This window comes from Denticeps clupeoides, chromosome 3, assembly GCF_900700375.1.
Source record: "Denticeps clupeoides chromosome 3, fDenClu1.1, whole genome shotgun sequence".
Taxonomy (NCBI): Eukaryota; Metazoa; Chordata; class Actinopteri; order Clupeiformes; family Denticipitidae; genus Denticeps; species Denticeps clupeoides.
Window position 1 is genome coordinate 22,636,767 of NC_041709.1, and position 254,808 is coordinate 22,891,574.

Here is a 254,808-nt window from a genome sequence, read left to right on the forward strand (position 1 = left end):
ACCTCCTTTTTAAGGGAGCAGATCTCCCCTCAGCTCTCCCATAAATGTAACTATAAACTTCTTTCACGTTTCACATAGATCTGAGCATGTACTTTCCACTTGTTCAAAAATATTTCAGCAGAGTCTTACACTTGCACAAGCACATGAACACACACTGCAAACACACACACACACACACACACACACACAAAATAATAATTTCATCTAGCACTTAACAATTTCCGAGCATGTTCTTTTTCGGACAGTTTAGGCATTATCAGGGCTCTTAGTTTTGCAAACTCAAAATCTATAGAAACCGAACGAGAATTGCTGTTTTAAGTTGCTTTGGATAAAAGCGTCTGCAAAATAAAGTAAAGTAAAGAATTTTTGGAAATATCATTCCTCTTTCTGCCCAAGCAATCCAAGGTACAATGATTACTGGCACTGTCCTAACTTTTTACCTTTTACACTGGCTGGATGGGTGGGGCTTCTCCACTCTTCATTGGTGAATATGGACAGAATATGTCCAGAAAAATTTTTTTTTTATAGACTGCTTTATGAATGAAGATGTAACTGCAATCATGTTCATCATCATTTGATAACCATTATTACTTAATTACATTATTAAGCTCCCCGCCTTTAATTGGAACTTTTACATGCGTTTTAATCAGCCAGGTCCATCTGACTTTATCGACGTGTGTACAAGTTCCTTATTTCCACACCTCGCGCTTCAGTAGAGCGAGGCACTTTAATAACTAAAAAGTGTTGGCGAGTCCGACAGCGTGTTAAATTACCCGCCTCCCCCCACCATCTCTCTCTCTCTCTCTCTCTCTCTCTCTCTCATATCGCAGCAGCTTGGCTTCCTTTCAGCTCCTCCCCTGCGCGGCTCCTCACTCCATCACATCCCGGTCCGTGAACAGTTTAGCCGAAGAGCACTTTTCCTGAAAAAAAAGAAAAGAAGAGAAAAGAAAGAACCAGACCCGGACTAGAAGGTCTGAGGTGGGATAATTAACTATGGAGAAGGGTTGTGGCATCTTCCACTTGGTTCTGGGTGTCTGGCTGGCCGTGGCCGGCAGCGCCATGGCAGAGATCACTTGCGCGTCGTGCCCGGCTCCGCTGCAACTGAAAGGAGGGAACCAGGCATTCTTCGGCCCGGATCGGGGGGAATTCGGGAGGGATGGAAGCCGGGAGGGGGGAGCCTCGAAAGTGACCGAGGAGCCGGCTCGCGGAACGGACGCCGCCGCGCCGAGAGCCAAGCGGAGTGGACCGGAGCGCCCCGAGCCGTCCGGCGAACGGAGGGACCCCGGGCCGCTCCTGGACGAGCAAAAGCTCAGGTCCGGCCCGCGATGGGACCGGGCCGACGGCAAAGTGACGAGTTCACGGCAAGAAGAGTTCAAAACGAGCAGCACCACTTTCGCCCTGACGGGAGACTCGGCGCACAACCACGCTGTAGTTTACTGGTCCGGGCAGAACAGCAGCGTAAGTGCCTTTTTTTTTTTTTTTTTTTTTCGTTTGCTGTATTAATGGACTCCCGGGCTCCCGGGCGGCGTAGTTCCACGCAGGGCTCCCCGCGATCGCCCGGCGTGCGCCCTTCATTTAGCGGCGGGAGGAGCGGAGCTGTCCGCGGTGCTGAAACCCCCGGCCCGCCACGGGTTAACGTCGTGGCTCGGGACCCGCAGGAACAGGTGCGCTCAGCTGTGCACCAGAGAGGGCCGTTTGGGTTCAGATGAGCCTTGGGAATGATCTCGGATGCTCCTTGACGATAGATTACAGCCTGATTATTTAAAAAAAAATGCGACTCTTCCCCCCATTCCTCATCTCCCTCATCTGGAGGGTTATACTTAAATTAATAAATCCATCTAACATAAGTATTACAGCATTAGGACATGCAACAGTGTTTGAGGGACAAGCTGAAATCAGATAGACAGCATTGGACAGAGGGCCAAGGGGCAGAAAGAAAACCTTAAAAATATATATATGATAATACATCCAAATTAAATGACTGCATTTCTTTTTTAATCCTGTATCATTCGTGTTGACATGTTGGTGACCGATTGCAGCTTTCCTCTCTAGCTGCGCTATATAGACGCTGGCTTTTTTCTCCATGTGCAATGATTATAAGATGGTCCAGATGTATGTTTAAAAATACATACATCTTTTGTGTGTTCATAAATTGCCAGGGAGCTCATTTGCAAGCCTAATATCTCAGAATAATCAGGGGGGTAAATAAATGAATTCTGAAAGATAGCGGTGTTGGGGTTGTCTGAAAGGATTACTGCTAACTTGGAGTGTGTGTGCGTGTGTGTGTGTATATATATATATATTTATTTATTTTTTCATAATTGTGATGACCACCGCAGCCCCAGCAGTTCTTGGCACTTTTAATTGCTTATTCATAATATTTTACAACTGAGACGTTCATTTTGAAATATTTTACCCCGATCGTGTGCCGCCTGCTCAAGCATGCCAGGGCACCCAGGACCTGAGTTGGTGCTCCGTCTTCCTCGGGGCATTTCTGCTGTTTAATCAGGCCGGGCGTGTGTTGGGGTGGGCTGGGCCTGGACTCTGACCTGGCTGCTTGTTGACTCGTCTTCAGTGTGACTTGTACTAATTGGGCAGCAGTGTGTTCTATCCACCCTGAATGACCTGAATGGAATCCCCCCTTGGGCCCTGTATACGTGTGTGTGTGTGTGTGTGTGTGTGTGCATGCACGGATGCTCAACTGCTTTCTGCTTCTTTTTCTCTTCTGCTCGGCTTGATGCTTTTCTGACCTTTATCCACATGGATTTGGGTTTGTGCTGTAATTCTCTTCTCTTCTGCATTTTATTAACAACAGAGCAAAGCAAGTTTAAACGAAACACAAAAAAGCCGACAAAATGGAACGTGTCCAGCGTGTTTGGTACAATGTGCCGATCAAAGTCCTTTTGAAGTGTTGCGACCGATGAGGTGATGAAGGCAATGGGGATGAGGAGGAAGGTGAGCTAATGAATTTCCAATAACTGATGTTACGTTACCTTTGTGAAGGATGGCGCCACTCTCAACTCTCAGTGTTATTAAAAAAAGTCCCCATTTTATTCATCTGCCGCGCTGCCGCAGAGTGGGAAGAGATGCGATAAATTATTTACTCATCTGCAGGGCCAATATACCCGCGTTCCCTCCCACTAATTAGTGTTTACAAATGAGTTTCCCAGGCCCTTGTTCTCATGGAAGCCCTGCTTTATGGCACAACGCCACACATTAACGTCGCAGAATTTATCTTCTCTTGCCCTCACATTCTTGGGCCGAATTCCAAGGTGCTGGTGGTCCGTCAAGACCTTTCCTGCTGAACTTTATTTTACATTTACGGCGGGATAGCGAGCGGGATTAAGTGTCTTGCTCGGGGACACGGTGGTAGTAAGTGGGGTTTGAACCTGTGACTTTGTGGTCTTCTGCGTCATTGGCCAGCGAGACACCCACTTGGCTACGACCACCCGTTTTCTCCTGATTGGCTGTCTCAGCATCTTCCTGAATGGACGGCATATTAATTTATACTGATTAGAAGAACGCATCCACACTGAAATCCCTACAGCAGGGGGATGTTTGCTTCGGAGTTGCTTTCAAACACGATTTCATCATTCGTTTTGAAGCCAAGACAGAACAGGAGGCCAGCTTGGCCTCGGCCGTTAAAGGACCTCACATTGGTCGACGTTTTTGTTGTAGCTCTGTATCAAAAGCCCTCATTAAGTTTGCGTTATAAAAGCGACACGGCTTCTCTGAAGGGAGCGAGACTGCAAGCATGGTGCACCATCATACGCATGAGCGCTGGTCCTTCTCCAAGTACAAGGGTGTTGATGAGGCGTTTTAATTACACTGGTACAACACAATGTCAACTTTTATTAGGCTTCTTCTGTTTCCTGCTTCAATACCTTTTGTTCTTCCTGCTGGTAGCATAACTGGAAAAAACATGACAGTTCACATTTAAGGCTCATTCTCAGTGGCCAGTGGCAGTGGATTACCATAGGAACGCACTGTCAGAAGAGTTTGATGAAAGCCCTATGGGGAAAAATTCTCGGCACCCTACCCTCACTCTTGATTCACGTTCTGGAACGATGGAACGGGCTACATTTTTATAGCTTTGCTTCATCTTAGGAAAGGGGAAAGGAGAAGAACAAGAAAATGAGATATGACGCAGAGGTGGCGCGGGAAAGGATGCTCTCACATTGTGTTTGATGGCGGGCGGCTTATGTTGGCGCTTCATACCCCAGGACCTACAGTCAATTAACACACTGTCTAATTAAAATGATATGGCAGTTCTGCAAAAAAGAGCCTCGCGGTCAGCATAAAATCCAGATCCTCTACATTATCGGTCCCTGCATTTTATTTTCCATTTAGATCCAGGCGATAATAACCTGCTCAAATGTACCCATTAGAGAAACTTGTTGTGTAAGCACATTTCTTTTAGCATGTCATCGAGTGAAGTACTATGTGATTTTTTATTTTGTTGACTTTTCCTCTTGCTCTACATGACTTTGAACATTGTATATCCCCCTTGAAAAGGGCCATATTTAAGTAATAGTTGGAAAATACACAGATCTGATATTGACTGTGTATGCATGCAGAATGGTTGTAAGAAGGAGATGACACACAGCTCAGTATCACTTCTGTGTCCAATCTGTCAAACAGGATTTTAATATTTCATGACTTTTGAACAGGATATAATAATGAAAAGCAAAACGGCAACAACATAAATGCAGCTGACTAATCTGCTGGAGACTGCTGGTGTGCACTGTTGAATTTTTTAAAAGCTCTTGTCTTTATAAAGCGCTTTTGTTTGTGGAAAGACTTGGTAATTGGGACATGACATGGAGTTTAGTCCTCACAAGGGGGGCATTGCATTTCACCAAAGTGTATTTGACCAGGAAGGGGTAACATCTTTTTTATGACCGGTCTCTTATACGCCCTGCTGTTCAATGTTACACTCACTATAAGAGAGAACGTGGGTGGTTTTTGCATTCATCAAATCTTGAAGTTGATGTTAAAAACTGTTTGCAGTGAAATTCTCATAACTAGGGTCAGAGGGTACTTCCTAAGAGATTTTAAAAGTAAGATACTTCACAATGAGATGGGAGAACAATAGTCGAAATTTGGTCATCACTTTTTCTTTTCTGCTTTTTAAAAGGGAAAAAAAAAAAAAATTAATAAATATATATATATATATATATATTACACACACACAAAAAAATACTAATTCAACTCAAGAATTAACATTTAAAACGTGTGAACAGATATGTTACAACACGTGAATGTTTTCAACATAATTGTGCAGGTTGAGAGTGAAAGTTCTTAACTCTTTTTAAAAAACCACCAAGAGACCAGAGCCCTTTTCAAATAGTCTCTCCAGGGAGAAGATGCTGCTGTGCATCCTGTGCAAGCAGCGATTCCAAAGTCTAAATGATATAAAATTAATTCATGACACTGACTCCTTTTTCTCAGATTAAAATAAAAGAAGATTGGATAAGTTCACAGTGTGCATACATGTGTTTCTCTTTAACCCTGACACAAATTTAGAATTACAGCTGATTATGGTTTCGAGACACCAGCAGTGAATCTGATGGCTGCTTTGTAACCCTCACCTGAGATATGTAGTCCATCGATACTGATTTCAGAAAAAAACATAATTAACATTGTAGATAGTATTAATGCAGCATCTGTGGAACAGCACATTGAAAGGCTCTCCTGAATCATAACTGTTGCCATAGCAATGGGGATGGCATTAGCAATAAAGGATCCCTCAGAACTGAAATTCTACTATTACAGTCATGTGAAAATATTTGGACATCCCTCTTAATCCGATTCCCTGAACAAGCCACACAACCCCACAGCATGATGGAACCTGCACCATTTTGACAGTAGGTAGCTGGTGTTTCTTTGGAATGCGATGTTCTCATTCCACCATGCGAAACTATTTTTGCTATGACCAAATAGCTACATTCCCATCAGTCCAAAGGGGCAGTGGTGGCCTAGCAGATTGCAGGTTTGAATCCACTGAGGTCCCCTTGAGCAAGGTAACATCCCGTCACACTGCTCCCCAGGAGCCTTTCATGGCTGGCCACTGCCCACACCATGTGCTGTGCTATGTATCACAATGACAAAACAAACTGTGTCATAAGAGTCGAAAGAGTTTCTTTCTTATCACTCTATCATGCAGAGAAATTGTAGAATGATGTACAGATCACAGATGCACAGATGTACCATCTGTAGAAAAATGGTCTTTGGAGGTGATCTTTGGAGGTGCCAGACTTGGGTTTAAAAGAAACTATGTGCGTGGGCTCTATTTCCTGATTACATTCCTTATAGTTTACAGTTTAAGCCTCTGAGATAGATGTTCGCAGACTTCCTCTGAACCATGACACTGAACCTAATTTGCAATTGGCCTTAAATGATTTGACACATATGTCTATGATCTTCAATCCATCCAATTTGGGGCGGTAAGTAATCAGTTTTGAGCAGTTACAAGGATTCAAATCAATAAAATTACAAAGGTACCCACATTTTTTTAACACCGATTCACTAAAAATCTTTGGTTGGAAAACACCCCAGTACCCATATGTTGCTAGGAAGACATATACATTTTTTGGTGAAATCAGAGTAAATAATGTTACAGGCTGAGAGAGGTTCCCAAACAAGACTATATCACTGTTTAGGCTGAACATTTAAATAATCACTTAAAATATTTTTCTTTAGCTGATAATTAATGAGGCCAGAAGACTAAAAAAGTTAGAAAGTACATGTACTACATCTTTTCTCACACCCTGAACACACAGAAATGGGATTTTGCATTTCAAGTGGAATTTTTAGCATAATGAAAACCTGTTATGGACACATTAGTTACTCTCTGTCTTTCCTGCTAAGGTAGCTTGCCTGTATGGACATAACTGTTGTGAGCACAGCTTTACAGCTGAACACAGCACACAGTTGTTCTGGGGCTCTTCCTGGAGCTAGAGCTGCACATATACAGCTGTGTCTTATGGGGAAGAGTAAATAAAGAAAAAAATATCTGGAAATACTTGGGCAACCACCTCTTACTACAAAGTGAATTATTTTCGAGAAAAGCTAGTCACTGATCTTTTATTAAAAGCTATACCTGAAAGAATATTCTAATAACACAAATTGTCACATTACCTTGACTGGCAATTTTTTTATTTTTTTTTTGTCTGTAGCCTCCTGTGACCCTGCCCTGTATAAGTTTAATTGCGTGGGTATCATAAGAAAAACTACATTTACATTTCTGGTATTTGGCAGACGTCCTTGTCCAGAGCGATTTACAACGTGCTTTCATGTTACCATCAGTGAAGTAATCAGTTCGGGTTCACTAGGTCCCCAACTATGCATAGAACTATTCTGTGCACTCTGCTGTAGCTTTTCTAACTAAAGTAAGACTATAAGAAGTTTTACGAGTTAGTCTAAGTGTTGAAAATACTCAGCGTGTGTGCTGTTCTGACCTCGAGAGGAAGTTCATTCCACCACCAAGGGGCCAAGTCAGAAGAGTCTAGATGAGTGTCTTCCTTGTACCTTCAGCAGTGGAGGGAGCAGCGAGCAGTTCTGGAGGGTTGGAGAGTGTGAGGTGCAGTGCGAGGTGTAATAAGGGCTCTGGAGGTAGGATGGTGTTACACCACGTTTGGCTTTGTAGGCCAGCATCAGTGTTCGGAATCTGATGCAATGGTGCAGCTACTGGGAGCCAGTAAGCGGTGCGTAGCAGTGGGGTGGTGTGAGAGAATTTGGGAAGGTAATTTGCTGTTGTGCGACTGGTGTCCAAGAACTTCTACACATTTCATTTTCAGCTATCCCACAATAATTTAAATGCATGCACTGTTTATGACTAAGTTGTTAACGTGTGTTCTCGCCATTTCTAGCACTTGTCTCCATTAGTGCTAATTCTTCAGCAATAAGTCCTCATTAAGTTTTATTCTTAACAAACAGCTTGGGGGCAGAGGACACTATTAGAAGGCAGCAGCCCCAACTCTCTGTTAGCTGTATATATATTAATAAATTATTGTATAATCTGTAGAGAAAAATGAAGTCACTAATGCAAAGTACAAATTAAGAATACATATGTTGAATATTAATTATGTTTCCAGAGATAATTATTTCATTTAGGTGTATATGATTTACACTCAGTCAAAACAGAGGCTTAATGGATTTTTAAATCTGCAACTCAAAATGAAAATACGTGGCACAGGGAAGGGGACTTCAAGCAATGAGCTGGCTAATTTGACTCCTGAGTTAAATATTGAGTGCATTTGTCAGTGTTGAGCTGCAAAATTAGTTTGATATGTTTTCAGGGTCATCTGGCTCCCCATCAATATATTTTTTTTGTCATACATATAAAATAAAAGCACACACGTATTTGTGATTACCCTTTACCCTTTGCATGCACTACTGCCTTCCACAGACATGCAAGGTCTTTATAAACACTGCAGTCTGATTAAATTGTTTGTTTGACAGATATGCAATTTTTCTGTGAATACTGCTGGTTTTTTATTTGTCATGCATTTGGTGCACACGATCGCTGAGATTAGAAACGGAAAAAAACAAACCCTGATGTTTTACTGGTGCTACAGTGAAAAGTTCAGATTAGTTTTGCATGACTTGCTCCGGCATCTCTCCTCCCTCCCTTTCCCTCTCTTTCATAGCTGGCTGACTGCAACTCTGCAGGACCATCTTTAGGCTATAACAGCTAGAGCAGTCCTACACAAGGCACTAGAGGGAGTAATTAGCTTGAAAAAGATGAACGGGAAAGGCAGAAACCATGTGACAGAATTACTAGCTTTTGTGCACAGTACCTTTTGCTGACAATTTGTGAACGTCTGAGTATTGGCTCCTCCCCTGCCTCACCCGGTTTATATTTAACTCCAGCTTGCAGTCTGCCTGACTCGGTGTGCAGCAAAATTCTCTCAGCACAAATGATTTCAAAATAGGCCATGGATGACAACGGATCTATTGTTTGTGTCGAATTATATGAAAAGAATATATCTTTCTTCCAGATAAAGTCCTCACTGAACGTATGGATGTTTAGGGTTGGAGATGTCAGTCGTTATCAGTTTTGAGCTTAGATTTACAAAAAAGACCAAACATAGACAGTAAGGGTGAAAGAGAGAGCAAGAGCTTGTTCCAAGGATGAAAAATGTTGCAGCATTTCCCATGACGCTGAATTAGAAGGGAGCTCTAAGGACCCAGGGCAGATGCAGACACATTACTTCAACTTTGCAGGGAAGCAGCAGCACCTTCTGTATGTCTTTTAAATGTAAGCTGTCTAGCCAGCTTGCAAGCTCACTTTAACCATGATAACATTTGTAGGCTACCACGTCACCAATTTGGCAGCCGTCGGTTCAGAGGACATCTAATCCCTTTGCCTCAGCCGTTCTCTGTAAGCATAAAGTGACCAATTAAATTTTTCTAACATAGTTATCTAATTCATAAAGGTGCCACGGAGGAGGCTTTAATTAAACAGGAAAAGAAGAGGGAAAATATGGTGGAACAGTTCTGTGCAAAACACCTTTTGTTGCCATGAAGACAACAAAAAAAAGGCTAAAATTAGCATAGTGCTACGTCTATTTTGGGGTGCTCTGCCTGGAAGAGCCGGGGCTTCATTCTCACAAGATGCCAGTGTCTTAGGAAGGGAGGAAGTGACTGCTGTTGAAGCCTAGATATTTGGACACATTTTTATTCCCTTCTCCACACCACTCTGCATGCAATATGCATAGATTTGAACGTGCCAGATCAGGATGCTGTGAAGTTGTCATCTGAAGTTCCAAAGCCAAAGAGGATAAAAAAATCAACACCCACCTACTATATTTCCAATTTTCCAAGGGAGAAAATTAAGTTTTATTGGTATGTGAGATGGCATTTAAATCATTTTTCAGCCATGTACAGTGGATTTAAAAATGCAATGTACGTTTCTGTGATATAAAAACACATCAACCAAAGTATGGCTTCATTAAAAGAAAATGAAAGTTTTCACACACACACACATAAGGTGCAAACAGGCCGGAAGAGGCAGTGCAAGAGTAACGTTTCACAAAAAACATGTAGACAACAATGAGACGTACAGTGCTAAATAGGTGAAATTAATAATAAATGTGCAAAGTAAAATTTGCTGTGCAAAATGTAATTGTGCATTAATAGACAATATTACAGTTAGATAATATTACAATATAACAGAGGTAGCGTGTGTGTGTGTGTCAGACCAGAGTAGAAAGTTCCTGAGTGTTGAGGAAAGAAGTGAGGGCCTGAATATATATGTAAAAAAAAAACATGGCATAAACTAGAACAGTGCAACAAAGTAATAGGCACAGCTTTTCACCTTTTCACAAAAAACAAAATAATTCTGATGACAGTGATGAAAATAATGACCAAATTGTCTGACTATGCAAGAAAATTAAGAATTCTTTTCCCTATTTTTTGTTGTTCAACTCCACTGTGTTTAAAAGTCAACGAAAACAGCTGACACTTTCTCAGACAGAACATCAGCATTCACCAGAGGCAATAACTCATGTTGCTTAAGGTCATGCACTAGGCCACAGAGCCAGGAGGAACCCTGTCCATCACAGAGGAAGCCCTCCAGGCGATATGACAATCAGTCAATATTTATCAGATCATCTTATTTTAAACTAGCCAGTGTTGTGGAGACGTTTCAGAGAGTCCACTTAATATAACCCAGCCCTCGAAAGAGCATGGATATGTATTATAGCATTGTCGGTAGTAAGATGAATCCTGACATTTTATTTTTGCATTACAAAATGCAGACATGGACAGAGCTATGATTTTAGGTGAGAAAAATTTATGTTGTTTCTATGTGAAGCAGAAAAATGCAACATTCCCAGAGAGCAGGCTGGCCTCGGGAGAGAATGACTAATATATTTAAGAGATTTGAATACACTGGAGTTGGAGCAGTATCATTTCCTGCCTTGCTGCACAGAGGCAGTATGGGAGGAGTAATGCAGTCATGTGTAAATTGTTCTATCAGAGCACAGACAACGCACACGCACACACACCAACACAGACATACAAGGAGACACATGGGGGATTGGGTTTACTTGACCTCATAAGAGAACAAGGAATTTCAAACTTAGAGCCCCAGCAGCGATTATTTTCATCTGGCTGGTGTCATCTCGCCAATCTGTGCATTGTGCATGTCGGTAATTACGTAGAAGCAGCAGGCAAAAAATTACCACTTCCTAATCAATCTTTTAGAAAACATTTCACGCCTGGACTGGCGACAGGTGTAGACCTAAACTGTGCTTCATCTATGAGTCTATTCAAATCAGCGTGTATGAGCATATTTGGACTATTGTGCAATGTGTAAGCCTTAGAAAATGGTTCATAGTTCTCCTCACTGACGGAACAAATCATGGCGTGTCGCTGGGATTACAAAGCGCAGCCGTAAAGCCCACTGCATGTCTGCAGTGCCCAAGTTACAAGCAGGTCAATGGAATGATGCCCACGGCTCCGCAGCCTAACCTCCCCCTAACTAGATTTATTTAAATGAGCATTGCTGACAGAAGACCAGCCTGGGTTGGACAGCTTCTCGCCTAGAGACCTTTCCAGCCAATTCAAGTCCCTCATTTTATTTTTTCACGTGGAAGCTCTCTAAGCATTTCTGTGAAATGTGAAGCCTCATTTATTGAATGGTTTACTGACACTTTATCAATACTTCTTGATGTGGGTTTAAAACACCACAGCAGCCATATCCAGAGGACTCTGACCTTTTCCATTGAATAGTTCATACTGTGTAGATAACTGACACTTATTGGGCTGCTCCTTTTTTCTGCGTCTTTCCCAAATTTAATAGCAACATGCATTCCTGCACCAAGGAGGATGATTCGCAGTAAATTGGCAGCATTTCTCTGAAGGCCCCAGATTGGCTGAGACGTCTCCATCGAGCAGAATCATCGCTTCCCAGGGATTTGGCCCCCCTCCCATCATTTCTCAGAGAGTCCTTTCCTCTCCCACCCTCAGATCAGAGTGGCTTTCTTGTTTCTCTCATGACCTTGAGAGAGGATGACTGTTCAGTATTGGGCATAGAGACAGAGAGAGCACTTTCTCTCATTTTAGAGGGTGCAGTTGGAATGAAACAGCCATATTAAACCGAAAGCAAATGAAACCCCGCAAAAATAATTTAATTGAAATTTCCTGAACAAAAAAAAAAAAAACAAGGTAAAAAGGAAATATTTATACTGAGACTTTTAATTTTAAGAGAGAGAGAGAGACAGAGTTGGTAATTCAAAAAGATTTCTGCTCATAGATTCTATCTATAGTGGTGAAATCCTTCTTTTTCTGTTCCTCATTACAAAGTGAGTGCCAAGTAGTTATTGCGACAATGTCCAGCACAATATATCAGCAGTAATACAAAATCTCAACCTATGGACTCAAACCTATATGAGTATTAATCATTTCACATGTGTGAAAATGTTATGGTAGGGTTAGCATAAGGCTTTGCCCTGATCACATATTCTGTGGCTCTCTACCTGCAGGTGAACCATAGTGGTTCGTCTGTGCCACAGATGGACGTCTGTGTCACAAAGTCAATGTCTATGCCCATTGATTTGTTCTTTAAAACCAGGAACTGCAAAGTGCTTAGACTTAAAGATAAAGAGACATGGAGGTAGGGAGAGAACAGTTGGATAGATGCAGAAAGAGGGGAATTGCTTCTTTTGGATCCAACTGCATAATTAATCAAGACTCTAGGTTTTCCGATCATCCAGTTCTGCTAATCTGCTTTCTTTTTTTTTTTCTTCATTTATTTTTTTCAGTCTTGCTCCACTATCTCTCATGAAAGAAAGGAGGCTAGATTGAGGATATTGTCTCACCACTTAATTAAATGGAACTTTCTTTTTTTTCCTGTAAATCTGACATGGTTCTAAATCCTATTAAGCTCACTGCTTAACAAGAAGCTAACACCCCTTTTTTAATACAAGGTTAATTGTTATTACTTTGTGACATCATATCAGTGACCTATTGGTCGAAAGTAACATATATGTTATATTGTATCTTTTTGCAAGTATGTTCCAGTGTTTCAATGCTAAAGAACAATTTAATGCCATCAGGCTGTTTGTGAATAATGTTTGTTCTGCTCTCTTTTTTATCACGAGCTTGTCGATGACCTGATCCATTTTAGACTGGGCTTTCAGATTATCCCAAGGGTAGGCCAAGTTCCGGGTTGTCCGGTTTCCAGTCCAAAGCCATGGACACTAGGTGTATTGGTGACTCGGAACTGTCTGTAGATGTGTGCGTGTGTGTTTGAGTACTCAGCAGCCGCAACTCTGAGTTGGACTAAGCAGTTATGGAAAGTAAGTGAGTGCATGAGAAAAGTTGTAGTACACAGTTGTAGTCTCCAGTAATGACAGTTCAGTAAATGAAAAGTATTTTTTCTGAAAACATTGCTTCGTACTGGACAGTTTGTTTTAAGAAAAGTGTTTCTGATCCATACTTTTTTCATCTTTTTTGGATTGTGCTGCAGCTAGAGAACTTCTTGGGTCTGATGTATAATAGATGAGGTTCTCGGAGGTTTTTGTGCTTAAGATAGTAAGATGGAGAATAAAAACAGAGCGGAAGTGTAGAGCACAGAGTCTTTTCACATCTCTGATGCCTAGTTTCAGCAATTAGTGTATCTTATGCATTAGCCAGCCGGTGGATTTTGGCCAGCCTCAAAATGACATGGCAGATTACCCTCAAAATTCGATATGCAACGCTTCCATTTTTCCTCGCTGCATTATACAATATTAAACTATTCTATAATGCAAATTGTGTCATCCGTTGATCAGTTTTTAATGTAGGTTTTAGGAACGATCTTAACACAAGTACTAAGGCTTGTCAATGATGGTAAAATAAACAGGCCTGACAGAATATTTCATGCGCTCAGTTTGTTTTTTGTTTTTTTTAACTTTCAATCTCTTCTTCTTTTTGATCAGTGTCGTGATATTGGGTGGGGACTCTCCCAAGGTGGAGTGCCAGACCATCGCAGAGTGCACACACCATTCACTCACTCACCCATACCTACAGAATAGAGATTGACCCAACATCAATCTAGCAAATAATTCAGGACCGTTATTAGGCATTTTGTCAATTATCTGAATTATGGGGAGAAATAAAATGATCTGAATTGCCATTTTAACTTTCTATTGCGGCTCCACTGGTGTCTCTTCCTCTGTACCCTTTGCACTCAATACATGTTTTTTTTATGTCCTGCTTACAAAAATCTCTGATTGGATATATTATCACAACTATTATCCAGTGCTGAACAGGTCTGGCCCTAACAAATTTGGAGCCCTAGGCAAAATGTTAGGTGCCATCATATTGCATCGCAATACATTTCATTGCTAGTGTAGACATACTCACAACAATCTGACTAGCTTTGTTTTAGATAAAATGTAAATAAATCCAAACACTTAAAATGTATTAAAATACAAACTAAATAAAAATACACATCACATGACACATCAAAAAATTACAATCCCCATGAGTATCAGGTAAAGGCTAAATTGATGGAAGGTCCTCAAAGGTAAGAGAATTTGTCAGTCGTCCTGTGATAACGAAATATTACCGAGACTACTTGTTCTGAACAAGTGTTTGCAGTGAACAGGCTGAAATGTTTAGGCTACAGACACTCAGGATTGAAAAACTGTGCTATTTACCTGTGCAACATTCACTAACAGCAGTCAAGTTGTCATTGTTTGTGACAAACAAGTTGGGAATTTGTTGTAACATTAAAACAGAAGATGACTTACTCCATGCTTGAAGTGATGCTCGGAGAGGTAAAAAAAAATTGTAGCAGAATAATGGCAGGAATTCAAGAATTGCTTTTCATTGGTGGATGTGTTGCAGTTTACCCAGATACAATACTGCTATTTTTTGTGATTGGCTGTTGATTTGCAGTGTTGGCATTTTTTTCAAGACCTCTGCAATTCGCCCTGGCATGCTGTCAATCAACTTCTGGGCCAAATCCTGACTGATGGCAACCCATTCCTTCATAATCAGCGCTTGGAGTTTGTCAGAATTTGTGTGTTTTTGTTTGTCCACCCGCCTCTTGAGGATTGACCACAAGTTCTCAGTTGGATTAAGGTCCAGGGAGTTTTTGAATGGTTGGGAGAGGTTGCTGTCAGAGGATGTTTTGGTACCATTCTTTATTCACGGCTGTGTTTCTAGACAATAATTTTTCAGAAGCCACAAACAATTGGAAAGCAGCAATCTTTGTGAAAACCAGTATTAGGTAATTCTCAAAACTTTTGGCCACGACTGTACTTGATACGCTTTGCTAAGCACAACATTTTTGTTGCCGTGTTCTTTTCATATTAAGACATATTAATACCAACTACTTTCTCTTTCTTCCTCCATTTGTGGTGCTACCTGGATGCTTGGTGTCCTTAGCATTTGCCTATGCTGTCTAATGGCACGGGCTGGCTCTGGTGCTGAATCCCTGCTGTCACTCACAAAACACTCCCACATTTGCACAGCCTAAAGCCCTAAGGAAGAGTGGAAGAGCAGAGAAGAGTTTCAGCTAAGGGGATCTTCCACTCTTTTTTTTTTCCAGGATTGGCACTCAATTCATCTTCGACATGTGCATTTCCCATCGTCTACTTCCCATAATTCCCCTATGTCTTGTGCATCACATTGGTATCCTACATCACTCAGTCCATTACATGCTGAAGTTGCAAAACACCATGTATTTCCATAATGAAAAGCCTGTCCGATTTCTCAATTACATCGTACAAAGCCTATGAATGCGTAATGCGTTTGCTAAAGAAAAAAAAAAAAAACATCCCTATTATGACTGTGTTAATAGCATTCTGTAATGGTGATGGTTAATTTTGCAATAGGATCTTATAGCTTCCATAGCTTCCACAGTATTTACATGATTCATCCCCAGGAGATGGTGTTATTACACTACATATTATCTAATAAATGAGTCTCCACACAATTAAAGCCCAAGCCAGGATTAGAACTCACACTCTACAACTCACACTCTAGTAATCTAACTTTTCCATGGACCTAGAACTGATCTGCAGGAGTGGTAAACAATTTTTCTTATGTAATTTTTCCCATCAAATCCAGCAATTCCACATGTGGCTGAATTTCCAAAAAATATTTAGGATGCCCATGCCACATTTCATTTTATGTCAAGTGAATGGCCAGGTGTGTGTGTGTGTGTGTGTGTGTGTGTGTGTGTGTGTGTGTGAGTGTGTGTCACTTCCCTAGGAAACACATGGCATGAAGATGCACTGTTGGGGAAAGGTAAGCTGATGGAGGCAGTGTGATGCTTTCTCTGGCCTTTATGATGGAAAAGGCACTTTTCTCCATGGGAAAATCAATGTAAAATTTGGAAGAGAAATCACTTTGAAAGGTGATACATTAATGTAAGGGCCTGGCATATTATATATGATTGTCCATTTCGGTCTGACACATGAAGAAAATCCTTTCACGAAAAGTGAAAAGCTGTAATACATAATGAAATCATAACTTTGAAGAAATGAGTGCCTGATGTGTGTGTGTGTGTTCTCTTTAGTGTTAAACAGCTCCTCTTTTGTGTGATTGTTCAGGACTTCTTATGATCACTCACAAACTGGTCACATGTAAAGAGGTTTCCTAGTTTTTGCTGTAGTGTAATGAAATGCCTTAAACCTTGATCAAATATTACTGCTGTAAACAACGGTGAGTGGCCAGACATTGAAGCTTAGAAAGCCTGCCTGTTCGATGACCGATTAACACTCAGATTTAATCCATCTGAAGAGCCGATGATGAAGTTCGCACTTAAAGAAATGGGGCCATTACCACTTACTTACCAGTTTCTATTGATGTAGTGCTAGTCCCTTGAATTGATGAATGCACTCTGCAGTGTTCCTGAGAGACTACCATGAACAAAAGCAACCCACTGTTTGCAAGTGGGAGAGTAAGTATTGGTTCATCCTGCCCTTGTTCTGTTTATTAATGTGAATCGGCCACTAAATTGTTCTTGTAATTGAGGTCTTCCTATTACATGTTCGAGGTCTGACATGGTGATATATCTAGTCATATGGGGCAGTGGTTAGTCTAGCAGCTAAAGAAAGGGACCAGTAATTAGAAGGTTGCCGGTATGAATCCCGAAGTTGCCACTATGCAAAGATTCCACTGAGCAAAGCACCGTCCCCACACACTCCTCCCCGGGCGCCTGTCATGGCTGCCCACTGCTCACCAAGGGTGATGGTTAGAAGCAGAGGACACATTTCATTGTGTCACCGTGTGCTGTGCTGAAGGCTCACAATGACAATCACTTCAATTTCACTTTCATAGTGTAATGTCCATACACTTGTTTGCCTTCTTGTCTCTAATCAGAATCTTGTCTAAGCATCATGTTGACTCTTATTTTGTGTCCATATCCCTGTATATATATGTTACTAAGCTTTCCCCATCCTTTTTAGACAGCTTTAGAGTGTATTTTCCATTATTTTCACCATCACGCCTATTTTTGTTTGAGGTGTTATTAATATCACAATGTCACGCATTTGTGACTCACTTCAGACACAGTTTCATCATAGTCCACAGCTCACCTTTAAGCATTCCCAGTCATAGGGGACAGTGTTGCAGGATTCTTTGTTTAATCCCTTTCGTCTGATTGATTTAATTAATCTTGCACACATTTTGTCTTTGGTCCCTGGTGAATTAGCATGTTTACAGTTTTCCTGGGAGGGCTAGTGCCACTGTTGTTATTCAAACCAAATAAAAAGCCAATGCTCCCCTGATAATGCATGCCAAAACAACATATCTGTCCTCAGGGGCCACTCTAATAATTTCTAAATAAATAAATAATCTCGTCATTATTTGCAGCACGTACCCTGCCAAGGACTTACTGCCAGCAACATAGTCACATCTCATTTTGCCTTACTGGAAGGTTAACGTAGTTTGTGATGAACTGTTTCAGAAAATGAGAATGCCAGTCATAGACTACTGGAAACACCAGCCGTGATGTTTAATGTCTCTTAGGGCATGAGACAGAAAGGGACTCATAGCATATTTTACCATCAGCATATAGGCTTTCCTCCTTTCTGTCTGCAGTCTGAAATCTTGACATTAAGGAAATTAAATTGAACAATTATTGTTTATTATTTTTCATATAAAAAAAAATGTCATGGTCAAAACTGAGACCAGCAAGAAGGGAAATTTGCATTCTTGGCAGTTGCCAGATTAAGACTGGCAGTTTGGCATTAGAGAAAGCCATGTGTGTGTGGTCTCTCAGCACAGATATCTGCAGCCACCACGCTGTAGGACAGGCTGTCCTGGGGCTCCTACAGCGATGACAAATCGGTCTGCTGAGTAATCTTTACCCAACAAGTTTCCTAGCTGGCTATTGGGCTTATAGTCATGCGTGATTTAGCAAGGCAGCAGTGAAGTGTTTTGGATGCTTTTGCGGCTCCGCAATGAAGGAAAGGAAGGACTTTAATTTTTTAATATAATAAAAATGTATATTATTAATTGGTAATTGGCAACTGCTGATATTGTTCAGTAAAAAAATAATTTTAGCATCTAAAACATATTTAAAAATGCTCAGATTTTGTTTTAAACAACTAAATAACTACTAAACAAATTAATCAAGTCTAAAAAGTTTTGAATTGCAAAATAGAGACTATGTGAGGTGCACACACACACACACGCACACATACACACGCAAGTATGCCACCCTCTGCTGCCAATATGGTGGGAGCCAGTTAACTTGCATTAACTGTATACTTGAAATCACAGATACATTTTTAATGACATGAGAATAAAATATTTTATCATACTGCTAGAGTCTAAGCCGAATGAAGCATGCACATGTTCATGCTTCTGAGCAGATGGCCTGGACCAATGTTTTAATAACTTCTGAGGATTGAGAATTTTTGTCCAAGACACCGTAATCAACACACAAGCACAGCCAAATGAGTGAATGACAGGTTGCTGTGAGGTTATTGTCTCTCTGCTGGATACTAGATTTCTGTCATGGACAGCTCCTACTGTGGTGTCAAGCTATTGACTAACATGGCTTGGCATTTCATCTGTAAGAGCTGCACCAGCTGAGATAATGTAAGATAAATTATTCAATTACCTATAGTAACACTGAATAGCTTCTCACTGTGAATAGATATTTGCACCAATTATTTTTCTCCCTCATATTTACTAGCAAAAAAACATGGCACAACAGAGCATCACAAGCCCACTGCCTGCTTATAACTGCTTTATAGATACAGATTGTATCCAAGACCCAGGTTCAAATCCCGCTTACTACCATTGTGTCCCTGAGCAAGACACTTAACACTAAGTTGCTCCAGGGGGACTGTCCCTGTAAATACTGATTGTAAGTCGGTCTGGATAAGGGCGTCTGATAAATGCCGTAAATGTAAATGATTTAAATCTTTTTATTTATTCAGTTTTTATTATTATTTTGTATAACTTCATGATTAAAAATGGCACTAAGGTAATGCTATTATATGGTAGGAGCCTATGTTAAAAGGAAATGGTCCAAATTTGAGTTTTTTCAAGTGGCTGGAAGGAAAGTGGAACATTTTGGTGCAAGCCCAAGGCAACGATGTCAAAAAACCTTCAAGAAGCACAACTCATTCATCTCAACTTATTTATCTAGCTCATCGAGTTGCCCCTATGTGTTTTCTTTTCCAAATGCATGGAGTCTGTGAATCAATACTCACAATCCACTAACACCACAAGCTTGGAACCTTTAAATGCTGCACACCTGCAAACTGTTCAATGTTGCCAAGTCTGCAAAGCATAAGCAAGTTTCAGGGGTGGACAGAAAAAAAATTGTAATTTTTTTTGGCACTTTTTTGCAATTTTTTTTGGTGTATCTGTATTTGAGTAATATATCAAATGTTATGTCCAGTTCAGTCCCAGTGTACGTTCGGTAACATGTGCATTGTTGAGATGTTTTGAATTAAATGAGCACTTAAAGACTGTCATGTTATTTACAAACAATTTAAAGAAATATTTTAGGTTCAGTTCTGTACGATTAAATTCATAAGAACATGTTTTGCTCAAGGTTGTGCACAACAGGGAATCATGAAAACGAAGAACCAAGCCACCATGCCGTACGGAGAAACACTGGGGGAGTTATTCTTTGTTCAGTCTGCTTGTGTTATCCGGCACCGCTGCTCGCAATTTTATGTCCCTCAAGTCCTACTCCTTGATTGGTGACACCACCGGTCCACATGCTACCACATGCTGACACATGCTGAGGGTGGTAGTAGCCTAGTGGGTAACCCACAATTTGGAAGTGTGAGACACGCTCAGTGGAGGGGGAGCTTGTCATGGGGGGTGGGGGGGTTACAGCGTATATGTGACAGAATATCAGAATTGCAATTAAAGGGTTATTGGTCTCTGGATTTGACAAGTATTAATAAATCTAGTAACAATAGCATTTAAATACATTTTTATGTATATGTATATATTGTGAAAATTGTGATTTAAGACAAAACCTCTGCAGTGGTCCACATTTAAGCCTTATGCTTAACACCAGTGACTTGTGTTACAATTATGGTGTTACTTTGTAAAATGTTCCTCACACTGGTCTCTCCAATCTTTACGTGCTACTTCTGCATCAGAGAAGTACATTCATCATGGTCTCTTTCAAAGTGCCACTATTCAAAAATCTGCTCTTGATCAGTGAGAGCACTTTAACATCTGGAATTTGGAAGTCTTCTGGGACAAAGGAAAAGCAGGCAGGAAATGTGCTGCAAACAAGGCTTTCGGGACCCTAGTCAAGGACTGAAATAAAAGACATTTTTTTCACAGAAACACAGGTGAGCACAACCAGAATAAATCAAAGGAACATCAGAGACAGAGAACACCCAGCCAGGAACAATCAGGAGTGAGACTATTTTAGGCAAAACATTGTACTCATTATAGGCTTTTAATACATATAGTGGAGACAAAGAAACATCTTACAAATCATAATTCAGAGTTCACTACGTGCTACACTTAAAAAAGAAAACACTGGCTCAACTTTAAAAATAATGAAGTAATCTGTCACACTTAATATTTTAGCATTGCCATAATGCAAATTAACCAGTGTTTTATTCACATTATTTACATGAGCCAGTGTTTTCTTTTTCCAGCGTATGCTGAGCAGACACGTCAGGTCGACAAGAGAATCAGCTGGGAAGTAATCCTTGGAGAGTCCTTATATATGTGTGGTGGTGCTAGTCTTTTTCAATAAGGTCATGACAAAGAAAGTATTTAAACCAAGGGTCCAAGTGACAAGTCTCCCTAATTAAAAACATCCAGGGAATGAGAAAAATAAAGAAATACCACTGCTTGTACAGAGTTCAGCCATTTACGGTGGAATGATAACAGAACTTGCACTACCTTGAGGTGACTTAAATATTCTTGCTCCAATTGTTGTATGTCTGCTCCCAAACTCTAACTTTGAATTAAAGCAGCTCATTAAAAGTTAAGCCCAGCCCATTGCTGAGGTTTCACTGCTGCAGGTTAACCCCCCTAAAGTAATATGCGAGATACGGCATTATTTCTAGATACTACTGCCAGTCACATAGAAATAACTAGAGATGTAACTACATAGAGGCATTTCTTTCCCTTGATTTCATTTAGATCCTACCAAGCAAAGTAGTGCCAACTGGAACTTTCTGAAAATCTACTTAAAAGCCCCATTGCTTGAGAAGGTCTGGAGTCAAAGCATGAAAAGTAAATTTTTTAACATGTAGGGAGCTTCATTAAACTGCAGGCTCATTACCTTTAAATGGGAAAACCCTTTGCGGCCTTAAAAAGGATTCAAATTCCTGCTCTACAGGACGCTTGTTTTAATATGTCATGAGGTTCCTATATTGTGAAGCTACTACCATATTCTTGATCAAAAGTCCTTCAGTTCTAGTTTCATGCATAATTTGGCAGCTAAATGGGGTGGTAGTAGCCTAGTGGGTAACGCACTTGCCTATGAACCAGAAGACCCAGGTTCAAATCCCACTTACTACCATTGTGTCCCTGAGCAAGACACTTAACACTAAGTTGCTCCAGGGGGACTGTCCCTGTAAATACTGATTGTAAGTCGGTCTGGATAAGGGCGTCTGATAAATGCCGTAAATGTAAATGATTTAAATCTTTTTATTTATTCAGTTTTTATTATTATTTTGTATAACTTCATGATTAAAAATGGCACTAAGGTAATGCTATTATATGGTAGGAGCCTATGTTAAAAGGAAATGGTCCAAATTTGAGTTTTTTCAAGTGGCTGGAAGGAAAGTGGAACATTTTGGTGCAAGCCCAAGGCAACGATGTCAAAAAACCTTCAAGAAGCACAACTCATTCATCTCAACTTATTTATCTAGCTCATCGAGTTGCCCCTATGTGTTTTCTTTTCCAAATGCATGGAGTCTGTGAATCAATACTCACAATCCACTAACACCACAAGCTTGGAACCTTTAAATGCTGCACACCTGCAAACTGTTCAATGTTGCCAAGTCTGCAAAGCATAAGCAAGTTTCAGGGGTGGACAGAAAAAAAATTGTAATTTTTTTTGGCACTTTTTTGCAATTTTTTTTGGTGTATCTGTATTTGAGTAATATATCAAATGTTATGTCCAGTTCAGTCCCAGTGTACGTTCGGTAACATGTACATTGTTGAGATGTTTTGAATTAAATGAGCACTTAAAGACTGTCATGTTATTTACAACTGAGCACAGATATTGTAACAAATGTTTAAACTGAGAAATCTTTTCAAATTAATCCAGAAACGTTACCTGATTTCAAATTTTGATGCTTGCTGCAGGTCTCAAAATATTGAGGACAAGGACATGTTTAGCATGGTGCAGTGTCTCATCTTCTCTTCAAAACAGTTTGAAGACATCTGGGCATCGAGTTCCTGGAGTTTCAGCGTTGAAATATGGTCCCATTGATGCCTGATGCAGGTTTCAAGCTGCTGAAGAGTTTGTGGTTGTCTTTAGCGTATTTTTCATTTAATGTTCCAGTGCCTTTTCGGAACTCTTGCAATCTGGCTGCACCTTTATAAACAAACCGAGAGCTACCGACTGTCCTGAAGATCAATGTGGGTTTTCAGCTACACTGTGAAATAATCTTTTTCATCTTTTGAACTGAGCTACAGACCTGCTAAGTATAACAAGGACTTTATTAAAGATTCCTCTGACTTAATTGCTGCACTGCTAAGACATTATTATAGGTTTTTAATAGCTGGTGCTTTTAATGTGTTTAAAGTGCTCTGGTTATAAGTATACAGTGCATCTGGAAAGTATTCACAGCGCATCACTTTTTCCACAATAATGTCCATCTAAGGTCCCAGAGTTCAGAGCCCAAACCAAGCATGAAAATTAAGGTATAAAGGAATTGTCTGTAGACCTCTGAGACAGAAATTTCCTGAATTTGGGATGCAATAAATATACTGCACTGCTAAACAAAATGTTGCACACAAAGGTGGAAAGTAACCAATAACATTTACTCACTATTTTGTTGTAGGCTAATATGCTGCAACACCCAATATTTCTCAGACCACAGCACAGTGCGCTTCTCCTCTGTGTCCTAGTGCCAGTCTGCTACCATATAAAAAAATACCAGATAAATACCAAAATAAAACAACTAGTGCTGGATTGGATTTATGACTTGTTCTTTTTTTACATCAAGTAACTAAGTAATATTCAAATTCAAATTTTATTTGTCACATACATAGTCATACACAATATAACATGCAGTAAAATGCTTTTAGCGACTGCTACAGACCACAATATAATGTTGCAAGTATACAATGAAAGCCAATATGAAAATATTGCGAACATAACCAAATATTACACTTTTTAACATAAAATATGTGTAACAGGTAGGGTGAAGGTGTGCAAATGAGTGAAAGTCAATGTATAAAGATAAAAAAAGAGATTAAAAAGTAAAAAGAGCAGAAATTTTGTGCAAGAGAGCAGAGTGATTGAAAGTGAAAGTGCTGGAGTGTATTGGAGTTCTATGTAGTGTTGTTGTTGAGAGCTCGAATAGCCTGTGGGAAGAAGCTCCTCCTCATTCTAGCTGTGTTGGACTTCAGGGAGCGAAAGCGCTTCCCTAATCGCAGCAAAGGGAACAGTCCATTGTTGGGGTGGCTGAGATCCTTCATGATTTTCTTGGCCCTGGTCCAGCACCACTTGCTGTAGATCGATTGAAGGTCAGGGAGCTTGGTACAGATGGTGCATTCAGCTGATCGAGCCACCCTCTGTAGGGCTCTCCTGTCCTGCATGGTGCTGTTCCCAAACCAGGGTGAGATGTTTCCCAGGATGCTCTCTATGGTGCAGGAGTAGAAGTTTCTGAGGACCTTGGATGGCAGTCTAATGTCTCTCAGGTGTCTGAGGTGGTAGAGACGCTGCCGGACCTTTTTCCACCACGGTGTGTTGATGTGACAGGACCATGACAGGTCCTGCGTGATGTTAACACAGAGGTATTGGAAGCTGTCCACACTCTCCACTGGGCTCCTGTTGATGACAGGGGTCTGGTAGGTCCTCTCCTGCTTGGTACTGAAGTCTATTAACTCGTTTGTCTTGCTGACGTTCAGGTGGAGATTTTTCCTCTGGCACCAATTCTCCAGATTTCCAACCTCCTCCAGGTAGGCCGTCTCGACGTTGTCAGAGATCAGGCCCACCACGACAGTGTCGTCAGCAAACTTGATGATGTTGGTGAAGTTTGTAGTGGTTGCACAGTCGTAGGTGTACGGAGAGTACTGCAGGAGGCTCAAAACACAGCCCTGGGGGGCTCCAGTTCTGAGAGTGATGGTGGCTGAGACATGTCCGCCCATCCTTACTGCCTGTGGTCTCCCAGTTTAGAAGTTGGAGATCCACTGACAGAGAGATGAGAGGAGTCCCAGGTGCTCCAGATTGGTGGTGAGTGTGGAAGGAATTATCATGTTAACTGAACTGTAGTCAATGAAATTGTAAGTGGGTCGAGTGTGTCCGGTAATGAAGAGATGATGAAGTCTCTGACCAGCTGTTCAAAGATCTTCATCACTACTGATGTGAGGGCTACAGGGCGGTAGTCGTTGAGGGAGGCAGGATGGTTTTTTTTTGGGACTGGAACAATCTTCGTATTGTAAGTGCATTTTATATTAATAGAAACAAGAGTGTCTCTACTGTACTTAATGCTCTCAATTGTGATGGATTTACCGGTGAAAGGTTATTGAAAAAAAGTTTAAAAGACAAAAACAAGCTAGACGGGGTCGGAGCAGTCGTGATGACAGCAGACCTCACTGGCGCCATCTTGGATACATTTTTACTCAAAGCAAATTTTAAATTAAGTACTTTTTTACTTTATAGTAAGTACTTTTTCCACCTCTGGTTGCATGCTATTTGGACTGGGTTTAACTTTAGTTTTTATATGCATAATATGATGGTTATCCCGTATGAGGATAAGAAGTATGAATAAGATGGGTTAGTTTTTTTGTCACATAATATTGCTCACCTCTTGCATGTATACAGTATATATTTTGCATGTTTGTACTGTAACATATGTACGTTCATAGTGTAACACTAAGCAGAACAAGACATAATGGATAGACATACCTACCTTGATGTATTGTTGCTAAAGCTTTTTGACATACTCACCCAATTGCAGTCTATATTGTGAAAAATCTGCTAGATCTGAAGTCTGGATATCAAGTAAGTTTATTGTATTGTGGTCTTCACTGAGGAGCTGTCCAATTGAAGACATCCTATTTGAGAACAACAATACAACAGATGTATTATGTAGCATTGAGACTGGTCACTGTGGGAGATAGCAACAATAATGATTGAAAAATCTATTGTAAAATGTATTAATCACTTTTTGATTTGTGGAAAATTCCAGATAATGGAAGATACACTTGACAGTCTTAGATTGAGAGAGTATGGTGAAAGTCTATGATAGTGGCAATGTGTAGGAACATATGTCACTGAAAATGACTCTTTAGCAGAGTTTACAATGTATAGATATGAATAATTCAGCTTTTGTACTCTGTACTAATCTAAATCTGGTTTTGGGCTCTCTTCCCCCAACCTTCCTAACAATTGTGGTGGAGGCCATTGACCCTACTTCTAAACTGAGTGATAAGATACCATCACACAAACTGGAGCCAGGAGGTGACTGCTTGTCAGGACACTGACCGCAATCTGTGTGGCAGGGAAAGGACACAGGACACGATTTCAGGATACTTCTGATGGCCTAGCAGATGACTGGGAGAAAATGCAAATGTATGTCTTTGGACAAACTTTCTTTAAACCGAAGTGGAAAAAAAAAAAAACGTGTGGTAGAAAAACATGGAACAAATTTGAGTGTCTTCCATGTCTGGAATGGATGTAGAGTATTCTTGAGACTGATCTACTACTACAAAAAAGAGACTAAAAGTCCATTTCTCTTTCCTCATCACCAACCTTTGCTACATTGGTGTCAGAAGTGGGATGTGGAGTCTTCAAGGAAGAGTGAAACAGGCGTGAGGGCACTACAGAAAAGCATATTTCGAACTGGGTGGGTGGCGGCTACATCTGATCTGCGAGAGAGCCTGAGGAGGGACAGCGGAGCAGCAGGGGAGGCAGACCAGCGATCAAACAGGATTCGGCAGCAACGGCAACTGAGGGCGAGAACGGGTGCAGTAGCGGTCAGACAGACCCCTAGCCCCGGGGAAGAGGTCACTCTCCTGAAGTCATCTTTGCAAGGAAGTCCTTCACCATAAAAGCGGGTGCCCTCCAGTGGCCACCGGGGCGAGGCCCTGGGAAAGAGGCCACTGCAGACCGCCAGGGCAGGAAACCGGTGTCCCTTCCTGGCTGGTGAGATAGACAGCCCACCTGCAGCAGTCACCAGGCTAGTTAGACGCCTCAAGCGGCGGGCAGATACAGCATGAGCCCGCCCCCTGCCTGTGGGAAATCCTCCCACCATGGAAGTAGAGACTTCGGTGGCGCGAATTGGTGGTGAGAAATGATGGTGACAGCTGCCCGATGTCCTGGGTCGGAGAATCCGTGGTGGCCGGCGTGGGTATGTTACACGGTATCATACACAGTATGATATGCAGTGAAATGCTTTAGCGACTGTGGTCTATAGCAGTCGCTAAAGCATTTCACTGCATATCATACCATGTATACCATACCATGTGTATGTGACACAAACAATTTGAAATTGATTTAGAATTTGGGGGCCGCGAAGGTTAGTGCGGGAGAGAATGCCTGAAGTTGCAAGGCGAGAGAGGGAAGACATTGACGGGAGCTATTGTCGAGGGGGCCAGGTGTGGTATCAGATGTGGTGTGCCGTGGTTGGGCGATAGCCAAAGGGAGGTTGGTGCTCCACCACGGCCATCTGACACGCCCACTTTTGCCTGGAGAGAAGACCGCAAGGGCAGCCACAAGAGGACAGCCAAGGTCAGTGGGTCCAGCCAAAGCACCCAGAAGACGACTCCAGAACAACATCCAGAGAGAAGACTGTGCACTCCAGGGCAGTACAGGGAATTTGATGGGGACCTTGTTGTTTGGGACTTTGTTGGTGGGGATGTGACTTTTGGGATTTTGTTGGTGGGGATTGAGGACAGTGAGGCTGCTGTGCTTTGTTAAAGGGGGGTAACGTAGCATCTGCAGCCAATAGGGCAGGGCTTATTTACACATGGCCGCCTCTAGGGGTAGCAAAGCGAGGTTCTACCCACCGTTAGGGCGAGTGTTGGGCAAGTTAGTGGGCTGGAATTGAGGGTTGTTAGAGAAGGCAGGGGGCGTGTTTTGATCTGAAGTGCATGCCTCCACTGTTGCTGAGTGTTCAATCGAATAAAAAAGCCATCTTGGTTCTACAAAAGCCTGCCTTTCTTTCCTCCTCATCACCAACCTTCGCTACAATACAATTTTCATTGCTGCCATCTGCCAGCTGCTACATCTCCAAGCTTTTGATTCTGCCACACCCCTTTGTCAGCATCTACACCTGTGGCACAACTAACATAAGGACTTCTCACGTTCACGTTCCTTGTCTGGTCTTGTAACACTGACTCCATAACAAAGTCTGCCGCTGATCTGTGTAAAGTTTTACTTTCATTCTGGTCTTGAATCATGTAAGAATTCTTGTCTTGTTTGTTTCTTGATCCTTGTCATTGTTTTCTAGCATTCTTGTCGCTGTATCTATGGGTCAAATTTTATGTGAGCCTCTCCTCCCCATCTCCCAGATTCCACTTTCTTAAAGTACTGACCCTGCATGTTGTAAGTCCTCTAGGTTTCGTGTTGCTCTTATCCCCAGTCCCTGTGTTACTGTTTTGGTATTGTGTTTTAACAACATATTCGCAGCTTGTTGGTGTGTCCTATGACATTCATTGACTAAAACTAGACTAAAATAGTCCTGGATAATTCAGACTAAAATATGACTAAAATGTTCAGACTGAAACTTGACTAGACTAAAATGAGTCTGGACGTGACTAAGACTAATAAAAACTACAATGACAGCTTGATGCAAAGACTAGACTAAAACTAAAATTAAGACAGGGCACCAAAAACAACTAATGTACTGAGGTGTCAATGAAGTTTTTCAGGAGAAATTATGACAATCTTTTCATGAAAATATATTATAGTTATTTTATCATATTTTTTACCAACCCTATTTAGTCTAGTTTTTACTGGTCAACAACATTCCATGGTATATTTCATTATTGTTAGCGTCACATGATTTGTCTCATCTCATCTTGTTTTCAAAAAGGTTTGTTGATGAAGCTGTTTAGTCGTAAATTTTGTTGATGAAAATGGCATGCTGAAAAATATATTGGTCCTAAACAGTTTAATGTTCCTGTTTTTGCTGGATAAAATGGGTATCAGCACGTCCGTCTTTGCTGTGCAGTGTGTGAGACCTTACCAGAGAAGAGAAAAAAAAAAAGGACTGAACATTGGTGATATCCCCCGGGGAAAAAACTACATGACTCCCTACATGAAACTGGCCTCAGGGCTGAGTTGGCTGTGTCCAGAAGCAGCACTGCAGGGAAAAAGGACTCATTCACACAAAAACAGGGGATTTACACAGTAAAAAAACTAGCAAAAATACAACAACACAATGACGACACATTTATACTTAACATGTGCACGCAGTTGGGGAACATGCACAATAAACATGAAACTGTGGCCTGGAATATGGAACCAGAGGACCTCAAAAAGTCAGGGTTTACCCTCTCATCTTTTCAAGACACCTCTCATCTCCACTGCTTTGCCACCCTACCCTTCCTCCTAATTACCTTCAGGATCTTCCACAAATTGTAGAGGAGCTTTGGAAAGGACTTATACACACAGTATTCTAGGTACTCAACCATGCCCTGGGGCTTAGGCTGATGTAGCTGTCTTTACAACTATGTGAATTTTCCACCTAGGTTCCTTGATGTTGAACTCGGCTGATGGGGATATAGCCTTATCAAGTATCTGTTCTGACCAAGTTCCAACTCTCAGCTTTCAATAACTGCCCATTTGGTGGGACAATTAAAGTCCACTTTTGTTGCCAGTGGTTTAGACATTAATGGCTGTTTAGTTATTTTGAGGGGGCAGAAAAACTTTTATACAAGCTGTTCACTGATTATAAAAGTGACTATTTTATACATCATGTAAAAGTGTCATATCTTCAGCGTCGTCCCAATTAAAGACATAACATATAATAAACTATTTACAAAAATGTGAGTGGTTTACTAATGTGTTTAGAAATTTTTGAATGTACTTCTTTCTTCTAGGCCTTCATTCTAACTAGGCTGCATACGTTCTCTTTGTCTTTGGAAGTGTGTGTAGTTTCCAGGTGTGCATGTTTTTTTTTTCTTACTTTATCAACTGAATCCTGTGGTGATAACCTTTTCAAAGTCTTACCAATTAGACTTCAGAGCCACCACTATTGGTGTCCTGCTGTGAGATTGTATGTGTTTTCAGGTGTGTGAATTGCAAATGATTGGGGACCAAGATATTAAAATTTATGGATTGTATGGCCTGCCTTTGTCTGGCTCTGTTTTAGCCATCTCAGCTATTACATGGGTCATTTACTCAACAACATAAAAGATGTATCCTTTACCTCATTTTAGTGACGTGTCTTTGGAGTGGATCTGGAATTGCTTAGCTTTGTTTTAGCATCTTTAAGATCTGATTATCTTTGATTCATTCTGCATTGTATGACAAAAAAGGATAAGCAAACGACTCACATTACACCCTTACACCATAGTTTCTATTCTGGCATTTAATTATCTGAGAGGACTCAAGGGAAAGCATTTCTTTGAAAATCATTCTGACTTACTACATTGTTCATCGTGCAGTGGTGCATACCAAATTTCTAAAGCAAAGGAATGGAAATTGCCACCATTTGGGACACATATTCTCAACCCAATCTGCATATATTTGTGTTGGCCTTTTACTGCAATCAAGAAACCAGGAGAAAGCAGTCGGTCTGTGGTGCACAGTAGATATAAAATGTAAACATACCACTGTTAAAATGTTTTTGTGATGAGACCACATTAAAGTTGAACAAAAATATAAACGCAACACTTTTGTCTTTGCTCCCATTTTCATGAGTTGATCTGAAACATTTTCTACAAACACAAATGATCCATTACTCTGAAATATTTTTTGTCCACAAATCTGCCTAAAACTGTGTAAGTGAGCACTATCTGCTTGAGATCAGACAAGACACTGTGAAGTGACACTGTGGACAATCAAGAACAAATCATTAGCATCCCATCTGAGCTTATAGAGGATGATGATGCTGCAGTTGACCTGTGCACCAAGGCATCCGGCCTGCTATGCCAAATTAAGGGGCATCACTTTTTGGAGTTGGAGTCTTGAAATCAGCAAAAGCTACAGTCTACAGTCTCAGTCAGTTGACCTGTGCAGTGCTTTCGAGAACAATGAGCAAACACCTGGGTCAAAGTGTTGTACTCTCAACTTTGGGTCCTACAGACACTGTTGCTGCTAAAAAAAGTGTTCAAAGTTGCATAAATTGTATTTAACAGTGTGAGAGTTTCCTCTCCACTTTGTCATGTGTCCTTACCCCCTATTGAGGCATGTTACATAAAATAAAGAGTAATTTTGTGATCTTGGCCCATGAGAAGTCCATAACAAATAACTCGGATATGGATGAATGGAAACAGAAGGCTGTTGTGGATCGAGGAGAAAGAAGAGTGGAGCTATTCAGTTGCTTGCAAAACAAATAAGCTTACTGCAAATTAGATTGAGAATTGTAGGAAACAACATGGTAAATTGTTATTTTTAATTACTAAAATGCCTTATTAGTTTTATTAATATTGGCAATAGTGAGCGTGTTATTGTTGGGTTTAATATATTTGATATAGCCCATCTAATTAAAGTAAATGTCATGATCCGATGAGGAATATTTTGTTTTATTTTAAATTTTTCCCCATGATGGATTGCCACCTTGTCATGGTCAAGGGGGTTTGTGTGCATCAGTCACCCCAAATTCAGCCTTCAGGTGAGACACCCAAGGTCTTCAGTAGAGTGAAAGTGAAGTGATTGTCATTGTGAAACACTGCAGTACAGCACATGGTGCCGCAACAAAATGTGTCCTCTGCTTTTAACCCATCACCCATGACAGGCACCGGGGAGCAGTGTGTGGGGACGGTGCTTTTGCTCAGTTGCACCTTGGTGGCTCGGGATTCGAACCGGCAACCTTCTGATAATGGGGCAGCTTCCTTAATTGCTAGGCCACCACTGGCCTGACAAAGTGTTACATTTTACATTACCAATACAGTGATCCGGACCGTTACGGACAACGAGCACAGGTGCATTTCATTGGGGACATTTTGAATGCACCGAGATACCGTGACGAGATCCTGAGGCCTATTGTTGTGCCATTCATCCACGACCATTACCTCATGTTGCAACGTGATAATGCATGGCCCCATATTGGAAGAATCTGTACACAATTACGGGAAGCTGAAAACACCCCAGCTCTTGTAGGGCCAGCATACTCAATGGACATGTCACCCATTGAGCATGTCTGGATCAGAGTATATGACCCCGTGGTCCAGTTCCTGCCATTATTCAGCAGCTTCACACAGGTATTGAAGAGAAGGGGACCAACATTTCACAGGCCACAATCAACAACCTGATCAACGTTATTCGACGGAGATGTGTTGAACTACGAGAAGCAAATGGTGGCCACTCCAGAGACTGGCTGATTTTCAACTTGTGGCCAATCAGCTTTCCATCTAATCTCCCTGTAGTTACTGCAGTTCTAAACATCGTACATTATTTCACATTGTTGAACATCGGTAGGAGTTCACATCTTCTCTTAAACAGTCAGAATTTTTAACATCTGCTCAACACGCTGTCCCTGCACACTCTTTTCTACCGTTATCACCCAAACTTGCTGCACTCTCTGTGTCTCTCTGCCTGGTCCAAAAGTATTGTTTTTTTCTTGAAGTTCTAATACATCTTGTCACATGCATTTGATGAGTTGAAGATTTTTAGTATTAATATGAGCAATAAATTCATACTCCAACTGGGCTGATGATCCACCGTGTAGTCCATTGTTATTTTAAAGTATATTTAATTTCTGTGTTCTTCATGGTGTCAGTTTCATTCTAGATACTCACAAATTGTCTCGCTTTTAATTACATTCCCTGTGAAAATAAGAAGTCATTCCTGTCATGAGGGATTAGCTGCGCCTGGCTAAATCATTTCAAATGAAGGGTTCTGATGTCTGTCACTTGTTTCCTGTCTGTCTGGTCTGTGCAAAGACATTGAAAAAATAACATGACATGCCTGTTGCTTCTGATTTAATTAAGATTGAAAGCAATTTAAAAGTGCAGAGTGAACCTGAAAAACCGTACAAAAAAAAAAAAAGAGTTTATTCATGTATTTCTAGGAAGCATTTCCAAGAATATTTTCACATGGATTCTTATTCCCACAATGCCCCTCCTCCTTGTATGTTGTGAACATATTCATTTAGATGCTATTTGTGGTTTTCTTGAGGAGGAAAATTATGTCCCAGAATGCTTTGTAATGATATGGGCTGAACATTTTTCCTGTAGCATCTTATGAGTGCCATAAATAATTACCGATAAACGCTCCATAGGGAGCTATTAATAATTCCTCTGCCAAATCTTTCTTTTGAACCTACAAATCCACAACAAAAAGAAACAAAATTAAACAAAGTTAAAGGGTACCTACATTTAGCTATGTCTCTCAAAACTGAGCTAAATGTTTCCCAAAATTATTAGGATGTTTGCATTTGGGGCTGATAGTGGTGAAGCGTTAAGAATCTTTTGAACTGAAAAGCCTTTTTTCCTCTCACTGTAAACAGATTTCATTAAATTGATTCTTAAACTTGGCTCTTTTGTTAAGTCTGACACATTTTGAGTAGCAGAACTCATCTAATGCAATGTATAAATGTGAATACATGTAAGATGTCATGTTTAAAAAGCATTCATTGGCGTTATACAATTCTGAATTGCTTTTCTGTTTTTTCATTAGACATTATTAATGCTATATCCTTTTCAGTTCTCTTGGCTGCATCACTGGTTTGAATAAGGTTTGAATAAATCTCTAATATGGACCAAGCAGCTACTCTCATTCATGATGAGTGTGCGCGAGAGATATCAGGTGGGAAATTAGACGAATGGCATGATTCCTACAGACTGAAACCTTCTAAACTAAAAAGAACTAGTCTTTTCATTTCCTAGCAGGCACTCCTGGAGGGAGATGACTGAAATGCAAAGCCAAAAGGTCAGCCCACATGAGTGATAAAAAGGAAATGTGAGTTGGCAATGTGAAATTGTGAAGGTATGCAGATGTGAGGTGTGGTGACATACCGTATGTTAGAACAATAAAATCAACTTCCCAAACTCCATATGATTGCATAATACATTGGGTTCATTCTTAATCCATATTATTTTCTGATATATTGGACTTTTTACAAATAGAAAAATGAAACATTATCTTAAAAGAGCATACTGAGAGATAATTCTAAAAAAGAAAGCAGTCTCTTATTTGTCCTTATCGCTGCTCCACAAGCGAAAAGTTTACGGCTTTTATGAAGGAGAGGGCTAAAGGCTGCAGTGCAACATAAAAGCTTTTCTAATGAAGATAATGTATTCATTAGAGTTGTTCTCCCATTCATGCCTCAGGCCATATTTAGTCACTTCATTACAATGTGCCACAAACAGTTGTGTAATTTCTACTCTTTGAAACAAGCTTTTATTCGCAGCTTTGCTACTTTTAGGAGCCTGGTGAGGGTTTGAGGGGACAAAACAAATGAATAAATAAATAAATATTCATATAGGGTATTTCAAATTACTCATCCATTGCGGGACAGGTAGAGAAAATGAACAAAAATCTCAGGCTTTGGTAAACACCATTAATGCCCTATCTGTTCCCAATTACTGTGGATTTCATTTTCAGCAAGTTCAAGTACTTGGTGCCATGATTCCAGATACCCAGGTTGCACTATGTCAAACTTTTTATTATATGTAAAACTTTCCCTACCTGTTTTTGATGTCCAATAAGTTTATATTGGAATATTCATGTGTACATAATATTAGAGCTCTTCTTAGGGTCATTTTTATAATGTTCTTCTCTTGTCATAGATAGAAGTAAGAAAGGTCATTTTAAATAAAGTTGTCATGGTTGCATGGTAAAGAGATGGACAAAGTTACATGAAACAAGGGCACACAGCAATGCAAGATGGACATTCAAGGACCCGACACGATACAATGGGCATTTATAACACTTCACAGATGACAACGATCAGGGCAATCAGGATCACAACACTGACAATACGCAAACTCCGGCCCGAATCGCAAAGCCAGAGTCAGTCCATGAAAAAAGTCTAAAATAGAGGGTGAACACACACATATACACAAGCCGGTCCAGTGCAACAAATAATGGACCCCCCGACCCCTGCGCCGAGAGTCGATGATGCCTTTGACCGTGTAAGCCGCTCCCCCGTCGACGATATGTGGCGACTGCGGATCCGGAGTCGGCGGAAAAACAGATGATCGGGTGAAAGGCTTCAGCTTGCTGACATGGAATACTGGATGGACAAGGACAGTAGGAGGGAGCTGGAGATGGCAGGCAAGGGTATTTATCCGGCTGAGGATCCAAAATGGCCCGATGTACCGAGGGGACAGTTTGTGTGACTCGGTTCTGAGACGAAGACGAAGACAGCCACACTCCCTGTCCCACTCGGTAGCGCTGGGTCATGCTGGGCTGTCATGCTGGGCAGACGTCCTGCAGGTGGTGGTGAGGAGGGCAAACCGTGCTGTTCTCCAGGCATTTTGGCAACCACGGTTCATCTGACAGGCCGAAAGGGCCCCACGTGCAGGCACCTGGTGGGAGAAGATGGCAGGTTGAAAGCCTTAATAGATTTCAAATGGGTTATGTCGGGTGGCGGAGGAAACCTGCAGGTTGTGGGCCAGCTCTGCCCAAAGGAGGAAACTGGGCCAGGTGCGTTGATGTTCTGACTCAAAGCACCGCAGGTATCGTCGCAGCCATTGGTTGGTTCTCTCCACCTGGCCGTTGGTCTGAGGGTGGTAGCCAGAGGAGAGACTGCAGGTGGAAACAATGAGGCAGCAGAAGGCCTTCCACACAGCTGAGACAAACTCGGATTCCCGATCGGAGACAATGTCCTGGGGGAATCCATGGAGGTGGACGACGTGTTGAAGTATGAGGTCAGCAGTTGTGGCAGAGGACGGTAGGCCGGGCAGGGTGACTAAGTGGACCGCCTTGGAGAAGTGATCCACTATGGTCAGGATAGCGGTCATTCCGTTGGCCTCAGGGAGACCGGTGATGAAGTCCAAGGAGAGGTGGGTCCAGGGACGATGAGGAATGGAAAGAGGACGCAGGGGACCAACAGCAGACGTTGTCACAGGCATCCACGTAGGCCTGTACATCCCGCCGTAACGAAGGCCACCAGAATGACCGGCAAATGATGGAGAGGGTCCCGAGAGTACAGAGGAGTGGTCCCAATGCAGCACATCAGTTCGGCAGGTGTTGGGAACGTACAGGCACCCTGATGGGATGTTGGCCAGGCCAGGGTTGGACGTCTGGGCAGCCCGGACCTTAGTCTCCAGGGACCACCGGAAAGGACACAGGATGCGATGAGGTGGGAGAATGGGCTCGGGGTCAGAGGATAGGAGCGTGCTGTTGGGACAGTGCGTCAGCTTTTTGGTTCCTGGAACCAGGACGGTAAGATAGATGAAAGTTTAATTATTCAAAGAAAAGGCCCACCTCGCCTGTCAGGTATTGAGTTGTTTGGATGCTTTGATAGTGATGAGGTTTTGATGATCGTTCCAGATCAGAAAGGGGGTGTCACAGCTTTGCAGCCAGTGTCACCACTCCTCGAGTGCCCACTTGACTGCTAGCAGCCCGCAACGTTGCTGCGTTGGAGTGAACTTCCGTGAGAAGAAGTAACATCGGTGCAATTCCCGGTCTGGACCGCGTTGAGAGAGGACAGCGCCAGCACCCAGCGGTTGTGAAAGGAAGGCACAGGGACTTGAAGGCATGTATGGCATCTGTGGTCAGGTGAAAAGGGCATGTAGAAGGCTTGGTGAGAGCAGTAAGTGGTGCTGCGACTGTACTGTAGCCACGGATGAAGCGACGATAGAAATTCGCAAGCCCAAGAAACCGTTGAAGCTGTTTCAGCATTGTGGGTAGGGGCCACGCTGCCACTGCTTCCAGCTTCTTGGGCTCCATGGCCACACCCTGGGGTGAGATGGTAAAACCCAGGAACGTGGTGGAGTGCTGGTGGAAGGTACATTTTTCCAACTTACAGTACAGTCGGTGGGCGAGAAATCTCTTCAGGACTGCTCTCACATGTTGGATATGGGATTCTAAGGTGGGTGAGTAGATGAGGACATCATCCAGGTAAGCATACACCCTTTATGAACTGCTGAAAGATGGCGGGGTCATTGCACAGTCCAAAAGGGGATAACTAATGACTCAAATTGACCAGTGGGGTTGATGAATGATGTCTTCCACTCGTCGCCCTCTCAGAGGCGGATGAGGTTGTAGGCCGAGCGTAAATCCAGCTTTGTGAAAAACTTGGCCACTGGGAGGGCGTCAAGGGCGGTGTTAGTAAGGGACAATGGTGTACGGTTCTTTATGGTGATTTTGTCTTCATGGGAGCCTGAGGAGGAGAGGTGAGGTGATTATTGTGGTAATATAAAACTGGATATTTTCGACATGGGAGTAGATCCAGAGCTGGAGAGCAACCTACGGTGAGTGATGGGTCCTGAGGAAACGGGTCAACCATCCACAGGGGTAAAAGAAAGTGGAGATGCGAGGGGTTCCATCAGGATGTGATGTGCTCTAACGAATGAGTGATCTATGAAGTTTCCTGCCACCCCGGAATCCACAAAGGCAGTTGTGGAGAAGACGTGCTGATTCCATTCCAGGACGGCTGGGAGGGTGACATGAGGCCGTTTCGATCAGCTGGGCGCCCCATTTCTCAGACAAATAGGGCAGTTTAAGCGGTTGTGTGAAGGGGAAGCGCACAAGCCCTCCCGAAAACGCCGCTGTTTCTCCTCATTGGTGAGGGCTGCCCTTCCAAGCTGCATGGGTTCCCCCTGATTGTCTGAAGGAGTGGCGGTTGTTTGAGGTGGTGAGAACGGAGGTTGGGGAGTCCGATGCACAATTGGAGTGTGGGCCACAGGTTTCGGGAGCGTCAGCAGGTGGCGATCGATCTGAAAGACCAGCTGGATCAGTGCTTTATATGTTGCTGCCATCTGGGGTGGTGGGGTGGTAGTAGCCTAGTGGGTAACACACTCGCCTATGAACCAGAAGACCCAGGTTCAAATCCTGCTTACTACCATTGTGTCCCTGAGCAAGACACTTAACCCTAAATTGCTCCAGGGGGACTGTCCCTGCAACTACTGATTTTAAGTCGCTCTGGATAAGGGTGTCTGATAAATGCCGTAAATGTAAATGTTGCTGGCATCTCCCGACTGACCATCTAGCCACGGATTCGCGGAGCCAGTCCTTCATAGTAAATCATCTGGAGGGTGTGGACATCCAGCGGAGTATTTGCAGCCAGGGTCTGGAATCGAATTGACGGACGAGGGACCCTGGCGCAGATGATACAACTGCGATGCGACATCTTTCACACTGTCTGGATGGCAGAATGTCTTTTTTAACTCCACGAACACAGGATAGGTTAGCGACGCGGACGCCTACTCAGCAGCCGGACCAGTCAACAGGGAGAGGAGAAACGCAATCTGCGATCGGGAACTGGGGTAACGGCAAGGCTGCAACTCGAAAATCAGAGACAGAGTGGTTAGGACATTTACATTTACATTTGCAGCATTTATCAGACGGCCTTATCCATAGCGACTTACAATCAGTAGTTACAGGGACAGCCCCCCCCCCAAAACAACTTAGGGTTAAGTGTCTTGCTCAGGGACACAATGGTAGTAAGTGGGATTCGTTCCCGGGTCTTCTGGTTCATAGGCGAGTGTGTTACCCACTAGGCTACTACCACCCTAATGGCCTCGCTGCTCCCCTCTGTCCATTTCCAGTGCTCCGGGAGCGCCAGACTGGGTTCAGGAGCTGCGGGAGGGAGAAGACCCTGCGCGGCACCTGCCGTGTCATGCTCAGTCATTCTGTCACGGTCCACAGAACCAGAATGTGAGCGCATGTTGGAGGAGACAAGGTACCTTGGTACGGTGGGATGCAAGGAGGCAGGAAAGTTCCCGCAAAATTATTATGCGTTAAAAGTACAATTTAGTACGGGACAGGAAGATAGGAACGAGTTCAGGAGAGAGGATATGAAAAGGTTGGTCTTACTTTTAGGAGTGGAGCCGAGTCTCGTTGACATGTGTCAATCAATGACTGAGCGGCTGGCAGTGGCCATCTTGCCAATTTATAGGAGTCACGTTACCTCGTTTCCGTGTTGCTCCCAGTCACATGGATGGAATCATGTTACAATATTATTGTTATTATAAATATATATTATTATTTTACCAAAACAAAAGACACACAATTACACACTGATCAATCACAACATTGACAGGTGAAGTGGAAAAAACAGAAACACAGATCATGGCAATGAGTGGCATAAGTGGCAACTTGATCAGAGTGTCTTCTACTATTTTCCCAATTATAATGCACTGTTATTACATTACCGTGCTCTGTGTTATGCATTCTCTGTTGATGAAAACTGTCATCACCTTATTTAAAGATACTGCAGAAGACGGTGTGTTGGTGTATTATTCTGAAAAAAGTAATCTAAACTCATTAAAACTTTTTATATTGCGGTAGGCACAAATCTCTTTTGCAATTACACCAGTCACAGAAGATTCCCTGTTTTTTTTTCTCAGTGGCTTCTAGGGATTCTAAAATGCAACATAGGTTTATTCTTTTAGATTGTTACAAATTAGAAGGTTTGTACTGGATAGACCTAAAAAAGACAACTGAAGATTTTTTTAAAATTTGATTTGCAAATTAGCCTTCTAGGGCATTCATGTGCCTGACTTTTGATGTTAATACCAGTGACACAAGAGTGCACTTTGTGAAAAAGGCTGGGTGACATTCAAATGGAATACAATTTTTCTGTGGTTGAGTGCAAGATCACGTCAGTAAGGCAAAAACACTCCAGGACCCCTGAGACCACTGCATGTCCATGTTTACCACAATGAAACATGTTCAGACCAGCTGAATCTTGCATTGAGAGAAAAATTTAAGGTAAAGCAATATCATAATGCATATTCCTTTTAAGGTTCACAATAAAAAAATTTTTTCGGAGGTTACCAAGTATTTGAAGTGAGAAACAAATTTCCACCAGCTTTGCCTGGAGCCAAGATGAACCTTTTTCATTCAAACTGGAGATATATGTTGTGTTACGTATTGCCTACTGTGTCCTTATATAACCAAGCTATCCTTAAGACTTCTTTAGTTAGGGTACAGAAAACTGAGCAAAGTCAATCAGTAGATGAAAAATAGGGTTTCGTTTGGTATACATTTTTCTGACAGTTTTCTGAGTTTTATCAGAACAAGCTCCTTGTTCTGTCACAGGCATCGCATATGGAGCTTCAACAAGGTGTTTCTCCTTGCTTTTGGTTTTCTACATCCTTCTCTTGACCTGCCTATAAACCTATCAACCCTACAAGGGGAAAAAGAGGGTACACATCATAATTTCTATTTGCACTTCCATCATAAACTGTCATACATTTTCTGATAGGCGTTTCAAGATACTTTGTTCAACAGGCTGATATGCCCAACAAAAACATGCTATTAAAAAAAACTGGTCAACCAACTTAACCATGTTAGCAATCTTAACAACTAACTGAGAGGAAACTCTGCCGTAGTGCTTGAACTTTTGTTACCGTTCTTGACACAACCAAAAAGTCTTTTGGACAGAGTTGTTTCCTAAATAAGTAAATGCAACCTGTCAGATGAGGCAAAAATGAGGCAGCTTACCTGACCCCTGATGGTTACCCTTTTGAAAAATGACAGATTCCCCCCAGAACTTGCCCTTCACTATAAGATCCAGTGCGTTCAGAATACTCCAAATCTTTCCTCTACAGATTACATAAATTATTGTACTTATTTATACATACTTTCAATTTAAAATGTTTTCGGTACACTCATTCATTTTATTACCTTAAATTATTTTAAAGTATGTATTGAAATTTAATGCATTCATAATTAAATTACTAAAATAACACTAATTGAAGTTCAAGCAACTTAACCCAATACATTTGACAGAATGCAATTTAATGTCTTTGGCAATTGTTCTTAATACAACAACGTGTGTTAAACACTACTGGAAAGCTTCATCATAAAAGTAATTAATTTAAAAATATGAAAATTGTTTCAATGCAAACCATTTATTATGTTGAAAATCAATATAGAACATATACATTGAGTCTGGACATTCCAAGGTTCTGCTTCAATTGCAGAACAATAAGCTGTATGAATAAATATTAATTACAATCCTTAATAATGAGTACAATCATAAACATGCCATACTAGTTGTCATACTAGTTTTGAAAAAAAAAATATCCTCAATTGACAGCACACTGCATAACCTCCTCCTAAAAAAAAAAAAAAAAGCAGTTACAGTCAAACATCTTCACCAAACTGTGTGTTCTGCTGCAATTTATGGTGTGCTGATATCTTAAGGGACAAAAATGCTTTGCTGCTTAGTTTATATTTTCTAAAAAATAAATAAATAAATAAATAGTCGAGGTTTCAGTGGTTTGTTATCCAGACATATAAATATATTTTGATCATATCCATTGATCAGGCCAAGGAACAGTCTAATTCAACACAGCTGGGACGATCATGCAAAACAATATCCCCCTCATCTACAACAAGAATGCTTCTGGGACTGAAGGTATCTATGCTAGTAGCAATGAAAGGAAATAATCATTGTTATACAAATGAATATGCCACTGAGTGAAGCGCCGTCCCCACACACTGCTCCCCGGGTGCCTGTCATGGCTGCCCACTGCTCACCAAGGGTGATGGTTAAAAGCGGAGGACACATTTCGTTGTGTCACCGTGTGATGTTCTGCAGTGTTTCACAATGACAATCAAACATGGGGCTGATGTAAATAAAATAATTTAGCTTATATCATATATCTTGAACTCTGAGTCATCTCATGTTGAGATCATGTTCCTTGATTTAGGTCAAAAAGGAGATAGTTTAAACAAATATTTTTCAACTGTTCACTGTAGTCCAGCGTAATAAACAAAACGAAGAAGTACAGATGTACAGATGTACAAATAAAATATTTCCAATAATTAGCAAAAATGAATCAAGGAATTACCAGCCAGTCCATTACCATTTTTGCAGTCCTCATTAATGTCGTGCAATGTGACCGTAACGTAAGATTCACTGGCTGGGAAAAATCCAGTAATCGTGTGTAAGTGCCACTCTGTCTGCAGAGAGAATCGTTTCTTTTTTTATCTCCTTGTGCATCCTGGGCACTGCTACCTCCATAATGTTTGCGAGTTGGGATCACATAGAGCGACACCAAGGTAATGACTTGGTGTATTGCACGGGTATTTGCAAAGGTATTTCCCATTTAATAAATGGTTCCTCTCAGTCTTTTACACTTATCTGACTGTTCCATTGTAGCTTGGTGTTCTCCTCTTGGAAAATTGGGAAAGTAGTAAACCTGAGAACGTCTGTCTTATTTAATGTCGGAATGGGACACCCTCACAATTGCTTTTGCATAATCTGCCTAAATTGATGCACACCTCTGCACAGCCAGATCTGGCAAAGTTTGTACTACATTTCCCCATCTTGAACTAAGATGATCTTCCATCCATTCCACCTTATATCATTTCCAAGTTCTCTGAGTAATGATGTGCAGTAACAAGGGCTTCAGCTGCCTTATTAACTTCCGTCATTTGGTGGTGGTTTTAAACTTTGCATTGCTTTAGCTGTATTTTACAAGCTATTGTGCTTCTGGAATCATTTAAATGTCTTTCCAGATCTCTCAAAGACATTGTTACCTTCTTTGAGTACATGTTTCACTTCAAACGTTGCCACAGGAAATGAAGTAGGCGAGTTTTTCTGACGCTGTGTTAAAGGTACACGTGGGAGTATATCTATATCAGAACTGGTTCTTGCACCATCACTTTCAGATTTCATTACTCACCGTAATCTCACTGTCCAATATTGGCTTCCCATGCATTATGTTCTTCAGTCTTATTTTGACATTGGTCAGCCATTTAGTGTGAGCTTAACATAGGACCCCCAGCAAAAGCAGCCCTGGCATTGTCGAGATCACCCTCCGTCGGTTGGGAGTGGCCAGGCGTCACTAGGCCACAACTGCCCCACATTATGTATGAAGCTTAGAGGTTCATACTAGGCTTGTGAAAAATGTATATGTGTTGTGCAAATACACAGTTGCAAAAAGCAAAGCAAAGACACAGCCCGCTGCAATGCCTGTTGAAAATTGTCTTAGTCTGCCGTCGATTTCCTTTGAAATGAAATTATCGATAACAGGGCTAAATGATATCAATACAAAATTTTTGTGTCAATTAGTATCTAAGAATCAATTTTTTTTAAGGTCTGCAATTTTTTGCACTCGAAGAGCCATTTGGACATGTGAAATGAAGATAACACTGCATGGTGGTTTGGGAGGCATTTACAAGTACACCTACATGCGCCTGCCAGGAGCTGTGCTGGGGTGCGAATTCACAGACATCCCTAAAGAGCTGGTTTTAGGCTGAGTGCAGTTGGAACGGGGTTATTGCATGGATAAACCAGAAGGTGCAGTTCCGGGGCAAACAGGCTCAAAACCAGTGTAACATCACGATACGGAGGACGCCGCTGTTTTTATCTGGTTCTACATGGCTGACAATCGTGTCAGTGGCATTTGTGACATATTTTTAGGAACAAAAAATTAAACACATTGCAATATAATGTCACAAAGATCACAGTTATATTTCATATTTCAAACTATAATAAAAACCAAAGAATAAAAATGTAATACAGTTAAATTATTATTCATTCGAGCTCCCTGTGGCTTTGGTACAATGTAAGAGCCATGGTCTTAACAATAGATGGCACTGTGACCTCTGTTCTATGTACAGCAGCAATGGGCTACAATGACTGAAGCAAGTAAAGTGCTCTGGATAAGAGTGTCTGCCAAATGTAGTACTGAATGCCTGCACAAAACTGTTCTAACATCAAATTTCCAGCATGGACTGAAATCCAAAAAAAATTTTTAAATACCTTTCTCTTTACTTAATATTAGCTTGTGTGAATGTATTTAACTCTTACATGAATGATCCTTCATTGAACCTGACACTGTAAGATTTGCAATCATTGTGTTTGTGTGATGGACTTAATGAGCCTCGTGGTGACTTCCCAAGATATAGTGACCTTCTAACTTATGCTACTAAGAACTGTATATTTACAATAGTGAGGAGGCACAGGGAGGAAAGTTGCCTATAATGACAGTTGAGTGTGGGGAGTGACATGAAAGCATTGCAGAAAAGGCTGGCCAGGTGCCACTGTGTATTAAATGAAGTGCAGTTCAAGTTGGCAAAGTGCACTAACAAAGCACTTCATCAGGAGAACCCATGCAGCCCTCAGTAAGGCTCAATCTTTATTAATGCATGCACACACAGACAGCCACACAAAACAGGACTTGTAATAAACCTTTCATACGTTTACGTTTTTTATGGGAAAATAAAATGATTGCCGGAGATTATGCATCACTCTGTGGTTCCTTGTTGCTGATCTGTTTGGTCTGAAGAGACATAAAAAAAAGCCTGGAGAGAAAGTGCTTTGTCTGCTATTGGGAGGCTCTTAAAATTGGCCTGGGCAGAAGAAAGGCACGTGTTTGTCACAATGCATCTGAAACAACAGAAACCCTTGTAGTTCTTTGTCTCTCATCTTGCTCCATCGCTTCTGTTCCTTTAATGTCCTCACTGACTTGTTCCCTACACATTTTCATACTGTAAATAATACATAATTGATCTTTTGTGTTGTCTAATGACTATCAGGGGGACTTTGAGCTCACTGAGTTGAATAACTGCTGGTTTGCCAAGCTCCTTAACAACTGGAAATGGGACTTCTGCTCATTCTTGCTTCCAGTCTCAGTGGAGCACTCCCCAACCAGCAGAGCACCTCCTCAATTACGTAGGAGAAGTTGTGTAAATAACAGGCTGCATTAGAATGGAGTTGCAACCCGAACAGGATTTGAAACAGTTTTATTCACTTCATTATTGAGGGGTTTTGTTGGGGGGATTTAACGGTGGTGGCTACATTTTAACCACCACCATACTAATTACTTGATTTTAAATAATTCAGTGGTTTGTTATACAGACATATAAATATTTTCTGGATATGAATCTTGATTCAGATCCATTGATCAGGCCAAGGAACAATCTAATTCAACACAGCTGGGACGATCATGCAAAACAATATCAATAAAATAAAATAGTGCTTGTGTATGTGTATGCATTGTCCAGACTGGGGAGGATGTATTTTGGTGGACTGAAAACACTGCTTTGTAATATATGGAAGATATGGAAATCTAAGCATGAAAAAGGGAGCTCTGATTGCCCCTGGTTACAGCTGCCTGAAGAGAATGGGACTACACACAGACACTTTTTTTTTTTTTTGCTGATGCAGCATGTATTGATTGCTTTTCAGTTTTTGCTGATCGTTCCAGCTTTATCCACATTAATGATGCCCCCGACTAGTCCTTTTTTTCCATTTGTTTTTGAGGTTCAGCAAGTAGAAGGAAGATACACTGAAATGGGACAGCTTGGCAAGTTTTTATTCATAAGCAATGTGATGTACAACCCAGCAGGTTTTGGAAAATTTATTGACACCAGAAAGAAGACCAAGACTGATGGATGACTCATGATGGAGAGTCAGTTGCATGTTGCTTCAACCCTGTGCCTCATCACCTATTGGTAACCAATGGCCTAACAAACAAAAGAAACACTTAACATCACATGGAAATAGGTAGATATAGGTAGCTTTAGTTATTCCAAACACCTGGTAAAGTCTAAATGACCATGTGTCCCGGTGTCTTGAGGAGGACCTGTGGCATTACATAATCCCACATATAAGGGTGCAACACTGGGGTACCCAGCAACAGTCAAAAGTTGTTAAAAAGTCAAATGAGTTGTTCAATTAAGGAGGTGGGCCTGGTTGCTGCCCTTGCTGCTTCAGGCCTGGAACATGCCCTCAATGTTTCTTGGAAGGAGGCTGGACCAAAAAGTTAACTGATCGTCCCTGGCGCGTCTTTCCAATAGGTGGGGCCAGGAACCCAACTCCACCTTCTGACACTGGGGCTGGAACCCCTAATCCATATCGCGCACCTACAAAAAAAAATGATCGGTTTGAGCATACACATGGAGCATAGATGTTGAGGGAGCATAAATGTCAGAGGTGGCCATAGTTAGCTTGGGATGATGTCCAAACAGTTAAACACATGCAACAGAACTGCTAAACATATTGTGGTTACCTCAAGTTAATGCAGGACAGGGAAGTGAGGTAAATGAAATAAAAGGCAATTTTTTTTTTCATATAAAAGAGTTGTTGTGTTCATTTGTCTATGGCATAATAGTTCTGTTTTTCATGTATTTTTTTGATTAAAAGTGAACACATTGCTTTAAGTTGCATTATTCATTATTATTTAGCCTCTAAATGCCCAAAATGTCAATTTTTGTTCAATGTCTATGCATTCTATGGAACATTCTTGAAAGGCTTTTCATTGAATCGAGGAACATTTACATTTAAGGCATTTGGCAGACGCCCTTATCCAGAGCGACTTACAACGTGCTTCCATGTTACAATCAATGACGGTAGTTAACTTGAAAAGCGTACTTTTCTCGTTTACCCATAGGAAACCAGCTTTCATTGAGCAAATATATTATCTAAATGAGAGCAATAATAATGATTAAATTGTTTGACTTGTATCAAATTGTTTAACAAGTCATTGGATTTGACCTGAATGAGCTGCAATGAGGCCACAGATCTCTACCTGAATGGCCCATGATATTTTTTTTCTAATGTAGGTGAAGCACTTGGGGCTTAAAATAGAATACACTCTTTCAGCAAATTGCAGTGTTACCACCAGCAGCAGCATTCGTTTTTTTTCTGTGGAGCCCAATCCATTCTCTTTTTAAATGTGTAAATGAACATGAGCATAACATGGATCTCGGCCTACATTCCAGAACAGTATAAAAGAAAAAACTGAGGCAAACTGTGGCAAAGACTACAGCACTTTTTTTTTTTTATTCACCTCAACTCATGTTCCTGGGAGAGATCATCAGTGTGTCCACAATACGAGAAGTGCACTGATGTCCTAATTGAGCTCGGTGTTGAGTTCCTTTGCTGCTGTTCTAAAAGGTATCAGGAGCACGAGGAAAGGGGAGACATAATCCTCTAGTGATAATGAGCTGTCATTGCCTGCTGATGCATTAGCTGGCTGGTGTGGGTAGGCATAACCGCCATTTCTCATCGCAAATCCTGACAGCTTTATTAACCACCTCTCACAACCACAAACTATTTATAGGGCAAATAGAGAGGATGTGATTACACATACACAAGCTGAAATATACTTGCATGCACACTGCAAGCTCAAATGCAGACATGCACAAAGCCTAAACCAAGCCTTGAAAGGCAGATATACAAACTAAATAAAAATATATAATCATCCCCAAAGTCCCACCTTACTCCACTCATTATCCCCATACACAATCCATGCAGATATAGAGTGTCACAGAAATCATTATTTTTTGTGTTATATTTTTATCATGTATTTAATTATTAAGGTGGCACAGGCAAATATTAATGATTCAGTGGCACATTTTTCATAATGTGCGCTCTTCTTGGAATTTGTGGTATTTCAAATAAAAATGAATAATAACTTATTCTCATTTAACAGCCTCTTCAAACAGAAAATAGGCATACATTAACAAAAAAAACCTTCTGTGGTTGCACAGAAATCCCTCTCCTCCATGGTGTATGGAATTAGAAATTCATGGGATGCACCACCTGTGTCTGAAATTCTGACAGATAAAACAAATGTTCTACACATTGTAATGATGACTGCAGAGAGGGAAATTCTTCTCTCCAGGGCCTGCTGAAACTAAAGAGGAACTATCTGAAAAGCCGCTAATGATCCCTAATAGCCTTTAATGGATATTTAGAATAGGATTTTTTTTTCAGTGAAATACTTGAGTTGAATACTGTTGTAAATCAGACATATGCAATCTTGTCATGTGTCTGGTGAAATACTGTTGGCCTTACCGACTGCAGTGTACACCATCAGTTTTGAATGAAATGCCTTAATTTAGACATCTTGAAAAGATATATTCTGAGTGACATAGTTACATAGGTGCTGGAGGTGGGAAAGATGCACATACAAAATGCATATAGATTTGCGAACCATTTAAATATGCTCTCCTTTAAACATCTGAAACAAATGATTTACAAATGAAAAGAATACACACAGACTGACACACATTTTCCACAAATGCACATGTACAGTTCTTGAAAGGAAATGAGATATAAAGTGAACAGCAGTCTCTTATCATCTCATTAACATGCTCAATTGAATAGCTAAGCACTAGTGTGATAAGTCAGATTTACAACAATTAGCAATCCGCTTTGATCTTCCTCCTTCTAGGTTGTGACCTTAGTCAGTGAATGCATCTAAGGCAATTAGGCTGAGAGGAGAAGTAGATAAGCGTTGCTTTTATTAGAGACCACTTTGATTGCTTTTAAATTGTGCCTTTTTTTTCTCATTCTTTTGGAAACTGTGGCTGCTGCTTTTATGTTTTTTTTTTGTTTTTGTTTTTTTTGCTAAAATTCAAAATTCCACACCCACTTATCCTCCGTGGTTGTCCCATTTGTTAACGTCAGCCTTTTCGGATTGCCCAAAAGCCTCAAGAATGCCTGAATGACTATCCCTTTTTGGAACGCCTTCGTCTGTACCTTTCTCAAACCGGATGTTCCAATATTCATCTATGACTCTCTTGCATGCCCCCTTTGCAAGACGATGTCCCCTTTAGAAAACTGCCACTTGCAGTTCACACTAAAGCCTGCCACCTTCAACTTCCACCCAGCTGTGTTAAAGACAATCCCCCACTCGTCTCCGTGTGCTTTCCCTACTGCCCCACGGCTCCGCATCCTCCTGCTGCCCTCTCCACTGGCTTCCATGGCGCTTTACCCCCATCTGTCCTGGCTCTCCAGATACTGTAATCCCATTGACTGCTCCCTTCCCCACCACCATGTCTGCTCATGGGCCTTCTGGGTGCCCCCTGACATACACACATAAGGCTCAGGAATCTGGCACATTTCTAAACAGAGCTAATGTGATGCATCAATGGGCCAAACACACATGGTACCTGGCCAAGCACCAACTTTGTAATTAGAACGTGAAGACTATAATGAGCCCAGATGTTACAAGAACTATTTTTCATTAACAATGGAAACAACATTAGAGTGAAAGATTTGGGTAGAACTGGAGGAGGACATTTCACCTTGAGAATACGTGTGATCAACATCAATCACACATTTTATATACTTCTGAATGACTAAGCATTGGGGTGGGGAAAAAAGGCTATAAAAAAATTTATATTCCCCCACCCAACGTCCTAGGATGGTTCTAGCAGCCGGGACCATCTTCGGAATAAGCAGTAATGAATAGTGTGTAAGTGAGCATCAACACATAACTGTAACTTTATAATTAGGGCTGATCATTGAGTATTTTTAACCCTGAAAACAGTAAAAAGTCTAGCAAAAATAGTTTTGGTTTTCTGAAAAGGGACTTGTTGAACCATGAATTTTGAAAAATTACATAAATTAACCACAGACATGTCATATTAGTATTGAGCTTTCAATTATTTCTGCAATAAAATAACTATAAGTGTGTCCCTGTATTTTTTACCAATGCATTTATTGTTTTTTCTTTAACATAAACAAAAATGAACAACAATAACAAAAGAGAGAGAAAAAAAAAACTCGGCTCGCTAGCTGACACATGGACATGCAGTCCGTCCGTGTGTTTAATGTGTGACGCCCCCCGTCCTCTGGATGCACATGAGTAATCTCATCTGAAATATTTTAATAGTTGAAGAATATAAGCCTCACTCAGATCTACTGAATGGACTTCCCCCCTGTCCAAAAATAGCAAAGAGTCTCCAAGGCATGTTCTGGCCAGGTTAAACTGGGACCAGCCTCCTGTTGTTGAAACTTGGGCTCATTTAATACAGCCATATTTACACTCCAGAAAGACTAGATACAATTTAATGTTCTTTACTCTAAATGCAATGTCATGCAAATATTATTTTTAATAATGCCATTTGTAGTCAGCTAATATATATATTATGATATTGCAACCTCTTTTACAACCATTTCAAGTTCCATTTCAACATTTTTCCAAATGTAAGGTTATGTAAGGTTTTGTGTTCTTTCCATGTAAAAAATATAATGTAATAAGTCACATGACTGTCTTCATGACAGAGCTGAATCATGCTACAAAAAACATGGCAGTTGTTCATGGTCAGGTTGTGTCATTGGCATCTTATTGGCAACATTTTTTTCATTTATATATAATACCATTATGTAATACACTCATCTTCTCTATTTTTATTTTTAGATATATATATGTATATGCTGCTATAAGACCAATTTCACAAAGAATATAACTGAGATGTCATGTGGCAGAAGAGGAAACGGAAGACACAAGTGCAGAACTCAATTCTTTATTTTTCTACATTTACATTTACAGCATTTATCAGACGCCCTTATCCAGAGCGACTTACAATCAGTATTACAGGGACAGTCTCCCTGGAGCAATTTAGGGTTAAGTGTCTTGCTCAGGGACACATTGGTAGTAAGTGGGATTCGAACCCGGGTCTTCTGGTTCATAGGCGAGTGTGTTACCCACTAGGCTACTACCACCCTTCTATCAGGCCGACTGTGGGCCAATCCCAAACACTACTCTGTTCTAAACTATTGGTTTTGCCCATATTCATTTATCAGAAAAAAAAAAAAAATTCATCATTCATCCATCCATGCCCCAAAGTCCTAGCCCCCCCACTATGTTCCGACCACATGATTTGCTCCTCAGCCTATAAGACTCTGCTGTCTGTTAAGTCTAAACTCCTGATGGATGACTATAAACATACCCTACTGTGTCACCTGTCTGGCTGAGAAGAATGTGACATATTGCATTTTTAATTTTGTCTGACGGGAAGCTGAAAGGTGAGCTATGTTATCAGTAACCTAATGTTCCCTTTCTTAAGTGTTATTGTTATTATTATCACTCAACGCACAATTCCCACTGTCAGCATGCAGCCTTGATAGGTGCTAGCTTTGGGTTTAAAAAGAATGCCCAGACATAATTTAAGATTCTCGTCCGTACCAATCCCCCGCTGTTTCTGTGTACAAAGCGCTCACACATGTGCATTGTGCTTGTGGTGAAGACCGCCTGTCTACAAGGAAAATGGTAATGACTGAGTAAACAAGAAAAACAACATATTAGATCAAGATTACTGCTTGTCATCTGTTTTTGTGCTCCTGGACTGTCTCGGTAGTGCTAATGACATGCTAATATTCAAAAAAAAAAAAAAAAAAACACCTGACAAATGAGTTAAATCAGTAGATATTATCAGTTATATTAGCTATTCAGTAGATATTCTACTAGATAGATATTAGATATTCTAGATATTCAGTAGATATTCTAGTTACATTGCATTTGGCATTCTTTCTTTCAGATAACTATCTTAGGTTTGGAGCCACTATGCATTGGTTTACTCAAGGACTGGCATTTGGAGCTAGATGCACAACTGAAAAAAAAAAACACTAGAAAGAAATAGACTGAAGGTCGGAGGCTCAATCATTTTGGCAGGTAGTTAGAACATTTTTAGTGGTGACAGAGTCACATTCCTCTTAGCTACAATGCTGCCTTGCTTCTGATTCTCTGTTGTAAAGATGGTGAGGGGTAAAGAAAAGAGAAGGATGTGTTAGTAGTGTCTGAAAGCTAAATTTCTTGTGTACCTTTTGTGCTTATCAGTCAGTTTACAAGACTTGTATTTGATCCCTGCCATAATTTTTGGACATTATATATACTGTATATATTTTTAAATGTCCAACTGAAATTTATTTAAAAAGCCACTGGGTCATGACGAATGTTTCCATCGGTTGTGACAATCTCTCTCCATAGGATTATTGGGATTCATATGTATGTATTTTTTTGAAACAATTGAGCGGGAAGGATGCTTACAACCAAGTTTTTGCGAACAATTGTTAATGAGTAACAAAGACCCTGCTTAACTGTGATTTTCAGGAGACTGGGTGGCAATATGCCAATGGTTCAGTTTCCTTATTGAATTCTCTTAGACTTCAAGAAATCTGATTTAAGCCATGGGGTATATTGCTTAGTACATGATCACTTCCGTTATGGCGGAATTGCCTGCATTTTAATATCCATCTGAGATCACATTTTCCTACATTATTGCATAAAACTTAATTCCTGTGATATTGTCAATTAACATTTACACCCTTATCCAGAGTGACTTAGAATCTGTAGTTACAGGGACTGTCCCACTAGAGACACTCAGGGTTAAGTGTCTTGTTCAGTGACACAATGGCAGTAAGTATGCTTTGAACCTGTGACTTTACGTGTGTAACCCACTAGGCTACAACCACTTTGTTTATGTAATATCAAAAACCTAAATAACTGATTGATCAATGATTATGGAGTTATTTGCTTTATCTACAAATACTCATTTTGAGTGAGTGGATATTTTTTGTATTTGGGGTGGGTAGTAGCCTAATGGATAACACACTATCCTTTGAACCAGAAGACCCAGGTTCAAATTCCACTTACTACCATTGCGTCCCTGAACAAGACACTTAACCGTAAATTGCTCCAAGGGGGACTGTCCCTGTAACTTCTGATTGTAAGTCGCTCTGGATAAGGTGTCTGATAAATGCTGTAAATGTAAATGTAAATATATATCAGTCAGTCATATATATATATGCATATAGAATCAGATAGAAATCATTTATACATATATGACACTTAAAGTCCACATTTTTAAGGTTGAATTTCAAGAGATAAATACTACAATTCCACTCTAATGAGCACTCACTACATTCCCATTGATTTTAATTAGTGATTCTTCAGGCAGTGTGTAATTCCCTTCCCACAGTCAAAGAGGGGCTTCACAATGAGAGTGGGGGAGAGAGAGTAGGAAACAGCTACTGATGCCATCCTTATGAAAAATCCTCTGCATGATTCCCCAGGAGTTGCTAGATGAATACGGATACAACACCTACTCTCATATCTTCTTCTAAGTGAATGTAATGAATTTGTGCCTCTTGGGTTCAAACTTTTAATTTTCTTCTGTATCTGTTTTTGATTTTGTAAATCAATGGGCCACATTCGCAGACATCCTGGAGCTTGGAGAAGATGCAGGATGTCAACAGTTTTTTGTGGGGAATTCCGGACTGATATAAACGAGGCAGGGCTCCCTGCTTTTAGCTGCGATTGGTCCATCTGTGACATTGCTGCCTCTGTGTTTGGTCACTCTGATGGTAAAGGGAAAAGTGAAAGTGTTATCATCATAGTGATACGTGGCATAGCATAGCACACGAGGCAATGTGTCCTCTGCATGAGCCCGGGGAGCAGTGTGTGGGGACGGTACCTTCATTAAGGGTACTTCAGTGGCACATTAATGAATTTGAACCTGCAACTCCATTTCTTTACCTGCTAGGCCACCACTGCCCTAGATGAACATCATAGTGAGATACTGAGCAAATGCTTGAAAGAGAACTTAATCAATTTTGTGGAAGGATCAGCACTAACTTGGTTGATATTTAGTGTCATCTTGTGGGGCATAGCTCAGTTTTTTTTTTTTGGCTTGTTGGAATAATTTGTGTTGTCAACCTCTTTCATCGTTGGTTTGTTTTAACTACATCCTTCTACAAAATATATTTAGTTGTTATAAAGTAACATCAGTATTTTTATCTTACGTATGAATGTTATTTCACGATGAACATGGGGAAGTTTATTTGTATGTTTATGACTGTACTGATGTTTCCAAAAAATATGATGAACATAGCCATATTGCTGCCATATTAAGATGTAATTAGCACTGAAGATGTACAAGCACTGGGACAATTTGTGCCATTTCTGTCATATTGACTGATTCCTAGCTCTTAGTGTTGTTTTTTATATGCATATAATTTGCATGCTATTGACCCAGTGAGATCTACATTAACAGTCTGATAAGACAATTAATCCACAGCCTGCTCTAAGAAGAGAATGTTTTCCAAAAAGTAATTAGTTCTGTAATTAACATGGCTGCACTAAATCACAGCACAAAATTTAATCTGCCACTTCAAATGGTCTTTGTGGACATGGTATATTATGATAATAAGGTGTATATTGCTACAGATTGTAAAGTGCAATGATGATAATCTAGGGCAAGCATAATAGACTCATACTATTAATGGTGGGTCAATTGGGGTTTCAGAGTGGGAATGTCGGACTAGGAACATGATTGCTCCACATGATGTGTTTTTTATTATTTTTAATTTTAAATGCAAATTCCAATTCAGTGAGCTGAACGGATAAAAGGAAACGCAAACAATCAGAGCACAAAATGGATGCAGTGAACAAAATAAACAACCTCAAAAACAGCCAAGCTGTAGCAATTAGACCTTGGGTTGAATTAATATAGTGCTGTGAAAAAGTTCTGAATTCTGTTTTTTAAGTTTGTCAAGTAAACACAACATGCTGTTTTTTTTTTTTTTTTTTTTATTAAGGAACAAAATCCAATCCTACATAGTTTTAAACTTAATAACTGGTTATGCAATTGTTTTATTTCTAATTCATGCTTTGATTAGCCTACTCAAAAAACCTTAATTTTTTAAAAGACAATTAGAGGTGGACTTGCCAAAACAGCACCAAGCACTGGAAAATTGTGAATTGTTAAAGTGTGAATGTGAAAAAACAAAGCAAAATTTAAAAAATATTGGCAGGAATGAGCAAATATCTTCATCCAGGCTCTGAATTAAGTGTTCATCTGTTCAAACAGAGCTGAATTCAGTCATGGAACTCAGCATACAAATTAAAAGAACAATCTTTTCTGTCTGCCATGTAGGTCATCCTGATTCTGACAAAACTCTACGACTTTCACTTGGGAAGTGTGACTGAAAGCACCTTGTGGAGGTAAGACTTTTTTTTTTTTTGTCTTTTCCTTTTAAGGTCTTATTTTCACTCACACTTCACGCTCCTTTCATTCTAATTCTGCAATGGAGGAAATAGAACATTATACTGAATAAGTATGTACAGTGGTGGTCAAAATCTTTGAGAATAACACAAATAAGTGAAGTGATTGTCATTTGAAACACTGCAGCACAGCAGCAAACGGTGACACGACTAAATGTGTCCTCTGCTTTTAACCATCACCCTTGGTGAGCAGTGGGCAGCCATGACAGGTGCCTGGGGAGCAGTGTGTGGGGATGGTGCTTTGCTCAGTGGCACCTTGGGATTTGAACCTTCTGATTATGGGTTCGCTTCCTTATCCGCTAGGCCACCACTGCCCCGGTTTCTGCTTCAGTGTTTTTTATCTTTTTGTCTGTTGTTTTTGTGGTGTATTGAAGTACAATTACAAGCATTTTATAAGTTTTAAAGGCTTTTATTGACAACAACATCAAGTGTATGCAAAGAGTCAATTTCAGTGTTGACCACACTCAGGGAAGAGTTCAATCTTACCACCAAGGGGAGCTATCACTGGAAGGGGGCATTGGTGTTAACTCTTGCTGTATTTTCTTCAGAAATGCCTGCACGAGCGAACAACACAAATGATTCCTGCCTGTGTTTTCTGTGTTAAATACAGAAACCGCAGACACAAACAAATACACTTTTTAAATCTGTCACAGTCCTGGGGCGCTGGAATCTGTAACACAATGATGACTGCACGTGTTCCCTTGGAGGTAACCATGGCTAACAATGGAGGAAGAACAATAATTCCAAGCACCACCCTCCTTTTAAAGCATCCAGTCTGCTATTCTAACTCAATCAGCATGACAGAATGATCTCCAGCCTTGTGCTCCCTAACACTCTCACTTGTGTTAACAAGAGGATCACTGAAACGATCTCAGCAGGTCCTTCGGTTGTAGGGATGAAATGAAATGAGGTGCTATTATTGACATGTTTAAAGTCCAAACCTCACCAAAAGTCCCTGATGAAGAGATTCCTTTCACACTTTAGAAAAGTTCAAGCACAAAATTTGAATGACCTAAGAAAATTCTGGAAAATCTTTGTTATTATCTACATCTTCTAAACAATTAGGTCTTCCATTGTCTCTGGTCAAGTGCAATGTAGATATATTTGTTCAAATTTGTTACAGTGGCAAGGCAGGACAGGAGAAACGTAAACACAATTGCACGACTAACAAAAGGGGATTTAACCAGATACGGACAGAACGTGAGACACAGGCAAATGAATGACCAATGACCAGACAAGAATATAACACACTAGGCTTACTTAAATACATGTACAAACAGCTTCAGACAGTTAGGAAATCAGGGAGACAACATAGTCAGCATGAATCGCTGGACCGGAAACCAAGTCCGGAAAAAAAAAATGCTCAAGAAGTTTTTTATGTTTGCTGGACCTTCTGCTTGGAATGAAGTATCTCAAGTTACAGTATCTATTCCTCTTCAATCATTGTGGCTGTTCTGTAGCTTTAACATGACCTTTACAGAGTCCATCCATACTTGCAAATGTTTTAATGGACAGCATTTTCCTGTTGGACAGAAATGCACTTTAGAATGTTATGTTGTTGCCACATTATGCTTGTGTTGTGATTGTTAAATGTTGATTTAAAAGTATATTTATTTCATTTAATCAGCTTTTTGACAAGTTCACTCTTTAAAAAGAGATTTTTCAATGAGACTAACTTGGTAAATTGAATTTCAGTAGTATTGAATGAGGTCTTAGCTTCATTGTCCTCCACTTCTCCGAGGAATACAGGCTCTACCAGGCTGAGATTAGGGCATAGACATAGACAACGTGGTCTGGATATTTAACCTTACAGCAGCTCTCCAAAGCTTGAATAGTACAAGCCTTGTAGGAGGGGGACAGGGAGCCCAGGCACTACCTGACCTGCAGGTCCCACGTCCCTGCCGTACTGATAACGGTGAGCTGTCTTCTGTAGACCTACCAGACAGGCTGGTGTGCAAACCATAGGCAAAATCCTGTGTGGCACACACTCTGCATCAATTAATATACTGTAGATTGGGACCTGTAGGCGTTTTTTAATTGTCCATGCACCAAACATCCAAAATGTATGCCTTGAGTCGGGTGTCAGGGCCCCGTACTCCAGGATTCGTTGGCATGGTAACAGCATAGGAAATGTCTATTCCATCCTATGAAGTTTTTTTTTTCCTTTTAAAGAATGTCACAATGAATATTGTTTTCCTAATTCTATTAAAAAACATTTTTTACTGCTCTGGAATAGATCTGTTGTCATTAAGACACACTTGATTCCTTAACATTTCATGAACTTCCAGTGTTTGAGTATAAACCTTATTTTATTTGTAAAAAGTCTTTCAGACTTGACAATCTTGTGCACAACAAAAAAAATGTTCTTTTAATAATTAACAAACGTAAAAGGTAATGACACTGTAGGAATGTAACAAATGACAGGGGAGTGAGAGGAAGCAGCAACATTTATACAGGTCCTGACCCCTGTCACGCAACAAGGAAAACGTGAGTAATCAGGACACACAGTGAATTGGCGCCACCAGGTGGGCCAGGTGCACGTGTGTTTTCTTCCCAATATTAGAATGTACATTACATGATCAAAATCGGATTATTCTTTTTTTTAGCCCAGTTTACTGATTACAACTGTGCTGTTCATTATTACATTAAATTTTAAAGATATATTGTAATTGGAACAGCTCCAGATACATATGAAGATAGTGCTTTCCTGAGGACTAAAACAGTTCCAATAGAATGTAGCAACTGATATAAGCTCCCTGTGTTCATTAGTTCATTGTGCAATTGGTCCATCTACAACGGCCGAGGTGCCATTGGTGTTTCCGCGGTCGGTCATGCAGAGGGCATTTGGTTAGTTAATTGGAATCACGCATTGGCATTGCTACTCACCATTCTACAGTTAGAAAACCATTCTACACTTCCAGGCACTTTAAGACTGTGGCAACCTTTTAGAGGGGGCAACCCAATGGAGATGCTATGGAATGATTTGAAAAGATCCACACACAGAAGACGTTCAAAGAATATGAAAGTGCTAAAGCAGTTCTGCCAGGAATTGGGTGGCGGGGGGGCACCATGGGTTTAGAAAGATGTTATTGTTTCCTTTCTACTTTTTTTTAATTCACAGTATTTCATGCTAAAATCCAAATGGCAGGCAGATGCTGACTTTTTCTGAAAAGGGCAGGAGGATAGTCATGGTGTCCCTGAAAAGTATGTTAAATTCTTCCTGTCAGTTTTAATGAACAGCCTGACCTTAAACAAGCCCACTAGATCAGTCATTTTTACATAATATTCAAAAGAGTCGAAAGCCTTGGTGAGAGTTTTTTTGAAATAGCCCAAGGATGTGGTGCCTGAACTACCCACACACTCTCTCCTGTTTCCCACATACACGTGCCTCTGCAGGAAGTGTGCTATTTACACAGACGTTATTCCTTATTGACACACAAACACAAAGTGACAACATCTTATCAATACAGGCCATTTAACATAAAGGTTGCAGTTTAAATGGCCAGTCATTTCCAAATTATTAAATGAATGAATTATATTTATCAATCAATAAAGGTCACATGATCTCGTTTTAGGCATATCTGATGAATGCTTTCTAACCTTCTCTTAGGGTTTCCATGTTTGCCGGTTCTCCAGTGGCACTGGATGTTTACAGTGTTTATCAGACACCCTTATCCAGAGCGACTCACAATCAGAAGTTACAGGGACAGTCCTGTAGACTGCAAGTGTCTTGCGCAGGGACACAATGGTAGTTAGTGGAATTTGAACCTGGGTCTTCTGGTTCATAGGTGAATGTGTTACCCACTTGGCTACTACCACCCATCATAATGTGTGTGTGTGTGTGTGTGTGTGTGTGTGTGTGTTTTTTGCTTCTTGAAGCCCATTAATGCCTACAGTACAGTAGGTATTCTGATATAGGGGTCTAAGTAATGTGACAAGGGTGTGGAGAGGAGGAGTTAACAAAAAGGGCACGTAAACTTAACAGGTTAACAACAAAGGGGTCTATCACACAAAGCAACAAGACATGCGAATGAGATCCCCAATGGAGCTCCTTGCAGATCTCCGTGAACCCTGGGGACCTCCCAAAAGAGTAAGGGCACAGCAGACCCTGGGAACCTCCCAAACGCCACCCAAAATCTCTTTATATAGGTGGAGGTGACCAATGGCAGATGGTAGGTGGAGCTGGTAGGCTTCAACTCCTCCCACGAAGTCAACCTAAAAGAGACAGGACACAAAAACACAGCCAGCCACAGAACACGTGTGAGCATATGTTCAGGGACGTAACATAGGACATATGGATGGACCATGGTAACTGAATATAGGTGAAGTGGTTGATTGTGTCCTAGAACATTAAATCTGCTGATGTGCATGAAAAAGCTCTACTCATTTCAATATCAGAGGGGAGGGGGAATTGTCACTTTTGGCCTTATGTCTTTAATTTGTGTGACATCCATTAAAATGATCATAAAATGATCAAGGAACAGAACATTGAAGGTAAGCTATTTCCATTAGGTGAAACTTTGTGAGAAGTATCACAGATTTACCGTAATAAGAACGTTGGTGTTGTCAGGGGCGCCTCTTGCAGTGTTTGTAGTGGTCGTGTTTATGAAGTATTATCTGCTGCACCCATTACAAAATGCTCTCTTTTGTGTTGCTCTCCAAATGTCTCTCCAAAAGGAAGTAGAGGTACATGAAAAAAAACACCTTCAGTACAGTAGAAAATTACATTTACTGTCCATCTCTGCCTACTGACGGCATGAAGAACGAGTGAATATGTTCAACATGGAGCTGCCAGTGCAAATTGTCAAGTCTTATGAGAATCCAAAAGGGATATAAGGAAAAGGGCCACCTGTGACCTTTACACGGAGAGTAACCTACCATGAACACACATTCCACTGCCTAGTCTAGCATGAACAGAAATCTTTCTATGTAAGTGCAAAGAGCACCAGAGTGTGTTATATGTTGTTTGCTTCATTGAGTAGTCCTCTGACTGGTTTAAAGGACTATGTGTAGCGTTTGTCAGTCCTTTTCTAGATACTGGAGTAAAAGCAATTTGAAACAATTAATTATTAATTATCATAGTTATCATAAAATACCTTCACACAACAACAACACAGCACGATTTTATATGAAATCATATAATCATAAAAATATGAAAAGCATCATATGAAATCAACCGTTAATTCATATTGAATTCTGAGATGATCCCTCCTGGATACTGACAGTAGGGGAGTTTTAGGTCAAATTCACATGAGAGCAACACACCATGCGCCTTACTCAGAGTACAACCTTTTTTCAGGCACCCAGAGAGTGACTGTTGAGAACGCTATAGCAATTTGCCACTAAATGTTATTTCACTGTTATTTACTGTCAGATTATGCAGAGTGTTTTATTTAAAAATATGACCAGATGCATTCCCCATTGGACATCCTTCCCACACGTCCTTGTCAGAGTTTTAAATATGTATTACAGCAAGCTTTAGTCCATTTTTAAAAACGTCAATTCCTGACAGTAAAATAGTAGTGTCCAACCAAACCTTCTTTAAAAGAACAACTGGCATGCACAGGAAAATTAATAGATTTTGCAGATAGGCATACATGCCATTAAAATGAGGAATGTACTGGTATAAAACCAAATAAACCACTAGTGTCGCACTAAGCGACATTTAACCCAAGCACATGTGCAACATTGGACAGCTGTTTACAGTTATGCGACTATGCGTCAGCAGTGCTTGGGAAGGGTGTCTTCCCTAACTATTGGGTTACACTGCCTCATCATATCCTCTGGAGGTTTTTTTCCCTCTTTGTCTCTTTCAGTGAATATATGGCGTAAAGAACAGTTGGTTCAGCAGGAAGTAATGCAGAAGGCAAACACGGCCCATTTCCGCGTCGTCTAGGTGCAGTCATAAATCAGACACTTTTATTATCATGGAGGTCATTTGCTGCATTCATTTACAATATTTAAATTCCTACCTTTTAAATTACACACTCATGGACTTTTCTTATACCCTCAAGCAGTGAGTAATCCAAATGGCAGATTTCAATCATTGCTTTTCTCAGGGTACAGTGCCGGTGACAACAAAAGGGCACCTTGGAATCTAAATCTCATGCACTTACCAGACTCATTTACTTCAGCATAAAATCTGTGTTTGTGTGCAATGGGTAGATTGTATTTGAATTTGTGTATGAATGACAGACATACTGCATGCAAACTTTGCTAAGATCAATTTGTCAACATATTTATTTTGGTGTGAACAATTTTGAAAATGTATCTATTGCAAATTTTTATTTGGATCATTTTAGTACCCACAATGCTTTACCTATAAATTATTTATGCACATATTGCAGAGCCATGTGCCATATACTTGGGATGGGGCAATTAATTTGATTATTACATTACTTTCAATCTCTCAGTAATCCATGAAAGATTAGTTTACAGCTCAAGGTCAATGAAGGAGGCAGGCACAATGCACCCAGTGATACCAAGAGAGATGTTCCGCACACACCAGTCCACAAGGGCTCAGGGAATACTAATTCATGTTTCATATAAATAAAATATCATATAGTATGTCATTATACAAAACGGTAATAATAGAAAAAAAAAAAATAAGATGAAACTGGGTCAGGGATAAAAGATAAAAAATAAATGTTTTTCGCCCCTTATAACTTGTCTTGGATCAGGTGGAGGATGTCTTTAGTCTGTTATTGTTAAAATTTTGTTGGAAGTGTATGATCCCTTATTTTGCACATGTGCAAAAAGGTCAGGGTCTTTTCAAATTAGAGTGTCTGGGGGGAGTTTATGACCTTGTGAAATTCCCAACGGGGTGCTATTATATCTGCAATCATTATATCCTTACAAACATTCTGTTCTAAATCAAATGCACTGCTGAATTACAGCAGTTCCAGGCCTTCTTGTAGTTTGGCTTTTTGTAGTGTTGTACATTCTGATGTTTTTTTTTTTTTTTTTTTTTAATAATGGAGCATAGTGATTTGATGATACAACTTACTAGGGAATGTGGTAAAACATGGTAGAGTGGTAGACAGCCTGAGGGAAATTTTAATGTTGTTGGTACATATAAAGATGGACTGCTGTTTTAATGGGTTGCGGCACCCAATGGTTAACTGAACACAGTGACTAAAAAAAAAAAAAAAGAATTTGAATCCCTTCTGGTTTATAGGCGAGTGTGTTACCCGCCAGGCTACTACCTGCCTGTTGGTATGATTCTAATCCAGTTAATAGAGACTCCATAAGGGCAATCTTTTGCAGCCTTTATGAGTGCAGACATTACGAGTTGTCTCTATCAAAACTACAAACAACATTTATTGTTTGATCAGTTTCTTAAAATAAATTAAAAACATAATTATCTTTTCAAATCTGAGCAAGTGTTTTAGTGATCATTTTTATATACGCAATAGTTAGTGAGATGGGTGTGTGTTGGACCTTTGTTTGATTTTGGAAGAAGATATTGTGGCAGGATTCATATTCATATCAAGTCTCTCTTTAGGGCCAGATCTAGGTCTACGGGATCTGTGGTAAGGCACAAGAATTAAAAGTGGAGCGCTCTATAATCTGTTTTCAGTTTTACATGACTTACAATGAAAGTATTGAATGCTGCCTGACCTTTCTTAATGATACATAGCTCAATGATTGTCCTAATAATTTTGCATTTTACTGTATGTTTATTAAGCAATGTGCTGGTCAACAGAAAATCACCCTTTATCTGTTACTGTTCTCTTCTGTTTTGGCATTGACTGCAAGTGTTGAATTGCTACCAAAGATGTGACTGTATGAGTATATATTAGGAAAAAAAAATCTGGCCAAACCTGCTGTAGGGGACCCGTAAAAACACCAGAACCAGAAAAATGCACTGTGGTGAGGGGAGTTACTAACAGGACAACCTGTTGCTGTGAATGGAACATACCGGAAAAGAGAAAAAAAAAGAACAGATACAAAGTTTCTGAAATATTAAACAGGTGGGCTACCATTCCAGCACCTTCTGCTGTCTCTCTTCCACTAGTTTATGAGCTCTCCTTCAGTCACACAAGGTGAGAGAGAAGAGCAGGGAGAGATAACTTGAATAAGAAGTGAGAAATGGCTGGCTTTGGCATACAGAAAATCGGTATTATTCTCCATACTTGAGTGTGTATGGAGTGTGACTCTCTAATGTAACGTTTTCTGCCATGCAAACTAAATGGATCAAATGATGTAATAATACTTTCATTCAGCTTATCCACAGCTCATGTGGAAGGGCTACCCCAACTGCTGTGCTATTTATATATATTTTCATATGCTCTAGCTCTGTATCCTGATAATCTGAGCCATGCAAACAATCAAGGAGAGAATTGACTATGTGCTAGATGATTTATTAGGAATAATGTTTTAAGAAACTATAGTGTAATCTGTTTTAAAATGGATTGTATTCTGAATATGCATTGTTTGAAGTGAAGTGATTGTCACATGTGATACACAGCAGCACAGCACACGGTGCACACAGTGAAATTTGTCCTCTGCATTTAACCCATCACCCTGAGTGAACAGTGGGCAGCCATGACAGGCGCCCGGGGAGCAGTGTGTGGGGACGGTGCTTTGCTCAGTGGCACCTCAGTGGCACCTTGGCGGATTGGGATTCAAACCGACAACCTTCTGATTACGGGGGCCGCTTCCTTAACCGCTAGGCCACCACTGCATTGAAACACAATTTATATTTACAGCATTTACCAGACTTACAATCAGTAGTTACAGGGACAGTCCCAGCTGGAGCAACTTAGGGTTGTAAAAAGGCACATTTATGAAGACCATGTGGTGTTGGAGAAGAGAATAGAGTGTGTAGAAAAAACTCTTTCTCCCTCCACACAAAGCACTGTATTCAACCACTCCAATTTGATGTTACCTGGCAGAAAGAGGCATGGCACAACAGAGGTTAGAAATGAACAGTTTCTAATTTATTAACACCGGTAAATAATTATTGTAGTTACATGTGAATATTGAATGTAAAAAGGTACCAAGGTTACAGAGAAAGTAAACATGAGAAGAAAGAGTAAAGAGGGAGAAGAGAAAGAGAAGGGAAAGAGAGGGAAACCCCCCTGAGCAAGATAGCTCAGAGGTCCCTTTTCCATATGTGCGCAGACTTTTATACCTCTGGCCTACAGGAAGTTGTCACTGGCCTACAGGAAGTTGTCACTGGCCTACAGGAAGTTGTCAGTGTCCAATCAGAACCTGTTGTTTCTGATGTCATGCCCCCGGTGCCTCCCATTCGGTGAAGACAAAGAGGGTGGGCGGTCCTGACGGCTGATACTTCGCACGTTGACGTCGGACAAAAGACATGTAAAAACCGGGGTGTCGAATCTTCACCCACAACCGTCGACACAGGAATGTTACACTTCCCCCTGCAGACATCTGTTATGCAAGACAAAGCAGGCTCCCGCGATGTCCATTCTTACAGGGTTAAGTGTCTTGCTCAGGGACACAATGGTAGTAAGTGAGATTTGAACCTGGGTCTTCTGGTTCATAGGCAAGTGTGTTACCCACTAGGCTACTACCACCCTTGAAAGTGTTGTTGGATGGAGTATAACTACAGAATAATGTCTGTACGAGTAAAACGTTATTAGCTAGACAAACGGTCCTTCTAGTGATAAAGAAACAACATTTTACAGAACCGTAAGCTGTGGGCATGAATTATATTTGTGCTTAAACAACGATAAAAAGGGGCAGTGGTGGCCTAGCGGTTACGGAAGTGGCCCCGTAATCAGAAGGTTGCCGGTTCGAATCCTGATCTGCCAAGGTGCCACTGAGGTGCCACTGAGCAAAGCACCGTCTCCATGCACTGCTCCCCGGGCGCCTGTCATGGCTGCCCACTGCTCACTCAGGGTGATGGGTTAAATGCAGAGGACAAATTTCACTGTGTGCACCGTGTGCTGTGCTGCTGTGTATCACATGTGACAATCACTTCACTTTAATTTATCACTTCACTTTAATTTAACCTCTTGTGTATCATGAATTGGTTCACTGTATGCTATATTCTTGCCCAAACTCCGACTCTCTTCAGTCTCTACACACTGTTCTGTTCTGCCCTACTTGTGTGGTACTGGTGAATAGCATCTTACAAACATATCCACAGAAGCTGCTTTGATGGCTCCAGGTCAATACCTGCAGAGTCAATAAGTACTAGCGTTTCTTTCAGTGGGAGTATTTTTCCTCCAGACTCGAGTTGGCGAGTCTCAGCTCTGAATTGAGTTCGGCCCGCAGTCCTGTTGTCAAATGTCACTGTGACATTTTGTCACACTTTTGCCCATGTCTTTAACCACAGAAAGCACAGCAGATCTTTCCTGATAAACCATATTGCAAAATGCTGCTGCTGTCAAGGCTGTAATGGACTGGATAATGTATGACCAACGCGATGCGTGAAGCACAGGAGTACGAAGGGGATTATGGGAGGAAGCAAGGATAGAATGATGAGGAAGGGAGTTTGGGCTAGCCTGTAAGCAGTGCTCGAGTTGAAGAGGGGTGAGGAGGGATGTCATCCTCCCTGAAATAAAAACTGTCCGAAACATCCCTCTTCTAAAATGAACATCCCTTGTGCTGTTTTATCAATGAATGCATACGTCTATTGAGTAAAATACCGTGAGCGAGAGGGCAGGCGTGAACCGTGCATGTGCCAATATTTCCTATGAGGCCACTGCGGAGTACCCTCCTCTTCCCCCTACGGAAAGCCAACTGGGCCAATTATCAACAGGTTCACAATATCATGTTGTAAAGGTAACAGCGTAAAAAAAAAGGCTTTTTCTTTGCCAGAAAGCAGCGTAAAACGCTGTTCAATACTGAACAATGGCATTTTTTATGCCGCTCTGTTCTGAGGAAGACCTCAACTCCGCTTTTTATGGCATCAAGTGTCACCCTGATACTGTCTACTGTAGCAGAGACACTGGTATTTGAATGAAAATTCAGAACCTGACTACTTTTGGAGTAAGTCTGAGCATCTGACACATAACATCCACACCATACATGTTGTTTTAGGATAGTAGGATATATTAATTATATTTGTGCTTAAACAACGATAAAAAGGGTACACACTCAGTCTCTCACCATGCACTGTGATCAGCACAAAATATGTCTGATAAACAGTAAAATTCCCCCCCGATTTCTTTTTACAGCTCGACTTCTGACTGTAAGCAGCTAATCGAAATATAATCCTAAACGTTGGCAACTGGGCAGAAACAGATTCCTGGGGGGCAGGAACCAAACCGGCAAGGTGCAACTGAGGAAAGCACCGTCCCCACACACTGCTCCCCGGGCGCCTTTCATGACTGCCCACTGCTCACTAAAGGTGATGGGTTAAAAGCACTTCACTTTCACTTTTTCTGAACGCCGTAAGACAAGGCCGGCCAGCAGCAGGGCCGTGGCTGACAAGCTGGGACGGAGGTGGGTGGAAGACCCCCCCGACTAACCAGACAAGGTCTTCACAACCACACGTCTGACACCTTCAAGACTTTGTAGTGATGAGTTGGCTGATGTGCCGGAGGTTAGTGATGCACTAACGGCAGTTTGCGGACAGCAAAACTGGCCACAGCAATGAATCTTGAGGGAGAAAAGCATGTCACCACTGTCTTCATCTGCTGTTGATCTAAAAAGCTCTCTGGACTCATGCAAAAATAATCACCCCTCCAGGGATCCTCAAATTTTTATACCTTTTATTTAAAGATTCATACTGGCCAGAGACAAAGAAGGAGGAAGATAGACAGCGAGAGAAGGAGCGACACTTTTTCTTCCTGTCTGAAAACAAGAGCCAGGATGTCAGAGGATTAACAAGATGGCTGTTCTTATGTAAAAGGCCATCTGGCAGCTTCCCTTGAGGCAGTATCCTGCCGTAAATTCTAAATATTTCCTTTGATTTTTGTTGTTTTCGTTAGTAAAACAATCCTCCGCCCGATTGAAATGAGGGTGAAATTGTGTTGTTACATCCTGTGCAATTTTCTTTGGGGTTGACTTGATGCCATTATCTCAAGACACCACATTAACATTGGCATGGAGCCCAAGAGATTAAGACAACTCAGACACCAACCAACCACTGATCACTTTACTTTAGTGATTGGTTGAGTTCATCAACAGTTGGTGTAGCGATCTCACTCATTCACTTCCCAACCATCTTTAGCCACTGAAGCCTATGCAGGATTGTAGCTGCTGTAGCCCATTGAGCACAGAGTGGACAGTGTTATGCTGTGTAGAAATGTGATGACATTTAAATATTGGTCTACCATAATTCTCACTCTATTGCTCATTCCTCTTTTTCTTTTCATTAATGTCTTTCTTCTAGATTCACCAAGCACAATAAAAGGGAATTCTGTGGCCTCAAGGCTGTCTTTATTATTCTCTTCACTATTCCTTCAAACTCTGATTCACATTTTGAAATCTTCTTTCATGTGTGACAGACCACAGTTTTTTTATGTGTTCTTGGGGCAGTACTGGCCTAGTGTCTAAGAAAGTGGACTTGTAATTGAAAGGCTTCAGGTTGCTGGAGAGGACTGGGTAATGGTTTAAATGTGTGCCTTGCTTGCTGTGTATCTCATTGATAAAAAAGTCACTTTCACTCATCATCATGTACTCATCATTTACCTTAGGCTTGTGCTGAAGCATAATGTTGGGTGGAGAATAAGAATGAAACTTCTATAACACTGCTTTTTAGTAAAAACCAACAAATTACACTGTGCACAAATATTAGGCAAGTGAGTATTTTGAGCATTTACTGAAGATTTAACACTAGATTTACTAAGGCTGTGCAAATTTGCATAAATAACACCTCGGGCCTTGCACCAGAAATGGGTTCTTGGAAACTTCATGCTTGTTTAATTTTCGTCTCTTTTCTCAATATGTTTCTTGCACCCAGTCACGTCCGCAAACTCAGTAAAGTCCTTTATAATGCCCTGCTGTCATGCAGATTGGTGCTAGGTGCGTCTCCTGAACACAAAAGTCAGGGCCGAACCTTCCGGGTACATGCGGGCCCTGTCTCTGCATGTCCCCTCTGACCCTTCTTGCGTCCCTCCCTGCCCCTCCAGCGACCACTTACTGCACCCCCAGTTGATGACTTCTGGTGAAGTGCAGCCCCTGTACGTCCCTACTGACGCTTCCTGTGTCACTCCCTGCCATGTACAGGGAGGCAGTCCCGGACTCTCCAGCGACCGTTTACTGCACCCCTGGGTTGTGCCTTCTGGGTACATGCAGCCCCTCTCGCTGCACATCCCTGCTGGCAGTGTGACCAGCTCCCCTCAGGCAACAGGTCGCGGACCCTCAGGCAACAGTTTACTGCACCACAGGGTGGTGCCTTTTGGCCACGTGCAGCCCCTCCCACTGCACGTCCCTGGTGCCAGTGTGGGGGCTTCGCTGGACCATCCACTTAGCCCCTTCTGAGTCCAGTGGGACAAGCAGGCCCTCTTCCTGCCTGTCCCAGCTGGATCCTCATGCCATCATGCTTGGTTGCCATCTGGTGGACACAAAGAGGGGAAGTGGAGGTGAAATATGGACACAAGGCACGTGTGCACACACACACACACACACAAAGACAGACAAAATAGAAATAGTTCTGGCTCCCTCTCCGGGCACTCCGGGACCTCCTCAGGAGGCGCAGCCAGGAACATGGGAGGCGTGACCCTCTGGCCACCCATCAGTGCTTCGTCCCAAACCATGGGTTCTTCCTTTACTGGATCCTGACTGGTGGTGGGGCAGGGTTTGATCCATGGCTCGGGTTCTGGTCGAATGATCTCCGACCTCAGTAGCTCGAGGAAGTCCCAGTAACTCATTCTGTCTGTCTCGTCTCATTGCCACAGGGCTACGCCCCAGCCCCACACTGACCCAGTCAGACTTGCCTAATTACCCAGTCAGTGTTTATTTTGTCTATGTCTTTGAGTGAGGGAAGAGTACACACCACAGGATTTTAAGAAAGGTTGGCATGTACTTGCTGCTTCTGAGAAGGGTCCAGGCACCCTGCGCACCTCCCACAGGGGGCTGGGCACTTTGCTGGAGATGGTGGTGGGCATGTGGTGTGGAGGCTGGTGGACGTTCTCTGCACCAGGCGGGAGCCATCTTGGCACCGACCACCCACCAGTTAACTCCACATGTACATAACTCCACATAAGTTTTGATGCCTTCAGTAAGAATCTACCAATGTATATGTTCATGAATGAGAAGGTGTGTCCAAACTTTTGGCCTGTACTGTATTTGCAAAATGCAAGAAAATGGAATCCAACTCGGCAGTGAACAGTGGACATGAGAGATTTGGTTGACTTTGTTAATCTCATCAATTATAGCAATATATTTTAACTGATGCTACCTGGACATACAGAGGCATGGCACAATAAGAATGAACAGTTTCCGTTTTTTTGACAGTGACATGGAAATATTGTATGTAAAATGATTCCAATGTTACAGAAAAACACAAATTAAAAAAAGGAGAAAGAGAGAGCAGGGAGCCAAGCTCCAGATAGCCAAGCTCCCTGCACCTTAGAGAAGTAGGAGGGCGAAGAAGCGAAGAGCCTAGAAGCTAGGGGAGAAGCACCCCAGAGGCTGAGGGGAACAGAGAGAGTAGAGCCCAAAAGATAGGGGAGAACCCCAGCAGCATCACGAAATGAGGTCTGAACACCTTTCTTTATACTGGACATGTGGCTCCCAAAAAGGTTGCCATAAACCAATCAGATTGTCATTTGATGTTTCTGATTTGTCCAGAGGACCATCAGCAGTCAATCACCCCCAATAAGGCTCTTTTGGCACCCTGTTTTTGCCATCTACAAAATTCAAAGATCCTCAGCAGAAACATGCAATAATTTAAATATGAAAAAAAATATATTAGGTGTAGCTATAGTATAATATGCAATATCAAAATGTATATGTCTGTCAGTGTGCAGATGCATTTTCTCTGATAAAGAAGTATTCTCTGATAAACAGGTCATGTTGACAGTTGTGTTCATTACAAAAAAATAAATAAATAAAATAACTTGGTTATGGGCTTGAGAGATTATTTGTTGTGGGAACCACAATCCGTTCTTTTTACATTCCCTTTTCTCCACTCTTTCGAGTGCAGCTCTTGCAGAATGGATTTTCATCGTCATCATAAAAGTTTCAGTTAGGCTCTGGTACTGAGCCACCTGCGTCAGTGCTGCTGGTGCTGGAGCTGTTGATTTATCTGCAAGTGATGCTGTTTAACAGCCTACAGTGAGGATGTGGACAAACGCTGCACAATCGTAGCTGATGATAGCTCGCGGCTCTAGGTTAGACTTATTAGACAGAACAATTAACATATTTATTTGGACCCCTGAACAATGTTGCATACATAGACATAAGGACAAACACAGTGTGTAAGCATGTTCATTCATGTTTACATGCATTCTTTATCTCTGTATAACACATAATAGACATAGACATAAACATATATAGTGTGTAAAATAAGCATTGAACACGTAAGTAAACATATTTGTAAAGGTGCTGTTAATATGAAATTCGGATGTCGGTAACCAATACACACAGGACCCCTGCAAAATAACCCCTGGCATCACCCGGGTCCTCTGTCCACCTCTCTGTCCAGCCTGGGAGTGACCAGATGAGCAGGAGAATTCAGAATCTCTCCTTTCTCGCATCCAGTTGGGAGGTGGGCCTGGGAAGCAGTTTTTCTGCATGTCCAGTCATGAGGCCCTCAGCACCTTTTTTGCCATCTTTCTTTGGGTATTTCACCGTGAACACTCCCTCCTACCTCCTCTGTGCTCCAGGATGTTGGGCTGTCACGGTCTATACACCTGCAGCCCACCAGAGAGCCTGCCCCTCTTGAGACTATGATTGGATTCCGTATTGAAATTCCTGGCCACGACTTTTGTCCGTCAATGACCTTGAGCCTGCCTGCCCCTTGTGTTAAAATGTGGATTCGGCTCCCCTACCTTCCTACCACCCAAGACATCCTCCTGTCCAGTCCACACTCCCAAACCATCCTTAAACCCGCCGTCTTCCTGTTCTCCTCTGCCCCGGTACTTCCCACAGATCCAGAACTCCCACCCCGCCATGCTGCGGCACGTCCACTACTTCCTTCCCGTCCCCCCCCCTCACAGACCAAATGCCTCCGGTCCTCCTCCCCAGCTCGTCCACTGTCCTCTCCCTGTATGACATCTTGTCCCCCCGCTCACAGCATTTCTGCAAGTGCCACACCGAATTTGTTTTGTGAGATGGGCCAAATTTGCTCTTTTCTGTTGTCCACCCCTTCTGTACTTGGCCTCAGGGCTGGGGTCCCTGTGCATCCAGGGTGAGAGAACTTAGACCAGCCACAAGAGCATCAGAGACCTCCTCTCCTGTAGAAATACAATGTAGGGAAGGTGGGCAAGATACAGACAGACTGGGTCACCAGCAGAGGGACAGACTGGACTGACTAAGATGCAGGGGCAGCAGAGAAATCTGGCTGTGGAGGATACAGTGTGACTTCTGATTTGGGATTTTCCAACATTCTTGAGCTCCCACAATTCCTTTATGGATACTTTCATGCTCATCCTCGGAGTCGGACTAGCCAAGCAGTTCCAGGATGGTAAAGTGGTAAAGATGGTATAGGTAGTGCCGACTCTAAAATAGTGCCCCATCAACATGAGAAACATTGAGAAACATTACATGACTGCATTTGTTCAAATAAAAAAATTTGTGTCTGAAAATATCATTTTGTAACTTTAGATTGTTAAATACAGTCAGAATACATTTGTGCATAATAAAAAATGATCACTGGCTGAGTTTTGGGGTGCATTTGCAGGCATGCTTGGAGTGAGGGGACAAGTCGTTGTATGCGGAATAGACACTGGGTGAGCTGGGGAGGAGGACCGGAGGCATTTGGTCGGGGAGAGGGAGGCCAGAGGTGAGTTGGGACGGAAGTGTAGCCGTGGACGCGCAGCAGTGCGGCAGGGAGGGAACCCGGCCTCCGTGGAGGGGGGAGCAGGGAATGAGGTGAAGGAAGGAGGCTAAACTGGAGGACGTCAGGGGTGGCAGGAAGGTGGAGTAACATGGAAGGGCAAAAGGGGCAGGCAAATTCAATGACAATGGCAGGCGAAGGTCGTGGTCACAATGTACAATCCATCAGGAGATCATTGTAACAAAGGGGGCAGGCAAGGCTCGAGGTCAGGGACAGGCAAAGTCGTGGTCGTAGATTTTAATCAGGTGGGCATCGGTAAATAAGGCTAGTGTCTCTGGGAATAAATTCATCAAAGAGTGGGCAGCGTCTCCTTGGGGTCACCTGACTTCTATACTGGGTGCTACCAGCTCTCATTTCCACTTCCGGGTCGTAGTCTCCCTGGCTGGTCTGGTGATCCCTGGTGGGCTGGATGTGTATTGGCCGTGACAGAGCTACCCCTCTTAGGCTCGGCACCATAAGGACCTGGCATCTCAGGGTGGCAGGGACGGATCCAGGATCGCAGGGGAACCCAGGACCAGTCCATCAGCCCGTAGCCCTCCCAGTCCACCAAATATTCCTGACCGTAGCCCCACCTCTGTACGTCCAGGAGGCGATGGACCCTGTAGGCCAGAGAGCCGTCAATGCATGCGGAGATGGTGGCAGAGACGGGGGGTTGCAGAGGGGATGAGTGAGCCTTGCGGAGGTGGGAGACATGGAAGACTGGGCTGACGTGCAGACTGCGGGGAATAGCCACCTGCTACCCCACAGGGTTGATGCGACGAGTCACTCGGAAGGGTCCAATCAAGCGGGGTCCTAGTTTTTGGGGACTGGATGGGACAGGTAGGTCTCGGGTGGAGACCCAAACTCTGTCTCCGGGATGGTACACGATGGCCGGCAGACGGCGTCTATCCGCCTGTCGTTTCATGCACTCAGCTGTGTGGTTGGGACCAGTTGGCGGAGTCAGTTCGACCGACCGGTCCCTCGACTGTGGGCGTGGGTATATGGGTCTGAGGACGGTGACCACCTCGAAGGGGGAACGCTCCGTGGCAGAGGAACTGTGCTGTTTCCGTGCAAGCTCTGCCAAGAGGAGGAGTTGGGACCAGGAGGTGGGTCGGGCCAAGCAGTAGCAGCGCAGGTAGGACTCCACCCCTCCTGGTTGACCCTCTTGGTCTACTGGGGGTCCAAACTGCCGCACCACTTCTTGGAGGACAACGGCTGCGGTTCGGGAGTCCCAGAAGGGCAACGAACTGGGCCATTTTGGAAAAACATTCCATTAGTACCATAATGGTTGTCATCCCTCTAGATCGTGGCAGTCCTGTGATGAAATCTATGGAGACATGGGACCATGGGCAATGGGGGCAAGACAGGGGAATGAGAAGGCCTTGGGGTCATTGCGTGTCTGCCTTGTGTGAGGTGCAGGTGTTAAAAGCAGCGCGTGATTTAAGGTGGGGGGTGGTGTGCGTGATCCGCAATCTCCTCTTGCATGAGGGTCCAGCTCATGGGGGCCAGTAGGAAGGGCTGTGAGAGGACGGATTGTCCAAGGTGCCACTGAGGTGCCACTGAGCACCATCCCCATACACTGCTCCCCGGGCGCCTGTTATGGCTGCCCACTGTTCACTAAGGGTGATGGGTTAAATGCAGAGGACAAATTTCACTGTGTGCACCATGTGCTGTGCTGCTGTGTATCAAAATGACAATCACTTCACACTTCACTTCACACTAAAAAAAATAAAATAACAAAGACGGTTTTGTAGAAGGTGCCGGAGGACCTGTCGGACATGGGATATGTGAGTCGAGAGGTTGGGTGAGTAGATTAGGATGTCGTCTAGGCAGACAAACACGAATCGGTCCAAGGCAGCTGGACTGTTGGAGAGGCCAAAGGGCATTACCAAATACTCGTAGTGTCCGGATAGCGTTATAAAACCAGTCTTCCACTCACCCCCCTCCCAGATCCGAACGAGGTGGTATGCATTTTGGAGGTCCAGCTTGGTAAAGACGGTGGCCCCTGTAAGGAGTTCAAAGGCGGTGTTCAGAAGTAGGAGGGGGTACCGGTTACCGTGTTCAGCTTCCAGTAATCAATGCATGGCCGCAGTCCCCCGTCCTTCTTACCCACCAAATAGAGCGGGGCTTCAGCTGGAGAGGTGGAAGGACAGATTATGCCTCTAGCCAAGGATGTCGTGATGTACTCATCCATCGCCTTTCGCTCCGGAGGTGAGAGTGTGTACAGCCGGCCTCGTGGTGGTAAGGTGCTGGGGAACAGGTCGATCGCCAGGTCATAAGGCCTATGGGGGGGGGCAGCTCTGCTGCCTTGTCCTTATCAAAGACCATGGCAAGGTCATGGTAACAGTCAGGGACCCCCAGTAAGGAGGAGGTGGCATTTTGTGGAGATTAAGGCATGGTTGTGGTCAGTCCTGTCTTTAGCTGGAACCTGGGTGTAGTGGTTGCAGTCTTGGAATGAGTTGAGGGGCGTGGCCGAGTTCTCACCGTTGCTACGTGTGTGGGCCCAGAGTGGTTCGGGGGCATATTTTCAGGGTTGATGGTGGATGCATTGGTGTCCCCACTGTTTGATGGTGCCTGTGGCCCAGTCAATGTGGGGCTTGTGGATGGTCAGCCATGGGCAACCTAACACAATCAGGTCATGGGGAATCGTGGTTAAGTAGAATATCATGCTTTCCACATGGTTGGGTTTGAGGCAGATGAGTAGGGGTTTGGTTTGGAAAAGTACTTGCCCTGAGCCCAACGGGCTGCCATCCAGTCCCATAACCGCACGTGGTGGATCACACCGGGAGGTAGGGAGCTGGAGTCGGGTGGCCAGGTCGACGTCGATCAAGTTCATGGGTGCCCCGGAGTCCACCAGTGCTCACCCCTGATGTTGACCGGGTCTGGGTTTCTTCCAGCAGATGGTGATGGCAAGTGAGCAGCGGGTGGTGTCTCTGGGAAGGGCCTTAGTGCTCACCAGGGGGCTCCAAACCTTGGGCAAGCGTGTGGGGTTTTGCGATGGTTGTGGTTTGATTCGATGGTTGGGAAAGATGGTGCTGAGGTGGTTTGGGTCTCCACAGTAATAGCAGAGTCCTTGTTCTGCTCATCGTCTTCATTCCTGGGGAGTGAGCGGGGGTCGGGTTTGGCTGTCCGCTCTCATTTCCACTTCTGGGTCGCTGTCTCCCTGGCTGGTCTGGTGCTCTCTGGTGGGCTGGAGGTGTATTGGCTGTGACAGTAATTTTAAAAAGTCTAACAAAAACAGTTATTTCCATCTTACTCGGCATTTATTGACTTCCGATGTTCAAACTTACCATGCAAACTATGTTCAAAACACCCCATACAATATTCTTAACCACAGTTGGCCACAAAAAATGTTGCAACGTTTTTCCAAAATTGATTACATTTTTTTTTACTACACACAACACACCATAAAGACAAAGTGAAAAAAGTTTGATTGAGGTTTTGGCAAATTTATTAAAAATAAAAAAGCACAGGTATATAACAGGTAATATCATCCTGTTTTTAGTCAGCTTAGTTGGAGTCCACATGTGGAAAAAAACATTTGAATTACATGATTTGAAAAGTTACACGTCTGTCTATTTAAGATCCCACAGTTGACCGTTCATGCCAAAGTACAAACCAAGCAAGAAGTCAAAGGAATTGTCTATAGACCTCTGAGACAGGGTTATCTTGAGGCACAAATCTGGAGAAGGCTACAGAAAGATTTCTGCTGCTTTGAAGGTTCCAATGAGCACAGTGGCCCACAAGTGGAAGAAGTTCAAAACCAACAATACTCTTCCTAGAGCTGGCCAGCCACCTAAACTGATTGATTGGGGGAGAAGGCCCTTTGTCGGGGAGGTGACCAAGAATTTGATGGGTCACTCGTTACTTTCCACCTCTGCTTTTACCCCGTCACCCCGAGCAGTGGGCAGCCATGAAAGGTGCCCGGGACTATGTTTTCTCAATTCAAGTTTTCTGTTCAAGTTTCAAGTAACTATCAGTGGAAGCGAGCATTGCATGATTGATGCAGATGCAGTCAGAGAGTGCAGTTCACTTTAATTTTTTTTGAGTAAATTGTTAAAATTGTAAGAAAACATTGTGCATTGTACTCATAAATAAAACGCTGTATAGTTAGGATGTGTTGTATATCTTATTCACCAATTCTGACTCTGATGGGGAAATGACGACTTTGGAATTGAACACTGGTCATTTAATAATGACAAGACAAGACTGAATGTGGTGGTAGTGTCTGTAGGCAGGGTGTTGCTCGAGGTAGAAGCAGCAGCAGTGGGAGAAATTAGGCTCGAAGTAGCCATAGCACTAGGTCGCTCTATCTAGTCCCCCAAACATGTGGGAGTGACCGTGCTGCATGGTAGACCTGCAACATGTTTTTTACTGGTGATTAATATTTTCCTAATAAGGATAAAAAAAAATTTAAAAAAATGGATATAAATTCAAACATCCATTCAATGAGTATTATTTCCTAATCGTTAATGATGAATGACACAAAAATAAGCTATATGGTATGATAATATATATTGTTGGTTTCTTCTTTCCTGATCATTTGGAATGATCATAGTGATGGAACTGAGTTCAAATATCAATTTAACATCTGAAATTTAAATTATGATGATATAATAAATATGCTTATTAGATTAGTATATATATATATATATAAATCCCACATAAAATCAACATTTTTATAATTTATGGTACATCTCTATCTTTAACCCCTCTTAACCCATAAGCTTTTTGTCATCTTGATGTCAATCAAATCAGTATTTAACATTTTAGTGTATTTTATTTTTACCTTGGGACTAGTGGTAATCTCAACAAGTGTAACATAGAAGTATACATGTTTTTTCTTCCTTTTTTCTCTCCCAAACAATTCCTTCATCAAACACAACACGAAATCTTCTGGTTCAGTTCTCAGCCCAGTCAGCCGACCAGCCCTGGCATCTGCGTGGAAAGAGATATGAGCAGCCTTGTTTTCAGGGACCAGGAAAACAATACAGAAACTGGTTCCAGATTTGCCACTGCCTTGGCTTGCTTTCACAGGACCTTCATCCTATTTTTTCTCTGTATATTTCGCATGAGAGGCTAAGGTGATTTGGGTAGTTGTTTTTTTTACGCAGTCCTCTGTCTCTTTGAAGTGCAGGGTTGTTTTTCATGGTTCCCCAGTGGAAAGTGAGCATGGTTATATATTGTTAGGCCTTACTGCCAACCATCTGGCAATGTTGCACAACAGTCTCTAATGTGATTTCTGGCCACCGCAGTCTCTCACTTATTTCATGTTTGAATAGCAATATGCATATATTTTCCTTTTCCTCCAATTAGCAAATTGATTTAAGGGACAAAATATTGTTTTCTGAAGACACGTGGATAGACTCTGGGGTTTTTGTGGAAGCATGAGTTTTTCTTTTCATATTGAAAAAAATAATATTGACTCAATAAAATTTTGAGTCATGCATGGCAGTTAATGTGTCAATGACTCCTTTCATAGATCATAAATAATTAACTGCTAATGGCCTTTATCAATTAAATGGTGGTAACACACAACTACTTTAGATTCAAAATCACTTATCAGCTAATCAATCAATGAAGAATTGTTCAGTGGCTCCCGCAAGCCATTCAGTTGTTTGGCTGTTTTAGTGATTGAATTATGCCTTTCCTGATTTTGGCTTTTTTTGGTAATTAAATAAATTGCAGTCATGTATGCCCTAACAATAAATTAATGATCTACTAATTAATTCATGTTGTATAATAAAGTGAAGTGATTGTCACATGGGATACACAGCAGCAAAGCACGGTCCTCTGCATTTAACCCATCACCCTGAGTGAGCAGTCGGCAGCCATGACAGGCGCCCGGGGAGCAGTGTGTGGGGACGGTGCTTTGCTCAGTGGCACCTCAGTGGCACCTTGGCGGATGGGGATTCGAACCGGCAACCTTCTCATTACGGGGCTGCTTCCTTAACCGCTAGGCCATCACTGCCCCTTGTAGATGCACTTAACAGGTGCATAGTTACAGACTTTAGTCCATCTGCTCTAAATATTTTGTCAAACAGGTAGTACCTAGGTTTAGGGTTAGGGTTATCAGTTTCCCATGAAGCACAGCAGTGTGCCAGTGTGTTTAAATGAGTTTACACCAAAATTAAAAGAGAGTCAGTGAGTCCTCTTTATCATGGAAGGGTTAAATGGGGATGTATTTTGCTCCTTGTATGGGTTCTTGGCTAAATATTAAGATGGGTCAGATATGGTCCACCCAGTTTGTACCTGTGTACCACCCATATGGATTGGTTACCTAGAGAGAGGTGGAGTCACTCTGATAACTGTAGATATGTACTCATATTTAAGTTTTTTGGCTTTTGGAGTGAAGGCTGAACAAATATGAACATTTGTATATGAAAATTTGTTCTGTATATTATTGCTCCAAAAAGTCTCCATAGCTGAATTAATTATAGCTAGACAAATTTCAATATCTGACAGCTGCAGGTTCCTTATAAGTCTCCTGTAGTTGTACCTGCAATGTGGCATAACTCATCCTTGGCCTTGAATTGTAAGATGGATGATCCATGACTTGTGTTATGTGTTAATTATCACACAAATGATAATTAAGACTTTGTTAATGGAGTCAGATAAACAAAGGTCAACGCAATCTCTGATATCCACCCTTGAAGCCAGATATTGAGCTCAGTTTCTAAATTTTTTTTTTGTTGTTTCAGAATCACTACTTTCTTTTGGCAACAGTCCTTAAATTCATCCAGCTAAACCCTCTCTGAGTTCTTCCTATAGAGCAATTTTCAGGATTTCAAGATCAGAAATAAACAATCTAATGGTCTGCCCAGTCAGCAAGGGTTCAAACAGCAGATCTCTGTGGACTGTAGAAGAAGAGTTTTCCTACTACATGCAATTGCAAGGGCTGTTTGGTCTTCTCTGTAAAAATGCACAAACAGATGCATCAAAACACCCCATTGATTTCATCACAGAATGTAACCGTCATGTTTAAATATTGCGAATTCAATTAGACAGCATATATTCAGTAAGGTTTTAACAATCTTTAACAATCATCCTGTAACAACAGAATGTCATCATACCAAAAGTAATTTATGTCTTGTGTACTTTTTTTTTAGAACCATGAAATTTAGGAGTATGGTTCAGCATCTCTTTGTCCAAAATTTTCAATCTTTGAGTTGCTTTTAAACCATCTGTTTGAAATGAGAAAAATTTCTGCTGCTGAAGAGCAATAATCAGAATCACATCGACAAGGATCCCTTTACATTTGGTATTAGATTACATCTCTTGTGGGTGTGTTTGTTTTCTTAACTTGATTCAGGAATAACTTTTAATCAAATGGACATTCATGTCTGCAAAGCATGTCTAGGAATTACGCAAGCTAATGGTTCAATCCTATGGACAGATTATTAAATCCGTGCGACTCAAAATATCCACATTAATGTTACCCCCCCCCCCCCCCCCCCCCCCCCCCCCCCCCCCCCCCCCGAGTAGTTACTGTGAGCATATACATTATTAATTTTAATTTAGTCTTTTGGCACACTTTAACAGGGTGTTTATGCAGTTTCTTTTGCTGATTGGAGCACCTCTCTCTCACTTGCTTCAGATCAGCTTGTTTTCTTTTTGCACAGATGGATATATTTTTACCATAAGCATGTTGAATGCCTTTTGCTCTGAATACTCAAAAGATGTGTGGCACCAAACCAGACAGACGAACAAGTGATGGATGAGAGTGCTTCAACAGGGTATCATGGAGCAATCAAATTCTTGGTCTGATGGAAGGGCTGTTCTAAAGCATGGGGCAAATTCAAGCAAGATAAAGCAAGAGTGTTCTCTTTAAGACTCAAAGAGAAGCCCTTCATTCGTCTAAATGTCGAAAGCCCCCACAAGACTGCAAAACACTTTTCCTTTAAATTCCTCCCTCTCTGCTTGCTCATTCTCCTCCACTAATGTCACTGCTGTCTGCATGGCTTGACAGAATGTGTTCGCTCAGGGCAGACTGTAAATATCATCAGCCATTAAAAACAAATCAGCAGACAATTTGGATCAATCACTGCTGCTGTGCCCAGAGGATGTGTCACTGCAGCTCCCTCTTGCATTACTAAACTAACAAGGCAGAGCTACGGTGTGCAGTACGAAGTGGCATATGTTTGCAGGCCTGTTTCTGTCCTAACAAGTGTTATCCATTGTCCGTCGAGGAAAAAAAAAAACTTAATTTCAATATGGTATTCTGAATGCAATTTTGTTTTACAGGTCTACTGACTATGGGACTACTTATGAGAAACTCAACGACAAAGTCGGAGTAAAGACAGTCCTGAATTACTTGTACGTCTGCCCAACTAACAAAAGAAAGGTGAGGGTGTATTTAAATTACTCATACATTGCTTTCACCTTTTTACTTTGAACTTTTAAGGGCTTTGATCTTGTTTAAACTATTAATTCATGCTGGAAATAATTTATATACACTGCTAGTATTGCCTAATGTGAGGAATAATTAATTCATGATTCATTCTCTTGTTATTAATTTAAACATTTTTGATAGTATTTTTGAATAGAGAACGTCATTGAACTGACCCTTTGAAAACACCTTCTCATTCAGTATGTTTTCTTTATTTTCATGACCATTTACATGGATTCTCACTGAAGGCATCAAAACTATGAATGAACACATGTGGAGTTATGTACTTAACAAAAAGTGGAGACCTGGCCTCCACAGTCACCAGACCTGAACCCAATCGAGATGGTTTGGGATGAGCTGGACCGCAGAGTGAAGGCAAAGGGGCCAACCAGGGACAGATTATGGATCGGGCCAGCGGGGCCCTTTGGATGCAGGGGGCCCGTGGGGCCCCTTTTCACATTGGAGAACTTGCAATGCGTAAATCATGGGGAGAGACCTATCTTTTCCCATGGTAATAACCAGGCTGCTGAATAGAAATGGGATGATTAGCAAAAGTGCTTTGATTTAGAGCATGAATTGTATGACATTCAAATAATGTTTGTTATGGTACGATCTGGTTGTGCTACGTTGCTACCTGTCTCTATAAACAGAGATGGTTAACCTGGTGCTAACATTAACGTGAGGTAATGGCATTAGGCTGTACTGATTATAATTTGAGGTCCAACTTACTGTATCAACTTAAGCCACCTTCTTTTCACTTTTTCAGAGGTAAAAAGCGGCAAAAGATTTTTTATAAAACATTTTTTCAGTTATTTCATCTTTTTTTGTTAATTACATAACTCCACATGTGTTCATTCATAGTTTTGATGCCTTCAGTGAGAATCTACCAATGTAAATAGTCATGAAAATAAAGAAAACACATTGAATGAGAAAGTGTGTCCAAACTTTTGGCCTGTACTGTATATATGAGTGTTAATTTGGAATCTTAGAAATAAAGAGATATATTTATAATTATCTACTTATGGGTAACTGTCACGGCAGGGTGCAGCTGGGGACACAGCTGGCACCAACCATCTTGACATCGGGGCTTCAACCATGGACAGGCGTGGCTGATTGGACGTCCATGGGAGACCTGTTGGGCAGCAGATCAATGCTGCTGCATTTATGTGGACCATTTGACTTACCTGTATAATTGTTTTCAGTTCTGGCATTCGCCAGATGCCTGCGGGTTGCTTTAAGTTCGTTGCTTTAAGGTCTTTTGCTCAGATGTCCCGTCTCTGCGCATCCTTCCCCCATCAGCCTGTGGACATGACTGTAGCCATTTAGCATTGGAGATGATACAGAAGGCACAAGTCCATGACTGCATTAAGAATGCATTAAGAAGCACAGGCATGGGGGCCAAACAAAGCAGAATGGATAACTGTGATTGTGACACACTCACTGTCCCTCATGTCAGAACACAGTCTGAGGGGACACAGTCACAGTCTCGACTGAGACATCTCGCACTAAGCCCACATTAACAGCAGTCCATTTAGACCTCACACTCTGGTCTGGGTTGCGTTAGGTAGCTCTGTTCTGCTTGTATGTGACTGCTTTGCTGTTGCACCCCACCTAAGGGCCTTGCCCTGCTTTTTTTTAAAGTACTGCACTCCTGTGGGCCACTTCCATGTGTTAGCTGCTGTCCGATGTGGAATTTGAGAAACAGTTTCTCCTCATCTGACTATAACCCTGCACAACGCATTCACTGTAGCTGAGCCTTTGGATGTTGGAGGTTAAAAAAAAGAGAAAAAAAAAAACACCAGCGTTGTGTATTTGCTTGTACTGTGGGGAGGTTCTAGGACTGAACGCAGATGTCATCAGCCCAACACCAGATGTAAGCCTCCCATCTAAACAGCACACATTTCCCATGTGTGGCGCTCGTATCGGCTCATTCTGTGTTTCAGCTCTGATCCACTCCGGGGCAACTAGGACTTTCATGACGTGCGAAACTGCACACTCTTTTGGGGTGCCAACATAGCAGTTACCATAGCCCATCTACATCCAAGCACTGGATGGACAACCCAACGGAGCAGGAAAGATCAAGACACCTACCCAGTCACCCTCACTGTTCAGCTTGCTCTCACTGAACACTGAACTTTTTACAACTTGGACTTAACTTGAAATGAAGTCATCAATCATCACATTGACTTGCAAACCACTAACATCAAATCCCGGCCCTAGAGGTGTAGGTAACACTGTACTCCCTGTGCTGTTTATGCCACTTCTGTAGAGAGCCTCTAGCCCACCCAAAATACCATGACCTGCTTAAATCCACATCCAGTTTATTCTTAATTCAAAAAATAGTACAGGGGACTTCGCCCCTGCATTGATTACCATAAGATGTACGGCATCACTTCTCCCTCTCTCTCGCCTCTATGTTAGAAACACTGTGCACAAGCTTTTACCAAACTGCACCTCTGGAGTGCAGGAGGGGTAATGGTTGGACTAGCAGGTAAGGAGACGGACATGTAATCAGAAGGTTGCTCATTTGAATCTCGTAACGCCGAGGTACAACTGAGCGATTGGCATGCCACGTCCATCACGGCCAACAGAAGAATATCCTGCATTCTTCATCCTCCAGCTCCAGCGATGTCATGCCAAGATGAGCAACTCAACTCATGAATTGCCCACGCAGCAATCACAGGCATCTGTGGTGATGCCTACAACCAAACTAGACTCTAACCTAGTCTTCTCTGTGTGAAAGTGAAGTTATTGTTATTGTTGTCATTGATACACAGCAACTAAATGTGTCATCTCCTTTTAGCCATCACCTTTAGTGAGCAGTGGGCATCCATGACAGGCGCCCGGGGAGCAGTGTGTGGGGACGGTGCTTTGCTAAGTAGCAACTCAGTGGTACCTTGGCGGACCGGGATTCGAACCAGCAACCTTCTGATTACGGGGACGCTTTCTTAACTGTTAGGCTACCACCGGCCCCCACTACACTACCACTACAACCTCCTAAAGGTCTTTGACATAGACCTCCCCATTAACCTGCCCCCATCACTGACTGTATGACCTGGCCATTGAGATGTTGCTCAGAGCCACGCTCCCTCATAGCCATTTCTCTGTTTCTTGTGGGGAAGAAGGACAGTGGCCTGCACTAACTACAGGAAAATCAATGTAAAAGACCGGCGTCATCACACCCAGCAGCCACTATGAATACTATGGTATGCCCTTTGGCCACTCACCATCCAAGTATTTGTAAATGATGAACTCAGTCCATTATAGACCAGTTCATATTCATCTACATACTGTAGATCATATTCAGATTTTCTCCCAAGAACAAAGTTCCCATGTGCGACACAGGTGGCAGGTGTCACGTCCATGTGGGCATGACGTGGTGGGTGTATGGAGAGGAGGACGAAGAGTGATGACGCTATGACGCTATGAAGGACGCTATGAATCACCTGACATCACGAAACAGGGGTTTAATGGTGAATCACAGGACAGGGGAAGACATCCGAGACGCTGACACTGGAGAACACGGAACATAACTTTAAAGACCTGACAGCGAACAGAAACGAACAGGGCAGCTTTATACAATTGACACAGGGATTAGGGAACATTTCACATGACAAAAATGAAACTCCGGTGCAGATACCGGACAGGAGTAACCCCTTTTCGGACTGGATCGTGACAGAATCCCCCCTCTTATGGCACGACCCCTGGCGGGCCAGACAAAGCAGTCCATGAAGGAGGGAGGAAAGTCCATACACAGAGTCTGAATGGTTTGAGTGGACAAGAGGAATCGAACGGAATCGATTCGAAAAAGAGAAAAGATTAGATGAACAGCTGTGAGGAATGATAAATGAACGAATGACTGGTCCAGTATTCACGATGGACGAGCGGCGGATGTCCAGTGCAGATGGCTTCGGGCCAGTGTGGTACCCGCACCTCAGCATGCGTCCGCCGCTCCCTGTCAGTCTCCGGCTCGCCCCGCTGAATGGCCGCTCCTCACCTTCAACGCCGCCAGACACGGGACTGAGAGGCAGGGGTCGGGACCCTGCTGAACATGAAGCCATGGAAGGCCAGGGACAAGGAAGCTGGCGGCGTCCTCCCGGTGAGTCGCGGCTCCTCCGATCTCAGCGGGGCTGCGTCAGGTGGCGTCCAAATGTGGGTCAGGTCTTTCTTGTCACGTCCATGCGGGCATGACGTGGCGGGTGTACGGAGAGGAGGATGATGAGTGACGAGGAATGAAGGACGCTATCACCTGACATCACGAAACTGGGGTTTAATGGTGAATCACAGGACAGGGGAAGACATCCGAGATGTTGACACTGGTGAACACGGAACATAACATTAAAGACCTGACAGTGAACAGAAATTAACAGGGCAGCTTTATACAATTGACACAGGGATTAGGGAACATTTCACATGACAACAATGAAACTCATTTGGAAATCATTTGGTGGCCATCCATCTCGGCTGACATCATGGTCTTCACTTCTTGCAAGCCAGAGACCCCCATGGCCTGCTTCTGCCTCAAACAAGACCATCATGGTGCCATGTCACATTAGATTTCATCACCAGCTTACTGTTCGCAGAAGGGAACACTGTGGACAGATTTGTCTCACTGCCACATCTCCACCGCGGACCTCCAGAGGATCTACTGTCAAATCGAGGACTGCAGTTCATCAATCACTTTTGCGGGCATTTTTGTCAGAGTCAGCATGGACTGGGGCATTCGGGCACACCCCCAATCAAATGGACATAAGGTGCGGTGGTACCAGGAGGTGGAGAGATACATTCACTATTTCTCCTCGACATCCACCTTGTCCCAGCACCTCCTCCATGTTGAACTTGCCAGAAACCAGCAAGTGGCTTTAGTCATGGGTCTTTCTGCAATCAAGGCCATCGGCAGTCACCACCTTATTAGGTTCTCAGAGGACCCTAGCAAGGGTTCCCTCTGGCAACTGCAGAGACGCTGGGTGGCCATCCTTTACTAACCGGTGATCTGGTGTGGGCGTTGATCAAGAACGGGTCAGCCCAGTAACCTACCAGATGTTGATCATACAGAACATGTGAGTGACCTCAGTCGCTCATATCTTTCACCCCTCAATCTACCCACTGGCACTGCCAATGACTGCCCCGGCCAATCAACAGAAACTGGCTGAATAGGCCCATGTTGAGGCGCCGGCATCGGAGATGCATCAGAAGCAGTGTGTGTGCTGTTGAGGCGCTGAACACATTATTGGATGCTGCATTGTGGGCGGCGGATGCTGTGTCGTTTGATCTGGTGCAGTGAGGGTCAGATACTTTATGTGGGTACTGCTGGTGGAGCCTCTGACATGGACACAGGCTGAGAAACTCCCAGGATCTCAGGGAGAAGGTCAGCCCGGAGAACTTGTGTTTATCAAATAATAGACAATGAAACACAGCCATGCAGGCCAAATAAAACAAATGTACAGTTACACTGAATAACCGAAGTAGAAGAGCAACAAGAATGTGAGGAAGCACATAGCTTAAATAAATACGTACATAATGAGATATACATGATGGTAACAAGGCATACAAGTCCAAGATAGGGCAACACCTAGTGTCCCAGGGGTGCAATTACATTACACATCTGTTAATTTTTTTTTTAATAAATGCTTGGACCAAAGAAATCCGGTAGAGCAATGAGCTTCTTGGTCTGCCTTATTCAACCACTGTTGTACATCGCATTCTGATTAGCCTCTATTTGTTGAGCTCAGTGGCTGATGACATCCAGAGGTTATTTTTCAAACACCCCCTGCCAATGCCTCCTCCACCAGCACTATTGATTTCTCTCCCAGACACCCCTTGTGCTGCCTTGCTCTGAACAGGCACAATTTGTTCACAACTACCACACGCATGCATTAGCCACTAAACATCTTTTTTTTTGAAGGAAGGAGGAAAAGGATAGATTAGAATGGATGCCATCAGTGGGTCATCACACAGTCCTTTGCATAAATCATTTAAGTGAATGATCATTTCAGGGTGTATCCCATGTTCAATGTTAATGTATCAAGACTTTCAGTGGTTCGGCATGTTTCTTCCTCCTTCCCTCTTTTACACCAATAATTATCCTCCATTAAAGTTTGGGTAATGTCAGTGACATTAAAGTCATGTAAGTGATCTCAGGAACAGATGGTTCCATCAGTACACATATGGATATAAATATGTATGTACAGATTTATTTCTCCTCATAGATTTAGTTAGGAAAAAATTCTTCGTAATTACCTAGTTGACTCATTCGACCAAGTTGAGTAAGCTTTTAATTTTGTGCAAGGAGACAAATCAACACAGCAGTACTTCTAACACAGAGGTGTTTAACAAGGAATAGGCAGTTTGTTATTTTTTTTACAAGACATTATTAGAAAGCAGTATTCCTTCAAAAAGTGTAGATTAAAGATAAAAAATGTGTGTGTATGTGTCAACTGTCCTGCAGGTGTTAGTGACTATAAACAAGTTTCTCATGGGCCCAGCCCCAGATCTCTGACCACAGGGGGCGCATACAACATTTTTTAATTATTAAGAACAGGTGACCATGTCAGTGGGGCTTTAAATGATAAAGTAATTTACAGTAAAACCTTCTAAAAATGGGCTTATTGCTGTTAAAGCAGTAACTGTATCTGCCCAAATGATTAAATGCATATGGTTTACAGTGTTCTGACCCTCATATTAGCTGTCCATTGTCCCTGATTCATGTGTCCTGACACATTACCCCTTTGGCTGAATAGAATTTTATCTAGCATTTATGCTATGGGAACTGATTTAAAGATAACAAATGGAAGAGTAACACGTATAGAAAGGATGTACATGTCAAATATTACAATTAATCTAAATCAGCACCAGGGACAATTTGTAATCTATGGAAAGAGGAGAGGTACCCGTGTTAATGAATAATTCTCTGCAATTAAAAAAAAACAATATGGCTGTGGTTTTGTCCCTCAGTTCAAGGGTGATGGGTTTTTTAGTAGACAGGAAAAACTAAGCTTTCAAGAATCCAACTGGCAGAATGAGGTATTTTTCTGAAGCATGGAATGAAATGGCATGTAGACGGCTGTGCTGATTGCTCAATGAAAGAAGACACTGAAGATGCATAATGTGTACATATAAAACAGATATGAGCAGTCACAATGAAAATATCTAGTAATAATTTGTTTGTAAAGGTGCCAGCATTCCTCCACCAGCATTCTTTTCATTTGAGTTACGATGGCTCCAAAATAGAGAAGTAGGAAGATTTATGCACACTATTCCCCAGTGCTAAGCTGCCCTGTTTAGATTTTCACTCTTTTCTTCTTCATCTGTTTGTAGATAATGGTGTTGACTGACCCAGAGTTTGAGAGCAGTGTTCTCATCAGTTTGGATGAAGGAGCAAGTTATCAGAAATACCGAATGAACTTCTACATCTTAAGCCTCCTTTTCCACCCTACACAGGAGGACTGGGCACTGGCTTACAGCCACGACCAAAAGGTGAGCTCTGAGTTTTTTAAATATTGTCAGTGCTAATGCTGAAAACTTTGCAGTCTTTAAAAAACTGGAAAAAGAAAGGAAAAAGACAAGGGAGAGGGGTATGGGCATCTTCTAAGCTTCAAATGAGAGAATATATCATAAAAACACATTGACAAACATAATCCTCTGATGTTATATGATGAAAGTACTGATGTTCCATAGAACACAATACAATTAGTTACTCTGTAAGATGTGTGAGTATTAACAATATCAGAAAATAAGGTAATTATTTCAAAAGGTCTTTATCAAGCACTTCTACTGAATATGTAACTTTTAGTTACCCACTAAAATTGTCATTCACAATTCATAAAAGTGCCACCCTGAGGACAGGCACTGTCTGAGTCAGTGGTTTAAACACAGTACTTATGATGGCTGTAATGCTTGCTGGGGTCAAGACTTCAGGTCTTAGCTCTGTGGTTCTCATTCACTGGCTGATGTCACAGTTCATTCTAGAATATTTAAGATGTTTAATTTATTTTTAGGCTTTTTGTCAGGAAAAGCATTGAATACTCAACATAATAGGATTATCTGCAACACTGGCCAGTCGATTGTGGATAGCAAATGATGGCCTGCCAAATTATGGTTTTATACCAGTCACTGCATTCTGTCACTCACTATCCTTAGTTCTGCCACTTAGGGTTACAGGGCCGGGCACTCAGGGCAGGGTGCCATCCCACCACAGGACGCACAGACTCCCCATTCACTCACACACTCACATCTACAGTCAAGTCTACAGAGTTGCCAATTCATCTATTGTGCATATCTTTGGACAGCTGGACTAAACCGGAGAATGTGGAGGAAACCCGTGCCAACACAGGGAGAATGTGCTCACACAAGGTCCAAGCCGGTATTTGAACTCACAACCTTGGAGGTGTGAGGCCACATCATTAACCGCCATGCCACAGTGTGACTCCCAGTCTCTACATAAAGAAATCAGATATAAAGAAATATAATATAAATAATAAAATAAATAAAAAGGGATGGGTACTTAGTTCCTCTTCTCCAAGAAAGAGATTCCCAGTCTTTATTTGTTATCTGTTTATTTCTGTAAAAGCACAAATCCATCTTCGTAGTTTACTCTTCACATGTATTTACATTTACAGCATTTACATTACATTTACACATCTGACTGTCTGGCTGCAATAATAATAATAATAATAATAATATCAAGCAATAATAAACTGTTTCAAGCTTCTCTAGGCCTTCCAAAGTGTTAGGTAGCCTTATATGGTGGCCTGCCATAGGTTCAAAAAGGTACCATTTTAAGCTGTTCATTGGACATTTCAATTTTTTGTGTGTGTATAGTACAGGCCAAAAGTTTGGACACATCTTCCCATTCAATGTGTTTTCTTTATTTTCATGACCATTTACATTGGTAGATTCTCACTGAAGGCATCAAAACTATGAATGAACACATGTGGAGTAATGTACTTAACAAAAAGTGGAGACCTGGCCTCCACAGTCACCAGACCTGAACCCAATCAAGATGGTTTGGGGTGAGCTGGACTGCAGAGTGAAGGCAAAGGGGCCAACAAGTGCTAAACACCTCTGGGAACTCCTTCAAGACTGTTGGAAAAGCATTTCAGGTGACGACCTCTTGAAGCTCATCGAGAGAATGCCAAGAGTGTGCAAAGCAGTAATCAGAGCAAAAGGTGAAACTAGAACATAAAACATGTTTTCAGTTATTTCACCTTTTTTTGTTAAGTACATAATTCCACGTGTTCATTCATAGTTTTGATGCTTTCAGTGAGAATCTACCAATAAAGAAAACACATTGAATGAGAAGGTGCGTCCAAACCTTTGGCCTGTAGAGTATGTGTGTGTGTGTGTGTTTGTATAATATTCCTTCAATATATATATGCCATGTTAATGCTTATAGGCCAAATGTTGCATTGTAGTTTGGACGTCCTATATTTTTGCTGAACATTTTCTCCTCTGGGGCTGGAATACGTGTCTCTGCAGCTCCCTCTGGTGATGCCCCACAAGTCCAACACATTGAAATCTACTTGTCCTCAATCACTGGCAAACGAGACGACCAGGACTCTCCTCGTGGCTTCACTTTATCCTGTATGGCATAAGGAGAAACAGAAGATAAATTCATATATCCACCAAACTGAGGGAGACACAGGGAAATGGGAACCTTTGAGCTTGTCAGGATCCGGTCCGAAATGGGGTTACTTCATTGTTGTCATGTGTAATGTTCCCTAATCGTTTTCACCTGTGTTAATTGTATAAAGCTGCCCTGTTCGTTTCTGTTCACTGTCAGGTCTTTAACGTTATGTTCCATGTTCACCAGTGTCTACGTCTCGGATGTCTCCCCTGTCCTGTGATTCACCATTAAACCCCGGTTTCGTGATGTCAGGTGAAAGCGTCCTCCATTCCTCGTCACTCTTCGTCCTCCTCTCCGTTCACCCGCCGCGTCATGCCCGCATGGACGTGACAGAAAGACCTGACCCATATTTGGACGCCACCTGACGCAGCCCCGCTGAGATCGGAGGAGCCGTGACTCGCCGGGAGGACGCCGCCAGCTTCCTTGTCCCTGGCCTTCCATGGCTTCATGTTCAGCAGGGTCCCGACCCCTGCCTCTCAGTCCCGTGTCTGGCGGCGTTGAAGGTGAGGAGCGGCCATTCAGCGGGGCGAGCCGGAGACTGACAGGGAGCGGCGGACGCATGCGGACGGCGGACGAGGTGCCGGTACCACACTGGCCCGAAGCCGTCTGCAACCACCGCTCGTCCATCTGGAATACTGGATCATTCATTCATTCATTCATTCATTCATTCCTCTCTGTTCATCTCATCCTTTCTGGTTTTCGAATCGATTCCGTTCGATTCCTCCTGTCCACTCGGACCATTTAGACTGTGTTTGGACTGTCCTTCCTCCTTCATGGACTGCTTCGTCTGGCCCGCCAGGCGTCGTGCCATAGGAGGGGGGATTCTGTCAGGATCCGGTCCGAAATGGGGTTATTGTTAGTTTCATTGTTGTCTGGTGTAATGTTCCCTAATCGTTTTCACCTGTGTTAATTGTATAAAGCTGCCCTGTTCGTTTCTGTCCGCTGTCAGGTCTTTAACGTTATGTTCCGTGTTCACCAGTGTCTACGTCTCGGATGTCTCCCCTGTCCTGTGATTCACTAATTAAACCCCGGTTTCGTGATGTCAGGTGAAAGCGTCCTCCATTCCTCGTCACTCTTCGTCCTCCTCTCCGTTCACCCGCCGCGTCATGCCCGCATGGATGTGACAGAGCTGCATGTTGGAGATCTGCTCAGAATCAGGAAAAGTTTATTAATCCCGAAGGAAATTGCTGATGCTACAACTGCAAAGAGAGACAGACATACATTTATCATGTGGCCCATCCCATTAATGACTGCCCCATCCACCACGCTGCCTGGATATATGGAGCTATGAGTGATCAGGGTAGCTCTTCAGGTGTCTGGTGCGACCCCTTCTTCCTCCAGCTTCAACCCCCATGTACGCCGTCTTCTTCCTCCGTCTTCCAGAGTCGCTCCCCTGGAGGGGACAGTCACCACCACAGGGGCCTTCATTCACCACGGGCACACTGATGTGACCAGGCATGCGCCTGTTGCTTCCTCTGCTCTGTGTGCTCTGCAATGGACTTGGCAAGCCGTGCCAGCTGGTGATGGTGGGCAGTCACCGCTCATCGATTGATGGTCTCGGAGTAGGGGAACCCGGGGAACTGGTGTCCATCATGTGTTAGAGCGGATCTTCTGTCATGCAGCCAAAGGGTTCCTCTTTCCCTGTGTCTCCCTCAGTCTGGGGGATGTCTGTGCTGTCTGTATGTATCGTCTTTCTCTCTTTATACCCTTATAGGATCAGGAGTGTCCTGGGCGTCTTGTTTGTCCGTGATTGTTAATGAGCGGGTCTGCCCTTTCAAGGCATTGGACTTGTGGGGCATCACCAGAGGGCAGCAGGGAGCCACAGAGACACGTATCCCAGCCCCAGAGGGGACACCTCGGGGTTCGTGAGGAGGAACAGCTCCGTACATCTCTGGATTGTACAAGCTTAAATAGGGGAACGATTAGACATAACAGGCCGCACACTAGACACTTGTTACACGGTGAGGATCTCTATCCACGCCACAGGGCTCTAGGAAGGGAACACTAGCATACGACCTGGAAGTGAGAGAAGGATAATGCCGAGTGCACACTATGGGATGAGCACTTACCAGGAATTTTTATTTTCTATTTGTTGGTGGGGGGGTGGGTGTTGTGACTGGCATAAATACACTGTTGTGTATTTTAAGTTTTATTTTTTTCTGTGCAGTCTAATGTGAACTGTTAAGAATAAATAATATGAACAAAAAGTAGGTTAAGTAGGCATTATTTTTTTACAAGTATGGTCAAGCACAGCACATAATTCACTTTGAAAAGTGCAGAAATCCAAGAGAAATATGCCAAAGAAATGCTGCTTGAGTAGTACGAATGGCAACAGATGGAAGAGATCTTTACAAAAGAATGCAATAGCAAACATGTTATCACTGTTTTCCAACGGCAGATGGAGAAAAGTTACAGAGGGAACTGCAAAGAGCATAAGTGCCACAAATAACAGATTTGGAAAAGATGGTAGAATGGAAAACAGCATGTGGACAGATCCTTTAAATATGGGGTAAAAAACATTGCTCATTGTTTTTTTGGTGAAACATTGTGTAGGGCTGTTAAATGTGTTACATTACATTGCAATTCCCACCAAGGCTGGGGCAATTCTGCTTTGACCTTATGGAACAGCACCTGTCATTGAAGGGAGCATTGTTAATGTGATTTCGATGTTTTTGGCATTTCTACCTGCGCCTTTACGGTACTATACTTTACTTTTCTGTTTTGCTTGAAAACTTAAAATGTGAGACCTGCCAGTTACCCTGAGTCTTCATGTACAATAGCTGTCAATAGCTGTCAAATATTCCCTAGGTTTCCTTTTTCCTGGCTTACGGCACACGCTGCAGTTACTGATGATTGAATTAGTTTTAATAAATCCAATATTTATCACAGCCGGGTTAGTGCTTTCCTTTTCATGCTTCCTCTCATGCACATTGTGATTGTTCTACGTTAGTGGTGCTTGATTTGGATAACCCCAGATATCTCCATCTGCACCCCACAGAGAAAAGCTGCTGGGAAAAGTCATCTTCATATGTGGCCCAGTGCTGTGACCTCCCACTACGGCAGTGGGGGACTATTGCACCAGGGAGGAGGGAGATGTTAGTTAGACAGATGGTGTTAGACATGAGAAATACAAAGATAATGAATTTAAGGTGTTAAGTTTTGTGTGAATCCCAATGTTTTTTTTTTTTTTTTTAACTGCATTGAAAGTGAAACAGAAGCATGGGGGTGGGATGTAGGTTGGGTGTAGAGATCCTTTTGAAAATATACTTGCATAGAAAATAAAAATAAATGCATAGAACAGTGGAGAGAGAGACCAGAAATAATACAATTAGAACATATTTTGCAGATGTCAGCAATGAAGGACAATGACCGTGGCAGGTACTGGTGATGAAATACAGGTACAGTATATGCCATTGTTGGGGTGCAAGCCATGCATAGCCACAAAAAATCTGAAGGACATTGAAAATCATTAGCTACCAAAGGTCTGCAGAGTTTGTGGAGAACAGATGTGATCCCCATCTGCAGGAGCTCAAACTGCCAGCCAAATTTAAGATTAGGGGATTTAGCAGTCCGGGGAGACATTTTGAGGCGCTGCAACTAATTAGAACTGTTGAAACATTTATGTTCTGGGCAACAGGTACATATGAAAACACATCCGTGTTTTCATAACTCCAAAGCTAACTGTTCACTCCAGATAAACAGTTTCCAGACCAGCCTCTCAACAACAACAACAACTTTTATTTCTTATTCATTTTAATAAAACGTCTGGTAAATCTCATGCTGGTACATCTCAGCAACAGCTCAGAGTCAACTCAGCCAAGACTTAGAGATTGACAAATCGGACTAAGTTGTTATGGAAGAACAATGTCCTCGGTAGACATCTCACCTAGAACAGGCTAGATGATCTGTCATGATATATGAGGACTTAACTGTTACAGAAATGCTTGGCTAAAAATATGTAAAGCCTGGACTAAATTATTATCTGAATTCTGAACACTAGCAAGAACGCTGTTTCAAAAGAGGGGAGCGCTGCAGATGAAGGCTCGTTTGCCTGCTATTGATTCTAGGTACCAATAAGATCCCGGAGTCTTCAGAACTTTTCAGTAGGGCAGTAGTCTGTTACACTAGTAGTCTGGGGCCAATCCATTTTGAGGTTTGCATGTTAAAAGCACAATTTTGAATCTACCTATACCAAAGCATTAATTATTAATTGAGTTTATAAAAGGATAAATCACTAACAAAATTTGACTCCTAATTTGTTGCCAGTCGTATATAAAGTGGAATGAGTACGATCAATGTTCTCACAAACATGAGTACAACCCTCACATTTTTCTAGAAATGTATTATATCTTTGTCATATATTATATATTTGTAAAAAGTGGGATCTGACCGTCGGCACCAACAATAAAATCCAACTTGCCGTTGATTGGTGGACATCAGAGATTGTGTTGCCCTTGTTAATCTGACTCTATTAATTAATAGCAATGCTTTTGAACTCTGCTTTTTGAATCTGATATTACCCGGACATACAGAGGCATGGCACAATAAAGTTACAGCAGTTACATGGAAATACTGTATGTAATATTATACCAATAATTCAGAAAAAATACATATTAAAGAAAATGAAACAGAGACAGAGATGGGAAAAAAAGACAAAAAGCAAGGAGGGAGCCTGGGAACCTTAAAGAAGAGGTGTCACGGGATGGCAATAAAGTTGAAATCATGAAATGTTCCTTTTGTTACTACTGCCTCTAAAATCAGCAACGCCCAACCATAACACCCAGCGCAGAGGAGGAGCGTAGAAAGGAGAGAGGGTTGTTGAAGAAGCAAAATAAATCAAAATGTTTCAGAATTACATGGAGGAGGCTATGGAGTTAATGGCAATGGGGCTCGATCAGGGTACATTTAGACAAGACCTTCAGCCTTAACAAACACAACGCCAGTCTGACAAAATGTTTTGCTCCAATTCCACTGTTTTGCCAAGATGTGTTTTCTCTCATACATTTGTGCATGCGCAGCAGCAGCCTTGGGAAAATGGATGATGTTGGCTCGTAGGGCACTTAACCGGAAAGGCCCAGGAAGCCTAAGATGTTCTCGGCCCTCAGAATCAAACTGATTACAGGGTTGCGAAAAGGGCTGTACTCAGAGGCTTGTTCCAGAAGCTCCTACAGTCAGCACTTTCAAGTTGAGAAATTAGAGGCTGTACAAACATATGGAGTTCTTGCTAGGTAACAGGAATTGTTTTTCGTTAGGTGACTCGACACTGAGGCAGCTGATGCTACTAGAGCAAATTAAGTCTGGTGTTACACACCAGCAAATGGCTCAGTCTGCTTCCAAGGCTGTCAAACTGGCGGATAACTGTGTGTGGAAACACAAAGGAGAGTGGAGAGAGAAATCTGGATTTTAGGCAGGAAAAGACGACTGACAGCCGAAATCTAGGAGATTCCCAGGCGTTTGTTAGAGGCAAGCTTGGTGTTCGGCCTCTTAATAGGTCCTATTATTTTTATTAGATGCCATTATTGCAAAAAAAAAGCATTTTAAAATCCCATTTTCCAGTTCTGCAAAGGAAGAGAGGCCTTGAGTGAGTTCACCAGTACTTATACCCACTGAGGGCTGAGCAGTAGTTAAGGGGGTTGTGTAACACCCCTGTTTCCAACAGAAAGCGCTGTGGTGTGCTGTGGTGCAGGAAAAACTTACACAACAGAAAATTATAGTAGGCAGTCGTTTATTGCAATGCGCAGTAAGACAACAGCCAGCCAGTTGATGGATTCGCTCCCTTTTTATAAATTGTTCTTATGTTTGGTCTTGTGTCATCATCTGGACCTGTGTGTGTCTTTAACCTCCTGCTCCAAATTGCATATATGTGTGTGTGCTGTCTATGTCCTTCTGCATGTATGGCTAATTAGTGTGCTTGACACTTGTCCATAAATGTATGTTCATTTCCCAGACAATTTAAGTGCTAGGGAGTGGACAGTACAGGCCAAAAGTTTGGACACACCTTCTCATTCAATGTGTTTTCTTTATTTTCATGACCATTTACGTTGGTAGATTCTCACTGAAGGCATCAAAACTATGAATGAACACATGTGGAGTTATGTACTTAACAAAAAAAGGTGAAATAACTGAAAACATGTTTTATATTCTAGTTTCTTAAAAATAGCCGCCCTTTTCTCTGATTACTACTTTGCACACTCTTGGCATTCTCTCGATGAGCTTCAAGAGGTCGTCACCTGAAATGCTTTTCCAAGGAGTTCCCAGAGGTGTTGTTGGCCCCTGTTTGAGACAGGCCCTATTCCATCTGTGTGCATAGGTGTTCAAAGACAAAAATATCATATATATATATATATATGCTCATTATATGTCTTCTCGCAAATATCTTATTTATCTGTGTTCCCTCATGGCAACACAAAGACAGACTCATAGAAAAAAAGCTTAGTTGTGTGTGTAATTGCACAGTTGTCATCGTAAATCGTTTTCTGGCTGTGAAAGTCCAGTTAATTTGGCCATGTTTTATAATCTACTTTGAGAAGATTTACAATCAGATACTGTGCACTCAGCTCTGCCAGGTGGGCATTTCCCAGGGACATCTTCTCAAGGCCATAATTTATTCCCCACTTAATAAGCCTCGCTGGGCCCAGATTTCCTCATCTTGGCTTTCCCACAACTCCTAGGCCTCAGTGGCCTTCGAATGCCGTACACACCTTGTTACTGTGTGTTGGGTGAGCTCATTGCAAGTTGACATGGAGTTCACCTTGTAACTGCGGTCTACACGAAATCTGACCTTTTTTTCTGACCTAGGCCCACAGCTAAAAATACAAATATGAAACCGAAGCACATGAACTATTATTCAGCACAAGATAGGCAGAGCTATAACATTATGTGCTTAGTGTTTAAACATGTTTAGTCCGAAGGTAATCAAAGACTGACTGATCTTATACACATTGCAAAACTGAGCCACCAATAGCGCAGTCGCCCAAACAGTAACTCGCACGGGCTGAAGTGAAACTCTCTTCCATTAGCGTCATAGCCACATGACCGACATTCCAACAATGTGCTTACTATAATGGTTGTGATTCATAGAGTCAGTGCCTCCTTGTAACTTGTTTTACAACAAGCAATAGTTGAGCTGGGGATAGCAGAGGTGGTGTCCTCTACTTACTGGTCGATAAGGGAGTTATTCATGGAGACAATGGTAGTAATTGGCGTTTGTACTTGTGACTTTGTGGTCTTCTGGTACATAGGCAACAGAGTTACCCACTAGGCGTACTAGCACTTACTAGCACTTACTAGCATTCAGAGTAGGACTCCACAGGGTTCATGGCTTATTGGTTTATTAGGAATTATGTCAAGGGTCATGTGCCACGCACACACATATGTGCGTGTATGTTCTTTACGATGCATGTGACACCCTGCATGGTTTCTTCAGACAACCGATCTCACTCACCAAAATTCTAATCAGGAGAGCATCATGAACCACGGCCACCTAACACACAGCACCTGTTCACTCAACCACACTTTAAAGTGAATGTGAAGTGGTTGGCATTATGATGCACAGCAAGCACAGCACACGGTGCACACAGTGAAATGTGTCCTCTGCTTTTAACCCATCACCCTTAGTGAGCAGTGGGCAACCATGACAGTCGCCCGGCGAGCAGCGCGTGGGGACGATTCCTTCCACATGGCATCACAGTGTAGTTATTTTAATAAAACATTAAAATAATACACAATCAAAATGGTATCCCCAAGATGATTTGTGATTTATTAAACAGTTGACAATGTTTCTTTTTGATCTTTACAATGTAGGGACCTTGGTTTCAACAAAAATTATACAGCTTTCCCCAAAAATACCTTTTTATGGATTTAATTACAAAAAAATCAAACACAACAATACACAAACATTTAATGACAAGAATGATCTGTTCGTTAACATATACAAACTAACTGGATAACCCATCTTACAATGTATAACAGTTTTCAACTGGAACTGTTGAGGCCTTGGACTTAACACCAAGCATTTCAGGTTGTACTGAACTGTCTTGCCAGTTTAACCCTCTTTAAATAAAACGTTCGCAGTCAAAGGTGTAATGAATAATTCATAAGTCACCCCTCTCTGTTATTACATGCAGGCAGGACGTATAGCTTTAATGCTGACTTATGGCTGAGTGCAGTGTGTAGAATCAATGTTGCATCAGATATCAGATACAGTTTTCACTCTTTCGGTTGTTTCTGTGTCTGCTCGGCTGGGAGGAGAACAACCGAGTGTCATTCCTACATTTTTTTTCTCAGATAGGATGAGACTATTCTTAGCTCTGCAATGCACAGATTAAATTATATCTTTTATACCATTAATCCATTATGTAGAATATAAGAAATAAAAATTCTGTTGCATCTCATTCATGCACTCTCAGATGCACACTCATTATAATATGATGGTTCAAATAACACCAAACATGAACCACTTTGGGTTATATATCCACACCCACATAAATTAACACCCGAAATGTTATATCATTCATGTCCAAAACACACTTAAATATCCCAAAACAGCAGCATGGTAGCCAAGAGCATACAGCAGTTTTAACACGACAGATTCCCTCTCAGAACAAGCCTTGCCATGGTCGGCCAAAGAAGTTGAGAGCACAAGCTTAAAAAGTAAGAGTGCTGCTGGTATTAATGCAGAGGTTGAAGGGACTTTTAATGCGCAGACCGTATATGGCACAATGCATTAGTCTGCTTGGCTGTCATCCCAGATGGATGTTTCTTCTAAATATGATGCACAAGAAAGCCCGCCAAAAGTTTGCAGAAGACATTTCGCAATAGATTTGATGGTGCATGGTGATTCTGCTTAGTGTCTCGAAACCAGAAAACTGTTTAAAAAAATATATGTTTTTGTTTAATGTGTATGTCAATACAGCTTGTGCAATTTTGAAATTTTACAGTATAATAAAGGCAACAGAATACCATTTCCCACATGGAAAATACATTTAAGAAGCACATTAGGATAAGATGCATTTCATCTATTCTGAAAATCATTTCTACTCATTGTAGATGCGTACAGTTTACATACGCACATCTTGGTCATGAATGTCGTTCACACTGTAATAATATCTTACAGTGTTAATGTAAATAGGCTACAGGATATCAGGCAAATTCATTTAGTAAATACATTCACAGCATTTATGAAATAATTGAATTCAATTTTGAAACTTTGGGGTAAATTTGCTAGTCAAAAATATGTCCCTTTTGGATGTGATTGGCTAAGATAGCATTGTTGCCTTTGCTCACTTTTTAACATAATTTTAGAAACATTTATGCGCTGACCACATAATGCTGGCATGTCATTAATATTGTCATGCAGGGTAATTAGCTCTGCCACTAAGCTGGGTTCATCAGTTCATTTTATGCAGAGTGCTGAGTTACCACATTAAATGGGTTCCTGTGTGAGCATCTCTCATGCTGTTCTGTTCCTATAATGAGAGACAGGATGGTTTGCAGGAAGGATGAAATAAGGGGAAGAGTAGAAAGCTGGGAAGTGCACCTGAAAGTGCTGTGGCGGCACTTTCCACCTGCTTTCCATTTCCATTTACAGCATTTATCAGACTCCCTTATCCATAGTGACTTACAATCAGTAGTTACAGGGACAGTCCCCCTGGAGACACTCAGGGTTAAGTGACACCATGGTAGTAAGTGAGATTAGAACCCATGATTTTGAACTAGGCTACTACCCAATCAGGTTAAATGTGTCGCGTGGCACATCAGGTGGCTTGTGTCCTTTGAAAATTCCCTCCATCTAAAAAAATGAACTGAGAAGCTCCATCTAGAATCCAGACCATTTTTTGAACCCCTGTCTTCATAATAATTGTTAAGAATAATATTTTTTTATAACTTCCGATTACGGGTCCACTTCCGAGGACCTTTCACGTGTCAGTGAATGAGCTTAGACCAAATTTAGACAAGTCAGAAAAAAACAGAAAAACCCCAATCATCTCTTTCCAGTATGTTGTATTTGCTGCTGTGGGTTAAATTAATTAAATTATGTTGATTGTCACCCCTCAGCAAATTATGAACGAGTCCTCCTCTTATTAATTGGATGGAACAGTCAAACTAATTCTGCCGTCTGTCATGTGAGCAGAGGTATTTCCTGCTTGTAGGGAGTAGAAATCTGACTAATCTCGGATTCAAGAACCCTTATAATTGTCTGGTCTCAGACAGGAACTCGTGCCTCAAGTTTACTGTTTTTATGTGGGGCAAAAATAGGCAGATACCTGGGGGTACAATTATTCCAAATCGCATGTAGGAATCTGGAGAGAACCCACCTGAAGGAGGTTCTCGGTTTTAAGCCTTTCAATTAGCACATGAACACAGAGTAGCTGTCAGGTGCGAGTAACAGATGATGCCACTCACTTCCACGCTTAAGACACCCTTGGAGAAGATTTTAATAAAAAGCTTTCTAATCTATCCTAGGCACACTGGAGAATGTTAGTGGACTGCCTGACCTGGCGGATCGCAATCATTCTTTCCCTGACAGGATGAATCTGCAGGAGCGGTAAAGGAGGAAAACTGCCCAACGTGATTCGGAAGGTGCTGAATGCAGAAAAAGGCTTCGGGACGGATACATTTTTTACAGGGATGTGCAGAGCAAAACGCAGGCATTTTCATCTATTACTGGGGGGTTTGTCCAGAATCTTAAGGACCTCCTTTCTCTGTCATCTATCCTGAACCATTTGATGCATTTCTAATGTCCTCGTATTGTCCATTTTGTCCAGTTCTGCCAGACTGTTTTAATGCACACTGAGTAGGTGTGCACCTTTTTTACACACTGGAAATGCATCCTCTTGGTTTCAGTGTTACATACTTCATGAAATGCGATATTTTAATTGATCCCAGCTGTTTCTGTGTAGTCAAAAGCTCCCCATTACGGAGGATTGTGAATTTAGTCAGGCCTCAGGAGTTTGCAGGCTCTCTGCAGCCCATGATTTATTGTGAATGGGGAAACGGTGAAGCTCACTTGGTGACGGTGTGGAGCTTTACAAATTTAAGATGTCATAGAGGCTGATGAATTACTGCAGGTTTAGCTTACTCTGTGGCAAAATATGTCACTGTCCATGCTGACAGGGGATCTCCCAAAGGCTCTAACTCACACTGCCTCTCTGTCTGGAGCACCTATGCTGAGAAAGCTCAAACTGAGGTGGTAGAACAAAGCCTATATGGAGCCTACCACATCCCAACGTGGAACTACTAAAATGATTAAAGTATTTGTGCTGAATTGATTTCAATGGTAATTACAGCTTTTAAGATTTGATACAGAAACATGCAGCAATTCACAATCAGCTAAAATCATAATACATATGATCATTTAAAAATACAACTTAAATTATTCAGAATTATTCCGTTTAAGTGGTCTATTTCATTTGTAAAAAAAAAAAACAGCTATTAATTTGGTTTTAAATTTTGGCCGAAATTCAGTCAGTAATTCAAGCTGACATCCAGGACTTACATGAAAGTGCAGCGCTGATCATTACTGACAGAAATTGCATTTTCGACACACTCAACATTGGTGTGTGTAGGGCGACCAGAGTCGGGGTGACCAGGGTGACCCAGCAGAACGTAATCATCAGGATTTTCTTGATACCTTGTCAGCCAGTCTTGGTGTGGCTGGTTCTGGCTCTGCTTTGTGGATGCTGCAGCATTTTAAATAGAGTCTCGAATCCCGCTGCTGGACACACATTTATTTATTTATTTCCACCGACATTTAGCCCCATTAACTATGTTAATGAAATCGTGTTACTAAACAATGAGCGCAAATGATTGCTTTATTTCATTTTATTTGACGTTATCCAGCGCTTCATGACTCATGTGGGATTTCTGAAATTGACGAATTTGCGGCCTTTGACACATGCAAGTAAACAAGGTGAAAGACAAACACGTGAAAGTCAGCAGCTCCCTCACCATGATGCCTGGGCGAACATTTTTCCGTCTCATCAGCAGCAGGATCTCCAGGGTAGCTCCCAGATTTCTGAGACATGGAGCTGACCCCGATGACTTAACGTGTACTGGGATCAACATCAATACGTTATGAAAACGTGACTTCCTCATTTTTCCCCATTTTAACCAAACTAACAGAAATGAAGACGTGAAAATATCTTGATAGAAGGACAAAGAGACAGACCTCAATCCAGCACAGTTGTTCGCTCCTGTAAACGCACATGCACGTGAAAGTGAAGTAACTGTGAAACAGTGTAGCACAGCATACGGTGCACACAACAAAACTTGTCCTCTTCATTTAACCCATCTCTTTTAGTGGGCAGTGGGCAGCCATGCAATCAACTTCTTTCCCTGTTGAACCTGCATGTCAGCTTGAATTAACAACCAAATTTCAGCTCGATTCAAAAACTGAATTTAAAGCAGAACTGACAAATAACAACATTTTATTCCATGTGATTTTTTTTGGCTTGATTTGCTGATTTTCTTTTTTATTTGAATGGCTGACTGTTTTCATATAAAATACTAAATGCTTTAATTACAAATGAAATACAAATCAACACAAATTTCACAACATGAACCTATTTACATTATAAATGAAACATTTCAGTACATCTTATGGTAATTTCTGTAAAAAGCCTAAGCTTGAATTGTTGGAATAATTAAAATTAGTAACAACTTGGCTCATTTTAAACTCTGTGAAAACCTTGCTACCTACCTGATGAGTGTGTGGTTATTGGCAGCCTGGTGTTTGCCCACCAATAAGCAATGCGTGTGTTGAAACAGAACAAAGCCTGTTTCAGACTATGTGATGCTGGATTAAAATAACTTGAATCACAGCTGGAAGTATGTTGCATCAGTTGGCGCACAGGCAGGTATTAATTGTGTACCATTAGAGAATTGTGTACCATAATTAGAGTAGGAAATTGGGCCACAGGTTGTGTTTCAACAGTTTTGGTAGTTTGTCAAATATTTAAAAATGATAAAATTACTAATTTTTTTTTCACAGCTCAGAATTCAACATACCAGTTCACTGAAAAACAAAATATTAATCTTAGTATTCTTCCCTTAAATTACTGGATGTTACTAAAGCACAGTGTGGCTCTGTAAATGCCTTCTGACTGGATCGAGGAGCCTGCCTGAAAGCTCACAATTCATCCATAAGAGCTCCCCTGAGGTTCTCTTAAAGGGTTTAAGTCCAAATCAGTCCGCTGAGGTCATGCTGCCCTTTCCCTGTGTTCATTATGAACAATCACTGACTCCAGGTAGCTGAGTGAAAAGGGGACATTTAAAAAAATTATTTAAAAATTCTATTGCCGTCAAGATTGTAAAATGTGATTTACCAAAGACTTTGATTGTTGTCTCATTTTTTAAACCTCCTTAACACATCTTCAATTTAGCATGCTTTATATGTGAACTTGACCCCACTAAATGAAGGACATTAATTGAATTTCATTGTGGCATTATGCTTAATTATACTCCCTGGTCTTTTTTTAATGATTTTTTTTTGTCCTTCTTGCAGTTGTACAGCTCTTTTGATTTTGGAAGGAAATGGCAGTTTGTTCATGAACAAGTGACACCCAACAGATTCTACTGGTATGTAAAAGACAGCAAAGAGCTATCAAAAATCATCTCTGTAATAATTATTAATTAAAATGTTATAAAAATAAAACTCTGTGTGTGTGAGAGACATTGGCACATTCTCAGAAATAAGTCTTTAGTGTGCTGCTCCAGTTCATTTGTTAGGTTATTCGTGCCGTTGAATATAAGCACATGTGACACATGGATGGAGGGTCATGGGAAGGATATGCATATATATGTGTCTGTGCACCAGGACTGGAATAAGCAATAAACATCCTGAAAATTGCGCTGTCATCTCTCATCGTCTCTGTGTCACAGAACACAAGGCCCCACACCCCACCCTCCTTGACACACTCGCACTCACCGTACCGCTTTCCCAAAAGTGTACACTTACGGAATACTTATGGACACCGCAGACTCTGCTCACAAAGACACCCACTGCACCAGCGCTCCCTGAATGACACAAACCAATCTTTATGTGGCACCCAATGGCACAATCACCAGTTCCCCGGCTGCTACAATGCTGGCTCCTTCACCACGATGCCCGGGCCTACAGTCGTGGTGAAAAGTTTTGAGATTGATACTGTTTTAATACTGTTTTTTTTTTTTTTTTTTTACTAAAGTATGCTGCTTCTATTTTTATTTATTATTATCTTTGCCATTTGAAAATGAACATAATCCCCAAAAAAACCCTTTACGCTGCATTTCAGCGACATTCTGAGATCATTTCAGTGATCCTCTCGTTAACACAAGAGAGAGTGTTGAGGAGCACAAGGCCGGAGATCATTCTGTCATGCTAATTGAGTTAGAATAGCAGACTGGATGCTTTAAAAGGAGGGTGGTGCTTGAAATCATTGTTCTTCCTCCAGCAAGTCCAGCCTGCACCAGGACTGTCTCATAAAGATGATTCAGTTGCGGGATCGGGGTGCCACCGGTGCTGAGCTTGCTCAGGAATGGCAGCAGGCAGGTGTGAGTGCATCTGCACGCACAGTGAGGTGAAGACTTTTGGAGGATGGCCTGGTGTCAACAAGAAAAACATCAAGGACAGACTGATATTCTGCAAAACGTACAGGGATTAGACTGCCATGCCTTTTCCAGCATGATGGAGCACCATAAGGCCAAAGTGAGAACTAAGTGGCTCGGGGAACAAAACATCTAAATTTTGGGTCCATGGCCAGAAAATTCCTCGGACCTTAATACAATTGAGAACTTGTGGTCAATCCTCAAGAGGCAGGTGGACAAACAAAAACCCCCAAATTCTGACAAAATTTGGCACAGAAGTTGATTGACAGCACGTCAGGGCGAATTGCAGAGGTCTTGAAAAAAAATGGCCGACACTGCAAATATTGCCTCTTTGCAATACTTGATGTAATTGCCATTCCCGATACCGGCCCCCGACACAAAACTTAAGCCTTCCATGAGACTGGATGGTGTAATGAAGAAGACAAGATGGCAAGTTCCCGGCCCAAGACCAAAGAGGGATGACGGTTGACTGTCATGTCCCAGCCAGCGGAGGAGGACCCCAGTGATGCTACTACGGGTTCCTGTGCTTGCTGACCGCTGCCCTGTGATTCTTTTAACTTTTCATCTGGGACTCTTGCCTGCCTTGTAGGGGGGTTGGCACTAGGTGGTGCCATTTCATTGTCTTGTCTGTCATAATTAACCTGAACTCCTTCACTGTGTTGTCGCTTCTGGAGCTGTATGCGCATTCTTATGTGTTTGTCAGTGCCGTCCCCATACCCCTCGCTTACCCTGTTATTTGTGTCTATGTTTGGCTTTGGGTTGTCATTTACTTTGCGTTTTTGTGAATAAAACTTTACTGTCGTGCACCTGTGCCTTGTCACTGGCGTGACATAGGATAATCATAAATAATGTGTTCCAGCTATCAGATCAGCCCAGCACTTGAATGACAGAAGAATATTTATGTTGTTCTCGGAATAAAACATCCACAACTTGTGCAAAAAGCACAAAAAAAGAACAAAAAAAAAATGGGCATGATGGAGAAATGCATTTGGGTAGCACTTAACTGTAATACAGATTTGTCAGACTGTGTGGATGCCATAATTTCCTGTAATAAATTGTAATGAAATGTCACTCTGACATCCAAGTGCATTTGGGAAAATGGCCTGAGAGAAGTCAGTCTTCTTTTTTTTTTTCCACATGAGACATTATGAAGTTAAAATGAAATGTCGCAGTGATATGTGCTTTCTATCCCTCCGCGACTCAGCCTTCCCTGATGAGGACATCCTTTCTTTTGCAGGTCAGTAATTGGACTGGACAAGGAGTTGGATCTAGTCCATTTGGAGGCTCACACATTGGATGGACGTGAGTTTGCGGTTTCATTTTTATTTTGTGTTCAATCAGTTTTGCTCGCCATCTGCCTCCCTTCCGTAATGTATAACCTAATTATAAGTGAGCTGAAAGACTGAGAAGGAGAATGAGGAAGAAACACGAAGAAACTCCTTTATTCCTCTCAAGGGCTAGACCCCTGTCTCTGGGGTATGGCAGTGGATTACAGAGCTGATAAATGCGCTGCATGATACGCGATTAATACAGCCTTGCCTCTCGCCTCTCCCATTCCCCCGTGAATGTCAGGCCCATAACTCTGAATGTCATTACCGCTCAAGGTCTTGCACATGATAGGCTTACTTCTAGAAGCTTCCTGTGTATGAAATGCGGCTATTTGGAGGTTTCTTTTCTCCGTCGTTTTGTTTCCTTTGCTTTTACAAATTTATTATTTAACTTTACATGGATAATCGGGCCTGGATGCAAGTTCCTGAGAATAAAAAATGTTTCAGTATAGCACCTTACTGTTGGACAAAAGACAAAATTGTGGCCATTTTTTAGATTTATTTGTCTTCCCTTGACTTATGCTGTCTTACATCAAGTGACTGCATAAATGTAAAAGGTTTATGAGTACAGGGAAGGCTTTCGGTCTCACTGCCTTGTTCCCACTCACCCTCCTTCTGATGATCTACACCCTCAGCACCTCATCATCACCGCATGCACATCATGGGCACCTTAAAAAGACTCTGATCAGCACTCTGCAGCCTTTCAGGCTAAACATAACTTGTGTTACTGCTCATATCTGAATCCTTTTGGCTTTAAGATACATTTCCAATCATGTTTATATTTATTTTTTTTTAGCAAATGATGATAATGATTCATAAAAATAAATATTCCTATACTTCCTATACAATAATATTATTGTAATTGATGCATGGTGGGGCAATCCTGACCCACCATGGTGCCACTTAGGAAGGTTCCGTCCCTAGACACTGCTCCGCTGGCACCTGTCACGGCTGCCCACTGCTCCCTTTAACGTCCCAAGAAACAAAAATAGATTATTTATGTCTGTTCATTACAAAACAACATAATACTTTTGATACTTCAATTGTAGTTAATACTCATGCAAAAATACAACAGTTTGTCATGAGGTTACACATACATAGCGGTAGTCAAAAAAAGTAAAAAATATCACTGTACAAGAAGGCAATTAATGTCATTAATTAGTTGCAGATTGATCACTTGTGATTCGGTGTCCTGACACACTGACTTTTACCATTATTCTTTCAGGAGGCAGTGACTGCATCTAACAGACAATGATATATCCAGCTCATTTAGTCGGTTCTGAGATATGGTGTGATTGATGCGTCCCCTTTTGCTCAAACATTGACACATTCATCATTATATTTGTAGTGACAATAGCTAATAACTAATAATGATTCTTTTGTCTCTGCAGGCGCACAATATGTGACCTGTCGGGCACAGTCCTGTTCTGAATCCAACCGAAACTTCCCATTTAAAGGATATATTGACACAAACTCCCTGGTGGTACAGGATGACTACATGTTCATTCAGGTATACGTGTATAAGGAACATGCACTGCCTTATACTGTTCTGACTGAGACTCACTGCAGACTCACTGCATTTTTACTGTGGCAATATATTACACATTATGCTCACTTGCAGTGTTTCATTTGCATTTTTCAGTATCATTTAAAGACATTTAAAAACCTACTACTTCTCAATTTCAGTTGACTTGTTCAAGTTTAATAAACTGATTCCGTTCATAAGACAATTCAGAGCAGGCATATGAAATCACTACATGTGATGTACAGTGTAGTCTGAACTCCTCTTAATGAGGGAGGCCAACCCTATCTGTAATTTTAATGTAATTTTATTCCAGTAATTTCCCAGCGTGACAGATTAATTATCATTCTCGACTTAACGTTGAGGAAGAAAATTGTAATATTCTGAAGTCAGAATTTCAATAATTTTTGATAATTTTGCTACCGGGGCAGTGGTGGCCTTATGGTTTCCGGTTTGAATCCCAGTCCGCTAAGGTGACACTGAGCAAGGCACTATCCCCACACACTGCTCCCTGGGCGATAATTAAAAAGCAGAGGAGACATTTCATTGTGTCACCATGTGCTGTGCTGCAGTGTATCACTTTCACTTCACTTTCATGTTCTATAGCGCTTAATGGTCACATCCTTAGAAGTCCTAAAAGATATTTAGCAATGGCTACCTCAAAAACCCAAGCACTGACAGCAATATAGAGCATTGACAGGGGGAGACAAAGCCTCAATAACTGCTAGGGAAGTTCCTAACAGAACATTATTTCACAATGTATTGATGTGTGGTAATTCAGTATATTATCATTAATATATATATATATATTTTTTTTTTTTCATGCACAGGTGACATCAGGGGGACGGTCTTGGTATTTAGCTTCCTATATGCGGGAACCCTTTGTGCGCATTAAAATACCAAAATATTCTCTTCCTAAAGTAAGAAACACTGACTTCACTTCACAGTATGCCCTTCTTGCACATTATAATGCTCGTCCATAGTTTGGATATATATGTACTTGCTCTAAAGTTTAATTTCATTTTTGTTTCACAATGTTATGACATTTTAATATCACTACTGCCATGATAGCCTTCACCACATAAGCATTTAGCTCAAATGTTACTAGTATACTGTTATTAGTATACATTATAAACATTTTAAAAAAGAATATTTTTTTCTATTAAACGTTGGCTAGTTTGCCTTTGCCCAGTTTACCAAAGCACTATGCCTGATGGAAGAATCATGTCTACATAATCGTGCTCTCTTGCTTGCCCACAGGACATGCACATAATTAGTACAGATGAGGGCCAGGTTTTTGCAGCAGTACAGGAGTGGAACCAGAATGACACGTATAATGTTTACATATCCGACCCGCATGGCGTCTACTTCACCTTGGCACTGGAGAACGTGAGGACCAGCCGCGGAGTAGGAGGCAACAGCATGATTGACCTGTATGAGGTATGTGTTCACGACCTTTGCTGTCAGGTCTGGGCACTGTTATCCTCCATCTTTAAGCTCTTTAATGGAAAATGACCAGTTTTATGGTCTCTGTCTCTGTCCTGTAATAAATGCGAGTCTCTGAAAAGAAGCAACCAATTATATAGCAATAGCTCAACCAATCTTCCAAACCAGTGCACAGTGTTCAACATAATTGCATTTGAAGACTCTTAACTGTGAGTTGCGACACTTGAGACACTTTGGATACATTCTGATTATAAATTACTTTGAATGATAGTGCTAGTTAAACATAATGTAAAGTGAACTACAGTTTTTCCATCTCTGCGTGTTCATAGTGACATACAGCTTCTCTACTTAATACAATTTTACAGTCATGTATCCTTTAGACTGAGTAATACATATATTGCAATATCTATCTTCATCTTTTATTTTTATTATCAATTTTTATTGTCAATTCCAGAAGAAAAATCTTTTAGCTGTTATGCATGTGTCTACTCACAAAAAGTTTTTATGTTATGCTATTGAATTCCCACCCCTTGTTAAGTTTAGTTTTAATTCCTAGTTTTAATTCCATTGAATTTCATTTTAAAAATGTATTATTTCATGTAATAATCCATTTAATATAAAATGGTATTATTTTAAATGCCACCTTGAAAGTGAACCAGAATGAATAACAGAGACACCTCTTACTGCCTGATACTTTCTGCTTAATCTGCAAAGTACAGATCATAATATATTTTCAATATATAGAAACAATATATTTATGGTTGGCTTCCATCAAAAAGACATCCGCATTTCATCTCAATGCATTTTTTTAGCATTTTGTTATTTCTCCTAGGTAGCTGGGATTAAAGGAATGCTGATTGCTAACCGAAAGCTGGAAAACCAAGTGAAGACCTACATCACTTATAACAAGGGCCGAGACTGGAGACTATTACAGGCCCCCTCCACAGATTTAGCTGGCAATGATATTCATTGCATTTTGGTAAGAAACTAATGGCCGCACTCTTAATTCTGTTACTGATGAAAAATCAAATATGAAATCTTTCCCGTGGGATGTCTTAAAGTGCCATTATTCTTGACTCATTTTGATAAAAGATCAAGACGTTCTACTCTTTAAAGATTTGTGTCTTTGGTCACTTGGCTACAGATAAGAAATCACCTCAAACATTTGCTGCCTCAGACATACAGAACAATAAAAGAAATCATGCTGAGATTTCCATAACCAAAGAGGAGGAAACAAATTAGCAATTGCTGATGACTAAATTATTTTTTTTATGGTGAAATTAACATTAAGGGATGTTATTAGTTTAAAAAATTGAAGTCGTTTATTCAAGTGCTGTATTACTTGGATATGTAATTATAGCAGATGCACAAGACATATTTGCAGTAGTATCAGAATATTTAATGCTCACACAAGCTGAATTGTTCGTTTAACTGCTTTTTAATTACACATTCTATCTCTGTTTTACTAGCCTTTCTGTTCCCTACATCTACAACTACAAATGTCTGAAAACCCATATCTGTCTGGCAGCATAACCAGCAAAAGCTCAGCCCCTGGAATCATAGTGGCAACAGGTAAAAATTATCTATAATATGTTTTACAGAAGTAAATTTAGAGCAACTACCATCATAATACACTCCTCTGCAAGACTGGTATAGAATTACATTTAGTAGTTGGGCAAATGCCACATGTAATAGTCATGGACTGGAGACAGAGGACCCAGGTGCAAGCGATCATATAAAACGGAATTATTATGGAAAAAAAACAAGGTAGACAATACAGGCTGGGATGACTGTCAACAGGAACAGGCAAACTGAATGGGTCACAAAGTCAGAATCAGAGTTAGAATCACAGCGCCACAAAGATGGCACGAGAATCAGCAAGGTAATGAACACAGGTAAATGCAGGGAGCTGATCAGGACATTAGTGTGCTGGTAATGATAAGATGACAATTAAATGTGAACGGGGCAGATGTGCTGAAGCTGTGAAAGTGGGAATATTTGCATGAGACAATTCAATCCTAAAATACTCAAAAAAGTATACATATGTAAACTAACAGACATACACTGTTTTGAAGTGAAAGTGAAGTGATTGTCATTGTGATACACAGCACAGCGTACGGTGACACAATGTACTGTGTCCTCTGCTTTAAACCACCACCCTTGGTGAGCAGTGGGCAGCCATGACAGGCACTCGGGGAGCAGTGTGTGGCACCTCAGTGGCACCTCAGTGGCACCTTGGTGGATCGGGATTCGAACCTGCAACCATCTGATTATGGAGCCGCTTCATTTGGGGCTTATGTTAAGATAAGACAGTAGTTTTTGTGGTTGTTCAGTATTGTACACACCTCTAAAGATGGCACAATTGAAACTGTATATATTACATTTGAATTGTGAATTGAATTTGAATTGTAACATGAATATATATAAAATTTGAATTGTGCCATTTTTAGAGGTGTGTACACCCCGGAACAACCACAATCACATGAAATCCAATTACATTTGATCCTAAAATCATAATCACACCAGTGCATATTTTCTCATCATTTCAATTGCAAAATATATAATAATAATCTATAAAATTGTATATATATATATATACACACACAAATTTTATATATTATTAATATTATTAGGGACAAAAATACAAAAAATATAAACACTCTTAAACTTATATCTTGTTGAAGCACCATTTGATATAATGGCAGCAGTCGCACCTGACAATTAAACCCAAATAAAGCTCAGCTGTCCTAGGAGGATTTACTGACATTTACGCAGCCACCTGCTACAGCTAAAGTCATGGTTGACAAAGCATCAAAGGGATTTCATTCTTGAAAGGTATCAGTGAGGAGATGGGTACACAGTATTCATTGTTACATTGTGTAGGGAACCAGCATTCACGTGTATGTGCATGTCAGACCAGGTTAAAAGACCCGTAATTTGTTTTTTTAATAATACGTTTTTAATAATAAGATTAGTATCACAATACACAATACACGGTGTCTTTCTTCTTTATTACTTTTTTCTTGTAAGTCAAAGCAGGTGCAATGTTCTCGGTGTAGTGACACATTTTAAAAAGGCATCTTCTTTATCCTTTAGGGATTTAAAACACACACATCTATTACTAAAACAGATGACAAAACAGGTGGGGAAGACAAGGATCCAGGTGCAGAATCAGTTTGGTCTATTTATTAACCAGAAACATCTAGGACGTGGCCCGTAAAAACACTCTACCTTCCTTTTAGCGAAGGATCACCTGACGCAGGAGACTTTGGTAGTGTCTTTAAGTTTGTGGAACACTCACAGTCTTCCTGAAGCTGGAAGCAACATGAGCTCAGAATGACAATCGGATGAAGGCTGATGGGAGTGCCTGGGTTTCATTGTGTGGCTGATCGGGTAGTGCACAGGGACTCTGTACTCTGAAGAAAGTGACTGGGTGCACGCAGCTCCAGGGAGAGTGCAACAAGGGAAGCAAGTAATACACGCAAAATTCTCATTTGCACTCACTTGCACACCTAATCATGATGGATAGTGCAACGTCAAGGTTGTCTTTCAGGATTTCATGTTCACTTTTATATTAGCAGGGTGGTGCAGCAGGAAGCAAGTGATAGTAGCCTTGTGGGTAACACACTCGCTTACGAACCAGAAGACCCAGGTTTAAAACCCGCTTCGTATCATTGTGTCCCTGAGCAAGACACTTAACCCTGAGTGTCTCCAGGAAGACTGTCTTTCTATCCGCTGATTGTAAGTCACTCTAAAAAAAGAGTGTGTGGTAAATGCCAGAAATGTAATCAGCAGTGTACATGGAAGGCAATTTGGTGTAGGTGTCAAATGGCCTGGTGTGGTGCATGGGTGTTCCTACTCCTACTAAATGTATAAATATATTATAATTTTTCTTCGTCTAGCACCTAACAATCTCTGAGCATGCTCTTCACTGACAAGTTTGAGCCTTATCAGGGCTCTTAGTTTGTAAACTCAATATTCTATAGAAGTCGAATGAGAATTGCTGGTGTCTTTGGATAAAAGCGTCTGCTAAATAAAGTAAAGTAAAGTAAAGTACTCTAGTGCTGTTTCTGTGAGGACATCAGCGTCTTTTTGTTTCATAGCAGTAGGTTTGCATCTGTTGGCGTGGTCGGGTCAGTGAGGTTTCGGATTGGCTTGTTGCTGCTTAACATGTCTTATGATAGGAACAGCTCATCACTCCTTGAGCAATTTCATAGCCAAAGTTGGAAGGTAGAGTTTGAGCAGGAGCTTGAGACGTCAGAGCAGGGTGGGTCGATCACTGAACCACACAGAACTTGCAAATGGTAAAGAAGATTCGGTTTCTATGTGTGTCAGCACTTTTGTCCCCATTTGGCCAGTTTGTTGGAGAGGAGACATGTAGGATCCCATGTCCATAAACAACGAATGGTTGCTGTAAGGCTGTGCTGGTTAATAAGGAGGTCACTTAGCACTGTGTGTACCCTACAATTGCACAGTGCATCTGGAATGTAAGTATTCACAGCCTTTGCCAAGGAGTTCAATTGAGCTCAAGTCCATACTGTTTCCCCTGATCATCCTTGAGATATTTGTGGAGGATAATTGGAAAAAACAGTGGATTGGATGTGATTTGGAAAGGTACACGTCTGTCTATATAAGGTATCTCAGTTGACCGTTCATGTCAGAGCACAAACCAAGCAAGAAGTTAAAGGAATTATCGATAGATTTCTGAGACAGGATGTCTCAAGGCACAAATCTGGGGAAGACTCTTCCTAGAGCTGGCATTTGGATTCTTTAACTAAATAGATTCCTGAAACACTGCTTTTCACTAAAGCAGGGGAGAAGGACCTTTGTCAGGGAGGTGAACCCGATGGTCACTCTGTAAGAGCCAGGTATTACATTTGAAAGAAAAACAGGCCAATATAATCCCTACAGTAGAGCATGGTGGTGTCAGCATCATGCTGTGGGGATGTTTTTCAGCTGCATGAACTGGGAGACTAGTCAGGACAGAGGGAAAGATGACTGCAGCAATGTACAGGATGATAACCTGCTTCAGAGCACTCTTGAACGGTTCATTGAATGGAGTGACAGTTCATTATTCAGCAGGACAACAACCCTAAGCACACAGTCATGATATCAAAATGAGTGGCTTCACTCTGTGTTCTCTGCAAATTTCCTTGAGTGGCCCAGCCAGAACCCAGACTTAAATCCAATTGAACATCTCTGGAGAGATCTTAAAATAGCTGTGCACCGACGCTTTTCGTCCAACCTGATGGAGCTTGAGAGGTGCTGAAAAAGGGAAGGGGCCAAACTGGCAAAGAATAAGTCTGTCAATCTTCAAATAAAAGACTTGAGGCGGTAATTGTTGCCAAAGGTGCATTGATAATGTATTGAGCAAAGGCTGTGAATACTTATATACATCGAAAGGACATTGAACACATATCTTTACATAGATACCATTAAAATGAAAGTGAAGTGAAAATTATTAGCAGTCACGGACACCACAGCACTGCATGTCTGTTTCCTTACCCCCTAGGTCAACCGCTGCCTCTTTACATTACCGGTGAAGTGAATAAAATGTATTTTCTTGATATAGATCACCCACTGGTAGCATTTTATTAGGCAGTAAGTGAATATTTTGGCAGGTGTAAGGATTTAAGGGGCAAATTGTCATGGTGCTGATGTTGACCACTGTCCGGCTCTAAAAATATTTCATGAGGAAACCTCAAAGAAGATAATACTAAGGTATTACTCATCCGATGAACTGTTTGGGAACCGCAAAGAGATTAATGCTAATTGATTATTTTGTGGCCTGGATTAATTATTCAAAATCAATTTTTATCTTGTGGATGTTTTTGTGTGTGCATTTCTTAACTGGGGCATGGCACCTAGATAATCTAGGGAAAGAATGTGAGTTGGGGGACACACCATGACGTTTTGACAAAGTTCATATTCATTTTAAGGGAGGTGGTCATAATGTTATCTTTTACAGTTTTATGACAATTTATTAGTGTATTTGTATTTTTATTTTAACATTTTGTTTTTTCTTTTGTTAACAGATATGAAATAATACATACTGTTAGTAAAAATACTCCTCTATCCTATATTCTCATGTGTGCCAGTATGACTCAGAACACGTCATTTTCAACTGGTGACGGGGATTCTCACTTGCTGTGCCCTGCCAGGCCTTGCCAGGTTGACATGACACAACACATTACCACCACAGAAGCATAGCTCTTCCCAAGTGCTGGTACCTGGCACAGTGATTTCACATAACGGATTTGACTGAGCTCTTCAACATTCACATGTACACGCATACAAATGCACAACACACACACAGTCATGGTGGCACGAGCACAATGCTGTTTCACAGCTTATGAACAGTACAAATACAGTGTCAACACTGCTTCCAGTTGTGCTGAAATACTGTGGCTGCAGTTTCTGTTTACAAATGGCTGTTTTTACTATTAGTAATTATGCACAGTTAAATGCTTTGTTTGTATGTCCATAGGGAATATTGGCTCTGAGCTCTCCTACTCCAATGTTGGAGTATTTATATCATCTGATGCAGGAAACAACTTCAGGCAGGTATGTTAAAGAAGGCTACTTTTAGCTTGAGGTTTGTTTATTTGTCTTTTATGAATATTGTGGATTTCAATAATGCTAGCATTAGTGAAATCATTGCTCTCACTCATTTTCCCTTTACTCTATAACGTAGTGCAAGGAGAGTGTTGATTAAGTCTTTACAGAAGTGAACAGAAAATAGATGTCTCATCAGAAAGGACTTCCAGCTAGTTATTTGTATTTTGGAAAAGAGGAACGGGATACCCAACCAGTCTTTGAATTGACCTGGCCAGTCCTTTATTTCTGACTCCAAGTACACAAGGGGCGATTCACAGCCCTCACCACCTCTTCTTATTTCTGGATATCAAGGGACAAAAGGCGTCTGATAAATGTCATGAGTTCATCCCCAGGTTCACTGTACACGTTCTTTTTCCATACAGATATTTGAAGAAGAGCACAATATCTGGTTTTTGGATAAAGGTGGGGCGCTGCTTGCTGTTAAACAGCCCAGTGTGCCGACCAGAAACCTGTGGTAAGTGTTGTGTATGTGAGGGTGGATTACTTTTTGATCAGGGAGCAATGCCCCACTGTCCCGTTCTGTGCGTTTATTGACTCATATTCAGCACCCCCGCACCTGTGTTGTTATTTTAACATTTTGCCAACGAAGACGGATGATTTTTTGCACCCACCTTCACTTGCCTTCCTGAAGCTAAAAAGAACTTCCTCCTATTCCATGGGTTTGCTGGCATAAGTCTTTCAAGACCTACCTCAAAGCAGCAGGGCTCACTGAGGTGAGAACAGCACAGAAAACAGCCCTGCTCAAGCACTGCCTCGGTGCAGAAGGTCAGCGTGGTTTGGATACAGGATCACACGGTGACGGTGCGGCTTTTAGAGGAATCATTTTTGCTCCGCCACAGAGCACAGCGCTATGGGGCATTCTTTTCCCACAGCAATGTCAGATTCCTGCTGGTACGTTCTCCAATTTGTGAAAGGACTGCAAGTTTGGTAAACTGATGGATGAGATGGTACGTGATCATTTGATTGAGGACTAAGATACAGAAGACACTGTTACTCAAAATAGACAATTTGACACATACCACTTCTCCATTGCATTTCAGGTATTCCAGTTATACCAGCAATCTACCTTGATTTGGTTGTACATGACGATGACGAGTTTAGAACAGAGTCTCAAAGTGCCCGAAATGAATATGAAAGGTTCTGTGGAAGGCATCCACAGAAGTCCAACATAGACGGCATCCTCGCTATCCCAGAGCCCACTCCAGCAGCCCAGTTTGCCTCCAAGCTGTTACTACATGAAATCCCTGCTAAAGTGTCCAGCCATCACAGCCCCGTTGTGCCAGCTGAACAACAACAAAAAAAAAAGTCATGGGCATGGTCTTCAGATTTAAAACTTACAAGCTCACCTCCAGTGCTCACACATGACAAGGACAAAAGCTGTAGCGGTAGCTGTGGACACCCAGACAATGCGATAATCGACCTCTCCTAACCTTGCAGTGGGCGCAGAAGCTTACTGCTTCAGACGCGAATGCTCGAGAAGGGCAGCTCAGTGCTTGTCGTGCTTGTTGTGTGGCATTCGAAGAGCGGGGTAGCAACTGATCGTTGTTTTTGCTCGTGACAACACAGCTGGATTAACTCGCCATAAACTGGCTGGCATTTGTGACTGACTGGCCAGATGGTTCACATAGAAACCGATTTGTTTGGCTGGTGTTCATTCAGTTTGGCAGCACAGGGCGTACTTCATTCAAAGTCTGTCGTGAAAATATTCTTCCTGACAATTGCAATAAAAAAAATATTTTATTTATTTATTTATTTATTTAAGTTTTTTTGACATGATTCCATGCGTTCATTCATTGGCTTTTGTCTTGATAATTTACACATCTTTATGCAAACTAACTGACGTTGCATTTTGTGTGTTTTTCTTCTGCCTAGTTGAACATCTTTATTCATATGCCTTTTCTTCAACATAACAGGGTGAGCTTTGATGAAGGAAGACAGTGGTCCCGCCACAGCTTTTCTACAACTCCCCTCTTTGTGGATGGTGTTCTGGTGGAACCTGGCATCGACAGCCAGATCATGACGTGAGTCCCGATTAGCCGATCTCACCAGTCTTTCAGTTTCTGTGGGTGACTGCACTTTGATGTGTTAACAGCCTTTCTTCATTAAAACACATCTCTGGTTTACAGAGTTGAGATGAGGCTGTGGTGTCAGAACAGTCCACTTGGTTCTGTGTCATATGATGTATCAGCAGGGAACATGAAATTAGTTTGTAAAGAATAAATGAATTACTTCATCATATCATTACTCAATTAATTAGAATTTAGAATGAATTTAAAATGTTCATGTTTATTTTTATAGGAATTTACTACATTTTGAAAATGAACCAAATAAATAGCAGAAATTTTTGACTCAAAATAACAATTTAAATAATAATTTAAAGTAGGTCCTGTTGAGAAAGGTTGCTTTACAAGAATCTGTTCAATTACGTGTATTGTCAGTTGAAATGTTATTTAATTATGGACTGTATTTAACACACTCTTAATTATTACAATTATTATTTACTTTTCACATTCCCTATTGCAGGTTTTTTGGACACTTCAGTCATCGTTCTGAATGGCAGCTCATTAAAATTGACTACAAATCCCTATTTACTCGGGCCTGTGCTGAGGGAGATTATCAGTCCTGGCACCTTCATAACCAGGTAAAAGAAAATTCAGTACTATATATATCATTTCTGTGGTAAATTACAACCTGTACTATGTTTGTGGATCTAAAGTGTCTTTTTCATCAAATACCTCAGCTGAGCCTCTGTTTGTGCCTGGGATTAACAGGGTGAACCTTGTGTGATGGGCCAGAAGCAGATTTATACTAAGCGCAGGCCTGGAAGCCATTGCATGCTGGGTAAAAACTTCACCAGCCCAGTCTCTGCTGATCCGTGTATATGTCGAGCACATGATTTTGAATGGTGAGTAAATCTTTTTTTTTTTTTTTTCCTTTTGTGTTATATAATAATAATAATTTATAAGCAAGCACATTATTTGTACTAATTCATTGGCATTTGTCATCAGTCTTGTAGTGAGCTGATAAGCATGGGCATTATTTAACAGCTGTTTATTTATGATACAAATGCAAGGTACGATGGGAAGAGTCTAAAGTTTAATTTGTATGCAAATGCTGGTTTGTTTTGCCCTTTGCTTTCATGTGTTCTGCTATCCCAAGATAGTGGTAAAATGGTATGTTAATGATGTATGAATGAGGCAACAATTTCACAGTTTTTGTCCTAACTCCAGCCGAATGGGAGACTAATATATTTCACACGTCTTTGCAATTTGCACTATTATGGTGGAACATATTTTTTATGGCCAGAGAAAAAAATTAATCTTCTATAGATGCTCCAAAAATGCTGTTTCCTGTGATCAGAGTCTACCAAAAGTGGTTCAATAAAATGATCTTCTTAATATCCCTACTCTACTCCCACTGAAGCAGAATCCAGGGCGCTGTTGTGGCACCCAGGGATTCTGAAAATATCCAGAAGCTGCTGCTTTGTTTTGTGTCTCAGTAAAGGGGAGAAAACACGGTACAGATTTAGGATGTCGCTGCATTTATTGATAAACTTACAGTGACTGGGACATCCACTCCGAAGCGACTAAGCAGCAACAAGGGGGGAGGAGAGGAAGGTGGTGGCAATCACAGGACCCCCCGGGCTGCTCGCTCTGTTGGTCCTTCTTGGCGCTATATGACCCAGATCTTCAGGCAGCATCCCTGCTTGCATCCTGTTGGGAGGCAGTCCCGGACCCTCTGGCTGCATCCCTTCATGCGTCGTGCAGGGCGTTGGTCCCGCAACCTCCGGTGACCCGTTACCACCCTGGCAGGGTGGTCCCTTTGTAGCATGTGCACGTCCATCAATTGGTGTAACTGATTTATACAGTTAAACCAACTAGTGCTATATACACCACCACAAAACCCCTCAACCAAACACACAAAAAATATATGCAACACTGGCACAGAGCCAAACACACTGACAGAGGAGAATCCATGTACAGACAAATACACACACAAGGAGAGGAGGGTACACATTGGGGGAGAAATCCAATACAAGAGACAGGAACAAAGCAAAATAAACAACAATTCCAACTCACTCTTTTTCGCTATACACCAAACAACTCAACTCCAAGCTCCTCCGTGAGCACTAGGCCTCCTAATATACTGGCAGCAGATGAGCCACCAGACCGTGGGTGGAGCCAGGAATGAGAAGCCCCTCCCCTGCAGGCCTCACACACAAGGATTCCCACTGAAACACTCCCATGATGCGAGGCACCCAGGGACGTAACAATGATGAATGTTGTCAGCGGGACAGGGCGCTGGTGCTTCGCTGCCATCCTTTTGGAGAACATCCGGGCAGAGGGGTGCCGCGACCGAAACTGTCACCGTGAGGCAGGACCGGCAGTGCAGTTGCTGGCAGCTGACGTCCCGTCACCTTCCTCCACCTGCTTACCCCCGTGTAGCCATCTTCCTCCTCCTTGCGGACAGCTTCTTATAAGCAAAAACCATCCAACATGAAAGATCTGGAATAGTAAAAGGAAACCGCATTGGCAGTTTGACATTTGATAAAATGTTATACAACTAAATGGAGCTTCACTGAAAATCTTTTTTCAGAAAAAAAAAAGCCATGACTCAATGTTGCTAGGAAATGAAAGACATACCACTGTTCTGGTATATAAATAAGCAGTTTGTGGCCTAGCAGGTAAGGCCACTGAGCAAATCACAGTGCCCACACACTGCTCCCAGGGCGTCTTTCATTGCTTCCCACTGCTCACCAAGGTTCGAATCCCGAGCCGGCAAGGTGCCACTGAGGTGCCACTGAGCAAAGCACCGTCCCCACACACTGCTCCCCGGGCGCTTGTCATGGCTGCCCACTGCTCACTCAGGGTGATGGGTTAAATGCAGAGGACAAATTTCACTGTGTGCACTGTGTGCTGTGCTGCTGTGTATCACATGTGACAATCACTTCACTTTATTATTATTATTATTATTAGGTGATGGGTTAAATGCAGAGGACACATTTTGTTGTGCACCATGTGCATTGTTTCACAATCACTTCACTTTCAAATAGAGTAAATTATTGAGCAGACTTAGAGGTGTTCCCAACCCTTTTTATATGTAGTGGAATGTTAAATATGTTGTATGTATATAAATATGTATATAGATATGTTGTCCTTATTTGTACATTACTGTTTAATGCATGATTTAGTCACAAGAATGTCTCATGACATGTCTCATTAGTCACATGAAAGTCAACATTTCATGTTAATATAAGATAAGATCCTTTTTAAGTCCCACAAGTAGGAAATGCTGAGTTGTTTGTGAGAATGAGTGATTCAAAAATCATATTCAGTATTTTAGCCTATATGGCTTTTTATATAAAGGTTTCATACAACTTTCATACACCAAAGAAAAGGAAGGGTTCTTCTCAATCATCAAGTCTATGGCAATTGGTTGAAAATGCTGTGAACATAACAAGGGCATAAGTGGACAAGCCACACAAAGACATATGGTTCTCTTCTGGGTTCTCTCTGATTCCAAAGAGGTTTTCTCTGGTTCCCAAAGGTAATTTTCACCAGCTGTCATCAACTCTCCATGCTCCTGCACTAGCTTTTCCAGGCTCTGAAGGCTCAAACTTCAAAACTTGCCAAGTCCACCCGACTTCAGCCTTTGGCTCTGCTTGTCATGTCTCTGATAGACTCGCAGCCAGTCTGGAAAAACAAGTCTGATCCACAGAGGCAATGTACAGAATTTAAAGTGTCCACAACATGCCTTTAGAGATCTAGTGGAGTCAATAAATTGATAGCTAGGGCTGTTTTGGTGGCAGCTGTGGGAAATTGTGAATATTCATTGTATTCATGGTGTTATCATAGTGTGATGAACATACACATTTGAATCAAAATTGTGAACTTAGATCTGAAAAAAATACACGAACGAACTGTAAAACCCAATAATGCAAATGCAAATGAGTTTTGTACCTGTTTTGTGGAGAATTTAGATTTTGACTGCTAAGTCTAAGTTAATATCTTCAATCAGAAATTTACGTTTACGAAGTTAAAGAAGTGCAGCTATTCTCTTTAATAGGAAATTTAAATAGCATTTAAATTAGCATAGGTACATCCCATAATGAACAGCTCGTTGGGTTGGCCACCCACATTTTCAAGCCGTGCCCAGTGACCAAAAAAGGAAATGGCCACCCAAGCCTTTATTGCTCATGCATACAAATATGAAATCTTTCCCAAAAGTATAACTATTAGATGTGTGTGATCAGAGAAACGCCTTATTTTGCCGATTAAAATTGGTTTTGTAACTGCAAATGCTTGTCAATTGTTTTGAGCTGTTTGAGCTGCCAATAGATCCTGCAAAAAGGCCATATATTGTGCTGTATATCCTTAGCTTTCTTGGGCATGCATTGTCTACCAGCTGTCAAGGCCACAGAAAGCTTTTCCCAGCATCTTATCTTAGGTTTCTCCACCAAATTCTGCCTTGCTGAGCCCTGAGTTGACCGTCAGTAAGTTTACATCTACAGGGTCTTTTGAGTTCACAATGCACCTGCATGTGTGCTTGGTGAGCTCAAAGCACTAGATGTGCTGCAAAGCATCACCACGTTCACCGTATAACGGTGCGAAAGGACACAATATGTAAATGCTCACAAATATACACATATTATTTTGCTCATATCGTATCTCTTGTTACGGTTTTTGAAATAAGATCAATGAATCCCACTCATTGACGAGTTGAAACAGCATCTGTTTTCAAACTGACAAGGGTCCAGTTTGTCTTAAGGCAATTACTTTTCTTAAGGCAATTACTTTTCAATCTCTTTCTAATAGCTATGTTTTGCTAATTGATTAGCTGCTTTGAAATGTAGATAGACTCAGTTGTCAACCATGAATTATTTCGCTTCTGAATAATGGTTGGAGTGAATTCTCATACCTGTTTGTTGTTATTTTTTCCCCCCAGGGAGCATCAGGGTTCACTGGTTCCAAGATCAGTAATTATTTAATAAATCAAAGTCACATTGAGTATTTGAAAGGGCATGGCTTTTAACCAGGTGACTAATGAGTAATTGTAGAGTTGCATTTTAATGTAGAACCGAGGAGAAGCAGTGGCAATGCCTCTTTAGGATTTGGCTACTATCATTCCTCAAAATAGCACAACATTTATGCTTACCATAAAATGAAGGACAAAAAACAGAAAAATGGCCATTATGTACATTATTGATAAGATCCTCTTTGTCATTCATAGTGATTATGGGCACGAACGACAAGGTGATGGAACCTGTATGCCGTCTTTCTGGTATAATCCAGCCATCGTCTCTCAGAGCTGCACCCCTGGGCAAATTTACCTCAACAGCACAGGGTAAGAACTAATTTGCTGAGTATACACTGTTTTTCATCCACTCAGCACTCAAAGGGGTATATAACCTATACACATACAGCCACACACAAACTAGTGCTGGGTAACAATGAAATATTTTAATCGCATTGTTGTTTGTAACATTCAGTAATTTTTTAAAAAATGTCTTCATCTTTATTTTCATTGTAGCAATGAGACATTGCACAATGCAATTTTTAGGTGCAATTTCCGGTGCAGAAACATAAACAGAAAACAATTACTCAAGTTAAAACTAAAATAAAGAGGGAATAAAATAAAAACCAAAATTGTCCATAACAGCAAAACAATATGATTCCACACATACTGTACATCAAGTTGCACTTGTTCCATAACCATTGGTAACAGTTCCTGGTGGCTGAAGTTATTGTAAGCTCGACAAGGTGTAGGAACAACAATTTGTTTTAGTAGCACACACACACACACACACACACACACACACGCGCACACACACGCGCACACACACACTCACATACACACACACACTAATCTAGGTTGACCAGATATGAGCTTGTGAAAAAGAAAACACCTTAATGTGACAAGGGGGCACCAAAGAAAATAAGCTTTTGTACTACTTTCTGTCCACCATTTGTTTTCTCTTCTGGTTTATGTGATACATCTAAGATGCCCATCCCAAGCCAGACTGATCAGTACTGCCCCGTGACCCAAAGTTATTATGTATGTGTATTCAGAAGAAGACTTTCAAAATAAACAAATAAATGTATTAATGCTAGATAGAATATTTAAACCATGTTAACTTCCCCAGCACTAACATAAACTGATTATACTTAGTTTGTATTAGTTATTTTTCTCCACTTAATCTATGCTTGTCTCTCAAGGTAAAACCCTGTCATCTGTGTCATGTCACGTCCTTAGGTTGATTTTGCACTGGTGTGTGCACCACCGAATAGCAATCATTTTGCTATCTGAGGAAGGATCCCTCGCATTTCTTCTTCGTTTGGCTGCTCTTTACATTCTGTATTTGTGCTCTTTTGCTCAGTACTGGCCTGTGACATAATGTCCAGTTGCAGCCTTATTCCAAAATTTTTTTTTTTTTCAACAGAATTCTACACACAGCACCCCATAATGACATCATAAAAAATTCACTTAAGGTTTTGGCAAGTTTAATAAAAATAAAAATAAAAATGAGAAATGTACATACGTATTCACAACATTTGCCATGAAGCTCAAAATTGAGCTCAGGTGCCTCCTGTTTCCCCTGATCTTCCTTGAGATGTTTCTGCAGTTTATTTGGAGTCCACCTGTGGAAAGAAAATGTTGATTGGACATGATTTGGAAAGACACACGCCTGTCTATAAATGGTCCACCGTTGACAGTTCATGTCAGAGCACAAACCAAGCTTGAAGTCAAAGGAATTATTCTGCAATAAGCACAGTGGTCTCCATCATCTGTAAGTGAACAAGGACACGTCCTAGATCTGGCCGGCCACCTAAACTGAGAAACTGGGAGAGAAGGGCCTTAGTGAAGGAGGTGATCAAGAACCATTGGTCCCTCTGTCAGAGCTCCAGAGGTCCTCTGTGGACTGAGGAGAACCTTCTATAGGGGCAACCATCTCTGCAGCAATCCACCAATCAGTCCTGCATGATAGAACGGCCAGATGGAAGCCACTCCTTAGTAAAAGGAACATAGAAACCCATCTGGAGTTTGCCAAAAGGTACCTAAAGGACTCGCAGGCCATAAGAAACAAAAGTCTCTGGTCTGATAAGACAAAGATTGAACTTTTTGGTGTGAATGCCAGGTGTCACGTTTTGAGAAAACCAAGCATCACCAGGCCAATACCATCCATACAGTGAATCACACAACCAAGATATCAAAGGAGTGGCTTCAGGAAAACACTGTGAATGTCTGTGAGTGGCCCAGCCAGAGCTCAGACATGAATCTGATTGTACATCTCTGGAGATCTTAAAATAGCTGTGCACTGACACTTCCCATCTAACCCAGGGCCGGAGTGGGACAAATTTTCAGCCCTGGAGTTTCATGCCTCAGGCGGCCCACTTTAGATCACAACCTGTTATTATTAAAATCATGTAATTATAACATAATATGTTAAGTCTACAATAGCGCACTGTTTTGTAAAGCCTTGTAATTCTAAAATATTTCCAATTCAGTGCAACTTCACAGACTACTTCAACATGAGACACATCTCCAACATAATTATTTTCAACAATATCAGAATCTTTATTCTGTTCAAATAAGTATTCACAGATATCCAAACTTTACAAATGAAATAAAATAATAAATAAAGATATTAAATAAAAATTTAATTAAGAAAAAGTGCAGTTCTGATATGAAACAATTTAGAATTTTCAAATACGAGAATATGAGTTAAAGGGCAAATCTCCACCACTAATCTTTAATATATCAGAATGTCCTTTTCTTCAATATAAAGTATCAATCAAATTAGTGTTATAATTTTAAAAAATCGCACTGTTCTTTGCAAGTTTGTTATTCACAGTATAGCATAACTTTCTGATAACTTTCCATTGTCCTCCCCCCTAGTTTGGCCAACCCTGAGCAGTGCACTGGTCTCTGCAACTTGGTTTATTACAGTATAAATGTCCAAAGACATGAGAATTTATTTCTCAGTGTACAGCACAAGACAAAGTCGCATGATACTATTGTTTAAATCATATGCCGCACCGCCGCACAATTCACTGACTTGATAATAAACTAACTTGAACAGCAGTTTGCAAGCAAAGTTTAACATCTTGCCTTACCCTTTTCATCATGCTCGTTTGACGTTTCAATCCGCAAACTTGTATTTATGAAAAAATGTGACATTTTTGCGCATTTGTCTGCGTCTGTTTCCAAAGCTTTCCTCTTTTAATTCCTGCCTTCTCTTTCGCCACCCTTGCTCTTTCTACTTTCCATCTTTAAAACACCACTGACGAGTGCTCAGAGTGTTATGTCAGGGTGTGTCTGCAAAAAAAATTATAAAATAGAAGTGGCGGCGGAGGCGGCACAAGGTACAACGGTAGCAGCAACGTGATCAACTCAGTTCCAAGACTTAAAATAATAACACCCGTCCTTGCAGCCCAAGTCTCACACCGGCCCACTGGGAATTGTCCCAGATCTGCCGATTAGCCACTCCGGGCTTGATCCAACCTGATGGAGCTTGAGAGGTGCTGCAAAGAGGAATGGGCCAAACTGGCCAAGGATAGGTGTGCCAAGCTTGTGGCATCATACTCAAAAAGATTCATCAAAGGTTGATAATACAAATAATACAAGGTTCATCAAAAAGTGCTGAGCAAAGGCTGTGAATACTTGTATACATGTGAGTTTTTTATTTTCAATTAATTTAAAAACTTTTTCAACGATGTCATTAGGGGGTGTGGAGGGTATAATTCTGAGGAACAAAATGTGGAAAAACCGATGCAAAGTGAATTCTTACCGGAGACACTTTACATTATGATATCAATGGAACTAGATGTGTTAGTCATACAAGTTTGTTAGTCAAACTTGCTTTAAACCGTATAACTTTGATGTATTTATTTCAATAGGAAGTACCTCATCATACTAACTTACAACATAATTAATAAGATAAAATAGTGTTATTGGAATGTAAGAAGTCTGCGGGTTAATGTGAAGCAGAGAGACGTCTAAACTTTATTGAAAAATTAGGGTGTAAATGTAACCTATATATGTAACCTAGAGTCACATTTAGATGACAAACCACTAAGAGAGGGGCAGTGGTGGTCTAGCGAGTAAGGAAGCCGACTCATAACCGAAAGGTTGCAGGTTCAAAATCTTCATTTCTTTCGCAGCCCTTTGTTTGATAAATTTCCATCTCAAAATTAATATTTCAAGTCATGCCAAAACCCTTTTGGCTGTTTGTGATGAAATTAATTTGGCTAATGTATGGCAGACTATCCATCATTTTATTCACTTCCTCACAAATGTCACACTCTGATATATTACTTTTTCATACCCAAATCATTCATGTACTTTTTTTGTCCTGTGCAAGAGGTAATATTGTTGTCAATAACCATGCAATTGTGCTTTTGGAAAATTGTGCTTCAAACAATGACATTGGAGCTTGAAAACACGACATTTGACATCCAGGACTTCTCTCAGAGGTTAAATCAAACTATGCCTCAAAAAAGTAAAAACAATTAGTACAACTTCAAAAATAATTATCTGATAATAAGAAAGCACTTTGAAGAGGTCTGCCATACAGGCTGCTCTAGATGGCTTGCTAACTCTTCAAGCTAACAGTGCTGTTTGCAAAGCACAGGCTGTAATCAGGCTTTTTTATCAGGCTTAACTCTCCAGAGTATCTCAGATCCCATAGAAATCGGTGCCCAGAATTGCATAATTGCATTTTGGGGCAGTGGGGGCCTAGCAATTTAAGGTAACAGCACCGTAATCAGAAGGTTGCTGGTTTGAATTCCGATCCACCACGGTGCCACTGAGCAAAACACTGCTCCCCGGGCACCTGTCATGGCAAGGATGATTGGTTCAATGCAGAGGACAATGACAATCACTTTCACTTCACTTCATATAGACCTATTTCTCTATTACACCAACATGCCAAACTATTGTCCATGATACTGTCCATGTTACTACTGGATATGGTATAAATATCTATTATCAAGGGAATGAGCTCTGGTCATAATGCCAGAAGACTTTTAAACATTATTCCCTGCTGCCAAACACAAAAAAATGAACTGCATGTCAATTATAGAGAATAGAGTGAAGGATTTTTACTGTGTTGAATTGCTATTCCTATCTAATGGCTTCAGGTTGGAAAACTTCACTCTCCATTGCTCAGTGTATCGTCTCAGCCCTGCTGTTTTTACTCTTGTAATGGAACCCTTGGCTAAAGCCATTAAGAGGTATAAATTTAGATGGAAACTAACACAAATTTCCTTTTATGCAGATTTTGTTTTGTTGTATAGATCATACACTGTCACCTCTGTCCCCCGTCTTGTTGACTGGATCCTTCTGTGTTTACAAAATTAATATCTCTTGCTAGGCCATTTGGGAATCTTTTTTTCCATTTTGATTGTCCATGTAATTTTTTGTTTACTTGGGCTTTGAGATTTCTCCTATAAAATGTTCATCTAAATTTTAACCATTCTCTTGGAAATCTATAAAGAAAGATTTATATCGATACTTTCTCCATCTTTTCTTGGCATGGTCCCCCTCATTAAATTCTGCTGAGGTTATTGTTCCTCGGATGTGTGGATTTATTGGAAAGCCTATGCTGAATTTTTCTCAGGTACAGCTGCCTAAAAGGGGATTTAGATCTCCCTAACATTACATGGTGTGGTGTTTATGTGTAGTGGGAACAACTTGATGCTTCAGGAAGAGACAGCTGTCCATGAGGTGCGTTCAGAAGTACACTTCTGAACACATTGATCATTGTATGAAATAGAAAAAAAAACTACATACATTTATCACACAGCTCAAAGACCTTCTACTGCAGGACACACACACACACACACCTACCTACAATTCAGAGCTGCCAATTCACCTATTGTGCATTCTGCATCAAGGTAAGCTTCCCTCTGTCTTAAGGTGGTATGAGTCTTTCATGAAAAGCATTCTGAAACATTTGTTGTTGTATGGGCCAGTTGTTGGGATAGAGCAAGGGACCCCATTATTGGAAATTACATGGTTATATTAAAAGCCCTCTGTCGGGAACTGTCAGTGGTCTTGTGCATTGTTGTTCCTCTCATGTCTCTTCATGTCAGTGCCACATGGTTCCTTTTTAGGATTTGTTGGTTAAGCGTACATTGTTGATGTTCTTACAATATTTCTCATGCATTTTTTTACAATGACTGACCAATTAAACAAATCTCTTAGAACAGCACACAATCAGTCAAATGACAAATTCTTACAAATACATCTTGCTACACACCTAAATAAATTTGGTGCACTTTTAGATTGCCCCTTTCTAGAGAGAATGTCAGGATGATGAAAACCCTACAAATTATTTCACATTATTTCATGGTTAAGGAAGTGGCCCTGTAATCACAAGGTGCCACGAAGGTGCCACTGAGCAAAGTACCGTTCCCACGCACTGCTCCCTAGGTGCCTGTCATGGCTGCTCACTGCTCACTAAGGATGATGGTTATGGGCAAAGGACATATTTCACTGTGTGCACAGTGTGTGCTGTGTTGCAGTGTTTTACAATGACAATAACTTGACTTTCACTTTCACTTAACCACTCATCCTGGGACACTGGACACAGAGCAGGGCTCCAGCCCACCGCAGGGTGCACACACCGATCATGCATATACTGCATATATGATTCAATAAATTAAAAGTTCATTGATTACATCTGAACAATTGTAGAGAATTTGTTGATCAATGTCTCAGTTAATGCCTTAGGATTATAAGTTAAGAGTCACCTGACAGCAATGACTGAGTACTAATCAGGTACAACAGGCAGGGAAAAGATAGACGCGGAAGCTTGACTCATAAACAGGGATTTAATAAATGATCACACCACAATTAAAATAATCACAATGGCACACGGCAAGGGTACACTTTTAATCACAGATTATCAAAATAACCAGTGAGAACAAGACAAAGCTTAAACTCTGCTTATGTTACAGATCCCAGTGCCCCGGGACTGTGACAGATTTAAAAAAAATTTATTTGTGTCTGCGGTTTCTGTATTTAACAGAGAAAACACAGGCAGGAATCATTAGTGTCGTTCGCGTGTGCAGGCATTTCTTTATCTAAAGAAAAATAGATTTTACACTCAACTTTACAAACAATTTACATATTCTCATTTCCTGAATTACATTACGTTCTCAGTCTTCTCACAGGTTAATCTCAACAGAAATACACATTCGAACATTACATTCGTTCAATATCTGCTATCACTTTTACAGAATCAACCCACATACTTGTGCTTTCAGCCCATTGAACAACCATTTTCATAATAAAACCAGTATTACTTAACATAAATGCAATAATTACTTTCAAAAACAGCTTGAACAGAATCTTTCCAGTATTTTCCCATCCCACAGCACATCAGTGGTCTTAACATGTGTACACGTACACATAAATAATACACTCAATCTACCTGGCAGTAGTAGCATGAACAAAGAAACGCGCGTGGCGCGGCCACCATTTCACTGAACTACACGTGTCTCACACTTTTACTTACTCCTAACCATGTGATACCTGTCGCATTTTCCGACAGCTCTTATGAGTAATTTCTCTATTATACCCAATGGGTGTATTTAAAAATAGTGGTGCACTATACTAACCTGTATTTAACAGAGAAAACACAGGCAGGAATCGTTAGTGTCGTTCGCTCGTGCAGGCATTTCTTTATCTAAAGAAAATACCGCGAGAGTTAACGCCAATTCCCCCTTCCAGTGATAGCTCCCCCTGGTGGTAAGACCGAATTCTTCCCTGAGTGTGTTCCTGGATATGGGATAAAATACAAGAAACTAAACACCTAATTATGACCAAACTTTTGAGCGCGTCATACTTAGAACACCAGAGTACTGGGAAATGTCTGGAATTTGTCAATTTACCAAATACTTATATAAATTAAATTCTCTTTTGAACAATTGTTGAGAATTGGTTGATCGTTGGTTCAGCTAAAATCGTGTGATCATATGTTCAGTCACCGTAGACTAATTACTCAATACTGTTAAATGTTATTATTTTACCAAATATATACATAAATGACATACATCACTCTTATCCAAAGTGATGCTAGACAGATTGACAACTAGTTCAAAAGCAGTGAAATAATGGGTAGATGTTTTGAGTGGAAGAGCTAATTAACAGAGAACAAGCACAACTCATTTGTTGAGCAGTCAGTTGTAAGGATGTACACATAATTTGTTATTTGTTATTACAGCTAATAAGAACACATGGAGTTTGGAGAAGTAGTTTGGGGAATTTTGACTCAGACCAAAGCGATGCATTTCAAAGTACAATAAACACATTAAATTAACATGTGAAATATGTCTCAAATTGAAATAACCCAGTTAAAAGGATAGCACATGTTTTCAGTTCAAAAGGTGCATATTTATTCAACTTTTAACTAACAATTAACAGCATTTTTTTTTGGTTGTGCAGCTTCCTGCATATAAAAACACTCAATCCACCATTTGTATTATTTGATCCCCTACAGTACATCATGTTTATGGTTTGGGAGTTGAATGCCAGCATCTATCCATTAAAAATAAATCATTTTTTTTCCTTTAATGTATTCAGCAAAGTGTCTGATTAGCTTCCCATTCCGTGACTCTCTGAAAGACATACAGAGTGCGTGTAAATGATTTTCATTATGTGTTTCAGTTACTGTTTGTACTGTACATGCATACATACTCAACAGAACAAGACATAAATGATGTACCTACATACCTACCTGTTGCCAAAGTATTTTTGACATTCTCACTGTGTGTTTGAAAGGAACTGTATGGCTGTTCTATCGGTGCCATGTTCTTGGTCTTCACTGAGGAGCAGACTTATTGAGGACATCCTATCAGGGAACAATGACAGATGTATTTTGATTCAAAAATCAATTGTGGATTGTATTTAGTGTTGCCAGATCCTAAATGTTGGCTTATCGTTCCAGCATCTTAAAATTGTTGTATTTTGAGAAATTATTGTACACATGCACTTTTCATTCTGACGTTGCTCAGAAAATCTGCATATCATCATAGGCTGAGTATTATAGTGTATAATTCAACATCTACCTACAGAACGTTTGTAAAAACCACTTCTGTGCGGAACAGCGCCTCCACCTACACTGAACAGCCCAGAATGACATTTGCAGCTTTCTTTACTGTTAGTGCTAGGTACAGGTTTTAACCACTCAGTAAAACTGGGGACTTTCTCCTGTTCATTTCTGTAAGTCTGATGGCGATGTTGCATATGCTTACTCTTTGCGTCATCAGCAACCCATGCCTAAACCACTCATTATTGTTAAGTTTGTGTGTCACCATGTGTTACATCATGCATTGTCAACTGTGCATGAAAGCCAGTTGAAACCAGATCTGTGCCATGTTGTGCTAATGAAATAACTTAAAATGAAGGGGTAAAATTATCGTACATTATGGAATTTTGAGAATTATTGATTATACAGAGGGTACAAATACGATAATTACAGAATGTCTGTCAACACTGAATGTATTACTCACCTGTTGATTTGTGGAAAATTCCAGATAATGGAAGATGTCTGAGATTATGAGAGTCTGGTAAAATATTCCAGTTCAGTGAATATATGAAATATATGATTTATCACATGGTCTGTAATAGTGGCTCCCATCTCATCAATGTGTAGGGAACATAGGTGGCTGGAGATGATTATTCTTAGTGAGCAGAGTATAAATGTGAAGAATCTATAGATGTGAAGTATTCATCTGCTGCACTCTGTGCCGATCATAATTTCATCTCATCAAGTTTTGGGATTTCTTCCCCTTTTTGAGCTATTTGAAGTGTGCAGCTTTGAGGTGTAAATCCTCACTCCTTTCTTTTCATTGGACAGCTTTCACAACGATTGTGGTGGGGTCCATTGACCCCACTTATAAACGGAGTGATAAGACACCATAGGAACACCATTCTCTGTCACTGAACGTTTTATTTAACGAAGGTTAACACACACCATTTCAGGTTGTAAAATCTTGTTCCAAGCCTGATAAGATGTTGACCCACTTTACAACTTTTCAACTGTTAAGTTAGATTGCATGTGTGTGAGTGTGAATGAGCAGATCATTCTTGTCATTAAATGTATGTGCGTTGTGTTAGATTTTCATGTAATAAAATCCTTGGGTAAGATTAGTTTTCTGTGTTGAAACCAAGGTCCCGGCATTGTAAAAACTTTATCATGCGTGCTCTCAACTTATAATAATCGAAAACCATCTTGGGGATGCCCTATTGGTTGCAAATTATTATATCATTATTATTAAAAGAATAACTGCTTCATAAAGATCAAGACTTTAAAGATAATTCCTGTTCCTAATGTACACCATAAAGGTGTGGGTTTACAGGTTCAAACCCCACTTACCACCATTGTGTCCCTTAACAAGACACTTAAACCTGAGTTCCTCAAAGGGGACTGTCCCCTTAACTACTGATTGTAAGTCATTCTGGACATCAGCATCTGCTATAAATTTAAATAGAAATTGAAACAGTTCTTCAATGTATTTTTTACTCCTCTCCCCTTACCTCTCTCTCTTGCCTGGTCCAGTTACTCCTCTATCATGGTGGAACTCGTCTTTCTTGTTCAAAAAATACCCACACTGAGCAAAATAGACACAAAAGGTCCCCTTTTATGTTTGAGCCCACAAAAAAAAATTCAACTATATCTCTGAGATTAGATCAAAGATCATAAGTGTTTCAAAAGTGGCTTTTTTTTGGGCTGCAGTTGTTTTTTAGTGGATTTAAAGGTTTTAACAAACTTTATTTTAATTTAACAAGCTGTGAGTAAGTATTTTTAAAAAGAGGAAAGTTATATAATTTTATTAGTAGGTGAGTACATTTAATCATTCTATGAATATGTTGACTGACTGCAAATTGTGTGAAAAAGTCATTCAACTGTTACACTGAAAAAATCTGAAACTATTTTTTTCAAAGAATAATCACATTCTCAAACCAGACAGTGCAGCCTGCATAACACTAACAGTTCTTTAAAACTCTATATATAACCCTCTAGATATCGGAGGGTGGCAGCCAACAACTGCACTAGAGGAGTGAAGGAGGTGTACGCAGCCAGAAAACAGCAGTGCCCCAACCGAGCACCCAGAGGCCTACAACTCACCACCCAGGAGGGCAAGCTTACTGCTGTACTGGGCACCAACGTCACTTTCCTGGTCCAGCTGGAGGAGGTAACTGAGTGTGTGTGCATGTGTGTGTGTGTATGAAAATAAACATTTCCACTGTGTTTCTACTGCCTCAACTGTAGAACCCACCCTTAATTAAAAAAACATGTTAGAAGTAAAAGTTATGTACTTACACAGGCAAATGTTTTTTTTTTTGCAATCATTTGACTGTTGTCTCAATACCATGTCGACGCTTACAATAGATTTCACACTGTGAACCTGAACATGTATATTAAAATGCACTTCATTAAAATGCACTTCATGCTGCCTATAGCTGATGCTCTCCCTCATAATTTTCCTTTGTTGTACTTTGTATGTGAATCATATTCAATCATTGTAAAATGTTGTATTAAATATTTTCATACAGTGTGTATTGCAGAATAAAAGAAAGAGCACTACACTTCTTCCACTTAATACTGTAACACAAGCAAATAATACAATGTCCTATTGGGAGGACAAAACAGAGTCCACCCCCAGCTCGTTCGCTCCTCCACCTTCTGCCCCTGGGGCTGGAACCTTACTGCGGGTAAGTGCCGCGGGTTGAGGTTGCCACCCTGGGTGGACAGGGTGGGTCATCTGGCTCTTGTCCACTAGTTGCCTCCACACAGGAATGGAAGGAGCCGGGGTCAGGTGGCGGTGGAGTCGGCACAGCCAGTGCACACTGGTTGTTTGCTGGGGAGCTCTGGAGTCGGCGACTGGTATGGCGGAAGCATGCAGAGGTCATTTGTGCTGCTGGCACAGCGCTTTGGCCCCGCCGGGGAAATGCTCGGGGGGGCGGTGTTAAAAATACAGGGTCAGTTTGCAGAGGTGGTCTTTCCCAGCCGAAGGAAAGTGAAAGTGACGTGATCGTCACTGTGAAGCACAGCACACTGTGTACACAACAAAATCTGTCCTGTGCCTTTAACCCCATCACCCTCAGTGAACAGTGAGCAGCCATGAAAGCATCTCTCACATCTAGCCTCCAGTCGCCTTCTGTTATTGTCCCTCCTGCTGTTCTTGGGTTCTAGCTCTCCCTCTGCCCTCTCTGGCGTCAGAGAGACTCAGAGCCCTTGGCAGGTCAGCGCAGGTGGTGCACTAGCTCGGCGCCATCCTCACTCCAGGCTGCTTTGGGGTGGTTGACACAGCGGCACGGCTCATGCTCAGCCAGACCTGAATCACGCTGGTCAGATACCACACTGATTGATCACGCTGGGATGGGCAGTACACCACTGGACCTACATTTACATTTACAGCATTTATCAGACGCCCTTATCCAGAGCGACTTACAACCTGACCTTACGACCTGACCTAACTGGAGTGAGGAAAAAGAACTACATTATCCCACAAAAGTCACAAATACTGGTCTCTTGCTGATGACTTTTTTTTTATATGGACAGTTCTTCATTAGATATTGCTGCATACATGGTAATGTTATCTGTAGTTGCCCTTTTGCCAATCACATTTAATCAACTGAGGTAGTTTTGCCAAGTTGAAACTGGCCTCATCCACAAAGATACCTGTAACTGTGTTCATCTTGACTGGCTTCAAGCGCCATGAAGGTCTACAGTAAGTTTTAGAGTATGCAAGGTAACACAAGACACAAATGGCGTATCTTACTGTTTCGAGCACTGTTCAACATAGATACCATGGGCCCTATTTTGACAGAGCAAGCACAATGTACTCTAACATCTAAGGCAGGACATTGTAAAGGACATGCCAACTGACTTTTTGTTGTTGTTGTTGTTGTTATGGGTATGTTTGTGCATTTGGTGTATCAAACAAAAAGGCAAGACTGAATATAGTGAAGATGCCAAAACCGACTGATATTTTACTTTTCTCCCTAATAAGATGATAAATGCAACAGAGTTTTAAAAATAATAATTAATTAGCAGAATACAAAGGAATTCACAATGGAATGTAAAAACTAATAAATGCAAACAATAAATGTAATATTTATACCTGAATTAAATCAGATGTTTGAGTGAAGTGATCCCTAGAGATTCCAGAGGTTTCAGTTGTACTTATGTTTACATTTAATAATGACAATGCAATGTTCATCTGACCGGACTCTGTTAAAATGTGCTGCAGGGAACTCTGGAATTGCTTAGTTCGGCTTTGGGATAAGCTGGGATTGGAGTCATGACAGTCAGTGTTGCAATGGAGGACATTGGTGTGGTTCCCAGAGGACAAGCAGGAGACCAACACTAATTCCCACATACATTAACAAATTGAGCCATAGCCACCATGCAGCAACCACTGAGGCATTTCAGTACGAGTCTCTGTGAGATGTTCATCTCCATGTCTCGTGCCTGGTGACTGACCCACCTGTTTTTGATGGTTTTTGCAGTAGTCATGTTCACCGGTGAGTTTCTGTGTGCAGCTCTTAGTTCCCCTCTGTGCCTGTCTGTAAGCCTTCGGACATTTACATGTACATGCACGCGGGCATGTGCCTCTCTTTGTATGCATTTACATTTACATTTACAGCATTTATCAGACGCCCTTATCCAGAGCGACTTACAATCAGCAGTTGCAGGGACAGTCCCCCCCTGGAGCAACTTAGGGTTAAGTGTCTTGCTCAGGGACACAATGGTAGTAAGTGGGATTCGAACCCGGGTCTTCTACATTTACATTTACATTTTGGTTCATAGGCGAGTGTGTTACCCACTAGGCTACTACCACCCAAGCATTTGTGCTTCTTTTCATATGACAGAGATGAAACACAGAGGAAGGCATGCACACAGAGTGTTAGTGGCCTCTGTGTGTCGACAGCCTGTATCCTTCACACCTGCAGCACAGTTGGTCCCTGGGTTCTCCTGTTATGCAACATGTCAAGCACAGCTGTAGGGCTGCAGCGAAGGGACTGCTCAGCTGCTGTGAGTGTAAGCATTAGATGCCATTACAGCTAATGTGTGGAGTCCAGGTGAGCGGAAGAACCTGATTAGGCCGCCAACATCTGTTACACAGCCAGGAGGTGATGTCACAGTTTCTGTAAAGTCTCTAGCATAAATTAGATGTGAACTCCTTCTCGTCCATCCAAGTACAGCCTCAACTGATTCTGTTAACTTTCTGTTTACATCTATGTATGGTATGTAATGTATATTAGCAGACTACTACATTTACATTTACAGCATTTATCATACGCCCTTATCCAGAGCGGCTTACAATCAGTATTTACTGGGACAGCCCCCACCCACCCACCCACCCCGGAGACATTTAGGGTTAAGTGTCTTGCTCAGGGACACAGTGGTAGTAAGTGGGGTTTGAACCCTGGTCTTCTGGTTCATAGGCAAGTGTGTTACCCACTAGGCTAATATCACCCTACCACCACAACTACGGACTACTGAGTCAAGCTATACAAGGTGGATTACAAGGTACAGCGCTGACAAATGGGCACTAGACTGTGATCGGGTGAATCCCAAAGAAGATTTCAGTGAGCCTGGCTATTTTGAGAGGCTGTAAAGTGCAGATCTGCCACTCGGATGGTGCCTTCAGTGAGTCCTCGACAGCAGGTTCCAATGAGTCCAGTCCAGGCCGACAGAGAAGACATCGAAACAGCTCAGCGGCAGGTTGGAAGAGATGATTGGATTGGCTCACCACCTCCCCTCTTTCAGTTAGGGTACCCTTTCACACAAGCCGACCTCTGTAACAGCACAGCAGACAACATGTCAACCAGCCAGCCTAGCAGACACCATGGGACAAGGTCTCTATATATCGCTCCTTTTACATTTTGTCATTGTAGCTGAAATTCAGCATACTTTATTCTAAAGTGATCTCAATTTTTTTAGCTTTTAAACCAAAAGTGAACAGTTTTGAATTGTGTATCTAAATGTATGCATTTTTTTTTGGAATTGAAAATAATTTACTGGAGATGAAAATTGTCTGGAACAGTTTAAGAATTTTTAAAGATGTTACTGTATACAGTTCTCTTTATATAAGGTGCCTGTGATAAGTGTTTTCAAAAAGTTTGAACAAGGTATTGGGACAAGGCCATGAACCTGGGTGAACCCCTGTCCTGCATCCAATGTCCCAGGATGGACTCAAGAAGCTGTGACCTAGATGTAACCGGGTGGGAAATTCCAATTTCTCCCTGTTTAAATAATGCATGCATTTGGCCCATGGGAGCCGGAAGATCACTGGATCACTGTGAAGTGAGAGCTCAATTTGTACCTTCTGGTTTTGACGAGTTGTTCCGGTGCGGTGCTGGCGCGCGAGCGGCAGAGGGACACGTGGCGAGACATAGCGAACGATCTTGTGTCCACGGAGCACGATATGTGAAACCCCATGTTAAATTTGCAGTTGTGTGGTGTCAATTTCTTGGCCCGCAACATAGATCTGAAATCAGTGGTAGTGGGTGTAAACCCGGTCGCTCCTGAAGACTGCTTGTTTTTTCTCTCCTTTCATGCTATAAATCACAAATGTGGAGGGGACCAGTGTTGGATGGAATTGGGGGTGTGCATAGATTTTCAGTTGGCATATAGGTTGCTTTGTAGAAAGTTTCGGGAGCTTTTCATTTTCTTTATTATGTTTTCATGTGATATGGGGCCTGTTGCTTGTGGGCACTTGTGAAATCACAAAGACAGCAACAGGTAGAGCATTTCTTTCCAGGGGTCCCACCTGCCTCTGCGGTCACATTAGTGTAGAATGGGCTGAGAGAAAAAAAATAGACTTTTCCATTGTATCAACTGTGAATTTTATGAATCTGGGAGACTGAGAGCGAGGGATAAAGTGAACAAGAAGAAAAAAGAAAATGCAATGAAAATGTGTAAGAAGGCTCTCAAGCATCTCAAAGTAGAATTTGTTTATATTCATGAAGCTTCAGACTAGAGTGTTTTATAGGCAAAGCAACTGGTTATACATTTTAATGTGCAAATATTTAAAAATGCTGAAAAAGAAAATATAGATCTTCAAAATAGCATATGACTCCAAATGTGGCTTTTCGTGTAAACCCGTGCAATCCAGAACGTTGGGGTTTTACCCCTGTGTGTCTATGTCGGTTTATTTATTGATTTGTAATAAATAATATAAATAAATAAAAGCAATGCTCCTTCCTTCCTTCTCTCACAGTTGTTCTGGGTCGGTTGGATTGTAGTTTTTTGCTCCTGCTCTTCACACTCTCAAAGGTCTGTCCTAAACAGACACCATATTGAGACCACTACCCTATCACAGCCGACTTATCTCAACAGGAAGCGGGTGGAGTCAAATCATGCGCTGATAAGTTGCCATCCTGCAACAATACAGCGAGAGACAGGTACACGTCCGCCAACACACACAGTCACACACAGTTCACGGAAGACTTAGTAATAGGTATACAAAGAACCTTTGCAATTCACTTATTAAATAGTTGCTGCACCAAGGGAACACAAAAAGAAACATATTCCAAAGCTCAATCAGAAAATGATTCCCACATTTGCAGGGAAAGCGGTCTTATATTCTGTCGTGGGATCCTACAACAATGATGTGCATACACACAGGCACACACAATGGATTTCCTTGTTTTTCTTTTATTATTGCATTTATCCAAGCCATAATATTCTTGGCAAAATAGCATGAAATTTCCCAGAAGCCATGGCTGTATTCCAGCTGTTGTTCCACTTGGTGGCTTTGGTAGAGGGCACCCAACCATTGTTGGCTGGACCACTGGGAATCATAAATAATCGCCTTGGTTATTATGCAAAGCAGATGCTTGCAAATACAGTGTTACAAATGAATATCCCAGTAGTCTGGTGTTAAAATGTGCTGCAGGGAATGCTGGGAATTGCTTAGCTCGGCTTTGGGATAAGCTGCGATTGAGGCATGACAGTCAGTGTTGCAATGGAGGACAAAAGGCTGGCTCCCGTTGGTGTGATACCAGCTGTGGTTCCCAGAGGACAAGCAGGATACCAAAGTAATTCACACATCCATGCATCGAGCATTAAGACGTTTCAGTATGACTTTCTGTGATATGTACATCTCCATGTCTTGCCTATGTGGCCTGTGAGTTTCTTAGTTCCCATCTGGGTCTGTCCATAAGCATTCACACATTTACATGTACATGCATGTGGACATGTGTCTCTCTTTGTATGCATTTGTGCCTCTTTTCCTGTGACAGATGAAACACAGAAAAAAAATGCTCACAGAGTGTTAGTGGCCTCTGTGTCGACATCCTACACACCTGCAGCACTGTTGGTCCCTGGCTCAGCTTTGTTACGCAACATGTCAAGCACAGCTGTAGGGCTGCAGTGAAGTGTTTCCTCCTTTGAATCTCCTGCTCCACCAATATTCCCTTGCAGCACTCAGCTGCTGCAAGTGTAAGAATTAGATAGCGGGACCTCGTGGGAAAAAGTTTACGGGACCTCTCCCTGCCCTCCATAGAGAAGAGGGGAAACTGGGACGACATACGGACACATAGCAGATATACAGAGACAGACAGGAAACAGGGTCTGGCCTCTCTATGACATCCTCTGGAGGTGGGCTCTGGAGAGTGAGAGCTGGAACCCTCAAGCAACCGCCCAGCACTGACACTCCCCTCACCGGCATCACCTTCTTGACGCTGGAGTTGGATACTGGCAGCTGGCAGGCATGCTTGTCATGACCTGTATGGGGCTGGCCTCCTTGCTGCAGGCGATGGTGGTTGGGTGGTGGTGTGTGGTGGCAGCAACGGTAAGCTCCCCCTGCGACCACTTGCAAGGAGCTGGGGTTGCTGCTGGATGATGGGCACACTCCTGCAATGGGAAAGTGTGGTGGCTGTGCGTAGGTAGTGACCACTGGCAGATGGGGCAGAGTTCCTTGCTGGTCAGTGCGACCAAGATGGGGGATGCAATCACAATGCTATGCTCCCCCGCCTCTTCACTGCGGATGTCAGCATCTTCACCAAAAGAGTGACTTTTTGGCCCACTGTCCATACAGATCTTCTTTGGATCATTCATGTTTCACAAGTCACTGGACAACATGTAATCTCAGCTTCCTCTATAGATTTCTGATTTGGTTCAGGTCTTGAGTCTGGCTACGACACTCCTGAACCTTCAAATATGTTTTACGGAGCCACTCCTAAGTTGCCCTGGCTGTGTTTTTTGGGTCATTGTCATGCTGGAAGGCTAAACCAAGACCCATCTTCAGTGTTCTTAGTAAGGGAATGAGGTTGTTTCGCCAAAATCTCAGAATATCCCCAGTCCCAAGAGAGACTGACCGTAATCTTGAGTTTCTTACATTTGCTAATAATTGCGGCAACAGTTGATGTTTCTCACCAAGCTGTTTGTCTATAGTCCTGTAGCCCAATCCACCCTTTTCTAGGTTTACAAGTTTGCCTATGGTGTTTGGACAGCTCTTTGGTCTTGGTCTTGGTCTTGGCCTTAGCGGAGAGGTTGAAGTCTGATTGACTTAGTATGTGGACAGTTGTCTTGTATACAGGTAACAAGTTTAAACAAGTGCAATAATACAGGTAATGAGTGGAGGAGTGGAGAGGGCTTCTTAAATATGAACTAGTCTGAGATCGGAAATTCCTGCTAGTTGGTAGGTGATCAAACACTTATTGCATGCAAAAATTATACAATGTGATTTTTTTATTCTGTCTGTCACAGTTGAAGTGAACAATTATCATCCCACAGATGAAACTTACTTATTTTCCCCACTGTGTACCTATTTAAACACACCTATTTCTGCATTCCGGAGACAGAAGATGCCTGCCACCATTCTTTCCAAATCGTACATGCTATTTTTTCCTCCTTTGAATCTCCTGCTCCACCAATATTCCCTCGACCTATAAATAAAAAGAACTGCTGCAGTACAATGTGGTTACAGCTTACATTGCTCTAACATATGTTGCATATATATTTCCCTCTATTGTACCACATTTTCTAAACCAAGTATGGGATCTGCATCTGAGTGTGAGAGTACATCAGTGCTTATAGTGGTGCATATAAAATATTCTATATATTCCATACATGCACCCAGGAGAGTGAAAGAATCTGCCTGAGCTGCCAACATCTGCTACACAGTTGGAGGCCAGGAGGTGACATTGTTAAAAGCCTCTAACATGAATCAGTAAGATGTAGTGAACACATTCTTGTCCATCCAAGTGCAGCCTAAATTCTTTTTGTTAACTGTATTGTATTGTATGTTTATTAGCTGTTAGTATTAGCTTCTAGTCTCAGCAGTTGCTGATTTAAGCCTAGCTATAAATGAATGAATGTCAGATGTGGCCTACAAGCAATAATACATGTTATAGATCTGGAGTGTCAAGTTTGGACAAGTTGCAAGAGCAAAGCAGGACAACTAGGTTGAAACATCTTTGGATGTTCCAACAGGACATGTGTCTTAAGAACAGGTCTATGACAGAAAGACAACAAGGAATATTTAATGAAATATTTACTATGTTGACTGTTGACAATATATGATTATACATTTATTTAAATATGTCAGTTTATATTTTCACATTTGTTCTGATATGCTCAACAAACTATTGAGATTTCAGTATTGATCCATCAAGCAATATGTTATGGATGCAAATATTATATTCTAAATGTATATATGTGTTATTTGTGTTTGAGAACTATATAAGTGTAACTCTGTTTTTTCCCAGGGTGACTCAATTAAGACAAACATTCAGCTGGATTTTGGCGATGGAACAGCAGTGTCCTACTCCAACCTCAGCTGGACAGAGGACGGAATTAAACATGTGTACAGGACAGCTGGAATATTCCGGGTCACCGTCCTGGCAGAGAATGAACTGGGCTCGGACTCCAGCTCTCTCCATATACATGTTACATGTATGCACTCCAGTTTTCTTCTTGTCTTAACAGAAATTGCACATAAATGTATAGTTTCCATTTATGACCAAGGTTGCAGACAACTGTAATTAAAGTAATTGAAAAATCTTTAAAATAGATTACAAATAGACTTTCATCACTTTGTTATGAAAGGTTGTGAGGCTGCTTCTGTTTTCACTGGCTTTGATGAAGATGGACTATAAAAATGTCCATTACACTCATTCAAATCTACTGCTCTACTTCTTTCATGACATTTCTGGAGATTAATGGAATAAGACTCAATTTTTTTTAAATACAGTGAAGCTCATCCAAGTACCTTTCACCTGTGGTGAGGCACATAAAATGAAAAAATGTGTGTACAAATCTGGATGACATGAATGCATGTAATAGTAAAATGCAAAAGAAATCTCTGCGTATACAGTATACACAGTATACAGTATTGTGTAAAGGTTTTCACAGTATACAGTAATGTGTAAAGGCAAGTCTCTGTTCAGTTCTGAGATGTTACTTACCTATATTTATAAAACAAATAATGAAATTATCAGAAATATTAGTTCTTCAAAACTAAAAACTGTAATGGATTTTGTAAACGTTTTATACAGTATTTACAAAAATTGGATCTTATACAAATCTTTTAAATCACAAATTACTGCAATAGTCAATTTAACATTCAGACCCAAAAAAGTTCTCCATTTTTGGAGGCAAAGTTGTTTTAATTGCACATTGTTTCAAAGTGATTGCATGCATGCTGGCCTTATTTTCTGTTACAATAAACATGAAGCAGAGCCCTTTATTTTCTTGTGCCCAAATTGCTTAATTTAATTTACAATTACTTTACTTAAAAAGCTCTCAATTTTTATAGTACATTCATCCTATACTAGCCCAATTTCACGTAATCACTCACTTAGACCTAAATGCAGATGTATACAATGCGTACATAAACTGTCAAACAAGAAAAAAGTAATAATGATGATGAATGCACTGAATATGTAGTTTGAATAAGTACATCTGTCATATGCATTTATGTATTTTTTTCTCTGTTCGTTCTGGTGTATGTTTGTAATACATTTACATTGCAGGTCCAGTGGAACATGTTCAACTCCTGGCCCCATTTGTGGTGATTAAGAATAAGGAAATCAACTTGACTGCAGTTGTGTGGCCCAGCCATTCCAGAACCATCACCTACTTTTGGTGGCTAGGAAACAGCAGTGAGGTACGTAGTGCTTATGGGTTTCATGTTCATATTCTTTTCTCAGTTTTGGCAATACAGTCTTAAAATTATTAGGCCAGCAACCTTAAAGTATCAGTTGCAGTTTGTTGTAACTAAGTCTTGCAATGTATAATTATATTTGATATGGATTTGTATATTTGTATCACATAAGTGCTACAATTTGAAATCCACCAGTTAGATAACCACCAGTTAGATAACCAACCAGTAAATTGCTCCATATTATAATAAAGTTATTATATTTTTCTATTTTAAATCAAGAATTTTGTCAGCTGGACTGGATTGATTCTATTTATTCTTTCCCACTACAGCCGGTCATTACACTGGATGGAAGCATTTCCTACACCTTCACCAATGAAGGAATGAACACTATAATTGTTCAAGTGTCTTCTGCCAGTTCCATTTTACAAGACACAAAGACCATTGCAGTACAAGGTGATTTCTTCACGTGTAACAATTTAGTTGGGGCAATTTTATTGTTCTATATCCCAAAAAGCATGCCGAATGGCTCAGGTGGATTTACAGCCACTACAGACGACACCCCTCAAACTTGAACTCTCTCTGGACACAAGAAACAACTCCCTAGAAAACTCACATAGAGAAAAAAATGGAAGTAACCTTGGGAAGGAGTAATTCAGAGAGGGACCCCCTCCCAGGGTAGAAAGACTGATGTGTTGTTGCGACAACACAAAAGAACACACAAAAGAAATGACTAACTGATGTTTTACTGTTAAGGATATCAGGATAGAAGCTATATACCAAAGTGCAGTGAAGACCAAAACAGCTTCATTTTTAGTTGCACTGGTGTTCTGAAACTTCTAAAAACTGGCAGAGATGGTCCATGACTTGCCAAGAAAGATGTGAAAGTAAAGTGATTATCATTGTGATACACACAGCACAGCACACGGTGACAATGAAATTTGTCCTCTGCTTTTAACCATCACCCTTAGTGAGCAGTGGGCAGCCATGACAGGCGCCCGTGGAGCAGTGTGTAGGGACGGTGCATTGAGCACCTTGTATCTGGGATTTACACTCTTTCACAGTCAGATTTAAACAGGATCAGCTTGGTCTCACTACAGTGTCATACTAATACAGACTTTATTTATTAATGTATTATTTAATTTTGTGCGCATTGCAAACAGATTGGGAATAGTTTTCAACAGTCTTAAGCAGCAAGGGCAAACACGTAACGACTGGCACCTTGCGCCGACTTCATTTAAATATCTGCTCAGTCCTCACAAGCTCATTAACACGAATTTCCATCTTCCTTCTAACATCCCACCTTTTTTATCAAGTGTAGTTTTATTGATTTTAAAGGCAATAATATGGATAAACATAAGACACTCACATGCAAAGATAAAACTAACCAACGGCACCCATCTCCCCTGAGCACCCCGAAATGAAACTATTGTACAGATGAATTAAGTGATGAGTAATGAATGGGGTCCAGATTTTTTCAAGTTCCTTCAGTCTGTGCTTTAGAAGGTATCAGTTTCTTTCAAGTTGAAGAGCATTTGTCAGTTCTGTAAGCCACATTTTTTTGCCATCATTAATCCATAGATATGAAATGGTGCTGTGATAAGCTTAAGAACAATTAACAGTGTTTCTGTTCTATACATACAGAGATTGTGTCTATTCCAAACTGCACAGCTGGACAAGATTTTGTGAGTTTTTTCAGAGTACCAAACAGTGTAACAGTGCTGCTTAATGTGGTTTACACTTGTCGGGGAAGATCTCAGGGAAGAAGCTATATAGTCTCATCTTTAATGACAGGTGCCAGGGGAGCAGTGTGTGGAGATGATACTTTGCTCAGTGGCACCTTGGCGATTTGGGATTCGGCAACCTTCTGATTACGGGGCCCGCTTCCTTACCCACTAGGCCACCACTGCCCCAATAGTGCAACCTGTGGAGTACTTAGTCTCTCATTTGACGATGTCTATAATAAACCAAATGTGTCCTGCAGTTGTTTGAAGGAAGCAGAAGAGCCATTCATAATCATATGGATAAAATGCATAATCATATGTTTACGTTGTAGTGTATTTATGACCCTAAAACTTAAGAAATCCAATTACATTTAGCAGGTAGCTTCCTGTTGAATTCCCAGCCAATGGGCCTCATCAGCTGATTATTCTAAAGCATATGTTAAGGTCCTGCGATTGGCTACCAAGTAGTACAAGTGAAAAGCCAGACCACTGTTCACTTTCCATTTGAAAAGATGATATTTCTTAATTCTGTGAGCCTTGTAGCCCCAGATGAAAGGCATTACGACTGAGTTAAAGAGTTTAAAGAAAGATTTTGACAAAAGCATGTGAAGTTTCTGAGGTAGAATTATTATTTTAATAGAATTCACCCTTTCCACCAGAGAAATCGGCAGTGTCCGCTATTACTGAATAGCGGGGGTGTAATTAGCTTCTTTGAGAGAGGTAAATTTCCTAGTTACTGTTCTGCCCAAATGGGAGAGTTTGTTAACTGAAATCCTGAAAAGGCAAATCTCGTAGTCACGGGTCATCTATTGTGTTTGGTATAATTTTCCATTTTATCCCAATTAACTCTAATACCAGAAAATGTTCCAAATGACAAACCATGTGGAATGCTAATTTCTGGTTTTGTGGTGTAAAGCAGGATATTGTCTGTGTACGTTTTGTTTGAGGTTTACTGGATCGCCTCTGCTAGGGGATAAATAACCAATGCAAATAACAAAAGGCTTTTTCTGCATCAAGTGAAACGAGTCTTGATTTTGCATAAGTTCAATTCATGACGTTAATGAGATCCCTGATTTTGCAAGAGGAATTACAACTGGGGACAAATTCTGTTTAGTCATGATGGATAATTTGTCTCACCACTAGGCTCAGCCTTGAAGATTTTTGCAATTAACTCAAAGATAAAATAGAGCGATACAATCTCACAGTATCTGGATTCTTAAACAAGGTGATTACAGCAAATTTTGAGCGATTTTGGCATCACTGATTTCAGGATTTGGCCACTAACTTAATGGTGTTTTTCTTAGTTAAGGTGGAGCTTAATTACATTGTTGTTGAAAATTTCCCATCTCTAACTTATCTACCCCAGCAGTTTACTTATAAAGTGTAGGACCAGTCACCCCCCAATAATCAGAGGTGTTTGCAAGGCATCCGGAATTAGATCAGAATTCTTCTTGAAAGAGCAGGGTTTGCCAAAATTTGGTCCATTTAAGTTTACAAAAGCTAAAGGCTTCGAATGGATTTCACCAGTCAATATGGTATATCTTCTACATTGAAAGGTTACACCTCTACGTATGAGGACCCCTCTAGATTTGGATCTTGTCATAGAATGATATGACTGTCCAACCCACCTGTTGGATTACCTGTGTCTGTTTCACTGCTCCATGGATTTCAACCCTGTTCGCCCGTAGAAACTGTGCTCCCAGCACACTGACTTGGACTTTACAAAAATTTCAAGTAACCTTTTTCACATTGTCATTATGGAGTGTTGTGTGTAGAAGGGGAAAAACGAGTAAGGCTGTAGCCAAAATGTAGAAAAAGTGATGCTGTGCACACTTTGCAGATACACTGTATAGGGATGGAGTTATTTGGTATTTGGATGATAATAAACAGAGGATTTTTTCAAATATTTTATAGGTAAAGATTACATTCACTCTACACCACTCCCCCTTCACCCTTGCAGCTCCAAGGACTGTCAACTTGCAGTTCAAGTTAGCCGTATTCGCATAGTATTTATTGCATTTATTGCTGGGGCAGTGGTAGCCTAATGGTGAAGGAAGCGGACCTGGTGGTTGCTGGTTCGAATCCCGAGCTGCCAAGGTGCCACTGAGCAAAGTACAGTCTCCACATACTGCTCCCCGGGTGGCTGGCCAATGCTCACCAAGGGTGATGGTTTAAATGCACAAGACACATTCTGTTGTGCACACTGCTTGCTGTGCATCACAATGACAACCATTTCACTTCATTAAAGGATTACAAGATACTGTTAGATAATATTTAGTAGAGTTAACAAATTCATATAAAGAGGCTTCTGGACAACCAGCCACATTGTTCCCAGACTTGCTCACCTGTCAGTACCACAACACATATCATAATGAATGCACATAATCTGCAATTCCCTAGTTTTAATCATATATAGATCTGAAAAGTCTTGAGTCTACTTGTAGTGTGCCCCCCAGCAAAAATGCACAGTGTGGAAGATATGGGGTGCCATATCTAAGTGCAGTATCATGCACTTATCCCCATGCAGAAAATACATTCTGTGCCACAACATGAGGGCTCTAAAAGGACTTGATTTCATTGCTCCTTGAATTCAAGAAAATACCTAAATTATTTCATTATACTCATCTCTTAAAAACAAAAAAATAGTTTAAACAGGCCAAGTACTAAATAAAACTTGAATGAGTGGGTGGCAGTACCTTTACTCTTGCCTGGCTTGTAATGATATTAATAATTTTACAGAATCGATTAAGATAGATCTTATGGCCGCAAAGGAATTAAAAGAAGTTTATTTTTCTCTATGTTTTTTTCCATAACAGATTTCTTCAAATCTCTGCTATTATCTTTCTCCCCCAATCTTGATGAGACAAACCCTGATATTCCAGAGTGGCGTCACGATGTTGGCAGAGTAATTAAGAAGGCTCTTCTCCAAGTAAGATTTCCTCAGCCTTTTTCTTGTTTTATGTCTACTCTTCTCTCTTACTCGCTTGCACTCACATCTCTCACTCACTCCTTTTCTCCACCCTTTTTACCTATCCCTTATGGTTCCCTTTGTGTAAGCTACCCATCACGTAAGAAACAAGTGCGTGATGTACCAGAATTTGAATATGTCTTTTTGTGCCACAGGTGCAAGTAATAATTATTTGATTTTCTGCTGATTTTGTAAGTTTGCCAACTAACAAAGAAATAATGAGATTTCAACGGTAGGTTTATTTGATCAGTGATCTAGAAAATCCAGGAAAAAGAAGAGGAGAACTTTTCCTGAAACTGACATAGATGTGTTTGTGGGTGAGGCGAGAATCTAAAAGAAAATGTTGTTTAGTGGTCACAGTAGCGTGATGACAAAAAGAAAGGCAGTGAGTTGCAACAGGTAACAAATGCTGTGAATGAAATGAGTACTGCAAACAGGACGGTGTCCAAAATTTTTATGTTGAGAGTGATCATATAAAAAAGAATTGCAGCATGTTGAAAGAACGTGTCTGCTACCGCTAAGGTGGTCGGGGCACATCATGTGCACACTGTTGTGGAGCATGTAAGCCGTGTGTGCACGATTAAAGCATTTTCATCTATGCCCTGGGGGCTTAAAAAAGGGGCGAGGATCCATAGAGAGGGTTGCCGCTGTAACCTGCATTTTATAAAAAACAATTCAATACATGAACAATGAATGGTTGTGTAAAGGGCCAAAAACTCAATGGTGTGATCTCCCATGCTTATCTGTATCCTGGAACGAAGAATGAAGTCCTGGAATGATCCACATGCTGACAAGAACTTTCTCTTGCACACGTTCACTTCCACGGCAGCATGTGGATCATTCCAGGACTTCATTCTTCGTTCCAGGATACAGATAAGCATGGGAGATCACACCATACATTTTTATGGGAAAAAAATCATACTACTCGCTTTTGAGTTTTTGGCCCTTTACACAACCATTCATTGTTCATGTATTGAATTGTTTTTTATATTTTATATTTTTTATATTGAATTGTTTTTATAGGCCACCGTCCTCTCCACTCATTTACAATTACATTTGCAGCATTTATCAGACACCCTTATCCAGAGGGACTTAAAGTCAGTAGTTACAGGGAGAGTCCCCCCTGGAGCAACTTAGGGCTAAGTGTCTTGCTCAGGGACACAATGGTAGTAAGTGGGGTTTGAACCTGGGTCTTCTGGTTCATAGGCGAGTGTGTTACCCACTAGGCTACTACCACCCATCACTCAAAATGGTCTCAGTAAAAACAAACAACCCGAAATAAATACTGTATTCGGTTTCATTTTACTTTAAAGAAAATAAAAGACGATTATTTCTTCTTTTCACTTTCTTTTCTAAAGTTTCTGTATCCAGCGTGCTAACATGCTGCCGATCTCGTTCACCTTCTCTCGTTCTCTCCCCATCAGTTCTTCCCTCAGCCGCGCCACAGTGCCCGCTGCTGGGCGGGCATCTCAACAATCATGACATTAGGCTTCAACTCCAACATCAAGTAGTTAGGATAAAATCAACCTTTTCTCCATGTCTACTTTAAGTGGGTTACAGTTGGAAATTACACAATGTTTTTACCTGATAAAATTCATGTCTTGAACCCGACCGTCGTGCAACCACTTTTGTCATAACCATGTGAGCGTCACATATAACCTGCACATTAATAGAATGCATAGGTTTTCTATTTATGTAAATACATCGATTTACATTTCAGCAGCTGTGGCATAATTAAAAGTGTAGATTAAGTTAAGCATTTAATTTTAATGCCACTCACGTTTTTGCTCACCCTCTTCACCCCAACCTGCAACAAGTGAAAGTGAAGTGATTGTGAAACACAGCACAGCACACGGTGAGACAACGAATTGTGTCCTCTGCTTTTAACCATCACCCTTGGTGAGTGGGCAGCCATGACAGGCTCCCGGGGAGCAGTGTGTGGGGACGATGCTTTGCTCAGTGGCACCTCAGTAGGAATTTCAGGGGTTCAAACCGGCAACCTTCTGATTACGGGTCCGCTTCCTTAACCGCTAGGCCAACCACTACCCAAACTTAGCACCACCATTCTCACTCTACACATTAAATCATTAAACACTAAACATTGCATACAACTGTTTATTTACCCCAAGAGACATCAGATTTTGAAAAGTGACTCAAATTGAACAAACTGATTAACAGATTTGGTTTGGGGGGCCAGACGAGGTGGCAGGCATATAGACATATACAGCATCTGTGATCCATATTTTGACCAACAAAAAATTAAACACATTGTATTTTAATGTTACAAGATTACAGCAATCTTTACATCTCAAACTAAAATACAATAAAAATCAAGTGCACTTACATTAAAGCCGCAGTGTAAGGTTGAAAGGAGGTGCTGGGTGCCGAACCCTGAGATACAGACAGAATATGTTTATATTCTGTTTAGCATAAATAATTCAGAACAAGATTTAATTCGGGACTACTGAGAATTTGCCACACCATACAGACTTTTCTATGAACTGATTAAAAACGGTGCATTACGATAGAGGGTTTAGTCCTCAGTAGTGTATTTGAGTTGCCATTTGAGTAACAGCCCATTAATTTTGTGTTCTCTCTAAGGTGGTTGATATTCCAGAAGAGAAACTCTTGGTTGCAGTGTTCCCAGGCATACCAACAGCAGCAGAGCTGTTCCTACTGCCCAGCAAAAACCAATCTGAAGGGCAAAAAAAGACTGAGGAGGAACTAAACCAGGTCATGTTTCACTGACTTTTCAAAAGCTTTATTTCATTTGCTGTAAAAACATAAAAAACATATGGTGTGGTATCTTGCCATCACCAAATAAACTCAAAAACAATACACTTCCAGCCTAAAGCACCTTCTGACATTTCACTCTAAATCTGTTCATAAATCTGTCTTGTTTGTCTTGTCTTGTGTGTCTTGTTTGAAAGACCCCATATATGTGCAGTGAACCAGTCCACTACACAAAGGCACAGCCATTTTGAAGCTAAGTTTTAGTTAAAATTCATTGCAATTTTGTGTAAAAGGGCATATGTAATGTATAATTTAAATCTTCTGCTTTTGCATTATGAAGGGTCTGTGTGAAACAATATCTTGTACTACCCATTTTACACATTTTGCATATATTATGTAAATACTATAACATTTTAAAACTGTTTTAAATAGAGACACTGCTAAACTTCTTTTTTATATTCAACTTAGATTTAAACAAAAATAATCTTACTGTATTGCAATGTCTACCATTTTCCCGCCAGCCCTTACCAGCAATGTATTACAGTAATGTCTGGAAATACACAACATTTTAAATGACTGGAATGAGAAGTTGTGATAATCAGAGTGCGATTTTAGTATAACTATAATTGGGCCACTGTTTAAATTGGTCCCATTCAAAATCTGAAATTCCACCATAGACAAAACTTAATAATAAAATAATATTATTTTAAAGAACCAATAATAACCAACTGTTATTAATTGAATATGTAGAATTAAGAGTTTAAAGTATTTATCAGACTGATTATATAATTTGGAGGCTGGCTGTAGGAGCTCTTGTGTGGAAAATGCAGCTGCTGTCATGCCATGTTGGGTAAAGGAGGCATAAGCGCATGACCACTGAGTATTTTTTTATTTTGTTTTTTTTTAATGAATGCATGAGCTGGAAACCCAAAACCCAAAAGGAAAACAAGTAAATCACAGCCATTCACAATGGGTAATCAGAACATGTATACATCATAAGTTGGTGCCAACTGGTGAGCCAGCTGCAGGTGTGATGTAGATGATGAAGATTTCTTTCTCTGTTTGTTTTGATTTGCGCAAGACCGAAACAAGTACATTCAAAATGAAAGAATTACTGTTGTAAATAAAATCTATTTGTTTTAACAGATTTCATATATCCTAGTTAATGCTTTGAATCAGAACCTGGTGGAGTTCGAGTTGAAACCTGGCTGTCGAGTCATGGTCTACATAATGCAGTTAACCTTGGGTAAGGATTGCCATACAGTCATGATTTATCATGATTTATGGTGCATGGTGAATATATGTGAAAGCATATGCTTACAGAGACTGTGAACACTTCATTTTACTGTTATGTATGATTCAAATCAGAATGTGGATGTGACAGTAATAAATTGACGCCAGTTATGATCTGTATAAAGTGGCATAGCATCGTGTTTTTTGTTAAGGGGGGCAATGTCTGGCAACATGATAAATCTGGCAGTGTAAGGAAAACACTATCTAGATGCAGATGTGGGTTCCAGAGTTAGGTACATTTTGGGTCAGTTTCCCATTCATAAATTAAGCCTGGAAGACTGCCAACATTGGGGTCTTTAATTAGTTTGTTTGTTTCTCTCATTTTCAGCTCCTCTGGTTGATTCCATCCCGAGGCATAGCAGTTCTGCAATGCTAATGCTTTTATCTGTGGTATTTCTTGGTTTAGCTGTGTTTCTTGTTTACAAGTTCAAAAGGTGAGTATCTTTGAATTTTATATGTTTACAGTTATCCTTCAATCAGGGCAGAAATTAACTTTTTCTTATATACCTGAAAAACTTAATGTCATGTCAGATGTGATGTGAGAACAATAGAATAAATAAAACAAACCAAATAAATGTTTGTTACTTCTAACGTCTAAATAAAATTGACATGATTTACACTGAACATTACTAGTTAAAAATTACTTTTACTGCAATCATAAAAACATTGAATTGTGCTACAGTATATCTTTTTAAAACAATTAAATTGTTACAATTGTTAGGGTGTAAGTGTATTCATTTGTTATCATATTGTCTTTTTACATTAACACAAGAAGGGTATACTCTGAAATGTCACACTTGGCAAAATAGTTAAAAAATAGTTAAAGCTAAATTTAAGACCATGGCTGAAATGAGGTTTCCAAAAGACATGGGGAAATAGACTTGCTGATTTAAATTGAAGCATAAGTGTATTTTTTGCTTCTAATGTTTAGAAAAATCACACTGATTTGGTGCATACTGTATAGTGTGTATACTGTATTGACAATAAACCTCTCTTGAATCTTGAAGACAAGTGGTCAAGCATCCAGTTAGAATTATGCTAGTTTAGGTGTACAGAAAATGCACAGTTCAAAAAAATTTAATTGAAAGACCTAAATAACCATAATTGGCCATGTCCTTCATTTTTTCTGACTCTGATGGTATTGTGCTTTTTTGCAGTAAAAGGACCTGGTAATATCCGGTATTTTCTCTTTCCTAGAAAAATTCCATGGATTAATATTTATGCTGAGGTAAATCATGAGAAAGAGCAGGAGATGACTGGCACAGTTGGCCCCAATGACTCGGCTGCCAAAATAACTCTGAGTGAGTTCTCCTCCCCAAAAGAACTCATGGAGAAGGAGATGGATGCCTGGGTCAAACGTGAGATAAACAACTTTAACTTGTCTTGATTTGAAATAATCTTAATAATATTACATCTAAAATCGAAACATATTATGGAGGCAGCTGACGACCAACTAGACTAGACCCGTATGTGTTGCTCACGCCACCAGTGCTAAACTGATATGGAAATAGTTAATGTTGCATGTTGGTTGGTGTGTTACATGTTGGGATGTGAACAGTTGTGGCCAAAAATGACACAAATACTTCTTTTCACAAAGTTTACTGCTTAAATTTTTATTATGGCAAATTGCATATACTCTAGAATGTTATGAAGAGTGATCAGATGAATTGCAAAGTCCCTCTTAGCCATGAAAATTAGCTTATTCCAAAAACAATTACAATTCACTGCATTTCAGCCCTGCCACAAAAGGACCTGCTGAGATCATTTCAGTGATCCTTTCATTAACACAAGTGAGTGTTGAGGACCACAAGGCTGGAGATCATTCTCTCATGCTGATTGAGTTAGAATAGCAGACTGGATATTTAAAAGGAGGGCGATGCTTGAAATCATTGTAATTTCTCTGTTAACCATGGTTATCTGCAAGGAAACACGAGCATCAATCATTGTGTTACATAAAAAGAGCTTCACAGGCTCGGATATTGCTGCTAATAAGATTGCACCCAAATCAACCATTTATTGGATCATCAATAACTTCAAGGAGAGAGGTTGTAAAGAAGGCTTCAGGAAGAAAGTCCACCAAGCGCCAGGACCGTCTCCTAAATGACATTCAGCTGCGGGATCGGGGTACCACCAGTATTAGTGGTGGGGCAGTGACTGGCATTGCGGGTTATGAAACAGACTCGTAATCGGAAAGTTGCTGGTTCAAATCTTAAACCGCCAAGGTGCCACGGAGCTCCCCACAAAGTGCTCCCCGGGTGCCTTTGATGGCACCTTTCATGGCTGGCCTGCTCCCTCAGGGGATGGGTTAAATGCAGAGACCACATTTCACTGGGTGCTTTACATGTGACAACTAATCACTTTCACTTCAGTGCAGAGCTTGCTCAGGAATGGCATCTACCTGCAGAGTGAGGTGAAGATTTTTTGAGGATGTCCAAGAAAAACATAAAGGACAGACTGAAGAACTGGCAGAAGAACTTAACACCTTCTACTGCAGGTTTGAGAGGGACAGATTCACATCCCTCACCCACCCCACCCCAGAGACAATGACCCCCATCACACCTCTCTACCCTCCACCCTCTTCCCTCACCCTCCCCTGCCCAGAGTCAACGACCACAATCACAACTCTCTCCCCCCTACAACTCAGAATACATGTTGAAGATGTGGGTCGGCTGTTCCAGAAACAGAAGACCAGGAAAGCCGTGGGTCCAGACAGCGTGTCACATGCTACCTGCCAGTGGATCACCAGCTTCCTGACAGACAGGAAGCAGCAAGTGAGGCTGGGGGAGATCACTTCTGGAACACGGGCCCTCAGTACTGGTGCCCCTCAAGGATGTGTCCTCTGCCCACTGCTCTTCTCCCTGTATACCAACGACTGCACCTCCAGGAACTCAACTGTAAAGCTCCTGAAGTTTGCAGATGACACCACCATCATTGGGCTCATTCAGGATGGTGATGAGTCTGCATACCGACAGGAAGTTGAGCGGCTGGTACTCTGGCACGGTCAACACAACCTGGAGCTGAACACGCTCAAGACTGTGGAGATGACAGTGGACTTCAGGAGACATCCCTCAACATTGCTCCCCCTCACCATATCAGACAGACACCATATCTATTGTGGAGACCTTCAAGTTCCTGTGCACCACCATTTCCCAGGACCTGAAGTGGGAGACCAGAGGATGTACTTCTGGGGAAGTACTGGGGAAGTACAGTCTTCCACAAGAGCTGCTGATCCAGTTCTACACTGTGGTTATAGAATCTGTCCTGTGCTCCTCCATCACCACCTGGTATGGAGCAGCCACTAAACAGGACAGGATCAGACTGCAGAGGATTGTACAGAGACCAGAAAGGATCACCGGTGCCCCCCTGTACCTCTCCAGATCCAGGAAAAGGGCAAGGAAAATCATCTTAGACCCCTCACAGGCTCTTTGACTTGCTGCCCTCTGGCAGACGTTATAGAAGCCTGAAGACCAGGACCACCCGACACAGGAACAGTTTCTTCCCCCTCGCCATCTCCCTCCTAAACAGCTGGAACTGTCTCCCTGCAAAAAGCACCTAACATTGCACTGCACTTTACGTACACTCTGTATATAGGATTTAGATTTTTGCCTATTTATTGTATTGCACATTGTTTTCATCTCTATACACTTATAGACCTATGTATATTCTTACATATATACATACAATAACACTTACAAGCATCCTTGCATATTGTGTTGTTTTTGTTGTTGTTTTTTTCTACGCTCTACTTGACAGACACCATCTACCGGAATCAAATTCCTTGTATGTGCTTGCCAATAAATACGTTTCTGATTCTGATATTCTGTAAAAAGTACAGGAATTGGACTGCTGCGGACTGAGATAAAGTCATTTTCTCTGATGAAGCCCTTTTCCGATGGTTTGGGGCATCTGGAAAAATGATTGTCTGGAGAAGAAAAGGTGACTCCACCATCAGTCCTGTCTTGTGCGAACAGTAAAGCATCCTGAGACCATTCATGTGTGGGGCTGCTTCTCATCCAAGGGAGTGGGCTCAATTTTGAACACAGCCATGACAAAAAGAATGGTACCAAAACGTCCTTCGACAGCAACTTCTCCCACCCATCCAAGATCATTTTGGTGAAAAACAATGTCTTTTCCAGCATGATGGAGCACTGTACCATAAAGCCAAAGTGAGAAATCGGTAACTAAGGGTACAAACCATTGAAACAAACCACAGATACAACTGACAAAAAGATCTAAAAACACTGAAGCTGCAAACTTTGTGAAAACTAGTATTTGTGTCATTCTCAAAACTTTTGGCCATGACTGTAGGTTAGTTGAGGGGCGGGCAGTTAGGCACAGTTATCTTGATGCACAGTGCCAAAAAAAATAAGAATGGTCATGTTATTTTTAGTAAGCCAACGTCAATGTTGTACTGCTGACTGTGCCTCCTGACTTGTGAAAATACATTTGATTAATGTAAATGTACCTAATGAGCCAAGCTCAGTCTGCTACTTCTGCTAATCAGAAAGTCAGCTTTAATATGGTCAAATATGTTGAACATGAAATATATTTGACAGATCATGATATATTTGCCAGATCAAACCCAAAACAACACAACAAGACTAAACTTTGTAAAATCAGCATCAACAGAAGTTCCTTTGTTCCAGTATTAGATATACATGTGGTATAGATATAGGGTGGTAGTAGCCTAGTGGATAACACACTCGCCTATGAACCAGAAGACCCAGGTTCAAATCCCGCTTACTACCATTGTGTCCCTGAGCAAGACACTTAACCCTAAATTGCTCCAGGGGAGGACTGTCCCTGTAACTGCTGATTGTAAGTCGCTCTGGATAAGGGCGTCTGATAAATGCCATCAATGTAAATGTAAATGTAAAATGTGCTTATGACAGAGTACACATCTTTCTATAATTCACAGTGATGTAATTCACAGTTACATCACTTTCATGATGTTAACTTTAACCTCTCTGGCATATGGCAGACTGAATTAAATGGCACTGTGCAATTAATGCTAATGTGTCGCTGATGCTTTTGCATTTGAGGCTATTCAAAGCTACCTAATCCATTTGGATGGTAATTAAATGATGTTGAAAAGCATTACGTTTTGTGGTGACTATATCCTTACCATTATTTCTTCTGTATAGGGGCCATGACACACCCATGTGAAAACAAACGGGAGATTCCCAACTGTACAAGTGTGTGAAAGCTCTAAGGGGCACTTAAGGAGGCATCACTGCTAGGATAATCCTCATCATTTTCTTTTGTTTCCTGACCAATGTTAATAGTTTTAAGGTACAAATTTATACCATTTTGAAAGAATTTGTTGTTTAAGGAGACATTAAGCTATGAAAGTCACTTTCAGACATGGGAGATGGAATTAAACAAAACTTTTTACTGTTTCTTCAGCGGCAAGGTCTGAGTAGAGGCACGTGCCTTAAGGGGCAGTTAACATTCTTTACAGTATAAAGTTATTTTGTTTGCGACTTGCATGTGAGAAGGAAAAATTCCCTGAGACATCTCTTAAAGACTATTAAAGAGGAGCTCTCATACTTCTGTAAATGTACAGGCACATTTCTTAATGACGGTCCTTATTAATGTATTAATTAATTCATGTTCAGGACTACATAAAACACATGAAAACACATGCAAGTGATTGTTTGGAGGTATTTGTTTTAGATTCTTATATGTGAACCGTACAGAGAACCATTGATAAATTGTGCATTCAAATGAATACAGTACGCAAACATGAACTAAGGAGGCTAAAGCCTTTGTTAGAAACATAAATTTGCATTTGTTTTTTTTATTCCCTGTTCAGCCTTCTTCCCTTGACTAGTTATTATGGTTTACCTGGATGAATCAAGTTATTTTATTTAGCAGGTATGACCTGTTCTCATAGTGTCACATTAGTTCTGTAACTGTGAGTGTTCTAAGCAGAGAAATGCAGATATCCCAGATAATGGCTGAGAGTTAAGCATGTCTGTGGTCTGAAATATCAAACATTTTAAGGAACTGGTTCAGGCCTATTAAAATCCCCCTCATGTTTAAAGTAAAAACTGTATATAACTACTGACTTAATTTAGGAGAGTTTAGGTTTTGCTTATTTATTGTTATTATTTAAAAAATTCAAATTTTTATTATTTTATTGTTAATAAATATTGTTATTATTATTACTATTATTGTTGTACACTTTGGTGAGAACTTGGTTTATATAGCAACATGCAGCTTGTGTCAAATATATTAATTGAAAGCCTTACAAAAATGGCTTTTCCATGTCTGAATTCTGTACCGCTTACACAATGTATTCATTATCACCCAACCTACAGTATAACATACATCTACATAATATTTATATGAAGCTTTCTCACGGTATTTGTTTTCAGCTGTAACTGTACAATGGTCTACTGGAAGGATCAGTCTTAAACTATAGTCAATTCTTTTTACGTAAAACAAATACAATATGACTTCATTCTGTTATGTATATACCAGAAACAGTAGGCCTGATAACCTTTTATATTGAACTATGTTCAATTGAACTAATGATTTTAAAACATTATTTTTTTTTCTCATTTTTTTATACAAAGTATGTAACTTCTGCATGATATTTCTAAGGACACGGATCAATGTGATGTAGATAATCAAGTCTGTAAATATTTATTTTTAAGCATTAAATGAATTTTTTATATAACTGTTTATGTTTGACACATAAAAGTGTGTATGTGTATCTGTGCTGTCATCATTGTCACGACAGCGAGCTGACGGGGTAAGGAAGGGACATTATGGGACACAAGGATTTATTGGTAAATAATAAAGGAAAACGCCGTGATGGCTGAAAACAGTGAAACAAAGACGGGGAACAACATAAACTATCCCGCAGGCATGTGGCAGTTGCCAGAACACAAAAGGTTGCTAGGTACAAAATCACACACAAGTTCAATAGCGAGCTCACGAAAATGTCGGAGCTCCAGAGGGGCGGAAATCACTGGCTTTTTAAAAGCAGTCCTGATTGGCTACAACTGGCAACATCAGCTGTCCCGCATGGCGGCCCCGGTCCCTCAGGCTGGCTCCCCGGCGTGGTCCCGCTTGGCGGCCCCAGTTCCTCAGGCTGTCTCACCAGTGTGGTCCCGCATGGCGGCCCCGGTGCCTGTCTCCGCACGTCCCATTTGTCGCCTCTTGCATTGTTCCCTGCACGGCACAAGGAAAGTGGTCCCGGAGCCTCCAGCAACCACATACGGCACTCTTGTCTGATGCCTTCTGGGCACATGCAACCCCTCTTGCTGCACGTCCCTACTGGCAGAGCAGCCAGCTTCTCTCCCTGCACCGGGCAGGGAGGCGGTCCGGGACCCTCTGGCGACCATTCATGGCACCCCTGGATAATGCCTTCTGGGCACATGCAGCCCCTCTCGCTGCACGTCCCTGGTGCCAGTGTGGGGGCTTTGCCAGACCATCCGGCTAGCCCCTTCTGCGTCCGTTGGGACAAGCAGGCCCTCTTCCTGCCTGTCCCAGCTGGGTCCTCATGCCTTCCCGGGGGCTCTATGGCACTCCGGCCTTCTGGAGGCAGACGCAGGACCATGCCTGTCCCATCCTCTGTACCGGCTACCGGAGGACCGAGCTTCGTCGCTTAGCCACCCACCTTCCCATCAGGAGGAGGCCCCAACCCGAACTGCACCCCGCCAAAAAAGTATTTGGGGGAGCACCCCCCCCAGCTGGACTTGGGGCTCGTCCACTTTGAACTTCCTCCATGGGGTTCGGCTCCGCTGCTGGGTCACCAAATGGTGGACACAAAGAGGGGAAGTGGGGGCGACAAAGGACATGCCCACACACACAGACAGAGACAGAAAGAAGAGAGGGTCGTCTGGTTCCCTCTCTGGGTTCTCCGGGACCTCCTCAGGGGGCACATCCAGGATTACGTGAGGCGTGACTTTCTCACCGCCCGCCAGTGGTGGGTCTTCTTGCACCGGATCCTGACTGGTGCTGGGTGTGGTGGTGGGGCAGAGTTCGATCCCTGGCTTAGGCTCTGGTCAATCAAACTCTGCCCTCAGTCTCTCCAGGTAGTCCCAAAAACAAATTCTGTCCATCTCTCCCTGCTGCCAAAGGGCTGCGCCCCAGCCCCATGCTGACCCAGTCAGATGCGTGAGGATGGTGGTGATCTTCTCTGCATTTGAACAGGAAGGAAGGGCAGCAAAGTACGTCACAGGATGTTATAAATGACTGGCATGTAGATGCTGCTCCACTAAAGGGTCCTGGGACCAGAGGGATGTCCCACACGGGGCTGGGTGCGTCGGTGGAGATGGTGGGCATGTGGCGTGGAGGGTAGTGGACGTCCACTACAGCAGGCAGGGGTGCTGGGGTTGCACTGCCGTTCGACTGGGGTACGTCCGGGCAGAGGAAAGGCAGGTTCGCGACCGGAGCTGGATGGGCGTCATGGCTCGCCGGGAAGAAAGCGCTCCACCAGAACACGCGGATCGTCGTCCCGACCCCACGGTGTTCTGGTGTTGTTGATTGTTGTTAAGTGCTTTTAAAATAAAGGAGGAGTATGGAGCCGACAACCCTCTGCCAAACAGATGTTGGTGTCAGCTCGACCCCTCAATTTCTAAATGTAATTAAAATTGATAAGTGACACTGGCACGACAAATCTGAATTGCATCCAGAGACCAGTCTGTTCAATCAGTGTGCCAACCCCCAAGGTCCTATATGTATGTATAATGAGAGTCAGTAATGAAAAAAATTTAAAGTTATGATGAACTGTAGGTAGCAACAAGGGGAAGAAACAATACATTCCCTGCACCCCAAGGCTTTACATGTGTGTTGGTATAATGGAGACATTTAGGGGGTTGGGGAGGAAGGGATCTTGGCGCACAAGCACTCTGGTCCCAGGCTGAGCCCCATAGGCACTTCCCCAAAATCCAGTATATTCCTCTTTATTTGTTTCCTAGTGAAATCTCAAGGTCAACTTTTCTAACTTTGTGTGTGGCAAAATCAGGACATTACAATTGTCCTCAATTCAAACTGCCAGCTCAAGCAAGTGGATGGTCAGAGGACTAGAAAGTGTTACAGCTCTTACATTTTACATTACGGCTCTTTGTCGCGTGAGCTTGCTTGATGCTTCTGGATCCAAGTGAGATTACAGCCGCACTGAGAAGACGTTTTGCACAATGTTTAATCAAACTTTTGAACATTTCGATCGAAGCTGCCTGGATGCATTGGAATATACACTGGAAATAGTCATGGATGCTGCTTAGTACCTCTAAGGGGCAAAGAGAGACTGTGTACAGACCGTGCATGGACCCCTTGGGGTCCCCCAGGTCCACCCCGATCCCAAACCCTGCCCAGAGACAGCAGACACAGCTGCAGGCTCAGCCACACCTATGCTGGGCATGCAAACAAGCAGGAAACCTAAAAAGGAACTGTCCCGCCCAAATCAGGAGCACGGGAAACGGTGGTGGACTGCAGTGAATGGGACACTTCGGGCCCCAATTAGATGTCCTGTACACCCCCAACAGGGGGCGGCAGACAGTTCAGCAACAGGAGGAGTGGTAGTGGGTAGAGCCTCCATATCAGACTTGCCATATTCCAGTTTGCATAGAGGGCATTCCCTGCACAGACCCAGTGAACGCTGGGTCGACAGTCACAGTGGTGCGGCTAGGGGTGGTGCCCAGGCGGACACTGCTGGAGGGCAAGACTGTGCAGCTCTGTAAAGTGACTGGTGAGCTAGCACCAATGAAGGGGAAGGGGTTGCTGGAGTTGACTTTGAGGGGGCGCACCATGAAACACCCAGTATGGGTGGATTCTACATTTAGGGAGAAGGCTGTTTTTTTTTTTTTTTTTTTTTTTGACATTATGGATTCCACCCCAAATGGGCGGGCGGCACTCAGATATCTAGAAATCTGATTTATAGTCTTATAATCAAAATACAAATCTGACTCACCAGAGCCGAGACCAGACGGCAGACAGACTGACTAAACCAAGCGTCTGCCATTTGCGTAGAGCCACCACCCAGCGTGTACACTATTGCCACTGTGTCTTTACCTCACTCTATTAAAACAAGAGATCCTTCAAGTAACATCAAGTTTAATAATAAAACTCATAAATATGCTGATGCTGTGTCAGTTCCCTGGGCTGGACAGGGTGTCTCTTTCAGTAATTTATTACCTTTTACTATCATTCCTACTGAAGCTCTTCCAATATAAGAATAGGATAATTAAATGTTAGATCTCTCACACCTAAAGGGCTCATTGATAATGAAATTATTAAATATCAGGGGTTTGATATACTGTGCCTGGCCGAAACATACAAAAAAATTTGTACCATTAAACGAGTCTAGTCCTCCTAGATACAGCTATGTACACCAACCTTGCTTAACTGAAAGTGGTGTTGCAATAATTTATAATGATAACCTTAGTATTACAAATAAACTCTGACATGAATTAAACTGTTTTGAGATTCTCTATACCAACATAACCCATGTAGTCTCACAAAATAACAATCATAAGTTTATTCCATTGATTATTATTTATAGACCCCTGGACTGTACTCAGAGTTTCTTAGTGAATTTACAGACTTTGTTTATATTTGTGTATTGTAAATAGAAGACATAGTCACTCTTCCACAATCTGAAATAATCTCAGATCATTTCCTTATCATGTTTAGACACAATAAAATCAACTCTTATAGAGACAAACAGACACTTACATCAAGTACAGTGCAGAGGTTTATTAATATCCTACCAGTTTTACTCACCATCAGACCCTGCTGAACTCGACCAAGTGACCAAGTGACAGCAACAGTGTGGGGACGGTGCTTTGCTCAGTAGCACCTCAGTGGCTCCTTGGCAGATCGGGATTCGAACCAGCAACCCTCTGATTATGGGGCTACTTCCTTAACCACAATGCCACCTCTGCCCCATAGGTTGCCGGTTTAAATCCCGATCCGCCAAGGTGCGGAATGCAGAGATGAACTGGGGTCCCCGGTCAGACATAAGCTGGCTGACTACATCAGAACTCTGAATAGCCTTTCTTTTTCACCAAGTACAGAAGTAAAGGATCTAGGTGTCCTCATTGACGCAGGTCTCTCATTCAATTCATGTGTAGATAGGATAGCATTCTTTCACCTTAGACATATTGCAAAGAAAAGAAACATGATCTAAATGCAAGATGAAGAAAAGTTGGTCCATGCCTTTATCACATCATGGTAAGATTACTGCAATGCATTACTGACATCACCCCACATTACCCCGGTCTTACAATCACTGCACTGGCTACCCATCAAATTTAAGATTGACTACACAATCCTGCTTTTGACCTATAAAGCTCTAAATGGTCTTGCCCCACAATACCTGAATGAACTCTTAATTATTTACAACTTGTCACGCCCCCTGTGTACAAAGGGTGCAGGTTCACTACTGGTACCCAAAGTACAGAAGGTCACAGCTGAAGGCAGATCCTTCTCTGATAGAGCTCTGGAGATGTGGAACGGCTTGGTCAGTGTTCGGGACGCAGTCTCAGTGTTTAAATCTAAACTGAAAACACATCGGGTTTTCTCTGGCCTTCAGTTAAGATTCCAGACACAGTGCAAATTACTAAGTTCAAATAATTACACCATCACCTAGTCAAACACAGTATTAAATTCACCTTAGTCTTAGTTAGGTTACCGGACCACAAATATTGCACAAATATAACATTAAAGCCACATATTTCAGTACCAGTCGTAAAATGCCACCGTCTGCTGGTGCATCTGTTTGTTCTCTCTGAGGTACTAGATCAAGCGCACAGACCACCTGTAGACTCCAGTGAAGAGACAACCAGATAAATCCTGGTTCCTGGCAGCTGCTAACAGGGTTAACTTAGCATGAAACAAACCAGAGGGTCACCACAGCCACCACTACAGTAACAGCTAAAGCTTCAGGGACCTTCAAATGGACAAGTAGCATTATACTATACACCATGACACCGGAAAAAAACTACTCTGCACTTTGCACTGGACTAAAAACTACTCTGTACCTCCAAAACATGGACAGATGCTCTATACCGCACTTAAGAATTTTCTAAATCTACAACTGTAGAACTTTTTATCCTCATAACAAACCCTGCTCAGACACCAATTGCAGGCTCTTCCTTGGAAGGTAGTCCCTCTCTGTATCAATCCTTCCCATGTTTTTCTTTGTGTGCAGAAGGGTCAGGTGTGAGGGGTGTCAACTCTAGGGCCTGTCAAAGCCCATTGAGACATAATGTATTTGATTATGGGTTATATAAAAAATTAGACGTGGGGGTTCTGGTCATGTTGGCAGAGAATTAAGGCCTGTTGTCACCGGTTGGGGATGCTTCCACCCCAGGGAATTAGAGTTAAAATGCTTCCTACGTTTAGCTTCTTATTATAGGACATTTGCAAGGGGTTTCTCATGCATTGCTTCCCCTTTGTACAGGCTGCTCCAAAAATATCAGACTTTCGTCTGGTTAGAGGACTGTGAGCTTCGAGATCACTTAGATTCGGCACATGAATACGAAATTCCCTGCGAGAATCTAAAGACTGTTTTGTCTTTGCTTCTACAGTGTTGTTGCTCACTGCATTTTGTAGTGGGTGGTAGTAGCCTAGTGGGTAACACACTTGCCTATGAACCAGAAGACCCGGGTTCAAATCCCACTTACTACCATTGTGTCCCTGAGCAAGACCCTTAACCCTAAGTTTCTCCAGGGAGACTGTCCCTGTAACTACTGATTGTAAGTCGCTCTGGATAAAGGAGCCTGATAAATGCTGTAAATGTAAATGTTGTTGTGCGATAAGACTTACACTGGTGGATTGTATGTTTATATCAACACAGAATAGGGCAAGAACTCTGTGCTAGTCTCTGGCTACTGTTCATCACTGGTGGAGTTTGTGACTGTGCAATGCAGACCTTTTTATTTACCACAAGAATTCACCTCAGTTTTCATTATTAGAGTGTAATCTCCACCGAACTCCAAAGGACGCGCTCTGTGTGATCTGCAGCATGTAAACTCTGACAGACTGTTTGTTGTCGCCATTGAGTTCAATCAAGCAAATCTGAGGTCAGTTCTTCTTAAACTCTATCAATATGCGAACTTTGCAACGAGAGGAGAAAAGGTTCTGGATCTTATTTTCACACAAACATTGACGGCACGTATTGGGTGGAGCCCTGCCCCTGTCTCAGACAATCAAAGTACATCACTGTTATGCTTATATACCACTCGTCAGATGCACAAAACCGGCTCTAAAGCAAGTGAGAACCTGGCCTACAGGAGCCTTTTCTTCTCTTCATGACTGTTTCTAGTGCATAGACTGGCAAATGTTCAGGGTGACAACAACATTAGCTTGGAAGAGTACATGATGTCAGTCTACAGATACATCAGCAAATGCACTAATTTTACAGTCTTCAAGTCCACCACAAGATCAAACCAGAACCTGTGGATAACTAAACAGAGGTATGTAAACTGCTCAAAGCTAGAAACACCGTTTTCAGGAAAAACAACAAGGTGGCCCTAAAAACATTGAGGGCTGTATCAACTGTCTCCAGCTGTTAGAGTAGAGTAAACTTGCACACAGGCACAAAATCCACAGGCACTCTGCTGATACTCAGCTGTGCAGGGGTGCACAGCTCCAACCCCATCATCAAGTTCTCAGATGACACGACCGTGGTTGGTCTCTCAACACCAGCTCAACAGCGAAGAAAGCCTTCCTGAGAGCTTGTATAGCCTGCAAGAAGAAGCTCCTCCTCATTCTCTCTTTGTTGGCATTCAGGGAGCAGAAGCGCTAGCCTTAGCATTGCTAACGTCTTTAGATGCTGCCTCGACGTGAGCATAGAATGTGTTCAGCTTGTCTGCCAGACACAAGTCCAAGTTCGTCATGCCGGTAGTCGATCATGCTGGGCAGTGGTGCGACAAAAGGAGGGGAGGAGGGCAGACCGTGCTTTCTTCCAGGCGTGTCTGCGCCATGGACAGGACCTCACCTGTGGGTATGTGACGGGCAAAGATGGCCAATTTGTATCCACAGCAGATTGGACTGAACAGACTGAATCCGTTGGCAGAGGAGACCTGCAGGTTGTTGGCCAATTCTGCCCAGAGTAGGTAGCGTAGCCTGTCTGTCTGTTGATGATCTGTCACAAAACAGATGATTTCTCTGGGGGAATCCATGGAGACACCAAATATGTTGAAGGACCAGGTCGGCAGTCATGGCAGAGAAAGGGAGGCCAGGCAATGTGACCAAGTGGACCACCTTTGAGAAGCGATCCACTATGGTCAGGATTGTGGTCACACATTCTGCTTCAAGGAGTCCAGAGGCAAAATCCAAACCGAGGTGGGTCCAGAGATGATAAGGGATTATGAGAGGACAAAGAGGGCCAACTGCAGGAGAAGTGTGACTTTTGGCCCGAGCACAGACATCACCGGCACATCATCCTGCACTTCCCTGGCCAGCTAATGCCACCAGAACAGCCAGCAAATTAAGGAGATGGTCCGTTGGCATCCTGAGTTGCCAGAGCGGGCGGAGGAATGCTCGCAGTGAAGGACAGCTGACCGGCAGGTTTCAGTGATGTACAGGCACCCTGCTGGTATGTTGGATGATCCAGAGTCGGACACCTGGGCATCCCGAACTTGGTTCTCCAGGAACCACCGGAGAGGCCCCATGATGCGGCTGGCAGGAAGAATAGGTGCTGGGTCAGAAGAACATGAATCAGGAGCATGTTGTTGGCATAAGGTGTCTGCTGTTTGAGTGCCAGGTCGAAATGACAAGGTGAAGTTAAATTGCTCAAAGAATACGGCCCACCTTGCTTGACGGGATTGAGTTGTTTGGATTGATGGATGGTGATAACATTTTGGTGATCAGTCCAGACCAGAAAGGGGGTGTCACAGCTCTGCAACCAGTGCCACCACTCCTCGTGTGCACACTTGACTGCCAGCAGTTCACAGACCCCACCCCGTAAAGCTGCTGCGTCAGAGTCAACTTACGTGAAAACAAGCAGCACGGGTGCATTTTCTCATCCAGATCATGTTGAGATAGGACAGAGCCAGCACCCACATCTGACACGTCCACTTTCACGATAAGTGCAGGATCCAGGTGTTGAAGGACGGGTGCAGTAGTGAAGAAGTAGTGGCACAGGGACTTGAAAGCATGGATGGCAGCCGGAGTCATGAGGAAGAGGCGTGCAGAGGGCTTCATGAGAGGAGTGAGTGGTGCAGCGACTGCACTATAGCCACGGGGCTGGAGAAGTGGAAGGTCTGATAGTGCCACACTGAAAGGCCTCTGCCACAAACTGCTCTATGTCCATGTGCTCTGCCTTGGACAATGAATAGAGGTGTTCACGGGGTGGTGTAGTTCCCAACAGCAGATCGATGACCATGTTGCCGGGTCGATGAGGTGGAAGCTGTGCATCTTGGATGTACTGAAGACAGCTGCCAGCTAGGGGAAGCCAGTGGTGGACTAACGGCACACCTGGTTGCACAAAGCCGCAAATTCCACGGGGTTAATGTTCAGCTCAGTCATTATGTCACAGCGCTAAGACAGAGTGCGTGTAGTTGGTAATGAAAAATGGTGGTGCGGTGAAGCGCAAGGAGGCAAGTAAATGACCGTCGCTTTAATCTACAAATGAGAACTGCCAGTGCCGCAACATCCACGGATGTGGATGTTGAAGGATAACATGACTAAACAGGAGAGAACCATGAAGGCAGGAGAACATAACATCTCTTGATGAGGGGCCAAGTCTTTTGCTGGCAGAAGCAAAATAATGAGCAGTGATATGCATCCATCTTGGCTATTTATAGGAGTCGCGTCACCTCATTTTCATGCTGCTCCCAGTCACGTGGATAGATTTTCTCTACCTTGGGTATAATGCGGTTGATTTCAACTTCGGAGAAATTATTATTCTTCTTCTGCTCCTATCCTTTATGCCATATATAAAGTTACCGGATTTGTCAACACAAAAAAATCTGTACACATAAGGCACATAAAAAAAAGGGTCCAGTGAGAGCGGGATACGATGCAAGAACAATGGTGAGTGCTTGTGGTGGGTTACAGCTGCAGAACTCCCAGGATCTCTGGAAGAAGGTTGATCCAGCAAATCCCATCACCCGGTTTTTCATCTTCCCCTGGTTTCAACTCATTTTCCTCCATCTCCCAGCAGTTCTCTCATGGGTATTTTTCAAAAAGAGCTCATTTTAAACATGTGAAGCTCCTCACGTGTCCAGTGCAGCAGTGCGTATTAGTGCCCTCAAAATAACACTGATGGTACATATCCTGACATATAATAAAGTCATATTGACAGAGCATTATAAGTAAATACATTCTAATAAATTTGACATTGTAATTAAACTTTTGTAAATAAACTTTACCTGTTTGGTTTGTAAATAAACTTTACCTGTTCTCAAATCCTTTATTCATAGTCACTGTTTTACCTAATAGAAATTGTTTACCTTGAATACTTTGTGTTTTTGATCATTATAATGAATCTCAGACAAATTATGTAAAGACATAAAGACATTATGTTAAAATATTTTGTGCCAAATTTCACTTAAATTTAATTGATTATGTAACGCCAAGGTGTCCATGGAGAAACCAGGTGTCACACATTAAACCAAATCAGCTACAGGTGTTTATGCTTGCCTTGGGTGGATTAGAAGGGTTCTTAATTTGCAGTTTTCCCCGCCTCACTTCCTGTTCTCTGTTATTGGGGAAAGTCAGTTTGAACTGGTTCATGTTATGGTGAACTTTTGTCTTGTGCTTTTTTGACTGTGTGCGCAGTCATCATGCCAGGTTTTATTTGGTTAACTGAAGGTTCATTCCTCACCGCACTTGGCACACAGATTAAGCAAAAGCTCTTCTACAAAACTAATATCAGAGCAATATGGAATTACTGTACCTTTGTACTCAAGTGTTTTATTTTAAAGGGAACTTTGTATCTTATGTACTTCATTCACCACTGGTTGAAACCGTTTTCATTTCCTAAGTCTGAGTGAATGCTAGTAGCAGTCCTTTTCACAGTTATAATAGTTTTTGGATTTTTCATTAGTTTTATTTTTTATTTCGTTTAGATTTTTTTTTTTTTTTTTTTTTTTTCAAATTCAGTTAGTTTTAATTAGTTTTTAGAGGCAGATTTACTAGTTTTTATTAGTTTTGATATTTTGAAATTGCTTAGTTTTATTTATTTATTTTATTTATTTTTGTAAATTAGGATATTTGTGAGATGCATGAATCAAAGTCACCAGAATAGCCTTATCCATCTTTGCTCCAATAAGGTTATTGACTCTTGCAGCTCCGGGTGTTTTTAATTTTGGTTCGAAGGAAGTGGTGAGCTTTTTGAGTCACAGTCGTGTAGACATTCAAGTCTTAATAAACATATTTACCAATGCTTCTTCTCATTTGTGGTGTTCCTGCGTATTTACTAGCCAGCAGCAACTTGGTCGGCGGTGGAAGCAGTCCATTATGGATGCTGTAGTATCACGTTCCTTTCCCATGTTACCTGGCCTGGCTACCGCTTCTCATTCGGGGGAGGGCGGGCGAGAGGCTAGCTTGTTCAGGTACTCTTGGTTCGCCTTTTTTTGTGAGCTTTTCAAATGGACTTTCAGATTCGTGGGGTTTTTCCCCTAGAGAAGTATTCCACATATTGTATCACCTGCTTCTACAACAAGGCACTTACTTTTATTTTTGCCACTGTCATAAAAGAAATCCCAAATAGGACTTTCTTCCGACTTTCGCTGCAGCCATCACGCTAGCCGGCGGCGTCACGGACAGACTATGGACACGTGACGTCACAGACCACGTGTTACCATAATGGTCAAAAACCTGGCTTAAAACTGGCAGCGTGAAGTAAATAGATTTTAATTCAACCCAAAAGGCTTATTACAAAGACAAAAACGAAGGACGTTTTTGATATAATATTAGTTCGTTTAAGTTCGTTTTGTATACACACAAAACAGTTTCAGTTTTAGTTCTTTTTCGTTAACACCTAATTTCTGACGTATCCATGTAATTTTGGTATTGCTGCTTGTAGAGTGTAAGTAGTGATTAAAATATACTTTGTCAAAAATGATTGATGACATATCTGCATAAGGAAAAAGCGCGTGATTTATGACCATCTACCCTTCTACCTTCTCCCCTTCAAGCCTTCTCCACTGGACACCCTGCGCGTAATTTATGACCTCCTTCCCTTCTACCTTCTTCCTGACCTTTCTCTAACCCAACCCATACCTATGGCTAAGGTGTTGTGTGTGTGTGTGTGTGTGTGTGTTTACCACGGTGGCATAGGGTAATAAAAGAGGCGTAGGATGTCTCTGAACAGAGTACGACAGATTCTGTTACAATGGCCAGCCCGCTTGGTGCAGCTATGAAGAGACGTATTACGCCTACGCCTGTTACAAACAGGATAGTTTGTGATACACCATTTGCACCAAAAAGGAGAAGGCCTCGATCCTTGGTGAATTTTCTTCAGAACCCTGGTGGCTGTGAAGAATATGAATGGATGTTATCCGATGGACGTGTCGGCAGTTATATTTTTGACAAGAAGGAGCGTCATGTGAGACTGTACTCGGTGGACACGGACCAGGAGTTTACACCGGACGACCAATTGTGTGTGTCGTTTTATGCTGAAGACTGGTGTTTGTTCAAGAATAACGGGTGGAAAAAGATTGAAAATGTAAATATGGGGCCTTTCTACATATCATGGACCGGTGCTACTGATCAAAACCACTACTACATGTGTGGTGGATGTCAAGAGCGGAAATCAGAGTCTTACATTTACGTGTGTAGTGGTAAGAATGTCAGTCGTGTGGTGCCAGACTGTGAACGCCGTGTGTATGGATCGCCACAGGATGTGAAAGTGATGTACCCGTGGTGTGATGTGGCCATACTCCACAACGTCTTCAAGAAGATTGACATTGTTTAAATGGAGCGAGATTTTGGCCGGATACAACGAAATCAGGGTGTGCCTTTTTCATGGGGAGGTGGAGTGTGACAATGCCACGTCACACCCTGAACCACCGCCCACACCGGCTAACCATTAAAAAGCAGAACAGGACCTCAGACCCCTAACACAATCTGAGTGATCACAGGTTCTGTTAAGTCATGGCTGTTAGACTGAATGGTGCAGCTGATGCTGCTGAAGACTGTTGTTTGATCGAAAAACTGGGTGACAGTCTGGGGTTGCAGAATTTGACATACATGCCTGGACCATTGGTAGACATCCCGTTGCGGCAAACCTCTGATGAGAAGCCACCACCGGCGGCGGCACATGCGGGCGATGTCTCAAACCCGTGGGATGGCGACGAATTGGATTGTTCCACACTAAAAGCTTTTAAAATCATAAAGTTTTGCGTGTGCAGAATCCTCCAAAACCTCGTCGGACAACTGCTACGGGAGACCTGTTACGGCTGCATGGTGGACCATCCGAGTCAGACCCAACACCCGTGTCTCTATGAGCCGGAGGGATATTTCTACATGACCAACATGGACAAGATAAAGCAGAGACTTTTCCAGCCTGAGACACACCACCTCATCACAAACGTTCTAACAGCGTGCGGCCTCTATGTACATCCTCAGAAAATCAACGGTGCTGTGGGGGCGCTGGCCTACGAATTAGAAGATGAACCTTTCTTTTTCCAGAGGCTGGATCAGATGACTGAGAGGCTTGCTGACTCACAAAGTGCTGGTGTAATTTATGAAGCGCTAAAGAGCTGGGGTGAGAAGGCTGTTCTGTAAACATGGGTTTCAGTCTGTCAAAAGATTTTGTTAAATCTGAACTAACATCATTGTTGTGTAATGTTATTGCGGATGAAGTGATTGATTTTAACTGTATTTATGTGACATCTAGCATACGTTTGGACAATCTCAAAAAACACATGACGTTAGCCAGAAGAATTTCTATAGTATGGTGTAATCTTGTACACATGTGTGTAAATGGTGATGGGTGTTGTCATGCATCTATATGTAGGATCATAGAAAGCATGTTGTGTAATCATAGTTTTAAAATAGGCCACATCATAACGCTGTGTGCTTACGTAACCGATGTCTGTATTGTTAAACTGCGTGAAAATGTTATAATGAATGTTTATACCATCGTCGAGACGCTGGTTTCATACCTTATTGAGAGAGATTTAGATATGTGTGAAATTTTTACAATACCTCGACAACGCATAATTTGAAAATAAATGATGTGTAACCAAAATAGTGTCATTATTTCACGAAGCAACCCATCATGACTGACCTTTTAAAAACATACTACTATACGCCAGACAGCGAGGGCTCCTTCGGTGGTAAAACAAGGTTAAAAGATGCCGTGTTTAAAAATACAGGGGTCAGGTTGTCTAATAAGACGGTTTCTGACTGGTTATCAGGGGAGGATGCATACTCGTTACACAAACCAGCGCGTTTAAAATACAAGCGGAATAGAGTCGTGGTGTATGGTATAGACAAACAATTCCAAGCAGATATTGTTGACATGTCTATGTATTCAAAGGAAAATGATGGTTATAAATTCATGTTAACGTGTATAGATGTTTTTAGTAAACATGCGTGGGCTCGTATTTTAAAAAACAAGACCGGAGCTGAGGTGACTAGAGCATTTGAAACTATTCTAAAGGAAGGACGAGTACCTCAAAAATTACAGACCGATCGAGGAAAGGAGTTTTTCAACAAAGGATTTCAAAATCTAATGAGAAAACAAGGCATCACCCATTTTGCCACATGTAGCGAATTAAAGGCAAGCGTTATCGAACGTTTTAACAGGACTATTAAGGGTAGAATGTGGCGATATCTGACATCGGTCAATTCTAAAAGGTATATAGACGTACTCCCTGATTTAATAAAATCATACAATGCCAGCTACCATCGTAGCATTAAAATGAAACCTGCACAGGTCTGCTCTACAAATGAAGCACGAGTGTTTCAGTCATTGTACGGTGTGAACGATGCGAAGCAGAAAAATGTTACGTTTAATTACAAAACAGGCGACATTGTAAGAATTTCTAAAGCAAGAGGTGCATTCACAAAAGGATATGAACAAAACTTCACAGATGAATTCTTTACTATATCAGCATGTATCCCACGTAATCCACCGGTCTACAAATTGGTAGATTATGACGGCGATATAATAGACTGTACCTTTTTATGAAGAAGAATTGCAAAAGATCAAACTAATCAGTAACAAACCGTTTAAAGTTGAGAATTTTGGAAAGGAAGAACATGGGGAAAAGACGTATGGTCTTTGTGAAGTGGTTTGGGTGGCCTGAAAAATTTAACTCTTGGGTTGATGAAAAAGACGTAGTAGATGTTTAAATTGTTTGTTCCAGAATCAGTCTTTCATTCACGATAAAACAACGCCATGGGGGACGAAGGCTTTTATGTAACCCTGCCGTGTAATGCCTCACAGAGCGTATGTCCTGATAATACCATATCAAAGTATAGGACCAAACTCGCGAAACCTATTATTTTAAAGGGCGATTGGGAAGTAGCGCTGATTGAATTCCAGTACCCGAGATCATGGCCGACTTTTGGAGAGGATGACAAAATCATCTTTTTGATCAATAATATAACAGGGGAGAGATTGGATGTTACAATACGCGTAGGTTATTACACAAGCATTACAGACATAGTCAGAGAGATAAGCGGCTATACCAGGGTACACGGCGTTACATTTGGTTATGATGACCTTATTAATAAGGTTTATGTCTATTCGGACAAACCTGTCACCATAGCGATATCAGGCAAGCTTAGGATTATTTTAGGATTTAAGAACAACGAATTTTTTGACACAAGCATTACTGTGGATCCGTTGAGTCGATCATATGCATCATATCCGGCCGACCTGTATGGTGGCGAATATAGCCTTTTTGTCTATACAGACTTTATAGAATATCAGGCGGTGGGTGACTATTTTGTACCCCTTCTACGATGTGTACATATAACCGGGAAAAACAAAGAGTTTGTCAGTCAAGTATGACAGTGCACTACGTACGTGTTTCGAAATCACACATCAGCGATATAGCTGTAGAAGTGAAATCAGATCAGAATTGTGTCATACCATTTAAGTACGGCAAGGTGGTTACAAAACTACACTTCAGACCCACGAAACAATGAAGGCTTTTAATCTGTACACGATAGACCCTCAACGTTATGTGACGTATTATCAAAACCAAGCGGGCGGTGGGATTCCAGGTTTTTATGGCGCCCCTTCCATGTACGGCGCAGGGCTTGGCGGTATTTTCTGAGGTCTTTTCCGAATGGCACTACCGCTATTGAAAAAAGGTTTCGCTATAGCAAAACCCCATCTAAAATCGGTGGCAAAGAACATTGTTACCGATGTAGTAACGAATGTCATGAGACCTAGACAAAATGATGTTGGACAAGATGGTTCAGGTATGATGGTAATGAACAGGTGATATGAACACAAACCACCGGGTGTAAAACGAATCACACATGGCAAGAAAAGCAAAGTAAAGAAGAAACAAAACTCAGTGTCTAAAAGAAACTCGAGGGGTAAACAACGCATGCATGAGTATCGGACTAAAAGAAATTTAAAAAACATCTTTTAGTCATGGCGTTAATACACGGGATGTCCGATGAATGCGTAAAGTCAGAGCTGGATTTGTTTACAGTCCCCATGACGCAGCTGTCTATAGAAAAAAGTACATACATCGAAGTACCGCCTATCTCGGCACTGACTGACTCTGCACCCCTGGAGTTTTTCATAGCTGGAAACGGTGAAGACTATGTTGATTTTAAACAATACACTTTTATACACAAGACTCAAGATCACTAAACCGGATGGCACCGATATAGAAGAGGGTGCACCAGTCGGCTTGGTTAATTACCCCGGAGCTACAATATTTTCACAGGTCGACGTATCCCTGGGGGATCGGCTGATCTCAGAGTTCAAATACATACCCGTACAGAAGTGTTATTGAGTGTTTGATAAATTATGACCGTCATGCGCTCGAAACGCTTTTCTCAGCGGGCCTATTTTACAAGGATACTGCGGGTCATATGGATACTGTGGATCCGGCTGGAGCAAACCGGGGGTTGAACAAGAGGGCCGCATTCACTAATGCTAGTAGCGTTGTTGAATTATTATCTCCCATACACAGTGATATCTTTTTTCAAGAAAAACTCATGTTGAACGGCGTTGATATAAAAATTCGATTGACACGTGCTAAAGATGAATTTTGCTTAATGCGCAGTGACAATTTGGGGTATAAAATAAACATACTGGCAGCGTCCATGTTTGTTAAAAAGGTTTCAGTGTCACCAGCTGTCAGGTTGGGACACGCGCAGGCATTACTCACAGCAACAGCTAAATATCCTATCGACAGGGTATACTTAAAAAAATTTCTCCGTGCCCACCGGAACACGCGTCGCTAATCAGGAAAACCTGTTTTTGGGGACACTACCAAAAGCCATTGTGATTGGGATGGTTGATAATGACTCATTTTCAGGATCTTATGCTAAAAACCCTTTTGCATTCAAACATTATGATTTAGAATTCCTAGCAGTGTATGTGGACGGACAGCTATTCCCTGCCAAGCCGTTTCAACCACAGTACATAGAAGGTTCTGCTATAAGAGAGTTTTATCAGTTGGCGTTATCAACCGGCAGACATCTAAAAAACCGGGCATTGTCTATCGACAGAGAGGATTTCTTGAACGGTTACACACTCTACGCTTTTAACCTCACGCCGGACGAAGAATGCAGCCAACACATGTCGTTAATTAGATCAGGGAACATCAGATTGGAAATGCGTTTTAGACAACCGCTTCGAAACACTATCAATTTAATAGTCTACGCTATATTTGATAGCATAATTGAAGTGTCCAATCGCAGGCAGATTCTTGTGGACCACTACTGAATTAATGAACACCGTACAACTATTAAATATTATGGACAAAATCTCCACAAACACGTGTTTTTTAGGCGTACTGCCGTCCGACCAATTACCCAAAAGACCTGTGGCAACATTACCAGCATCTGTGATAATTAACACACACAGTTCGGACCAACCGGGTGAACACTGGTTAGCTGTGTACATAACTGAAGACCGTGTCGGTTGTTTTTTTGACAGTTTTGGAAACAGGCCAGACAGCAAGATGTTTCCGTCAACCGTTTATAAATTTCTAAAAACTACATGTTACAATGTACAATTTTCAAATAAACAGGTTCAGGATTTATCATCGGTTACGTGCGGCGAACACTGTGTATTCTTTCTCTACCACATGTCAAAGGGTTTGAGCTATGAAGATGTTTTATCTAAATATTCCAACTACTTGACTAAAAATGATAAAAAGGTCTCGCTATTTGTGAAAAAACTACACCCGCATGTCTATAATTGTGATATGTTTAAAAACTCTCAATGTATACAATCTGGTGAGGTGTTTATGAAAAAATCTTATTCTAAATAAATGAGTCGAAAAACAAATATATGTATCATCAAGTTTGTTTATTGTCATCACATGTTCAAACACGTTTTAAAACAAGACTATATACACTTTTTAAAAATGTAACCATGCGCTTGTATCTAAACGTGGCGATGAAAACACGGGTGGTTCTGAATCATCATCATCATCATAATCACGGGTGGTAAAAGTCTTGTTAATGTTTTTAAATGAATTGACCTCATCTTTAACACGTCTGTTTGGAACCGTAGAAAGAGGTATGTTCAACATTGCTATAGCACTCAGGAATTCACGCCACCCCTTGGGTCTCCTATGAGGATTCATAGTTTGAGGGGTGGTAACGTTCTTAACCAAATCGAAAATGTGAGATCCTGGAATGATCGTAACGTTGAAAACAAATTCGCCCTCTCTACCCCATGCAGCAACCCCCTGTGATTTCATCATTTTTTCTAATATATACCGGACATTCCTTTTACTTCTCTGCGGTACATTTTGTAAAACCTCTTTAACCGTAGCGTCGTCATCAACGGTCGCTGCTTCTGTGGGTGATGTCTGTACATTTTCAGATGCCTGTGGTAGGTTAAGCGTTATCGATTTAGTCTCATGATCACCCTGCTTAACCACCGATATATACCTCTGCAAGAGTGTCGAGTATAATTTGGCTTTTTCATAATCCCCCAAATCAGTTCTGTCCAAAACACTTTTTATCGATGCATCCAAATCATTTTCCGCGCGCTGTCTCAGAGGTATAGGTGCACCATCGTTTTTTAACCTGTCCAGCTGTCGCTGGGGTACCAAATACATCCTTTCAGCGTGTTCCATTAGCCCCCCTGTCTTGATGCGATTAGACTACTTATAAAGGGGACGGCGACGCTTAACAGAGGTAAAAGGAACCCACCCTCTTGATTGATCACATATTTCTTTCTTAACACACCAATTTTTTTATCGGCTATGAATTTTATAGCTTTTTTCTTTTTTTCCAACTTTTTATATTGTGACTTTGTCAATGGTATTGTACCGCTGAGCACATTCAAAGCCACTTCGCATAAGGTTAGAATCAACTCATTCGAAGATTCTTGTAAAATGAGACGTCTCTGTATCGGCTTAGCCTTAAGTAAGAGTTTTAGAAGCGGCAGATTTCTATAAAGACGATTAGACATGGTTTTTTTTTTTTTTTTTTTTTTTTCTGAACATAGACCACCGGATACTCTGAAAGCAGATCCGTTCTGAGACGAAATGTGTCAGGTGTTCTAGATTTATAATCAATCATGAGGTAGCCAAAGGGTTTTTCAGTAGCGTTTTTAAAACATTCAAGGAATAATTTGGTATTACCAGGATACATCTGTCTCGCTAATACAACAATCTGTGTATTGTCTCTTGGGTTTTTGAAAAGTATTAGGTAATTGGTGTTTAAACTGATTGTTCTGCTGGATTTCCCCTGAAAAAACAAATTCTGAACCATGTAGATAGCGCTGAGATTTCTATGATGCACGTATTGTGTAAACACTTTTTCAACCTGCTTATTGCCACTCGCAACATCCATTAAGTCATCGATAATTAGTAGCGATGGTTTGGTCGGCGGCAAGAGTTGGTCGTCCGATAGTGTGTCAGGAATACCTTGTATAAAATTAATATTCCTAATTTTTAACTCGTCATAAAGAGGTTGCCAGCAGTTGTAAATGTAGACTATGTTTTCAATCGTTGTAGATATTAAGCGGTCGGCATCGGCTATTAATGCTTTCACAAAAAACGTTTTTCCAGAGTTTGACGGTCCGCTTACTATACACGAGAACGGATGTTGCAATCTGAGGTCGAATCCTGAGATGATACACATAAATTTTTATTGTAGAAAATAACACACATGCATATAATAGCATAAAAAATACAAATATAAATATACAAATGTCACAGACATATTGAAAAATCACACATACACAAATAATACAAACATCCATATATACAATGTTACAAACATGTTGAAAATCACACAGATACAAATAATAGAAAACTGTACATATATACAGATGTTACAGACATAATGATAAAAAAGAAAAATGTTTTATTTACATATTTACCTGTGACATCTCTCAAAGTCATCTTGTGTCAATACCCATAGGGGAGCGTCGTAAAGTCTGGGAGCAGGACTCGTTTGTTGTACACAACTTTGAACCTTTTGACATGTGATTTGTTATGTAATGTGAGGTGTCTTTTATTCCTGGTAATTGTGTCTGTGCGTGTTAAAACATGTTGCGACCGGTCTCTATCTATTACATAGCTGTTAACCAAATCAACCAGAGAGCGTAGATTTACAGCTTTTGAATTTTCAGCATTGAGAGTGATACCCTTGGCCTTCATGGATGTCTTACCGTTAGCAGTGATATAACCATATGTTTTCGGACCGCCTGAACAAAATTCTGTAATGTAATCCCCGGGGCCTACCTCGTCAGTAAGATCGCCCAGATATGGACCTAGGGGTGGCTCCCAGTCATCATCTTTTGAGACAAAGATTAGACTGTCTGTGTCGCTGTACAACAGACGATCACCCAATTTCTCCACCACAGAATATAATTCTAGGCGTGCATGAGCAGTTGTAAACGCTCCAAGAAACACATTAATGTCACGCATTTGAGCGCCATAACCGTCTGCATAACGCCACTGAACCAATGCCACTTCGTCCGAGACAAATGCAAAATGTGTGATTTCACGACCACCCCCAAAAATGTAGCGCGCAAAGTCATCAGGATCTTTCAACAACTCTGTGAATGGAAGGTTTTCCCGCATTGAAAATCGGCCCCAAAGTGAATTCAATAGGAGTTTGTTAATATTTGTCCTTGCAGGGTTTGAACAGATTTTTTCAGGATTCAGACGGATACCCTGTTTTTGAAAATAATCTTCGATGTAGGCATGCTTTTCAGCTTCCGTCACAACCCCAGGCGGGTACCCACTGGCTTCCTGCTTGTATTGTAGAAACGTTTTCACATAATCTGCAAACAACGTTTCTGATCTTTGTTCAAAATGCCACACTTCATGAATCTCAGCCAAAACATAACCCATCTGTACAGCTTTCAACAATTCAATGCTAACCCAACAACCCGAAAGAGATCTCTCGCCGTCAGTATGAGTACATGGTGATGCTTGATTCTCAAGATGACAACATGTTCTACAAAGCGGGAACATTAGTTTGCCGCCGCATCGGTAAGGCAACACAGGGTGTAAGAGACCCCGTGGCGGGTACACCGTTGCTTTAATCAACCCATAGTAATTTTCGAGACTATCAAAGTCTTTCAAAATGATCTGTGGGTGGCCGATCGGATATTCCTTTGATGATTGACAAAACGGGTAGAGACTGGTGAAATCAAAGTAACGAATTTTTTCACAGTCCGATGTTTTGTGATAGAGTTTGTATGCGTTCGTTCGACCGCCAAAGAGGCTGTCTCTCGGCTTTAGACGACTGGGATGTGTATATGTTGACATGAACTCTATGACTGATGGATTGACCTGTTTTAAACGACGCCACTGACACTCCCACATAACTTCGACTTTTAAGCCGTACACCTGGGTGAGGGTTTCAATCTTATCATCAAAACGCCTTCTTAAAACACTGTACGGGAGCCTTGACAAAGGATGAGTTTGGGTGGGTGTGTATTTACAATCATGTCCATGATGCATACACCCATTCAATTCTAAACCGTATTTACGACCATTTTTTTCATAATAGCCGTCAAGACAGTATTTCCCAACCACAACCTCACCCTCTGTCAGAGCGTGTTGGATGTTCACATGCCTGGTTGTTTTGACATATTCCAGCCATTCGATGCTAATGTCTGAAAATGCCTTGTTTTGGCTTGTGTACGCGTTATGTGTAAGAGCGAGTGTATCACGTGGTAGGTAGTGTGTTTTGTATACAGCCATGCAGCACGATGCCAACGTGGTTTGACCAAAAGGGTCTAGACCCGTGCATTCTATGAACTCATCACGGTATTTCAGACACGCCTCTCTTAACAGCACGACGTCGTTTCGACCGTAGAAACGGAGTTCCTTCTGAAAATCAAAAACACCGCACGCTGATTCGTTGTACCAGTCATCAAATTCACGTCTGCCAGCATTGGACATGTTGTCATATCCATAAAAGGTCTTATCCGGATATGGGCCTATGTAATAGTTGTTTGAGCGTGTGTTAAACTTGTGTGGGAAATAACCCTTTTCTGTGGTGGTGAGATTTAACGCAGCTGTTGTTTTTGCCAGACTCATTGGTAGAAAAGAATAGCTGTCGATAAAACGCTGTTTAAAACATGCATCAAACATGAATATCAGACGGCATCCAGTCATTGTCACATCTAGTTTGATCCTGTTTTTGGAATAATATTCCAAAAGTATGAAATTGTCAAACCCTGCAGCGTTGTGTGCTAAAAATGTGAAACCGTTGAACCTTGGTCAACGGAGCCAATTCACAAATTCACGCACACACCTGTCACCCTCAGCTGTGAACTCCACACCTGTAAATGTAATTGCGCAAACAAAATTTGCATGATGTTTGCCGTTCTCGAAACGTGTTTCAAAATAAAAAAAAATGTAGCGGTTATTTGTCTCCTTCAATCTAATGGGTTGTATGAAGCATTCATGCTTAGCGTCTGGAATCAGTTCTTCACGACAATGAACACAGTGTGGTGTCGGACACGTGTGTGGTTTGGGTTTTTTAACACTAACGTGGTAACGCCTGTTACAATTCTTACAAAATTTTGTAAGATCACAATTTGATGCTACCACGCTAGGATCGCTCTTCATAGGACGGGGCTGTTTATGTTTGTCAAAACAAAAATCAGACTTGCAAAACCTCCCACAAGACGAGCAATATCTCGAACCTGTGACCCTTGAAGGGCAGCCGGGGTCGTTACAAACATCACACCTGTATTTGCAACCATGGTCTCGGAACGAAGTGTAACCGGCATAGCAGAATTCACAGACATATGGCACCCCCATGAACGCCTTGAGGTTTAATATTCCATAGTAATGGCTGTCATGTATGTATAAAAAGGCTGTTTTTGCATGCGGAACAGTGCTAGTTTGAAATTTCTGCAACACCCCTATGTCTGATCTGTAAAAGATCACAATCTTGATGTCCAATAAGCTCTCAAATTTTGGAACATCATTAAAGCCGACTTTATGGTGTATAGGTAGCCCGCACCGTGTCTGAAATGTGGCAGCCAATTTTTCTAAATAAGCTGTTGGTTTCTCAGGGTTTACAAAATTTGCCAGGCATATCGCGAAGCACAAATGGTTTGTAACATTAACGGGGCAGAATAGATTCATCCTGTTCTTGCTTATTATCTGATCATGAGCCAAATCACACAATTTACGTCGCGCGCCCCCATCACGACCTCTAGCGATTGAAACAGTCAGGTGTAGTGTCTCATCGCACATAATTTTTTTTATTGCTTTGGATTATTTTTTCGATGGCGTCCATCAGAATTTCATACGAATGGTTATTCGCGGGTGAAAGGATCGCATTAACATCTGAAAGCAGGGTATCGCCACTCAGTGTGACATCGAAAGCACCACTCTGTCCGGCCAGTGTGTGTGAGAATTTTACGATATCTTTGAATACATCGTGGATGTGTGAAATATATGATGTTATGTCGCTGCTCGACACGGATCTGAAATTAATATCACGACGCAGTACCACCCCATTGAACCGTGGTCTAGGTGTAACATGGTAACCGTCTATCACACCACCCCTTATAGACAATTCTTCTAAGGATACTGGATCCGATTCAGCACCACAGCCATTTTGAATTTGATGTAAAACATTATTAAACATCTCAATTTCCCCCCACGTCTCGATGTTTAACATATCGTGTAGTGTTTTATTAAAATCTTCCACAGCATCACCACCAATACATTGACGTTTAGACGGCGCCATTATGGATGACAACAAGTTTAAAACACCCCCTTACACACGTGAAATACCACTTAAACGCAACAAAACCACTGATAACGATGACCAATCGACACGCTTCAGATCTGATGTATGATCTACAGCTTTGGCTATAAGCCCTAATCAACTTTTCTTGCAAGTCATACACCTTAACAATGCTATCTAATACCTGTTTATGGCACACACAGCATTCAGAATGATTAGAAAACCGCCGGTACCTCTGTGGGTCGATGTGGTTTGTATCAGTCTGCGTGGCGATGTCTGATCTGGCAAAATCTACTGCATCCCACGCTTTGTAATCCGTGTTGGTCCAATCGGCGACAAAGTCGAGATCAACGTTTACGGGGTTTCTACCTGTAACAAAATCACACGATGTTAAAATTAATATTTTATTAAAATAACGATTGCGTTAAAACCCATGTAAATACATACCTTCTGGCTTTTCCGGGTGCTTGAAATCTGTTTTCGTCTTCTTTCCTGATTGTCAATATTTTATTAAAAATAATAATAAATTGTGTTAAAACATATGTAATACATACCTTGCGGCTTTTTCACCATACGCTTTTGTGACTTTTCCATGCACAGATCTACCACGGGAGCCAGGTGTTTTCGCTTGCGTGTAGCTTTCCGACCTGACGGCTTGTCGACCCCTGTATTATCAAGGCCTGGCTCAGGAATGGTGGCCACGAGCTGTCTGATGGTTGCTGTACAGAACGAGAGATATTACAATCACAACCATATGATGAAAAATTCATAAAACCGTATTAGATAGTCATAAATATATTACCTAAACTGTCGGCAGAGCATCCAACATCAGCGGTTACAACATTGGAGTTTGGATAATGTTCTGCTATTAGAATGCATACACGGTCAAAAACACACACACACAACTATGTAGTGATATTATTATTATTAGTAGGATCTGTGGTTTTTACAATTACCTTGGTATGAAATTTGTGGTTCAGAATCACCCGCACCAAAACCCGCGTTCCATAGACTTTCGAACCCCTGTGTTTCGAAACACGCCAGGTTTGATGGACCTTCGAGTGATTCTACAGAAAAGTCACACCTATTAACAAATAAATAAATAAACACACACATACGTTGTAACAAGACTTATAGTTTATGTGTTATGAAAAACTTACTGAGAGTTCATCGTCGGTGATGGTCCTTGTGATGGTCGATCAGTCGAATGAAGGCCTGAAGGGGTCTCTCTTGTTATATAGACCTGTTTGTGTGTGTGTGTGTGTGTGTGTGTGTGTGTGTGTGATGTGCATGTTTATGGCGGTCGTAAAAGAACAATACACCCATGTTTTCTGTCTTGGGTTTGTAATAGAAAAGTTGTTCATGTTTCATAAAATACACGTTATTTGTTACAGGTGTCCTATTGGTATGTAAAGTTGACACCATCTTAAAATCTTTTTGTAGAAAAAAACAGAAGTTGTTAAAAATAGGTAATTCACAGGCTTATCCATATATCTCTCTGTGCACTGTTCAACTAAATAGAAATTATAGTCTGTTAACATTTTGTGTGACACATCATTTGAAAACCATAGAATAGACAACTTTGAAGAATGGATTATTCATAAAACAGCATTACAATTAGTTTATTTAGCAGTAGTGGTATGAAATCAACTTTGTTTGAAAGCAAAATAGTTTTTCTTTAACTAGAAACAGTTTTAAAACATATATCATTTAAACAAGGTTTCTGTTTTAAAAGAAGTTCTAAGGGTGTGAAAGTCTAAGGGTGAGCACGAGGTGTGTGTGTGTGTGTGTGTGTGTGTGTGTGTGTGTGTGTGTGTGTGTGTGTGTGTGACATTTGTAAGGTCACACGTTGATTCAGTGTTTGCGAGAATGGTGGAACTAGATGACCCTAGTTGTAAACAATTGGTAAGATTAGGGTGTTAAAGATTGTTAGAGGATGTGCTAGGATCTGCGTGTGTGTGGGTCAGGGAAATCATAAAAGGGTTTCATTTATTTTAGCAGTAGGGGTATGAAATTAACTTTTGTTTGAAAAGCTGTATAGTTAACATACCCTAGAACACGAAGCCTTTCACATTTTTCTTTAACTAGAAACATTTTTAAAACATATATCATTAAAATAAGGTTTCTGTTTTGGTCTCTGTGTGTGTGTGTGTGTGTGTGACATTTGTAAGGCCACACATTGATTCAGTGTTTGAGAGAAAGAGGTAATGGTATGCTGGCTTATAACCTCCCCACAACAGCCATAGTTTGTAAACAAGTGATAAGACATCTGTTTTTTTTTTAAAGCTTGTCTAAGTGGTTATATGACATCTATGAATGTGAGAGGATGTGCGGGTGTCCATGGGGGAGAAATGAGGAGTGGGAAGGAGGGAGATCATAAATTACGTGCAGGGTGTCCGTGGAGAAGGTAGAAGGCTAGGAGGTCATAAATTACGCGCAGGGTGTCCGGTGGAGAAGGCTTGAAGGGGAGAAGGTAGAAGGGTAGATGCTCATAAATCACGCGCTTTTTCCTTATGCAGATATGTCATCAATCATTTTTGACAAAGTATATTTTAATCACTACTAGTGTATGCAGCCATGTCATTATCCACGATAACCTGCCTATAGCTACATTAACTCAATCCAATATGGTTTGAGCTTGTCATTTGGACCTGGATTGTGATACAGAAAGCAGTTCCAGCACTTCAGATGCATTCCTGGGTTGAAGTCCAATATTTGTAGTAATTGCCTGATCGTGTAGTCTCCTGAGTCACAACCTTGCATAGTCTTATATTGATTTTTAAGCCTACTTTTATGCTTCAACGGATTCTGGAGGAATGCCGCAATGTTCAGCAGATCAAAACATCCTTTGTAAACTCCTGAGGTGCCTGTGTGAACTCTACAAACTAATAATATTGGGAACTACTCATTGGATTATCCTGTGAATACAGGCATCACAATGACTTTCACATTAGTTTCAGCAAAACGTTGTAAGCGTAGTGTATACGTGAAGCACAGGTGCAAATGCCTTGTATGGGTTAAAAGGGTTGTCAGACTTTTTTGTTATTAGAGCCGTGGTGGCCTAGTGGCTAAGGAGGCAAGTTGGCATGAGGCAAGATCCCATAAACTCATTCAACACATGGTAACAAGTCAGCGTATTAGTTTCTTGTCTGCCATCTTATGGTGTTTTGTATTCTTCATGGAGTCCTTCTGGGCTATCAGGGTTGTGCCAGCACCCTCTGGTGGCCCAGCGAAGGCAGACTGTATGACAATGCTTTTGGACTGCGTGAGGAAACCAGAGAACCTTGATTGCAGTTAATCACTGGAAAAACGTAAATGTCTGTCTTTTAGCGCAATAAAAATTAATGGCTCTGAAGCCATTGGTCCATATTACATAATATTAACAGGCGTTTCATGCTGTTGTCTCCCCTTTGGTCTTACCACAACAGTCTGGCCTACTGCAATTAACCTAAACAAATTACAAATTCCACTTAAAGGCATATTTCAAGAAGAATTTCAATGAATCCTGTATTCCCTTCTCAATATATTTATTTATAATTTAAATGACTAGTGCTCCGGCAGTGCATCTACAGGTTTTATTCAAGACTGCTCATATGTACTCAGCTTGTCTGCCCCGCCTACCTTCTGCGTGTTTGTCATTGTGATCCACAACAAGTACAGCACACAGTGACACAATGAAATGTCTCCTGCATTTAACCCATCACATGAGCAGGGGGCAGCTATGAAAGGTTCCTGGGGAGCAGTGTGTGGGGACCTGTACTTCGCTAAGTGGCACCTTTAGCGCATCGAAATGACAACCTTCCGAGTTCCCAGAATTATTCACTTACACATTCATTAATTATAAAATATCTTTAATACATTTTAATCTGTAGTGACTTTATATTTTAACAAAGGAAATCTCTGTACACACTCAAGAAATGTCCCTTTTTTTGTTAGATTTTTTTTTTTTTTCTTAAATAAAACCACAATGAACCACATTAAAATTTAGGAGTACAGAAATGTATAGAACAAGGTTTTGTTCATCCACACATTCACCTAAACAAGATTGTAGCACTTATTTAACTAGATATCAGGTTAAACCTTAGCAGAATTGTGTTGCAGATAACTTTTCACGCAGACCTTGTTTTTAGGATGCAACGAGTGTGAAGTTCCAAGCAGTGGAGAACAAAAATACAAAGGGAACTTGGTGGGTCAGAGTTTCTAACTTATCAATCCCTGCCCTGCCATAGACCAATAGGTAGAGGTCTACCTACAGGATTTGAATCATGAGACTCAAAACCCACCCCCCCAAATGGAGGATTAGGTTTGTGTCCCTTTTGTGACCCTGAGTTATACAGTCTCAAAACTCAAAATTTGTCTGAAACTATAACATCAAAATCTTTTCATTCTCAGACACATTAATAGACGTTTTGACATTCAAATTCACGTACAGTCATACACTGTGATATGCAGTGAAATGCTTGTATGACTGCTATTGATCTCAATGTTACAAATATTAAAGTATTACAAATATGCAAATTTAAACAAATTACAAATTGTTTATAAACATAAGTAACGAGTAAGGTGAAGCTGTGCAAATGACCTCAATGCTTGTAAAGGTGTACAAATGTTCCATATATAAATACAGAAGTTGTTTAAAAGTGCAGGTTTTTTTTTTTTTTTTTTTTTTTTTGTTTAGCTTGTACAGCCTGCAAAAAAAAACTTCATTCTGTGTTTGCCTTTGGGGAGAGGAGGCGCTTCCATGATTGCAGTAGAGAGAAGTCCATTGTTTTGTATCTTGCCCTGCACTACTTGCTGTAGATCAATTGACTTTCAGGGAGCTTTGTACAGATGATTCGTTCAGCTGATCGAACCACCCTCTGTAGTGCTCGCCTGTCCATGGTGCTGTTCCCAAACCAGGTTGAGATATTTCCCATCAGGATGCTCTCTATGGTGCAGGAGTAAAAGTAACTAAGCACCTTGGAGGGCAGTCTGAAGTCTCTCAGGCATCTGAGGTGGTAGACACTGCCGGGCCTTTTTCACCACAGTGTTGATGTGATGTTAACACCGAGGTAACAGAAGCTGTCCACTCTCTCCACTGGGCTCCTGTTGATGACAGGGGTCTGGTAGGTCCTGTCCTGCTTGGTACTGAAGTCCACTATTAACTCTCCACCTGAACTTCAGCAAGACAGTGTTCCTCTGGCACCAATTCTCCAGATTTCCAACCTCCTCGGTAGGCAGTCTCGTCATTGTCAGAGATCAGGCCCACCACGACAGTGTCATCAGCAAACTTGATGATATTGGTGAAGTTTGTAGTGGTTGCACAGTCGTAGGTGTACGGAGAGTACTGCAGGAGGCTCAAAACACAGCCCTGGGGGGCTCCAGTTCTGAGAGTGATGGTGGCTGAGACATGTCCGCCCATCCTTACTGCCTGTGGTCTGCCAGTTTTGAAGTTTGAGATCCACTGAGACAGCTGAGTCTCAGGTGCTCCAGCTTGCTGGTGAGTGTGGACTAGATTGTGTTGAATGCTGAACTGTAGTCAATGAAAAGCATTTTAATTTAGGGGTGGTAGTAGCCTAGTGGGTAACACACTTGCCACAGACCGCAAAGTCACAGGTTAAAATCCCACTTACTAAAATTTGTGTCCCTGAGCAAGCTAGGCGGTAGTCGTTGAGTGAGGCCTTAGTCCCTGCCACAGGCTCCTAGTCTCTCTGTTAGAGTTGTGACTAGTTTCTTTCCGTAGCACTGCTTTGCCTCCTTCACCGCTTTTCTGGTCTTGTATGATGCAGCCTTATACGGTTCAAAGTCCCCGGATGCAAGCCATGTGTTATAGGTAGCGGTGCAAGATCTCAGTCACAGATGGTTTTATCCACCCATGACTTCTGATTGGGAAATGTTCTGAAGTTTTCCTCACTCAATCATCCGTTAGTTTCCCAGTGAAACGCACAACCACTTCCTTAAACACATTGTCCTCGGAGTTGTTTTTGGAACATGTCCCAGTCTGTGTCATCCAGTGCATCCTTTAGAGCGGTCACCGATTGGTCAGTCCAGCATGTGACCTCCCTCTGAACCAAACATGACATACTTAGTGTTTCAACATTAGAATTTGTTTCAGAAAGGACATTTTGTCTATTTCACTAATACACTTCAGTAGTCGTATCATATACTTTGCCCCCCCCCCCCCCCCCCCATTTACTCTCCCCTCTGACTATCCCTATTTGTGGAATGTGGTTTCACCCATAGAGGTGTGTGTCCTTACCTCTTAACAGCTGGACACATGGGGTATTAAAAGGTCCATGATTGAGTTTAACACTCTGTTGCAGACATTAACAGGCGTAGGTGTAATTAGTCTCTTCATTAGTTGTTACAAGCAGGATTTGTGAACTCCATTTGCATAAAGCCTTTTTATCCGATAATTCATCCGACAACGCCTCATCACACCCTGAATCACCACCTACCCTGGCTGACCATTCAAAAAGAACCCAACAAAAGACAATGACTGATCACAGATCCTGCTGGACCATGGCTGTAAAACTGAATGGAGCATCCGGTGCTGATTTTAAGACTGCAGTTGGGTCAACAAACTGGCCGGCCGCCAGTGGAGGCAGAATTTGACATACAGTGCTGGACCATTGTCAGCTGACAATCCACCATTGCAAACCTTGGATGAGCCCACAGTGGTGATGGCACATTTGTGTGAGGACATTAAATCCATGGGATAGCAATGGATTGGATTGTTCAGCACTGAATACTCTAAAACTGTAGGCTTGTATGTCTGAAAGTTGTCATGGCAACTGGACTTTAAGGTAGAGACGTTTCATTCTGCATCCACAGAACTGTCAATCTGAAGTTTGCTTGTGACCACAAATGTATCCTCCAGGTTGGGTTCACCTCACGCCTGCCTTGAATAGGCTCATTAAGTGAAACAAAGGCAGGGGTAGGGGAGTGGGTAGGTGTGACAGCCCCATACCTGGCAGTTCCTCCTGCCCCCATTAAGCGGGTTGCTAAATGTGGCAAACCTGGTGTGAATTGGGCAGCATTATAGGTTGCCGATAAGTTGTCTGAGGCCTCCACCTATGTTGATTTGCACATGCCTTGTCCATGTCCATCCCCCAACGGCAGAGTTTTCTTTGTGGCCTGAGATGGTTCTGAGGCCCTTCCAGACTCCGCAGACATTGTTCTGCTGGAGCTGGTTTTCCATCCTCTGCCTGTAACAGTCCATTTCATCCCTGATTAGTCTTAATTCCCTCTGCACCCTTTTCAGCCCCTCCTTGTCTCCTGATTTGAAGGCCCTGTTCTGCTTGAGGACTGCCTTGTAATCCAGGGTTTGTTAGGGTAGCACTGTACAGTCTTGGTGGGTACAGTGTTATCCACACAGAAATGTATGTATTCTGTAATGCATGTCACACAGCACATCCCACCCAGTCCTCTAGAGCCTAATTTCTCTCCTCTTACCATCTCTGTACTGTGCGGATGACTGCTGGCTCCCTGCGCACTAAGGGCTTGTACACTGGGACACCAGGTTGGTAAGCTTTTTTTATTTCTAAAGTGTAGTGATTGTCACATGTGATACACAGCACAGCACACAGTGCACAGTGAAATTTGTCCTCTGCATTTAACCCATCACCCTGAGTGAACAGTGGGCAGCCATGACAGGCGCCCGAGGAGCAGTGTGTGGGGACGGTGCCTTGCTCAGTGACACCTTGGCAGATCGGGATTCGAACCGGCAACCTTCTGATTACAGGGTCGCTTCCTTAAACCGCTAGGCCACCACTGCCCCGCTAGGCCACCACTGATGTTCCCAGGAGAGGGAGAGGTGAACTGTTTGCCTCTTTTGTGTTTGCATATAGTAAGTCCAATGTTTTATTGTCTCTGGTGGTGCATGTCACACATTGGGTGAAGGTGGGCAGTGTGGAGTCCAGTGATGCATGATTAAAGTCACCAGATATTAAAAACGGGGGGGACCTACGCCGTTACTATAACACGCGAGAATTCCCTGGGGCGGTAGTATGGTCGCATGTTAACGGTTAACAGCTCAATGTCTCTACTGCAAAGTTGCTCTCTTACAGTGATGTGCCCAGGGTTACACCATCTGTCGTTCACAAACATTGCCAGTCCCCCTCCTTTCCTCTTACTGCTCTCCTTTTGTTCTGTCCACCCGCAACAGCTGGAATCCGGGCAGAGCCACGTTTGTGTCCGGAGTTACCGGTGTTAGCCAGGTCTCCGTTAGCATCATGATGCTACACTGTCATAATTCACTACCGGGTTAGCGCCATTAGCTCGTCCATTTTGTTGGGCAAAGATCTCACGTTGCCCATGACTACAGAAGGTAGAGATGGTCTATATTGTCTCCTTCACAGACTGCTACGCTCCCTCCCAGCGTGACACGTCTCTTCCTCCATAGCTCCGCTGCGGGGCGCAGCGCCAACAGCTGATCACAAGTGTAAACAAAGGAGCAGCGAGTCGGATCTCCAAACACGGGTGAAAAAAAAAAAGTAAAAAAAATGCCAGACAAGAATGGTTAAAATTAGCATGAAACGGTAGGGCATGTTGTCTGATTCGGGCTATAAAACAAAGAATAAAATTGGGGAAAAATAAGAAAAAAGCTCAGAAATGAGCAGAGCTGCCATAACAGGCTGCCACTCATTGGGGGCACTGGAAGTGAAAGACTGTTTAAAGAAAAGAGACATAAATAAAAGAGCAGTAAAGTAAATAGTGCAAAGATTTTGTGCAGAGTCCAGAGTGATTGAAGGTGAAAGTGCTGGAGTTCTATGTACTGTTGAGAGCTCGGACAGCCTGTGGGAGGAAGCTCCTCCTCATTCTCTCTGTGTTGGACTTCGCAGCAGAGACAAGTCCATTGTTGTAGTGGCTGAGGTCCTTCACTATATTCCTGGCCATGGTACAGCACCGTTTGCTGTAGATAGATTGAAGATCAGGGAGCTTGTTACGAATTCGTTCGGCTGATCGAACCACCCTCTGTAGGGCTCTCCTGTCCTGCACGGTGCTGTTCCCAAACCAGGTTGAGATATTTCTGGTAGACACTGCCGGGCCTATTTCCCCACGGTGTTGATGTGACAGGTCCTGCGTGATGTGAACACCGATGTAACAGCTGTCCTCTCTCTCCACTGGGCTCCTGCTGATGACAGAGGTCTGGTAGGTCCTCTCCTGCTTTTGTACTGAAGTCCAGTATTAAATCCTTTTTGTCTTGCTGACGTTCAGGTGGAGAGTGTTCCTCTGGCACCAGTTCACCAGATTTCAAACCTCCTCATTGTCAGAGATCAGGCCCAGTATGTGTACAGGGAGTACAGCAGGGGGCTCAAAACACAGCCCTGGGGGGCTCCAGTGCTGAGAGTGAGGCTGAGACATGTTCACCCATCCTTACTGCCTGTGGTCTCCCGGTTAGGAAGTTGGAGAGCCACTGACAGAGATGAGCTGAGTCTCAGGTGCTACAGGGATTGTGTTAAATGCTGAACTGTAGTCAATGAAAAGCATTGGAGGAGATGTGAGATGGCGTCATCGGTGGATCGTTTGGGACTGTGTAAGCAAACTGCAGTGGGTCGAGTGTGTCCGATAGTTAAGAGATAATCTCTGACAAGCCATTCGAAGATCATCACTACTGAGGTGAGGGCTACAGGGCGGTAGTCATTGAGGGAGGCAGGATGGGTTTTCTTGGGGACCGGAACAATTATTGACTCCTTGAAGCATGTGGGGATCACCGACTGAGAGGTTTAATATCTCTGTGAACACAGGTGCTAGCTGGTCTGCGCAGGCTCTGAGGATTCTCCCCGAGATGCCGTCTGGTCTGGCTGCTTTCCTGGTGTTCACTCTCTTGAAGGCTCTCCTCACGTCATGCTCGGTGATGACGAACGCGTTCTCGGTGCTGGCAGTTTCCTCCTGTCTGCAGTTGTTGGAGCCGTTAGCCGTAGCATCGCTGGCGCCTTTAGCTGTAGCGTCGAAGCAAGCATAAAACGTATTTAGCTCGTCTGCCAGAGACACGTCCGCGTTTGTCATACCGGATGTTGGTGCTTTATAGTCCGATATTGTCCTCAGTCCCTGCCAAAGGCTCCTAGAGTCACTCTGTTCCGAGTTGTGACTCCAGTTTGTTCCTGTAGCACTGCTTCGCCTAATTCACCGCTTTCCTGACGCTGTACGACACAGCCTTGTATGGTTCCATGTCCCCGGACGCAATCCCTGCGTTATAGGTCGTGCTGCGAGATTTCAGAGCATCGCGGATTGTTTTATCCACCCACGGCTTCTGATTGTGAAACGTTCTGACCATCGTTTTCTGAATGGTGTCGTTTGTTTCCCTATGAAGCTCACAACTGCTTCCACAAACTCACTAATATTTCCGGAACTGCTCTGAATCATGCCCCAGTCTGCGTCATCCAGTGAGTCCTGAAGAGCGGCCACTGATTGGTCAGTCCAGCGTGCCACCTCCCTCTGAACCGGAACTTCTTGTTTAAGCCTTTGTTTGTATTTAGGCATGAGGAAGATGGCGGCGTGGTCGGATTTTCCAAATGGTGGACAAGATTGTGCCCTGTATCAGTCCTTAATTGTTGTGTAACAGTGATCCAGTGTCCTTTCGCCCCTAGTGGGGCAGGTGACGTGCTGATGAAAATTCGGCGCTGCGCGTTTGAGGCTGGCATTATTAAAATCTCCAGCCACAATAAGCGCAGCATCCCGGTACTGTGAGCGCCTCCTGCAGTTCACATAAGGCAGTGTCCGTGTCCGCTTTCGGTGGGATGTAAGCGGCGCTGATGATCGATGTGAACTCCCAAGGAAGGTAAAAGGGACTACACTTGATGGACTATAGTTCAAGATTCGGTGAGCACGAGTGTGTGAGGGGGACAACTGTGTTGCACCAGTTGTGATTTTACCATCAAACACACGGCGCCTCCCTGTGTCTTCCCCGAGTCGCGTCCTGTCCATGCAGTGGACCGAGAACTCTGCCGGCTGGGTGACGTGGTCTGCCACCCCTGGGTTCAGCCATGTCTTGGTGAAGCAGAGGAGGTTGCAGTCCCGGATATCTCTCTGGAACTTTAAGCTGGCCCTGAGGTCATCGAGCTTGTTCTCCAGTGACTCAACAATCATAGTCTGAGAATTTCTGTGGGTGACATTACTGAGAAAGTGTAATATGACTGTCCCCTGCAGTTATGAGTGCGGCAGCTCTTCAGCTGGACATACAGTGGTTGATTTGTTAAGTAGTCTATCATCAGTGGGGTGTCTACCTGTGAGCTTATTCCCCAGCAGTGATGGTCTGATCATGTTAAAAGCATTTTTGAGAAGTTGAAAAACATGACCCTCAGTGTTTCCAACAAGATCCAAATGAGTAAGTCTGGTCCAGCAGGTAGATTGCATCCTCCATGCCGATACGAGGTCTCTAAACAAACTGTAGTGGGTCCATCCAAGGCTCCACCAGTAGACGCAGCCGTTTCAGGATGAGTCTCTCCAGCGTCTTCATGATGTGTAAAGTTAGGGCCACTGGCCTGTAGTTACTGGGGGATGACTGGATCTTTTTGGGGACGGGAACCAAGAATGATGTCTTCAAGAGTGATTGGACCCTCTGCAGTTTCAGGCTCATGTTAAAGATCTGATGTACAACTCCAGACAGCTGGGCAGCACAGCACCTGAGGGCTGACACATCAGGGTCAGCAGCTTTCCTGGAACTGTGTCTGCCCAGTTCCCTTTTAATGTCATCTGCTGAGAGGTGCAGAGAGAGACAGACTGGGGGGGCAGAAGAGCAGGAGAATGGAGAGGGTGGGAAGAGCTGAATGTGGGGACAGGAGACACAGGGCAGTCAAACCTATTGAAGTGCAGATTTAGTTTTGTTTGCACTTTCAATGTCACCATCCATCCCATCCTTTTGTCTCAGGCCAGTAATGGCCCACATTCCCATCCACACCTCCCTGGTATTATTATTTTTTCTTGTTTGCTTTGCAGCTTCCTTCTGTAGGACTTTTCCCTCTGCAATCTTGGTGTTCTTTCTCACTGTTTCTGAAAGCTCCCTTTTTTCTTCAGTGTAGCTTTGATGTCTTTGGTTACTCAGGGTTTATTGTTGGAAGCAATGAATTTTTGTTCCCAAAAAATAGTGTCTACACAGAAGTTGATATAATCTGTAACACAGCCTGTCAGATTGTCAATATTGTCCGCATGAAGATTTCAGAGAACATCCCAGTCCGTTACCTCAAAGCTTCCCTGCGGTGTCTCCTGTCTCCCATGTCCATCTTGCAACAGATTTTGTGACTGCAGGTTGTCTCTGGACTACAAGTTTGTAAAGGGGCTGGAGGTGGACAAGGTTGTCAGCCCTGCCTGGGAGAGGGATGGAGGTGTATGCCTCAGTCACATTGGCATAGAACAGATCCAGTGTTTTGTCTAGTTTTGCTGTCCACATATTGCTATCAGGGGTGGTAGTAGCCTAGTGGGTAAGACACTTGCCTATGAACCAGAAGACCCAGGTTCAAATCCCGCTTACTATCATTGTGTCCCTGAGCAAGACACTTAACCCTAAATTGCTCCAGGGGGGACTGTCCCTTTTAAATACTGATTGTAAGTCGCTCTGGTTAAGGGCGTCTGATTAATGCTGTAAATGTTAATGCTTAAACATAGGTAGAACAGTGTTTGTGTGGTTGAAATCGCCTGTTACATCCACAAACGCAGACTGGCTTCAATTCTGGATGCCACATTAGTCATAGGCGATATAAACAATGATTATGATGAGGGAAAACTCTCGTGGTAAATAGTCAAAGACCAACTGCGAACAGTTCAATGTGATTTACACACTTCCATCACCTTAAAGTGACTGGCGGAATGGTCCCTGTCCGCTCTCACACACATAATCCATTTACATCCACCACTGAATTCAGGATGTTATTATGCAGCCATGTCTCCATAAAGCTCCATGCCAACAGCTGGTCTTGACCAGTTAAAGGGGCAGCACGGCGTTGCAGTCATAGCAGGGGAGTTGTGGTTTTAAGAAGAATTGTTTGTCCAAACGGATAATTACTTGCCTGTATAGTACAAACTGAATTGTAAGTAATAAAATAGGCAAAACAAAAAAGGATTGTAGCCTTTGGCAGGGACTGAGGACAATATCGGACTATAAAGTGCACGCTAGACAGGCTGCTGTCCAAGACTGTGCCGGAAGGGAGTGATGAGGCCTAACTTGTCAGGAAAAGAACATACTAGGGAATTAAGTTCTAGATTTTTTTTTTGTGGTGTGTGTGTGTGTGTGTGTGTGGGTGTGCTTTTTAAACAAGTGGGTTTTCAACTAATTTTTAAAGGTGGTAGTAGTCTGCTAGTCGAATTTAGCAGGGCAAGGTGTTCCACCAGCCAGGGACAACAAAGGAGAACAGGGTTGATTGGGATCGGAGACCCAGTGAAGAGGGAATTTTCATGGGTGTGTTTCGGCTAATTGAAGATGAGGCAATAGTAGAGTGTAGACATGACCATTGCCTGGACGAGGAGCTACAAAGCCTGTTGTGAAAGAAAAGGCCTAATCTTGCGAATGTAGAGTGAACCAGCATGATCTGGAGATTGCAGCAACGTGATGGTTCAGACTCAGTTTGTAGTCAATCCAAACTCCCAGGCTTTTTGCAGACACTTTAGATGGTAACAATAGCGAGCCCATTTGAATTGAGAGGTTTTGCTGAGGGGAGTTGTTGCCCGGAAAGATCAGAATCTCAGTTTTGGATAAAGTTCAATTGGAGGTGTCGCTCAGACATCCATGCCGATATGTCCGAGAGACAGGCCGAGATTTTTGTCGCAATAGTGGTATCTTCTGGTGGGAAAGACAAATAGAGTTGGGTGTCATCAGCGTAGGAGTGATAAGAGAAGCCATGTGATTGGATGACCAAGTGAGCGAGTGTATATTGAGAATAGAAGGGGGCCAAGGAACGAGCCTTGTGAAACCCCTGTGGTTACCCAAGAGAGGACAGATTTCTCACCTCCTCGTGATCCCTTGAAAGACCTGTCTTGAAGATAAGAGGTGAACTAATTTTAATTCCTGTCATTCCTAAATTTGAGAGTGTGGTGAGAAGAATTTCACGATTAACTGTGTCAAAGGCAGCAGATAGATCAAGTAAGATGAGTACAGATCTGCGGGCAGCTCTTGCGTCCACCATTGCCAGGAGGGAAGTTTCAGTCAAAATTCAGTCAAGCCTTGTCCTGGAAGTATTCAGTCTTTGCTGTAGTGACCGCAGCAGAGAAGGATGTTGGGGGAGATTGATACTTACTAAGCTGAACTGAGTACTTTGATTTTCTTCCATTGCCTTTCAGCTGTTCTAAGATCGATTAGGTTCGCCACAACAGGACCAGAGATCCATGGGGAGGGTGGAGTTGCATGTGTCTGTTTTGAGGTGAGTGGGCAGTCGCTCAAGGCAAGAGGTTAGTGTGGAGCAGAGAATATCTGTGTCACAGTTAGGGTCCTTTTCTTGGGGGAAAGCTCAGAGGAAACAGAAGACAGTTGAGTAAGCGAGAGGGTGCGGAGATTGTGGCGCAAATGTTGTGTGCCAGGGGGGATAGTCTGAAATGAATAAGAGTGATCATATACATGTAGAGGAATGACAGATGTGTTGGCTGTGAAGCAGTTGCGTGTAAGTACAAGATCAAGTTGCTTTCCAGCTCTGTGTGTTGCGGGTGTGCTGAAAAGTGTGAGGTTGGATGCTGAGGTGAAATTTTGGAAATCAGCTGTATGTGGCTTGAAGATCTAGATGGAAGTCTCCCAGTAGCACAAGGGGCAGTTTCTCATCCATAATGGTGGAGAGAGTTATGTCTAGTTCCTCTACAACTTAAATATGTATGTATCTACACATGTACAATGGGTATATGTATGATTTTATATGTACAGAGTGGATACATTAGCGTGTGTGTGAACACTGTGGAGATATCAGAATTGTATTTATTGGCCAAGTAAGTGCAAGCACATACAAGGATTTTGATTCCGGTAGATGGTGTACAATGTAGGAAAAAACAACAAACAATAATGTGCAAGGATGTGGTGTTATTGTACAAGCTGTGGATTTGTTTGATTTTATAAATAAACTAATTACTTTTTTATGAATAAATAGGAAAAAAAATCTAAATCTTATATACAAGTAAACAAAGTGCATTGTGCAATGATGGTGATTACAGTATCAGCTGTTTAGGAGGGAGATGGCGAGGGGGAAGGAACTGTTCTTGTGTCTGCTGGTCCTGGTCTGTAGGCTTCTATAACGTCTGCCAGAGGGCAGCAGGTAAAAGAGCCTGTGACCAAGGTGTGAGGAGTCTGAGATGATTTTGCCTGCCCTTTTCCTGGATCTGGAGAGGTACAGGTCCTGAATGGAGGGCAGGGGGGGCACCGGTGATCCTTTCTGCTGACCGTACAGTCCTCTGCAGTCTGATCCTGTCCTGTTTAGTGGCTGCTCCATACCAGGCAGTGATTTTGAGGAGCACAGGACAGACTCAATGACCGCAGTGTAGAACTGGATCAGCAGCTCCTGTGGAAGACTGTACTTCCCCAGTTGCCTCAGGAAGTACATCCTCTGCTGGGTCTTTTTAAGGATGGAGGAGATGTTGGTCTCCCACTTCAGGTCCAGGGAAATGGTAGTGCACAGGAACTTGCAGGTCTCCACAATAGACACCGGGCTGTCTGATATGGTGAGGGGGAGCAATGTTGAGGGATGTCCACTGTCATCTCCAGTCTTGAGCGTGTTCTGCAACAGAGTACCAGCCGCTCAACTTCCTGTCTGTATGCAGACTCATCCTGAATAAGCCCAATGATGGTGGTGTCATCTGTAAACTTCAGGAGCTTTACAGTTGAGTTCTTGGAGGTGCAGTCGTTGGTGTACAGGGAGAAGAGCAGTGGGGAGAGGACACATCCTTGAGGGGACTGTGTTCCAGAAGTGATCTCCCCCAGCCTCACTTCCTGTATCCTGTCTGTCAGGAAGCTGGTGATCCACTGGCAGGTACCAGGTGACACGCTGAGCTGGGAGAGTTTGGAGGTGAGGAGTTCAGGCACAATGGTATTGAACGCCGAGCTGAAGTCCACAAACAGGATCCTGGCGTAGGTTCCCGGGCGGTCGAGATGTTGCAGGATGTAATGCAGCCCCATATTCACTAGATCCACCGACCTGTTTGCCTGGCAGGCAAACTGCAGGGGGTCCAGCTGGTGTCCTGTGATTTGTTCTTTAGATGGGCTAAAACCAGGCGTTCATGACCACAGACGTCAAGGCGACAGGTTCAGGTGGGGGGGGGGGGGGTAGTTGTGATTGGGGTCATTGACTCTGGGAAGGGGTAGGTGAGGGAGGAGGATTGGGGGGGGGAGTGAGGTGTGATGGTGGTCATTGTCTCTAAGGTGGGGTGACCTGAGGGGTGTGATGTCCCTCTCAAACCTGCAGTAGGTGTTAAGTTCTTCTGCCAGGTCTTTGTTTGCTGCAGCAGGGGGTGAGGGTTGCCTGTAGCTGGTGAACACTTGCAGGCCTCTCCAGACTGACGCAGGGTCGTTGGCTGAGAAATGTTCTTTCAGTTTCTCAGAGTAGCTTCTTTTAGCCACTTTGATCTCCTTGGTCCGCGTGTTCCTGGCTTGCTTGTACAGGACCCTGTCACCACTTCTGTAGGCATCCTCCTTGGCCTGGCGGAGATGCTCCAGTTGGGACTGAACCATGGTTTTATTGTTGTATGCGCAGAAGGTCTTGGTTGGTACAGTCACATCTTCACAGAAACTGATGTATGATATCACAGTGTCTTGTCTGTTTTTGAAGCTGCATCCAAAAATCTGAATGAGCCGACAGTCTTGCAGTTCCTGCTTTGCTGCATTGGTCCACTTCAGTTTTGACCACAGGCTTGGCCCGTTTGAGTTGTTGCCTGTAAACTGGAATAAGATGGACCAGGCAGTGATCAGAATGTCCCAAAGCTGCCTGGGAAACAGAGTGATGTGCATCTTTTATGGTGGTGTAACAGTGGTCCAGTTTTTTCCCCTGGTGGGGCAATCAATGTGTTGTCTGTACTTTGGGAGTTTGTGATTTCAGTTTTGCTCTGTTGAAGTCCCAGAGGACAATAAAAAGAGAATCAGGGAATTTCCTTTCCAGGGTGGTGGTCTGGTCAGCCAGCGTGCGCAACGTGTCGTTCGCGTTGGCCTGAGGAGGAATATTTTATATATATGTGACTGGTTCACCTCCGCAGCACCATTCTACCGGTTCCACGCACACCATTAGACACTTGGACAGCCAGGTGGTTCACGAATTCCCTTTTTATTTTCTGTAATACATGCAAGGTACAGTGGAGTAGGTGGGAATTAGCCTACGGTTGGTCTGGATAACTCTCTCCATTCAGTGTCCTGAATTGCTTTTTGCAATTTCATGCAGATACATACTTGGTTGTAAATGTAATAAAAGGTACAAATAAGCAAAACTAAAAAAGGCCTCTCACTTTGGTGATCATATAGTGATGTGAAAAGCACTGAACACTTAAGCATAATGTACTCAAAACTCTTAGTATCTGCATTAATACATTTTATCCGTAGCACCAGGGATAATTCAAGTGAACACTTTTTCTTAGAATTAAATAAGAAACCACATGAACACAGTGAAACATGACTCACCAATACAAATACATTTACTGAGTGGTGTACTACCAGATTACCACCTAACTAACTAACTTATTTGAACGAATCTTAACAGATATAACATAACCCAAAACTTTTGGTAGAACCATATAACATTATAAAAACACAAGAAAATTCAAACAATATTACCTGTAATACATGCAAGGTACAGTGGAGTAGGTGGGAATTAGCCTACGGTTGGTCTGGATAACTCTCTCTGGGTAGCGTGGGTAGAAGAAAATTAGCATGCTAATCATACAAGTAAATCAACCTAAAACTACGGATATACATGTCATGGAATCATCTCAAAATAGTGAGCAAGAATCGCTACCCAAACTGCATGATAAATAATGACTTCTGTGTACTTATAACCCAGTAAAACATAGTTTATGCCAGACCTCTCAAAACGTGACCTACCCATTCAGTGTCCTGAATTGCTTTGAGCAGTTTCATGCGATCTCCTACTACACTGTACCTTGATACCACTAGAGGGTGTCATTGCACCATTTTAAAATAATTTAACCACATACTACTCTGTTACATATATATATATTACACACACATACATAGACAAAGGGGTGATCGGCATTGACAAAAACAGTAGTAATACACCAGAAAAATTGCCCACAAGTATTACTGCACATGAGCGAAACTACCATGGTGTATTTGGTATGTGTGTGTTTGCGCATGTTTCTTTGTTTGAGTGTGTGTGTATGTGGTCAACTGTGAGGTCTTTGCTGTTCAGTCTGACAGCAGTTTGAAGAAAATACCTTCTGAATCTCTCCTTACTACATCGTGGATGCAGCAGCCTCCACCGAAGGAGCTGCTCTGTGTGGTCAGTTTCCTGCATGGGGTGGGAGATGTTGTTCAACAGGGATGATACCTTTGCCACTATTCTCCTGTCACTCACCACCTCCACTGGGTCCAGAGGAGGATACCTGGAGGACAAATTTGTGGGCACAAGCAAACGTCCCTCAGATTGTCAAAGTTCTGTGGATACAGAATGAAACCTACTTTAAAGGGGTGGTAGTAGCCTAGGAGTAACACACTCGCCTATGAACCAGAAGACCCGGGTTCAAGTCCCACTTACTAACATTGGGTCCCTGAGCAACACACTTAACCCTGTAACTACTGATTTGTAAATCACTCTGGATAAGGGCGTCTGATAAATGCTGTAAGTGTAAAGAAAGTCCAGGTGCCATGATTCAACTTTCAGACAAATTTACCTGGATTACTGAGAATCTTCACAGCCAGGCTGGTAAGCAAACTGAAGTGGGTCCAGTGATTACCTCACCAGGGGCCAAAGCTGCGCGAGGATCAGCCACTCCAGGGTCTTCATGTCAGAGCCACTGGCCTGTAGCTGTTGAGGTCCTTGGGATGTGGAGTCTTTGGCACTGGTCCAAGACGAGAGGTTTTCCAGTTCTCCCCAGCTTTAGGCTCAGGTTAAAGATGTGCACCATCACTCCATGAAGCTGATCTGCACAGGACTTGACAAACCTTGAGCTGATACCATCTGGACCGCTGCCTTCCTGGCATTAATCTTTCTCAGTTCTCTCCCAACCTGCATGGCGGGAGCAGTGTGCTGGATGCTGTGGTTAGGGGGGCAGTGAGCAGAGTTTGTGGAAGCGGTATGAAGAGAAGGTGTGAATTGTTCAAGGGGGTGTCTGCAGCAGATGTTAGGGACTGCATCAGAAAGGGCAGTATATTCAGTTAATTTGCCCACCTCACATCCCCCACTGGCAGAGTTCTGTTTGTGGCATGATATTGTTCTAATGCCTCTCCAGACTCCACTGACATTGTTCTGCTGAAGCTGTTTTTCTATTCTTTACCTGTAGCTTTCTTTCTCATCCTTGATCAGGCTTTTCAGCTCCTCCTTGATTTGAAGTCCCTCATCTTCTGCCTTGATTTCTGTAATCCATGGTGCTAGCCAGTGTTATCCACACAGAAATTAATGTAGTCCATTTACGTTTCCATTTTAAGGCATTTGGCCGACTTCTTTTATCCAGAGCGACTTACAACGTGCTTCTATGTTACCATCTATGAACTGATCAGTGGAGGGGATGTAGTAGAGGGGTGGTGTGGGAAAATTGGGAACGTTTCAAATCAGTCTTGCTGCTATGTACAAAGTACGGCGTACAGAGCACAATGAAATTCTTACTTAACCTCTCCCACGTAGACAGAACACAAAACATTATACATAGAGGACAAAGTGCAGCAGCAATAAATAAATGTCACAGAAGGGTTAATATATCTAGACCAGCTAGTAGGGAGTTACAGTAGTCCAGTTGTGAGATTATTGTAACAAATTCACTCAAAAGGGAAATATTTATAATTAATTATAACTGGTTATAATTAATAATAAACATTTAGATTAATGTTACAATTACTTGACCTGTCCACCGAGCAGATAATATATCAATTCTAGAAAAGGTTATTCCCTGGTCAAGGAAAATAACTTTTCTCACTCTGCAGTGCTAGCCGTAATTTAGCATGTAGCTTAAAGGATCAACATTCAGTGACTCCAGATTGTGAGCAGCACACAGAAACAAACGATTGTGAATATAAAGAATTTAATAAACAAGGCTTTAGCTAAAGGGTAAAGGAAAGTAAGGAAAAGAGAATGGCAGTATTAGACAATTTACCACAGCCTAATGAGAATAGTCAGAGAATCAAGGTTCACCTTAAAAAGGGGTTCAAGCTTACTCACCTAAATTGTTATAAAACGTTACTTGCATTGGTCCTTGTTTCATGCAATAGAGTCCTGATGCGCGGTAGGGTCAAGATCCTTGACCTTTAGGCGTGAGCTGGAGGTTTTTCTTGAATTTACTTGAAGGTAAAAACTTGCCGAAGATTAAAAGTGTTGTGTCTCAGGAGGGAAAAGATATTTTTTCTGAGTAATGCAGGGCCTGGGAGAAGCACTTCTGATGCTTTGACCATGTGGCCTGAATAGCCAATCACAAGTGTGAATTTTTGGCAGGAGAAACTCTTTGTCTTGGTTTTACGACCCCTTGGAATTTTTATTGCTGGCCCAGAGAGAAACTGCAGTTCACTGCGGTTACAATTTCAACCTTGTAGAAATTGTATGATTCATTTCATGATCACATAGTGTGCACCAATGTTTCAGTAATAAAGAGATGTTTCTTCTGATACTTTTTAGGAGGTAGGAAAGTACAGGCAATTAATAAATAGGCAAATAAAGTAACTAGTATAATTCATACAAGAGAACGTACACACAATGCATGCATATATAGGGGATCCACTTATAATCACATATTCCTAGCACAAGATACAGAACATGTGTTTAAGTGTGTGCGTGATTGTGTATTGCAAGGGTGGGGCCAGGCAGGAGGTCTTTTTGGAATGCTTTGAAGCTTGGAGCCCCAATCTGTTTAGCATCCTTGTGATAGTGGGGGGAAGACTGTGGGCAATCAAGCCTCCATCTAAGTGTAGAATGAGGGTTCAGGTTTGTAATTTTATGTGTCAAAGGTTAAAAGGGTCTTGAAGATCGGCCCTCTGTGATCCTAGGCAGACGTTACAAATCCCCCCCTTGTGGCTGAAAAGTGTTCAACTAGAAACCTTATCAGACACATTGAATCATGAAGGTTGGACGACAGATGGATTCTGTAAGTCAGATTGCAGGTGCCTTTGGGTCTTCAACTTGGTTGTTCCCCTTGGTCAAGTTCAGCACTACCTCCGCCTGGGGTACTCTCTTACGGTGGTTGTTCTTGGAAGGTCCGGGGAAATGCAGCCATGCACCTGTTCATGGACCTTTGCACCAAATTTACTCTGTTAACATGATTAAGGCAAGGCCAAGAGTTAGACTGTACCCGATCACTGTGGCGAGGCAAAGAGCTGTGTCCGCTTCAGTCCAGGATCGGGCAACAGGAAAGTTGGTCTGGACAGGTGGTTGAGACTATGCTTGGACTTTGTCGATGGGGGTATTATATCAATTATCTGGGACCCCCTTCAATGCTCTATTCCAATTCAGGCTCCAGGGTGAGGCTGTGATCCTTGAAGGGTGGAATTTCCACCTCAGACTGGTACTCGTCACTTGGAAGGTGGTACCACACCAGGTATAATTGTGGATTACGGTCATTGGTGATTAAGTCCAGGTTGGTCCCTCAGTTGCTGGACCTGGGGATGTGATATCAGGTTGTGGTTGTCCTCTGGTTAGCTGGAGGCATAGCATGGACTGCCACAGCAGCATCCCCCCCTGTCTTTCCCTACCAGAAGCCACATGTCTCTTGATCTGGTTACAATGTACACATTTGAAAGTTGGTTCTTTCTGTCCCTGGCTTAGCTTGATCCGGTATTCGACAGGACAGAGTTTGTCCATGATCTTATGCAGTCCAGTCCAGTGTGGAAGAAACTTCTTTGAATGCTGATGAGAGGATGTCTGAGGCAGTTGTGTGTAGCGGTAATGCCAGACCTTGTCACCCACGTCCAGTTCTTGGTGTGATGCCTTCTGGTCGTAATATGCTTTCTGGCCTTCTGCACTCTTTTGGAGTCATTGTTCAGCAAAAGCAAATGTGGTTCTCAAATGCCGGTGCAGTTCATCGAGGTACTGGTGAGTGGTGTAGGCGGTGACTAGGTTGGTGTCTCCTGGCTGGTATAGCAGGTGTAATGGCAATGTCATTTGCCGGCCTATCATCAGTTCGAAGGAAGACCCACCTGTTGCTTCATTTGGAGTTGCTCTGATGGCCATGAGCACCAGTGGAAGTTTCACATCCCAGTCCTTTTGGTTGGGGGGGACAAACTTTCGTAGCATGCTGACTACTGTCTAGTTCATACATTCTACTTGTCTGGACTCGATAGGGTGTTGACTTATGTGAAGGCGTACTTGTATTCCCAGAAGTTTCCAGATTTGCTGCATGAGCTCAGCTGTGAAGTGGGTGCCCCTGTCAGAGTTGACTCTCTGTGGCAGCCCGAACTTTGTGAACAAGCATACAACAGTGAGGAAATACTTGTTGCCTCTGGTTGACCTAGGCAGGGGTCTAACCCAGTTAATTTGAAGGTCTAACCAAGGAAATGTGACTCCTATGCGCTGCAGTGGGGCTCTGTGGTTTGGATTTGTTGGTTTTGGCAACAAAGGCTTCCTTTCACATACTCTGCCACATCTTGCTGCATGCTGGGCCAGTATGCCACTTGTTTAAGTGTCTCATAAGTGGCTCCTGTGCTGTGCTGTCCTGCTCTTGGTGTGTCATGAGCATACATTAGCATAACGCCCCTTAGGCACTGTGGCACCACAAGCCTTGGCGCAGTGACGTCATCAGGGCAGTACCCAAGAATGTTGTGCATCACACACAGCATAGGTTTTATGTTGAGTAGTGCTTTGAGGGTTGGCATATTGGCCATTTGTGCAGCTGTGATAGGGTGGTTGGAGGGGTCAGAGAGGTGGTGAAGGAAAGTGTGTATAGCTGGGTCAGAGGCCTGCATTTCAGCAATGTCATTAGTGGTGATTTGAGGAGCCAGCGTAAGCAGCTGTGAGGTGGTCATTGAAGTAGGCTGAGTCTGTTTGCTGCGGGTTATGGCTGCCACATTAAGGGTGGGTGAGTTGTTAGGTGGAGATCATAACTTGCCGTGTAGTGCATCTGCTTTAGCTAGTTGGAAAGTACATAGCAATGACCTTGAACTTTGCTCTTGGGTCTGTGTTCCCGTGGCTGTTGGCAAGACCTTTTGTGACCTGGCAGTCTGTCTGGTGTGATCTTGGTGACCTTGGTGAGGAGGCAGAGGTTCACACTTGAGCCCAAATTTTCAGCTGTTTGAAGTCCAATAGGGGCTCAAAGCGGTTTAGCAGGTCTTTGCCAATAAGGAGAAGGTATGTCAAATGGAGTTGTACACAGGGTGCACTAAGCTCATAGGGCTGATGGTTAGGTGAATGGGAGCTAGTTGTTTTGGTTGTACATCATTTTGGCTGTATGATTGTACGTTCAGCACACAGTTCTGATATTCGAGAGTTCGATTCTGTCTCTTGGCAGCAATCTGAAGTCTGTCAAAAAGCTGGGCTGACATCAGTCAGGTCAGCTCCCGTGTCCACCAGGGCCTCTAGCCTCACCTCATTTTCCAATGTGATGGCCAGGTAGTTTCTTTCAATTAGGTTCCCTAACAGTCTTGGCATTGGTGCTTGTGTGGTGATCGGCAAGCAGTCAGGACCAGTCTCACGTGACACTTCCGGAAGACAGACCACCAAGACAACACTCCCAGGTACATCAAGGTCCTGGCTTGAGGTGTGATGCTGGAAATTGGCTGGCTCTGGTGGTTTTGTGATCATCTGCTGTGGTTGCGTGATGTCATCACTCAGTGGTGGGGTCTCTTGTTTTGTGGTCAGCAGAGGATTAGTATTGAGTTGGTTGGGAGGATCATTTTGAGGGGACTCTGACTGGGTGTTAGGGTCAGACTGCACAGTTAGTCATGCCTGATCTGACTCATCCTTTTTGTCTCTATTGTGGGGCTTTTTCTGGAGTTCCTTCAAAACCCTCAATCTCTGCTGATTCAGATGTGGCTTCCCAGTTCGGTTCTGCTGATTTTTAAATCTGGACTGATTCAGAGAGTGTTGAGAGGGGTTTGACTTATTGCAATCTGAGCTTGACTCTTGTGTTTGAACATCGGCTACTTCTGGGTTGTCTGTTTCCCATGTGGCTTCACCCCTTTGGTTGGGAGGTGGTTGTGACCTGTCCCAGGATCTTTTGGGGTGACCAGTTTGGTGCTTGGGCCAGGCACTACCATGTCCACGCTGCCCCCTGTTGGCTGGAAAGATTTGTGACCTTCTGTTATTATGGCTTTGCTCAGTGCCCTCTAGAGTGAGTTCTGCACTCTGATTGGAAACAGGATAAATGGTGGGGTTTTTTGCTGTCTTTTCAGAAACAGCTCTTTGTTTGGCATAGGCCTTGTGGGCCAAGTCTCTCAGCTGTTGGGTGGACCTAGTCCGTGGGCATGCCAGAACCCCCCAGAACAACAGATTGTTACTGAGTTTGCTCACAAAACAAGTTTGAATGAATGTGCCCGCATTCTCCACCTTTTATAATGTAACGAATTAGCTCAAAAGGGAAATATTTATAAATTATAACTGGGTAATTCTGCTACGGTTTATCCTACAATCTAATCTAAATGTTTATTAATGTTACAATTACTTGACCTGTCAGTCCACCAAGCAGATAATATAATTATCAATTCTAGAAAAGGCCAAGGAAAATAACTTTTCCAACTCTGCAGTGCTAGCAGTAATTTAGCATGTGTAAAAAAAGACCATGTGGTGTGAGCGAGAACAGAGTGTGTAGAAGAACTCTTTCTCCCTCCACACAAAAGCACTGTATTCAACCACTCCAACTTGATGATACCTGCCAGAAAGATGTTACATGGCACAATAGAGGTTAATGAATAGTTTCTAATTAGAAAGCTCAGTCCCTTTTTCCACATGTGAGCAGACCTTTATACCCCTGGCCTACAGGAAGTTGTCACTGACCAATCAGAAACAGGTTCTGATGTCACACCCTCGGTGTCTCCCATTTGGGGAAGACCAAGAGAGTGGGTGGTCCTGACTGCTGTCACTTCACACGTTGTCGTCACACAAAAGGCATGTAAAACAGAGGTGCCGAAACTTCACGCACAACCACCGACACAGGAACGTCACACATCTTCTTGTAGACATCTGCTATGCAAGACAAAAGCATGGTCCTGCGACACCCAATCTTACAGACTTCCGTTTGATCCCCTGGGGCACTCGAGTATTCAGGGTCCATGGGGATCACAATTGGGTCATGGTTGCGTATCTGGTTGTTTGTCCCTCCTGGTCAGTCGGGAATTCAAATGTAGCCGATAGTTGTGGTTCTGTGTCCTTTACGATCTTCAGGCGTCTGAGATCACCCTTGCAGGGAAACCTGCCTTCTTGACACAGATCAAACACAGCAGCATACATAGAATATTCATTTTGATCCAGGGCTTTTCACACTTGGTTGGGTTCTTTGTCTGGATTGTGATGAATTTAAAAGGTTGTAGGTTTGCATACAGATTGTGCATGTAGAAAAAACAGTGTTCATCGTACATTTAAAACCAAACCAGAAAAACAAATGACAACAATGATCAGATACTGTAATGCAAAAAACATACAAATATAGTGGGAGGCTTAAAATGATATCAGGGAATTCATAACTCTGCGAATTTGCATCGGCTAATCAAGTCTAATCAACAACAGTGACCGGAAAAATAAATACAAATAAAAAGTCCCGCTTGTTGCCATGTGATTAGAGAATTACACCTTTATCACTAAAAGTTATTATTTGAGATTATTGTATTGTTGAGGTGTTCAGAGAGAAAAACTGTTTCACAAATATAAATTCTGATCCTGAACATGATCATACTGAGCATGAATTTAAAATGTAAACAATGAATTTTAACAATGCAATTTCCAATCCCTGATCAGTTATTATCAAATTGTTCACCGTGGGACATGGTTTATGATGTTCAATGGAATACCGGTAATCTAAAATGTCACAAATCCTGGTTATTACTGGTTAGTTTGGTTTGAGTTCATCTATTGTGCCAGCCATATCTACATGCCACATTGTAAGTGATACAGTAATTAGTCTATGTTCATTTTATACCTTGTCTGAGTGGATCTGGATTTAGAAATGCCTTGGTTTCTACGGTCCCGGGCTTTTTAGGATATGTAGATCCTTTTTATTTAAATTAAAGCACAGAGATTCTATTCCTCCCTATGCAGTAAAATTCAGATAAAAAAAGACTTACGGTCACAGATTCACATCCGAGCAAAGGTATCACGCTAGGATCACCATTTGTAAAAAAGACCATGTGGTGTGAGAGAGAACAGTGTAGAAAAACTCTTTCTCCCTCCACACAAAAGCACTGTATTCAACCACTCCAATTTGATGTTACCTGGCAGAAAGAGGCATGGCACAATAGAGGTTAAAATGTACAGTTTCTAATTTATTAACACCGGTAAATAATTATTGTAGTTACATGTGAATATTGAATGTAAAAAGGTACCAAGGTTACAGAGAAAATAAAAATGAGAAGAAAGAGTAAACGGAGAGAGACTCCGTTTGAAAAGCCGCTGAGCAAGAAAGCTCAGTCCCTTTTTCCACATGTGAGCACCTTTATACCCCTGGCCTACAGGAAGTTGTCACTGACCAATCAGAACCTGTTTCTGATGTCACGCCCCTGGTGTCTCCCATTTGGGGAAGACAAAGAGAGTGGGCGGTCCTGACGGCTGACACTTCACACGTTGCAGTCAGACAAAAGGCATATAAAGCAGAGGTGCCGAATCTTCACGCACAACCACCGACACAGGAACGTCACACATCATCTTGTAGACATCTGCTATGCAAGACAAAAGCATGGTCCTGCGACACCCAATCTTACACATGTAGCTTAAAGGATCAACATTCAGTGACTCCAGATTGTGAGCAGCACACAGAAACAAACGATTGTGAATATAAAGAATTTAATAAACAAGGCTATAGCTAACATATATACATACAGGGTAAAGGAAAGGAAAAGAGAGTGGCAGTATTACACAATTTACCACAGCCTAATGAGAATAGTCAGAGAATCAAGGTTCACCTTAAAAAGGGGTTCAAGCTTACTCACCTAAATTGTTATAAAACGTTACTTGCATTGGTCCTTGTTTCATGCAAAAGAGTCCTGATGCGCGGTAGGGTCAAGATCCTCGACCTTTAGGCATGAGCTGGAGGTTTTTCTTGTATTTACTTGAAGGTAAAAACTTGCCGAAGATTAAAAGTGTTGTCTCAGGAGGGAAAAGATATTTTTTCTGAGTAATGCGGGGCCTGGGAGAAGCACTTCTGATGCTTAGACCATGTGGCCTGAATAGCCAATCACAAGTGTGAATTTTTGGCAGGAGAAACTTTCTTTGTCTTGGTTTTACGACCCCTTGGAATTTTTATTGCTGGCCCAGAGAGAAACTGCAGTTCACTGCGGTTACAATTTCTATAACTTTGAAATTGTATGATGCATACTATGTGATTACGAAATGAATCAATGTTTCAGTAATAAAGAGATGTTCCTTCTGATACCAAGAAAGGGACCTTTTATGAGGTAGGAAAGTAGAGATACACTTAAGTACAGGTAATTAATAAATAGGCAAATAAATTTGTAACTAGTATAATTCATACAAGAGAACGTACACACAATGCATGCATATATACGGGATCCACTTATAATCACATATTCCTAGCACAAGATACAGAACATGTGTTTAAGTGTGCGTGATTGTGTATTGCAAGGGTGGGGCCAGGCAGGAGGTCTTTTTGGAATGCTTTGAAGCTTGGAGCCCCAATCTGTTTAGCATCCTTGTGATAGTGGGGGGAAGACTGTGGGCAATCAAGCCTCCATCTAAGTGTAGAATGAGGGTCCAGGTTTGTAATTTTATATGTATATGATTTCTTGTACAGTCTCTCTGCGGTTTGTGCAGCAATCGAAGAGTACTTCAAATGTACATGAGAGCCAAGTTCTTTTGAGTTTTGTAAAACTCTCTCTACACACAAAAGCACTTAATTCAAACCACTTCAACTTGATGTTACCTGGCAGAAAGAGGCATGGCACAATAGAGGTTAAAAGGATGAACATTTTCTAATTTATTAACACCAGTAGATTTATTATTGCAGTTACATATAAATATTGTATGTAAAAAGGTACCAATGTTAGAGAAAACCAATGAAAGACCGGAGGAAAAGACAGACAAAAGTGTGAACCAAGTGTGATCTGGGAGAAAAATGGGTAGAGAGAAGTCTCGAGAACTGGAAGGCCCAGTTCCGATGGAAAAAGACCCCACACGTGAACAATCCTTTACACACCTGACCTACAGGAAGCTGTCACAGACCAATCAGAACCTCTTTCTGACATCACGCCCCTGGTGTGTCCCGTCTGGGGAAGACTAAGAGAGCAGGCGATTCAGACAGCCGGTGCATCTCAGTTTTGGCTCGGGAGAGTGCAGCCAAATGCTGCAATGCCGTCGGACAAAGACATCTGACGTGCATGGAGGTATTAAACCTCCATAAAAGCGCAGAAACGCCATGGTCCTGCGACGTCTCATCTTTCAGCTTAGAAGATAGGACAGGAGTGACCTGGAAAGAAAAAGTGAGGTGAGGAAAGAGTTTGTGGCTGTCTACTGGAGAAGAATGAGTCAGGTTGGGAGATGTGAAACAATGCTGGAAGATACAGATGAAGGTGAGACAGTGTGAAGGTTGTTTTGAATGGACAGTTGTGGATCCTGTAGGTAGTGTGAAGGTCAGGAAGTGGTGGTCAGAGTGTGACGTCCCGTGGCAGACTATGGGTGTTTTCTGTTGTGTTTGTGTGTGTCTCTCTCTTTCTGTCTCTGTAATGTTGCAGGGTGGCTCCTCATCAGCCATGATTGGACTCCTCCCACTTCCTGCAGTGATTGGTGGGCTGTAATCAGGAAGAGGATTCAAAATGGTGGCTGCTTTGGTGAAGAGAGGAGAGTTGGTGAAAAGAGGAGGAGAGTGTTTGCGGAAGATAGACTGTTGTTGGTGAAGTGAAGGATTAGGACGAGAAGATAGGACTTAGACTGCCCAGACCTGTTTTGTGTTTCTGTTGTTGTTTAAATGTCTTTGTTTGTAATAAAAGATTAGCATTGAGTAGTGTTGTGTCGTTTTGGAGTTTATACTCATATGTCCCATTTGTTATGTCCCTGACCCTAGACCGGGGACGTAACAAATTTTGGGGGCTCGTCCGGGATTTCCTATCGCGTAGGTAGGATATTGTGTAGGCTGTGGACCTTGGCAGCTGTTCTCATCTGGGTGAGTTTGAGTTTTTTCTGTTTATATGGGTTTTCTGGTGAACTCTGGATAGGTAGAGCTGTCCAGCTGGGTTCTGCCTTGAGCGGGTCCTTCCAACGGACGCTGTTTGTTATGTTTGTTTTGGTTTATTGTTTTTGGGGAAAAATCCAGGGGGAGGTACGCGTCGAGCATTTCTGTCTCAGTCAGAGACTGGACATGTTGCGAGCTTGCGTTTAAAGGTGCCTAAAACTGGTAACTTCCTTGAAGACTAGCTAGATCTTAGGTAGCTGGCTGGTTAGGTAGATTAGGAGCTGGAGTTCCTAGAATCCCACAGGAGCAGACTGACTCTGGTATACATCCCAGTAAGCCGTAGTTGGGTCTGTGTAGTTTCTCTTTGTTTTGGTGGGTTCACCAAGTAATTCAATTTATATTTTGTTGTGAGATTAGAATTACAGGTCACTATGGCAACAGGTTTTGAGGGTTTTGTTGAGTTCCCTTCCGATGAGATGTTAGCAGAGTTAACCAAGGAGCAGCTATTGGGTGTAGCTGACTTTTATGGCATACCCATTGCCAGCGCCGATAGAAAGTTGAAAGACTTATTAGTAACAGCGTTAAAAATCGGGTTGGTGGAAAAGGGGGTACCATGTGTTAAATCTGGTAGTCCACTTTCTGCTGAGGGCTTGGAAGAGTCCGGCGAGAGTTTCTCTAGTGAAATTCGGTTAAAGGAAATGTCACTGCAAGAGAAGCAGATGCAGCTTGAAGCAGCAAAACTGCGGGCTGACCGAGAAGCTCGTGGGCTGCGTGAAAAGGAGCTAGCGCATCAGCTACAACTCAAGCAATTGGAACTGGAAAAACATGATCGTGAACGCCAGTTGCACCTTAAGCAAATGGAGTTGGAAGAACGTGATCGCGAACGCCAGTTTGAGCGTGAACGTCAACAACGAGACCTAGAATTAAAGCGTCTCGAACTTGAATTAGCTTCCAAGTCTGTCCTGTCTGTCGCAAACCCCTGTTTTCGATGTCAGCCGACATATTAGACTGGTGCCTCCATTTTCTGAGGACGAGGTGGAAAAATATTTTAGTCACTTTGAACGAGTAGCAACAACTTTACAGTGGCCTCAAGTTGTTTGGACGCTGCTACTGCAGTGTGTTCTTGTGGGCAAGGCTCAGGAAGTTTACTCTTCACTTTCTTTGCAGCAGAGCTCTGACTATGATGTGGTAAAGACTTCAATTCTGAACGCGTACGAACTTGTCCCGGAAGCGTACCGTCAAAGATTCCGGAAGTCTAGGAAGGGTGAGCAACTTACGTATGTGGAGTTTGCCAGAGAGAAAGAAGCTTTGTTTAACCGGTGGTGTGTTTCCAGTAAGGTCAGTACGTGGGAACAGCTTCGTGAATTAATCCTTTTGGAGGAATTTAAAAACTGCTTCCCGGAAGCTGTTGCCACTCATCTGAACGACCAGAAAGTGTCAATGCTGGCGCAGGCAGCTGTCTGCGCAGATGAATTCGTGCTTACTCATAAAGTTGTGTTTTATTCAGTCTCACGAAAACCAGATCGGGATGTGAGTTTCCGACGGGATCGGAACGTATTTCGATCTTCGCCCGTTTCCTTTAGTGATGGTCGCGCATGTTTTTATTGTCACGAGACCGGCCACCTCATCGCTAAATGCCCAAAACTCTTAAAGAAGCACGGTTCACCTCCTAAATCCTCACCAAAAGGGGTTGGGTTTGTTCAGTCTGCTGTGAGTGTCCCCACTATTGTTGATCCTGTCTATGAACCTTTTGTGCTTGCTGGTACAGTTTCCGCAGCTGCTGGAAACAGTAGTGCAGTGCCAGTGCGCATTTTACGAGACACCGGTGCTGCGCAGTCTTTTGTTCTAGTGAAATGTCTGGCCCTTTTCTGATGACACGTTCTGTGGCTCTTATGTACTGGTGCGGGGTATTGAATTAGGCATCGTTACAGTGCCACTGCACGTTCTAAACCTGCACTGTGCTTTATTTTCAGGTTCGTGCAAAGTCGCAGTGCACCCCGAACTGCCTATGCAGGGAATCGATTTTTATTCTTGGGAACGATTTGGCTGGAGGGAAAGTTCTTCCCCTTCCGGAGGTCATTGATAACCCTGCGGTTCCACCCTCTTCAGTGGTGCCGGGTTATGAGTCAGTTTTCCCTGCTTGTGCAGTCACCCGAGCGCAGGCACGCCGGCAGAGTACGGATGAGCTGTGTGATACGTTTATGGCTCTTTCTGACCCTCTGGTCTCCCGTGCAGCGCCATCAGACGGCGGAGTGGTGGTGGGAGCGCCGCGGACGCGCGCTGTTAATGTCCATGGTGAGGAGACAATGTCGCTGCCTGTAAGTAAAACGCTTATATCCCAGGAGCAGCGAAAAGACTCTACTTTAACGCAGTGTCGTTCGGCTGTTGTTGACAAGGCCAACATAACTGCAAATTCGGTAGCCTTTTTCTGGGATAAAGGGATCTAGATGAGGAAGTGGAATCCTCCAACTGCTGATGACGTAGGTTGGAATTCAGTATATCAGGTGGTGGTTCCTCTTAAATTTCGGTCTCAGGTGCTGTGTTTAGGGCATGTCAACGTGATGTCTGGACACTTAGGAGTAACAAAAACATATAACAGGATTTTGCGCCATTTCTTTTGGCCTGGGTTGAAATCCGATGTTGCTCAATATTGTCGATCGTGTCACGTTTGTCAATTGGCTGGTAAACCGAACCAGTCAATTCCACCCGCGCCACTCTGTCCTGTGCCTGTCCTCACCGAACCATTTTCGAAGATAATTTTAGATTGTGTTGGTCCACTTCCTCGTACCAAAACAGGTTTTAAATACTTGCTGACGATAATGTGTAGTGCCACACGTTTCCCGGAAGCAGTTCCGCTACGCTCACTAAAGGCTAAGAATATAGTGAGAGCCTTAGTGACGTTCTTTTCTTCTTTTGGACTTCCAAAATTGGTCCAAACGGACCAAGGTTCGAATTTCCTGTCTCGCCTTTTTAAGCAAGTTTTGGAGGAATTGCAAATAAAGCATCTGGTATCAAGTGCTTACCATCCTCAGTCACAAGGAGCATTGGAACGTTTTCACCAAACTCTGAAGTCCATGCTCCGTACTTATTGCTTAGCTTCGGCTAAAGAGTGGGATGAGGGTCTCCCACTATTGTTGTTTGCCATTCGTGAAACTGTTCAGGAGTCTTTGGGATTCAGTCCTGCTGACCTTGTATTCGGTCACACCGTGCGTGGTCCACTCAAGCTTCTTAAAGAAGCCTGGGTAGCTGAACCTTTGACAGAGACTAATGTGCTGGATCATGTCAGTTCCTTTCGGGAACGGCTTCATAATGCTTGTGCCACTGCTCGAGCTTCCTTACAACATGCACAAGGGTCTATGAAAGCCCGATACGATCAGAAAGCAGTCTCTCGATCTTTTCAGCCGGGTGACAGAGTTCTGGTTTTATTACCACTAATGGGGTCTGCTCTCCAAGCAAAATTCTCAGGTCCTTATGTGGTTGAGTCCCAGTTAAGTGACACAGATTACGTTGTTCGCACTCCTGACCGTAAACGTAAAATGCGTGTATGTCATGTGAACATGCTCAAGAAATACGTTATGAGAGACAGTGATGCAACACAGGACAATGTAGATCCACCAGGTAAAGGAGCTGCTGTGTTATCTGTGGCTTCTTTGCCCCTGCTGGATGCATATTCTCCCGAGGAGGATGGGTTACATCTAGGAAATGTTCCTGTGTCTTCGCCCAGATTACACAACAGTGTGATCTTACAAAACTTAGATGCACATCTGTCACATTTGCCTCTTAATGAACGGGAGCAGGTTATGATTTTAATTCGGACATATAAGATATTGTTTGGTGATGTTCCGTCATGTACTACAGTGTTAAAGCATGACATTGATGTTGGTGAACATGCCCCAATCAGACAGCACCCGTACAGACTAAATCCCACTAAGCATACGGTAATGCAGTCTGAGGTTGATTATTTGTTGGAACATGGGTTCTCCGTGCCAAGCTGTAGTCCATGGAGTAGTCCCTGTCTGTTAGTACCTAAGCCTGATGGTACAGTTCGTTTCTGTACTGATTACAGAAAAGTAAATGCAGTAACTAGACCCGACTCATTTCCATTGCCCCGAATGGAAGATTGTGTTGATAGGGTTGGTTCGGCTCGTATTGTCAGTAAATTAGACTTGCTTTGTGGTTACTGGCAAGTTCCGTTGACTCCCCGAGCTTCTGAAATTTCTGCTTTCGTCACACCGGATAATTTCTTAGAATATACGGTTATGCCTTTTGGGTTACGTAATGCACCAGCGACTTTTCAGCATCTAATGGCTAAAGTGCTTTGTGTAATTAAAAACTGCGACGCTTATTTAGATGACATTATTGTCTATTCGTCCACTTGGACCGAACATATCCACACTCTGACAGCTGTGTTCAAGCGGCTGGAGGATGCATCGCTGACTTTGAACTTGGCGAAGTGTGAGTTCGGCAAAGCCACTGTGACTTACCTAGGTAAAGAGGTGGGTCAAGGCCAGGTAAAACCTGTGATGGCTAGGATTCAGGCCATTCTTGCCTTCCCAGTTCCCACATCGAAAAGGGAACTGCGCTGATTTTTGGGAATGGCTGGATACTACCGTGCTTTTTGTAAAAACTTTTCGGAGGTAGTGTGTCCGTTGACTGAACTGCTGCGAGGCAGAGTACAGTTTAGTTGGAACGATGAATGCCAGAATGCTTTTATGTCTGTGAAAACCCTTCTTTGCAGTACCCCTGTTCTTGCTGCTCCTGACTTCCAGCGCCCTTTCAAACTGGAGGTGAATGCCAGTGCGGTTGGAGCTGGGGCTGTGCTGTTACAGGAAGATGCGGATGGAGTTGATCATCCCATCTGCTTCTTCTCAAAAAAGTTCTTAAAACATCAGGTGAACTACAGCACCATTGAAAAGGAGGCGCTAGCACTGATTTTAGCATTGCAACATTTTGAAGTATACATTGGGTCCACCGCACAACCTGTTTTCGTTTTTACTGACCACAATCCCCTGGTGTTTTTATCTCGGATGAAAAACACAAATCAGCGTATTATGCTGATACAGACCTGTTTTGTGTTTCTGTTGTTTAAATGTCTTTGTTTGTAATAAAAGATTAGCATTGAGTGTTGTTGCGTCGTTTTGGAGTTTATACTCATATGTCCCATTTGTTATGTCCCTGACCCTAGACCGGGGACGTAACACAGAGATGTGGAGTGGAAAAAAGGTCAGATGCTGGAGAAGGACTACTGAAGACCAGGTCCAGGACATTCCATCCTTTGTGTGTGGGAGAGATGTTGCTGTTGGCCAAAGAAAAAAAAAGGGGAAGAAGGCAGGATGATTGGAGTTTGGCTGGTGGAAGGTTGAAGTCACCAAGGAGGGGGGTGTCTAAGGAGAAAATGCTGAGCAGAGTGTCCAATTAATTATTATGATATTAAAAGGCCAGTACCACCACCTCTCACAGTTTTTCTAGGAGTGTGTGAGAACATGTAGGCAGAAGAGAGAGCAGCAGGTGTAGCTGTATTCTGAGGGGATATCCAGGTCTCTGTTCACGCCAGGAAGTCTAGGGAGCAGAGAGTGGTGAGACCAGAGATAGTCAGCTTTTTTAACAGCGGATTGACAGTTCCAGAGCCCACCTACCACACTTGTTTGAGAAATAGATGACAGGGTGGGGTAAATGAGAGCCTCTGCAGCGTGAGTAAGTTTTCCTGGGCCTGTAGGAGATGGTTACTGGAATAGGTTTCAGACACATGGTTACTGTGAAGAAAAAGGCTAAATGGAGGTTTAAGGAAGATGCCAGGATTGAATTTGACAGCTGCTGCTGAGTGACCTTCCCTATAAATCCAGCCCCCTAATTTACACCTCAGGGAACCCAAAACTATCAGTGATTGACCAGCTGAGTACGATAATGATGGCAATCACTTGATGCTGCTTAAAACACAATCTACCTTTCAAATACACACCACACAATTGATACTTCTACACAGTCCTACAGCTGAGCTTACAAATAGACAGTAAACAAAATCTAGATCCTACCTTTCCAGAAGAGACACAAACAACGATGGACAAGAAGCGATGGTCTGAACATCATCTGCACAGCAATGAAAAACAATGTTGGGTTTTCTGATTGACCCCAGCGGCAGTATGTATTGTAAAAATTAAAATGGGGCCTAAGAGCCTTGGGGAACTTCAGATGTGTAAGGAGCAGTAGCTGAGGTGGAGTTACCTACATGAATAGTGCAACAATGAATAGTTAGGTATGATTGGAACCAAGCAAGGCCTGTACCTCTGAGACCTACACAGTGCTCTAGACGTGACTGAAAGAAGCAGTCAAATCTAATAAATTAAATAGCAGTTTCCAAAATCAACATCCAACATAAGGGCATTGGTGGATAAAATGCTGTTTCAGTGCTATGATTAGGTTTAAAACCAGAATGGAATGGACAACTCACTGCTCTCTACTTCTAACACAGCCCGCAACCTTGGAGTAACAAGACAACCAACACTCCTTCTTGACTCTCACATCAGCAGTCTTTCCCGCTCCTGTAGATTCCTTTTCTACAATATCAGATGAATCAGTCCTTATCTGTCAACACAGGCCACCCAGATGGAGAGACAATCATTGAGAATTTCTTAAGAAATGTGCAACCTGACCTTTTTCAATTTTCCCCTCTGCCCGTCAGCAGGCACGTCATAGGGCATGGAGAGTCATTTTAGCTTGGCTCAGACAACATTTTTGTACGCTTGAGTCTGAGTGGTGCAACAGTCTATAACATTTGTGCAGGGTGAACTCAAGTGATTGGAAACTCTTCTAGTACCGACATACAAGATGTTGAACATATTGAACATATTACAAAAGTGTTAGTGTCTGTGGGGTTATTCTGCAGATACGGTAGGAACAGAGGTTTTAGCTCTAAAACTGGGAACAGATATGGAGAAAAGTATGGGCATATATGGTCTGATATACTAGCGGTTATCACTTACTTACACAGAGAGTCCACACAACACAAGGTCCAGTGAGGTCCTTTTTCATGAGTCGAGCCAACCATAGACTGCACAACATTTCAATAAGAGTAAATAAGATTTAGGAAATCGTGACAACAGACATGAATATTAAAATCCCCAGCAATTAAAAAAATCTATTTTTCAGCAACCCATAATAAAAACTCAATAAAAAGTCAATGATAACATCCTTATTAAATTTAGTGGGCGGATACACAGCTACAAAAATAACAAGACTGGAGTAGTTGAGCTCCAGGAGCTGCATTTCAAAGCTGGTGTATGCGTCACATGGAATTTGCTTGCATTGATATTATTTGAAGACTGAGGCCAGGCCGCCAACTTTACTAGTGGAAGGAGTTCCTTTTTAACTTAAGTTGGTTATAGAAGGGAACCTTTGGATCACATGGCAACAAGCTGGAATTTATGTGTATTATATTCTTGATCCTATAGCACGTAAATAGAAATGTTGTGAACTACAAAGTTGTAGTTATTCTAGCTCTGGTGTCATCACTCTGTCAGACAGTGCAAATCTGCATGGTAAAGTTATTTAACTAATTATGTTTAATTTATTAACCGGCCACTGTTCACTGATCAAGACTTAAAGGCGGTGCAAATCCGCAAAGTCTTTGGTTTCCCATAACCTCTGAACTGCAACTACAGTAACCGAAGCACTGGACTACACTCAGACACCGAAAGCGTCTTTTTCCAGCAGGTCCTGCAAGGGATAAGTCCAAAAGTGTTTGACGATCGTACAGATAGATGGCAGAAATGTCAGGAAAAAAAGATGCACAAAACAATAGAACTGCAACAATCTCTTCTATATATTGTACAGATATACACAGAGACGAGAAGACGTGGTTTCAGTTTAAACAGACAACATAAAAATAAACAAAAAACAGATGCGGCATATGGAATACAATATATAAATAAATAGGACACAAAATATACATTTTAGCTAAAAACAAAGTGTTAAAAAGTGACCAGTGATATATACATGTTTACCGACTGTGCAAATAACAGTAATAATATTACAGTTTGTAAATCGATATCCACTGTCTTTTGTGTCTTAAAATGATTCTGTGTATTTATTTATTTTTTTTTTGCGTGCGCTCTCTTTGCTTGACTGATAGAGCAAGAGAGGTTAGCCCTTGCTATTCTGAGGGCAGCTTTACTTCCGGACCGGAAAGCAGCATCTCTCTCTCTCAGCAGAGCAATACCTTTTCTTCTAGTGAATTAATAAAATTTAATTACTGACAACTTCACAGATATGTAAGACCGGAAACACCGGTCTCGACCTACAGCACTACTAGACCATCAGGGCAATACGGTAATACATGGTAGGGGTGCATTCCCTCTCATCTCCTGTGTTTTAAATTATGAATGCGGTGCTTCCCTAGGCATAGCTCTAATGTTATGACCTATTTCATATGTTCTTAATTAGAAGCAATAAGAGTCATCCATTATTTTGATTACAGTGACTTATTAGATGCTACATGTTGTGCTGATTAGTGTTAGTCACCAGTTTTAGAAGGGTTGAATTAAAAAAATGTTTTGCTTAGTAGCAAACAGGTGCCTGAAATAGCTGTAGCAGATGCTGCATTTATAATGTCTGCTGCTGTTCCTGTGTGCAATCTGTATCAGGGACATGGAGAAGATAAGATCTACACATGAGACATACTTAAACCTACTCCTGTAATCAATCCAAAATGTAGTATGGTGTATAAGACCTGTCAATCATCTGATATGGGCTCTTTATTTATTTTAAATTGTTTTATGAAGACCTTGCTCAAAGCCAAGGGAAACTGTGTGTGCGCAGTGCCATCTACTGATTAAGTGTAGATCTGGCAGGTTGCATGTCATTCCTAAATGTGAAAAGGAAAAAAATGATCAGACGAATGATGAGGTGAAGAGTGGGGAGTTGAGTGGGGGACTGGCAGCTGCAGGGTAAATAAAGTACCCATTAAGAGATACTGGTTCAAAATGAATTTCTAACTCTTCTGAAGGTGACTGGGGGTATATACCTAACAGCTTCATTTGATTTTCATAAATGTGAACTCCCAATATACCTGCAAAAGTCTTATCTTCTCGAATCAGCTCAAAAAGATCAATTGTTCACCTGCTACAACTGACTAATCATTTGTTTCAGTGGAACAAAGCATTAATTTCAGATGAGTTGCTTATCCATGGGGACATACAGACAGGTTTATATAAAGGAGATAAAGAAAGAACAGACCAATGGACTAGAAAAAAAAAAAATCAGTACCTTTTTAGGGGACCACATTAGTATTTTTCCTGTTCATCCTGTAAGAGTTGCAAAGCACATGCACATAAGATTTCACAGCCTTTGACATGAAGCTCAAAATTGAGCTCAAGGGCATCCTTTTTCCACTGATCATCTTTGAGATGTTTCTGCAGCTCATTTGGAGTCCAGCTATTGAAAATAAACAGATGGTTCGACCTGATTTGGAAAGAAACACTTATAAACCTGTCTGTCAGGTTGCCATGGATAAGCAACTCATATTTATCTGCCTTTCTGAAATAGATGCTTTGTTCCACTAAAAAGTCACTTGTAGCAGGTGAACTATGGATCCTTCTAAAAGGACAACCAATCTCTGCAGCAATCTCAAATTCAAATGTTATCGGTCACGTACAAATTCATACACTGTATGATATGCAGTAAAATGCTTGTGCGACTGCTGTTGACCTCAGTGTTACGAGCCAGTCTAGGGGTACGGCCCATAACAAAAGAAAAAAAAGACAAAAACCTATTAAGAATAAACAGAGAAATTTAACCAGTATTTTATTAATAAATAAAAAGGCGACTGTTCAAACAAGTGTCAGATAACCCGACTGCATCTTGATACTTCCGGTTTTGAGCTTGAGTAAAGACACGTGCAGGAAAGACTGAAGCCTGACTTGAGTCCACGTCCGTAACCGGCATCAGGATCTCTACGACTTCCGGAACCGGAAGGACCTTTTTCTCCAGCAATGTTATTCCCCAACAGGAAGGAAACCCCTTTCACCGGAAGCAGAGAACAAACTGCAACCCTGAAACCACCAGAGACCAACTCACTTTTTAAGTGCAGCGTATGCAATGAGTCTCTAGCAAACCCCATTTACATTCCCTGCACCAGCATGTCGGAATCACAGCAAATCTCCATAGAGAAGGGGAGAACAGAGTCTACAATGAAAGATTGTGCGGCACCAGTATTGCGCAGAACTTTTAAGAGCCATGTCATCTTTCACACGGCCAGTAAGAGACCACTCCATTTTAAAATAAATGCCTCATAACCAGGATTAATATCGTTGTGAATGTTCTCCGAAGTCAAAGTGTGCACCAGCCCAACTTTCTTTGCAAGCAAATCTTTTCTGTAAACGAGGACAGCATCAGGAACGCTGTTTTTAATCTCCTCCAACAGGATTCATTCTCGCAACTGTTCACGGGTTGTAACATGTTCTGACGTACACCAGCGGTCAAACAGGTTCTCCTCAAGTGCGAATTCACCATACGGAATTTTCATTTTTCCACAGTCAATGGAATTTTGGTTGGTATGCTTCAGGCACCAGTTTAACAGTACTGTAATCAGAACAATGCTCAAGGGCAGAATAAACTTCGGGCTTTACCTGACACAATACACTGTAACAAGAGACTCCAGATACCAGTTGGCCATTTTAATGTAATGGCAACCCTCTAAAAATGACAACTAAAATGCTTCTACCTCTTGACTAATATTTCTGGACACATCAAATCCATGATCCCCTGGATCAGAAGAAGGCAGCTGTACAGGTGGGACGTGATGACACTGAGCCAGGAGGTAACAGACAGGGAAACCCCTACAATCGCCCGAACTAGTGTCTTCTAGCTAACTATTCCAATTACTTACTACTTTAGAACAGTCCTGCTCTTCCCTTTCGTGCTGACTTTCATATTCCTGGTTCTGCTCCCTCTCTAGTTCCTCACTCTCCAGCCATTTTACAACAACATTTATTTCTTATATAGCCCAAAATCACATACAGTATGTCTCAATGGGCTTTGACAGGCCCTACAGTTGACACCCGCCACACTTGACCCTTCTGCACACAAGGAAAAAAAAATTACCTCTAATTCAATCTCCAACTTTCGAATTTGCAACTCCTTTTCGATTTTATTCAACCGCACAGCACGGCTGTCACGTTCAGATCAACACTTGGTTGCTTCATATTGCTTTGTATAGCGATTCACGTTGGCGCTAATGATATCCGGCTACGCCAGTCAGAAATAACCAATTTTATAGAGCTGCTTAAACTGGCTAAAACGATGTCTGATAAAGTAATCTGCTCCTGTCCCATTACCCCAGTTTTCGGCATAGTGACAAGACCTGTATCAAGCTCCTCAACATAAATCGCTGGTTGTCGGAGTGGTGTCCAAAAAATAGTGGGCTTTATTTATAACTGGCCAACATTTAGGGGGAAGCCTGGTCTTTTTGGGCGATATGCCACTGTTGTCTAAAAATTTAGCTCATAGTCTTAGAATCAAAAAACAAAACTGACTCGCTGAGACCAGGCAGCAGACAGACTGGCTAAATCGAGTGTCTGCCATTTGCATAGAGCTGCCACCCAGCGTGTACAATATTGACACTGTGTCTTTACCTCTATTAAAACAAGAGATTCTACAAGAAACATTAATAATAAAACTCATAAATATGCTGACACTGTGTCTGTTCCACGGGCTGGACGGGGTGTCTGTTTCAGCAACTTATTACCCGTAACCATCATTCCCTCTGAACATACCACCAGCACTTCCGATATAAGAATAGGATTATTAAATGTTAGATCCCTTACACCTAAAACTGTCAATGAAATTATTACAGATCAGGGGTTTGATGTACTGTGCCTGACCGAAACTTGGTTATAACAAAACGAATTTGTAGCATTAAACGAGTCCAGTCCTCCTGGATACAGCTATGTACACCAACCTCGCTTAACTGGAAGATGAGGTGGCGTCGCAGTAATTTATAATGATAACCTCAGTATTACTCCAACCCGGACATGGATTTAACTCTTTTGAGATTCTACATAATATAACTCATGTAGTCTCACAAAATAAAAATCATTCCATTGATTATTATTTACAGAACCTTATTCTGAGTTTCTTAGTGAATTTACAGATTTTGTCTCCAACTTAGTTGTACCTGTGGATAAAGCCGTAATTGTCGGCGACTTTAACATCCACTGTGATAAATTAGAAGACTCACTAAGAACAGCATTCCTGTCTTTATTCGACTCAGTTGAAGTTAACAAACATATAACAGGACCTACTCATGAAGGTGGTCACACACTCAATCTTGTACGGATCTTCGGTTTAAATATAGAAGATAGTTACTCTTCCGCAATCTGAAATGATCTCATCATTTCCTCATCGCTTTTAAAATGTCTCAGACACGATAAACTCAACCCCCCTCATTATAGAGACAAACTGACAATTACATCAAGTATGGCACAGAGGTTAATTAATACCTTACCAGATTTATCAACGCTAATAAACTCACCGTCAGACCACGCTGAACTCGACCAAGCGACCAAATGTCTAGAATTAACACTGCGTAGTACGTTAGATAAAGTCGCTCCCCTCAAAAGGAAAATAGTAATAGATCAAAACTTAATTCCTTGGTATAATGATCACACGCGCTTGCTTAAGAAGACCGCCCGGAAATTAGAATGTAAATGCCGTCGAAGTAAATTTAAACGTATTCAGAATTGCGTGGAAGGAGAGCCTACTTAACTATAAGAAGGCTCTTAGCATGGCTCGATCAACGTATCTCTCCTCGTTAATAGACAAAAACAAAAAAAATCCTGGATTCCTGTTTGACACTATAGCTAAACTAACCAGGAAAAAGACAGAAACGGATACTACCACTCAATATCATCATAGTAGTGACGATTTTATGAATTTCTTTAATACTAAAACAGTCATGAATAGAGAAGATTAAAAGCACAACAAATAGCTCCGCCGATATTTCTATGGAAAATAATCTTCAAATAGCTGACCACGATTTAGAATGCTTCAACCTTATTAAAGAGCATGAATTAAACTAATCTCGTCATCAAATCTATGTACTTGCGCTTTGGATCTGATTCAAACAAGGTTCCTTAAGCAAGTAGCACTTGATATCATAAATTCTATCCTCAAAATTAATTAGTAATTAGACTCCTTTCAAATTATAGACCAATATCAAACCTTCCGTTTATATAAAAACAATCTTAGAAAAAGTCGTAGCCCTGCAGCACATGAGCGCATACCTAGACAGCAACAATATCCATGAAGTATATCAATTGGGATTTAGGCCTCATCATAGCACTGACACAGCGCTGGTTAAAGTGGTTAATGACCTGCTGTTGGCCTCTGATCAGGGACTCACCTCGCTGCTTGTCCTGCTTGATCTGAGTGTAGCGTTTCACCTTATTTCTTATTTTCGCAATATTTCTATCATTTCAATGCATGATGCAGAAACGTTGGTCCATGCATTTATTACATCAAGGTTAGGTTACTGCAACGCACTACTGTCTGGATAGAACTGTGGCTGCAGCATTTTGTACTAACTAGAACTAGGAAATTTGACCATCACCCCAGTCTTACAATCACTGCACTGGTTGCCCATCAAATTTAGGTTTGACTACAAAAACCTACTTTTGACCTATAAAGCTCGAAATGGTCTCGCCCGCAATACCTGAGTGAAATTTTTGGTTCTTTATGACCCGCCATGCCCCCTTCGATCAATGGGTGCAGGGTCACTACTGGTACCAAAAGTACAGAAGGTCCCAGCTGGAAGCAGATCCTTCTATAGAGCTCTGCAGTTGTGGAACGGCTTGCCTGTCAGTGTCCGGGACTCAGACACTATCTCAAAATCTGTTTTCTCTGGCGTTTTGTTAGTCCTAGACACTCATTTCACTTAAATTTCACTGTCAATGATAGTCCAGTTTATCACAGAGTCCCCCTGTTAGACACAAAGTTAAATTCACCCTAGTTAGGGTACCGGGCCACTGTAGCACCAATATACCACTATTACCACATTTTCGCATCGGTCGTACAGTGCCACCATCTACCGCTGCTTCTGTTTGTTTTCTCCGAGACACTGAATCAAGCGCCAAGACTACTGGCAGACTCCAGTGAAGAGACCAGCAGATAAATCCTGGTTCCTGACAACTGCTAAACAAGGACATAGCATGAAACTAACCAGAAGGTCACCACAGCCACCACCACCATTACAACTACAGCTTCAGGGATCTTCAAGTGGACCAGTAGCATAATTTTGGACTCGTAATCTAGACCAAGACACTGGACTACATTCTGGACTTCTCCAACCCTACAACTGTAGGATTTTATTATTATATTTTACAAATCATCACCAGCCCTGCACTGACACCATTTGCAGGTTCACTCCACCCTGGAAGGGGGTCCCTCTCTGTATCACTCCTTCCCAACGTTTCTTCCTTCTTTTTTTTTTTTTCTCTCTTCTAGAGTTTAATTTAAATTCAGAGACTACCGGCTGCAGGCTCCAAAGACTCCTGACCCTCGATCCGTGCCACAATGACAATGTCTAGTAAACCCCGTTCTACGGCTTTAAACAGAGGTTCAACATTTTTTATCCTTGCTTGTTAACTCAAATGTGTAATTTTCTGTCATTTGCAACTGAAGTTCATACGATGGGCTCTGAATGAACTCGTCTGCCAACGACATGTTACTAATAGTCTGTTTCAGACCAAGAGACACAGGCGGAACAATATCCAGTGCCAAAAAAGATGAAGCTGCTTTTGAAGACAAACTGCGAAGCAATCTCTGAAGAGCAAACTTTGCTCTTCAAAATACCCAACAAACACCGAAAAGCACGCAGACACAACAAGTGGGGAAGGGGAAGTGCAGGGGAAACCGGAAGTGATGCAATCAGGAAATGGTAGGGAAGCGGGCGGGGTGGACCCCAAAAAAGGAACTGAGGCCCCTTTTATTCTTTCTGTCCACAGCAGGAACAGATGGGCTGAATTTGTAATAACCAGGCACCTGCAAACACAACACCGAACAGAAACACACCACAAAAAACAGGACGTGACAATCAGTATTACAAACATTCAAGTATTACAAATATGCAAATATTAAAAATATATGATTTTAAACATATATTATATGTGACTAGTTGGAAATATTTTTAGTTAAATATTTGTTGTATAGTGCAGATGACTTCAATGCTTATACAGAAATATTTGTAGTGGGCCTATCTTCCTGGCCCTGTTCCAGCACTGCTTGCTGTCGATGGATTGAAGGTCAGGGAGCTTGGTACAGATGCATTCAGCTTATCGAGCCACCCTCTGTAGGGCTCTCCTGTCCTGCATGGTGCTGTTCCCGAACCAGGTTGAGATGTTTCCCATCAGGATGCTTTTTATGGTGCAGGAGTAAAAGTATCTAAGCACCTTAGAGGGCAGTCTGAAGTCTCCCAGGTGTCTGAGGTGGCAATAGCCTAGTGGGTAGCCTAGCCTGAGGGTGGTAGTAGCCTACTAGGTAACACACTCGCCTATGAACCAGAAAACCCAGGTTCAAATCCCACTTAATACCCATTGTGTCCCTGAACAAGCCCCCACATATTCCCCAACAGGGATTTTTGGGCGAGAACACCTGCAACACAAAAACAAATCGCCAATACTGTAGATGCCAGGAAGGACGACAGACAGAAAAAATGGTTGCTGTAGAAATGGAGTTCATGAAACCATGAAATCATCTATACATTAGTCAATAACATTCTGAAATACATGCAAATTGCAAACGTTGTGAAAAAAACAGTATGTTTCATTCTCCAAACATTTGGCTAAGTTCTTAAAATCTGTAGGGTAAATTGAGCCCAAAAGTGTGGTTATGAATTAATTCCTGAAGATTTTCAGTGTAGAAAAAGAATGTTATTGTACAAGTTGTGAAATTTGTACTGTTTATAAATAACTATGGAGTATAAATATATATATAAGAATGTACATAGGTCTATGAATAAATAGGCAAAAAACTAAATCCTATATACGCAGAAAAAAAAAAAACTTAATGTGCAGTGTGCAATGCTGAAGGTGATTTGCAGTGTGACAGTTCCAGCTGTTTAGGAGGGAGATGGTGAGGGGGAAGAAGCTGGTCCTGGTCTGCAGGCTTACGTAATGTCTGCCAGAGGGCAGCAGGTCAAAGAGCCTGTGTCCAGGGTGTGAGGGATCTGAGATGATTTTTCCCTGCCCTTTTCCTGGATCTTGAGAGATACATGTCCTGGATGGAGGGCAGGGGGGCACCGGTGATCCTTTCAGTCTGCTGCAGTCTGATCCTGTCTCTTTTAGTGGCCGCTCCATACCAGGCAGTGATGGAGGCGCACAGGACCGATTCTATAACCACAGTGTAGAACTGGATCAGCAGATCCTGTGGAAGACTGTACTTCCTGAGGCAACTGGGGAAATACAGTCTTTTTGAGGATGAAGGAGATGTTGGTCTCTCACTTCAGGTCCTGGGAAATGGTGGTGCCCAGGAACTTGAAGGTCTCCGCAATAGACACCGGGCTGTCTGATATGGTGAGGGGGAGCAATGTTAAGGGATATCTCCTGAAGTCCACTGTCATCTCCACAGTCTTGAGCGTGTTCTGCACCAGAGTACTAGCCGCTCAACTTCCTGTCTGTATGCAGACTCATCACCATCCTGGATGTGCCAAATGATGGTGGTGTCATCTGTAATCTTCAGGAACTTTACAGTTGAGTTCCTGGAGGTGCACTCATTGGTGTAGAGGGAGAAGAGCAGTGGGGAGAGGACACATCCGTGAGGGGCACCAGTACTGAGGGACCGTGTTCCAGAAGTGATCTCCCCCAGCCTCACTTGCTGCTTCCTGTCTGTCAGGAAGCTAGTGATCCACTGGCAGGTAGCAGGTGACTCGCTGAGCTGGGAGAGTTTGGAGGTGAGGTGATCAGGCACAATGGTGTCGATGTTGAAGGATGTAGTGCAGCCCTATATTCACTACACCAGTAGGCAAACTGCAGGTTGTCCAGCTGGTGTCCCGTGATGTTCTTCAGATGGGCTAAAACCAGCCGTTCAAAAGTATCTGGGGTGGGGGGATTGAGGGGTGTGAATCTGTCCCACTCAAACCTGCAGTAGGTTTTAAGTGTCTCTACCAGGTCTTTGTTTGCTACAACGGGGTGGGGGTTGTCTGTAGCTGGTGAACTCTCGCAGGCCTCTCCAGACTGACGCAGGGTCGTTGGCTGAGAAATGTTCTTTCAGTTTCTCAGAGTAGCTTCTTTTAGCCACTTTGATCTCCTTGGTCAGCGTGTTCCTGGCTTGCTTGTACAGGACTTGTACAAGGCATCCTCCTTGGCCTGGCAAAGATGCTGCAGTTTGGGACTGAACCATGGTTTATTGTGCAGAAGCTCTTGGTTGCATACACACATCTTCACAGAAACTGATGTATGATGTCACAGTGTCTGTTTTTGAAGCTGCATCCAAAAATGTGAATGAGCTGACAGTCTTGCAGTTCCTGCTTTGCTGCATTGGTCCACTTCAGTTTTGACCACAGGCTTGGCCCGTTTGAGTTGTTGTCTGTAATCTGGAATAAGATGGACCAGGCAGTGATTAGAATGTCCCAAAGATGCCCGGGGAACAGAGTGATATGCATATTTTATGGTTGTGTAACAGTGGTCGTTCGCGTTGGCCTGAGGAGAAGAGCAAAGGAAGAAAACTCCTGCGGTGAATAAAATGGTTTGCAGTGGATGAATAAAGTTTCCAGGTTTGGGCTGCAGAATTTCTGTAACACTGACATCAGTGCACCAACCTTTGTTAACATAGAAACAGATTCCATCACGTTGCTGCGATCTCCAGATCCTGCAGGTTGACGCTCTAAAACATTCGCAAGATTCGGCCTTGTAAAACCCGCCTATCAGCCCAATAACGGAACCTGATATAACTACCAAGACTATTCACTTTAGATGAATGAATGTAGTTGGAATTTTGTATGTATTTTTTTAATGGAGTTCACTGAGCCAAAAAGACCAGCGACTTCACTGAATAGATCCCGTTTGTTTCGTGTGGGTGGTGTTTGAACAGCCAATCTACTTTTGTAATCAGAAAGTAGATCATCGATACGTGTCTGCAACCATGTGTAGGTTTTATCATAGTCATCACAATGAGTTACATATGCAGATATGTTAGATAGGTTGTAACTGACATGTGTCATGACAAGATTTACATCATGTAGTAGTGTCTTATTAATATTCCCTCTGATGAGTCCGCCTGGAGGGATGGGATGTAAATTGGGACATTGTGAGGGTTTGCAATAGCCACAAGTGGTGAGAGTTACGCAATAATTTGATGTCCATGAGCAATTTTGAGGGTTAGTAAATGTATTGAGGTTGGATTTGCATTTTCCTACACAGTATGTTCCTTCTCTCCAACTGGTCCACACAAAAGCTCTCGGTCTATTGTCTTCAGTTGTAGGGGAAGTTAAGTTAAATAGCAGTTCTGTATACCCTATGTGTGTGTGGTTGTGTGGTTCTGTGTGTCTGCATCGATACGATGCAGGTTCAAGATCCTTGATGTTATAGCATTTTTTTGGATCTTGTCCATTATTATCTTGGTGGTGCATTACCAATATTTGAGTCTGCTATTGCCTTAAGCCTATACCAGGCAGTTGTATTTCGAAATTGTGTGGGATTATTAAGTGTGTGTCCTAATATTCTGGATGTCGGGAGATGGGTGGATCCTGTTTTACAACATATTTTGCGTGTGCAATTTGGTTCCGGTGCTACACCGGGGGGGCCATGAAACTGATACCCTAGGTAAAATTGTGATGTGAGGTGTGTCTGACTGATGGCCACACAGCTGTTACACACAGCTTTAATCTCGTAAGGACCATGCCACCTAGGAGCAAAAGCGTTTTGTTTTACAAAAACGCGTACCATGATTAAATCCCCTTCTGCAAATGTGACTTCAGAGGTAGGATTAAACTGAGCATCATTGGTCAGATCAGATTGTTGTTGTTTCAATGTTGCATGTGAATATAGCACTTTTAAACGTTCCTGCAACTGGAGCAAAACAGTCTGTTTTGAGACCACAAGACGTGCCAGTTCTGTTGGGGAGATTGCTGGGTCAATGGGAAGTTTCATGACTCGGCCTGTCATCAGTTCAAATGGGCTGATGCCAGTGGCTTTAGATGGTGATGCCCGTAGTACGCTTAAAACTGTGGGCAGTGCATCGGTCCACTTGTTATTTTTCTGTATGATTTGTTATGCTTTCCTTGATGGTGCGATTTACTCGTTCCACCATCCCAGAGCTTTGTGGTCTGTATGGTATATGAAATTTCTGTTTTATGCACAACATCTTGCATAGGTCTTTCATTACCTGTCCAGTGAAATGGGTTCCTTGGTCAGATTCAATTTGAATAGGTGTTCCCCAGAGTGGCATGATTTGGTTCGCAAACACTCGTGCCACAGTATTTGCTGAATTATTGCGAGTAGGAATTGCTTCAACCCACTTTGAGAATTTATCTGGTATCCCCCCTTGGCACCTTGGAGCGGATAATGGGTTTTTGAAGGGCCTCAGGAACAACATATTTGTGTTCTCTAAGGATGATTCCATCCTGGATGGCGACTAGTTGGTCCTGCTGTAAGTGTGACATAAGTTCTCCATCGGGAAGTCCATAGATCTTTCTGATATTGTTTTAAATCAATGGGTTGAACCTGGATCACGCTTACAGCAGGAGCGTCTGTCATGTCTCTGTGCCACTCATCGCCAGTCTTTGCTGCAGTTTTGGCTAGTTTGTCGGCAATATTGTTTTGTTCATGTATGTCAGTGTTTTTTGTTATGTGTGCACGTACTTTGATGACAGAAATGGAATGTGCACGGGTATTAATTAATTTCCAAATCATCTGGATAGTTTGGGCATGTTTGATTGGAGTGCCTGCAGAGGTGAGGAAGTTGCGGAGCTGCCATTGGGTCATGTAATCATGTACTGTACCAAAAGCGTATCGACTGTTGGTGTATATGCATAAAAAAAAAAAAAAAAAAAAAAAAAAAATGGCTCAGGGTGTGCTTTCAGTGCTTCAAGTAGAGCTATAAGCTCTGCCTCCTGCGCGGACATGTTGGGTGGCAATTTGAATAATGATTTCTGGGTTGTGTTTATGTTGGGGCATTGAGGGGTCCAGATCGCACAGCCAGTGTAAAATTTTCCCCAAAACGGGAGCAGTCAATGTACACTCGTGTCTGGTTTGAAAGTTCGCGGTCTCGTACCGGACTTTCTATTTCCAGATCCAGCTCACATGTGTGCGGCTGACCCTCAATGTCCCCAAGTAAATGTGGTAGTATGCGCTGATGTGTCGTTGTGATGTCACGTGATTGAATGTCTGCCAGCCATCGTGCCATCCTCTGTGAGGATACGCCTTTAATTCGACCTTGTAGCAGCATCTGTACAGGTGTGTGCAATGTGTGAAAGACAATCGGTTGAAATCCTACAATAGGTTCTGTGATTGCTAGCATCCAATGCATTGCCAAGACATGCTGTGTACACGAATCAAATCCTTGTTCGACTGGGGACTTTTTCCTACTGTAGTATGCTACAGGCAGTAATGAACCTCCGTGCTCCTGAGCTAAAACACCACAAACAACATTGTCGTGTATATCAGCCTGTATGTGGAATGACTTTGACGGGTCGGGCAGCTTTAACGCTGGGGCTGAGCATAAACGTTGTTTTAAATCGGTAAAGGCTTGTTCGTGTTTCTCTGTCCAGTTTAAAACATCATTTGGTTTTTTGTTTCCTTTGAGTAAGGTGTATAGAGACCTGGCTGTTCCTGCAAAATTAGGGATGAATTCTCGAAAATAGTTGGCGGTGCCCAGAACTTTCTGAAGTGCATTCAATGTGTGTGGACGAGGCAGTTCAGCAATGCATTTTCGCCTATTCTCAGTTAATGAGCGGTGATTTTGTGTTAAAGTGTATCCGAGATATTGAACCTTTTTTTGTGCGATTTGTGCCTTATCTTTGTTTAGTTTAAATTCAGCATCTCCTAATGTCTGAATTACGCAGTCGAGTTGTTGCAGATGCTCATCAATGGACCCCCCTGTGGCAATTAAAATGTCATCCATGTAGTGGATCACATTGCCTGTATCCAAGAAGGGTTTGAGGACATCGGCCACAGCCCGGTGAAAGATCGCAGGGCTGTTGTGGAGACCCTGGGGCATGCGCGTCCAAGTGTATTGGATATGTTTTACCGTGAAGGCCAATTTCCACTGGTCCTCCGGTTTAACCCGGAGTGACCAAAATCCATTTTTAATGTCTAGTACCGTGAACCAACATGCTTCAGCAAGTATTTGGGAAAGGAGTGTGGATGGGTTCGCTACGATTGGTGTCACCTTGGGTAATACTTTATTTAGCCGTTGGTAGTCAATGCATAGTCACCACTTCCCATTTGGTTTCGGTACGGGTAGACACGGAGAATAAGTGGTAGAACTGCATCGACGAATGATTCCTCTCACCTCAAGTTCTTGTACAATTTCGTGCACTGCAGCTTCCGCTTCCGGTTTAATGCGGTACTGTTTCTGGAGTGGAGGTGGGTTGCCCTTAATGGCTACCTCAAAATTCACATTTCCGCAATCATGCTCATGAGTGGCCCATATGTTGCTGTGTTTCTCATATATACCCTGGCAAGGATCTGTGATGGACATGGACATGACGCACTCAATGGTTTGTGCTAGCCGAGGTTTCGCAGTTTTATTTAACTTTATTTCAATCTGTTTATCTAAACATCGAATCACAAAACCATGTTTTTGCATAATGTCCATACCCAACACAGTTCCCTCACTGTTGTCTGGTAAATACCAAAACCGTGTGTTTACCACAGCTATGCCAAGGTCAAGTGTTACCAGCTCTGTTTGGGTTGCAGTCATGAGTGTGTCTCCTATTCCCTTAATTTGGATTGTTTGATCAGTGAGGGGTAACTTAATGTTAGTGCAGGAGCATGCAGCACCAGAATCAACGAGTACATCGACTAGTCGGCCTCCAAGACTTGCTCGTATTTTGATACGGTTTCCACTGGATATAATGTTCCCGATCGTTGTGGAGGCCGCGCATCCCTATTGGGATGTGGTATGGGGGCGGGTTAGGGCTGCTACGTGCTGTAAGAGGTCATCACGTGTTCTGCGTTCTTCTGCTACCTTATGTCTTTCGTCAAATAACCGCTGTATTTGTTTTAATATCAAATCGTCATTATGGCCTGAGTTGGGACGCCGGGAGTTAATGCGTCTGTTTCTAAGCTTCCAGCACTTAAGGGACGGGTGTGTATTCTGTTGACAGTGGACACATGCGGGGTCCCGTGACCCCTGACCTTCTGCTACCCACTGTGTTGCAGCGATGGTCTGAGACTTATTTCTTGCTCTGCATTCTATTTTAGATGCCCATTCAATCAGAGACCAGTATGTGTTCTGTGATGGGTTGACGCCGTGGTCAAGAGCTTGTTGAACATAAGGTCCGGCATTATTTTTTAAAAATTGCAGCAGTGTTTCATTATCGCGATCTACTTGTTCATGGCCAGAGTATTCCTGAAATGAGACCCACATGCGTTCAGTGTATGTCTCGAATGATTCATTGGATGTTTGCTTAACTTCGAGAATTTTGTCCCATGATGTAGGTGTTGGACCTCTTACTTCCAGCACCGCTTTCCGTAAGCGTTCATATACAGCTGTATCTGTTTCATCATCCTCCTTAACGAGAATGGATCCTGATCTTAGTCCTTCAGACATTTTAGGTCTTATCTCAGAAGGGATAGTGAGTAGAATTACTTGCCACACGTCTCTTAATTCCAATTTATAGACGCTGGCTTGCAGCATTAAGTTGTCCCAATATGGTTGGAATGGTCCCCTTCTAGGCATCATCCCCACAGCTTCTTTGTGTCTAGCTGCTTCATCGCAAGTTAAAGGGCGGCTTACGGTAGTTACAGCATCTTCAGCATTTGTCATGGTTTTTAATACTGCAACATTTGCTGGTTTGTGTTGTGCTGAACTTGACTTTGATCGGGTTATTACAGGGCTGTGTTTAGATTTGGTCGGCCGGTTTGGACAGTATGATTCATTTTTGGATGTTTTATGCACATTTGTGCAACATGTTGTTAAAGAACGTGTTACTGTGGGAGGTCAACTGCGAGCCTCCTCTAAAGGCATTAACTCCTCGGACTCGTTATTTGCCATGAAACCATCTTCGTCCTCACTAGAGTCATATGACTCAGGTGCATCGGAGTTGGCCTGTCGAATAGCAGCAATAGGGATTCCCACGTTACTACAACAGTCTTCTAGAGTGGTCGAGTATTCCTGAGCGCGTTCCAGTTTAACCTGGAGCGCGGCTATGTGTCTGTGTTTCTTCCATGTCCCGCGCCCACCTTTGTTTATCGTAAGTGATCGCATCTACCTGAGCTTTAAGGCTTTTTCCTATTTCTCTAAAACGGGCAACAGTTCGATCGCGTTCGGCCTGAGTTCTTATGTCATTCAAATGAATTAAATAAACAAGAGCGACGGGGATTTTACGGAATATACGTTTTGATAATAATGTACGTCCGCATGCTTCATACCAGTCTAGAAGCTGGTCATTACTGGCATTAACATCTAGGCCCTTTTTGTTAAGCAGTAGTAGGGTGGTCTTTAAATATTGGCCAAGCACGTTCATCACCTCTGCAGTTGGGTCCGTGTAATGCTGTGTCTGGCTAGTCATGTTTTGGTGTCTAAAGGTTTAATTACTACCAGATTTCTACGGTCTCTGGTCTGTCACTGGGTATGTCGACCCGTTCTATAAATGTGTATATATGTGGTGTATTTTTCTTTCACTTAAACGCTGATAAATAAAAACAACGTACTCACCAGAATTGCAGTAGGCAGAGAAGGATTTCAAACCTCATGTCTCGCGATGTTTACATTCAGTCCGGAAACTGGTCACTCTGCTTCGTAGTTCCAGGTGTTGGATGTGTCAAAAACACGTCACGTTCTTGCGAGGCCGCTTTAATCCAGCGCTGTGTGTAACATCTGTTGGGTATGTTGGATTTATTTTCATTCTATCATTCTATCTTGTTTTGGACAATTAAGGAACTGCATTTACTATATCTGTAGAACTGTGAAGCTTATGTATCATAATAAATGTAACTATTGATATCCTTAATCTCCAGTCTTGTTATAGAATATTCTGTCAACTAAAGTCGTTGGTTATAGGGGGAACTTTCTGATCGTATGGCAACACGCCAGATTTATGTATGTTTAAAGAACTTCTTGATCCTATAGCACGTAAGCAGGTATTTTATGTGAACCGTAGAGAGTTCCTTTCTTCCTGCCCCTGGTGTGATCAGCCTGTCAGTCGGTGCAAATCCGCATGGTAGAAAGTTATTTTATTAATTATACTTGATCTATTAACTGGCCACTGTTTTCCTGATCAAGATTCGTTAAGTCAATGCAAATTTGCAGAGTCTTTAGTTCTCCCTGACTTTATAAATTATTCAGTCCCTATTGTCCTCTTCATTCCAACTACATTCATTCATCTAAAGTGAATAGTCTTGGTAGTTATATTGGAGTCAGATAATACAGATCTAAGACTATTTATCCGGTTGATAAATAAATTTAATTTGTAGATTCGTTATTTTATTTTGCGTCAAAAAACATCATACATGTTAAACCCTTCACCGTCGTATCAGGTTCCGTTATTGGGCTGATAGGCGGGTTTTACAGTTGGTGATCCCGACGTGATACCTTTGCTCTGATGTGGATCTGTGACCGTAAGTCTCTATTATCTGAATTTTACTGCATAGGGAGGAATAGAATCTATGTGCTTTAATTTAAATAAAAAGGATCTACATATCCTAAAAAGCCTGGGACTGTAGAAACCGAGGCATTTCTAAATCCAGATCCACTCCGACAAGGTATAAAATGAACATAGACTAATTACTGTATCACTTATAATGTGGCATGTAGATATGGCTGGCACAATAGATGAACCCACAAACCAAACTGTAACCAGTAATAACCAGGATTTGTGACATTTTAGATTACCGGTATTACATTGAACATCATAAACCATGTCCCACGGTGAACAATTTGATAATAACTGATCAGGGATTGGAAATTGCACTGTTAAAATTCATTGTTTACATTTTAAATTCATGTTCAGTATGATCAACATGTTTAGGATCAGAATTTAAATTTATGTGAAACTGTTTCTCTTTCTGAACACCTCAACAATGCCATAATCTCAAATAATAGCTTTTAGTGATAAAGGTGTAATTCTCTAATCACATGGCAACAAGCGGGACTTTTTATTTGTATTTATTTTTCCGACCACTGTTGTTGATTAGACTTGATAAGCCAGTGCAAATCTGCGGAGTTATGAATTCCCTGATATCATTTTAAGCCTCACACTATATTTACATGTTTTTTTTTTTTTTTTTTTGCATTACAGTATCTGATTATGGTTGTCATTTGTTTTTCTGGTTTGGTTTTAATGTATGATGAACACTGTTTTTTTCTACATGCACAATCTGTATGCAAACCTACAACCTTTTAAATTCATCACAGTCCAGACAAAGAACCCAACCAAGTGTGAAAAGCCCTGGATCAAGTTGAATATTCTATGTATGCTGCTGTGTTTGATCTATGTCAAGAAGGCAGGTTTCCCTACGAGGGTGATCTGAGACGCCTGAAGATTGCAAAGGACACAGAACCACAACTATCGGCTACATTTGAATTCCCGACTGACCAGGAAGCAAGCAGATACACAACCATGACGCATTTGTGATCCCCATGGACCCTGAATACTCGAGTGCCCCAGGGGATCAACTGGCCGTCTGTAAGAATGGACATCACGGGAGCCTGCTTTTGCCTTGCATAACAGATGTCTGCAGGGGGAGGTGTGACATTCCTGTGTTGACGGTTGTGGGTGAAGATTCGACATGCTTTTTGTCCGACAGCAACGTGTGAAGTATCAGCCATCAGGACCGCCCACCCTCTTTTTCTTCCCCAAATGGGAGGCACCGGGGGCGTGACATCAGAAACAACAGGTTCTGATTGGTCAGTGACAACTTCCTGTAGGCCAGTGACAACTTCCTGTAGGCCAGGGGTATAAAAGTCTGCTCACATGTGGAAAAAGGGACCTCTGAGCTATCTTGCTCAGGGGGTTTTCCATCGGAAGCCGGAAGGCTTCTGAGACTTTCGCTCCCCCTCTCTTTCTCTTCTCCCTCTTTACTCTTTCTTCTCATGTTTATTTTCTCTGCAACCTTGGTACCTTTTTACATTCAATATTCACATGTAACTACAATAATTATTTACCAATGTTAATAAATTAGAAACTGTACATTTTTAACCTCTATTGTGCCATGCCTCTTTCTGCCAGGTAACATCAAATTGGAGTGGTTGAATACAGTGCTTTGTGTGGAGGGAGAGAGTTTTTTCTACACACTCTATTCTCTTTTCCCACACCACATGGTCTTCATTGATTTTACATCCTTTTCTCTCGCAACAGGCTACGCAGCTCCTCGTCCAGGCAATGGTCATCTCCAAACTCTACTATTGTAACTCTCTCCTGGCTGGAGCCTCTGCAGTCACCATAAAACCACTCCAGATGATCCAAAATATGGCAGCCCGTCTCATCTTCAATCAGCCAAAATACACCCATGTTACACCTCTTCTTACCTCCCTCCACTGGCTCCCGGTAGCTGCTCGCATTGAGTTCAAATCCTTGATGCTCGCCTACAGGGAGTGCAGAATTATTAGGCAAATAAGTATTTTGTCCACATAATCCTCTTCATGCATGTTGTCTTACTCCAAGCTGTATAGGCTCGAAAGCCTACTACCAATTAAGCATATTAGGTGATGTGCATCTCTGTAATGAGAAGGGGTGTGGTCTAATGACATCGATATCAGGTGTGCATAATTATTAGGTAACTTCCTTTCCTTTGGCAAATGGGTCAAAAGAAGGACTTGACAGCTCACTATTTTTGACTTTTCTGAGCCTATCTTGCAGAGGGATGCAGCACTCTTAAAATTGCAAAGCTTCTGAAACGTGATCATCGAACAATCAAGCGTTTCATTCAAAATAGTAAACAGGGTTGCAAGAAGTGTGTGGAAAAACCAAGGCGCAAATAACTGCCCATGAACTGAGAAAAGTCAAGTGTGCAGCTGCCAAGATGCCACTTGCCACAAGTTTGGCCATATTTCAGAGCTGCAACATCACTGGAGTGCCCAAAAGCACAAGGTGTGCAATACTCAGTGACATGGCCAAGGTAAGAAAGGCTGAAAGACGACCACCACTGAACAAGACACACAAGCTGAAACGTCAAGACTGGGCCAAGAAATATCTCAAGACTGATTTTTCTTAGGTTTTATGGACTGCTGAAATGAGAGTGAGTCTTGATGGGCCAGATGGATGGACCCGTGGCTGGATTGGTAAAGGGCAGAGAGCTCTAGTCCGACTCAGACGCCAGCAAGGTGGAGGTGGAGTACTGGTTTGGGCTGGTATCATCAAAGATGAGCTTGTGGGGCCTTTTCGGGTTGAGGATGGCGTTAAGCTCAACTCCCAGTCCTACTGCCAGTTTCAAACAATACAAAAATGTATAAATACATTATAATTTTTCTTCGTCTAGCACCTAACAATCTCTGAGCATGCTCTTTGCTGCCAAGTTTGAGCCTTATCAGGGCTCTTAGTTTGTAAACTCAATATTCTGTAGAAATCGAATGAGAATTGCTGGTGTCTTCCTCTCTTGTAAGTTGCTTTGGTTAAAAGCGTCTGCTAAGTAAAGTAAAGTAAAGTAAAGATTCCGCCGCCCTTTGATTTCCCCGAGAGCACCGATACGTGGTCCGCGCGATGGAGGTGGAAGCCCGGCAGGTTTAGTGCTGCATCGGGGGTGCGTTCAGTGAGCCAAGTTTCAGTGAAGCAAAGAGCAGCAAAACATGCAAAGTCCATGTTGGTCCGCTTGAGAAAGCAGCAGCTTGTCCATTTTGTTTGGAAGGGAGTGGAGGTTCGCCAGGTGGATGGAGGGGAGCGCAGTGCGGAATCCCCGCTGGCGTAGTTTCATCAGCGTGCCTGCACGTGTCCCTCCTCTGCATCTCCGCCAAGCCCCGCAGATAGCCGCTGCTCCTCCGACTAAAATATCCAAAAAACTTTCCGGGTTTGTGAAGAAAGGATAATTAATGTTTTGAGATGACTGCCTGAAGTTTAGCAGTTAATCTCTGGAGAAAGTGATGTGATCTGAGTGAAAACACGCAGAGAAAGAGAGCGCAGTACCGAGGCTGCCATCCGTGGCACCATCTTGTTGCGTGAAGATGGTGTTGCAAATAATTCAAGTGTCTGACGCCGACACTTGTTTTAAACTGACAAGATGCAATTTGGTAGTAAAAAATTAACAATGTGCCAATGGATTGGTGCTATGTGTGTGAGAGAGGGGGGGGAGATCCTACTCTCAGGTGCGTTTCTGTAAGGTCTGTCATCATTGTCCTGGTGGCAGAGTTTGGATTTCTCTACTGCTGCTCGGATATTTCAATGTTTGAGTACCACACCCTTTTATTGAAGATAAGCTGTGAAGTCAGTCAGAGAGTGACAAGTGGAGCTGAGGCAAACTTTTTAGAAGTCTGAGCTGGGCATGCTAGGTCACGGAGATTGTAGAAGGCTTGGGAAATGGAAGACAAGACATGAAAGACATTTATTTCTCTATGGGCTATGTAATCACATACAGTATGTCTCAATAGGATTTGACAGGCCCTACAGTTGACACCCCCTAACACTTGACCCTTCTGCACACAAGGAAAAAACTCTAGAGAGGGGAAAAAAAAGAAAGGAAGAAACATTTGGAAGGAGTGATACAGAGAGGGACCCCCTTCCAGGGTGGAGGGAGCCTGCTATTGGTGTCAGTGCAGAGTTGGTGATTTTTTTTTTTTTTTTTTTTTTGGACAAGTCCAACAGGTGTATTGGTTGCGAAAAGTCCAAAGTCTAAGAGCATCTGTCCATATTTGGAGGTACAGAGTTTTTAATCCAGTGCAGAGTAGGTTTTCCAGTATAATTGTGTACATTGTGTCTGTTATGATGCTACTGGTCCATTTAAAGATCCCCAAAACTTTAGTTGTGACTGTGGTGGTGGCTGTGGTAACCCTCTGGTTCATTGCTTGCTAAGTCGTCAGTTAGCAGTTGCAAGGAACCAGGATTTATCTGGTGGTCTCTTTACTGGTCTAAAGGGCCCGGTTTTTCAAAAGGTTTAATCTGGATAAAATTATCCAGATTCAGTAATCCTTTTTTTGTGATCTGTGATAATATAATCCATCTTACTTTTGAGACAGTTTTTCAAAGCAACATCGGATTGGATGAATCTGATCCGGATAGGAACTTTTCAGGATCACCAAATCTGGACAACCAGTGCTCAAACAGGATAGGAAATCACAATGCAGGACTATAGATATGTAAAGAACAAGAAGAATTGCCAGTGTGGGGTCAATATATACATTTAAAAGTATAAAAACCCCACCCCTGAGACCTACAACATGCTGTATATTGAGAATATTTATAAGTTTCAAATATAGATTTGGGAGACCAGTTTGTCTGAGCGTAGCTTTTAGCTCAAGTCTGGCCTTGGTCTGCTGCAGTTTGGTCAGTCAGTTGTTCCTCTGCCAGATGAAGCTGTACATCTGCCCTTTCAGTCTCTTTTTGCAGAAGTGCCTTGTAATCATCTTTGTTTTGATGAAGGGTGCTTCAAGCCTTTCCTCTGAGATCGTGTGGCAATGAGGATCCAGCTTCTTCCTCAGGAACAGAGCTGAGATGCAATATAAATATGTTCTCTGGATCAGCCTCAAGAGGAACTGGCAGATTCTTCTCCTCCTCCTCAATCCAAGACTCACCATCCCCTACAAAGGGCTTGTTGCTTGTTTGTGGGTTTTTGGCTTCAGCATGGTCCTTTGTTGCCCTGGCCTTAAGATCCTTCCACCGCAATTTGATTTGGTCTGTGGTCCTCCTATGGCCATTCACATTTTTTGTGGTTAAAATCCAAACATAATTTTTCTTTTTATTGGTATCCTTAGCAGAATTAAAACTTCCCACTATTGTTCCATAATGGCACTGAACACCCTCTAGTAGTGCATTGGTTTCAGCAGCAGTGAAGTTACAGCTTCTTGAGTCCATGGTTCCGTTGCTTTACTACGGTGAACATTGTTCATCATTTATAGGCCTTGGCCAATTGCCTCAATTGAACACAAGCCAAAACTAAATCAGTTGTAATAGGTGTGTTTTGAAAAGACCAATTACACAGCCACATAAATCAGCCTTTCTCAGAGGATTCACAGAGAGACAGTGAAATGGCAGGTGTTGTCCACCGCCACCACCACTTTGCCAGGAGAGGATACAATCAAAGGGTGTATGTTGAACCACCGAGGAGCTGTATGTCCAGTTTTGCTTTGGGAAGGCTGATCTAGAGTACCTTGTGAACCTTCTCAGGCCAATACTTCAACACAGAACCCAAAGGAGTCACTGTAGGTCTGTGGAAGACCAGATCCTCATTGCTTTCCGATTTTATGCATGTGGGACTTTCTTTCAAGTTGTTTGTTGGTGACTAAATGGGAGTGGTAAAATCAGTTGTGTGTGATGTGGTGAGAGATGTGTCCATTGACCAGGCTGGCCAGTAAAATTTGTTTCTTTTCCAAAGGACATCCAGATGCTATTGCCCAATACTATTGGAGCAATTGACTGCACACATGTGCATATACAAGCACCTTGTGAGAATTAATAGGAGTTTATTAACAGAAAGGGGAAGCACAGCATCAATGTCCAACTTGTGTGTGATGCTGACCTCATCATCACCAACTGCATTGTCAAGTGGCCTGGGTCTGTCCATGATGCACACATGAGGGCGAGCGCTCTATATAGAGACGTCCAAACCAACCAACCGGATCTCATACTATTAGGAGATTCAAGATTCAAAGAACTTTATTAACCCAGAGGGAAATTGCTCTTGGTTATACAGTTGCTCAGATTAATCAGATTAATTAATCAATCTACCGGGAAGGAAGAAAAGTAAAAGTAAAATGTACAATAAAACGAGAAATAACAATAAATAGAAGTAAAATAAAATAGAATAGTAATTAGCTCTGGCACATAATTTCGTTACACTAAGTTTTAGGGCAATAGGTAAGTGAAAAGAAGTATTGCAAGTGTGTTATCAGATGTTCACCCAACTCAATGTTCTAAGTGCAATAAGTGTAAAATGTTATTAGTTATTAATCAGGAACTACTGACAGTCCCTGACCTGTAGTAAAAATGCTATAGAGAAGAGTTATATAATTTTATGGCTGTAAGATCTCCTGTGGCGCTCCGTAGAACACCTGGTCATAATTAGTCTCTGGCTGAAGTTGCTCCTCTGGTCGGTGAGCTCCATTTAGCGGGTGAGAAGGATTGTTCAAGATTGTTCGTATTTTGGACAGAATCCTTTGCCACGACATCAATAGAGTCCAGATCCAAACCCAGGACCGATCCGGCCCTTTTAATGACCATATCCAGTCTGTTTCTGTCTGCCGCTTTTATGTTATATCCCCAGCAGACCACTGCAAAGAAGACTACACTTGCCACCACAGATTCGTAAAACATTCGAAGAATGGTATTACAGATGTTAAAAGATCTGAGCCTTCTTAGAAAGTACAGCCTGTTCGGTCCTTTCTTGTAGAGGGCCATTGTGTTAACAGACAAGTCCAGTTTATTATCTAAATGCACTCCTAGGTATTTGTACTCAGAGACCATGTCCACCCACACGACCCACATCTCAACCACACTACCCACTCCTACCATGGCTGATAACTCCTTTTCTAACAGCAAATACACCGGCGCAGGCACGCTTCAACACTGCTCATTGCAGAGCAAGATGTGTAATTGAGTGTTTAAATTGAGTTCTTAAGAGGCGCTTTGCATGCCTTAACTACCTGAGAGCGGAACCACAGAAAGCATGCAACATAACTCTTGCCTGTATTGTCCTGCACAACATCGCTAATAATCGAAATGTCCCTCTCTGTGCAGACAATGATGCACCTGAGCCCCTCTGAGACCCTGACCAACCACCTGCATTCTACCAGAACGAGCAAACAGGACATGCAACAATGGACACAATATTTAGACACTATTTCTGATTTGTATTTGTTTTGGATTTTAAAAAATCTGTGATTTGCAATTTTTTTGGTTATTCTGTAATCAGTGCATGCATCACTAATAAATATTCTAAAAACCATAATATCTTCGATTGTGATGAATATATATATCAATTAGTGAAAATAAAATGTATTGTTTTTGGTCAATTTTGACAGCTATTTAGGGGATTATTTTATGAGGCCAAACTCTTTCTATTTTGCTGTAGGCCTACACTGAAAAGCTGAATGTTAACGGCTACCTAATCACTGTAGCCTGACAGATGAACAAATAAAATTAAAACCTTATGAATCAATAGGATATCTTGTAAGATACTGCATTATTCAAATATAGAATTATTTGATAACTTTAAAAATGGGTGGTAGTAGCCTAGTGGGTAAGACACTCGCCTGTGTACAAATTGTGTTCAAATCCCACTTACTACCATTGTGTCCCTGAGCAAGACACTTAACCTTAAGTTGCTCCAGGGAGACTGTCCCTGTAACTGCTGATTGTAAGTCGCTCTGGATAAGGGCGTTTGATAAATAATGTAAATGTAAAAATGTTTCATTACATTTTGGGCATGAAATCCATGCTGAATCCACCCTTCTGATGGGATCAGTTTAATCCCAATTTTTTTGGATTAATCCAAATCCTACAAAAAAGTTCTAAAAAAAAAAAAAAACAAACTAAAGGTTTGATCCGAATCAAAACCAAGATTGGATTGCGTGATCTAATTCGATTATGTAATCAATTTTTTCTTTTGAAAAAACAATTTTCAAGATTTGATCAAATCAGTTATCCAAAACCCTAGTGGATTACTTTTGAAAAACTTGCCCCAGGTGGTCTGTGTGCTTGATTCAGTGCCTCAGAACAAATCGATGCACCGGCAGATGGTGGCATTGTACAACTCTAATTCAGTATTTCAAATGTTGCAAGTATACAATGAAAACCAATATGCAAATATTGCAAACATAACCAAGTATTACACTTTTGTCTTTAACTTAAATATGTGTAACAGGTAGGGTGAAGGTGTGCAAATGAGTGAAAGGCTAATATATATGTATATATATACATTTTTGAAAAGAGTAAAAAGAGTGGTTGAGAGTTAAAGTTCTGAAGTGTATTTGAGTTCTATGTAGTGTTGAGAGCTTGAATAGCCTGTGGGAAGAAGCACCTCCTCATTCTCTCCGTGTTGGACTTCAGGGAGCGAAAACGCTTCCCTGGTCGCAGCAGAGACAACAGTCCATTGTTGGGGTGGCTGAGGTCCTTCACAATCTTCCTGGCCCTTGTACAGCACCGTTTGCTGTAGATAGATTGAAGGTCAGGGCGCTTGGTACAGATGATGCGTTAAACTGATCGAACCACCCTCTGTAGTGCTCGCCTGTCCTGCACGGTGCTGTTCCCGAACCAGGTTGAGATGTTTCCCGTCAGGATGCTGTCTATGGTGCAGGAGTAAAAGTACCTAAGCACCTTGGAGGGCAGTCTAAAGTCTCCCAGGCATCTGAGGTGGTAGAGACGCTGCCGGGCCTTTTTCACCACGGTGTTGATGTGACAGGACCATGACAGGTCCTGTGTGATGTGAACACCGAGGTATCGGAAGCTGTCCCCTCTCTCCAGTGGGCTCCTGTTGATTTACAGAGGTCTGGTAGGTCCTCTCTTGCTTAGTCCACTATTAACTCCTTTGTCTTGCTGACGTTCAGGTGGAGATTGTTCCTCTGGCACCAATTCTCCAGATTTCGAACCTCCTTCAGGTAGGCCGTCTCATTGCTGTCAGCGTTGAGATCAGGCCCACCACGACAGTGTCATCAGCAAGCCTGATGGTGGTAGAGTTTGTAGTGGCTGTACAGTCATACGTGTACAGGAAGAACAGCAGGGGGCTCAAAACACAGCCCTGGGGGGCTCCAGTGCTGAGAGTGATTGAGGCTGAGACATGTACGCCCATCCTTACTGCCTGTGGTCTCCCGGTTAGGATGTTGGAGATTTACATTTACGGCATTTGGCAGACGCCCTTATCCAGAGCGACTTACAACGTGCTTAAGTTACCATCAATGAAGAGATCAATTCCGGTTCACTAGGACCCAAACTATGAATACAATCTTTTTATTCACTCTGTTGTAGATTCTGTACACAAAGTTCGACAACAAGAAAATTCCAATTTAATCTAAATATTCTTTAAAGAGGAAGGTCTTGAGCAGTCGTTTGAAGGTGCTCAGTGACTGAACTGTTCTGACCTCGAGGGGAAGTTCATTCCACCACTGAGGGGCCAAGACGGAGAAGAGTCTAGATGAGTGTCTTCCTTTTACCTTCAGAGATGGAGGGACCAGGCGAGCAGTACTGGAGGCTCGGAGTATACAAGGGGCAGTGTGAGGTGTAATAAGGGCTGTGAGGTAGGATGGTGTTACTCCATGTTTGGCTTTGTAGGCAGCATCAGTATTTTGAACCTGATGCGTGCAGCTACTGGGAGCCAGTGGAGGGAACGTAGCAGAGGGGTGGTATGGGAGAATTTGGGAAGGTTGAAGATTAGTCGTGCTGCTGCATTTTGTAGTAGTTGTAGAGATCCACTGACAGTAGTTGAAGAGATCCACTGACAGAGAGATAAGTCCCAGATGCTCCAGGGATTGTGTTAAATGCTTAACTGTAGTCAATGAAAAGTATTTTAACATAATTTCCCTTCCGAGTGTCCAGGTGGGTGAGTGCTGTGTGGAGGAGATATGAGATGGCATCATCTGTGGATCGGTTGGGACTGTAAGCAAACTACAGTGGGTCGAGTGTGTCCGATAATAAAGAGATGAAGTCTCTGACAAGCCATTCAAAGATCTTCATCACTGCTGAGGTTAGGGATACAGGGGGGTCGTTGAGGGAGGCAGGATGGGGTTTCTTTGGGACCGGAACAATTATTGACTCCTTGAAGCATGTGGGGATCACCGACTGAGAGAGAGAGGTTGAATATCTCTGTGAACACAGGTGCTAGCTGGTCTGCGCCGGCTCTGAGGATTCTCCCCGAGATGCCGTCTGGTCTGTCTGCTTTCCTGGTGTTCACTCTCTTGAAGGCTCTCCTCACATCATGCTCGGTGATGACGAACGCGTTCTCGGTGCTGGCAGTGTCCTCCTGTCTGCAGTTGTTGGAGCCGTTAGCCGTAGCATCGTTGGCGCCTTTAGATACAGCCTCGAAGTGAGCATAAAATGTATTTACCTCGTCTGCCAGAGACACGTTCACGTTCGTCGTACCGGATGTTGGTGCTTTATAGTCCGTTATTGTCCTTAGTCCCCGCCACAGGCTTTTAGTCACTCTGTTTGAGTTGCGACTCCAGTTTCTTCCCATAGCGCTGCTTCGCCTCCTTCACCTCCTTCACCGCTTTCCTGACGCTGTACGACGCAGCCTTGTATGGTTCCATGTCCCCGGAAGCCAGCCCCGCGTTATAGGTCGCGGTGCAAGATTTCATTTCAAATCCCACTTACTACCATTGTGTCCCTGAGCAAGACACTTAACCATAAATTGCTCCAGGAGGACTGTCCCCTGTAACTACTGATTGTAAGTCGCTCTGGATAAGGGCGTCTGATAAATGCCATAAATGTAAATGGATATATGTATTAAATATAAATATCGCAACGTGTTACAGAAGGCAAACGCATGCTCTGTATATATATTTCAAGAATATTGTAATAAAGACCTAGCATAAGTCCCATGTTAGTCACTGAACAATGTGCATGAGTGATGTAACAAATCAAGTTGAGCTCAGTTGAAAATGATTGAAACTTTGGATTAGACATGTTTTCTTCAATGTCTAGAATTATAAAATTTCTTGTTTGTGGTTGAGGCAATGGTCCTTTATTAATGTTAATCAACATCGAGAAAGTCATTTAGAACTGAATGCTTGCCAGCCCCGCATTATAGGTCACTGTGCAAGATTTCAGAGCATTGCGGATTGTTTTATCCCCCCACAGCATCTGATTTGGGAAACGTTCTGACTATCGTTTTCTGAACGGTGTCGTCTGTTTCCCTATGAAGCTCACAACCGCTTCCGTAAACTCACTAATGCTACCGGATTAGGATTTTGTAGTCTATCTTAAATTTGAAGGGTTGCCAGTGCAGTGATTTGTAAGACCAGGGTTATGTGGTTTGAATTTTGTAGTTCTAGTTAAAACCGATCTAGTTGGTTTTCTCATGCACCTAGTAGAGCATCCAGACAATGCGTTGCAGTAATTTAAACTTGATGTAATAAAGGCAAAGACCAACTTTTCTGCATCGTGCATTGAGATGATGTTTATTATCTTTGCAATATTTCTAAGGTGAAAGAATACTATCTTATGCTAATCAAATGATTAGCATAAGATGAGGACACCTAGATCCTTAGCTTCTATCTCACCAAGTAGAGAAGTAATCTAGAGTTATGATGTAACCCCCAAAAAGACTAAAAGACCAAAGATGGGAAAGACCCTGGAAATGGTGTGGACCAATGATCAGAAGTTTGGAGCATGGTTTGAATCATATTGGAGTAGCATCCCCTGTTGCATTGGGGGTTGTGCTAAAGGAGTATCTGATTTAGGATTTTCTTGATTCAAAGCAGGCTGTAAAGGCATCCAGTGGACAGCGTCCAACCTGTGCTTCCCCTACAAATCCCATAATATCAAAGCCTGATCTTGACAGTGAATTTTCACAAAATTGCCCAATGTCAAACTTACCATTTACTGGGAAAATCCTAGAAAAAGCCATAGCATAACAGCTCATGAATTTCATGGAAAAAGACTGCATACACTTTGCATTCCAGTCAAGTTTTAGATCACAGCACAGAAACAGCTCTTGTCAGAGTTACAAATGATCTGCTTGTGTCATTGGACAATGACTGCATTTCAGTACTCATTCTGCTTTACCAGGATTCACATTTGCAATAAATGCATTCTTTCACTTACACAATATTTAGAAGTTGATTAAATGGGTTGATTGAATTTTGGGGTGGGTATATATGTCTTCTGTGGTGGGGCCAGGTGAGAAGCCCTTTGCAGTACAGGGCCTGGTGGTACTGCTGCCATGGGCCCTGGTCTGGATGGGTTTAAGCTCCTTGTTTTATTTTTGTATATCTCCGTGGGTGAATGTGTGAATATTTGAATGTATGCTTGTCTTTGTGGGTGCCTGCTTGTCTATGACTGTGGCAAGTTGTGTCCTGGACTCCATCTCACAGCTTAGGCTCCCCCTGGAGCTCAGATTTTAGTTGACTGAAAGTTGATTAAAAAAATGAGTATGGACATGACTAAGAACTAAATACTTAAAAACTTATTCAAAGACTCGACAGTGTTTAAAGTGTTTATTATTTAAGAAGAGGCAGGAAGTCCAAATTTGAAAATATATATCACTGAAATTTGGGGCAGTGGTGGCCTAGCGGTTAAGGAAGCGGCCCTGTAATCAGAAGGTTCGAATCCCCATCCGCCAAGGTGCCACTGAGCAAAGCACCGTCCCCCACACACTGCTCCCCGGGCGCCTGACATGGCTGACCACTGCTCACTCAGGGTGATGGGATAAATGCAGAGGACAAATTTCACTGTGTGCTGTGCTGCTGTGTATCACATGTGACAATTAATTCACTTTTTTTTTTTTTTTTTTTTTTTTTTAAAGATTGCTGCAGGTGCAAAAGCCAGTATCAACGCAGCTCTTTAAACTCAAGCTGAAACACTTCATTTTTAGGAAATACTTAGAACCAAACTTTTTTTTTATATACGCAAGAGCTCTTTAATCTGAGTTATTAAGCTAATGGTATTTACAGACCGGACCCTAGAGAACCAATTGAGGGATTTCCAAGATTGACATTTTAAAGCACTTACGTAAGTCACTCTGGACTGAGCCTTCAGTGTCTGCCAAAGGCTGTAAATGTAAATTTGCATCTGTCATACAGCCTATTGGCTTTTCTCCAACTCTGTTCATCCAGTTCATTCACAAAGGAGAGCAAGATTTCTCCTCTACACTAATGTTTCCTTGTAGCTGACACATGTTAAATGAATCACGTTGCCACTGCATGTCACACCAAATATTTAAAGAGTTTGACTATATGGCTTTCTATATGAATACTATATAAATATCCTATATTTTAGCAGGATATTAACTTAACATAGTCACTGAAATTTGGTGGTAGTAGCGTAGTGGGTAACACACTCGCCTATGAACCAGAAGACCCAGGTTCAAATCCCACTTACTTCCATTGTGTCCCTGAGCAAGACACTTAACCCTAAATTGCTCCGGGGGGGGGGGACTGTCCCTGTAATACTGATTGTAAGTCGCTCTGGATAAGGGCGTCTGATAAATGCCATAAATGTAAATGGATATATGTATTAAATATAAATATTGCAACGTGTTACAGAAGGCAAACGCATGCTCTGTATATATATTTCAAGAATATTGTAATAAAGACCTAGCATAAGTCCCATGTTAGTCACTGAACAATGTGCATGAGTGATGTAACAAATCAAGTTGAACTCAGTTGAAAATGATTGAAACTTTGGATTAGACATGTTTTCTTCAATGTCTAGAATTATAAAATTTCTTGTTTGTGGTTGAGGCAATGGTCCTTTATTAATGTTAATCAACATCGAGAAAGTCATTTAGAACTAAATTCTTTTCAGTTGTGTATGTAAAAGTTAGTCACAGTGGCAAGGCAGGGCAGATCAAACGTAGACACAAATTAGTACTAAAAAAAGGGGTATTTAATAAACAATAGAAGACACGCACAATACGCCAGATATGGGTACAAAAAAAAAAAAAGACAAATAATGAATAATAAAACAAGGACACGACACAATAGGCTTTTAAATACACATACAAACAACTGCATTAAATCAGGGATACAAAATGGACAACGTAAAACTGAGTCAGACCCCCTGAGTCAGACCTTGACTCTTCTTCCCTTGTATGTGTGTGCATGACTGGTTTCATGCGTGTGTGAGAGGATATTTTTCAAATGTATATGAGCATATTTACGTGTGTGTGTGTGTAAGCTTTACCATATGTCATGTCTGTGGTTGTTGCATTCTTTTGGCAACAAAGAGAAGGTGACCCGTATCTGTTAATGTGTTAATGGTTCTGGATTTGTAAGTTAAAATAGAGGATTAAAACCACACACCCTCTATTGCAGCATAATTGAACAAAAAGCTCTGGTGAAGGTGGCCATACAGGGTGGATCTCATGCACCTGGCTTAGCCTACCAGGTGTAAAAAAGCTTGATGAATACACAGGGGGTTGGCAGGCATATACGCAATTTGTAACATACTAGCGTGACAAAAAAAATATTCAAATTTCAAACGACATAAAAATTTCTAAAAATATAATACACTTCAAATATTATTTATTTTTCCAAAGTCACAGGGAGCTGCAATGTAAGCAGGGATGGTCCTAGCCTGTTTGGTGCCCTGGGCAAACAAACCCTCTGGTGCCCCCACCCCCCCAACACACACACACACAGCAACATAAAACATAATAAAAATTGTACATTAACATTTTATTGTTAAATCCTTTTGTTGGAACCATACTGAATTTAACCGAATAAACATATATGGAGATTTGAGCGTGGATTGAACTTAACCTAAATGTTAAGCCGAGTCATTAAAGATCTACAAGTGAGAGCTAAAAACCTTCATTTTTAGGAAATGATTAAACAGGGGGTTGGGTTCTAAATGGTATTTACAGATCATCCTACTGAATCAAATGCGATATTTCAATGATTGATATTTGAAGTGCTTATGTAAGTCACCCTACATCTAAGAGTCTGCCAAATAAGATGATCCTTTATATTTACAACATTTAAACATGTAAATTTCCCACTTGTTGGACTAATAAACTTCTCAGGAACTGCAGTGTGAGTTATCAGGGAAAAGCTTGCTCCCTCTTTGGCTCTCCTGCAAAATTAGTTCCAATGCTGTTTGTTTGTGCTTAGGTTTTCTGTGAGTGTGAACTAAAATTAGCAGTCAGACAATGTGCTGGGGTGACAAAATGGTTAATATGTCTTTTCTAATATTACCTGGCAAAAGAAAAAAATGAAGGATACATTTTGACTACACACAAAAAAAATGAACGTAAGTCTGGTGCTTTTTCTTCTATAGGTTCTAGATCATTACATAGTATATACAAGAACATGAAAAACACAGTAATATAGTATTTTTCCATTTAGTAAATATAATTGTAATTGCATCAAATAACTATACAGTTATTCAAAGAAAGTGTAGTATACCTAAATTGATTTTTATATGTATATAAAGGCTTTACAGTAAATCTGGTCTTCCAGAAAATAATCCCACTAACTGTAGAACAAAGCAATATCAATGAATGGGGTAAGCTCTGAGTTCCATTCCAATTAGCTCTTTGATGTGCTCTTTGTATACCACAGCTGACTGGAGCCCAGTCTTGTTATCTTTGACAAGTTAAGCTTAACGCCAGCCACCCTTGGGTTTTACTGATTCAAAGGCAAGGGAGGTAGATGTGTCACTGGATGAACCGCCAACCTCAGGCAGTGCCTAATGATTTGCACCCTGTGTTTTAGACATGAATACATTTTATGCTTAAAAGCAAATTCTACTGACTTAAGCAGTGTTGCATTGAAGTGTCCTGGTGATTGCTCAGCAAACCTCTTAGTTTAAATGTGATAGGAATTGAAAGTGAATCTGGGTTGTATTGCTGGTTTGCTCTTGACAGTCATATTTATTTGCATTTTATTTTTCTAACTACTCACTTGAACAAACATTTCTTTTTGAAATAAGTCAGTAATCCTTTACAAACTGAATGAGGAATGTAACAAAAGTCTACAAATGAAAAGGAAAACATTCATGCTGTGGTTTGCAAGTTTGTATTAATAAGTGTAACATTTTACATTAATCCTCTAACAGCACAAATATAGTCTCTTTATACAACTAAAAGTGCCTGACAAAATGTTACATGAAATACCACAAATATGAGGATATCATGCTGTAGTAGCACCTTGCCTTCAGAAACCAGTATTTAGACATGCATGCTGCTTTTGAAACGATTCTGCCATTGGGTGAGGAAGTATAACTGAATCCCAAACACAAAGACTAAAACATGTAGTTACACTCTTTTCTGATTATCAATAATCTTCAAGCAACTATCCAATTTTGGGCGCAATTTCTGAAAACAATTTACCTTAGTGTAACAGTCTGTGCTCACATCTCTCCTGCTTTTGCAATACTCTAGTCCACTAAATTGTTTTAAATGTTCCTTTAATGGATGGGAATGATTATACAAGATGCCTCTTCAATGAAAATTAATTAATTTGGAAGGTTTCTAAAATAGGAAAGCTATTATATCTGATATTATAATACCTCCTAACAATTCCTCCTTTTTTGAAATATTATATAACAAAAAAACATATTTGATGGAAAATGCATTAATTTTACAGTACAAAAGTTGGACAAATAACTTTCAGCTCTTCTCTCACTCCCACTCACTATCCATTACCACTTATTCCTCATTTAGCTCACACACCAACTCATTAACCTCACTCTTTTTGAATATTGACTTGCATTTCTTTACACAAATATGCAGCAATTTAAACGTTTACAATATCAAGTAGTTTTTTTTTGCCACCAAAACATCCAAACTATTTTAACCCATTTTTGTAGAATTCACTTTTTATATGTACAGCTGGCATAGATTTTTTTTCTCTTTATTTTGCCTGCTCTCATATTCTAGTCCTCTTTTCTGCCATGACAATGGAAATTTACCTATTGTGCTACTAATAAATGATGATATGCTTAGCCTTTCAAGAGAAGATAAAGTACTTTAGAAACACTTTTCATAATTTATTTTTGTTTTATGAGATTATCGAGGTGATCAGAATACATGGTGGAGTCTGTCCAACTTCCCCCTAACTGACAGCTGTTTTCCACAAGCAGCTCAGAAGAAAAATGACCCCTGCCCAAACCTGACATCTCTACAGTAAGAGTACTCAACAGTAAGCAACTGTTAACTGTGGGATTTTGCTAGCGGCATGTGAAACTGCCAAACTTGGATTCATTGCACCCGTCTGGGAGGACACTGGGCAACAGCTGTTCTGGAACAATACCCAAAGTGTCAGGACTTTTTGCTGCCATCAAATGTGTGTTCCTGGGAGAATCAACCCATGCTCACAGCACACAATCTCCTCACCACTAGACAGGGTCAACTATCAGTGGTGGATTATGAGCTCTGGTTCAAAGTCTGAGCTCTCACCACAGCATTCTTGCATGCGTTAAAAGAAAATGTTAAAGATGAACTCTCAAAACAGGACAAGTAATTGGGGAATGCTGGCTGTCTCTCAGCCCACTAACAAATCCTGTACTCAATGATAATTCGATCACCATAGACAACTCCAGAACCAGGTAAGGCTTCTACTTTGTCCAACTGTCCTGTTGTCTTCCAGGCCTTCATAAAAGGTGTGGGGGCATGGGCACCGGGGGTGTCCTGCCACCTCATAGTCTGGATCATCCTGTTAAGTATGCAGTGAACCAAAATATGTAACTGATGAGTAGATTGACCGCAGGTACAGGACCCTTGGCTGACTGGGCTGGAAACCAGACAGGCGGACGTCTGGTGGAGGATTCAAATGGCAAGAGGCCGGTGGCAGTGGACACATGATCGTTTCTGAGAGTTTTGGTAGGAGCTGGTGCTTGGACCATGTGCTATGACGAAAGGAGCAGTAGCACCAGAGGTCCATTTCCAACTCTTGGTTTATGCATTCTGTCTGTCAGTTTGACTTGGGATGGTACCTGGATGTCAGGCTGGCAGAGACCCTCAACTGACTCGAGGTTGGTCCCCCGGTCTGGTAGCAGGTCATTAGGAGGTCAGTGTTGATTGACCACTTTGTGAATGACATGGGTGGCGGTCAGGGTAGCTGTGGGTAGGCCTGGCAGGGCAACAAATCCAGCAGTCTTGGACCATCACCAGGATTGTGGTGTTGCCTTGGGAGGTGGGCGGACCAGGACCTACATTTACAGCATTTATCGGGCGTCGTTATCCAGAGCGACTTACAACCAGTAGTTACAGGGACAGTCCCCCTGGAGCAACTTAACCCTAAGTGTCTTGCACAGGGACACAATGGTAGTAAGCAGTAT

General features: G+C 42.0%; 1 protein-coding gene and 1 long non-coding RNA gene across 2 annotated transcripts; both read left to right on the top strand.

Moving 5' to 3' along the window:
* Positions 1 to 843: 843 nt before the first annotated feature.
* sorcs3a (sortilin related VPS10 domain containing receptor 3a) lies at positions 844 to 158,607 on the top strand. Its single transcript, XM_028972927.1, has 27 exons — positions 844 to 1,458; positions 54,536 to 54,603; positions 79,808 to 79,907; positions 87,270 to 87,428; positions 103,082 to 103,155; positions 105,401 to 105,465; positions 106,883 to 107,001; positions 107,844 to 107,933; positions 108,274 to 108,453; positions 109,292 to 109,438; positions 109,929 to 110,031; positions 114,947 to 115,023; positions 115,440 to 115,531; positions 116,991 to 117,098; positions 117,601 to 117,718; positions 117,849 to 117,982; positions 122,308 to 122,421; positions 133,109 to 133,280; positions 141,811 to 141,997; positions 143,077 to 143,210; positions 143,537 to 143,660; positions 147,745 to 147,857; positions 150,498 to 150,629; positions 151,776 to 151,875; positions 152,251 to 152,356; positions 153,120 to 153,280; positions 157,067 to 158,607. Exons 1-27 carry the CDS (start codon positions 994 to 996, stop codon positions 157,123 to 157,125), a joined length of 3,501 nt encoding a protein of 1,166 aa, XP_028828760.1. The 5' UTR covers positions 844 to 993; the 3' UTR covers positions 157,126 to 158,607.
* Positions 158,608 to 212,678: 54,071 nt separating this feature from the next.
* On the top strand, positions 212,679 to 216,446 carry LOC114786729 (uncharacterized). The gene is made up of 2 exons (XR_003749235.1): positions 212,679 to 212,918; positions 216,319 to 216,446. It is a non-coding gene; the product is annotated as an uncharacterized LOC114786729 (long non-coding RNA).
* Positions 216,447 to 254,808: the final 38,362 nt, after the last annotated feature.

What these genes read in the sequence shown, in the direction of transcription:
- sorcs3a (XM_028972927.1), top strand. Translation starts at nt 994, where the DNA reads ATGGAGAAGGGTTGTGGCATCTTCCACTTGGTTCTGGGTGTCTGGCTG. An exon ending in ATTTACCTCAACAGCACAGG is followed by an intron (nt 122,422 to 133,108) that starts GTAAGAACTAAT and finishes ATAACCCTCTAG; the next exon opens with ATATCGGAGGGTGGCAGCCA. An exon ending in GATGGATGCCTGGGTCAAAC is followed by an intron (nt 153,281 to 157,066) that starts GTGAGATAAACA and finishes TCTTCTGTATAG; the next exon opens with GGGCCATGACACACCCATGT.